Genomic DNA, 268,294 nt, shown 5'->3' with positions numbered 1-268,294 from the left:
AGCAACCCTTGGTAGAGCACCTCGTCGAGACAGTGTTGGTTCTGCCACTGATTTGTTCGTCTGCTTGCATCTTCTGAACGCGACGATGAACAGAAGGATGTCCCCGATGGTATATATGGCTGCGGGACCAGGCTTTGCAGCTTCAGCGTCAATTAAGTTCGTCGTGAGGACGTTCTCATGCCCTGAGAAATTCCAGGAGGAAGTGAGCAGAATGCGAAAGACTACCGAACGCAAGCTCTAGACGGAGCTCAGGGAGAAGGAATTGTCAGCCTTGATCAAATTGCGTGCTGAGCGAGCCAAATTGAAGACGGAGAAGCTACATGGATACCAACGGAGTAGCGCAGCCACACCACAGGGCGTAAGTTATGACGTGGCCGGACGCATGCACAGCGTCCATGCTTGCTTGCGAGGCAAGAGGCTACCAGCGAAACGTGCTCAGGGCTACGTGCAGCCGTTCGAGGAACAGCAGGACGAAGCCACTGTACTGCTTAAATTGCTATCATGTGGCCGCGGCGTTGAGCGCCCTGCGGTAGTTCCTACACATGAGCAGCGTCAGTGGTGTTCACTACGCATCGTAAATTTCAAGAGCGCGCTGGAAAGCGCCCAGAATATAAAACAAAGCGGGTGAAACGACCGAGAACGAGCCGGCCAAGGTCTATTTTGAGACGCTCATCACCTCCTGTATCGAGAACCAAAATTTCACCTTACAATTAAAAGAGAGAAAAACGCGGTCCGCTAACGGTCGTCCAAGATGCACTCCGAGCTGAGAGGCTTCCAAAAGCTGTATGACGTCATTAACCCAAGCTTTTACGTCATTAGCCCCGTTTTATGGGGGTTCAACGCCCCAAAGCGACTCAGGCTATGAGAGACACCAGAGCGCTCCGGATAATTTCGACTACCTGCGGTTCTTCAACGCGCACTGACATCGCACATTACACGGGCGTTTAGAATTTCGCCTTCATAGAAATGAGATCGCCGCAGCCGGGACCGAATCTGCGTATTTCGGGTCAGCTGCCGAACACCATGACCACTGAGCCACCGCAGCGGCTCAGGAACTCTGCTGACTGCACGCTCATCTTCACCGAGGCAAACTCGGCCGAAATTCAGAACATCTCGGGCCTCTTGGTAATGGGCCGCCACAACAACGATGTGTTCTCCCTCAAGGTCGGGATCCTAAACGTTAGGTGATTCCACGCACAATCAGATCCAGGAGAGCGAAGAGATCAACGACGTCAAAATCACTAGCTCCCCTACAATAGAAGGACCGAGTCTGTGGACGACCTGAAGACACTGCGAAACATCGCGATGTCTATACAGGCCAAGAGCAGGTTGACTCGCACATTAAATATTTGCCGGCCAGCTTTATAACTGATCTTCGCTGTACAAGTTGCCCTTTTTCGAGGTGTTTATCACGCCCATTGTCAAGACAATTCACTAAAGCACAGAATGACCATTCCATCTTTTTGAATTCGAAGTGTGGAAGAGCGGCCGCCGACGACTGGCAGTGCTGGATGGTAAAGTTCAGCCAGCGTCCTGGCACCAGCACCACCACGAGGACGCAAGAATACTTCATGGACATGCTGCGGCATGAGGGCAACGAGGCTGACCATACCATCATCTTCAAGTGACTTGGTTGAGCTGAGTAAGAACTGGCTTCAGACAGGGCATGCATGAACGGAAGCGACGTTCAGGCCTGCCCGAGCTCTACCTGTACGGCAAGGACACAAGGAATGTGACCCACCAGGACTTTGTCAGCAAGGATCTTATCCGATTCGGCGAAACGGACAATGAGCGTTCCATCTTCGTCTCAATCAGCGCAACGCGATCTGCCACTGTCCCAACTCGACAAATGCTCTAAGAACGAGAATTCCCAGCTGGCCGAACATGTCTCTGGACACACTGCCGACCATCACGGCGAGGTCTCGCTGATGTCAACCTTAACCAGCCGGCCCAAAAGTTTTTTCGGTGGCAACATCGATCTTTTTGAGCCAAATGGCCGGTTCGGCACTTGACCAATAGGTCGTCGACAGCTCTGCCAGCCCTCGATACATCATCGGCCTGCCGTTGGCGTTCGTGCGACTCCTTGTGCTTGCCGTCAGCTGCAGCAACTCTGCGACGACAACCAATAAATCACCAGAATACTACGCTCCGTATCTCCTGATGGTGCTTGTGCATGACCTGTGAATGGTTTAATAATGCAAACGCTTATAATTATGCACCTATATGAACCACTTACAGAGTCTCGTTTTGGAAATTTAAAGCCCGTGTTTTTAACGCTGAAATCTCCGGCGAAAGTTACAAAGGACGAGAGCAATTCCAGCGAGACGGTTTTGAGCGTAACCAGCTGCAGCAACGAATCTCTACAACGCAGAATTTTCTGCAGAAGCGCGACCGTATTGTAGTGCGCCATGGTTCGAGTCATCGCCAGCTGCCAGCTTTCGGACTCCCTGCAGCTGCAACGTTGTTCGTGATAGCAGATGGCGTAATTTGTAAGCAGGCATGCCATACGAACCTGCGAGGTTTCAAGCGCGATGCTTGGGGCGCCTGGATATGAGAGCCATGCGATTCATTATTTGACCGTTTCAGATGTTTTGAATGCACTTTTGGACAGGACGAACGAAGAAAGAAGAAAGCGCCTTGTCCGTGTTCGGTCTTCGTTCGTCCTGTCCACTCTTGCGCCTTGTATCGGCGATTGATGTGTCCACTGACCCAGGGAGAAAGTCATGCGCCTTTACTTTCCTCAAAGTCAAAGGAGTCTAAACCTTCCGCTGGTTTTGAGAATAGGAAAGGTGCATAACTGCCTTAATTTGTAGGTCGACGCCACCGCCTACTCACAGCGCGATTGAGTTAGTTTGAGGGAATAGACGCTGGTTAATGACATCCTAGTCGAAATAAAAAATAAATGGGCTTGGGCAGGGCATGTAATACGAAAGCAAGGTAATTGTTGGTCGTTAAGGCTAACGGAGTGGATTCCAAGAGAAGGCAAGCCTAGCATGGGTCAGCACAAAGTTGAGTGGGCGGATGACATTAAGAAGTTTGCGGGGATAGGGTGGCCGCGGCTGGCAGAGGACAGGGTTAATTGGAGAGGTATGGGAGAGGCCTTTGGCCTGCAGTGGGCGTAGTCGGGCTGATGATGATGATGATAGCGATCCCTTAAGCGCAATCGTGGCGTTACAACCAAAAAATGAAATAGTACCCTTTAATAGGCGACATCCTGCCCAACGTGATAAAATCCGAGACACGAGGTAACGTAATAAAGTGCTACTGGGTCCAGAGAGCTGATCCATGTGGCGCATGAGCTCTTAACGGAGTAATAAAACAAGTAAACGTGCCACGCAGAGATTGAATGAAGTTTATACACAGTAAACCGATGGCTAAATGGCAGGCTTCGCAGGACAATGAAGTAAACAATAAAATAGATCCGTTTAAACCAATACTAGAAGAATGAAAGTCAAGACACCAGGAAGGCACCACTGAAGTGATTTTATGTCGCCTTGGCATCGGACACAAAACTACAGACACTAAGGGGGAAAAAAAATGACAAAATTTTGCAACGAACACATATCACTTTCCACCCCAGCTTGCTCCTAGGAGATAATCATCCACTTGCATAAATTTTCTGTTTCTTGAAGGCATCGCCTTTCAGGGAACGGAGTCCGCGAGCCATGGCCACACACTTTTAACCCTTGCGTTTGACGCATGATGGCCTTAGCTGCTTGTGTGCCATAAAACAGAGCACTACATAGGTTGTAGGACATTGTTTCAGACGAGGACGAAAGGCGTACAAATGTCGTTCGCTTCTGGCCCGTTACTATATCGTAACGGAGCCGGTTTTATTCCTCGCCGGTTGCACCTTTTGCCTTGCGTAGCTGTTACGCTAAACCGGTTTGCGTGCCAGACAGCGTAGTTTCCGTTATAGATTACGGTCGCCGCGACCAACGACTGCTACTTAGGAAAACGCAGCGATGAGAGAGAATCCTCGAAAGAATCTCGTCTGATTCGATTTCTTGGTTCGCGGGCGGCGAGTGGGCTCGCGACCTGCTTGCCAGGTTAGTATGAGCTAGTTTTAGTGTCGTACTTTGAACAAGTTTCAGTCTCGTCGAAAAGAACGCGCAGGAATGGTTGTCCTTGAGAGTGTACTGGTGCGACGTACGTCTAGGATGTAGAACTGAAGATTGGTGTGCTCGACTATAGGGCTTCTAAATGAACAGAAGCCTTCGGCAACATGGAATATTTCAGGATTGACAACGATGCGAAATGCCGCCACCATCGCGCCACCTGGATCTGGAAGTGCCGCTTGAGCTGCCCTTATGTCTGTATCTTTTTGAGCCTCCACGCATGAGCGTATACCCGTAAGAATGTTCGTGCCGTGAAAATATACTTCGTTTAGGAGTCGCATCGGCTACCGTGGTGAACATTTCTTTCTTTCTTTCTTTCTTTCTTTCTTTCTTTCTTTCTTTCTTTCTTTCTTTCTTTCTTTCTTTCTTTCTTTCTTTCTTTCTTTCTTTCTTTCTTTCTTTCTTTCTTTCTTTCTTTCTTTCTTTCTTTCTTTCTTTCTTTCTTTCTTTCTTTCCTTCTTTCTTTCTTTCTTTCTTTCTTTCTTTTGTTTTGATTTTCATTTTTCTCTCTAAATTTTAGTCAGTGCCTTCCACAGTGTCATTTCAGTGCGCCCGCCTGTTAATCGCGTCTGCGTTCATCATTCTTCCAGAGCGTTTTCAATGTTACTAAACACCAGCCACAACCAACTATCGTTGTAAACCGATCCTCAGCGTCAGTATGCATACGCGCCATTTGACGACACGCAGACGACGACAACAACAGCGGCAACAACAACTTCGGCTTGTGAGCGCGGCAAGAAATTGACCCCCGTCGACGGCCGATGGAGGAGCTCCCGCGTTGACCCCCGAACAGAGCTGATTTTAGTGGCCGCGTGTTTACGCACCACGCTGCCGCAGCCTTGGCTCGGAGTTTCTGCGCCGCGCCACAGAAGCCTTTGTGCTCACCGTCGCCGCTCCCTCGAAGCTCTTCCGGCTGTCCTTCCCACGCATTGTTCTTGCTGCTCAGCGAAAACAGTAGCCTTTGCTTCCATTACTGGGAATTCCAACATAGCACCTAAAAATGAATAGCGCCGAAAAACCGGGTTTGAAAAGATGACCATTAAAATCACGAAAAAAAAAAAAGAATGAGTAGCAGACAGACACGTATAAAGGGAAAACAACAAAAACTCCCGCCTTCCTGCGACCAGCAGTAAAACTTTCGTGTGCCTAATTATACGAGTCCCCGAGCAATGGTGCCGAAGAACAAAACTGGCGCGTCTAACTGTCCGTCTGCGACCAGCGCGTGACGTAAAAGGCGGGCCGCATTAAATTCTCTCCTTATATCGCGCGCGTATCCAGCGACTCGCGGAAGTCGGGAAGCAGTCCAACGTCATGCGGGGCTAGCTCGTTCCCCTCTTTAGCGGCGTCTACGCGGTTATCGATTCATGCGTCACGGCCAGGCTCTCCTTCCTCGAAAAGAAGGCTGGCGCGCACCCCCGTTATTCGCCGCCTTCTATACTCGCGCGCGCGCACCGCGACAGTACGCGCTTTGCAGCACAGCGCGAAACTCGCTCTATGTCACACGCTGGCAGTGCCTCGCGAGTCGACGTAATATGTGACCACTGAGTGGCCGGGAATTGCACGCACCTGCTGTCGCTGCGCGGAAAGTTGGCGCGAGCTCGGGTAAACTACACAACAGCTCGCGTAAACGGATCTCCATCCATTGCTGTTCGAAGCACGACACGTAGGCAGTACCGGTTAGCGCGCCCGTCTGCAACAGAGCAGTGGTCCGCGTTTTTAGAGCCGCGTTTTCCGCCTGCTCTACGGTCATGAGCGAATTTAGCGACCCCCCCCCCCCCCCCCCCATTCTCTCTTTTCCGCAAATAAAGTTACGCAAAATGTTTTGTTCTCATGAAATCCTCCCCACCCTCACCTGTCCTCCCACAAATCCGCCCCCGTGTTCAGTTCGTAGCTAGTCGTGATCTGCCTAAACCACAGGTACGTACACAGCAGTCTTCTGTTCAAGAAAGCTACGCGCAAACGAGAAGCAGAGTTACGTAAGGCAGCATATGCTACAGAAAAAAAAAAGAAGCGGTAAAAGTTCAGGCATCTTGAGAGCACCGTCTGCGATTGATTTTTCTGGGTATGACGCACAAGGCTGCCAACCGTACGGACAGCCAGTCGATGTACATAAATACATTCAGGTCCGTTTGCAAAGCGTTATCGAGCTGTCGAATCAGGCCGCTTTTCGTTCCAGTTTTCATTTCGGCTTGAGGGAAACGGTACAGATCCGGTCCACTTACAGAGCGAAAGAATTTCGGTTACAAAACAGGTTCGTCTACGTATTCTTAAAGCTCTGCTGACAGCGAGCAAGAAACTGCGTAGTTTCCTACGCACAAGAAGTGGAGCTGGAAAGTTGGAGATTATTCGGTAAAGAAACAGACAACCCATTTTTAACTGTTCGCGTCAGCTCTCAAGAATCAATGGCACAATACATGAATAGGTTCCTTAGACACAGCAAATTAAATAGCTTCATTTGGAAGCAGAAAATGATAACAAGCATTGCATGCGTCTACAAATTCTTTTAAGCAAATATAATTTCTTTTTTTCACCATGGTCGCCTTGATTCATAAATAAACTCGGTAGTTTGAGCGACGAGGGACACAAGGATCTCAGGAAAATCTAATTCGAAGTGAGATATTGCAGAGTCACAACACACTGAACTTTCAACAGGTGCATTTACCTTGAACAGTCAGACATTGTTAAGAGGAGCCAGCCGCAGCGGACTTCCAAGGGCGACAATTTCAAACGGATAGATTTCGGAACAGTTAGCGGTAAGTGCCGCTTTATTTTCGCCCAACTTGCGTCATTGCTTTACAGATTTGTTCGAACGAGTCGGAAGCGAGGACAGGAGAGTGGGCGGTGGCAACCTCCAAGTGCGCCAGATTCTGGAGTGAAGGACTTCTATTGCCGACTAGCGCCGGTTCGCGGCAGCCTCGTGGTGTATAGCGCGTGGCAAAAAGAAAACAGTGCCCTTTCCGCCACTTTTGCTCTTTATACTTTCCAAACTGCATCCCAGCCCTTAGTCCACCACGCATATGGCAACGGTTTTTAGGCTTATGTCCACGGCAATCGTCCGCGAATAATCTTTATCAGCTCGCCGACTTCGACACTCTTCAACGCAGCCCCACGACTGAAGATCTGAAAGCATCGAAATTCTGCCGGCCCTCAATGATCCCTCTACTAAGTGTACAGCCATTTGACATCCAGAAGACAAGGTGTTTATTCCCTTTCTCCCTCTCTTCAGGCCTCCCTGAAATCTCAACATTGATCTCCCCCCGGTTTCCTTTTCTGCCCTCAATTTGAGGTTTCTTTTCTCATTTCAGCGCAGCCTTAGGCTTAGAAACTAGTTGCTGAAATGGCACCTTGCAAACTGTCGCTGGGAGCCCTAAGAGCCGGCCTGCAGGAGTAATTATGGCCTTTTTTCCTCCACAGGGCAATCAAAACTAGAAAGCGAGTACTTCATATAAGTTAAAAGTATGCACGCATCGATGGGTTCTGAGGTTCACACCCCGGTTTCAGATATGGGAGCGTAGATTTGAAATCACGGACAAGTTGCTACAGCTCTTGCTCAGTCAGCCTCTTTTGTGTGCCTCGGTTTGCGTCAATGCATATGCAGGCAGAAAGTGGGCAAGGCGAAAGACAGATAAGATAGCCTCTTCCTGTCGTGGGACAGTGCGTTAACAATCGATTCGAACTCCACTTGGGGCAAAGCAGATCACTCCTTCGAGAGACGGGCGTTGAAGAACGGACAAGGAGGAACACGTGTGCTCCGGGTGGAAATTGGCGTGGGCTGCGCGCCGCTGCGACGGAAAGACCCGTCCCTCCGCATTTTAGTCGAGTCGGTGACGCTCGAGGTCGCATGAGTCGTGCACTGCCATACTTGGCAGTCGTGGTCGGCGGCGCCAGCTCATCGCTCCGAAGCGCGCCGTGGGGGACATTCCGTCGTTGCCTGCGCGCGCAAGCTTCGCCGACGAGCGGAACCAGTTTGATTTCCGATGTGCACAATGGTCGCGGCGAAGAGGCCCTCGGCTACGGCGGCGGGACGGGTAACGGAGCAGGTGGCGCCCGGGTCAGGCTTCTCCTCTGCGGCCTCCTCGCTTCCTGGCGAACCCGAGCGCGCCAAACGAGTTCCGCGGATGCCACGGCGCCGGCGTGCGAAGCCGACGCGGGCGCAAAAGAGAGCCGCTGGCCGCCGCGCACAACTTTCGGTTAATAGAAACATGAATAATGCAAAGACGCGTTTATTACCAGCCGCGGAGTATGCACCACCATGCAGAGAGTCGCACCAGCCGCACATTACTTATAAACGGGTCACAGGCGCGTCGCCCCGCAGCGTCCGATACCGACGATACCCGCTAGGCGCAAACGGGTTCTTTCGAAAGAAAGTTCCCTCGAGGTGTGCCGCCCGCGCGGATATCCACAGGTGCGCGCGCGCGCGAATAGCGGTTCGATATTGCGCGGGACGGGGACCCTTCGCAAGCAGCGGCGTAGCCAGATTTGTTATATAAAGTTTTTTTTTTTGCTGTTGTCGTTGTTGAGGGAGCGAGGGTTGACGTGTGTCCGGTCCCTGGACAAGGATGTTGCGTGAGGAGGAAACTGTGCCGTTTCCATGGCAACCACATTTCGGAAGGAGGATAGAGGGTGAAGCTCGGTTAGCCACCCTCCGGCTACGTCCCCCTTCTGGTCGCATGAGGAGGCGATCGTCGACCGGGTGGTAGCGTGACATCCGCTGACACACGGGGCAGTCACGCGTTCAGAAAAAGCGGCTGGCGTTATTAGGGCAGCAGAGTAGATTGATGAAAACAGGATACTAACCCAGTTGCGGCTACCGGACGCGTATGCACGCAAGTCTAATTAACAGTTTCCTGCCATCCACCCCCTTCTGCAGTTGTCACACTAGCATCACTTCAGGGACCGCCGCACATGGTTAGACCGTTTACAGAGCATCATAGGTTTTTCTTTATAATTTGTGGGAGTCCTTTTTGGTAAACGTCGTATATGCTTGCAACATGTAACTTAACAAAAAGAACGAAAGGAAACCCAGAGCAGTAGGAAGAACCCGTGTGTGCACTGGCGTTTACGACAGTGTTTAGTCTCACGGACGTTCGTTAACTGTGCACGGGAAGAGAGCAAGCAAAACGCGTACGGCCAACCCCAGCGCGCAGTTTGTCCTCGCCAGGCAGGCGTAACTATAAATACACACGGGCTACGCCAATAGCGATGACCAGTAGAATACAAGGCAGGGAAGGTCAGCGAATTTGGGAGCGGCCTAGCTCGCAGCGACGTAGTTATACAGATGCGATGTTCGAGATTTGCCAGACGTGGCTGGACCGGACCGGTACCAAACGTCTTCGTAATCGCCTCGACAACGATGCGCTCATGCAGTAACGGACAGGTGCCGTGAGGCCAGGGTGATCAGATCAATTTCTTCAACACACAGTTCGTTGTAAGTCTGGGTCTAAATAGTGTGTGTTCTTGTGTGCACTGCCCCGTGGGGATCGTAATCAAAACGAACGCACGGCCTTGACGTCATTGTCGACCTCGGTAAGGCTGTGACAACGTGCAACGATTAAGTAGTCGTGCACCAGCTGGTGAGAGGCAGTTCAGTAGAAACAAAATATCATTCTAAGCACCATTCTAAACTGAGATGGCTGCCCCTACTGGATTGTGGAAACCGGTGAGGTCCGCCGGAACAGAACCTGTCACTTCAGCTGAAACATGCTCCCATTTGAGAGGTGCGAAGAAGTTCCCTGCCAAGGCCGCGATCATCGATGTAGCAACCGATGATAGCTGTGGGTAATTTCTGTCTGTCGATGCGGAAGTTCCCGTTTCATTCCCCCTCGTGGACAGCAGCATCCATTGTGCTACGCGCTGAAAAGAAGCGTACTTCAGAGGCACGAAACACGTTTCACTGACGTAACAACCCAGTAAGCTGCTGCTGGGGCGACTAACTCGCCAGTACAGACCTCTGAAGCAATGAAGATTAAAAACGACAAAAGCTGCGATGCTGGGTGCGGCACCCGGCACAAATACTTGGAATATCGGATTTAACCCTCTAATGCCCACAGAATGAAAATGTCGGATAAACGTTCTGAAGGTCCAGCTTTTCTTCGTTGCTGGCCCCCACGTTGGATAAATGTAAGAAACTTGTAGATTTGCGGAAAAAAATATTACTTTGCTCAATTAAAATGAGAAATATAGGCCAGTTTATTAGAGCCTTAGAACGATAAATCTCTGCACTCATACTCAGGCACTTACAGTAAATCAATATCAAGCGAAAGAGAGGTGGGGATATTTAAAAGAAAGGGGGGCAGACAGGCCAGCCTAAATGTTCCTGGCCTTCTGCTCTTTGCTGTGAAAGGAGGAGAAAGAAGGACAGAAAAAACGTGCAAACACTTTGACAGTGTGCACGTACATACGTGCACGTACATACGTGCAATACGTACATACGTCCAAATTTTTAGGGCTGTTTTGTCGAGTAGGTTTGCTCCTCCGGGCAGTGACCTTACAGCAGGCTCTTTCTGTGTCTCCGGCGGCTGACGCTCTGCTCTGCGGAGCAACGCGGCTTTTGTGGTGTTGTGAGCATCCGATATTTTGTGAGCGTAAACGAAAACTGCTGACATTCGTACAATCTCTATCGTACACGATGAGCCAGGAATTACCGGGTTCAATGATGAGCTCGTATTGTGGAGCACGCGACAAGTTTTTTACGCCCTCATAATGTCGCCCCGTATATCCTTCTCAGACATGAGAAAAGGTCGCATTTCTCAGCGTTCATCAAAATATATTTCTCAAGATGCGGTGTTCCCTATTTGCAGCCGTTAGTCCAATAGTTCTTCCTCTTTGATCTTTCTCCGTGTTCGGTGGTAAGGATCCTTAAGCCTTGAGAAACATGTAACAATTAACGTCTTATGATGCATATTTAGTTGAATACATAAGCGCCAGGATATACATTACAATAAAAATTCCAAATAATGCCTTGGAAGAGAGCGATAAACGTGGGAGTTATTTGGCCGATGGGAGTCAGGGAACTGCTTTAGACAAAGAAGCCAGCTTCGAAGACTGCCCAGCGCCCCAGTTGCTACGCGATTCCTGAAAAGGTGAATATGTGGGAGCGCAGTGAGTGCTCTCCGATTACAACGGAACTTCGGCTGCAGAACTTGCGCATTGTTTAAAAGCACCGTAAAAGACAGACGTGCACTATAAAATAGGGGTTAGATGTTTCGGTTTAAACCGAAAACAACCGAAAAAAGAACGCTGAATTCAATACTCACCATTCGGCTTTAGCCGAAAAACGTCATTATCCTTGTCATTCATGCCGCAGCTGCTGAAGTTTGCCGTGTTGATCGCAACGCCGCGACGCACACCGTAGCGAGAGGCACATTTTGACGCACCCGTAGTATGAGGCACCCAAACCCGGAGTGCTCTTTCACGCCACCTGGCCTGAGCTTTTAGGCAAGAGCTTCGGCGTTCTGTCGAGGCCACACGTGGCTTACGTCAACTAACTCGGATACGCCGAGAGCATCGGCAAGGAACGTTACCGGCCAAACGCTCGCATCTAATCATTCAGAAGGGGGTCTCTAGCTTATTGCGACCCGAGCGGCTGATGTCAACTTTTAGGTGTGCAGGGGAACAATTCCAACGCCACCTGAGGACTGTAGGTCAGAGCACTGCACGGGCCTCATTCTGAGGCCCACACCCAGCCCGTAACACTAAATTATCGCTTTCTAAACCCGGGCTCCGCTCGCAAAGCTCGGCGGGAGCACCGGCCCACCCGTTCACGGCAAGAGGTAAATTGCTCACTTCATGCAAGTAGACACATGGCACACAAATAAAAACGGTCCGGTAAAGGCTCTCAAATCGGAACAACGCTTGGAGAAATTGGTTTGGTGAAGAGAAAAACGAGAATATGAGGTGGGTTCGCCCTTTCGTTTTCTTGAACAATGATCGCAGCTGTCCATATACCTCTGAAGAACCCACCCCGACGAGAACGTTCTGATGCAGGAAAATTGGTCGGCGATAACTACCCCCTATCTTGAGGTTGGTGACCGCGGTATTCGACCAGTGAGTAACACTCCTGCGATGGCTTTTCCCTCTCCATCAGATATTGTTGCTGGGCTGGGTTGTTGCTTGTTCCTTGCCCAGGAGACAAAAAGGAAGGCGTACACATATCAGGACACATTATTTTTCAGTAGTTGACCTTTAGGTTTTGTTATCATCGTTGCATTCTTCAATCTTTCAGGCTTGGGCGTGCACGTTATCTGCTCATTGATGGGACGTATTCAGATCTCATTCATCACATTCATCTTATTTAGTGCAAAGGACAGAACAACGATTTCATTCATCTACAGCTTGCAAGTTTAGCGCCCTTCCTGTCCTCGCCTTTTCTGTGCGCTGTCTCAACGCTACGTTCTTCGTTCAAGCATTACTCAAAACACGATAAAAAAAAAACTTAAAAGCACTGATAATAATTAAAGTACTTTTTGACGGGCTAGTTGGTGCATGCTACAGAAAGAAGAAAGGCCAACACGAAGAAACGCAAGAGCAAGCACCTCTGATTATCACCGCCCCGCCACTGTACGCCTATGTCAGTCTGTATTTCCTTTAATAAAAGATCAGCCGTGTGTTTTTCTTTATTATAAAAGATCAGTTGTCATAAGCACTTGGCCGCGTCCCTCTTGCGTTAGGTCGCGCTGGCATTTGGTTCCTGTACAAATTATAACAACACCAAAAATATTCTCTAGCGCTGTAATGTCGCGGAAAAGATCTCACCCAGTAACCTGTTGAAAATATCCGTAACCTAAGCCCAACGTCTGGCCGCACCATGTCCTGTGGCTGAACGAGGAACAACATAACGAATATGTTTTCTAAGCTCCCGCGTGGCGGTATTTTCGTGTTTAAATGCGGAATTTTAACAACGTTTAAGTACATAAGTTTCAGTGAGCAAGGATTTAAAATTTTGGTTTTTTAGACTGCGGAAGATATTTGGAGCTGGTGATATTGGAGAATTGTAGGCAACATTTTTAAGAATATTTTTTATAATGCTGTCGCCCCGGCATCTCCAACGATCCCAACAAAAGCCAAAGACAGCAATGCCATATCTTAACACCCTGTAAGCCGAAGCATGCACAATCATTTTCTTCACAAACAGTGGCAAAAAACTTTTGATGGTAAACGACAACCATGCTACTAACCTTAGTGTTGAGCAAACATGTGATAAGTAGTGTTGCCAGGATACGTTGCTATCGTATGATACTCCATTCGACATATTCAATAAGCGAACATTTAATTACAAGAAACACAGCTTGACTTATGTAAGTAAAGAGGCATGTTAATTGCACCAGTATTTAACGGAAACCGAAAACAGACAAGTGGTGTTTTTTGGGCATTGAAAACAATTCTATTTGTCAGTGAACCAACGCATCACAGTCTACAAGTCGTGTTGCAATCATACCAGCGGCCGTTTTATAAGAAAGATGCTTTCCCAGTAACACAGTGTCGTCTGAACTTCATAACACCGAACATTTAGAAACTGACAAAGGGTCATTAACGAAAATATTGAACATGGCTGGCAATAAAACTGACCTCTGAGGCTCACCAGCATTTAGAGGCAACTTACAAGTGAAAGCGGCCTTGTCATCAGTAGCGACCACTTGAAATCGATTCAAATAGTTTTTGAGATTTTTGTAAAGAGGCCCACAAAATCAGCAAAAAATAGTTCGCTTGACAAAATTTGATAGTTCAGGGTACCCAGCGCTCTCGCTACATCTAAGAAGAGAGCATACGTGAAAAGATTTTGAACAAATGCTGAAAACAGATCATCCGAAAATTCCTCAAGGAGTGAAACCATACCAATGCTAGAAACTAAAGCCAAACTGAGATCTGTCAGGACAGAAAGTTTATTGAAAAAAGAAGACATGATGTGAAAAAGAGCTGAGAAATTACAAATAAGATAGAAATTGGCGGTAGTTGTGATTTTTTTCCTTCCCTGACTTATACAGTGGTAAAAGAAATGCAGTTTAACGGCATTCGGGAATTTCGCCACTCTCCAAAAAACCATTCAACATGAAAATAATAATATCTGCCAACGCATTAAAATTTCTCCCGAGGATGTGTAATGGCACGCCATAATATCCAGGCGGCCTGTTCAGACGAAACCTGAAAAGAATCCCATCCACTTCACACATAGACATTCTATGCAGAAACGCTGACGCAAGTATGGTTTGCATAAACAACCGAGTGCTTGCGGACAGTGAAAGAGCATTTTGGGACGCTGTTACAACGGTGCCACTGCTGGCGGAGGCTGACGAAAATAAACAAACGGAAGGTTTACTGGAATACAGCTCCCACACCGCAGATATTAGATGGCAATGTATTGCTTACACTGTTTGAAGACTGCTGGAATTTACTGAAAAAAAAAATGTGTGTGGCACCACGCAGAAGGCCGAGAATCCTATTTCTTGTCGACTTATGAGGAAGGGTATCGACAGTTATGACAAAAGCGGATTACACAAGAAACATGCATCAAGTGGTCTCACGGTAGAACACCACTGGCGGGACCCCTGGAAGGTGTGAGACAGACGCAAATCCGAGAAAGAAAATAGGTTTGGTTTGGTTTATGGGGTTTAACGTCCCAAAGCGACTGAGGCTATGAGAGACGCCGTAGTGGAGGGCTCCGGAAATTTCGACCACCTGGGGTTCTTTAACGTGCACTGACATCGCACAGTACACGGGCCTCTAGAATTTCTCCTCCAAAGAAATTCTAGCCGCCGCGGCCGGGATCGAACCCGCGTCTGTTGGGTCAGCAGCCGAGCACCATAACCGCTGAGCCACCGCGGCGGTGGCCCAGCTTAGACAAAGCATGAAAAAAAAAGGTAGTGTACAATGCAGGTAATCACTCCACCGATATTTTCATAGATACTGCATCGCAGAGGCACGACGGGGAGACGCCGAAAGCTAGGTGGCAGCAACGAAATTGTCTGGAAAAAGCCCCATCAAACAAAGCCGGACATCAGCGATTGGGCGCCCTTTTAGCCAGTTCCAACAAAGAGAAAGAAGAAGGGAGCTCGTCCCACTCTTCACTACCCTCGAAACCTCGAGTGATACTCCTATGAGCCGTTCCCTTCAATTTTTTATTCCTCCACATGTTTCAGAAGTTCGCTTTCACTGGGTCCCTGGGCACTGTGGCATTGTTTCTAATGAGAGGGCTGATTTTTTAGCAAAGTCTGCCCTTGATGGTCCTATTGTCCCTTTCGTCCCAAATACTATTTACTTGACTCTAGCACGCTTTCAGCGATTCCAGCGTTTCCACACCTTGAGCCATGAGCCTCTCCTCGCTGCAGCGGATTTTCAACACCTGGCATTTCCTTGGAGTGTGCGGATGTGCAGTTCGAGGCAATGTGAGGTGTCCATGACCCTTTTGCGCTGCAGGATACCGCGGCTAAATCTTTATTTATGCCGATCGGGGCTTTCGATATCCAACCTTTGTGAGTCTTGTGGCGAAATTGAGTCTATAGAACATTTTTTCCTCTCCTGCCGGCGGCTCGCTGCTCTCCGTAGAATTTGCTTGGAGATCCCCCTCGCTCGGCTTGGGCTTCCTCTATCTATTCCGATTCTCTTATCCTTCGGGGCAAGCGCCAAGGGATATGCCCTGAAACCAGTGTTCGATTCTATTCACAATTATATAATTTCATCTGGTAGATTCCTCTGCTAGAATGTGAATTCACAACTTTTCTTTCTCCGTATTTTTTGTATTGTACAAATTCTAGCTCTGTGTCCCAAATTTTAGATTTAATTATACTCCATTCCCTGTACATGAGTGCGTTTGTATCCGCTATGCACCCTGGCCAATCCCCCGCCGTGGGTATGTGCCATTCAGCCCGAGGACATCATCATCATCATCATCATCATCATCACTACCCTCGCGGCATACGTGTCCTCGAACCGCCTTCGGCGCAACCCACTCGGCGAAAGTGCCGGCCCCGTTGCCGATCTTCTGAGTTCTAAGCCTTGCTATACCACCGTGCTCCAACAAACGATGTCCCATCTCCCCATCTCCCCATCTAGCTCAACGCGACGACGTTTCAGTACCGTTCTGAATACCGAAACTGGAGGCGCAGGAAGGATTCATGAAGGACAACGCCACAGCTTGGAACGGCTGCGGATCCCTTCCGGTTCGATCCTGGCACTTCTCAAGAGCTCAAGATTCAACCCACAGGCAGAAGGTGCAACCCAGTGTCCTGGTCCAATGGGGCAGCACCGGCCCAACGTCGAGCTGGAAAATCCACGGTCACCCTGCAAAGCCTCGCTCGCACTGTATGCGCAGCTGCTGGCCAGGAAGTGCCTAGTCGCCTCCGATGAGCCGTGCGCTTCCGATACTGTGGTAGCCAGTGTGCGAGTTGTCGTCGGTGCAGCAGTCAACGTCCTGCTATTCGTCACGGCCATGGAGCGCCATCCCAGTTTTACGCACCTGTGTCCCGTCATCAATCATATCTCTAAGTATAAAAACTCTGTGCCTGACAGTACAGAACACTCTGGTGACAGTGAGGAGGTGGTCAAGACTACAACAGCACAGGTCGGGCACCAAGCCATCGTTGCCTGCGACCTGGGAATTTCAGTATGCGTGGCGCACGGACCCCACCACCGTTATGGTGAAGGTGACCTCTTCGTACTCTTGATTCTTCACTGTGCTCTCACTCGGCTTTTGCATTTTGCAACGGACCTTTTTCTTGAGGCCCCATATGAGTTTTCAACGCCTGGCTTCGCCAAAGTTGAAGATACGGGGGAGCTTGCCGTCTCTCTGGAAGCTATCGTCGAGGACGTTGTTGTGGTCTTCTGTCTCACAAAAACCCTCGGCCTTGACGCGTGTGCTTCGCTTACAACACGTGCCCGCCGTGTCACCGAAGGCGCACAAGAACTCATGGACATGCTTCAACATCTGCTTAGTGATAATGTCCGAGTCGTCTGCCTCACGATGCACCCTACTGATGATAGATCTGCAGGGCTTGCACCATATGGCCTCCGCGATGTTGAAAGGCAAAAGAAAGAACTTGTTGACCTGCCGCTGCCCAAGGCTGCTACTCGACTCCTTCGTGCTACCTCCGACCTCGCTGCCAACGCACACGCTATGCTTTCGCCATCTGGCCTCCGTGGTGCCATAGGAGACGAGGAAGAACTTGTGCACCGTCCAGAGAAGGTGCGCGCCACGGCAGCCTTCAGTGATGGCCAGCGGGATGTTGGAGGCACGGCGAGGCAGCTGCATCAGGACGTTGAGTTGCAGCCGGTGTCCCGTCTTCCTCGCAGAGACTAGTCAACGAAGACTGACAGGAAGATGAACGTGCGGAGTGGTCGCAGGCTGTGTTATATGCAACACCTTGCATCCATCAACCCTCACCAATGAACTTCGACTTTGTCTAATATTCCGTTTACCTACTTTTCTCGCTCATTGATCTTTCCTCCGGCTAGTCACGGTGCTTTTCCCAATATGTGCTTAAAGCTTTAGCGCCAGGCCACGTCGCAGTCTTGCTCAATTTTTTTTTTGCTCAGATCAATTTATTTGTGCCTATAAGTGTCCGAGTGCGCTGTCAAATAAATAATTGTCAAGCAGCGCTACAGAACGGTAATTAGTCACTTCCCAGCGCTGTCCGACGATAGAAACCTCGCATAATATGCAGTAATATTATTACTTCCAGAAAGGTCTTATTGCTGACACATGCATGGGAATCGCGGCTGCAGGTTCGCAGTTGGTGGCGTGTTCTCTTAGAAATCTATCCAATAGGAGAATACCCCAAGGCGGAGTATATTTGGAATCCCGATCCCCTTAAGCATTGGACCAACACAGTTTCCCCTTAGAGTTGTTGATCCATTCGCTCTCGCTCTACCATAAGCTAGCCGTCCTGGTTAGCTCTGATGGTAGAGCGGCTGTAAAAGTAAAGGCGCCAAAAACCACACACACAGAAGACAAGTGAACGGGACAATGAATTACCAACTAGCCCAGCAAGAAGTTCTCGTAGAGCGGCTGGCCCGGTGAGGCGGTGGTCCTGGGTTCGAACCCCGGACCAAGACAATTTTTTCTTCATCTACGAAGTTTCAGTAGAATCTATGGCTGCGCTTGGCTAGATGCTACTAATTACGGCCTTATTGTGGGAAATTAGTTGCGTAATCGTTTAGACAAAGGATAACTTGACAGAAAGCAGTATAAAATACTGCTTGGTAATGTTCCTTGACAGCGTTAGCCAGCGCCACCCACCAACCATAACGGTGGACGTGGAACGTCCTGTTGGACCGTCGGGTGGCGAATTCTAATGTAAAATGTGTACATGCACGCGAGTGGAGAAAACTTGCATTGCGGCGCTTTCACGCAGCCTAACCACACACACACAGCAACGGCACATCCGGATGATAGTGCTATACTCTTATGAGCAGCCTTAGAGCGTTCCTGCCCATGCTGTACAGTTTTTTCCAAGGACTTGTGCGCCGTTTTACATTTGAGGCACCTGTACTTTTACTTTCTGGTCGCAGCTGTCGCCCTGAGGAATGCCCATTTGACACGTAGAAAGCGTTTATTTCAGGTCGCGATTAAGGAGAGGCTTAGGCGCTCTTGACAAAATACCCTTAAGGCTACAAAAACTATTAGGCCCGTGGCCGACGTGTGCACAGCACTTGTGGCGTTGACATCATTCCTTGAGGATAGCGGCATCCTTGGGAATTACTTGTTTAATAGAATTGAATTAGTCAATATTAGAGCTCGTATCTCTCTGTGAGTGAGTGCTTCAAAATATTTTTTATTTGCTTTTGCTGTGTTTGCTGCAAACAAACTTTTTTTTTTGTGAGTTAATGAGTGCTTCAATAGCGTTGTTAGTTACTTTTTCTGTGTATACTGCAAATAAACTTATTTTTTGTTCTTCTGCAATTGTTTATTCATATCTGTTACGTTTGGTTTGGTTTGGTTTATGGGGTTTAACGTCCAAAAGCGACTAAGGCTATGAGAGACGCCGTAGTGGAGGGCTCCGGAAATTTCGACCACCTGGGGTTCTTTAACGTGCACTGACATCGCACAGTACACGGGCCTCAAGAATTTCTCCTCCAAAGAAATTCTAGCCGCCGCGGCCGGGATCGAACCCGCGTCTTTTGGGTCAGCAGCCGAGCACCATAGCCACTGAGCCACCGCGGCGGCATATCTGTTACGTATGTTGTATAGTGTACTGTTGTGTTAAGATTCACAACATTTATGTTCGCTCATTAATATTACTTCTCCTGACGCCTGTACTTTGTTTTATAGGTTGGGTACTATTTGTGTTTGTGTTATGTTGAACTGTATATTGTCAGACCAATTGGTTTCTATGAATTGGTTAAAAGGAGTAGCCGGAGCCGTGTGCGGCACCGACCACACCGTTATTCTTCATGCAAATAAAAAAAAAGAGCGTCTATTTCAAAGGTGTACATAATGAGGCTATTACGGTAGAATAATAATGATTTCACTCCGCAGCATTTCAGTAAAGTAGATTTGCTTTGACGTTGCAATATCAGGAGAGAACTACTAACTTCTTTTCTAACTGAGTTCTCATGAAGAACGCGCATGGAGGTTTTGCAGCCTTTCTGATTAAGCAACACCGAAAGCTGAGCGAGTTGATTCAAGTTCCTCACGCAAAACAGCGCGATGGGAAGACGAAGGACGGACAGGACGACGCAGCGCTAGTCCGCGTAGTCCTGTGTGTACTTCGTCTTCTCTTCGCGTTATTTTTCATCGTGAACCTTTTTGATGCCTGGATAAAGGTGTCAACTTTCCCACCTGAGAAGACGGTATGAGCGCAAGTCACAACGTAGAAAGAAAGAAAGGCAGAAACTATAGACAAAGCACGAAATAGGTACCGCTCAGCACAGCTTATTCACCCGACGGCGATACCTATGTCGATACTGTGCATCGGAAAGCGATGGTTCGAATACAGGAAGAGAAATTTTGCGCCTCGGGGCAGAAACAAAGTGCTCTGAAGGAACGGCGACTCGAATAGAGCGCATCATACCAGTTTGCGTGCCCTTTTAGGCAATTCTAAAAAAAAAAGAGGAAGATGATGAGAGCTCGTTCGTCAGGCTCCTCGCGGCATACGTACTCTCGCGCTGGGTTCGGTACGTGCCACGCCAGCGAACGTGCCGGTGCCGCTGCTGAATCTTCCGAGCGCCTAGCCGCCGGCATAGCCTTGCTTCTTCAGCGTGTTGCACCAGACCAGGTCCTACCCCACTGTCTACCTCAACGCGAGGCCGTTTCTACCCGCAGGAGGCGCCGGCGGACGTTCAAAGCAACCATTGGCTCAGCTACGGGGTCCACCCTGCTGGATCCCGGAGTCGGTCGCGTGCAAGGCCAAGGTTCGTGGTAGCGCGTCGGTGGTCTACTGGATACTCCTACTGCACATCAATGGCGCCGCACCGACCAGTGTTCGAGCTACAACAGCCGTCCTCACCCTGCGGCCCCACCCTGGCGCTACATGCACGGTTCCTGAAGGGGGAGTTCCTCATCGCCTACGACGAGGCCTGCGCTGATCACACGCTGGCAAAAGATCTACCTCTACTTGGCGGCGAGATGGAGAACGTCCCTTCATTCCTCCAGACCGTGAGCCTCTTCTGCCAGTCTGAGCCCAAAAGATGCCTTCTTTCCCTGTTCTATCAAGAAGGGAAGCCAGCGCTCAGCGATAGAAAAGAGTGCGCTGGCCAAGATGAACCGCAGATGAAAGCAGACGACAGGCACAACGTCATCGTGGCCTGCATCCGGCATTCACTACTACTGGCGCAGCACGACCAGCGCGATCCTAACGTCGCAGATGATCGCCTGGTGCTGCCGATTCTTCGCTGCGCTGCCACTGATCCCTTCAGTCTTGCGACCAGTTCTGTTTTTGAAGCTCTACGGAAGCAGGCAGTTACAACACCTGGCCTCATCGCAGCCAAACACACTAAAGAACTCGAAGCCCAGCTGGGACAGCTCGTAAAGAAAGCTGCTGCGGTCTTCCGGGTCACTGAAGGCTTTGGTGTAGCTTCAACTTGTGCACCTACGCCACCTGCTCTTAACATCATCGGAGGCGCAAAACAACGTACGCACGTGCTCCAACGTCTGGCTCACTATGCTGTTGAAGTGCTCCGCCTCGCGATGGACCGTACTGATGGAGCACCTGCAGCGATTCCTCCACCCGGCCTCCAAGCTGCCAAAGAAGGCGAGGAAGAAACTATTAACCTGCCACTCGCCAAAGCTGCTACTCGACTGCTTCGTCCTGCCTCCAACCTCGCTGCCAACGCACCCGCTGTGCTTTCGCCAACTGGCCTCCGTGGTGCCATACAAGACGACGAAGAACTTGTGCACCGCCCGGAGAAGCGCGCCACGGCCGCCGTTGGTGATGGCCAGCGGGTAGTCGGAGGCACGGCGAGGCGGCTGCTTCATTCAGGTCGTCCAGCTGCATCCCGCGCGGCATCTTCGTCGTTGCGTCCGGTCGACCTAGACTGACGGGAAGATGAACGTGTGGAGTGGCCCTGTTTTGGACACTTTGCTGAAGAAACTGCGGCCAGTCATGATGGCGTGATCTCCACAACCATGCCAAAGAACTTCGCCTGCGGTGAATTCCAAGCGGCCGGTCGGAGTAATGATGGACATTGAGCAAGCGGCCTATCCTGGCGCAAGCGCTATCCAAAAGAATGAAGAAAATGTCGTTGGTCACGTCAATTTTGATATTTTATCGAGGACTTTGTCGACGGCAAACTATGATCGTGTTTAGATTTTATGTCATCGCATTCAGCTCGCCTTGTGCTTCCAGCCATGCTGCAGCCGCAAACGTGCGCTTGAAGCAAAGGAATAAATTTGTCGTCACATGCCGCCTCCAGCTTTTCCTTACGCGAGGTGGCCATTGCGGTGCCGGCAGGTATTATGATGCACCGTAAGACAGGCATACAGTGTGTGGAAACGCTACGCAGTCGCGGTTGTTTGCTATGCTCACGTCTAAGTAATCATTAAAATCTGACCGGTTGTGGAGACCACTGACATCTCCAGTAACCTTATTACGGGCACGTATACTGACGGGGATAGCGGCTGTAACGTCGCATATGTCGTTGCCTTATTCTATGTTGGCTGACAGCTGCTAATTAATTTCCTGATATGTTGCAAAGGGTACGAAACCATCCGAAGCGGGACAAATGTGATACAATATTTTCGCTTACCAAGTTTTCCTTTAATTGCGTCATTTTTCTCTTTGAAGGACAGTCTATATTTGCCCACGTTTCCATGCAGGAGCGAAAGATGTTCAGCATTTCTTGCCGGCGTGCTGAGATCGAGTTACCATTCCGAATCTCGTAATTTTGCGAACATAAGGTGGCTGACTCCGTACCAATTCTCTCCTTTTTATATTCAACTTTCAGTAGGTTGAATCCGTAAATTATCTTCTCGTCACATTAAAAAAAAACTGGGTTTCGAGAATGCCCGGCTTCTTTGAACGCGCTGCTTTCTCTCAGCGTAACAGGCTCCTAGGATTTTTTTTCTTGGCTTACAAAGCTCTCGCACCACAGGTGTGGCATTCTGCAGGGCTAATGGGAGGCCTAGTTAGCCTCCGAGGTGCAATTGCCATTTTGCAGGAGTGATGAAACAAGTGTTGAGTATCCAGGCTTTGTACGTCCACACCGACAGCTGCTTGCAAGGCGCAGTCCGGAGATAGGGGCGCTGTGAGATGCAAATAACTAACGTCGCAATGCGACTGAAAAACGAAGAGAATGACGTGTCAGCCGGCAACTAACTCTTAGAATGCTGCACGGGCACGCACACGTATTACCACTACCCAACTAAGGGTCGAGTGGGTAAAAGTAGTGTAGCAGACACGGCGCATCGCTGTTTTCATTGTCAGCTCTTCCCACAATAACTGCGATGCGGTTAGCGGTTCCTTTAACAGGGTGGGAGGGAGGGGCAAAGACGACCGCTGCCTGCCGCCCGAGAGAGAAATTTTCTTCATAAAAACCACATTAGCCCAGTTTTTTTTCTCTTCGACAAAAAAAGGTTCAAGAAATGCATGACTTAGATAATACACGGTTGCCCTCGTCACGACCGCCCCATATAAAAGTTTTCCAGGAGACCGCTTGCAGCTGTCGCCCTTTATGCAAAGTTATTGTCGGCGGAATACAATGATATTTGCAGTTTAGAGGCATGCGGACTTGAGTCTGTGAACTTGATTCTGCAATTGGTAAGAAGAATGTGTTTTCTAGAGTATCCTTATACAAGACATTGATGCTATCTTTACGTAACAGCCGCCGCGGTGGCTCAGTGGCTATGGTGCTCGGCTGCTGATCCAAAAGACGCGGGTTCGATCCCGGCCGCGGCGGCTAGAATTTCTTTGGATGAGAAATTCTTGAGGCCCGTGTACTGTGCGATGTCAGTGCACGTTAAAGAACCCCAGGTGGTCGAAATTTCCGGAGCCCTCCACTACGGCGTCTCTCATAGCCTTAGTCGCTTTGGGACGTTAAACCCCATAAACCAAACCAAACCAAACCAAACCTTTACGTAACTAAAGACTACTGATAATTCAATGTCTAGCGCTGTGTCTGCAGTGAGAACCTCTGTCGTTATTCTTTGTGTTTTCGGGCTATGTGGGAGATACCAGCTCTGCAGCTCACGTGTGAACATTTGTTGCCTTATTTCTGACAAGGCTGACTCCCCACGAAATGCTTAGCACAGCATTTTTTTTAATAAGGAAGCGCAATATGATTTTGACAGAGATTCAAAAAAAGTTTACGGTTTATGGTTTATGGAGGTGTAACGTCCCAAAGCGACTCAGGCTATGAAGGCAGGCCGTAGTGAGGGTCTCCGTAAATTTCGACCAACTAGGGTTCTTTAACCTGCGCTGACATCGCACAGTATACGGGCCTGTAGCATGTCGCCTCTATCGAAATTCGACTGCTGCGGCCGGGATCGAACCCGCGTCTTTTGGGTCAGCAGCCGTGCACCATAACCACTGAGCCACCGCGGCGCTCGAAAGATGAAGTGAAAGAAGGGGTCTCATTGTGAAAACATTGTGCGTCATTCAGTCATGTATCCCAAGGTAATCAATTCTATATTTACTACAAGTAATTCTCCTACTTTCAGTTGCAGATCAGATGGAATGAGTGCGTAACTTAAGTCACAAAAAAAGGCCATGCAGAAGCTGGGTTATTTGAGAAGATCTCTGTGATAGCCAACGCAAAAAGTGAAACTTACACTACATAAAACTTTCGCAAGGCCAACCATTGGGTACGGCCAGCGGGACGTCGGAGGCATGGCGAGGCGGCTACATCAGGCCGTCGAGTTGCAGCCAGCGCGGCATCTTCGTCGTTGCGTCCAGTCGACCTAAACTGACGCAGCGAACTAAACTCGGGGCAGAAACAAAGTGCTTTGAAGGAATGGCTACTCGAATAGAGCGCATCATACCCATTTGCATGCCCTTTTAGGCAATTCTAAAAAAAAGAGGAAGATGATGGGAGCTCGTTCGTCAGGCTCCTCGCGGCATACGTACTCTCGCGCTGGGTTCGGTACGTGCCACGCCAGCGAACGTGCCGGTGCCGCTCCTGAATCTTCCGAGCGCCTAGCCGGCATAGCCTTGCTTCTTCAGCGTGTTGCACCAGACCAGGTCCTACCCCACTGTCTACCTCAACGCGAGGCCGTTTCTACCCGCAGGAGGCGCCGGCGGACGTTCAAAGCAACCATTGGGTCAGCTACGGGGTCCACCCTGCTGGATCCCGGAGTCGGTCGCGTGCAAGGCCAAGGTTCGTGGTAGCGCGTCGGTGGTCGACTGATGCTGCTGCTGCTGCTGTGAATCCCGCATCAATGGCGCCGCACCGACCAGTGTTCGAGCTACAACAGCCGTCCTCACCCTGCGGCCCCACCCTCGCGCTACATGCACGGTTCCTGAAGGGGGAGTTCCTCATCGCCTACGACGAGGCCTGCGCTGATCACGCGCTGGCAAAAGATCTACCTCTACTCGGCGGCGAGATGGAGAACGCCGCTTCATTCCACCAGACCGTGAGCCTCTTCTGTCATTTTGAGCCCAAAAGATGCCTGCTTTCACTGTTCTGTCAAGAAGGGAAGCCAGCGCTCAGCGATAGAAAAGAGTGCGCTGGCCAAGATGAACCGCAGATGAAAGCAGACGACAGGCACAACGTCATCGTGGCCTGCATCCGGCATTCACTACTACTGGCGCAGCATGACCAGCGCGATCCTCACGTCGCAGATGATCGCCTGGTGCTGCCGATTTTTCACTGCATTGCCACTCATCTCTTCAGTCTTGCGAACCATTCTGTTTTTGAAGCTCTACGGAAGCAGGCAGTTACAACACCTGGCCTCATCGCAGCCGAACACACTAAAGAACTCGAAGCCCAGCTGGGACAGCTCGTAAAGAAAGCTGCTGCGGTCTTCCGTGTCACTGAAGGCTTTGGTGTAGCTTCAACTTGTGCACCTACGCCACCTGCCCTTAACATCATTGTAGGCGCAAAACAACGTATGAACGTGCTCCAACGTCTGGCTCACTATGCTATTGAAGTCCTCCGCCTCGCGATCGACCGTACTGATGGAGCACCTGCAGCGATTCCTCCCCTCGGTCTCCAATCTGCCAAAGAAGGCGAGGAAGTAACTGTTAACCTGCCACTCGCCGAGGCTGCTACCCGACTCCTTCGTCCTGCCTCCAACCTCGCTGCCAACGCACCCGCTGTGCTTTCGCCATCTGGCCTCCGTGGCGCCATAGAAGACGAGGAAGAACTTGTGCACCGTCCGGTGAAGAAGCGCGCCACGGCCGCCGTTGGTGATGGCCAGCGGGGAGTCGGAGGCATGGCTCAACGGCTGCTTCATTTAGGTCGTCCAGCTGCATCCCGCGCGGCATCGTTTCGTCCAATCGACCTAGCCTGACGAGAAGATGAACGTGTGGAGTGGCCGTATTTTGGACGCTTCGGTGAAGAAACTGCGGCCAGTCATGATGGCGTGTTCTCCACTACCGTGGCAAAGAACTTTGTCTGCGGTGAATTACAAGCCTGCCGGTTGGAGAAATGATGGACAATGCGCAAGTGGCCTACCCTGGCGCAAGCGCTCTCGAAAAGGATGAAGAAAATGTCGTTGGGCACGTCAGTTTCGATGTTTTATCGAGGACTTTGTCGGCGGCAAACTATTATGGTGTTTAGATTTTATGTCATCGCATTCAGCTCGCCTTGTGCTTCCAGCCATGCTGCAGCCGCAAACGTGCGCTTGAAGGCAAGGAATAAATTTGTCGTCACATGCCGCCTCCAGCTTTTTCTTACGCGAGGTGAAGCCTGCGGTGCCGGCAGGTATTATGATGCACCGTAAGACAGGCATACAGTGTGTGGAAACGCTACGCGGTCGCGGTTGTTTGCTATACTCACGTCTATGTAATCATTAAAATCTGGCCGGTTGTGAAGACCACTGCCATTTCCAGTAATCTTATTAATGGCACGGGTACTGATGGGAATAACGGCCGTAACTTCGCATATGTCGTTGCCATATTTTGTTTTGGCTGACGACTGCTAATTATTTCCTGATATGTTGAAAAGGGTACGAAACCATTCGAAGCGGGGAAAATGTGCTAAAATATTTTGAACTTTTCCTTTAAACTGCGTAATTCTTCTCTTTGAAAGGCTCATCTATTTGCCCACGCTTCGATGCAGGAGCGAAAGATGTTCAGCATTTCTTGCCCGCGTGCTAAGATCGAGTTAACATTCCGAATCCCGTAATTTTACGAACGCTGGGTGGCTGACTCCGTACGAATTCTCTCCTTTTTATGTTCAATTTTCAGTAGGTTGAATCCGTAAATTATCTTCTCGTCACATTAAAAAAAAAACTGGGTTTCGAGAATGCCCGGCTTCTTTGAACGCGCTGCTTTCTCTCAGCGTAACAGGCTCCTAGGATTTTTTTTCTTGGCTTACAAAGCACTCGCACCACAGGTGTGGCATTCTGCAGGGCTAATGGGAGGCCTAGTTAGCCTCCGAGGTGCAATTGCCATTTTGCAGGAGTGATGAAACAAGTGTTGAGTATCCAGGCTTTGTACGTCCACACCGACAGCTGCTTGCATGACAGTCTGGAGACTGGGGCGTTGTATAACGAACGTCGCAATGCGACTGAAAAACGGAGAGAATGACATGCCAGCCGGCAACTAACTCTTAGAATGCTGCACGGGCCCGCACGCGTATTACCACTACCCAACTAAGTTGCGAGTGGGTAAAAGTGCCGTACTAGACACGGCGCATCGCTGTTTGTATTGTCAGCTCTTCCCACAATAACTGCTATGCGGTGAGCGGTTGCTTTAAATAGGTGGGTTGGGGCAAAGACGACCGCCGCCTGCCGCCCGAGCGAGAAATTTTCTTCAGAAGAACCTTAATTTCCCCGTTTTTTTTTTTCTTTTTTACAAAAAAGGTTCAAGAAATGCATGATTCAGAAGATACACGGCTGCCCTCGATACGACCGCCCTATCCAAAAGTTTTCCAGGAGACCGCTCGCAGTCGTCGCCCTTTGTGTAAAATTACGGTCAGCAGAATACAATGATATTTGCAATTCGGAGGGCATAGTATGTTTGTGAACTTAGTTCTGCAATTAATAAGAAGAATGCATTTTCTAGAGTATCCTTATACAAGCAGTTGATACTCTCTTTACGTAACTAAAGATGGGTGATATCATTCAAATTTAGCGCTGTGTCCGCAGTGAGAACCTTTGCCGTTATTCTTTGTATTTTCGCGCTATGTCGAAGATAGCAGCTCTGCAGCTCATGTGATAACATTTGTTGCCTGATCTCTGACACGGCTGACTCCAGACTCAGTGCTTACCTCAACATTTTTTTTTTTTTAAATAAGAAAGTGGAATTTGGTTTTGACAGAAATTCGAAAAAAAAAAAATATGGCTTATGGTGGTTTAACGTCCCAAAGCGACTCAGGCTATGAGGGGCGCCGTAGAGAAGGGCTTCGGAAATTTACATCGCCCGGGGTTCTTTAACGCGCACTGACATCGCACAGTTCACGGGCCTCTAGAATTTCACCTTCATCGAAATCCTGCCGCCGCGGCCGGGATCGAACCCGCGTCTTTCGGGTCAGCAGCTGAGCACCGCGACCACTGAGCCACCGCGGCGGCTCGCAGAAAGAAGTGAAAAAAAAAAAAAAAAAAGAAGGGGCCTCGGTGTGGAAACATCGTGCCTCATTCAGTCATCCATAACAAATATTCTATATTTACTGCAAGTAATTCTCGTACTTTCAGTTGCAGATGGAATGAGCGCATAACTTACGTCACAAAAAAGGCCATGCAGAAGTTGGGTTATTTGAGAATATCTCAGTGATAGGAAACGCAAGAAATAAAACTTACATCATATAAAACTTTCACAAGGCCCACCCTTGGATACGGCTCTATTATACTGTCACGCGGTGCTCACAACGCCGTGGACAATCGAGCAGAGTGGCTTTGAAACATTTTATTGGACGGACCCGCCGCGGTGGCTCAGTGGTTACGGCGCTCGGCTGCTGACCCGAAAGACGCGGGTTCGATCCCGGCCGCGGCGGCCGAATTTCGATGAAGACGAAATTCTAAAGGCCCGTGTACTGTGCGATGTCAGTGCACGTTAAAGAACCCCAGGTGGTCGAAATTTCCGGAGCCCTTCAATACGGCGTCCCTCGCAGCCTGAGTCGCTTTGGGACGTTAAACCCCAATAAACCAATCTTTATTGGACGGACTTGCGCCCACGAAGAACTGAACAGCTCGGCGGCGGCGGTAGCAATTAAGCGTGCTCGGCGGTCGTCGAACACAGTGCCTGCCGCTCTGGGCCGCGCTCAATTTAAAGCTGACGAGGACCCTTCGAAACAAAGGCGCCAGAAGCACCTACAACAGTCTCGAACAATGTAGAAGCCGTTGCGCGTGGCTGCGATCATTCGAGATAAACATGGTCACAGACAAAGTGATAAAGCCGCGTGCCGGCGGTTTTGAGCGTGAACAAACAGTACAAAGCTTCACGGCACCCAGAAGGCGTCAAAGCGTGATTTCGGAATTGGTTTCTGAAACTGCACCTTTACGCCAAGCGCAGCCAGTTCACCGTATCTCACGCTATCATTTCATGCTGCTCTGAATGAGGTAACTGCAGCCGGTTCCTAAGAAACGCAGCGTTGCACTCATCAAGCGGCTGAGAAAAGTCAGCAGCGAACATTTATCCATGCGGAGTCAGTTTAGTGAAAATCGCAAAGCGACTTGCCTGTAGCGGTAGCGCTGCACACGGGTGTTTGCACCTTTCAGGGAGGCCGGCAGCGCATATGTGCACTGGCCTCCCATCAGGTCACCCTCCCTGAAGAGGCCTTCTATCTTGAGTGCTGCTCACGCCGTGGTTGTCGGTGTGGTTCTTCAGTCCGGTTAGGATGAAGTGATTGACCGCTACAATAATCCGCTCTCCTTTCACCACGAAGCCTTCGACAAAAGCACCGTGATTCCATACCACAACGTAGAAAGCGAAGCATGTCAAACGAAAGTGCCGCCGTGGATCCGAATAAAGACGCCGTCCTTGTTTGTGCTGTGCAGTGTTGCCAGACGCCTTTTTTCCGGCGTTGCGAAGTCCGGAAAAGGTTACGTTGGTTGCGTGCCAACTCCGCACAACAGAAACAAAGATGGCATTTTTATCCGAATCTGCGGCGGCAGTTTCGCTTGGTGGCTTGCTTCGCTTTCTACGTTGCGGTGTGGAATCGCAGTGCTGTGTCGAAGGCGAGCGGCCAATCACTTGTGCCAAGGAGCGGAGAACGACAGTGATGACCACGCCGAAATCGTCGCCGTGCGCAGCTCTGTGCGTAGAGACGTCGGGATCGCTGTACCGCAGCGGTGGCCTAGTCGCTTGAGCATCCGCCCCACATGCGGGAGGTGCGAGGTTCGATCCCCTGAGCCGCCGGGTACCTACCAGTGATGCAATGCTTTCCCCTGGCCTGGTGCTGGGCTTCTTTAGGGTGCAATGCTTGGGAAATGGGTCTCTGACCCCACCTTGACTAGAAGAAATAACCTTGTGCCATGGCGCTGTCTGGCCCCAGATGCAATTGAGCCATAAAAAAAATTCATTATCATCATCACCACGTCAGGATCGCAGCGGGAGGCGCACCAGATCGCTCTCAAGATAAGATGCATAATTCAGGGAGCCCGACGTGTTGAGAGGCCAGTGCTCTACCGGCTTATCTGAAAGGTTAAAATTCCTGTGTGCGATACTCATTCGCGGCTACGGGCAAGTCGGTCTGCAGTTTTCACCTTCCTAAATGCGCGTAGATAAACGTTCACTTTCGACTTTTCTCAACCGCTTGTTTGGTGAGACATTGAATTCTGTGCAGTCAGCTACAGTTCCACAATTACAGCAGCGTGAAATGATGTGAGAAACGGCTAACTTGCTGTGCTCGCTGTTAATATGCAGTAAGCCACGCATAGACACCGAGCCGCGTTGGCATAAAACCACACGGCATTCCGTGGGGCAAACGGCCCTCGTACAGCCTTTTCTTTTCTTTTTTCTTTTTGGGAAACTAGTGACATGCATAATAAAGCGAAATAAGGTAGACGCCTGTTTATCAAGGGCAACTTCCGCAGAAGTCGTTTTGCGCTCGTACTGATTTCTGAATATATCCGCGCATTCCCTGCGGACATTGTTCTTCACTTCTGACGACTAGACATGGATATGAGAGGCAGAATTTTATCTTCCTCGATTATCAGCTCAAACAATTGGACCGTGAAACAAAGAACGTGGAACGAGACAGCGTGTCCCTTAGCTGTCAGATAAGACGGCTATATAGGTATGTTGAAGCTGCCGTTGACACTCTCGGAGGACAGCATTCGTGGCGCCTTTGAATGCAATCCAAGTTTCGATGGCAAGTGCGGCCGCTCGTCGCAGCGGAAGCTACGTAAGTTAGCTCGTTGTTCATGCTCCGCGACAAGTTGAGCGAAAGGCTGCTGCTGCTTCGCTGGTTTCAGTGATTTCTGTACACACACCCTTGTTTTTTGGAAGGCACGCCCTTAAATCGTAGCGATTTTTTTTTTTAAATGAAGATGCGCAAAACAGACTACTCAGGAGGAAGACGGACGAAACAAGCGCAACTTGCAACTGCGTCCGTCTTTCTCCTGTGTTATCTATGTTGCGCATCTTCCGTTTTCAAAACCATGGACCAACTAGCTCCCCGGAGTGCGTCACTCAATTTTTTTTTTTTTTACACACGGCGGGGAATTTTTTTTTAACAACGCCAGAAGAGGGGCATGTACGCGAAGAGATACATCGTCCATATCTAGCTTGTGGTTGAAGAAAGCACGACTTCTACGCGAAAGAAGGTACAGCGAGTACGACTATACAGGGTGTGGGCTTTACTCGTAAGCATGCAGAAACGCGACTCACGCCTCTGTTACACCCACTGCAGAGGTCACTTACTCCAGCTTGCCCTACTGCATGCTGCAGAGTCGTCGTAGGAAATCAAAAGGATTATTATCCAGTCTCGTCTCTCTTCCCTTTCTTAAGTAAGAGTCCTAAACGCCCGAGTCATCTCAAAAAGACCACAAGCAGCGCTCGACCAGACAGGACAAGACGAAGTTGGCTGTGATCTCGAAAATACTGATGCGCTATGGAAAGCATTTACCAAGGTGGTACTCACATGAGCAATGTAGCTCGTTGACTACTGTTAAAGCCAAGTTCAGAAAAAAAAAACGATGGCTGTTATTACACTTGTGGATCGTTTCCTGGGGCTACTGGCGTCTCCAAACAGTGCTATCCAGGCAACTACAACGACGGCGATGGATGTTTGTCCTGCGATCGAGGCAACCGCGGAAGCAATGGCGAACCTTTCTGTGGAAGCAGTACTAAAATAAGTACGAACGTCAGCAGAACAGCTGCTCGAAAATGGCCCTTTCACTGAGGTATTAACTGACAAGAGCAAGAGCAGCCTGACGCGTCACTTAAGCAAGTACAAAGACCCAATTCTAGACAACCTTCGGCAGCGTGTTGTCGATCTTTCTACGTGTGCCTGTCGCAAAAGCTAGAGAAAGTAAACTGCAGGACAGCCCTTCCAGCCGTCAGTTTGGCGTACGACGAAGAACGCGGGAGTAATTCAGATGTAGAGTTGAACATCCTGAGACGAGACGAGTAAATGAGGATTCGACCTCCACAACATTTCTATCTTCGCGCTTCTCGTTGTTCCCCACTTCGTCGCTATGTGTCCTAAGTTCCAAGATGTTAGCGGTCATTTTTTGTTGCTACCGATCACCAGAGCCTTTCACAAGTGCTCCTTTTCGGCCTTCAATCGGGATTTGTCATCAGAAAGACGCTGCCTTCTCCCTAGCCACGTGAATGCGCCGCTGAGCACCACCATTGAACGCCCAGCACTTACAGATTATCAAGAGGCCACTGACAATGATCGACGTGTTTTTATCTGGTTTATAGCGAAAGTGGGAAAATGTTATAGCAAGACACCCAGGTGGATGTAACTGTTTGGAATGGAGTTCAGAAAGAGCACATATATTAGTGGCGGTTTGGTTTTTATATTAGTAGGAAGCACATAGATGCTCACGACTTCGTTTATTTTTCTCATACTACTTTATTTATTGAGTTATTGGTCGGGACGTGCAAAATGCCTGTGCTTGTATATATTCAACCAATTGTGTGTAGCCACCGCAAATTCCTACCTAGATCTGTCATTGTCATGCAAATCGTCGTGGCTTAAAAGCTCCGATATGCACATTCCGCCCGTGCTTACAGTGTTGAGCATGGGTTCGACTTGCTGATGTGTGTGTTTAATTACTGAGTTGATCTGTTATGCCTACAGTGCACCGGTGCGCGTGTTTCACAGCGTTTTCCATGTCTGCGTTACGCGAGTGGTGTTGAAGAGCTAGTTTTTTTTTATATATAAGGTTTGCTGCTAGTAGTCTGAACTGCCGCGTAGTTTTTGACACAGTTCTTTCTTCTTGTTCTTTGTTGTTGTTGTTCTTATTCTTTAGTTCTGCATGTTCATAGATACAACTTTAGTCCTTGTGTAAGATGAAGAGATTGTTCGCAATTTGTGTTATGAGCGTTGAAGTCATAAACGTTGATAGACCTACGCGACACATCAACGACACAAAGAAAAAAATACCCAAATTATAGATCTTTCGGCGATCTTAAGTACTAATTACGCTTAATTACACATTTTTCAATCTATTTTTACACAAATCCTGCGTTTTTCCGCCCATTCTGTGATAATTTTCACTATGCTGTGACGACATTCGGTGGATGTGACATCACACCGTTCCCGTGACTATATCGACGTCCGTGCTATTTCGACGCAATTTTGACATTTTTGGCTATAATCAATTAACTAATCACTCCTCAGTGATCAAACTTGGCTTCTAGGTTCATTTTTGTCCTCTATCTGAACCAGCCATTCCTTTTTCTCCTACCCTTTTTAGTTCTCGAGTTAAGACTTCCGGTTGGCGATGTAACGGACGGACGGTCACCGCGAGTATGAGCCATTAAAGGCTTTCGCCTTAATAAAAATGACTGCCGCTTCTCCTCTACCCTCCGCACCCCCGCTCCCTTATTTAAGTTCCAGAAGAAACCCTTAGCTGCTGTTCTTGTATGGGACGAATAGCGATGTTTGGTCATACAGTTGTCCGACATGACACTCCTGCGCTACCGGCGTTTTCTCCCCCGACATGTTCGCTGTACGTCTTTCTGCTCTTGATTTCGTAATAAGTCTCAAACGCTTATTTCAGCACTGTTCAGGCGCTTACGACGGTGGTATCCGAACGCACCACTGCCTGCAGCATTTATACTACTATTCCCTTTCACAGATGTGGTTCACCTCGAAGCCTCAGGGCTCTCGTGTCTAAAGTGTGTGTTGGCTGACGACCGTCGAACGTTTATACCGGCACGGTCGGACACCTATAACCCTTGCTGTTTATTTCGCCATTACATTTCGGGACGCTCACTGATCTTATTTCCGAGAACCCCGCATTTCGCTGGCAACGTGCTCAGCTCTCTGCACGGTACAGGGCTACCTTGTGCCACTGTAGAGAACTTTCTCCTCCCGCATGGTCTCGGCGTGACATTCTATGAGAGACAGCCACCCGCAAGTGTGTACTGAGATTTTCCCTTTGCCTCCTGGGCTTAGTGCTGCGCGCCCTTTTTGTCACCACTACAAGTGTACTATACGATTTGTACTCTGCGTACCAACACCGCACTTCGCGCTGCATGCCTTGATCCCTTTAGTGTGTTCCAAGCACCATATTTCTCTGTTTTCGTCGCGCATTGGGTGTCGTCACGTATAGGTTCGTATTTGCTTCTCATTTCTAGTACGTTAGCAAGTTCTAACGTCACTGCCCTGCGATGGCAGCACCTGCCATCGCAGGGCAGTGGCGCATCGCTTAACCGCTGCACCCCTGCGCCAGGAGTGGCATGAGGACTCACAGGGGCCTATGAATGTAAAGTCGAGAATTGCGAATTCCGCATATATGAGCATTAACCCATTCACTCAATCCGAACACCGGAACAATAAGTGCCTTCGCTTCACGAGCTTCAGCTATGCAGACCTCCGCACATTGTTGAAGTGAAAATTATTTTTTTTTCACACCTAGGTTACTTCGTTACTCGTTACTGGACTTTAATCGCAGGTTCCATGAACTCGCTGTACAGATTGCACAGATGTTCCGGACAAGGATAAGCTACTCTTATGGCTCCCGCTTTCTGTCGAGTTTACGCCTGTGTACAAATACCTTTTCGCCTTCTATGAGTTCGCGAGTTATACTAGCCTAAAACTGCAGAAGAAGGAACATGAATGGGGACCCGCGGTGGCGAAGCATCTTCCGCATGGCGCTGTGCAGGAGAACTGCGGCTATCGGGGATTCGGTGCGTCACCTCCAAACCACGTTGGCGTTTTCGCGTATTTTTTTATTTTATCTCTTAGGAGCCAACTTTTTAACTCAATGTACAGTACGCTCCAATTTGAAAGGAAACACGGGACGTGTAGACCCCAGGTTTGGCGCATGCGCAAAGCAGGAAACAGGCGGCACCTCGGCTCAGAATGGCACGTGTTTCGCTTCATACTGTACCGTACCATACTTGCACAATTACGAAGTATACATGTTTTCCTTGGGGCTAATGACCGTCTGAGATAATGGAGTAAGATGCTGAACGTTTATGGCGATTTTTTTTTTGCATGCACCAATGCGCCAAAGCCAACTCTGTACTGAGACACTGTCTGAATAAACGTCTTTTACGACTATTGCTGATAATACCACATTAGCCTTTTTTAGGAAAGCTGGTTTTAAAATGGGAGCTGTGCCTTGAAGAAATTTAGCGTCAGTAATTGATATATGGATTCAGTAGCGACTGAATAACGATGAAAATAAAATATCGTACATAGCATCGCTTTGTTCATTGCCGCCGCGTTATGTCCTGCTTGTCAGGCAAATCTTCGACGCAGGAGCTCTTTCCATGTTATACCAAAGTTGCCGTTAGACGAGTAATCTTTCATCGAAAGCGGGAGAGTTTGAAAACCTTAGTTACCCTTGACTAGTTTTCGTTTCAAACTTTGTGTCTAGTTGTAAAGATATCTGTGTGGGTTGTTTTTCATTTCCACACGTGCCGCTTGCGTGACTAGCTAACCTTAGCAAAGCAGCTGCTAGTAACTGTCCGCAGCGAGGCTGCTTTTAGTGCCTGAAATGACAGGCGGGCGAATTTTATATTTGCGCGTAAGGAGAAGAGACATTCTCCAAACGCCTTTCTTTATTCATTTTTTTCTACAACTAAATTTTAGCAGAAGATACAGCGAAAACATACGAGATCATCCTTGGTGTTTTCCACGCGGACGTCCTGAACGATATACAGAGACGATAACAAGTCGTTTCGCATTTGTCGGAGGCAAGTTCCCATCGAACGAACGGGGTCCCTCAACGCTGAGAGGAAGGGGGCTGAACGACGATTACGAGGAAAGAAAGCGGCATCGTGCGCGTATTGTATTCGCGTCAGAGCAGCGTTTCCTCTGACCTTGCTTTTCTCGGCGTTGTGCGAGTGATCATCCAGCGAGGAGGCATGAGTTCGTGCAGCGCTCGGTCCATCCGAAAGCGCGGAGGCATCCCCAAGGTGAGAGGACACCCGTGTCCGATACACAGCGCGCTCTCTGTACGTACATACAGGTGTGCTCTGACCCTGCAGATCTCCCAGTCGCTAGCCCGACACGAACGCAAAGCGAAGTTCCGTGCCCAAACATGCAGCGCAGACTGCATACTCATGCGGTACTCTACTCACCTGACAAAACCTGAGCGAATCCCTGCCTCCCAAAAGCACGCGCTCTGCGGGGCAAGCGTTTTGAGCAAGCGCTCACCCGATGCGCCGCTCCGCAGCGGTTTCGCGACTGCACGCTGCGGCGTGTGTACAGGACGCGCGTGTATAGGGTTACTCGAAAGGAAACCGCTCGCTGCGCACGGGCTCCAATTTGGCTGCCGTCCCTTTCGTCGCCGAGTTCGTTTCGGATACGCGACATTCGCTCGGCGTGTTCGCCCTTTTTCTTTGTCGCGGGCAAGACCTCAGAGGGCACGTCGCGGTAAACAAGCATTCGATCGCGACAGCGCGCACGGACATCGATGACGACGCCAGCGCGAGCATCGCAGGTTTCCGTCGCGCGCTGGCAGAGGCAGCGGTGCGATCACGGCGTGTTTTGTCGTGTTCTTTTTCTCCCACAGGGAGGAAGAACCGTATAGCGACCGGGCGGCTGACTCGCGAGCGAGCGATCGTGCCTCTGCAGGAAGCGCAAAGTGGCAGCGGCGGAGACGGCGATAAAATCACGCGTCGCGAGACACGCCGGGCGATGGCGGCGGGGCGACGAAGGCTTTTGTGCGGAGGGTGGGTCCGACTTAACAGAACGTGACTGGCGTAGTGAAGTGAGACCTATCGGGGCAGACGATCCACTTGACGAATGTAGGCCGCGCCGACAAGTTCGTGGAAAGCGGCAGCGAGACGCCGTTGAGCGCCTCGGGCCTCGGATCCGTTTCTATGGTTTCTTTCTTGCGCTGCGCCCCGGATATGGTTTCTTCCCTTTTTCTTTAAATTTTCTCCACCGAATTGCGCGACGAAAAGCTCGAGTCTGAGTTGCGGATACAGCTGACGGTGCTTTTGCGCGAATGCGTGGATGTCACGCAGTCTATGACGTGATCGCAGGGCGCACAAAGGCTAAGCATAGTCTGAAACTTCATCGGCTTTTTACTATAGCCAACGCTGCATCTGTTCACATATTTACTGTACGGCTCGCTGACTATACGAGTGCGGCTTCAAGTACGACTCAGTCGTTTTAGAGTGTTGGGACAAAGAAAACGCCGAGAATGAGCTCCATCAAGGTGCTGTCTTCTCGGCCTTGCGAGTTTGCACGATTGCGCGTCCTCCTCACGTGCGATTCGTAACCGAATATCGATCGCTGGAAGAGGCTGACATCTTGGAGTAGATTCATAGGTACTCGCCTATGAATCATATACCAAAATAGCGAAACGGCAGAGAGTCACAGAAACGACAAGCGTCAATATGCGTGCCGTTTCTTGCATCTGTGGTGCGGCATTTTTGTTTAAAAATGCATGAGGGACCGCGGGGAGCGAAGCATGCATAGTATTGATGTCTGCACGACGAGAGTGTGGGTGTCACAGGCACAACCCTCTTTGCGTCAGTCGTATTTGCGTCACTGGGCATTACACAGCCGCCTATGCATACCGCATGCAGTCTCAAAGGCATTCGGCTGCTGACCCGAAAGACAAAGGTTCGATCCCCGCCGCGGCGGCCGAATTTCGATGGAGGCGAAATTCTAGCGGCCCGTGTACTGTGCGATGACAGTGCACGTCAAAGAACCCCAGGTGGTCGAAATTTCCGGAGCCCTTCAGTACAGCTTCCCTCATTTCCTGGGTCGCTTTTGGATGTTAAACACTCGTAAACCAAACCAACCAACTAACCGCATGCAGTATTGCTTTGTCGCGAAGTAGTATCCATAGGCTTTTGTACTTCTTTATTTTCAATTTTTTCCACACGCGCACAACATCGGTGCTTCATTCCAAAATAGAGTGAACTTACGCCGTTGCAGCAAATGGACGGGGCTCTCTTGAAAGTTAACGCAGGACTTCCAACTTCATAATTCCGTATTTGCGTTGCAGAATGATCTAACTGCACGTCATATCGAGCGAAAGACTCCTGCTATGCGCGTCACTGATGGGGAGGAAGGGGCGACTCAAAAGGGTCGTCTTTTGGGTTCCTCTCCTCCCCTCCCTGCGGTAAAAATGAGCACCATCATCGCCATCGCTGTCAACCTCATTATGCGTCCACTGCAAGACAAAGGCCCCTAGCCGGCCAGCCATGTCTTGGGCCACCTTATACCAGAACGTTTCCAAATTTGCGGCGATTTGCGCACATTTCGCAATACGAAATTAACCGAGTGAAATAGATCATTTTCAATAAGTTAACAATGAACCACAGGAAACCTCTGTTAGGAGCTTTTGTGGGCTAGTTGGTGCATTACTATAGAATTGGTTTTAAGCGCAGATGGGCAGCCTATGTGGCCTCCAAGTCCAGAGAACTTGGTTAGCGCTCTGTCCTATCAACTTCCATTGAAACCTCTGTTAGCCTGGTGCAGTGAAAAATGCACAAGCCATTACTCCTACAAAAGGCTTCCATTTCGATATATGGCCCAGTCTCCGCGGCCAACATGGCCCGAGTCGCGATGGCTCACCGTACAATGGCATTGTCTGTGGCCAGGGTGTAAACGCCGCATGATCCCGATTTGGTGAAGTACACGACGTTAACGCTGTAAATTTAGCAAACCTGCGGGCTCAGCTGTCACTGTAAAATTGGGGAGGCAGCACGCGTGCTGCTGTGCGCCTATGAGCCTGAATTATACTGTTTGTATGCCCGGTAAAAGCACAAATGAAAGTAAACTTAAATTTCCCAAATAGACTACGTTGTATACAACTGATCAAAATTTTGTTTAGCAGCTGTTGAGTAGGCTAAACATGAAGTGGGTTCATGTTGGTTTCCAGTTGATTAAACACGAGCTCAACAAGGCGTCATTTAAAGCTCAAAAGCCATTTTTGTAAGGAAAGATCACGTAAGGTCGTCGAGGCCCCGTTTATACCGATGTTGTTTATATTACCATTACATTAATATGTTTTATGCTATAATGAGATAATGAAAAGAAATATTTTAAAATGTTAAAAACCCCTGATAAAATCAGGATATGCCCAATAAAGAATTTATAAAAGGGGAGAGGGCAGCAGCGCCGTCCTCCTTTCTCCGAGCGAGAAATTTTCTATGGGAAAACTAAGCGAAACCCTATTTTTCCGGCGCTGAAAGACCCATAAATACATTTCCCAATTAAGATCCCCCACCCCCCTCCCACTTCAACCGCCCCTCCAGAGGAGAACCAATACATCCCTGCAGCATGATATGTCACATGTTGTGTTCAGTTTTTTTTTTTTTTTATCGAAGTGACTTGCAGTTGAAATGAGACACCGTCTCATCCATATTTTTGGAGCTAAAAGTGCCATCTGAATATGTTCCATCAAAAAAACGGCGCACCGAAAAACACGGAAAACACAGGGAGAACGGACAGGACAGGAGCGCACTAGCAACTGATGCATCGTCGAAGAAAAACCTCTCACTCGGTGAGCATGCGCCAGGAAGTTCAGCACGTGTCAGCCAGATAAAAAAAAAAAAAAAACATGACGCAGCTGTAAGATAGACATACCGACTAAACCCAGAGGAAAAAAACATAAATAAGGCAAAAATTCAGACAAAAAGATTCAGACAAAAAAACCTAAACCCATGGGATGACCGAAGCACATAATTATCACATGCGAAAGGCGAAAACTGCATTATGATGCTAACACTTCTGCTATCAGATACCGAGGAACTTGCGCTCTTTTTCTAGCAAAAACACCGAAGTGGAACTGACACAAGTCGTTACCTGCGGCGATTATGTTCGAGGCCTCCAATGCCTATCCACTCCTTTTCTTCCGCGCCCGATGATGCTTGTCGCACCCAAATTGGGCAGACAGCCGCCTTCGCAGTCCTTACATTTTTTGCAGTGCAGGGGAAGGTTCGAACCGTGACCCGTCCTTAGCGACGCAGCGTGGTCAAGCAACCTTTCGTTCACACATTTCCCCGTCTGGCCCACATAAATCCGGCCGCAGCTAAGGGGAATGCGATACACGACACCTGTGTTTTCCGTGTTTTTCTGTGCGCCGTTTTTTTTTATGGATCGTTACCAACTAGCCCAACTTTCTGCTTTACTGAATATGTTGTCACGCTGTTTCGAGCTTGCGCAACACATTTTCCGGTTAAAGTGAACTGCATGCATATACCGTGTGTTTCACCTAAGATGTTCTGCAATTTTTAAAAATAACACTTTGGAGTTACAAGAGCGCTTTTTCGGCACAGCATAGTCAGCGGTGTAGCGCATCAGAATAAAGCTCAGAGGTGTTAACTAGTAGACTGGTAACTAATATTGAATAGTTAACCTTTTGACTAGTACCGTTAGTTTTCTGATTTATAGTGAGACGTGTAGCCCATTGTAATTAATATCCCTATCACATTTTACATTTACTAAAACGCAGTTCACCTCGGCGCTGTGGCCCAACAAATTTTGCTTACATCGCGCCAAAATATAGCTTGCGGGCAAATTATCCCCTCCAGTGCACGTAATTCGTCGAAATAGCCAAAACTTGTTGGACCGCAGCGCCGAGGGTAACGGCGTTTTAGAAATTCTGAAAACTGATAAATATATTGCTTACGCTGGGCTACACGCCTCTGAATAAATAAAGGGACTAACAATAATAGTTAAAATGTTTACTCGATATTATTTATCCAGATTACTGGTTAGCACGTCTTTGCTGCATTCTGATGCGCTACACCGCTGACAACGCTATGACGAAAAAAACGCTCTTCTAACTCAAAAAGCCTGTTTTTAAAGTTGCAGAGCATCTTGGTGAAGCATCCGATATGCTGCCCATTTAAAAACAGTTTTGTTGCGAAAGTAACACTACACGAGTCGCCGAGCCATTTTGCGGAGCTGACGAAAGGCCACACCGCGCATGCGCGAGGAGCAGTGACGTCACACGGCGCACAGGTGGCGCGCCGCCGACGTCGCTGCGCGGGCGACACAGAGGTGCCGCCGCAGCGCTCGCGAGTTGCGCATGCGCAGTAGCAGAGCATAGCTAGCGTGGCGGGGCCGCCGCCGCTGCCGCGCGCTCTCCATTGCCTCTCTCTCTCTCTCCTCGTTGCTTTCGCCATCCTCCAGGTTTAACCAGAGCTAAACCACTGCCAATTTTTATCTCCCCAAATGAGGCTTATATGAGCCGACCTTGTGCAATAAACAGTTTTATGAATATTACCTACTGCTTATTGTCAGTGCGTGTATATATGCGACAGTCTCCTTTTGGAGATGTTGACTGGTCGTTGACGTAGTACTTAGCGGCTGTACGCCGCCGCGGTGGCTCAGTGGCTATGGTGCTCGGCTGCTGTCCCAAAAGACGCGGGTTCGATCCCGGCTGCGGCGGCTGGAATTTCTTTGGAGGAGAAATTCTAGAGGCCCGTGTACTGTGCGATGTCAGTGCACGTTAAAGAACCCCAGGTGGTCGAAATTTCCGGAGCCCTCCACTACGGCGTCTCTCCTAGCCTCAGTCGCTTCGGGACGTTAAACCCCATAAACCAAACCAAACTTAGCGGCTGTACACGCAGAAGTTCTGGGGCAGAAGCGGTTGATAGCTTTGAAACCACTATACTGAGGTTGCTCAGAAAACTTCCCCGCAAAACAAAGCAAAACAAAACAAAACACCTAACAGCTATACAGACAGCTGCGGGCGCTTAGATGCCGTTTCCACGTCCTCAGTGAAAAAACGATTTCCCCCCGAACCCTGGTTTGTATAGAAAACGGCAGCCAAAGCGCCATGCAGTACCCGTTCAGTACAAGGGCAGCGCTGGCGTCAGGGTGTGGTCTTCGCCGCCTGTTAAAGGTCGCCACATCAGGGCTGCCGTGGCGCCTTGAGGGCTGCTCTTCCCTACGCGGCGGGCGAGTAGGTGACCCGGCCCAAGGTCTGTTACTCGGCCGACGCGATCGGCGCAACGAGAGCGGCGGCGCGCTCTGCTTGCGTCAGCCTCCGCGCCTCGATCGCCCTGCCACGCTCGGTTTGGCCCCGTGTCTCACTACCCGCTGCCTGGTCGAGCGTTATGACACGCTGCCCAGCCGTGTTCCCGTTGCGCGGAGGCGAACGCGCTCCACTGCAGTCCCTCTCAAATATGTTTTCGGGGCGGTGTGTACGCGCTCGATGGCCGCGCATTTGCCCCGCTGGAAACCCGCGGGACAAATATATGCTGAGACGAGAATAACGTATGGAAGCCCTGTTGTGTAAATATGGCAGTATATGAGAACACGGCGTTCACAAATAGCCCACCCAAGGTATACACTGCTCTTAACAGAGCGGAGATTGAGCACCTAGCCTTGGCAGTGGGACTATAATCAACCCATATGCGCGCACAAGCGGACGGGGCGTGTGAAGGGCGTGTTTATACTGCAGGCGGCGCCTAGGGCAGTTTGCAGCGTGCGTGAAAACCGCAGGGCCGGCCCTTTGCGTAGCCGAGCCAACTCTATGAGCCAAGCGTGCGCATGCTGCCCGTCAACCGAGACGCGACCGCAGCATGTACCCGGCTCTCGTTTCTCGAGCCTTCCTGTCTGCAGCTGACATGCGAAGAGCAGGCGGATGCAGCGCGCTCCCGGATGATCGGATTACGGTGACAGCAGCGCGGTTAGGTTGCCTCCGGCACGGCGTTAGGGAAGTTCAGATGTCCGACATCAGCGGCAAAGGCGGCCTTTGAGTGCCGCAAAATATGCTTCAAAAATTGAAAGCAGAGAACGGTGCATCAAATATAATAGCAGCCGAAATCAAATGCATTCCGAATGCACGACATTTATCCCCTTGCAATAAACTCAGTTTTTTTGGCACCGGCAGAAACGCAAAGGCTGTCATTTATGCAGCACCGAAACGTTACAGTTTTAACGCGACAGGTTTATAGAGCAGACGTTCGGAGGAAAAGCCGTGCTCGTTGTCGCACTAATTCGGGATTGGTCCATAGGGTTGAGACGTCACACGTTGAGCTTTGGGGGGGGGGGGGGGGGGGGGGGGGGTAAACTACTGACAAAGATTAAATACACTCCCATGAAAAAAGGCTACCACCTAAATGCTGCATGCTATATCTCTGCAGAGCCCGCGTGACGCTAGAAGGTGGATCACGTGTGTCGTTCCCTTGTCTTGCAGCGCTTCTCAGCGATTAGTTTTCGCGTTGATGGCTTTGCGGTCCTGTTAACCACCATTTGAGGTGATAAATCGACTTCATTTGCAACCAAACACCTCACCGGTGGAGCGGGCTGTCCAGCTGGTGAGCTTTATCGGCCGCTACAATGGTGCAGCGACCACAATTCCAAAGTCATCATTCAGCGTATTAGTTGCTGTTATTAAGGACAACATTGGAGCTGCTACTCCATTAGCCGCTGAAGCGCTCACTGAACACCGATGATGGGATAATTTCTACGCAGGAGGTGCAGAGCTGTGTAGAATGCTATCACATCATCATCAGAGGCAGCAGCCTAACTATATGCCTGCTGCAGGACAAAGGCCTTTCCCATATCCCTCCAAGTAACCCTGTACTGCCTGCTTGGGCGCCACCTCGCACCCGCAAACTTCCTATTTTCATCCGCCCATCTGACTCACTGACGCCTCCCGCTACGCTTGCCCCCTCTTGGAATCCACTCCGTTATATGATAGCGAAGATCACGCACCAACAAGCCAAAGCGTCTACCACTCCGTTACCATGGCATCACAGGATATCATTAACTGAGTTTGTTCCCTGACGCCCTGCTCTCTTCGGTCTCTTATGTTACTCCTATCATGTTCCTTTCCACAGCTAGCTGCGCTGTCCTCAGTTTAAATTCAACCTTTTCCGTTAGCCTCCATGTTTCTGCCCCATAGGTTAGTGCCGGTACCATGCACTGCTATATATGTACAGGGTCCGTCAAAAGTTCCAAGGCCACAGGGTTTGCTTTTGAGCAGCATAGTCGGGCTGTTGAGATACCCTCGAAGCTCAAAATATCTGTAGCGGATAGAAGAAGGATCGTTCTACCATCTGAGAACCTCGATAGCTCTATCGGAATCTTAAGTGCCAGGATATACCGATGAAAAGCGGACCATGTGGCCTGGGAACTTTTGACGGACCCTGTACTTTCCTCTTGAGGGATATAGGTAAACTGCTATTCATCACCTGAGTGCGCCTGCCAAATTCACTCTACCCTATTAATATTCTCTTAGTTATTTCACCCTCGTGGTCCGGATCTGCTACCACTTCCTGCCCTACGCAGACTACATACGAAAATAACGCAACAGCACACAGGAACAAGCAAGAACACACACTAGCGCTCGTGTGTATTCTTAATTGCTCCTGTGTGATGTTGCGCGATTTTTGTATCTCATTGGCTACCAACAAGCCCAAACTGTCACCTTTAAAGCATACCTATTCCCTTACCACTTCTGCCTATTGTAAACTGTTGCCTTTCGAGACTGTTGATTATTAGTTTAATTTCTTCACATAAATGTTTGTCGCAAACTGTTGTTGCCTTCCGAGACTATTGATTACTAGTTTAGATTTCTGCATATAAATGTTTGCCTAGGTCCTCGGTCATGCGTTTACTGAGTTACTTAGCAAGGCAGTGTCATCAGAAAGTCGGTGATTACTAAGGTTTTGTTCATTAACTTTTATCTCCAGCTCCTCCCATTTCAGTTCTCTAAATACCTGTAAACGCATGATGAATATATATATATATATATATATATATATATATATATATATATATATATATATATATATATATATAAAAGACCTGATTAAAGATTCCCCACTAAAAGTAAGGCTATTCGCAGACGACTGCATCATTTATAGTGAAATTAAATCTGCAAGTGACCAAATCCAGCTAAACAATTTTTTATTTCAAATACAGAACTGGTGTAAAGAATGGCAAATGACCTTAAACCCGCAAAAGACAGTCTGCATGACGATTACTCACAAGGCTGAGCTGCTTCATTATGCATATGCTTTGCAAGGTAGTCCCCTTTCGCGGGTAAATGAGTACAAATACCTCGGCGTGACCATAACTTCAAACTTCAGCTGGACAAAACATATCGATAACGTTGTCGGGAAGGGGAACAAAAGGCTAGGCTACCTCAGACGCGTCCTAAAAGAGGCTTCCACAGACACAAAACAGACAGCGTACAAGATGCTTGTACGACCCTTACTTGAGTATGCGTGTGAAATATGGGATCCATACCATCAAAGTATTGGAGAGATCGTGCCTTCTTGCTTGACACTCTTGCTCAGTGGTATGTTATCACTTTCTAAGTGAAGGACTATGATCGGTGTGCAACCGCCATATAAAGACGAGCCCGGAAATACCGAAATCGGATATTTCAAACTACTGGGTATTTCGAACACCCAGATTATCCGCTTGAAAATCCTGTGTAAAATGGAAAATTTCCGTTGTATATCGAACTCCACTTGCGCCGGTCATTCGATATACCAGGTGTTTCAAGGAAGACCGCCACTAATTTTTAAAACTAGAGTAAATCTCTGCTCCAGCACGGCGGGGCAGAGATTGTCACGTGGTCTGCGTGCCACGGAGAGCCGCGATTTTATGAACGCCGCTTCAAGCTCCCCGCAGGCACGCGGTTTTTGCATAGCGCGAGAAATGACGCAAATTTGTTGAGCCACAACGCAAGGGCAACTGCGTTTTCGAAATTCTAATAACTGATATGGCCATTACTAACGACCGGCTACAAATCTCTAATTGCAATAAAGCGCCTATCGGTAAGAGTTAAGAAGTTACCTAAGAGAATTAATTTTAGTTAAGACTTTGCTAGCATGACTCTCCTGTTTTTTTGTTGTTGTTTTTTACGTCCGCCAAGTCTGGTATCATTATGCTGCAAAAAGGTGCTCTTCACCTCAAAAACTGCTTTTAAAAATTAGCCGCGGGCTTTTCTGTAAAACCTGGTATACAACGACGCGTTGCGCCCCTGCAAGTTTCTCCTAACGGCGCTGTTCGATCCCTTTCCGTGCGCGGAGACGGCTCAGCTGCGTGACCTTGGGCACCTGTTGGCGCAACCGCGAAACGAGGTGAACGTGGGGTGTGCTTGAAGGTGACCTTCGGTCTCTTGTACTCATTTTCCACGCCACATCGTTGTCATGCGGCGAAGCCAACCTCTAGCGGAGGCCATCGCCTGGTGTGCTCCGCGCACTTCTCTAGGGCGTTGCGAACGCCTACCCTACCTTAATTTTAATGAGATTATTCTATGTACTGTGAACTGGGGGCAGGATTAGACATCTTATGATAGCCAGTGGCTAGCTCCAAATCGCCATCCGCTGCGGCTTCGATGCGAAGCAGGTTAGGCGTGATAATGCCGGGGGGCGGCCCGTCGCCGCAAGAAGCGCGTCGCTATAGCGTGGGGGCAGTGTATTCTTACTTCTAGGTAACAGGTAACCTTAAATACTGCCATTTGTTATACATCGAATTACCGATGTATCGAACTATTTAGTGATCCCCTTTGAGTTCGACACATCTGGGTTCGATTCTATTTTCAGTTCACATATTCTACACCTTGGCTACGATATGTCTGCAAGACCACTATACGGTTTCGACTGCGTCAAATGCTTTCTCGAAATCTAAGAGTTTGTTTATATTATTCTCAATTCTCTGTCCCCTGGTTGACTGGGTGAATAGGGTCTACTGTCGAATAGCCCTTCCGAAAGCCAGCCTGGTCCTTTGGGTGAGTGAAGTCTAAGGTTGACCTAATTCACTTAAAGATTCCCTTAGCAAAATACCTTGTAAACACGTATCGATGCAGTACAAATCAAATGCAAGCCAGTCAGTTTCGACTGTACTGCCGGCGGATGCGGCGCAGTTTGACTGGTCCCTTAATTAAGCTACTTTATAGTAGGCAAGGATAGGGCGGTATGACGTTAATGGGCTATCGCTAAACGCTTGAACTCGGTATAGGTGAGTTAAAGCCTACACTTTCGGCGTCGGCTGCTTCGTACCGAATAGTTTAACGCCTGCTCCATAAACGAAATAAACTAAACACACGGCACTATGCACTCGCTTCTTTGACAACTGTTAGATTAACTCACCATGCTCCTCGCAACTTTTTATCGTCAGGATATAAATTGGAGCTTACATCGGGTTCCTTCGCGTACGTCTGCATGGTACTGATGCACTAATATATACCACTGTGGGAAGAACATATTAATAACCTGCTGATGTTGCCGCCAAAATACATGCGCTTTCGACACGCTTGCAGGCAAAGCAACCTCTCCAGTGCACGCAACTCGTAGAAATAGGCGAAATTTGTCGGGTCACAGCGCCGATGGTAACCGCGTTTTCGAAATCCTAAAAACTGATATGGATGTTACCCAAGGTGGGTTACACGCCCCTCATTAATTCAGGAGCCTAACAGTAATAGGTAAAAGTTAACTATTCAATATTAGCTAACCAGCCTGCTAGTGAGCACGTTTCAGCTGTATTCTGAAGTACAAAACCGCTGACAATGCTATGCCAAAAAAAAAAAAGCGCTCTTTTTTTTCTCAAAAAGCCCATTTTGAAAACTTGCGTAAAGTCTAATACCCTTCAAACGCGCAGAAATTTTGTCGAGCATCCACTGCTACCGCGGTAAAGAGAAGACACATGATACTATACCTTCGGCGCAAGATGGACGCTAGTGCCGTTCGATCCAGTATAATCCAGTGGTTCTTGTTCATTTTCGCTGCGCCCGGACGGGAGCGGTCAGTGGGGATATCTCCGCGGTTTGGGTCTGGCACGCGTGCAGGCCCGAAATTCCCTGTGCTGCTGCAGCGACGACGAGAATTGCGTTTTCGAAATTCTAGAAACTCTTTTACCAGGTGTTCAGCGAGAGAATAAGTAAATTTTCAAAAGTAGTCTTTTTAAGGTAAAAATATGGCTTTTTGCGGCATAGTATTACCAGTGTTGATGGGCACCAGAAAACCGGTGAATCGTTTCAGTAGTGAGCTGGTTAACTCTTTTCTGATAATTAACTTCTTAATTATCTCATTTAGGCAACCGATTGCAATTAGAAATTTGTAGCCAGTCGTTGGTAATTAATAGCCATATCAGTTTCTAGAATTTAGAAAACGCAATTATCCTCGGCGCTATGGCCCAACAAATTTTGGCGACATAGCGCCAAGACACATGCTCTTCCGAAAAGCATGCTGGCAAAGCAACCTCTCCAGTGAACGTAACTAATCGAAAAGCCAAAGGTTCGGTGTGAAGAGAGAAAGGTAAGATGGTCGGTAAGAGAGGTAAGAGAGCGGCCGGGATTCTGTTCTTCGACGACCGCCGAGCACGCTTGTTGCTATCGCCGCCGCCGCCGAGTTCAGTTCTTTGTGGGCGCAGGTCAACCCAATAAAGGTTGGTTGGTTGGTTGGTTTATGGGGTTTAACGTCCCAAAGCGACTAAGGCAACCCAATAAAGAGCGTTCCAGTGCCACGACAGCCGCCTCGTCTATTGTCTACGGCGTTGTCCCCACTACGTGACAGTATTACGCTCTTGTCCTGTAAATTTCTAAGCAACGCACATACTTCTTTACCAACGTAACGACACCAACCAGCCCCGTACGACCTTTGTTAGCTCTTGCCATGCCTGGCCCGTCGACGGCCACGGTAGCCGATGATGGAGCGTCACAGTAGCCGCCTCCTACCGCTGAGCGCAAACGTCCAATAGACAACGAGACGTGCTCCCGGAGAACAGCGCCAGCCGCTGCAATGCTACGCCATTAGCCTAAGCGTTTTTGTTTTTGTTGTTGCTGCGAAGCAGACGCTCTTCTAACTAAAAAAGCCTCTTTATAAAACTCCTACCAGAGCATCCTGCATATTCGAGGTGTTTCAGCGAAACTCGGCAGTAATTTTTTTAAAAATTGGCTCTTAATTCACCGCAGCGGCGCCTTATAGTGGTTTGGGCCTTGCACCCAGGAGGTGCGGGGTTCGATCCCCATTGCCGCCGGGTACACATCTGGGGGGTACAGGCTTTCCCCTGGTGTGGTGCTCGGCTTATTTAGAGTAAAATGCTTGGGAAGTGGGTCTCTGACTCCACCTTTTCAAGATAACACCTTGTGCCATGGCTCTCTTTGGCCACAGATGCCCTTGCGCCATAAGAATGTATCACAATCATCATCATCGTTATCATAATCGAAATGGGCTCTTTGGGTATAAAGATGGCTTTTGCGGCATGGTAATACTACGTGGTAGGTGGTGGTGAAAACTTTTTAATAAGCAAAAGGAGAGTTTGCAGACCAAAAATGGCCCTTTACATAGGTGGAGTCCTTAGTCCGGGACCCCGCTGGACAAAGCCGCTACTCGCGCCCGTTGGACTAGCCCTTTGAGACTCCAGCCCCGAGCAGTTGAGCAGGGCTGCCTCCCATGCCTCTCGTGAAGGGGAAGGATTGGGGGGAAGGGAAGGATTCTTTTGACAGGCCCAAACCATGTGGAAGGTATCGGATACTTCCCCACAGTGAGGGCAGCGCCCATCAATTTTGGGGTCGAAATGTTTCTCTATTGCAGGACACAACAGAGTGTTGGTCTGTAAGCGCCTCAGAGTTCGCTCATCAGCTTTACTTAGGCCCTTAGCCGGGACCGGGAAAAGCCGATGGCGTTCGCAATAGTAGTCCCGAATTTCTCTGAACCGCAGAAGCGGTTGCACAATCTCCGAGCCGGAAGAGCTTGGATGAGGTGCCCGGTAGGTAAGCGCTCGGGCAGCCGCGTCCGCAGCCTCATTACTCTAACGCCCTGATGGCCCGGAGTCCAAACTATGCGTTTGGGCGAAGGTTCCGATTCCCTCACTGCGCGTTTTAATATACTGTAGGCTAAAGGTGAAATCTCGCCAGCCAGGTAGTGTTCACAGGCTCGACGCGAATCTGTCACGATTACCTTCGAATTCAAGTCCGAGGCGGCAAGCGCAATGGCTACTTCCTCGGCCTGTGCTGAATTTCGAGCTCGAAAGGAGAGCCCGTTAACGCATTTATCCTGGTGAACTACTGCGGCCGTGTAGAATCCATTGGGCGACGGCCCTGCCACGTCAACATAGTATACACACTGTTTGGATCCGTGTTGGTGTTCGAGGGCCCGAGCGCGCGCCTCTCGTCTGCCTTCGTGTGTATGTGTGTCCATGTTGCGCGGGAGTGGAGGGACCCAGAGCTTGTGACGCCATAGCTCCGGAATCCGACACGTCTCCTCTGGAGTGCACTCGTGTTGGATGTGCAAGCGGTCTAGCAGGCGGCGCCCGGATGCCGTCTGCGAGAGTCGCGTATATTGGTTCACGAGGTGGGCCTCCCGTAACTCCTGGTAGGAGTCGATCACCCCCAACGCCGACAACTTAGCATTGGAGGTGGTCACTGGGAGGCCCAGTGCTCGCTTTGTAGCCTTCCTAACGATGGTGTCGATTCTTATTTCTTGTTGTTTCGTAGTGTGAAGGTAGGGAACGGAGTAGAGGATCCTGCTGGTCACGAAGGCATGGGCGAGCCGAAGCGCGTCCCTGCCTCGCAACCCGCCGCGCTTGTTAGAAACGCGATGGATCATGCGTCCGACCTGTTCGCCTACGCGCTTGAGTTTGGCAATAGTGGATTCCGGTCTGAGCCTGTTATGGATGAACAGACCTAATATGCGGAGCTCCCCGACCTCTTTGATAGGACCTCCAGTCAGAGAGATTTGCAAACTCGTGTTGTCTTTAGGATTGGATCTGATGTGCAGAAGTTCCGATTTTGCGGGAGCACATTGGAGACCACAGCCGATAGCGTAGCTATCGGTTATGGTGGCGGCCCGCTGAAGGCGGTCCTCCATTTCCCCAAGGCTCCCTTCGGTAGTCCAAATTGTTATGTCATCCGCGTAGAGTGCGTGATGAATGCCTTCCACCCGGTCCAATTGGTGCGGAAGCTGCATCATGGCAATGTTGAAAAGAAGGGGCGACAAGACCGCCCCTTGGGGTGTACCCCGTGTACCCATCGTGTATGGTCCGTATTCGTCGTCGTCAATCTTGAGGAAGGCCTGACGCTTTGAGAGAGTCTCTTACATATGTGAATGCCTTGCGCCCACAATCGGTGGTACTCAAGTTAGCCAAGATGCTGCCATGACGAACGTTGTCAAAGGCCCCCTTAAAGGTGCACTGAAGAGGAATCTGAACTTGTCTTTTTGCCGCGGGAACTCGATCTACACGTTCCTAGCATTCTTAGAAACTGCGACTTATTTCCCAAATTAAGTCGAATTAACGGCCGGCTCCCGCCCTTTTTTTTTTGAATTCTGCCTCGTACGGTGGGCGGAGTCGACCAACGCGTGGAGTGCCTTTCACCCAGTCCCGTGGCGGCTTGCCGCTCTGCCATCGGCGGAGTAATACGTAGTAGTCCGTAGTAGCAAACCTCGCCGCATTTTAGCTAAAGCCGCCTTAAGGTCGTGTAACTCAAAAGGGGCATCAATGTCGAGATTCGGCTTTCCCGCGTACTCGTACTCGGGCCCAACTGGGTCCTCTATGCGGCAGAGATATCTGTCGCACATGGTGTCCGCGAGTTGAGCCGTCGTACTTTGGTACCCGTGCAAAGCCCGCCGGAGCTGTCTTTGCGTCTCCCCTCTCGTTTGAGCGGGGTCGATGAGACTGCGAAAGAAGCGCCATGTTCCTCTCGAGCTCATCTGACGCGCTGCCGAATTACACTTCTCTATCCAGTTTGAATCGGTGAGCTGGGCAGCATACGCCGCAGCCTGCTCCGTGAGGTCGACAATGCGAGCCTTAAGTTTGCGATTCAGCTTTTGCTTCTTCCACCGTTTGGTAAGCGGGCGTCACAGAACGGGAGGCGGGGTATCATGTCAGCTAGTAAGCTTGTTAACTAGATTTTAATGGCAAACTTTGTAACTAATGTAGTTAGGCGCTTGGTTGCGATAAGAGATTTGTAGTTCGCCGCTAGTAATCGCCGTATCGGTTAACGAGCGACGCTGTGGCGCAACGATTTCTGGCCATCGCAGGCGTCATTCGAAAGTCGTGCGGTCGTGCCACGACCGGGCACACGCAGGAACAGCACCGAAAGAGCAGACGCCACTCGGCGGCTCACGTTTCACGCGACCATTTCTGCCTCACTCGACCTGGGAGACTGCACAAAGGTCATTCCACGTCAACTGACCCAGACTTCGAGCTCGACCATCATCGATTTCGTCGAAGTGTTACTGTGGCGAACAAAGCTCTTTTTGGCGGGGGAAAAAAAATCGTGCCTTGACCGACATCTTTAGTTTGCAAATTAAACTTGGTCTAAAAAAATTCTGAAAAAATAAAATTTTCAATCATGACTGTGCAATTATTTCAACGCGAATAAAAGGCGTTGTGCTTTTAATATAACGTCGTTTTTGAATGTCTTTCATTTTTTTCTCTTTTATGAATCTCCGAAAAAATTACAAATTCAGAATACTTTGATTTTTTATTTTTTTATTCTCAGGGAAGGATATATTTCATCACGTTCTGCAGAACTAAAGGAAGCAGATGAAACTGCTTCGGACCGCAAGGAATGTAAACTGCATGTGAAATATCGATATCAGTTAATAGCTTTTCGAAAACGAAAATGCCATTCTCATCGCCGCTGCAGCGCAAGCAGTTTTGACCGAAACCACGCGACAAGAAGTGCTCTAGCCACGCCTACAAACGACGTCACGCAGCGGTGCGGGCACTGTGTCACGTGCGCCGTGCGTCGCGCGCTTGTAGGCGTAGCGCTCTTTCTGGTCGCGCTGTTTCGGTTTAATTTTCGAAAATCTAGAAACTGATATGCTTGGATATTACCTACAGCAGTCTACAAGCCTCTCTGTAAAAAAATCTCTGCCTCTCCCGTAACCGAGAGTAGTGTAAGCATGAAATGTTTACGGGCCTAATGTCATCTCGGTGGACACCCGAACCGCACCGTACAGGAAGGGAGGAACGCCACCACCCGTTCAGCGCGATGCCTTGTCATTTGAACGCAAGGTTTTTTGAGGAAAGGAAATGGCGCAGTAATTCTCTGCCATCTCGGTGGACACCCGAACCGCACCGTAAAGGAAGGGAGGAACGCCACCACCCGTTCGGCACGATGCCTTGCCCTTTGAACGCAGCGCTTCTCCCCCGGATCACGTACGACAACGAAGTGCAACATGCAATTTATGTGGTTTTTGCACGCGTTATTAGAAGTCGGAAATTATAATTCCGTGCGTTATCAAACCCACAGCTCCACTGATATCTTGATAAACATTGAGAAGGCACTGGCAGCAGTTATTTTTTGTCTCGTTTGAAGACCAACCAGCGCTTGCATGCCGGTCGCGTAGGAGGGCTTACGGAGTCTCGTTAAATCTCGCTAAGTCTCGTACGGTGCCCGGATGTTCTCGTTTCAGAGCCCGGATGACTGGAATTCAGTGCCCGGATGAGTGGATTTCAGTGCCCGGATGACTGGATTTCAGTGCCCGGATGACTGGAATTCAGTGCCCGGATGACTGGATTTCAGTGCCCGGATGACTGGATTTCAGTGCCCGGATGATGGCTCTCGGTCTCGGCGTGACGTCACCACACTGCCGACAACGGGGGCTAAAAGCATTTCATGCTTAAAAATATTCTAAAAAAAAGGTTTTTGCGGCATGATCAGCCGTCAGTTGCATAGTGAGGTGGTCATAAGTAAAACTATGAAAGGTAGTACGTTGCACAGTTCCGTTCAATGGCATTTGTTTAACCGCAACACTTTTCGTTCAAAGGACAAAATAATTTTTAAGTTGAGCATCCGCACCCTGCTCCGGCGAAACACCGCATTCGCTCTTCACTGCAGCGCACGCAGCCGCCGGCGCTAATGAGACACAGAACCAGCGCTCCACTGCCCAAATGCTTGGTTTTGTTTGGTTTATTGGGGTTGAACGCCCCAAAGCAACTCAGGCTATGAGGGACGCCGTAGTGCAGGGCTCCGGAAATTTCAACCACCTGAGGTTCTTTAACGTGCACTGACATCGCACAGTACACGGGCCTCTAGAATTTCGCCTCCATCGAAATTCATCCGCCGCGGCCGGGATCGAACCCGCGTATTTCGGGTCAGCAGCCAAGCACCATAACCACTGAGCCACCGCGGCGGGGCCCCAAATGTGATGGTGCGCTGGGCTCGGACGATCTGCTGGAAGGCACGCTTGCGAAAAGTAAAAAAAGAAAGAAGCCGTTGCGTAGCAGTATACAAAACAACCCGATGGCAACTGCCTGGAGGTGCTGACCCAAGATCGCTGCAGCCTCGCACCCCAATGGGCACTGAAGCCCCCTTGGATGTCCTGGGGACTTGTGGGATATTGTGCGGACGTTCACTGAACGTCCAGTGGAGTTTCACTGCCCATTGGGACGTCATCCCTCACTTACCGCAAGCGCTATCAAGATCAGGTGCCGCTTTCAATCCGAGCGCCACACCCGTGGCCAGTGTCCCTCCGCGTAAACAGTATATATAGCTCGTAATGGCAACATCTGAACCTGCCCTTCCTGTAGAAAAAGAAGCACACTTTGCGCTCAGATAGCAAGCAAAGTGAAAACCGCCCGACAGATCATGGCGTACGCTGTAAGCGAAACGGAGTCGGCTTTTTCGCTACCCTGGCAGTGCCCACAGAGGAAACACGTCAAGGCGGGCCAGCTCGTCGTCATGTCTCCGTCTCCGTACAAAAGTCCAAATGTAGACCTCCCTCCTCCTCAGAGCGGAGAAAAACATCAAGTTTGTCATAGTCCTCTGGGTACCGCAAGAAATTGTTCACAAAAAATGATATACCTTTCAAAGGAACACGGCCGTTCCATCACATCAAACTTTCATCATTCTCAATTGTGAGCGCTATACGTATCGTAGTCGGCGACCCAGGAGATCGAGGGTCGAAACGTGAATGAGCACGCCAAACGGCCTTTCAGCGCCCAAACATCCGGAGCATGGGGCACCATGGAGCTGCTTATGCGTCTTTTTAGCTAGAGCGACTGCGTGCACTGCAGTAAAGACCGAGCACAGAGTAACTCCGGTGTATAGGGAGCGGGTACTCCACGCACAAAATTGTCTTTTCACTTAAAACAAAAATTGTTCCGATTAAACTTCCTAAAATAAATTTAATTGAATGGTGCTGTGCAACGTACTACTTTCAATATTTTCATTTGGAACACCTCACTACACAACTGAGGGCTGAATATACCGCAAAAAGCCTTTTTGTACAAGTTTTTTTTTTTCTAGGTTCGTGTAGAATCATTGTGGTCCGAAGTCATTTTATCGGCTTCTTCTAGATCTGCAGAATGTGAGAAAGTAGCCCGAATGATTTCGTAAAAATTAGCATGGTTTTGTTCTTCATTGGGAAAAAATTATAAATTTATTCACGTGGTTACTATAAAAGCACAATGCCTTTATTCAGGTGAAAAAAAAACTAACAGTCACGGGTTAAAAATTTAATCGTTTACAATTTTGCTTAGCTAGACTATGCTTTGCTATCATTTGCGAACTGAAGATGGCGGTCATTTCACGAAAAAAAATCGCCAAAAACAGCTGGGAGACCGTTTACCACAGTGAGGCCATGAGCCAGGATTTTTTTTCCTAGAAATTGAAAATGGTCGAGCGAGGCGTGGAATGATTCAGCAGTGAGCAGTGGCCCGGACGAGACAGAAAGACAGAAGCGCAGAGCGCGAAGCTCCGGAACATCTAGCCCGTCATAATAACTTGACTCTTTCCGTACCAAATAAAAATGGGCATTTCACAGTACTACATTAGGTAGTACTGTGAAATTTTATTTGTCTAATACAAACTTTGGCGAAAATTATGACTATATCGGCTCATAACGCAAAAAGAAATCAATATTGCAGAAATTCTGAACAGAATTCTGAAATGTCCCACGTCCTTTAGCGCTGTCCCTTTTTCGAAAATTATGCCATAATACGAGCGCAAAATAGAAACAGCTGACTGGAATGGAACAGCCCGTGCCGCCAGGCTGCAGGTCGGATTCCAGGCAAAAAAAAAAAACAGAAAAAAAACTTTGGAACCAATTGGATTTCCAACTGGGTCTGACTGGAATGATGTGTAGTCCAAATGGACTACTCAGTTGGACCAATTGAGTTTCCAACTGGTTAGCTCAAGTGGGAGCCCAATTGGTCTGTTGAAACTGCACCCAATGTATCCATGTGGATATTTGCATATTTGACAAACAAAGCAGAACTAATAAGTTCTTGCAATAAGAGCTATCAGCAGCTTAACCGACTAAATTCCGTAGTAAAAAAATTGATTGGCACCAGGAAGAGTGGATCCCTGTAGTGCTACAAATCAGTTTTCCTTTTGCACATTATAATAATACGTTGTTGTAAAAATATTTCTCACATTGTGTATTTTGCGCAACTTAATTGTGAGGTATATTTTGTGAATATTTTCTGGATGCTGTAACCTAATGGGTACAATTGGATGGACCAGTTGGGTCCAGTAGGGTCCAATTGGTCGGGTGGCTAAAAACAACTGGAACTAATTTGCAAATTCAATTGGAACCAATTAGAATGTCCAATCGGTTCCAAATAATTTTTTTTTACTGGGATTACGTCTGCTAGAATACAGCAATGCAGCTAGAAAGGGAGAGAAACCGACGATAGGACGAGTAAGAGCGGCATGTCGCTCAAAGTTGTGCCAGCTCCCCGGAAGCTGGCTGCGGGGAAGGTTCGGCAGAAAGCGTGATCTTTGCCGAGTCACGGCTGCAAGTAAAATGGCAGCCTTTTTCACCATCAAGTGGCCATGGCCAAGTATCACACTCGTCCTACAAGGAGAGCCGCACATGCACTCGTCCACAGATGCCGACGCCATACGCTGGTTTCGATTTCGCTTACCCGTGAGACATCTCGGTGGCTTTACTCCTTTTACTAATATAATAAACTTACTATACGCCTAAAAACGACCAAATGTTTTTAAAAATAAATGACGAATTGTTTCAGTAATTTCAGATTTAACAGTACTTCATGCATTTTAGTCTCACCGAAACCGAAACTAGCTGTAACACAGATCAGAGGTTAGCTTGGAGGTTGTAGTTAACTGTCACTATGTTATCACGCTTATTGCGGAATTCATATAAACTGTGCGAATGGTTACTGCGAAGAAAGTAACGCTAGAAACTGGCCGCAAATCGTACTCGGATTTCGACTTTCAGTTTCGAGTCTCACAACTGGCAGAATTACAGAACACTTGTAAGTGCGCTGAAGCACAAGCAACAACAGATAACAATTCTGCATTTGTTTATGTACCACAGACTCTTTCAGCTGTTGTCTCCTCCACTGTAAGAGGCTCAAAGAATAATACAGCGAGCGCAGTTTTATGACCGGCCACACGCGAACAGGAACCTTGAATGCACTATTTGAACCGATCGCAACCCCGTGGACGCCTAATCACGATTGCAACTTTGTCTCTTGCAGCGGTTCTCGCAGGTCCCATAAACGCCTAATTCCTGACATGAATGCCTCGCTCTTTTTAAAGACGTCCGTGAATCGTTTTGTTCGGATGTTTTGTGCAGCGAGAAATATTTTTGCTTTACTGGGAAGTCGATCCAACAAAACCAAAGCTCTCTTCGGCCATAGATCTGCAACAATTTCTTACAATATGCACTGCGTCGCTGAATCGAGTGAGCTATGGCAAAATTAACGATCTCAAACAGGGCCGGGTAAGTGCGATAAGAAGAGAACATTTGCTCACATACAAAAGCGTAGTCTATGGTGTTAAATTTCTACATGCCAGGCATTGTTTTCCATCGAAAGGACCGCCAGGACCGCTGCTTCTCTTCATTTATTATTACTATTTTTTTAAGATTAGAGAAATCCGGTGACATGCGTTTACTTCCCGGCGGCCAGAAGCAGCGCCCTCGTGCACAAGAGAGCATGCTCAACGCCCTCTATCACAGCGGGCCTGTATAGGCCTAATCTCTGCGCTGCTTTCATTATGGAAAGATAGAGGTGGCCGTAAAATAGAAAGATTAACATGCTCTTCTTGTCATTATAAGTTGAAGGACGACGATGATTATGTCGTTACTCATATCAAGCTGTCCTCCGTGTGCAAGGGTGAGGAATGTCGGATTGAGTGCTAGGAAGGGTTTTGGGCTGCGTCTCGCCCGGCATGCATCAATGGAGCACGATCTTTTTAATTATGTGCTTATTCCTTCGAGTCTGCTGAGCCTTGCGCCCTTACGGACCGCTAGACATGTAGGATTTGTTGCATCATCTCATGTGTTTGCCTCTAACAGCGACTAGATTTTAGTTTTAGTACAGGAACAGGTGTCATTTCACGGTGGGGTTTTGTTGATGCCGGCTGGGTACAATCAATGAATGACTTGCCTGCAACGTCTGAATCGCTGTAAGTGTTGCTTAAATGTAGTATAATGTGTCGTTTAGAGGCGTATTGGTTAATACCGAGTTACTGGTCGCCGCGCTTATAATGAGTTTCACGCGCTACATGCTTGTTTTGCTAAGCCGGAGCTGTGCAAATATCGTGTCTAGTTCCGGGGCGAATCCAGCATTTGGGCTGCTTTGCATCTTGTGATACGTGCTTACCTCTACATGACGTGGGTGTTACTTCCCACGTACTGGTTACCTGGGCTGCAGTGATTGGTCCCTGGCTAGTATCGTTACCTTGTAGACAAGCGGTTATGTTGTTAACTTGTCGCAGCTTTACTGTTAGTGAACCCCGGGGCAGAACCTTTGCCGTAGAATGCAGGAGTATTTAGAGTGCTTGGTGCCTTGCAGGGGTGTCATGTTGCCAGGGTGTATTGAAGAGCGTGATGAAAAATGGGCGGGAGCCTCTCGTGCTGTTCTGCGCCGAGCCCCAGGCCCCACCGTAAGAAGGACAGTGCTGACCCCCCGCACTCAGAGGAGAGTGCCTCCAATCTGCAGCACATCAGTGAAAGGGAACCTGAAGGTCAGCAGCAAACATCAACCTTTTGCTTTCCTCTGCACTACCATAGCAACGTTTCCAAGCTTTGTTCTCTTAGGGGCAGATGTTGGCGATTTGCTACAATTCATTGGTGCTGTAGACATTGTGTGACTTCAGACAGGACTAGACTTCGTTTGCATGAAACAAGTGTACTACTGCAGAAAGGATGATGAACAGGTGGGAGAGTTAGCAATACTCTATGCTGCATTTGTCTGACAAGGATTCGTGAGGAAGTGTCAGTTTGATGTACCCAGTGTTGAAATACTTGCCTGTAATTCCTGGCATGTTTCTTCCTCTTGACAAGCACCCTTTGTTAGTTGATTCTCTCTACATCTTTGTTTCATTTTGTTAGTGGCACTTTCTACGCTCCTTGTTGATGCCATGGAGTGCAGCTGGTGCATTAAATTCCAATGGTTAGTGTTTGAAAAAGCTTTGATGGTTAGTGTTTAAAAAAGCTCTGAATGTTGTGTGAGCAACACTGTTGGAACATTGCAGAGTTTTCAGCACTAGCAAAGGTTTGTGGAGTCATTTGCAAGTAGTAGCGAAAGCCGGCTTTATTATAGAGAGATGCCATTTGTAAAGGCTTGCTGGAAGCTGTAATGGACGGATCAAAGGATGGGTTTACTTTTGCTCAGAAGTTGAATGTTGAGTGAAATGTGACACCATTTACAGTTTGTATTGCTAGTAGAGTAGAACATAGCTTTAAGCCATGCAACAAGGCTCTCAGTTAAACACCTTGTCTGATAACTGCTGCTTTTCTGTACTTTGCATGCTTCTTAAGTTTTGTTGTTTGGGGACAGAGCTATTTTGGTTTTTGGGAAGCAGCTGTAAGCAAATGCTCTTGTGCAGGAATCATCCTACTTGCATTCGTGTAAACCTCTGTGTGTGAGCTGTGGTGCATTTACCTTTCAGATTTTGACCAGGACCCATCGACCCACCCAACAGCTGGCCCACTTTTTATGCAGAGGTCAAGAAGTGATGTCAGAAGTATGAATGCTGTTACTGCATGACAGCTCTTTTCACTGCATTTACATTGCTGTTTTACTCAATTGGGTGCTCATTTTTTTTCTCTGCTTCCTTGTCCTCTTATTTTTATCTCTCCTAGATTGCAAGGAGAAGAGAAGAAGTCAAATTAATGTACGTATCCTGTTAGAATGTTATGCTTTTATTACATTTTGCTGCCTGTTGGATGGAGCATTTTTGTGAGGCACATGAGACTGACTGATGTGCGTGTGATTGAATGTTTAGAGAAACCGCTTGCTCTTTGCTGGAAACTTCAGCAAAGAGGATGCTTGTACTAGTTGCACACCAGCAGTTTTTACAAAATTATCTTGCAGTTCTAGCATACTGTTCCAGAGCTGCAAGGCATTCTGCTTGATTGTAGCCAACACACTGCTAAAATGGGGGTGCATGAAGGCACCATTTTTTATTGATGGCGCATTAGTGCCCACAGTGCTTTTTACTTGGAAATAATCGGTTATCAGGGAACTCTAATAGTGGAGAATGTTCATCAGTAGACAAGAGATGATTTCTGTGTTTCCCAGAAAGTTTTACTACAGCGCATATCTTTTGCCTAATTGTTAACAAAATAGGGTGACTCAAACATTTTGTAGCATGGCAGGATTTCAAGCCTTTGTGTTGGTGGGCATATACCATAGGCGATCGCCCTAGTGCACTAAGCTATGTGTGACTTGCCTTGGCTTTTGGCAGACATACTAGCTACTGAGGCTTGGCTGTTTGTGTGCTTAGTTATGTATATATTTTTTGAGCTTGGTATTGTTTTTGCTTATCTTGATGTAGCAAATGGCTTCTGATTTTCCTCTGCTTATTAGTTACACATTTTTGGTTATATTTAGTGGATTAAGAGGTGGCCAGTACTGTTTTGTTGATATAAAAAGCACCATAAGTATGTCTAGTTGTGTCATGAGCATTTGATGCTACCTACCCTCGTAAGAAGGTGATTAATTTTTAATGTTGCTAGTTGCTATTACATATCGTCTGATTAAGTGGATTTTTAAGTGAACGCTTTCGAAAAGCAAAGCATCTAAGTATGGAATCTCTCATTTTTGCTAAAGGAAAGCTTGGTGAAGTTTCCGCAGATAATTTAAGATGTCGATGTCATGCTGTGTGAGCTACGACTGTTTTTCAGCACGCTTTCATGTGAAAGTGGTAGGAGAAACAGGTCACGGGTACTGGTTATTTGGCAAGTTCTGTGCGTCGAAGGGGCACAGAAAAATGGGGCTTGCTTGCGTTAGCTGAAGCTATTGAAAAGAATAGCGCACATTATGCATATATTATTGTTGCAGGGAAGCAAAGGCAAATTACCAGTGCCAATTGAGATCAGAGGTGCCTATTTCTTTTTCTGGAAAAAATAAGTATAAGGAAGGGGTAGGATATCGTGCAGTTATTACGCAGCCTGTATTGCAATGCGAAGACACGAAATGACTAGCTTGTTCTGTCGTCATGGTTTAGCTCGTGAGCTGTTAAGAGCAGGCATGCTGCATGGCTTGGGCAGATTGGGATTAACACCCTGACTGGTTATGCTGCAGCTATGACTCTTTGTGCTATGGCTCTGTTAGAATGGTACAATGTGTTTTTTATTGAGCTCACCATTGTTGATATCTCAAATTTAGTATTTTGCTTGTGTTTGGAAAGGATTGATTTGAATACATGCAGCAGTTTTGAGCATCAGTCAGCAAGAAGTGCATTGTTGATTATGGAGTTTTTTTTTTTCCTGCTAGTCTCTTGGCCTCATCCAACTACTTTCTGCTTTGTAGCTGTAACTCGCATAACATGACTCTGCCGTATGCAGGAACTGTGCAGCTATTGTCTCACGCTTCCGGTCTTTGGCACATCCACAGCATGTAAAATAGTCTTGGTTAGAAGCTGGAAAGTTGGGTTTTGGATAATTTGCTCTGCAACTGTTGGTTATTGCAATCATCAGGAGTGCTTCTTTCAAACTTGCATGCTTCTTCTTGCCAGCCGCTGGCCTACAAGAATAAACATGCAATGGTGTATATAGCAAGCTGGACTTCACTCTTCATTGTAAGATGAATGTTTTTTGAGAAACAAGCACTGTACTTCATTCCATTGTCACTCTGTAGTCGAAATTTCCGGAGCCCTCCACTACGGCGTCTCTCATAGCCTTAGCCGCTTTGGGACGTTAAACCCCATAAACCAAACCAAACCAGTTTTATGATGGATCTAGTAGCATAAAGGTTGTTACAGAGTTGCCACTCTGCCTCTGTGATGATGAGTGTCAAGAGAAGTTGTTATGCTCACCATGGTGAGAATGTGCGACATAGTAAATGCATAAATGCACAACATGGTTTTTTCTTCTGACTGAAAGGCTGTGAATGAAAATGGGTGCACTCATCACTGAACTTTATAAAATGCTGCTAACTTTACGGTGACCTTGCTAGGTGCGTTGCACTGTGACTGCATTGACTCTGCAAATTTCATCACAGCTGCAGGAGAAGGCCCCACTGAAGAAATCGAACTCGTGCTCGACGATCTACTTGGATGATAGCACTGTGAGCCAGCCCAACCTGCGCTGCACCATCAAGTGTGTCACATTGGCCATCTACTACCACATCCGGGACCGAGGGGGCCAGCAGCGCACCATTGACATCTTTGATGAGCGGCTGCACCCGCTGAGCAAAGAACCACCCGAGATGCGTGACCCTGACCACCGGACCATTTACCGCTTTGTGCGCACGCTCTTCAATGCAGCCCAGCTGAGCGCCGAGTGTGCCATAATCACACTTGTGTACCTCGAGCGGCTGCTCACCTACGCTGAGATGGACATTTCGCCCTGCAGCTGGCGGCGGGTGGTCCTTGGTGCAGTCCTGCTCGCCTCCAAGGTGACCTACCCTTGCCCTGCTTTGCAGTGCATGCTGGGTTGCTTTTCCGGTGCCAAGTCTTCCTCAGAAGAGCGCTATGTCTTTCATCCCCCCCCCCCCCCCCTGCCCCTTCCAAAAAAAACCTTTGTGTTTGACATAAAAGAATGGTTGCAAGGTTGTACCCATTGTTCCTAGAGCCCAGGCTTACTAACAGAGTCCTGAAGGAGCTCTAGTGTGCGTACAACACAAATGGTGTCTACTAAAAAGAGCGCCAAATATGCTGCAGAGGTTGTCTCTCTAGCCATGTAGCCTCCATGAGCAGGAATTGGGTAGGAATTGTAGCTTATAATTATGGCCCTTCATTTCTGCAGTTTATATTATTTGGAATTTAGTAGGTAAAAATATGGTGGAATTTTCAGAGTAAGAAATTCGATAAAAGTCAGGTTTTTCGTGAAAGTTCTACAATTCGGACGTTTCCAGGCTATTTTTCAAATGAAGAGAACCATGAGCATGCGTTTGTTTTGACACAGACATGAGACATGCTTCGAATGAACAAAGGAGCTGTGAAAGCTAGGCTACTACAAGAGAATTTCTCCAATTCAAACGTGGGTCCTTCTTTCTAACTGGTCTTCCCTGCTTTGATTTTCCTGAGCATTCATATAATTTCACGCCACTCCTGCATGGACATAATGGACAATCGCATAACTGTGGACACTTTTCTGAAGTTCATTTGATGGGAGCTAGTTTCCATGGAGTACCCCAGCTGAGCTGTTCGCAGTATCAGTACATTTTTGAAAGGCAGCGTTCAGGTAGGACGCAATTGCTGTGAAGACGTATTGACTGTAAACCATATCTTGATCTTGTGCAGAAAGCACGTACACTGGAGGGAAAGTATCTTTTTATGAAAATCCTCTATTTTATCTATTCTTGCTCCTTGGTGAGGAGGCACTTACAAGGCTCCTATGTTGTTTTTGGGTTTTTGAGACTCGGAACATTTTAAACAGTCCATAATGGCGCTGCAAAATAGATTTTTAAGCAGAGACAAGAAGTGCTTAGCACATGATAGCGTTAGTTACACATAAATAAACCCAACAACAACGATTTTCGAGTAAAAATTAGGTTGAACTTGATTTTACAGAACTTGGTTTTGTTTAGTAGGGTTTAACATCCCAAAGCGACTCAGGCTATGAGAGACGCTGTAGTGAAGGGCTCCGAAAATTTCGACCCCCGGGGTTCTATAACGTGCACTGACATCGCACAGAACACGGGCCTCTAGAATTTCGCCGCCATCGAAATTCGACTGCCGCGGCCGAGATCGAACCTGCGTCTTTCGGGTCAGCAGCCGAGCACCATAACCATTGAGCCACCACGGCAGATTTTTACAGAACTTGATTAGGATGCATAAATTGCGAAGACTTGGGTTTCACCCAAAATCAAAGGTCCTTACTCATAATGGGTCAGTGGTATAGGGAGCACTGCATAAAATGTAAAAACAAAGTACAAACGGCTCCAAATCTTGCTTTTATCTTTTTTTTCTTTTATTATTGTGCTGTGGAATAATGTTTTAACAGTTCATCACAAATGTTTTTAGAAGATCTTATTTGGGAAGCTGTGGTGTAACTTGGGAGTAGAAATGGTTGATAGATGTTGGTGTGCAAACTTGGCACAAAACTAGATTTACAATACTTTGGTTTTGGTTTTATGGGGTTTTAGGCCCCAAATTAACTCAGGCTATGAGAGACGCCGTAGAGGAGGGCTTTGGAAATTTACATCGCCCGGGGTTCTTTAACGCGCACTGACATCGTACAGTACACGGGCCTCTAGAATTTCACCTCCATCGAAATTCGACTGCTGGGGCTGAACCCGCGTCTTTCGGGTCAGCAGCCGAGCACCTTAACCACTGAGCCACTGCGGTGGCTCAGATTTACAATAGTGGTGCCTGGTTTAAAATGATGCAGGATGCTATGCAGCTCCTCACCACCACCGCCACCTGCCATGGTTGGTGTCTTAGTAGCTGTGGCATCTGGCTGCTGAACCGGAGTTTGTGCTGGCCAGGAAATTAAAAAAACACCTTTGTGCTGAGGTTTTGCTTTGGTGTGTCAGAGTGTAGTGTTGCTTTCTGATTCCTGCAAACATGCATTTTTATTATCAACCTATAATCCCCAACCCTGCCACAGCCCTCTCAAAGAGGCTAGCAGTATCTGAAAATAAATAATAAATAAGTTGTCAGAATCAATTTAGTACGCTTATTCATAGCCACAGGGCTGCTGTAAAACCCATGAGTTTCTAATCATAAATTCCTCCCCCCACCCTTGCAAAATGCCCTAGTTTAATCAACACTGCTTGGAAAAAACAGTGACAGTCAAACTTGGAAGTGGGAGTGTAAATATTCAGACATATTGTGCGTCAACTTAAATAATGCTAGATTTTATTGGGGCTACAAAGCAGGACTATACTGCATCTTAAAATAACTTTGAAATATGTATTGCAGTTAAAGGTGCACTGAAGAGGAATCCGAACTCGTCTTTTTGCCGTGGGAACTCAATCTACACGTTCCGAGCATTCTTAGAAACTTCGACTTATTGCCCTGTGTGGCTGGTTTCCCTAATTAAATTGAATTAGCGTCCGGTTCCCGCCTTTATTTTTTTAATTCTCCCCGTACGGTGGGCGGAGTCGACCAATGCGTGGAGTGCCTTTCAGCCAGCTCCGTGGAGGCATTGCACGTTGCACCAGAATCCAAAAACTTAATCGCCGACGACAGTTCAGAGGACTGCATGCTAGTCAGCCGGAATACATGCGATTGCACCGTTTAATCGCCATGGGAAACTACGAAACAGTGCTCTTGAACATGCATGTGCAGCCTTTGGCTAACTAGGGCAGCTGGAGCATCAGCTTATACCCATGTCACACGGGCACTTTCAAAGGCTATCGAGTCGAGGGTCATCGAGATTCTGAGTAGCTATTGAAACTTGGAGTTGTGCCGCTGCTAAGCGCAAACTTTATCGCCGTCAAGAGTTTCCGTCTTCTTACACCAAGGTGTTGTGGCACTACTGTCACCTCCAGTAATTTTGCAGGCATGCTAGCAATGGCTGGCAATCAGCTTACAGGTTTAACCTGAGAAGGTTAAAAATGAAATGTTTATTTGTTACAGTAATATCAATCACTCTGAAATGAACTTTGTTATCTTGGACAAGCTGTAGTAGCAGTCATGCACTTTTGAAGAAGCTGATGTAGGCTGTTTTTGTATCAGGGCAGCAATGGTATTATGTGCGCTGAAACATTTTGTAGCCCAGCCTGTCTTTTTTTCTGCAAATTAAGTCGTATAGTTTAAAATGTCACGTTTTTCAGAGATGATGCTGCACTTACTTTATCCCCCAGTGCATTGCTGTGTGCGCTTCAAGTTCAAGAGTGCACGCAGTCTCTGCTCGAAAGCCCTCGATATCTTGATAGAGCTCCACGGTGCTTTGTTGTGTTGACTTGATAGACTATTTACTCAATGGCCATCGGAGCCGGCCTGTAGCAGCGTTCGATTGGCCTTCGAAATGACCATGTGACAGGGGTACTTTATTCGGAGTGAGCTTTTTTTTTTTCTTGCCAGCGAGGAGTGCGAGTTTGGGGATCGCCTTACATTCAAAGTCTACTTATATGTCGCAAAATACAGTGCCTAGCAGGCACAAGAAAGAAATGATGATGTTATGAATGAGGCCCAATTAGTGTTTCGCCCGTTACACTGCATTTGAAGCAAGTGGATGGCCTTTCTCTGGTGCACAGTGTTGCTTGTTTGTTCCTTTATTTTGCCACTGCATTGACAAATGGCAGTTATCCACTGCGATGGTTCAGTAGCTTTGGTGTTCCAGTGCTGAGTCTGCTGTGTGATGCGAGTGCACATTAAAGAACCCCAGATAGTTGAAATTAATCCAGAGCCTTTCACTATGGCATCCCTCATAGCCCATGCGTCACTTCGGAACATTAAACCCCACATATTATACTGTACTGTACTCTACTATACCAGACAATTAGCAATTACTAGTGTTCACATTAGTTAAAATTATTCACACAAAACCCGAAAGATGCAGGCTCACTCGAGGGCCTGGCGGTCGAATTTCGATGGAGGTGAAGTGATAGAGGCTTGTGTACTGTGTGATGTCAGTGCACGTTAAAGAACCCCAGGCGGTCAAAATTTCTGCAGCCCTTCACTATGGCATCCCTCATAGCCCGAGCCGCTTTGGGACTTAATTAAACCCCATAAACCAAATAGAAATGTGACAAATTTTTTCCAACCTTCAGCAAATCCTGTTGGATGAAGCGAGTTGCATGCCTCCATTTCTGAATTTGTGTACCTGTACAAGCCCATTAGGTTCAGGCCAGCTGGTTTACTGAGTTAATGTCCAACATAATCGGGCCGTAGTTGAGTGTTGTGACATGCGTGCAATAAAAATATTGTCAGTGGTTTAGCTGTGGTTAAACCGGGTAAATTGCGTAAGCAATGGTGTGCGCGTTCTTGTGGCGATTCTTCGGCGCGTTGCCTTCGCCTGGTAGCATTGCGGCGTTCCTGAGCAGTCAGGTGTTCAGATTCATCGGTGACCGATGACGTGGAACCACTCTGCGAGGTAGAACGTTGTCGCCAAGCTGCGTCCTTAGCATGACGCTTTGCAAGATGTTCTTCACGCTGTTCTGGCGTCTCTTGTGCACGTTGTTGCTTTCTCGCTTCTTCCTGTCGTTGTCACTTCTCCTTAGAGGACTGCATATTAAAGCATTCACGCCAATATGCCTAACAGCGCGGGAGCATGGGTGCCGCCATATTTGGTCACGTGACCATTCCGTCAAGCTGCCAGGGAGTCCACAGAACGCCATCGCCCGTTCGGCTGTACGGCTTGCTCGTCGGTAGATTGGTTCTTGAAGAAAGGAAATGTATCTGTCTTGCATATCTCGGTGGACACCTGTACCTCACTGTAACGGGAAGGGAGGAAGATGGGAGTCAACGAAGACACTGTATTCACTAGACGCACCTTTGTTCATTCCAAACTATTGAGCTGGCATGGCGGAGTGGTTAGCGTTCTCGTCTCACTCCGGAGACCCTGGTTCGATTCCCCAACTCAACCAATTTCCAACTCGGTGTTATTTTTTATTTATGTGGTCTGACTAGAAATGAGACTAATTGCTTAACTGATATTATTCGAACGCCATCGATGCACTGCGCACCAATGCTGCTAACGCCGGCTTCGAAGCCCAGAAGTGGCGGACCTCCTAGTGGCGCCATCTGTCGTAGACAGAGCAAACTGCTTGGCGCCGCTGCCGCGCCAACGGCGCTGCCATCTGGCGGAGCGCGGCTGAAGCAACGCTGTTCAAGGTCAACCGTGGCCACCTCCGAGGCCCACGCGACGGCTCGAAACCTGGCGAGTATTGCTTACGCAATAAAAAGGAAGCACGAGTTGAAAACCTGCCATATGTACTTGCCTAAAGGCAAGTTTGTCCAAGGGCCGCACTTGCAGTTAGCAGAGTACCAACGATTAATAGGAAAATTCATGTTACTTAGGATCCCGCAATTATCTTTCGTGTAGCATGATGTGCGTGCAATACGTCTTTGGTGTAAGCCGCTATGTCCCGCTTCAGTGGATGTGGTCGGGGATTCTTTCTCTGCTGTCCATTAACATGTGGGCATAACCTTCGCACCGGAAGAAGAACACAAGGGCACAACACTAGCAAAAAAATCTGTCGCTGGCAACATGCAGTCGTAATTCCAAACGCTGCGTAAAAATGCGAACTGCTTTTGCTGCGGCCTGCCAGCAATGTTAGAAAAGCCGCTTGCCATAATGCGGAAGATGCATGTAATAGTTATTCAAGCTTGATAGTGTCACGTTGTAGTGACTTCAGTCCAGCGGTCAGGAAGTCAGCAACAAGACTTGTAAACGAAGCTCTTTATTTGGGCTGACTTGCGCCCTCAAAAGAACTAAACAGCACGGCAGCGGCGCAAGAAACAAATGTGCTCGTCAGTCATCTAACTACGAATGCCCGCCGCTCGCGGAATCGCTCAATTTAATAAAGCCGGCAAGGAAACTTCGAGGTCAAAGTCATCCACAGTAATCTGGAAAAACGTAGATGCAGCTCTTCATGGTTGTGATCAATCGAGATTAGTCCGGTCGCTTCTCGCGTCACGAACAAAAATGATAACATCCCTTTCTTGTGGCCTTGAGCGCGAACCAACGGACACTACAATGATACGTGGCATTACCCCCCTCCCAAAGAAGCGTCGTCTCGATGCTTCAAAAATGAAGATAAACATGGAGAATGCAAACTTCGAGTCCTTTAATGTTCATAATATGGTTTAAGGTGTACGACATGTACGATTTCTGGCCATGTGTGTCGTCGCTGAGATGCTGTAGTGCCGTCGGGGATGACTTCATAGTCGAGGTCACCGATGCGATGGAGAACCCTGTACGGACCAAAGTAGCGTCGCAGTAACTTTTCACTCAATCCATGGCGGCGAATTGCCGCCCATATCCAAACACAATCACACCCGGCTTGTAATGCGTGTCTCGTCGGTGCAGATTGTAGCGTCGGGCGTCGGTGTGCTGCTGGTCTTTAATGCGAAGCCGCGCAAGTCTTCGAGCTTCCTGGGCGCGATGAAGGTAGGCGGCGATGTCGAGGTTGTCTTCGTCTGAAACGTGCGGGAGCATTGCGTTGAGTGTTGTCGTGGGCTTCCTGCCGTATGCAAGCTGGAATGGGGTAAACCTGGTTGTCTCCTGGACGGCAGTGTTATAGGCGAAGATCACGTAGGGCAGAATGGCGTCCCATGTCTTGTGTTCGGTGTTGATGTACATGGAGAGCATGTCTGCGATGGTTTTGTTCAGATGCTCTGTGAGTCCGTTGGTTTGCGGATGATAGGCAGTTGTCCTCCGATGGCTTGTCTGACTGTAGTTTAAAATGGCTTTTGTCAGCTCCGCTGTAAACGCCGTTCCTCTATCTGTGATGAGCACTTCGGGGGCGCCGTGTCGCAGGAGTATTCATTCGACAAAAAATTTTGCGACTTCTGTTGCGGTACCATTAAGCGATGCTTTTGCTTCGGTGTAGCGGGTCATGTAGTCGGTGGCCACGATGATCCACTTGTCCCTGATGATGGAAGTCTGAAAGGAGCCGAGGAGGTCCATCCCTATTTGCTGAAAGGGCTTAGTTGGAGGTAGTATGCGGTTCAGGAGTCCGGTTGGTCTAATCGGAGGCGTTTTGTTGGTTTTATTGAGTACATAGGGTGACCAGATCATTGGGAGTCGCGGATTGAGTGGATTTGGCGCGTAGCCAATGAAACGACACACACTGTCAAGCTGCCAAAAAAAAAAAAGGTGAAACGGCGACGGCGCACCAACGAATACATGGCACCATCTCGTGACTGGCCATTACACTACTAACACTCCCCCTTAATGGACTGTCATTGCGCCCACACTTTTGATGCCCAAACATTCACAGTGCTTGAGGGTCATTCTTCCATTTAAGTAAGGCCTTAGTGAAGAGGTCAGCACTGTTCGACGACTCGATGTACTGGAGTTGTAACTTTCCCTCTTCGACCTTTTCTCTCAGGAAATAATACTTGAGGTCAATGTGTTTGCTCCTATCTGAAGTAACTTGGCTTTTCGCAAGCGCAATTGCACCCTGGTTGTCAGCCATTAAAATCTGTGGTTCGTGCATGAATTCGTGCGCATTAAGTTCCTTCATGAAATTTTGGAACCACATTGCTTCCTTTGTAGCGTGACACATTGCTACATATTCCGCTTCGACTGTTGAGAATGCAGTGCTTTGCTGCTTCTTGCCACTCCAGGAAATCACAGCACCAGCTAGCGTGAACACGTACCCGCTGAATGACTTCCTGTCAACCTTGTCACTAGCCCAGTCTGCGTCACAAAAGGCTTGTATGCACTTCCCAGTTCTCTGGTAGACTGGTGCATTATTCTTTGTGTGTTTCACATAGCGAAGAATATGCTTTATCCCATTCCAATGTTCTTCTGTGGGATGTTCCTTGAACTGGCTCATGTAAGTAGTCGCAAAAGCCAAGTCCGGCCTTGTGCCTCCGACGAGGTAAAGCAATGCACCAACTGCTTGTCTGTACTTGCGAGGTAGGTCCTCACATAATGGATTATTGTTGTCTCCTCTTTGGTACTTGCTTCCAGGAAAGGGGACGATGCTGCCTTTGCGTCTGACATGCCAAACGTCTCCAGTATGTCATTAGCGTAGGCCGTCTGGTCCAGTGTTAGTTTTACATCTCTTTCTTTCTTCAGTCGTATGGAAAGAATGTGGCTAGCCTCACCCAAGTCTTTTGCATCGAATACTTGACCCAAGCGGCTCTTGAAGTCTGCAATCTCTTTCTCATCTTCTGCGATCAGCAAGTCATCAACGTAGACTCCTACAATGAGGTTATTCTTCTTGTTGACATAAACACAGGGTTCTGCTTTTGACCTTGTCATCCCTTCTGACTTGAACATTTTGTCCAAAGCAAGGTTCCACTCCCTGCCAGACTGTCGTAGCCCGTAAAGGCTCTTCTTCAGAAGGCAGACTTCATCCTTCTTACAGTCATTCAAAGGCTGCGGTTGTTCCATGTAGATGGTCTCCTTCAGAATACCATTTAAGTATGCTGCTGTGATGTCTATCTGGTGGATCTTCCAATTTCTCTCAACTGCTATGGCCAGCAGTGTCCTGATGGACTTCAGCTTCACTACAGGAGAGTAGGTTTCCTTGTAATCGGTACCTTTCACTTGTGAGTATCCGCATGCAACCAACCGTGCTTTGTATCGCTCTAGGTCACCATTTTCGTTAAACTTCGTTGTACTTCTTGTGGAACACCTACTTGCATTTTACGACTTGTCTGTGTTTCGGTCATGGCACTAGCTCCCATGTATTGGAAGCTTCGAGGCTGTCCAGTTCACTCTGTATAGCTGCTTTCCATTCCTCCTTGTCTGGTGCAGATAAGGCTTCATGTAGAGTTTCTGGATCTCTTTGGCTGTTTTGCTTGGCTATGCAGCAGCCGTGACATTCATTTTGACGTGGTTTCTTGTTTGCTAGTCTTTCCGACCGTCTTAGTGCCTGTGTACCACAATCTGCCATGCTGGATAGTCGCTACGTAGCACCTTTGTCCTGTGTAGTTGCCTCGTCTTCATCAGCTGATGAGCCAACATCTTCAGGGTAGTTGTAATCAGTATCATTGCGATCTGAACTACCAACATCACGTGGCTCGCTCAACTTGTAACATGACAGTGCAATCAGTGTCGCTATGTGCTTCAGTCTTGCTACTTGCAACTTGGTTAAGTTTGCATGGGAAGGACTCCTCTTCAAAGGTAATGTCCCGACTTGCAAAGAAGCGATCTTCCTTCTGGTTCCACAGCTTGTACCCCTTCACTCCTTCTGGGTAGCCGACCAGAAGGTCCAACTTGCTCCCCTTGCACCGTCTGTTTCGCACACTCCATGCTCTGCACTCAAACACTCTTAGGTGGTCCAGTTTCACTTCTCCCCCTGTCCACAGAGCTTCTGGTGACTCTCCTCCGATCGCCTTTGATGGGCACTTGTTTCTGATGTGACTTGCAGTGACAACGACATCAGCCCAGAGCCTTTTGGTGACACCTGATTCGATGAGAAGGCACCTCGTCATGTCAAGCAACGTTTGGTTCATTCTCTCTGCGACTCCATTGTGCTCAGGTGTGCCAGGAATGGTCAGCTGGTGCCTTATGCCATGCTTGGCCAGATACTCGTTGAACTCTTTGCTTGTGTACTCTCCTCCATTGTCACTGTGCAAGGTCTTCACCTTCATGTTGTGCAGATTTTCTGCCTTGCGTCTGTACTGGTCAAACTTCTCAAGCACTTCGCTCTTGGCCTTCATGGGGTACACAACAGTATATCTGGAGTAGTCGTCTGTGAAGGTAACAAAGTAATTGGAGCCCCCTTTGGTCGTTGGGGTGATCTTTCCAACCACATCTGAATGCACCAGCTCCAGTGGAACCTTAGCCCGTGTTGCCTTGCCCTTTGGGAAACTGCTTTGCCTTAGCTTCCCCAGACAACATGTGTCACATTTGTCCTTCACAGGGTCTTCACTAGCTCCGCAGAGGCGTCGAACAGTGTCCTGGTGAAGGTGGCCTAGTCGTGTGTGCCACGAAGCTGTGTCTTTGGGCTTTGCCATCTTCGTCGACATAATTTCTTCTTTGACAGAGTACAGTCGTCCTTCTCGAGTTGCAGTGTGAATCAGCTCACCGGTGTTCTTTGTAACTTCGGCTTTGCCCCCGGCGAACTTCACGTACAAACCTTGCTCTTCAGTTCTTACGACTGGTAGTAGGTTGCCGTTCAACTCTGGCACATAAAGGACATCTTCTAGCGTGATGAATGACCCACCACACTCTTCAGATAGTTGAATCTGAACTCTTCCTTTCCCCATGACACTCATGGATTCTTTGTTTGCAGTTTCTTCTCCTGACTCTCATGGCTTGAAGTCAGTGACCTTTGCCTTGTGCAATGTCATGTGATCTGTAGCACCGCTATCAAGATGCCACACATGAGGCGCTGTTATCACATTTTTGGCACATAAAGCCATCTGTGTTGCAATCTTTGCCTGTGATGAGTTTCTCTTCTTCTGGTCATCCCCTTCATCTTGAAACTGGTCACAATCTTTGGCTATATGACCAATTTTGCCACAAGCAAAAAAAACATCGCACCTTCTTCTTTTGCATACTTGAGGTACATTGACGAACCTTCTCGTCCTTCTTGACAGTGAGTTGATGATGCACCTTCTCATTGTGTTGCTTGCTCTCAGTCCTTAATCGAGCTTTAGTGACCAGGGCCCTCGTCTGACTCTCTTCGTCGCTTAACCGATCTTCCATCATGACGCAGCTTTCTCTTTTCTTCGACCAGCAGCCTTGTCTGCTTTGGTCGAGAGGGTTTGTTCGTCTTGCTCCAAATTCAGAATGAGAGGTTCATATGTGTCAGGAAGCCCCATTAGCATCACTAATGCAACCTCTCTGTCTGTAAATGCATAGCCTGCACTTGACAACTTCCTATGCAGCACCATCAATCTTCCTAGATAATCTTGCATTGACTCGTCTCTCATTTTTACATTGAAAAAATCGCGCATCAACTGGAGTATATGCAAGAGTCCAAACTTTGAGTGCATTTCCTGCAGCATATTCCAGGCTTCTTTTGCAGTTTTGCAAGTCCCAATGTCATCCAGGTAGTTGTCCTCGACGATAAGGAACAGAAAGGTCAGGGCCTTGTTGTCAGTCTGCTTTTCTCACTCGTTCATTTCTCTATTCGAGAATCCGGGGTCGATCGCTTCCCAGCATCCCTTCTGTACGAGAGCAGCTCTTGCCCTTATGGACCATGTGTGATAGTTATCTGATGACAACTTCGGCAGTCTAAGCTCGTCTAATGCCGACATGTTCGCTGATCCTCGAATGCAAGAAGGACAACGCACTTCTTTTTCGTAGCTGTTTCTCAGTTAGCGTACGCGAAAACAGTTTGTCAGTCACTTCTTCCTGACAATTTTGCCGTACTCAGGCCGGACGAGTCGAAGAGTCTTGCGTACACATCCAACATGGAGCCTGCAGCAACGCCAATGTCGCGTGACGGTCAGTCTTTCTTACAAAAAAAACGCACTTCTCACTTTTCTTCACGGGCACACACCACTTGTCAGTCACTTCTTCCCGACAGTTTCACAATGCTCACGCCTGTCTAAACTTCCGAAGACATCGGCACGACGTAGTGAAGATGGTGTAGCTTGACGTTTTCTGCTTCAACCTGGTGGCACCTTTTCATCACTCAGTCAAGGCAATCCATTTCATTTCTTCCAAAAATGCGGTCGATGTGTCGTCCTGGGCCCATAACCTGTTGGGTTTGTTGAGTACGCAGGGTGACCAGATCTCTGGGAGTCGTGGATTGAGTGGATTTGGCACGAAGCCAACGAAACGGCACACAGTGTCAAGCTGCCATTTTTTATTAACAGAGCAAAAAAAAAAGGTGAAACTGCGACGGCGCACCAACGGATACATGGCGCCACCTCATGACTGGCCATTACACTACTAACACGTTTTGCGTCGCCGACACGTTTTCACGTAATGGGAAATGTCGGCAGCTAGCCGTGGCCAATAGTACTTCTCCTGGATGCGGTGCAATGTGCGAGCAATCCCGAGATGCCCTGCAGTTGGCTCATCATGACATGCCTGTATAATTTCTTGCCTGAGATTTTTGGGCACGACAAGAAGATGCGCTGTCCTGTTGGGCGCAAAGTTCTTCTTCAGGAGGACATTATTGTGAAAGACGAAGGACGACAGTTGGCGCTTGAACCCTCGTGGAGGCGATGTGGTCTTGCCTTTCAGATAATCAACTAGGCTTTGCAACTCAGGATCCGAGCGCTGCTGCTGCGCGAAACTGCTGGCGCTTACCAGTCCTAAGAAAGCGTCGCCGTCCTCCTCTTCCGGTGCTGCGTCGACGGGGGCTCGCGACAAGCAGTCTGCGTCGGAATGCTTGTGGCCAGATTTGTAGACTACAGTTATGTCATTCTTGAAGGCGCAGGCTCCAATGAGCAAGGTGGCTGGAGGGATCTTTCAAATTGGCTAGCCAGCACAGAGCATGGTGCTCGCTCACAACCTTGAATAGTCATCCGTACAGGTGGGGGCGAAATTTCGACACGGCCCAAATAATGGCGAGACATTCTTTCTCAGTGGTCGAATAGTTGGTCTCGGGTTTCGACAGTGAATGGCTAGCGTATGCAATAACTTTCTCCTGTCTACTATTTTTCTAAACGAGGACCGCTCCTAAGCCCACACTGCTTGCATCAGTATGAATTTCGGTTTCGGTGCTTTCATCAAAGTGCCCGAGCACAGGAAGGGACTGCAAGCGGCGCTTCAGCTCTTTGAAAGCTTCCACTTGCGGCGTTTCCCATTTAAAAGGCACGTCAGCCTTGGTAAGTTGGGTCAAAGGTTCAGCGATGCGCGATCCAAGGAATCTGCACATAGCTTTCTTGTCATTTGGCTGTGGAAACTGCGATCGCAGCCGTCTTCTGAGGGTCTGGATGAACTCCATCCTTGCTTACGAGGTGACCAAGGAACAGCAGCTCCTCGTAGGCGAAGTGGCACTTCTCTGGTTTCAGTGCTAGGCCTGAAGACTTGATTGTTTCCAGCACTATCCGAAGCCTTCTGAGATGGTCTTTAAAGCTTGAGGAGAAGACAGCAACGTCATCTAAGTAGACTAGACAAATTTGCCACTTCAAGCCTGCGAGCACCGCATCCATTACTCGCTGGAACGTCGCTGGGGCAGAGCAGAGGCCGAGTGGCATCACCTTGAACTCCGAAGAGTCCATCTGGTGTGATGAATGCAGTCTTCTCGTGATCTCTTTCATCGACTTCAATTTGCCAGTAGCCGCTCTTCAGGTCCATCGATGAGAAGTACTTAGTGTTGCACAGCCGATCCAATGTGTTGTCAATGCGAGGAGGGGGTAGACACCCTTCTTCATAGTGCTGTTCAGGCGGCGGTAATCGACGCAAAAGCATTTTCACTAGGACGACTGGTGCTGCCCAGCTCCTTGATGGCTGGATGACGTCGTCATGAAGCATTTCCTCAACTTGCTTGCGGATAGCTTGGCATTCTAGAGGTGATACGCGGTAGGGGCTCTGCCGCAGTGGTAGGGCGTGTTCGTCTGTGACAGTGCGGTGCTTGGCAAGCCGGGTTCATCGCACATTCGATGCTAATGAGAAGCAATCGGTGTACCTTTGAAGAAGACTGCGTATTTGGTCTTGTCTGCTCCATGGTAATGCTGGGTTGATATCAGACGTGGGTTGTTGGCCTCAGTCAGATGGTTCTACGGGTTGGTCGGGGAGGGCAAATGTATCTCTGATGTCTGCCAGCTCATCGAGAAAAGCAACCGTCGTACCTTTTTTTTAGATGCTGGTATTCTTTGGAAGCGCTGTGTGTGTCTTGTCTACTTTCTTGTCCGTGTGTAGCTTGCGCTGTTCTGCCTTGTGATGAACCAACTAGGCCGCGATGTGTTCTTCGGTGAAGTTGGTTAGCAGCACCTGGGGTTGGCCATTTCAGATCTGGGCGACTCCCCTTGCGACGCCTAGTCCTCGATCCAGGAGTAACTGGGTGTTCCTCTCGACGATGCCATAGGCATTTTCGATGACTCCAGTACCTATGCAGGCGACGATACTCGATCGGGGCGGCATGCTCATTGCTTCGTCGAGGAAGTTTAAGGCAATGTGATGAGTCGCGCTCATCGCAGCAGGTATGGCTTTGTCCGTGGAAAGCTTGATCGACTTAGATCGAAGGTCGATGATCGCCCGATGTTCATTCAGGAAGTCCATTCCCAAAATCACTTCTCGAGAGCATTGCTGTAGGACCAGGAAGGTTGTAGCATAGGTTCTCCCATTTACAGTAACTCTCGCGGTGCAGCGCCCTGACGGCGTTATAAGGTTACCACCTGCAGTGCAGATCAGCGGGCCATCCCAAGTTGTTGTTACTTTGGTCAAATGTTTAGGGGAATCCCCCAAGGTGGAGTAGATTTGTAATAAGGGAGTAATTACTCATTGGCATCCACCCAAGCGCAGCCATACGGCTACAAAGGAAAGCTATACAGCTTTCTCAGAAACTTCGTAGTTAAAGAAAAATTCGTCCTGGTCCGGGGTCCGAACCCGGAACCACCGCCACACCGGAGCAGTCGCTCTACCAATTGAGCTAACCGGGACGGCAAGCTTATGGTAGGGCGAGAGCGAATTGATCAGTAACTCGAAGTGGGAAGAGTGTTGGTCAAATGTTTAGGGGAATCCCCCAAGGTGGAGTAGATTTGTAATAAGGGAGTAATTACTCATTGGCATCCACCCAAGCGCAGCCATACGGCTACAAAGGAAAGCTATACAGCTTTCTCAGAAACTTCGTAGTTAAAGAAAAATTCGTCCTGGTCCGGGGTTCGAACCCGGAACCACCGCCACACCGGAGCAGTCGCTCTACCAATTGAGCTAACCGGGACGGCAAGCTTATGGTAGGGCGAGAGCGAATTGATCAGTAACTTGAAGTGGGAAGAGTGTTGGTCAAATGTTTAGGGGAATCCCCCAAGGTGGAGTAGATTTGTAATAAGGGAGTAATTACTCATTGGCATCCACCCAAGCGCAGCCATACGGCTACAAAGGAAAGCTATACAGCTTTCTCAGAAACTTCGTAGTTAAAGAAAAATTCATCCTGGTCCGGGGTTCGAACCCGGAACCACCGCCACACCGGAGCAGTCGCTCTACCAATTGAGCTAACCGGGACGGCAAGCTTATGGTAGGGCGAGAGCGAATTGATCAGTAACTCGAAGTGGGAAGAGTGTTGGTCATATGTTTAGGGGAATCCCCCAAGGTGGAGTAGATTTGTAATAAGGGAGTAATTACTCATTGGCATCCACCCAAGCGCAGCCATACGGCTACAAAGGAAAGCTATACAGCTTTCTCAGAAACTTCGTAGTTAAAGAAAAATTCGTCCTGGTCCGGGGTTCGAACCCGGAACCACCGCCACACCGGAGCAGTCGCTCTACCAATTGAGCTAACCGGGACGGCAAGCTTATGGTAGGGCGAGAGCGAATTGATCAGTAACTCGAAGTGGGAAGAGTGTTGGTCAAATGTTTAGGGGAATCCCCCAAGGTGGAGTAGATTTGTAATAAGGGAGTAATTACTCATTGGCATCCACCCAAGCGCAGCCATACGGCTACAAAGGAAAGCTATACAGCTTTCTCAGAAACTTCGTAGTTAAAGAAAAATTCGTCCTGGTCCGGGGTTCGAACCCGGAACCACCGCCACACCGTTACTTTCCTGAGTTCGACAGCGAATGGCGCGCTCATGACGGAGTTGCCAGCTCCCGTGTCGACCAAGGCAGTAACCGCATGACCGTTGACCGTAACTTCAAGGTCACTTGTTCGCGTTCTCGTATTGCACGTTGTCTTCGGTGTCCAATCTCGGCTTCGTCAAGTAGTGAGGTTGTGGTGGGCGTACTCTGACGTTACTTCTCTGGGCAGCGGTAAAAGCTTCAAGTCTGGCCGCGACGTTGTCGTCGTAGTTGAGGCATGGTCTTGCGTTTTCGTCGATGGAGGATCTTTGTTCTTGCACTTCGAAGCAACCTCATCTCCAGAGGCTGCTTTATTCAGTTTAACCTTCGGGGGCTGGGGGAGCGTCCACGCACGGCGTAACCTCGGCGTAACTCACCGCATTTCCTTGGCCATGTGCGACGCTCGTAGGACGGGCGGGTTGGGGCGAGAGGGCGGCGGTCCAGCGCAGCTGGCTGAGGGCGATAAGGGCTTGGGTCCCGTCGTCGAGGTGCAGGACAGCGCACTGCTGCGGCGTAATTCATGGCTGGGGGCTGCAGAGGCTGTGTGGTTGTCGGCGTCAAACCCAAGGCCTGTTGAACCTCGTCCCGGATGACGTCAGTGAGCGATGTAAGCTGCGGCTGCGTTTCTGTTGGCAGCAATCGTTGGAGGTCTTCTCGTACAACTCGACGTATCAATCACCTCCCGCAGGTTATCGTTGTTAGTGGTGTCAAGGCAGCTTGCTGAGAAAACGCGCTGCTGGCGGGCTCTGGCATCAAGAGTTTTTTCTATGGTGGATGCCTCTTCTACGAATTTAGCGATGGTTTTCGGTGGGTTCCGTACGAGGCCGGCAAAGAGTTGCTCTTTAACTCCTCGCATAAGCAGCTTTACCTTTTCTTCTTCCTTCATGCTCGTGTCGCACACCGGAAGAGACGCTTCATCTCCTCAGTGTACACTGCAGCGGTCTCGTTTGGGTGTTGTATGCGAGACTGTAGCAGCTGCTGGACTTTCTCTCGCCTTTCTCACGTTTGTGAAAGTCTTGAGAAGCTGCTCCTTGACGGTTTCCGAGTTCATAAGGCTAGCTTCCTCATTCTCAAACCAGATTCTGGCTGGTCCCTCCAAGGCGAAGAAGACGTACCTAAATTTCATGGCATCGTCCCAGTTGTTAAAAACAGCTACACGGTCAAACTGTTCCTGCCATTCTTCGGGGTCGGCCCCAGCCGAAGCATCGAAGGTTGGTGGCACCCGGGGCTGCTGCAGAATGACTGGAGTCGACGTCTGGGGCAAGCTCATGGTGGACACTGCTGTTTGCTTTCGCTTCCGGGTAGGCTCTGGCAGAGTCCCGAACTTAGGCGCGTCCCCTAGCAGACGTCGGCTTGCGCGGTGGACTGGAGTCGGGTCCTCTGATGAATGACTCAGAGGGCTGGCGTCACGATTTGCTGGGGGTGTCCGATACATGGAAGGCTATCCAGCACCTTCACCAGATGGTCACGTCGTAGTGACGGCAGTCCAGCGGTCAGGAAGTCGGCAACAAGACTTGCAAATGAAGCTCTTTATTTGGGCTGACTTGCGCCCGCAAAAGAACTAAACAGCACGGCGGCGACGTAAGCAACAAATGTGCTTGTCAGTCGTCGAACTACGAATGCTCACCACTCGCGGCATCACTCAATTTAAAGCCGGCAAGGAAACTTCGAGATAACAGGTCAAGATCATCCACAGTAATCTTGGAAAATGTAGATGCAGCTCTTCATGGCTGTGATCAATCGAGATTAGTCCGGTCGCTTCTCGCGTCACAAACAAAAATGATAACACCCCTTTCTTGTGGCCTTGAGCGCGAACCAACGGACACTACAATGATACGTGGCAATAGTCTCGTTTTCTCATGCAGCTATGGTGGAGATTGCTGGCACTACGGAATAGTGGCAACACTACTAGTTTTGGGCACATAAGGATTATGTTCACTACGTGCTGTATGACCACACTTCGGTGGCTGGGCATGCTGTGAATTTACCAGAGGATTTATGCTGGTCTAAAATACAGTTTGTGTGACTTTAAAGCTAAAAAGACATGTTTTCAGTGCTCCTAACCTGCTCCAAAATGCACTTTTTCTTGATCCCGGGATTGATCTGGGAGACAGTTTTGTCAGTTCCACCTCTGGATATGGACATGTAGACTACTTTTCATTCGTAAGGGAACCAACCATAATATAACTAGCAGTTGTTCTCACATTTACTTGTGCTCCATGAAAGAGCATGTTGAGCCAGTTCCCTTGGAAACTCTTGATGTGCGTGATCTAGGAGATAGAGTAACATATCTTAAAGGGGCTCTGAAAGGCACTGTCACTAATTTTCCGGTATGCCTAGGATGTTGAAGGACGCCACTTCACAAGTATCCTCCAGCAACAATTTTTGAAAATGTGTTTCGTAGAAACTGAGTTAGCTGTAGTCAAAATTTGAATTTCCGCATCTTTGCACCTTTCCCTCTCCTCTCGTCACTTTGCACACTGAACTGTCGGTGCTGCTCCGCTGGCCCCACCTACTCGGCCCCTCCGCGGGTGCTGATTGCAAGGGAATTCCCTGCGGGGGCGGAGTTTCATGACATGCCGGAGTGGTCGCATGACATCTGAAAGAGTTGGCACGGTGAACCAATGATAGCCCCCAGCTGCTGACGTCATGTTGTGACGTCACTTGCCAGGTTTTGCATGAAAGCCCGGCACCGCTGGTCGCTGCGAGGCGCGGCAGCAGCAATTTTTAAAAATGTATTGTAAATTATCAGCTCGCTTTTGAGGCCTTGTTTGTCGCATGAACGGTCAGTGGCTGTACTTTACATAATGCCAGCATTTTACAGCCAACCTGAATCACCCTTTTCAGGGACCCATTAAAGACTGTGTATGCTATTTTTTCATTGCGCCTATTGGTCAGCATGTGTACTGCCACGGCTGCTTGATGCAAAGCGTGAAGCGAGGTGCGGCCATCCATGTCGCACCGCCAACAATGGGCGAGCGCGTCTCGACAGAGTTTACAGTCGTGACCGCTGTTTTAGGTGAGGGTGCCACTGTTCAGGAACAAGTCGCCCGGCTTCCCGGGAGTGGACTTCTGAAGTGCGCCTTGCTTCGTCGTGTTCGAGCATGTTTGCCTCATGTTGCTTGTGTTTGCAGTGCCTTCTTGGGACTTTTTTGTGTGCGCGTGAGTGACCACATTTGCCTCGCTTCTGCAATGCTGGATTTGGAATTTTTTTCTGTGCGCGTGAGTAAGAGCGTTTGACTCATGTCTGCCGCACACGCTTTGGACTTTTTGTGCACGTGTGTGTGGCAGTCAGTGCCATGTATAGGGCGCGATGCCGCAACTGCTATGTGCCACTCTGCGCCACGAACGCAAGAAAGGACCCCGCCGTGAAGTATCGCGAGTTCCTCTGCGAGCTACAACGTCGAGAAGTGTAGCTAAAAAGTATATCTCGCTAAGGACTGTCAGGGAAAGGAAGCAAGTGGGAGCCAAGCGGCAGGTCTTTGGTATGTTCCTTGCATTTTACAGAGAATGATTGCAAAAAGAACACTCAGGTCAGACTTTTGCTTGCAACTGCACTCCCGACTGTGTTCGACAAATATCCTCAGTACATGCAAAAGGAGAATGTATACCCAAGAAAACGCCAGCGAAGGAACTATACTGATAGCACAGTGGTTGGAGTAGGCCATGAAAGTGGCAACTCAGGAGAAAGCTCCAATGTGAGTGAAAGTCTCGTGCACTCCCCGTGCGACGAGGTAGAAGCGCTCGATCCAGTGGCTGGCTTAGAACCATGCGGTTGTCCGGTTGATCAGGCCTGCCAAGCTACATTGGACTTTGTGCACGTCTTGCAAGAGGCGAAGAAAGTGGAGAACCGACTGAAAAGAAAGGCTGCTCGTCAAGGCAACCAGCTGCAAAAATTGCAAACTGACCTTGACGACACAAAAGAGCTCCTCCAAGTCTACACAGACAACAAAGAAATTCAGGCCTTTCTACAGGTGTTGAAAGAGGTGGAAAAGGGAGACAAAGCTGCAGTTCTTATTTGCAACCAAGTGGCTAGTTTCAATAAGAAAAAGCCTGCCTACAATGAAGGAATACTGCGGGAATGTGTTTTGTGGAAAGCCTGCTCAAACAAAGGGTATGAACACGTTCGAAGCAGAGGCCTTTTGAAGCTCCCATGTCGTGCTACGCTCCAAAATTACATAGGACATTCAACCGGCAAAGTTGGACTGACTTCACTGATAAGAGAGCGGCTGCATGTGGAGCAGGAAGCTTACTGTTCTCTCATTGTCGATGAGATGTCGATAGCTACGACCGGGAGGTGGACAAGATATTTGGTCTTGTTGACATGGGCCCCGAGGATCAACCAAGTACAGCCCCTTGTGCTTCGTTTTACGAGGACTATCGACAGCCTGTGTCATACTGGTTGGCTATTTCTTAACGCGGTGCCTCAGGAACGACAAGCTGTCTACAATGACAATGGAAGTCATGAAGGCAGGCGAAGATGTGGGTTTTCGTGTACTAAGAGTCGCCACCGACAACCACCAAGCAAATGTGGCTCTTTTCAAAGGCCTTTCAGAAGATGGCACGCTTGCGCATGCCGTGCTTCACCCTCTGCAGACAGGCCACCCACTGTTCTTGTCCTTTGACCCTAATCTTCGCACTAACTTTCTTGAACGAGAAATGACAGATGGCGATTCACTCATCCAAGCTGGTTTCTGCTTAAAGAAGCTCTTTGAAATTCGGTCACAGCTGCTGGTCAAGCGAGTCAGGTTCCTTACCCGTGCACACGTTGAACCCAACAACTTGGAAAAAATTAGTGTGCAGGGCCACTCAAATATTTTCTGCGCCAACAATAGCAACACTCCAGTTTCTTCAGGAGAACACAAACTGTCATCCTGATGCAGGCCAGTTCAAGGACAGCTCGGCCACAATCAGTTTTATGAGGATGGTTGTGAAGTGGTCTGCCCTCCATGATATCGGTGCAGTGAAGGTACGAGGGGTAAAGCATGAGGAACCGTTCTTGGCCCGTCACAGATGATGAATGACTCTCCTGGCTGGAACTAGATTTCATCTGTTACCTTGAGGATCTCCGGATAAATGGTGGTCACTTGAAGCGAATGACCAGAGACCTACGAAGCGACACTTCTTACAACAAGGTCAACAGTGGCACAGATTGGATATCTCCTTGATGACATAAAGTAGGTTACTTTTCTTTGGCTCTGCTTTTCGTTATTTACATCAATGTGTTATAGAAGTAAATTTATTAATTGCAGATTCCGCTATGTCTTGACACACGGCCTAAACAGCGACCCTGTGGAATCTCCGTTTAGCTGCCTTCGGCAGTTCAATAGCGGCAACGACAGGGTGGATGCCAGGACTGCAGTTTTTACAGCGGAGAAACTGCTAAAGGTACTGTTAAAAATTAAAAATGTTATTTAAAAAATATCTAAAATATATTTGACTCTTTTTTTTTTTTTTTTCAGGTTGGTATCTTTCGAGCCGCAAGAAGTGGCAATGTACCCACTTCTTTTGAAATGAAGGCACCTCTGAGGCTGGCAATTCCGGATGCCGAAACATCTGCCCTGAATTTGCTACCAGGGAATTGTCCAGTGAGTTCTGTTTCTTAATGCTGTGTTCCGAGGCAGACATTGAGGTAGCACCAGTTGCTTTTCTGGCTGGCTACGTTGCGAGAGCATGTAAGGAAAAGGTATGAACAGTTTTCTCTACGTGGACACAAACCGTGTAATTTGTCTAGTTTTAGTGGTCTTGGTAGAAAACCTGTGCATTATGCTTCGTGCAGCATAATTTTTTATATATACTGTTATGATAGTTTGAGCCGGAGCATTTTTTGTCACTGCCAAGTTGTTGCTTTATGGGATTTTGGCACTGGTTTTCAGGTGACATGCCAGTCATGCAAGACCCTGTTGCAGACACCAGAGCCGACCGGACCAGCTTACGGGCTAATCTAAAACATGGACAGTGGAGGCTTGATGTACCCTAAAATGGAAGCGATCAAGATCTGCCAACTCACGTGCATCTTTGTTAACCGAGTAATTATGTTACTGTGTAGAGGAACAACAGTTTTAGAACATAACAGCAAAACAATACTTCATATCAAAAGTGCATACAAATAGAGGAATAACAATAATGCCATGGAAAGTATCTACAATATTACATCACTTTGTGTTAGTATAGTCAGCAGATATTCTTTAAAAAAAATTTCTTTTGAATACTAAAGATGTTCCTCAAGACTTTATTTCTTTAAATAATTGGTTCCAGAATATTATATAAATGAATTTAGCTGTAAATTTGCCGTAATTTGTTTTGATCTTAAGTAGCAGGATGTTTGCATTAGCAGCGAACTTAATATGATTGATTACCTAAATGAATTTAGCTGTAAATTTGCTGTAAACATCGATTAAGCGATGTTTGTTCCGTCCTCGTGTTTTTTCCGCGCTGTTTTACCATGGATAGTAATAACCAACTTGCCCACCTTTCTGTACGCCTAAAGCAGTTCCTGTGAAGTCTGCAGTAGGGTGAATGGTGTGTTATTGCATGAAGAAAGTCAAAAGCTGAAGTTGACTATGAATGATGAATGCGTTGTAAAGACTTATAACTGTATGTTGTGGAAATTAAAACTGAGTTTTTATTAATAACCTTATTCCGAACGCAACTTTTTTTAATACGTTTTGTGTGCAGGTCAAATTTAAGACGAATACCACTCCTGGTACAGTGGTGCATCGGTTAAGCGATGCGCCACTACCCTGCTATGGCAGGTGCTGTCATCAGTGGGACCCAGGTTGCCCTTCCCAAGCAACCTCTAGCGATTAATTGAACTGCCGCGGTGGGCAGGTTGCTAGGTGCGTGTGTGTGTGCGTGCATGCATCTGTCCATGCATGTACACACCTGATCAGGTTGCTCGCAACCCAGATGGCAGGTGAGCAGTCTGCCACAAAGCTAGCTTCAGACAAACACACAACAGCTAAATGTGGGGAATGTCCACTATAGACCAGAGCACGAAATGAATTTGAGCACCGCAATTTTGAAAGCGCTGTGGCGCCATCTGTTGAAAGCGGAATTTCGGGCTGCCATGCGAGGCAACGCGACACAGGGTGCGCACGGGAGCAGCAGCTAAACGGCACTACGTACATGCTGCACAACGCCGTATTTGAAGACATAATTCACAGTGATGGAGTTTATTATCCTGCGACTTTCAGTGAGGCCATTGTGTCCACTGGCGGTCGGTTTTGTAGGCCCCTTGTCCACTATCGGGGCAAATGCCTCTGGGGACTCAACTCGTGTAGGTAGAAGTCCACGAAACGATGAGGCATCCCTCATAGTGCGAGTTGTTTTGGGACATTAAGCCCCATAAAACCAAACCAACGATGAGGCAGGGTTTAATAATGCAGTGAGCATTGCTACGAACTGTTCATCTGCATGCCTGCCCTTTGTATGATAATGCAGGAATACGTGTACAAATACCAGGTCAGATATGGTTTTGTCAATCCACTATCTGAACCCTAGCTCCGAGGCTGGCACTTATTGCGAGCTACCAATTATGAACGTGCACAACTGCGATATTATAAAATTCGGGGAATCCTGACGAAGTGTTACTTAAGCACATGAGCACTCGAGCTACAAATGCGAGCTGATTTGAACGGCCAAAATGGGCTCAAGGAGGATCACCCCATTCGACCAAATTCATAGGATTCTATTGGTCATACTTCAAGCCACTGCGCTATTTCAGTGCGGTAAATCAATGCTGTAGCTTCGGGCTGCATGGGGACCATTACGGTGCACGCAACCTCCGTAGGGAGGAGAGCAGCAGAGCGACTCCTAGCAAGAAAACAGGCTTTCAGCTCTACAAAGGAGACTTGTATTTACAGCGTCCCTAATGCTGTGAGCATACCAGCACGTTCCCATGACACGATCATTGAATGCTCAATGTATTGCGATGGCCACGCAGTTAGGTAGACAGTTTCAAACACAGTACTTACTTGTGCTTTCGTATTTGCCTTGTATTTTGTTCTATCCACAGCAGCAATCCATATTTGATGCAGGTCGGCATTTTTAATGCCCGATGGGATACGAAGCACTCTCTCTCTCTCCTCTTTCCTGTGGCTGTTAATGCATGCATAGACAACGCAGTGGTGTCCAGATGACTTCTTGTACTTCCAAGAAAGTGACACAGACACATTTAAGGACGCTGAGAGGTTGCAAAGCTCGCTTGTTGTGCATGGTACAAAGGAAAAACACACTAGGACAACGTGATTGTGCTCTTGCACTACCGTATTGTAGTGCTGACAGACATGTTTTGAATGAAGGAGGCAGGTGTGCTTGTTAAGTGTCTTATAGAGTGAGTGGCCAACACCGCTGTCGACTTGACAGTGCATCAGCACGTGTCAGCAACATGGAAAGCGCGTGCTGTGATCTGCGATAAGTGATAGGCAGGCCACACAGACAAGACAGCAAAGAAAAAGGACAGCAGTGAAGTTGTGCTGTTGCTGGCAGCCTCAGTTATTATTTTCATCATTTTGCAGCCAATCCACCTGAGTACCTACTTCTCAGTTCAGCACGGTTGGCATGCACGTTTAATTAGTTCAGAAAATGGTTGAGAGTGCTGCATTATAGCAGTGCGTGAGTGCAGTCGTTTTTTGTTTTTTTTCAATGTTTCGCAGGCTTTCTTTAAATGGTGGGCAAAAAACCATGCAGGAGGTACATAGCTACGAAAAAAAAAAAAATGGATTTTAATGAAATGCACTTGGCCCTAAAGTGATTGTTAAAAATTTTCCATAATTCATCTTAGCTAATGACCTAATTAAGTGGAATATAAAATATTCTGAGGAGTGCCACATGACAGCAAACATGGTAGTTTCACCCAACCGTGGTTCAGTTTTTTAATCCTGGACTGTTATGGGCAACACCTTGTGTGTGTGCGCATGGTGGGATGAGAGTTGAAAAATAAGGACAAAAGAGAGAGAGTAATCGTTGCATGCAGGTGTGAGTGCATATGTGGGCGTGTAGAAAAATGATCTCTCCACTTGGCCTTCTGCAACCCTTGTCTACCTATTCTTTCCTTTGCAACCATCAATTTATTATTCTGTTCATTCACGACCTGTGCAGGTCAGTTTTCACCTCTTGGTCTCTCGAGGGTAACGCGTTCTCTGGTCAGTGCTGCTTTTTTGTTCCTCAGTTTGCTGTGGTATATATTTCATTCCAGAACAGTTCTGGACAAATAAAATGGGTGAATATTGTACAAAAGTAGCACAGTGCTCTTTCAATTTACTACTATGAAAAGAGAACATGGAGGCACTTACTTTTGCATTGGAAGGGTTAATGGTAAGTAAATGCTGCCTACAAATGGACAAGGTAGAGTGGGGATGCTTTTGTGACAATTGAATACTTGCTGGTCTTGCAGGCATCAGATTTAGTGAGCTGCTATGAAATTTGTAGCACTATAATTTATAACATAGAACACTCTGGGGCAGAGGAATGTCTATTTAGGAGCAGTCTGGAGTACTAAAATTTTGAATCTGGAGCACGTTGGAGCAACAAAACATTGGTTTAGAGCACTCTGAAGCATGCAGCTTTGTTTCCGAATCTCTTAAATTGGCAAACAGCACTATAAAAGTTTGAGTGTGATGTAAAGATGTGCTACACCATTAATATGGCACAGAGTAGGTAGCATATGAGAGGTCTTCACGCCGTGTGAGGAGACACCCTTGTGAAATATGACTGACTGTAATATTTAGTTGAACAGCCAATACACTGCACGTACCTACTCTCGAGCACAATAGTTCAAATGCCTGAAGTGTGGCTGTTCACTCCTCTTTATTAAATCTCCTTCACATTAAAACCTCTCGTTTCTCATATGTTGGCCAGTCCAGTCATGCTTTCTTGCACACTTGTAATTGCCTCACTCAGAAGCAAATAATCACTGTCACCTCGTTATCCTTGTGAGCCAGGCAAGTTCTGATCAGCCCCTGTGTTGGCTGAAGCATTGTTGTCATTTCCACCTGTAGCGCACACAAAGGCTGCACTAACCTTGAACAATGTAGAGGGCACCACTTTTTGAACAAATGGCAAAGCTCTGTGATCACCATGTTGCACAACTGAAAGTATGGCAAAATACAAATGCAGCAATACCATGCAGCCGTGCCCATTTATGACGAACACTGGCCTAATATCAATGAGACTGACACAGCAGTTAAAATCTGGTAGACTGAATGTCCCCAGATGCGGTGCTCGGTTGCAACGAGAACTCATGCGCCAGAAGCCCACGTCTAGGAACACGCCACATCTCCATTGAGTGTGTACATGAGCGTCAAGAAATACACGGGAATGATGGGCATTACATGTATGCGACAGAAACCAGGAAAAAAAATCCTCCACGCAAGCTCAGCATTGCAGTCTTGCAGGAACCTGGAGCTCACTGTGAGGCTGCCCGAGTTAGGTGTGAGTCACAGGACGGATGCAGAGTGGAACGACACTAAAATGTTGTCAACACTTCTTGTTCCTCCCTATCCTCCCCATCATCCACCTGAAAAAGCTTGCCGCCTAACCTGTGCAACTGAATGGCTCTTAGCTTAAAGTGGATGGGCAAATAATGCCTCACAGCCATATTCGCTGTCGGCGATGTTGCCACGAGATTTTCACAAATGGACTTTTCAAAAGTAACTGCCATTTACCCTGTACAAAAATGTAACTGCACACCATGGAACACTGCCTAGGCCTTGCTGCCATACTGTGCATACCATCAGCGTGGGCTCTCTCCCCAAGCTGTCGCTTGTCAGCGGTCAGTGTTCCTGTGTACATACTTTGCTCATGACACTGTGTCAGCCGGCTTGCTGCTCAGCAGCCATGCTTAACCGCTTTGGCTGCTAAGTGCACCTCGAGACAGAGATAAACAGTTGATGTGTTCTACGCTGTGACCGGCTCTTCTTTTTGCGTGGAAATGCCTTGGTAGTTTGGTTTGGTAGTGCGAAAGCATCGACCCCTCGCAATGCGGTGGAATCAAGCGAAAGTGCCATCATCAGCCTGTTTCAGACTCTCAATTGAGAGCGTACAAATCGCTATAATCACACATTTGCATAAAGAGCCTGTCAGCAATCCAAAAACAACGAAGTGTTCCCAGTTGGAGAGGTCAGCGCAGAACTTTTTTTTTTTTTTTGTCTTTAAGCTCTTTGAGCTGGTCGAACTTATTTCTAGGCGTCGATATAACACTTACCGTAAGTGCTGGTTCCTTTTTAGCTTTCTGGATGCTAAAACACAGTTCACAGAAACTTCGATTTCTCCAGCGAGCTGTGGTAGACATGGCTGCACAGCTGGTTCGCTGTCTGTACTGCGTTGGCCTTGGCATACCTTTTCCGGGCCTCAGCTCACCACTTTTTGCTGTGTTGTTTTTCACTGTGCGCTGGCAGCGTACGCAATCGCCATGTTTTACGAACGGGTAGGTAACAGGGCAGTCGGTAGTCGTCTCCTCGAAGTACTTGGGTGGTCTCCATTTCTATGCAAACAGTCAGATTAGATTACACAGTGAGGCTTTTATTGTTTCGCCATTATCACTGTGATGACAGTCTTAACTGCAGATTTACCAGTTATGAAGTTTTGTCTGGGATTGAACACTGATGCGGTTCTTGCAGTCATGGCATGTTTCATGCACGCCGCATGCAAGTTGCGTGCTCAGCGCACCATCATTTGCTCACACTGGCCCTTTGAAACCTTCCACGCAGAGAATGTCATTTTCATCTAAAGTTTCCTTCCGTGATTACCGCTGAATTCGATACTGAAATGATGTGACATGCAGAAGCTTGTTTTTGTTTGTTTGTTTGTTTATGGGGGTTTCAAGCGACTCAGGCTATGAGGGACGCCGTAGTGAAGGGCTCCAGAAATTTCGGCCGCCTGGGGTTATTCAACGTGCACTGACATCGCACAGTACACGGGCCTGTAGAATTTTGTCTCCATCGAAATTCAACTGCTGCAGCCGGGATCGAACCCACGTCTTTCGGGTCAGCAGCCGAGCGCCATAAACACTGAGCCACCGCGGCGGCTCGCAGGAGCTTGTGGTTCATAAGCTCATGTCCCAGGGTTCCTTTTACTGACATCGGTGCAAGCTATGCATGTCGGGAGCAGATACAGTAGCACTAGTCAGCAAAGACAATATTCTGATGTGCCATATACACGGAAGTTGCCATATCTGCGCGTGTGAATTATTGACCAAATTCTATCTACGTCACAATGAAATGCAACCTTCGATCGTTTGACTCACTCTAGGCTTATTTGGCCGACAAGTCGGAATCACACTAATGTAAAGTAGCATCTGAAGGCATGCAAGCCTGAGGATGTCCATTGGCATCCATCTTGACACGTGTGCTGCTCCTGTTTTGTAAGCAAGAGAGAAACGGGCAGCAGCTCGAAAACACCTGCCTAAACTTTGCCGGACTAAAGATGGCTGTGCATATGGCATGAAAAGTATATCATAAAAGTCCGCGTTGCAACATTTGTTTTTGTCGATTTACTCATTCACTGCAAAATTCAGGGCACAAGGAAAGAATGCCACGTGACAGTCATCTTTGTTATAAGTGGGCTTCAACGGACCTTAACGTTTTGAAACGGTGGCAACAACTATAGTCTGATACAACTTAAGAAGGCAACGGCTTTTCCCCGTCAAAGGATCCCCTTCCAGCCAATGGCATCAGCCAATTCTCATGACCATGCTAGTGTCACAAAGCAGGGAGTGGTAGATAAAAGGTGATAGTCCCCTCCCTCCATAGTTGAGGATAGACCCCTCTCTCCATTGTGGCACCGCTCCCTGCATTTGTCACCCTAGCAGGGTCTGAGAAGTGGCCGACGCCATTGGATGGAAGGGGTTCCTTTGACGGGGAAAAGCTGCTGCCTTCTTAAGTTGTATCCGACTATAAGTTGTTTGCCTGTATTTCCGGCACACGACGCAGAGAGTTTGAAGCTATGCGGTGCAATTTTCCCAATTTTTATCGGGATGGCGCAGCTTATCTGGTTTGGCGCATTTGGCGCTACGGTGGTGTTACTGTATGAAGCATGTCATCAAAACTACCTGTTGACCTACATTGGTTTGCCGTAAAAACTATTTTCAGGGTAAATACCCATAAACCAAATCATTTGTACCAAAACACACTAAAGGGGCCACCCTGCACTAGCCATTAACTCTCCCTACTGCGCCCATTGAGCATTGTTAGCTCGCTAACGATCATTTCATCTCCCGATTTCAGAACCTTCTGCGTTGCTAATGACCACACTGCAGATATAGCTTGTAGGCAAGCAAAAGTTTTGTTTCCTATGCAGTTTTCTTTTGTCCCGCGAGGGGGCACTTTCTAACGCGCTGCGAAGAAATGACTCGGAACTGCGCTCATTGCTCGCCATGTTGCCCGCAAATGACGCCTTCTCCGCTCGACTTCGGAGCCTTCCAAGTTGCTTACAGGCACGGAGAACTGAAGTTTTGTTTCCGATATAGTTGTTTTTGCCCTGCAAAACGACATTTTCTGAACGCACACCGAAGATGCGGTACCATCAAAGTCGCTTGGCAGCCTCCACATGTGCACCACGCGCTCTAAAACATAGCAAATCTCGGGACTCCATTTCGTCTGTGAGTGATTTAATGGACGACCTGTGCAGCAAGCCTGAAGATGTTGCAGGGCGCTGAAGATGATTAGGTTTTTACATCGGTGATGATGGAAACCAGTCTGAAACACAGGCGGCTGTGCTCCAAAGCACAACTATAGGGTTTCCAGTTATTGTTCTGTAGCAAGAATACTATTCAAGATAGAAATTATTTTTTTTTTTGCCGACAGTGGCCAATAGAGTAACAAACATCTTGCATATTTCAGAAAATTTTTACATTTTTTTTCTTTTTAAATACAACCGTGTCATTGCAAGTTTTGTTCAATTTTTTCCTAAAATCTAGTTTTTAGCCAATAAAATGTTTTGTTGCAACACACAATTTGTTGTTTAAACTTATATGAATAGAAAGCACCTTTATTCAGCTCTGTTTTTGGGCATTGCAATAAATATTGAATACAATAATTTTTACAGAAAAAAAATGCACTGAAACCTACAGAAAATGGTCATTTTCCCCATGGGAAGGAAAGAGTTATAGTGCACTGCACGGGCTCGGGCCGGCCCGAAAGCCCGGGCCCGGCCCGGCCCGCGGGCCGGGCTTAAAGCTGCGGACCCGAGTCGGGCTTGGGTCCGTACAGAAACGGCTGGTGTCCGACTGTTCATTCACTATTGGAAAGTGAAGTACACAACTGCGGTATTGGAGCAGCGACACGGATGAGCTATGGGTTATAGTACGTGCTGAGAAAAAAACTAAGCTTTATTCATTCACTTATTTCCTTATTTCCACGCCACGGTGGCTTAGTGGTCAAGGCGCTTAATTACTAAGCCGGGGAACCAGGGTTTGCTCCTAGCCTCGGCGGCCACATTTCTATTTAGGTGGCAAGCATGACAGCCATGTGCTTCACAGTATCATTGCTCGTTGAAGAAACCCAGGTGGTCGAAATGATCCGGAGCCCTCTGCTTCGGTGTCTCTCACAGCCTGACTCCCTTTGGGCCCTTAAGCCCCCAAAACATAGCTTTTATTATGCAGCTATATTTTTCTCAAACATGTGAGAAAATTCACTAACTAAAGCGCGTTTGGTTTTCTTTTTCATCAGCACCGGAACGTCTCGTAAATGAAATAGCCACAAAAGCACGCGAGAGTTTGTAAATCTCATCTCATAACCACATCTATCCTTCCTCGCTTCTTTAGCATGGTTGCCATGACAAGTGTTATGCCCTGTAAGTTATCACATGGTTCGCGCGTTATCTTCTGTTCCACCAGTAAGAGTAAAATTCAACCGGTCTTAATTGGCCGTTGATCGATCGCCATCCCAAAACATACCTATACACTATTAGAAATACATTCGGGAAGAACATATTAGTTTAGGATGCCTATAGTCTTCAAAACACACACCGTGAAATACTCAAGCCTTTTAGCTTTTCGTTTCTAAGGCAACCAGTTCGGCTATGAGTTCAACCTGTGAGATCGCGTTCACCAAAAAAATGTCATTCCACTGCTTGCTAGGCAGCTTTAATGTTTATACTTCGCGGGCGGCAAAATAGAACTGATTAAAATCATGGGGGGAATGCAAGGTAGCCTATTACGCGCATATGCAGCCCTCTTTATTTGGCTCTTGGAACTTGCGAGTTTATCTTTGCGCACCTATACGAGATCACTGTCCAAAAGACGGGCCTGGCGAGCTCTACTCATAACCGCTTCCTTCTGGGTTAAAACCAACCAACTTTCTTCAAGCCAAACTGGGGGTTCAGAACCTTTGTCGGCCAGTTTCTTATCGGTCTGCTTGCTCAGAATGAGCAGTATACCTCAAGCGTTACTGTGAAACGGGCCGGGCCCGGGCTGGGCTCCACTCTGGGATTCACGGGCTGGGCCGGGCTCGCTAGAGCGATAATTTAGCGGGCCTGGGCCTCAGATTGAGGCCCGTGCAGTGCTCTAAAGAGTTAAGCCTAGGTCAGCAACTGCATTGTGATTATACCTAATGCTCCAGATATCAGCGTTTTTTTTCCCCAAGAATTTTTTGAGTCTAGGTGCAATCCCATGCAAAGAGCCCTAAGAAGCCTATATGGCTAGCATGACTGCTGGTTTGTGAATTAGGTGGTGGAATTCTCAACTGCAAGATTCTTGGTTTTGGGAATGCACCTCCTAATTCTGAACAAGTCTATTGTACAAACACAACAGATCATTGTAGAGTAGTTAGGAGTGGCTGAATACATTTGTCAGAACCCAGTTTCACTTAAAAGTGTTTGCCAGCATCCTGTTAGGGGCCCTAACCATCATTTCAGCTTGGCAAGTCAACAGATCTGGCAGGGTGCCACCATGGACATTTTATAAAGTTGCCTTCAAGGGAGAGACAAAAACGAGGATTACCATGGGCAACACTGACCACTTAGTCTAAATAAGAGGGGAATCACTGCCAGGTGCATTAGTCAAGGAAAGAGAGAGAGAAAAGTCTTTATTGAAAATAGCTTAAACGCTTGCTGGAACATTACTCGAAAAAAAAAAAAAAAGAAAATGGCGAGATTGCATGTCCAGTCTCTTGGCTTAACACTGCACTTTCATTTGGCCATTTCCATTGCATGTTACTACAGACCTCTCCTGGCCTATGTCACGGATGACATTTCCAAGGAGGGTTGATGGACATGGCTTGGAGTGGTTGGCAAAACGTTGCGCTGCTGGCGGCGTGGTGCAGTGGATTTCATTTCGTATAGTGACAATTTACTGTTATCTCAATGCCACTGAATTTTTGCATGGTGGAATGTGCTAATCGATCGAAGAAGACCAGCTGCATTTATTTTTTCTGCTTTCCGAATAGCAAAAAATGGGTTCTGGAACCATGCAAAGTGACCGACGTCAAGCGCTGTCAGGATCTACTGCGTACACTTAGTTGTAAGCAGAGCTATTTTTGGGTCAATAGGCAAGCACATAGTTATCCTCCCGAACAAATCCTACTGAAATCACGGCCGATCGAGTGCTCAAAGGCCCAGATGGCATATGCGACTGCTGGAAGTAGGGGCATGTCGCATTCCGGAATCTTAACATACCGTGCTTGTTCAAGCACTGTCATGTCAGAGTCGAAAAGCGGTTTTGCTTGTGCCATTCAAGAGTGCTTTTAAATATTAGTGAGCTTTGCATGAATATTATGCATTGTACCAAACTCGCTTAATTATTCTGCTCGCTTATTATCCTGCCATAGCATGGCTCTACCAATGTGCATCGCATTGATAGTTCTGTACTGCACTTACCCTGAATGCTATATGTTCTAGCAATGATATCGTGTGTTTGTCAGAACGTAATCTAAATGAGACAAACTAGAAATGTCCGTACTTGAGAGAAGAATCAGCTAGCCAAGCACAGCGCTTGTGCGTACGCTGCTGTCTTGCTCATCCATGTGCACTTCGTAGAGCTCTGCAGTCTCTTCTTCTGTGAAGGGCCTTTAGGATGCAGCAACTGGTGCCGAGCTCCGAAATAACCCCTTTGCCAACATGTCCTTCCATTGCCAGGTCCTATACATTTCAAGTGGTTGATACGATTTCAGTGCCTCCGCATTACAAGGGTCAAGCTTGTTCTAACTAGGTACACGACAATATCTCCGAAGTGCATGTTTGCCGCACACTTGAAATCAGTGTTCCAGCTGCCAGTCACTTATAGGTCTGGGTACTGCACTGTCATGTACCAGGGCCTGTCTAAATATAGTTGATTCAAAATTTCCGGCAGAAAATACACCTTGGCAACACTCCACACACACCAGGCAGACCGTGGACCGGAAAGGCCGCTTTTGCCAACCAAGCCTGTTTCCTTTTGGCGCACCCCCTTGATGTCACATTGTTTGCAAACAGGGAGAGGTCCATTCTTTTGGGGTGACATTGCCTGTAAAAGTGTGTTTCTGGGCTTCTCTAAACGTTTCTAATAAGGGTGACCTCACCAGCCGCAGATGTCTCCAGCTACGACAGTGGAGCTATCGAAGACGTGTGAGCGCATTTCAAAATCTGTGTCAAAACAAGTTGTGGCTTTGCCAAAGCTGCATTTTGCCTGCACTAAATGGCCTTCTCACCAAAGCAGCAGCTTTTATCTTGACAAAAAAAAGCATAACCATGACCATCTTCTCTTTCGCCTCTGGTGTTGTGCTTGCATAATTTGTACAGATAATTGCTACTTCTATCACTGCACCTTTATCTCAAGCTCCTCGGTGTTAGATGCTCATTTCTTTGTTCCACTCAGTACTATATAGGTTATGCGGGCATCTGATAGATATTGTGCATGAAGCATGCTCGTCATTGTCAGTGTCTTTTGCTATGGGCACTGTTGAGCCACCCTTTGTCTCTGCCACTCTGGGGCAGAGCAATTTTATTGTTGCAGATTTGTATTGACCTTCTCAACGGAGTGCTTGCAAGGTAAAAGTGCTTGTGATATTGTGCTCTGTGCAGGTGTGGGATGACCAGGCTGTTTGGAATGTTGACTACTGCCAGATCCTCAAGGAGATCACGGTGGAGGATATGAACGAGCTTGAGCGCCAGTTTTTAGAGCTGCTTCAATTCAACATCAACGTGCCAGCTAGTGTTTATGCCAAGTACTATTTTGACCTCAGAACCCTTGCTGATCACAATGAACTGGCCTTCCCGTCGGAGCCATTGAGTAAAGAAAGGGCTCAAAAGCTTGAGGTAAGACTGCCAAGCATGCATTCCGTCTTCTCATGCCATGGGGTTTGTCACATTCCCAAGAAAAGCCATTTAGCATATTGTTTAGTATCTTAAGGGGACAGGGTAAGCAAAAAATCTGAAAAAAAAAAAATCAATAGGTTTTTTTTTTTTCTAAATATGAAAGTACATTCTTTTCTGCATCATTTGATGTATCACACTTTAGGCTGTGCACTTTATATCAACCTGAAAAAGCTGTCTGACAGCAAAACAGTCAGCGACACACCCCCTTTACGAGCAGTGTGTTTTCTGTGCTTTTATGAAAACTGAAAAGACACGAACTGTTCCTAATTTTCGCTGAAAGAGAAAGCTCTCTGGCAACCATCCAGAACCCAAACGAGTCCTTCAACAGTGTTGTATGGGAGCGTGCTCCAAAAAATGTCATTGTGGGCCTACAGACATTGAAGATTGTTACATTAGATGCTGTTCTGACCTTCAACGATGGTGCCATCGCAAGAACTAAGGTTATTGAGGAATGCGGACTAAGTCCAGGCAGCAACACTGTCCGCTGTATGAAGCAAGTCGATCGGCGGCGAGTTTACTTCGCTGATAGAGCTACGCAGCAACACTGTCTGCTGCCTGAAGCAAGTCGATCGGCGTAGAGTTTACTTCGCTGATCGAGCTACGCAGCAAATGACAAAACAGGCACGAGAAGCAAAACGGCAGGAAAGTACATTCTTTTCTGCATCATTTGATGTATCACACTTTAAGCTGGACACTTTATATCAACCTAAAAAAGCTGTCTGACAGCAAAACAGTCAGCGACACACCCCCTTTACGAGCAGTGTGTTTTCTGTGCTTTTATGAAAACTGAAAAAACACGAAATGTTCCTAATTTTCGCTGAGAGAGAAAGCTCTCTGGCAAACATCCAGAACCCAAACGAGTCCTTCAACAGTGTTGTATGGGAGCGTGCTCCAAAAAATGTCGTTGTGGGCCTACAGACATTGAAGATTGTTACATTAGATGCTGTTCTGACCTTCAACGATGGTGCCATCGCAAGAACTAAGGTTATTGAGGAATGCGGACTAAGTCCAGGCAGCAACACTGTCCGCTGTATGAAGCAAGTCGATCGGCGGCGAGTTTACTTCGCTGATAGAGCTACGCAGCAACACTGTCTGCTGGCTGAAGCAAGTCGATCGGCGGCGAGTTTACTTCGCTGATCGAGCTACGCAGCAACACTGTCTGCTGGCTGAAGCAGGTCGATCGGCGGCGAGTTTACTTCGCTGATCGAGCTACGCAGCAACACTGTCTGCTGGCTGAAGCAGGTCGATCGGCGTAGAGTTTACTTCGCTGATCGAGCTACGCAGCAAATGACAAAACAGGCACGAGAAGCAAAACGGCAGGAAAAGAAGCACCAAACTGACCTAGATGATGGCTATGCAGCTGGTGCCTACTGAATAAATTCATCAAAATGAGTTGGCGAAGTCGAAATCTCGGGATTGAAGGTTTTGTTTACTTTAAATTCAGTTTTCTCAAAACAAGATTTTTTGTTACGTCGGTACCATTATTTTCGAAATGACAGTAGATATCAAGCTGATTTTTTTCTGTGCATACAGTATATATATGTGGCAATTTACTGTACCAAAATTATCAGCGTACAAATAACATTGTTTGTTTTAAAATAAAAAATGTACAAAATTTGGTCAGAATTTGAGTGTAGAAAATAAAAAAATCACTAATAGTTTTATTTCTTGTATACTAAAAGAATTTTAGTACAGCGTCTAGAAGATGAAATTCTGAACAAAAAGAAGTAAATATCTTGCTGCTATCTTTATCAGTTGCTGAGAAAAGTGCACCACAATATGCCCCAAAATACATGTCCCCTTAATAGGCATACCTCCTGGAAGTTAGTTCAGCCTTTTAACTGCAGGGTTAAGACATTCTGCTGGAAGTGTTATATCTGGACGGTCAACAAATATACTTGTGTAACAGTTGCACTTTTTTCCACGGTTTTGACTGGGTGTGGCCCTCGCATGGAACCGGCATTTTTCCGCAAAATTTTTCTATCTACAGCGGATCCTCGGTAGTGCATCTTTTTTTATGCTGCAACACATTTTTATGATGAATTAGCGCAGTCTCAGTGAATCTTTCAAATGCGCATTGCCAGTATGGATAAGACGCTCACCTGAACACCGGCCCAAATTAATCACATAAAGTAAAACAGGTTGCTAGATCAGTTTATACAGGTTAAGATCAAGGTCCGCTGAAATCTGGTGTTTGACTGACAGTTGGAGCAGCGTGCCACGCTCCTCACTGTCGAAGGCCTCTAGGAAACCAGTGATACGTTCATTTTATTGTGTGATGATAAACTGGTAACAAGGTTAAACCTTTTATAGTAAACCCTGACTGGATGTGAAGCACGCTGGGCCAAGCAGTGCTGGGCAAATGGCGCACTATTATGGCCACTATCGCCTGTCCCACGAAAGCATTTCTGGCACGCATCACAGGACACTTGTGGTGGCTCAGGCATGGTGAGCGAGTGAAGCCACCAGTTGCGTATGGGTGTACCGCTTCCCAAAGCAAATGGCATGCCAGTTTGAAGGAAAGCCACAGGAATGCGACTGCGCTCGCCTGCTTCTTTTGTGCATGAAGTATCTGGTGCAGAAAGCAAATGCATTGAGTACATTAGATGATTTTGTCATTTTTCATCCAAGAGAGCTGCTGCATTATGTAATGATATAATTTTAGCCTGCCTTTTTCAAATCGTGGAGCTTTGAACAAGGGGCAGGTGCTTTGAATGCAGTGGGGCTGCTTATTTGCTGGTAGTATATACACACCAAACAGCCATGAAGGCATTGCTCAGTTTGCTTTACGTACACCTGGCCACTCAGTGTACCACTGCAACCACTGCGGCTCCTGTCCATTTTGTGGCTCTGTTTTAGTCCTGTGAAGCAGCACACGTGCGAAAGGCAAAATGGTGTCGCCCCCTTGGTCTGATAACTGCTTCAGGGTGTTTCGTTGCCCTTTGTGACAAGGAGATAAGTTGATTTCATTTTCTGTTTCACACAATAAAAATTAATGGGTGCTTAGCTGTTGAACTGAACACTTGATATTACCAAGCTGTAATCAAGGTTTGGTTTGGTTTGGTTTATGGGGTTCAACGTTCAAAAGCGACTCGGGCTATGAGAGATGCACGTAGTGAAGGCCTCCAGAAATTTCTACCACTTGGGGTTATTTAATATGCACTGACATTGCACATTATAATGTGCGATGTCTCTAGAGACATGGGTCTCTAGAATTTCGCCTCCATAAAAATTCGAGCACCATGACCACTGTGCCACTGCAGCGGCTGTAATCAAGGAAATGCCAGCTATACCAAGATCTGCAGCTGGGCTGTGTGCTTTCACATAGACCTGCATGCCGACAGGGGGGATAGAAAGTAAGAAAATCAGTGTCGAGACCTAACTGCACTTCTGTATATAGCAGCTCTGCTCTGTTCCTGTGCATCTTAGCAGTGATGTGCGAGTATGTCATGGCTTTCGGTTTCCATATGATTGAGAACGAGTGATACATATTAACTAGCAATGCAGCATCCAAACTAAATTTATGTGCTGTCTATTACGCATGTGCTCTGCAAGGTGTTAGCTGTAGCAAAGAGGGGGCTGGTGCAACTAATGCGGAAATTTCGTGCTATGCTGAAGCAGCCTTTTTGTTGTAGTGGAAAATTGCTTGAAGCAATTTCATCAGCTCTATGAAACTTTTTGAAACAGACATTCAAGTGTATAAAACTAGACATATAACATCAGTGAATATGTCTCTATTGTTTTTATTACAGGCTATGTCGAGGGTGTGCGAGGACAAGCTGGGTGAACTCCATAGGAATGGCTTTAAAAAGTGGTCCAGCCTCGACAATGTGAACAACGTTTCTGTTCGCAGGAGCACAGCGATTCTGTCCTGATGATACCATCGTCCATATTTGCTCCCTTTTGTCAAGTCCTTGCCAAACACAACGTAATGTTGAGTATTTTTTTATACACATTTTCTTTCTTGTGATGGTGCTGAAACCGAAGATAATTGCGTCTGAAACACGCAAAAAGAGGAATTATACCTAGTTACGGCTGTGTTTGATAACTGTTTAAAAGTGTAGGATATTGAACCATATTGGCGGCTAGTTTTACACAGTCTGGAAAGATGTTTTTGTTTGTTGTTTTGCTGTTATATGACATGACTGTCGTTGCTGTGCTTTTGTGTTTCATTCCGCACTTTACTGGGACAGAAGGCACAATCCATAGATTTTAATCAGGCTGTGGAATGAATGTACACAAGAGACTTGCTTATCATGTTACGCCAATAAAATTTCATTTACAGAGCAGTTTATGCAAGTTCTTTTTCTGGATTGTAATACTTGTACAAATTTATGGTAATAAACATGCAAATTCTTGCTTCAAAGTATGTTTCTGTTGGTAGCAGTGCATGGTTGAGCTCTGGCTACCGAACATTCTTCCAGGCCTCCTGTTGTGTACTTCACAGTGGAACTTGGAGCCTGTTTCTTTTTTTACATGGTCTCAAATCTGGTTCTACTTTCGCAACAGGTTCTTCAGTTTTCATGGAATTCATTCACAACAAATTGAGCAAGCAAGGGCATCACATGCAGAAACACCTAGCTCTGCACCACACTGTTGTAGCCAATGGCTGGGTCAAAACAGCACATTTGAAATGCTTTCCTAACCTAATTTCAAGGGCAGCTCTGTTTTGTGCTGATTATGCTGTTGCATTCCTTTGATCCCTTTCTTTTGTGGAGCCTTCCACTATGGAGCTAACTGTGTTGTTCTTTTTTACTTGAGTAAGAAAAATGAACTTCAACCAAATGCGGCATGGTTGCATAAATATGACAGAAAAAGTGAAGAAGAAGGATTTACAGTAAAACAGAGTAATATACCTGTATATGAGCTTTTAAACATCCCTGCAGCTGCAGTCACGACATGGTTGTACCATCTCAAAAGTTTCCAGAGAATGATGCGCTGGCACTTTATCTGCACTCAGTCTGTTGGTCACCAGTTTGAATGCCTTATAGTTATGCTGGAAACATTGTTTTTTTTTTTGCCCACTTTTTTTTTTGCCCACAAGGTTAAGTTTAATGTCGTGGGATATCGTCAGTTAAGGCTAGCGAGATTAAGTCCTGGATTGACACAGAGCAGAAAGCAGTGCACGCATGTAATGCTTAAGTTTGTGCAATGACACTCAAACCATATACAAAACACATGTTATGACCTTTGCAGAGATTTTTACGACGGTGTTCAGAAAATTTTCGCTTAATGTCTCAAATGTGCACATCCCCTTTTTGAAACCTTCATTTAAAGGAAAAAAAATGTGCAAATTACATGCGTAAATACGGTATTTACTGAAACAGAAAGAAAGCCATATTGCGTAGCGTGACGTGATGCTACTGATCTGCTGCAAGCAGTGATCGTCCATGGTAGATTTGAATCGGTAAAGCAAGACTACTTCACTCTGGAAATGTGCTGATGTGGCTGTGGAGAAATAATGTAAAAATAATGAAGTGCAGCGCCTAAGAACCAGAGTCCCCCATTCCTGTTCTCCTCATCAGGCACTTCTGAGTGGGCGTGAACAAATGGTGTACACGTGCTTTGAGGATAAGCCTAGAGTGTGTATCATGGTTGACGGCAGTGTTCCTAGCAGCCCTGTTGTAAAAATTCAATTTCTTTCATCTGCTGTTCTCGTGCGCTGTATAAATCCTTTCAACAAGCGGATGGTCAGCTGAATTGTTGTGACATCTATTTGTTTTCTGTGAATACTATCGTGCAACCATCACAAAAACCCATCCTATCAGTGCCTTTTTTACATGCACGACAGCTACAGCATCGACAAGTAGGTATGCCATAATACTGTGCTATGCACCCCCTTGAATTTTTAAACCCACTTTTTTATTTCTTCACAGCAATGCACTGACAGTGGTGCTGTCCGAGGGGCTGCACCTTCTGCAACTTCCAGTGGAGGTTCCAATCCAGTGCAACGCCTACTTGCACAATTTCATATTTGTGTTGGGTGGACATCCTCAGAGTGCAGTAATTTCTGAAAAACTTTGGGGACATTTTAATCTGAAAGTCCAGAAAAAATAGTCAAAACCATTTCGTGCTTATATGGCTCTAACATTGTTGCTTACGATGGCTAACAGGGCTTGTGTAGGAATTGTCAAAACCTCTTCTCCATCTCCTCCCCCCAAATGATGGCATGACCCGTTTTTGATATACTACTTGTGATGACACAAGGCTCCAGGATGCACTAGTGACAATCAAAGCTGATAGCTCTGCTATTAGGTGCTGTCTCAAGACCAAACTCATTGAAGTGAAGGTCGAAGTAAAGTTTTAATCTGTGGTCAAATGAAATGGCTGACAGACATAGCACATAAGCACCTAGGTCATTTTCCGTGATTCCCAGAGGCTTTTGTCACGGAAGGCACATTGGCATTAAAGGTGCACTGAAGAGGAATCTGAACTTGTCTTTTTGCCGCGGGAACTCGATCTACACGTTCCTAGCATTCTTAGAAACTGCAACTTATTGCCCTGTATGGCCGATTTCCCAAATTAAATCGAATTAACGACCGGCTCCCGCCCTTTTTTTTTTAATTCTGCCTCGTACGGTGGGCGGAGTCGACTAACGCGTGGAGTGCCTTTCACCCAGTCCCGTGGCGGCTTGCCGCTCTGCCATCGGCGGAGTAATACGTAGTAGTCCGTAGTAGCAAATAGTCCGCGCGTATTTTTATTTCTGCGGGCTTATTTTGCGGCTATATTATCTGCGAATGAAACTATTTATTCATGGAAACCTAAAAAACAAAATAAAGCGAAAGCAAAGCCTCCACGGAGCTGGCTGAAAGGAACTTCACGCGATGGTAGACTCCGCCCATCGTACGAGGCAGAATTAAAAAAAAAGGGCGGGAGCCGGACGTTAATTCGATTTAATTAGGGAAATCGGCCATACAGGGCAATAAGTTGCAGTTTCTAAGAATGCTAGGAACGTGTAGATCGAGTTCCTGCGGCAAAAAGACAAGTTCAGAATCCTCTTCAGTGCACCTTTAATCCTGCAATGGCCGACATATAACCTGTGCTGCAGAGTGTAATGATGTGAATAACTTTCATTTCTGCTAACAGGACCACATGAGTCGCCAACATAATTGCACAAATCAGATGGTTGTAATGATGTACTTGGCAGGTAATGGAGCAGTTTTGAATTTCAGTCATGATTTACTGCATACACCTGTGCATCTGTCCGCAGTTTTATCTTTTTTTAGACACGCAGAAAGAATTAAGATTTTCAAAATTCAATTATGCTTTAATGAGCTACTTCTCAATAAATGTTTTTTACATTTCTGCAATATAAGAAGCATCAGTGATGAAATCCTGGAAGTCCTTAACTTTTTAACTGCCATCTTCAGTGCCTGGCCATGACAGGGTTAAATGACAGCTACCGCTGCAGCTTCTGAGATATTCTGTGGCCGTCTTTGTGCACCTGCACTTAGGTTTTGTATTTCAAATGCTTTCGAAATTTTTCCCTTTTCAACTGCCAACTGCTTTTTAAAAAATGAAAAATAAAAATAGTGTTCTAAAAAAAAAGAAAGAAAAATCTTGCGATTGTTATCACATCACTCGCACGCATTCATAAATGCAGTGAATTCTGTCACAAGTATTCTTCTACATTGTTTCGAGCCTGTAGGCTTTCCACATGCAGAATAGAAAAAATTTGTAGTTCTTATACAGAACTAATATTTTGTTTGCTTAAAAGATTGAAAGCATTGCTAATGAAAAAAAAAAACATCAGAAACCATCGCAACATAAATTTGGTGCTGAAAGCCACGTCCCCTTTAGGAACGGTATGGCTGCACAGTGGAACCAACTAGCCATTTATGTGAAGGGTCTATTGGAGGCAGCCAACAGCAGCTTCTGGACCAAGATGATCACCCCTTACTCCATTCTCACCAACCCAGCTACTTAATTCCACCACTTGGGCATGAGTTGTTGATAAATATTCTCTCTCTCAGCAGGAGGCTTTTCAAAGATACTTTAAATGCACAGTGGGTGAAGCTATATTTAACAAGGCACCCTTATGTTGTCACAAAATAACTTGCAGTGCAATATATTTGACTACAGAGTAATTAACAGTTACTCTGTAGATTGCTGTAACAGTAATTTATTGGACTAGATGCAGAAAAAAAAAATTACAGTTACATTATACAAGTGTATGAAAATAAAATTCTCTCTAACAAGTCACAGATGTCAAGTCCAACAAAGAGATCACAGTGGACATCTTTCTTAGATGTCAAGTCCAACAAAGAGATCAAAGTAAACATCTTTTAGATGTCAAGTCCAACATGAATATAAAAATAAATGTTAAACATCTTTCAAGTTTAAGCAGTTGTCAACTGACAAACTTCTGTTCAAAAATAAAAACATCAAGTTCATCACAGAGCAAAATAAATCTTTCAAGCTCAAGGAGCCATCAACTCAGCACAAACAGAAAAAAAAAACTTTCAAGCTCAAGGAGCCATCAACTCAGCACAAACAGAAAAAAAAAAAAGTGGGCTTCAAGCTCACGCAATGAGCAAACACGTAAAGCACCAGTCCTGGGGCAGTGGACTCCAGTGTACTGCTCCCCAGCCTGAAAAGAAGAAATAGGTTGCACATGTAACTATTACGCTTTTCTCCACCACGCTATAAGAGCAAATTGCAACATAGCAACAATCGAATGTTTACAAAATTAGAGGCCAAGTTAATGCACAATGGGATGAGATATCTGGCTTGGCTCATGCTTTCACTTTTAAGTACAGTCAACAAGAATGAAAATGTCAGCCAATATGTTAGTCAGCAATGCTTATTACAAGCAGCAGGTCCTTATGCAGCCCATTTAACAACTTGTCGAAGCTTACTGAAAAGTACGCTACTTTACCTCTTTACCTCTGCAAGCCAACCTCAAATTACACGAATAGTAAGTAGGCAGGTGACATGCGTCACATCTGTTTCTTGTTAATGCAGTAACAAAAAAACAATGGATTCTGCATGTGCTAAACAAAATATAGTGCACAGGAATTTTACAAGAAGTTAATGTGGACACTCTGACCACGGTGGCCTTGTGGTAAAGCACCTGCCTCGCGTTCAGGAGATGCTGGGTTCCTAGTCCTGTCGGTAACCTGCCGATTTTATAATGGTTGCAAGATTTGCCCCAGCCTGGTGCTTGCTTTTTTGGGGAGAAATGCTAGGGAAAGGGGTATTGGACCAAACCGTTGCGCTGACAGGTCAATGACTGGTTCCGCGGTCAAACAACTAAAATCCACTGCATGCAGTAAACCCTGCTTGCGGTCCCTTTTTCAAAGCGCCCGCTCAAGCCCACAGTGACGGGATTTGAAAGCGCAGGCTCCTTTTCCCAGCCATGAACCCTGGGAAGCTGAGCACCAGGCCCGGCTAGTACCCGTTTGAGAAAACCAAAGGAGAGGAGAGGGGGGGGGGGCTGTGCTCCACCGTTCACTCGTGCCGTTGGTAACTTGTGGGTTGTGTGCCACACTCGCTACTCGCGTTGGGTACAGCAGAAATGGCAACTGCGGCGCCAGCAATGTGCGAGTAGCGCTTAGTGCTCGAGGGTATGATGGCGGCTTTGCTCAGAATTGTGCATTACTGTACACAATGCACTCAGGTCAGGGAATTTTATGAATTTGTATCATTCCGAAATTCGTATCAACCGTGATCACACTAGCGTATCGTACGTGTCAATAAGATTTCACTGTATTATATCCAAAACCAAATCAGACTAGGCTGGAGTTGACAATCATTTGCCTTCTGCAGACTCAAAATTTACTTCAGAATTTGCATATATATTCGTGAAGAAAGAGAGAAAGGCACTTTCAAATCATCGTGAGATGCTGCACAGCAAAAATCCTTCTCTCTGCTCTTTGCAGATTTTAATGCTGTATTTCCAATAAGAATGGTGCTCTAGAAATGGATGTCTGCTGTCCCACAAAAGCCAGCACAGGCTTACAAGCGAGCACAGGTGCATGTGGTTAGTAGAGGCCATACAGAAGCTTGTTTTGATTTCAAACAAAGGACAGGTGACATTAATATACATATGTTACACACAGGATATCCAAATACAAGGTAAGGTGGCTCAGCAAATTTTGATTATAGTCGGACACAACGTAAGTATGCAGCAAAGCTCCGCCCACAATTCAGGACTGCTGCACAGAATTCCTCCACGACAAAAAAGTAGTCCGTTATTAGAACTTTTCTAGTTGCCTAACAAGAAGCTAAGCACCAGAAGAATTATAAGCTCAAGAATTTTGATGTCCCTGTTTTGTTTAAGAAAGTCTGACATTAAAACGCTGATTCCGTTTACTGTTGTTATTGGTCATCGAATTAACCCAGGAAGCCGTGGACTATGGCCCATTGTTACTAACTGCTATTTTTTTAGGTTATCCTACTACAGTAGCACCAAATTGCTGGCATAAACTGGCCAACGCATGGGTAAAAGCTCATACAACGCCCTTTATTACGAGTACCAAGTAGTGCGCATGATGTGGGTTCATGTCTGGCATCATTCGCTGCGCTGGTGGCATGCTGCCATTAAGCACAGTTTTCTGACTACGTATCTAGCTGAAGACAGGACAGAAATTACAGGCAGATGAGCTGCAGACCTAGTAGTAGTCTTGTATCTGGATACCTCCAACAAATTTCTATCACTACTATATGCAATATTATTTCTAGAGTCCATAGCTTTTTGCAAGTGCCTGGGTTTAGCTTTGTTAGCCTTTACTTAGTAGAGCGGGCAAAGTATGTTTTGCAGTGCACAAGCTCTTGACATGAATGTTTAAAAAAAAAAAAAATGCAGAGGGGCAGGGGGGGTAACCTGCTTATACATTTTATGACTTCTGCCGTAGTCTGTTAAAACTGTAATCAGCCTTTCCTGCTCCATATACCAATAAAATTACTTACATGGCACTGGTGCTGCTCAACCCCTTTAGGGAATAAGCTGATGACAGGCAGAGCACCTTCTGTGATTGTGAAAAGCAAATATGCAACAAGAGAATAAGCTTTTTCTTTTTAATACAAAGCACGAATATACAACTGCTCTCTGGACATCAAGCTTCAAGCATGACCTTTTGTGCCAGAGTTGCAATTAACGAATGTCAAGCTGGTCTTTAATATCAACAAGATGAGACATTATGGTTACCACAAGTGATTTCGTTTGGCTGCATAGCTCTGCACTCTGCCATTTGAAGCACTGTGCAGAGTGAGAAACGCTCCACAAATACACTCACACATACCTCCTGGTACATGCTGATTGGCTTGATGCAGAAGCAGATTCAACTCACTTAGTGATTTATAAAAATTGAATAAAACATTAGCCATTAACCACCAACTGCAACAAGCAACCACTGTCCCAACATATGAAGCTAGCAAGACAGTATGCATCTACTCCAAGGCCAATGGTGAACTCTCGCAACAATGCATAACTACTCTACAACGAAAAAAAAAACACATTTGACAGAGATATCTCTCTGGTTGGTGATGAACTTGACAGAGTTCCAACCAAGTCCAAAGATTCTCGTCGAAAAAGGAAGAAAAAAATCTCATCATGTCAGACCTTCAACAAAATGAATACGTGTCACTGGAAGTAAAAAAAAAAAAAAGTCGCGACACACACACAATTCTGTGGGAGCCCAAGCCAGTGCCAAAAATGTGTATGCACTCCATTAGTGAAGGGCAGCTTCTCCCTGCACTGAATGCTCAGCATCATGTATAGAAGGAATTAAAAATCTCACTGAAAGGTTTAAACAGCACAAAGCAGACGTCCCAACAGATGAACAGAGAGCAGTGTGAAGCATTGCGATGCATACAACCGAAGAACTCACTACAATGGACAACTGTATTCAAGGCCAAATGAAATCTCTGCTGCTCATGTCCTGGCACATTCAACAGACACAGAGCAACATCAATTGCTCTCTCAGAATACTCCCTCTAGCCTATGCACGTGGCTTAGAGGAACACCGAGGACAACTTCACCAACTTCATCGTTCTCGGCAAAAATTGATTCTTTGGATTTTTCTGAGTATGCTGATGTTTCCTCTCAGTGTAGCACATTCTTTTGTCAGTTACTTTTTTGGTAGATTATGTAGCTGTTTTAAACAACGAGAAACATCACACTGACAAATATTTTCTTACAAGCTTTAAGATTTCCAAGCTGGGTCTCAAACTACATCTGAAGTGCTAGGTTCAGAGCCCGAGGCCTAATCCTCACCTTGTGGATCAAGTCACACTCACTGCTTTTAGTATCATCTTAAAAGATTAAGCTATTTGCAGTCTGCATACCCCTCAATGTCAAAATGCAGCGCATGAATTACAGAGCCACCAAAACTTGTCTTTCCATAGCACCATAACTATGTTGAAAAAAAAAAAAAAAACAAGCGGCAAAAAAATACTTTCTTTTCCTGTAATATATTTTTTAAAATAGAGAGCAACTAGCGTCATGTGGCATGAAAACTACAATAAAAAAATTAGTAGCCAAGCATGTGACATGCTCTGTTCATGTGCACTTAGCACCCTTACTGAATAGTGTATCACATGATATGGTGCATTTTCCATGTCCTAACTATTTGTGAATGGTAAAAAAGGATTTCTTATTTAACATTACAGTGTGTACTGTCTGGAAGCCATTCTAGTAGTAACTCAAAATTCGGGAGGTTTTCTTTAGTTATTTTCTTTTAAATGCATGAGGAGGTGCTGTTCGTTTCTTGTGGAAATTTGATAGCTGGATAAAACATTTTCGGCATTCTAACTGGAAGTAGCGCTTTAAAAAAGTTAGGTCATAAAATAGCACTTTGTCATTCTGTTACAGCACATCTGCACATGATAATCCTTCAGACTACATTGTGAGAGGGGTATTTACTTGCGTATCACATACGATACAACATAGTTATTGGTAGTTTTGTCACTATATGGCGTTTCACAACTTCAGCTGTAGAAGATAAATTGCTTTCAATCGAGTGACTTTACATGCTTTTTTGCACTGAGAAGATTATGTGCCCTTCTTAGTTACTTCTCCTAATTAAAGCAGTGATTGGACACCACCACATTTTATGGCTTGGAGAGTGAGGTCCTGCATCCATTCAGCAGGTGGTGCTAGGAGCGGCGCAAGTCTACGTAGGCGAGGTCGACGAATAAGACCATTTTCTACTGGTGGAGCCATAAAAAAGTCCGGGAGAAAAAAAAAAGCAGAAGACAGAAACGATGCACAAAGGAAGAAAGAAAGCAACAATGAAGTCTGCTGTCCTTGAAGTGCAAAGTACTAAAGGTCAGAAAGCAGTCCATAAAATGTGAACAAGTATTCAAAGGGATGCAAAAAAAAAAAAAACTGCATTTGTCTAAAACAGCGACGGAGAGTGCATGGTCGTTGCAAGGCAAGGACAAAGACAATCGAAAGCAAAGACAATAACAAATTTTTGTGAGAAAAAACACCAAGTGCATACCAAAAAACCATCTGAGTGAGCCTATTCCCAGATAATGCAGGACAGGAATATGCAATGACAGAAAGCAAGCTGTATGATTCAACTCTGAAATACGAGTGCTCATCAAGGTGACCAACCATGCGGCCTCCATGCCACTGCTGGCTTCTGAAGGCCGCTTATACCCCGAGACCATTTGCCTTTTCACCCTCTAAAATGAATGCCCTGTACACCACCCTTCAAGATTACGTTTCACTTTGACAAGCAATGGTACCCTGCTTCAAGGCATCCCACCAGCTTCCAAGCGTTGCATTGAAAGCACATTGCAACAAATGCCAGAGGTGTAGAGTTGCCACAAGCATTTCAGTTGTACATTTCAGGTGGCTAGTCTGGCTGGATATCTAAAAAAAAAAGTTACAAACATTCAAGAAAAGAACAAGCATACATACCGTGCGTTGAAGTCAAGCTGTGGTCCCAAGTTGTAATATACTGCGCCTGCTGGTTCTGCACGAGGCACATCTTCATACTGTTGCGCATAAGCGGCACCTTGCACCAGGAATGGCGGAGGAGGGTATTGCAAATACACGTTGTATGGAAAATAGTTGATGTACCCAGGAGCATAAGCTTCCGCGGGGTAGGCTTGTGGCACAGGCGGAGGAGGAGGTGCCACAGGCGGAGGAGGAGGTGCCACAGGCGGAGGAGGAGGATTCCAATGTGAAATGAAGGGCTCTTCTGTGTCGTAGCTCTGCGTGAGATCAGTATTCCGAAAGTATATAAAATTTAATAATCAATATTAAACACAGACACAGATTTGTTGCAGACTGCTGCACTGCAAGCATTTGAACTAATTAAAAGTTAGTGGTTTATGGGGTTTAACGTCCTGAAGCAACACACGCCATGAGGGACGGCGTAGGGAAGGGCTCCAGAAATTTCGACCCCCTGGGGGTCTTTAACGTGCACTGACATCGCACAGTACACGGGTCTCTAGCATTTCGCCTCCATCGAAATTCGACCGGGATCGAACCCGCATCTTTCGGGTCAGCAGCCCAGCGCCATTAACCACTGAGCCACCGCGGCGGTTAATAACATTTCAGGCAAATATCTGTGCAGCTAAGAACAAGGGTCAGCGAAAAAGTTTGAGACGTCTGTTTTTCCAGGAGTAAGGAAAACAAGTGAAGGTCACGGTGCCAATCAGTATTGTAAAACAAATTACAGCAATTTTTACCCCACTTCTGGAAGGAATCCTGCAGCACCACAACTCAGCCTCAGTTCCTCGTGATGACGGCCAGGACAACATTTTACAATAAAGGAACAACATTTCAAAGCCATCAATATGCAGTGGCATCAGTAAGTAGTGTACGGGTCTAGGTCACAATGTGGAATGTTATGGGAATACCTAAAAAGGTTGAAATAACTGGAATAAGCATATTTATATCGTCACTCACCAGTAATTCAAAACTTTTTAGTGACCCTTGTATGATATAGCACAACCCTGAGATGAAGTGACCTGGTAAAACATGGCATTAAGTTTACTATATCACAAGCTCTAAAAAGAAAGTAGTACTTGCGAAAAAACTATAGCAAAAGCATTATCTGCATAATTTGCAGCTTTGCATCATTTGAAAGGACAAAACATGTCGCCAAAATTAGGTGTCTGTATACCCTTTTAATATCCTTCTGTTGCAAAAGAAGTTTGTGCGATGCTTGGAAAGCCACATTCAAAAATGGCATAAAGGCAAGGATAAAGTGAACTTCTTACAAACTTTTTACAAAAGAATGTCGCACCTGCACAATCTGTGTTGAAAGGCTTACTACCATCATCAGCATTATTCTTGCACTAGGAAATAGTGTTGCAGAAATGCGCTGCACAGACACTTGGTATACAGAAAACATAACCTGTTACCCAAGTCTTATGTTGATATCTGGCATTTCTAACAACGTTGGGAAGAGTGCTAATGGAATGAAAAGTTGGGGCTTTAACGTCCCAAAGCAACAAGCAAAGGTACAACATGAACAACAAAGGTGACGGAGCACACCCTTGGCTAAGCCCCCGCTGTATCTCTATAGGCTCCAATACATTTTGTTTCCCATTTTATAAGCACTTTGTTACTTTTCTAGATATCTTTTAAAAGCTTAGTTACTCCATCTTCCATATCCAATGTGCCCAGCATGTCCCACAAATCCCCTTGAATAACACTGTCGTAGGCTCCCATGATATCCAGAAATGCTAACCATAGGGGACTGGGCTCCTTTTCAGCAATCTCGATACACTGCGCCAACGAGAACAGATTGCTTCTGACCTCCTTTGTTTCCGGAACCCATTTTGCAACTCCCCTAGCAACCCTTCGTTCTCCACCCATGCCTGCAGTCTCTCCTTCATAATCTGCACCACCGCCCTGCAGTGTAAACCACTGATATCACTGTTTAGGATAGCAGTTGTTTATACTAGCTTTGTCCCCATTTTCCTTATATATCATGCTCATCCTGCTTAGTCTCCACCCATCAGGGGCTTTCCAATCTATTATCATTTTGCTCACTACCTCTCTTGATGTTTGCTTAGTCCCAATTCCTTTATTAACATAACGAAGACCATCCAGTCCTGTCGACGTGCTACAAGGAAATTTCTTCTCTACCCTTTCCCACACTCATTGGAGTAACCAGCCTATCCTCCTTCAATAAATTATGGGCAACATTTTTTTTTCTTTAATTTTTTTCTGTCATCAATGTTCCTATACGTTCATTTGCCTCAACCCCTTCTAGCCGAATACCTTGACCTGTAAGTATAAACCTCTGCTCTGGTCTAGTCTTATTACTCATGCAGTTCAGATGTTTCCAAAATTTCTTAGCTGTTTTTCTATCTTTTTTATTCAGTTTTGACAACCATTCAGCCCCCTTTCTTCTAATTTTCTCATTAATCAAATAGGATGCTTCCCTTCGACAGTTTATGAAGGTAGCCCATATTCTGTCTACTTTAGCTTCTAATTCCCCCTTCGCTTGGAATATCTGTGTTCCCTTGAGGCTTCCTGATCTTTCTCTATGGGCTTCTTATCTCCTCATTCCACCAGCTCTTGGGTTTGCGTCGTCTTTTTCCCTTTTGGCCTGACTCGCCCCTTAGCAAGCTCTCGCTCAAGCAATCAAGTTAAATTTGTGTAAGTCCATTCTGTTTTAGGCTGCTGCTTCCAATTGCTCTTCCAAGTAAAAGATTGTTGTTCATCTTGCCTAGTTCCTACACTGGTTTCTCTTCTGAAATGCAGCTTGATATGTCTGTGGTCACTACCTAGACTTTTTAAATTCTGCCACTGCCGTGTGGCCACTTTGGGCAGTGTACCAAGGTCAGAGTTACGGAGAAGTTTCATGACCGTAAACCACTACTGAAGTGTTCTGCTATAACCGTTTATTAGGAATGTCTTCACTATAAACAAAAAATGTACAGTTGTTAATGCAAGGCAAAATAGGATCTCAGTTTCACTTTACTGTACCTGTGTTTTTACTATATGCGAATTTACTATAGCACCGAGCGTTCTACACTAAATTTAGCTTCAGCACTCGGTCATGCTTTTTGTGACAATTTTGTATGCAGTTCATTGTAAGCTTCTTCACTTGCGTTTATAAGCTTGTTAGGACATTATATTACATATGCAATAAGAGACAGCTGCAGGTAATCTTGACAGATAGATCAATACAATGGGACTGTTGATCATCTTCCTGTTGCTGTTGCCTTCAGTTATGCCAGTGCTTTGGGTGAAGGCAACCCCACTTGGTGCTGCCCCTCCTTTTAGTTTTCAACATGCCTTATCTGTTCAGAAGAAAGTTAACAAACAATACAGAAAGACCACGCACATTCCCATCATCAGATGGACCAAGGTCGTCCTTGGAGGGCTCAGCAGAAGCTCCCGGCTCAGCACAAGCTCCCAGCTCAGCACAAGCTCCCAGCTCAGCAGAAGCTCCCAGCTCAGCAGAAGCTCCCAGCTCAGCAGAAGCTCCCGGCTCAGCAGAAGCTCCCGGCTCAGCACAAGCTCCCAGCTCAGCAGAAGCTCCCAGCTCAGCAGAAGCTCCCAGCTCAGCAGAAGCTCCCGGCTCAGCAGAAGCTCCCAGCTCAGCACAAGCTCCCAGCTCAGCAGAAGCTCCCAGCTCAGCAGAAGCTCCCAGCTCAGCAGAAGCTCCCGGCTCAGCAGAAGCTTCCGGCTCAGCAGAAGCTTCCGGCTCAGCAGAAGCTTCCGGCACACCCTTGCCCTCGAATGCATCTGAAGGTGGCATCGATTCCACTTCAGTGAGCTCTGTCGCAGATGACTCACTAGACGGCCCACTCTCTGGATGATCCTGCATATTGATCCATACACATTTGGAACTGGAGTAAAGGCCCCACACTTTTTAATATCACAATTTCTTTGCAATGTGAGCAAAAGAAGTGACAAGAGAATCTTATAAAGTGCATTCAGTCTTCATAATAAAAAGACACCCCCGCCAGTACAAAAAAAACTTGGAGGCCTTCTTAACCACATTTCATGTATGCAATAGTTAACCAAAAACAGTGCACAAGGTCTGAGTAAAACCATAACTTTGCAGTGAAAAAAAAAAAACAATGCAGTGTTAAAAATGAAAGTAGAACTGATTGAATTTTGATTCTAATATGCCTTTGTTGAAAAATAACTAGTGAACGAAGTCCCACATAAAAAACTGGTGGCTTGGACATTACGTGCTTGCTTGGTATACTGCCAGTTCCATGCAGGCAATACATTTAAGCAAACATTCAACTTTGCAGGATGGTAAAATTTCAGCACTTGATGTCTGATCCAGCCCATTGCTGATACCTGTTTCACAATATAAATGTAAATAAAACAAACTATTCTTCAAAAAGAGCCTTTTTTCTGCCTCATCGTAATTGAACAAAGTCCTGTAATTTATAGTGTACTAACAGAGCTTTGCACATTATTACTAATCAACCAGCATAGGTGCATCTAAACACTTCCTCAGGTTTTGTTAGTATAAAACTGTGGGCAGAACAAACTTTACTGGCTATGTAAGAAGCATACTCAGAACTACACTTCTTCTCACAAGTTGTCTACAGCACTGCGAAAGGTAGAGCTCTCCTGTCCAGTCAGGGTCAAGGAAAACAAGTAGACCCTGAAATACCTGCGCAGAGTAGTGATTTTTTAAACAATTGCAGTAATTGAAAAGGTAGTTCAGGATGGTGTTTTGCAGCAAGGGTTTCATTTACTGCTTAAATTAGTGGAGAATGTCTGCACAAACACAGCACAGCAGAGGCCTGCTGCACAGTGGTGAATCGCCATTCGTAAACATAGTGTCCCCCGAATTGGCAGAGTCTCTTGAGCACAGAAGCTGGGCACTGGAGCACTCTCCTTCCCAGTGACCACTCATGGGGGGAGGGGCACGGAGAGACACGTTTAATAGTGCACGCCGTTCTGATTGGCCGAGGTCGGCGCAGCCTTAACTGTGCTGCAAGCAACTTGTGAAAGGGAGTACAAGTGCTTCTGCCAGTGCGCCGAATTCAGTGTACCACACAGACTAACTGCACTGCGGGACATCTGTGAGACAAAAAAAAAAAAATGTCTGCAATGCACTCTATAACCTTGGCAAGTAGAGCCAAGCAGGCGCACATAAATAGCACCCTCATTTTGAACAGATTAAACTGGCTATGGATCACATAAGTGCCATTTTCGAAAAAAAAAAAAAAAAGGTTGGGCGTGTTTATATTTTATATTCTATAGGAAGACTTGGGCTATGACATTGCAAGGCCACTTTGCTGCTTTCGTTTTTATTAATGAAAAAGAACATTACATAATATTTTTCCACTTCTATCTATAATTTTTGCATGTTTTGTTTAAGAGTGAAGATAGAGTGAAACATCAACTCAGGGATCCTCAAGCTATGGTTAAGAAACTGAAATTTCACTAGTGATCTTGAGAACCAAGACTTCTTGTAGTGTTGGTCTTCTGAATGAAAGGAAAGTCACCTGATGCATTTGACAATGCCGGTGCTGGTGACCCCATTGACCCGCGTGTGGAAGCTTACAAAGTAAACAACCAATGTTCTTTAAGCTCCTGCGTATGAAGGTGAAAGTCTACCATTCCTGTTGGCAACTGCTGAAACTGGAAAGAGCCGTGAAGGGATGTTGTTCCTACCATAACAGTGAGTGTGCCTCCTTGTCCGTTCTGTCACTGAATGTGCAGAACCGTAACATATGTGTCATCTGTCTGCCAAACGAGCGTAGGAAGAAAGAAAACTGACTGAGCCGACAGGAGTGACACTATCTTCCTCATTCCTTTTTTTTATTTTTTATTTTCAGAGCGCTATCAGCTGAGAGAGCACCACCAGCCCATAGCCTGAATCTCAGCAGCCTCAAAATTAGCGCCATAGTTCTGAGTATCAAGTATTGTAAGAATACATGTGATGGGGATAGTTTGAAATGAGAAGGCAGGTTATTCCAAATTTGTAAAGATACAAAAAGAGCTCTGTGCTTCCCATAGCTCGTTCGAACGGTTGGTAGTAAATTATCCCACGCAAATCTTTGTTTGATTAGGTAGTATTGATAAGGGCCTCCCAGTTGATTACATTTGAGGGTATGGTATTTTACACAGCTTTATTGAGTAGGACTGCTAATGTAACAACTTCGTGCTTACCTTTCTTGAAAAACGAGAAAATTTTATTTTGCCTAAACTGTCCATGGATGTGCAATACATATAGAAAAAGTAAATGTACTTCATGGGGCAGCCATGAGACAACATGCATCCATTGTGATGCTTTACTAGAGCAAGTAAACATTCTCAGAAATCAATTCATGCAAACTTACTGAGCACCCTGGTACGATTTTCATTAATTTTTCAAATTGTTCTAAGCTGCTAGTCTCCATATTAGAAAAAAAAAAGATACTTTACCATTGAACTTTTCCCATTAAAGGCTTATAAATTATGGAAACAACTAAAGATTGGCCTTGCTGACATTTTGCCCAAGCAAAATTTTCCCGAATGGGTATAGTAGCCAAAAAATTCTAGCTAGCCACTGCCTCTTATTTGGCAGTAAGGCAGAATCTTTACTACAAAACCTTAAAGGGCAACTGACCACCCTCGGGTCGCAAACACTCTCTACCTCTCTTTGAGGGAGCCTCCTCTCCTTCCGTTCCCTCCTCGAAATTTTTCTCTCCCGCTCCTCGTCGAGTAGGCTCGGCAAGGAAAAATCACCCCTTCGTTCTCCGATGTAAGCCGGAGGCGTGGTGTCTGTGGAGTCAACCAACTCACTCAGTTTTATTATTTTTTACTTTTTATGGCTAGGGTTCAAGGCTGTCGCCGCACGCTCCCTCCGCAGTTTTTTTTTTTTGTTCCTTCATGCGGGTTTCATTTCATTTATTTCATTTATTTTACCCTCAAGGCCCGAGGGCATTGAAGAGGGGATTGGTTGTATACAGGGGTTTAGTACAAGGCGTTTGATTTCTAATTATACAGGGATAGCTAAGGCTGAACAAAAACGCTGATGGTCGATGATGGAGGCTGTACTTCCGGGAAGGTGGTTCCAGTCCTTTGCTGTTCGTGGAAGGAAAGACTCAGCTGCGGATTTTGTTTTAAAGAAAGGAATGCCGATTTTATGCGCATGATCAACTCGTGATGAAACATAAGACGGAGGAAGTATAAGATCGCGGTGCAGTCTGGGGTTATGATACATTATTTTATGAATTAAGCAAAGGCAAGCGTGCTTTCGACGGCTAGCAAGAGATGGTAACTGTAATGTATTCTTCAGAGGTTACGCTAGCGGTACGGTTATAGTTACTGAAGGATGAAACGTGCCGAGTTATTCTGAATTATTTCGAGGGAACTGATCAGGTTTTCCGTGAAGGGATCCCAAATGGACGCAGCATATTCCAACTTACTACGAACGACAGACTTATAGAGAAGTTTCAAGGAAGTGGGGGCAGAGAAAAAGTTACGGCGAAGGTAGCCAAGGGCACGGTTGGCGTTGTTAATCATTGAATTGATGTGAAAAGACCAAGTTAGATCACTTGTTATGTGAACGCCTAAATAACGGTATGAAGACACTTGTTCTAGTTCGATGTTATCTAGATGATAAGAGGTGGGGTGTGTAGAAATGCGTGACACACGTAGTACTTTACATTTGGTTTTGTTTAGTTCCATTGACCAGATTTTACACCACTCAAGAATTCCATTGTCTTTTTGCAAAAGAAGAGTGTCGTTAGAGTAGTTAATAAATGAATGTAGGAGGTAACAGAAATAGGAAGGTCATTAATATATATCAGGAACAAAAGGGGCCCAAGGACGGACCCCTGTGGGACCCCAGGATGTACGGAAGTGAATGGAGAACAAATGTTATTAGCCATTACAAACTGTGTTCTATTACAAAGGAAATATTCTAACCATGCTAAAACATTTGTAGGCATGCGCCAGAACAGAAGGCGCTGCGGAAAGCGCTGTGCAGACGACATGACGTCAAGGCTACGCCTAACCTTCTCCCGTCAGTCAGAACGATGCACCAATGGAGTGCCTTTAGCGAAAGTAACCCCCCATGACGTCAACGGGGTTCAGAGTAGTGGGGCGGGGCCGTTTTTGAAGGAAGGAAAGAACGAACGGGCTTTGATTTGAATTTTCGCAGCTTTTCGGGGCGCGCATGGCTCTAGTATTTTGCAGAGGTTATCTTCGATGCCTCATCTATGCAGTGGGCTTGTTTTTCAAAAATGTCCGGACCCTGGTCAGTGGCCCTTTAAGTGCATGTAGAAGACTAAAGTACTTGCGATGTAGATAGCAAAAGAAAACGCTAGAACATTTCCTTTTGGGACCAGGATGAGCACTGATGGAGAAGCATAAAAAAAGGGAAAGGAAACTGCAGAGCAGCAGAAAAAGCAAAATCCTCTGAAAAAGCCACTGAAATGAGATTTCAAGAAGAGCCACAACGCTAGTATTCTTGCCATTATGTTAGGAGACTTGGTTTTAGCATGGAAACCATGCGGGCCCATTAAATGTGGCAAAAACTATACTGCAAATTGCATTTTCAAGACCACTGACTATGTGCCAGCCGATGCAGTTGAAATAGCGCCTATCTACAGATCTCGTACAATCAGCAGAGTGATCCAAAAGTGATGAGTAGCCGCATTTCTAGATGCAGAAGCAGCACTAGCTGAGAAATAAAATTAAGGTCAGGGTTCACACTAGTCAGACTCTTGTAACGTTGAAATTTCAAAGACAAGGTTTGCACTTTGCCAAGTATGATAGGTGCTACCTAATTCTAAGCGCCACAGCCGGCAGGTATCAACAGAGCACACTTTATCCTTTTCAATGAATTAAAACCCTTAAATTCTCATCTTAGGTTATACAATTACAAGGCTTTCAGTGTGCCTGCCAAAGACACTGCACTTGGTTACTTGGAGTTGTGCTGCAACAATTAGTATGTGTTTTTTGAGTTCCAAACATTGAGCAAACTTCAATAATGCACGCATACACACTGTAGTACATTAGTATTTATTTGCTTATTGACACAGCGTTAAATTGCATTGTGAAATACATAGCAAAAATCTTGTGTCTTTCAGAAAAAGTTTTGTTAATAGTAACTGCTGCTACATACATTCATTATGTACATGTGATTTTTAAAAATACCAAGTGAAGTAAAAAACTACTCGCCACACGAACAAGTGAGGTAAAAAACTACTCGCCGGTCAGCTTCACATGCAAAAATATAAAATGTTTACACGCGAGCGAGGAAGAAGAAAGGAAGGCGGCAAAATCAATCACACAAGAATAAATTACACACATACAAAAAACTTCCATCCACCAGGTATAGGTAAAACCAAAAACTGCCACACAAGCTATTAAAGCAGACATAGGCACCACTACATCTGTCATAACAAGATTAGGATAGCAACACCAAGCTGCAAGTTCTGTCACTGCAGTGCAAGTAGATAAAGCATTAACCTTCCAGCATTACTGTCAATGTAACTGTTATGTACTACCGCCACTGTTTTACATTAACAAAAAAAAAAATTAATATGGAAGCTATCTATTGCCATTTCAACTGCAACATCCCGCTGTGGCTTCAACACATGGCTATACACTCCCAAGGCACACGACAATTTTACAATGCAAACACATCAGACGAACATACGAACAGGAAGACACTAAATGGCCTCGCTCAGAAAGTTGACAAGTTTGAGGTTCTCGGTTTGCAGCAGATTAAAATGACAAAATTTGGCAAGTCAAGTCTAAAACTTGTTCAAGCTAAACATGCTTGTTACAAACATCAGACTAGTAACTGCACATGCAGCCAATGAGACCTCTCAGAAATAATGTAACTCGTAACCAATCTACCATAATGCTCAAATATGAGATTACCTTAAAAACTTCCCTATCTATTGCCACAGCAAACACTTCCCTGCAAACCAGCAACTTGGCTTGTTATACAACCCGGTGGACCCATTCAGAATCCTCCTGGGTGCACAAAGCACATCGGTTCACATATTCAGAAAACTATTGGTTTCTGCCTTGACGAAGCCACAAGAGACAACACTCAAATTGTTCAAACAGTAAGAACATACATCAACTAACAAACTAAAGTGCATTAGGCATTAAAGCACACTCCTTTAGTGTGCCAATGCTCTGAGCCACAGCAGAAGCAGTATTATCTATGACAAGTGCACTGCTCAAAATACACATGTTCAATTACACCTGTGCTTAAACCACACGAACAATCCACACTGTTAGTTACAGCCTAGAATGGTACAAGTAAATCGTTTAGTGTAAAGTTCATTTTGCAAGAAATGCTCTTTGGGATATGTTGTATAAGTATCATCACAAAGACCTTCTAAGAAGGTGGCACGATAGGTAAATAAACTGCAAGCAAACAAGTACAAGAACGAAACAATATGAAATAGTTACTACAGCACAGCTACATATAGCAAAACAATGTAAACATAGTTCCCTTAAAACCACCCATAGAAGCATATGTTATTTAATACCTTGCTTCAATTCAGGTTTCTCCACTAATAGATGAACGACATGCTTTTTCTTCCAAAGCGGAAGATGGTCAGCCATTCACTAGAAGCAGCAGTTTAAAAAAAAAGAAAACTCTAGCCTTGCACTACCGAAAACTGGGCGAGTTGGTGAACGTTCAACATTATGTGCAGTGCGAAAAACGTGTTTCTTCGAGTGTTTCTTCCCCTGTCTTCGTTTTTCGCGCTGTACATAATGTTGCACTACGCCAAGCAAATTGTAACATTATTATTTTTTTTTTTTCAGTAAAATAGGCTCTTGCCTTTTCATCGTTTATCATAAGCAACTAAGGAGAGAGACATTAAAACCTCAACATGAACATAACCACTTAACAGTCAGATGCTATACTATGCAGACTTCTTTTCACTCATTTCAAATGCACTTCCTCCCGTAAATGTATTTGTGGATACAATTAAACTTACAATGCCCCTTCTACCTCGTTACAATGAGGTTTAACGGTGCCTAAAAAGCAAAAAAGGTGAAACCTGCCTAACAACACATGCATGTGTAGCACACTTGCGACCTTGTTGGGCTATGCAGCACAATAAATTTTTAGTTCTGCACAGCTTTATGTTCAACATCAACAAACTTTAACAACTACATTGCCTGGCGCCGAGCGATTCTTTGCAGGCTCGTGTAAAAAGAAAAAGGAATTTCCACATGCTCGACAAAAAGATTACAGCACGCAATGCAGCTAAAAGCAAACCAAGATGGTGAAGTAACAGGATAACATAACAGGAGTTACTCTACCTAAAATTAGAAAGAGTAAAAAACAAAAAAAGCCTGCTACTAATTCTCAGTTGCTCCAACGAAGGCAAAAAACATGCTTACATTCAAACTATGCAATGGTTCCCTGCCAAAACTTCAATCTTGCACCCAGGGTGACACTCCTCTTTGCTACACTGGCACTCCAATGCAGGCACTTCTGCTAAAAGCAGCTAGAAGAAATACCTGACAAAGACTATTTTGTTGCAATGTGAAATGAAGCACAAAAAAAGGTTCTACTCGTTAATGCACCTAATACAACAGGAATTTCCACCTTTCATAATCCCTCATAATTCTTCCAACACTGGCAACCACCTGCTGTACGTCCCTTTAACTTCGAGAAACATTCACACTGCTCCCCCCAGGCAAAGGATTTTAGCTTGACTTGTCCTGAACTAACTAAATGCAACGTATGGCAACAGATACAAGACAACAGCCATTCAGAAATAATCACAAGTTGCTATGCAGACACGCAATGAGAATATTCTGCCTGTTATGCCAGACATGTTTAAAGCACTAGTGCAGCATCAAATGAAGCAACAGAACTACAATAGCTACTCGGTACAACCATATGAAGCTGCACACACGAAAGCAAACATGGCAGTGTTTTTGAAATGGAGGGAACATGAAAACAAACTTAGCGACATGGCACAACGCCACCCATAAAGTACTTAATTCAATAACGCCTCATATTCACACAAAACAATCCAAAATGTAAACAAAGAACACAAAGATTTCATCCTGTCACCGCAGATGATCGGGGCACCTCCTATATTTGTAAAATTTTGTGCCCAAATAACAAATTTGAGTTCAATTCTCTTAAAGAAGAATAAGGAAATTTTTCTTGCCACGGACATGGCACACACAGAGAAAGTAATTGTAGCGGATTTTATGGGTCACAGTAAACTCAGCTGCTTAAGAGGTGTTAAAACAGTAACTATCAGATGATGTGCATGCACCGTGCTCTGCTGTACCTGGCAAGATGATTAAAACAAACAAATGTCACAGACTCATCTGCAACATGCCCTTCCCCTTCACTTCGTCTCAACGGATTCTAAGCATAGAACCATTTATATGAAGCAAATTTAATGCTCACGCCAGCACAAGGTGGGCCCTCTATATTTACCAAGCAATGAAGACAAATGCCACCAGCTAATTTTCCTTCACAGGCACAATTACTACCAATTACCTAGTGTTCAATGAAAGCCATTTTTCAGGCTTGGTACCCACATTCATACTATTCCAACAATATGGGATGGTACTGGGATACTGGCTCCATGCACTTAGTTTTCCAGAAATTTTTATTCAGATTGACTGCCCATCATGTGCCCCACATTCACTGCAGCAAAAACTGTTGAACTATCAAACACGTGTGCATTCCACAGCCGCACATGTAAAAATCCCTGGTAAAACTAAATTTACACCGACAACGGCCTCATTGTACTCACTGCTGACCAAGCTGCGACAACATTAATGAGATGACCAACTTAACCCTACAATGCTTAGGCAATGGAAACATGGGATAAAAGTCCTAAATCGTTAAGTGCTTCATTGTTGCTGACCTACACAATACAGGTATGTGAAAAACTGATTATTTTATTGAGGAAAAATATAAATGCATTATAAAATGAGCAAATTAGCCTTTTGTTAATTTCTGCCCGCCTAAAAAGGACAAAACTAAGCACAAATACTCAAGCACATACTATTCCATCACCTGTTGATCTAAGATAAAACCACTAAAATGTTTGTGCAATATTGTGAAGATTTCATTTTGTTTAACAAGTGGAATTTAAAAATAGCTATTCAAACAGTTCGTACAGTATACGAGAGTACATCACAGCGTTGAGAGTACATCACAGCGTTAAGGATAAATCACACCCCCCAATAACTGAGCCATAAGTTGGCGTGTAAACAATTAAGCAAGACCAGAGTTCTTTGGCTAATATAATTACGAAACAACTGTGAAGACCTACTTCACAGAGCAGTGTGCCACAGTATCCAATGCTGGTTATGAGAGGCAAGCAATGCAATATACGATGGGGCAAACTAATTGCTCCAGTGTCAGCAAAACCAGCCACTGTGCTGTATATAGATACATACACATGTGGCCCCCTCTGCATTACGGTTTATTACTTATTGACATTAAAATGCGCAACACTCGCAAGGTGCAACTGTGGCACATGTGTGCAATGAGCAGATACACATGACTCGGCTATTACACTTCCAGTGGCCGATAACAGCTGCCAATTTTACAGTGATTTACAATTTTACACGGGGAGCACATGCTACAGGCGCTGCCCGCAAGCACACTGCCCGAAAATATCCACAAGTCTGAGCCTACACATTTCATAGACAAAAACTGACAAGTTTTTACGCCATGCTGTGTAATAATCGCCTCAACGCTATGGTGACACTTGATTCATGGTACACCTCGGGGGACAAGCGCCCTCACTTCGCCGAAGCCAAGAGAAAGCGTTTGCGTACAGTTTACAAGTAGAAGGAAAGCTGTGCTAGCAGTGTCACAGTGGGTGGACACCTACATAATCCATGAAGGACAGGGCTAAGGAAATGGCAAAGATTTAAAAATAACTGACACATTAGCTCTTGTCTGCACTTCATGATTTACGCACCAAGCATAAACTTAGTGAACTTTTTTTTTCAGTTTTGCCGTCAAAAACAACTATTTTTGGAAGGTGTTTCTCACGAACTCGCTTGCTTTCAGAGAGGTATTTTGCAACGACCATTTATTCCAGCAAAAATAGTTAACCCATTCGTTTCCAAAATGGGGATTCACCGCCCTCACTTTAGAATACACACATCAACAAATGAAGCCACATGCCTGACTGCTCATTTTTGGATAGTTATCACGACCAATGACACTAGTTGCTCGCTAGTTTCAAAGATATATTACGTGAAAGGAATTCTTTGCCCTCCGCTTTTTTTGCACATGACTTTGGTGTCGGTGAAATTCATAGCTTTTTGGCAGTGCGGGAGACGCAGACTGCAAATACCATGAACTTTTAGATGACAGTGAAAGCAATGTATGACTTTTATCTGCAAGGTGAGGATTATTACTCGAACTCTCAACCTGGCACTTCAGACGCAGCTGGAGCCTTGGCTTGGAAATCCAAAATCTTGTTTGTTTGTTTTTTATGGGGGTTTAATGTCCCAAAGCGACTCAGGCTATGAGGGACGCCGTAGTGCAGGTCTCCGGATAATTTCGACCACCTGGGGTTCTTTAACGTGCGCAGACATCGCATAGTACACGGGCCTTCCATTGAAATATTCAACACTGATATATTTGCCTGTTTACATAAGCTACATATTCTATCAAAAGCAGCTGATAAAGAGTGTGCTATGCCGAGATAAAATTTTGCCTGTTCGAAAAGATCATACACGTTGCAGTGTTGCCGCTATACAAGAGCTCAAAAAAAAAAAAAAATGTATCTCCATCTCAAATACATCTACAGGGTTGTCAATGGCACCATTTCCATCGCCAAATACCTCCGAATGATGGCATAGCACAGAGCATTACGCATTACGCAAATGTTTCATGCACAAAGCCCAGGAAAAAAACAGCGAAAGCTGTAGGCAGTGCAACAAGTGCCATTTTCTATACACACCTGACTGCTTCAGGGGATTTCACCGACAGCAAAAATTGTATTTGCTCTAGATTTGAAACTGCCTTGACAGCCGAATAAAATAATTTCTTGTACGCAACCTTTTCAGCTTTAATTATTTCTAACTTTTTCCAGCAATCCAGGTTGTGCTCTGCCGTCGGGGATGGACCGCAGAAGCGAATGGGTTAAGACTACTTTCTCCACGAGATGCAAAACTGCACCGAGTTGGCCTTCAAGTGCTGTACAGAAGAATAACACATTTGAATGCTATTTCAAACGTCAATCGAATGCTGCCATTATGATGAGCTTACAACTGCCCAGAGATTGCGAGCACTTCTGCTGCACAAAGAGGCTACTTTCCAGGTATAGCCGTAACCTACAAAGTCATTTTGCAAAACACCCCTGCTAAATGTGGAGCACTTTCTCCTGTGCAGAGAAATCGTGAGCAAGCAACAAGAAAGTAGATAGTCCAATCTGCACTTGCATGCACAACTAGTGCAGTGACCTAACAAGTCAAAATCTTTGCCGAGGAAGTGTAGCAATTCACAACTTTGTCAGAGTTGACACCCCACAAACTTTTGGCTCCACTACAGCACTTGCACTGATAACTATTAGCAGGAACCAACGCTTGCACAACTTCATAAAAAGCCCCGTAAAGTACCAGTGAGAAACAGCTTGAAGTCTGAGCTAGGCCAGCCTACCATATTCAACCACTGCAACATTGTGGCAAACCACCAATCCTATAGATGCAAAAATGACTTCAGGGGCAAGCTAGCTGGGCTTACTTGCCTAGCAGTTTAGCACAGCTATGTTGACAAGTCGCTGCATCTTGTCTTGATTTCCACTAAGAAATACTGCATTGTAGTAATAATTTTATAGGGTTCGGTTTGGTTGGAATTTCAATGGAGGAGAAATTCTAGAGGCCCGTGTACTGTGCGATGTCAGCAAACGTTAAAGAACCCCAGGTGGTCGAAATTTCTGGAGCCCTTCACTACGGCGTCTCTCATAGCCTCAGTTGCTTTGGGACGTTAAACCTTATAAGATCTCCGCACACATTCTGCAGTTCTCGTATCAGCAAAAGACATCCAAGATGAAAGGAACCATCAAGATAAGACATGCATGCAGTGTCATCGCATGACAAGAGAGGACCCTTTGTTTTCAGGAAGAACTTTGTAACCTCTAACCCCGAGCTGTACTAGTCATGGAAAACTGTACCAATATAACCGATGATGAATCACACTCAGCCGGCCTGATGTTGCACCGCTCCCTCTACCAGATGAGTTACGGTTGGCAGTTGCATTGGTAGCAGTTTTCAACACTAGAGGCCAGTAGTTGTCCATGAAACGCATGTTGAGCCTTTAGCACGTTTAAAGCCTGACAACAATATTTCTCGACAAAAATGCCAAAAAGTTTGGAGATTTTGGCAAGGTCTTCGGGAATTAATTTGGTGGTTAGGAGTTAAAAGTTCACCGTTCCAACTACCAAAAGTCCACTGTTCCAGCTATCCTAGGCCATCACGGAAAGAACTTGCCAACGTAACTATCAACGCAACTCTTAGCCTTCGTGACCATAACGCATCATTTCAGGGTGAGGTGAAAATGCACCTGCTCAAAGTGGGCCACATAGTACAGACACTAGCCTGATGTTGCATTGGCAAGAGTGGACATTAAGCTTTCCTTAGCTCAATGCAGTACGGGGAATTGTCCAAGGTAGAGTATTTCAACAAAAGAGAAATTACTATCAGCGAACACCCAAATGACGCCATACAGCTTCAAAGTTGTATGGCTTTAATTAAGGAAGACTACAGAGCTTTCTCAAGAGTTTTGCAGTTAAAAAAACATTCATCCTGCCACCAGGCCTTCCTTACAGAAGGTCATGCATTATTACCTGACCACAAAAATTAAGTATTTTAGTACCCTGCAAGGGACAAGTGCTCTTTACTGCAATTTTTTTGTCATTAGCAACTGTAAACTGAAAAAAATTGGAATGGCTGCTACAATAAAATGGCGTTAGAATATATGCATACTACATGAGGCCAGTCTGCAGAGCATGGTAGGTCTCTGGAAATTAGGCTTAGCGAGCCTTACTAAAAAAAAAGAAGAAAAAAAAAGAAAGACAGATACGGGACACACTTCAATATCAAAGAGAAAAGTTATTGCAGTAGGATTGGTATAAAACGAATTTTTTTGTCCACATCACATGTCACGGTTTAATTATGCACTAAATCATTTAAGCAAAGGAATGGAGAAGTCTGCCATTAGCAAATGTTAGTATTACTGAGACGTAAATGTTTACTGTACAATAAAATTGCTTTCAATATCCCCACATATTATTTTGTAATGTGCTTTGCTTACTTCAGACTGATGTCTAAAGTAAGCGAAGCATAAATATGAGCAATAAACATTTCAATCTCAGTAAGGCTTCAGTGACCTTCGAGTCTTTCTAATGAGCTTTGTCACTGATGTTAAATGCCTCCCAATGTAATGCTATACAAGGTGCCATCAGTAAAATAAATATTAAGTACTATTAACTCCATTAATTTTTACTGCCTGTGTTATGAATAACAGAAAACCTGAAACACGAATACCCCATTCATATAATCATGGTCAGATCATGATAATGGCTTCAATAACCTTGCCACAAGAAGATCCAGAGAATAAGCACACCAACGGAAGCACACAGACTAAGACCAAGTTAGAGAGATGCATGCATTTCAGACTGCCAATACGCGAGAAGAAACACTGTGAAACATTATCATGTACATTTACCCGGCTGCACTGGCAAGCTGAACTCGTAACACGGCTCCACAAACACATAAAATGATGAAAACAGAGGGTAGAAACAATAAGAGGATGTGGACGAATAGCTCACATACATGCCCCACACACCTACCTCAACGACAAATAATGCACAACGCAAACTTTCAAACTTTTAATTTCGCACCGTGCTTACTCCCTAAAGGGCCCAGAACCAACCCTTCGCGTATGGAGGGCCAGCACATTCAGCAGCTGCACGAATTGCCAAAAACATCCCGGTTAAGCTCCCACACAAATAATGTTCAAATTAAGTTTTCATGAATTATTTTGCAGTGCTTCCTCTTTCCCCCCTCCCCCCAACGTTGTCACAGATCAGCAACGTCAGAGCTAGCGCTTGTCTGCATGTTCACAGGCACAGTAGTAGACTTGCCGGGGGTAACAACGGCCTTCATAGGTGGTGCACAGCTACCGCAGATGAAAACCAAGGGAAAAAAGAAACAGAACTCACACTCTGGGAAACTGCAAAGCTAGATATCATATATTTAATTTCCCTATTATGTAACGCGATTTAAAAATTCACTTTAGAACGATGTCGCTCGTACAATGCCCGTCCGATTCCAAGGCACTTCTCACAAATAAAGAGGTGTTTCAGGGCCCCTTTAAATTTATCTTGGTCATTACCGGTGCATTTACGAAGCTAGTAAACAAGAAAGTAGGGCCATAGCATTTCAATGACATGGAAAATAAGCTTTCCACTGTCTGTTCCAGTTATGGATAGGGATAAAATACAGCATATGCTCTAGGCCCAGGGGTGACATACGAGACTGTTTGAAGATTTTTTTACTCCATTGCGATAGCTGCTCTACCTCTTTTAGCCAACATATGCCCACTTACTCTGTACTGTACCTATTGCCTGAAACATTTGGGTACAAACATGCCTGCCCAAGCACTCATTTATTCCTCGTTATCCTGCTTTTGTGAACAAGTGAATAAGTGAACCATGACAAACCACCACCTTCTACATCAAATGAGAAAGGTGAGGGCTAATCAAGGCAGCATCGAAATGCTGCGGCAGATCTTTGAGAGATCAAATTTGGAGCACGTATGACAAGATTTAGACCGCTGATATGAAACATATACAGCCATCATCTGTTGCACTGTAGACACGCATTTAAACACTGCACCGACTAGAACTGAGGACTGCGCTTCATAAGTTCCCACATCGTTGTAGCAATGAAAATGAGCAGCTGTAGTCTGGTTTAAGTGATGTAGTGAATTAAACTATGTATCAGCATTTATATTGTCGTTTTTTTCGTCAGTCACGTGACCTAAACATCAACTACACGTCACAGACATCATTCAGCTGATGAAACTGAAACCGAAACAGCACGAAAGAAGAAGTCCAATTATAAATTATCGGTTGTAGGCGAAAACCACGCAGTGATAAATTTGGTGTGTATAGTCCTTTGTGACACATCTGTCTTTCCAATGCAGGTTCCAATCAGCCACTCATGCCTACAGATGCTAGTGGTTTAGCAGTTCTCCTGGGTTCCTTCACCCATAGAATGCAACAACCACAAGGGGTCCATGTATTATAAGGACACTCCATTTATGAATTTGTCCTCCCAAATTTAGTCAGGTAAAAATTGGACATCAATCTTTTAGCCAAAAAGAAGACAATTTTGCAGCGAAGAGATTTAGAAGCAGCTGTTCTGTGACACAATATAAAATGCTTTTAACAAGATATAAAAGCCAGCGTGCACTAACAAAGTATTCAGCAGCACATGTGTTTCCATAAGTCTTTTTTTGTTCCTAATAATCCCCCCCCCCCCCCCCCTTTTTCGGTCTATGTTCATAGGATTTCCATGCCCATCCTATACTCCATTCCATAACTAACTTGCAGCACTACCGAAAGCAGAGACCTTCTCAGCCAAACAGGAGAGTGCGTTATATGTGTTCCTCCACGCCTAGCTATCTGCATGTCGTCTGCTTGCGGAGTACACAGATATGGTTAGAAAGAGCATAGTATAAATTGACGCCATCTACGTACCATCTCCCTATGCACGCTTACGTACACTAAACGCAAGCATTTTGCATGACGTTATGCCATTTGTCACATTTGTATTTTCAGTTCAGCACACGCGAACGAAGACGGGACGACACTGTCAGCCTAGTGGTGCCATCTGGTGGTTAGAACACAAAGCATTTTTGTCAAATCTCTGCTTTCCTTTAGGACTAAAAGCCGCAGAATCGTCACTCTAAATAAATGATAAAGCAAATTTATCGTTCATACACTTCATTACAGGCGAGAAGAGACGAAGCGAAAGCCTGGTGCTCCATTTATGGTCAGTGAACATACTGAAACTGGCAGCAACAACACCGAATCCAGTCTGAGGCAGGAGGTTCTGTTTCGAAGGGCGCCGCCAGTTTGGAAACGATGTTTCAAAGGATGTAAAAGGCTCGCACACAAAACTCTGAGCATAGGTAACGCGAGCATAAGTTAAGTCTCGATGTGAAATGCACAATTTAAAGCAGACTATCGCATATGCCCGTATGCATATTTTATACTGGAACTACATTCCGCAGCATCAGAACGTTGCCTATACACTCATCGCAGCTTTTGTAATGTTGCGAGGAACTACTGGGATGGAGTACAGACTTGCTGGGACATACATGAACACTATAACATACTTTCAGTGTCAGAGAAGCCATTTCTAATGCCGATGGCTGAACAGCAGAATGTGCAGTGCCTAATACATTGATGTCAATCTGCGTTCGGGTGGCTGCCCTTCAATAGGCAGTGTATGACTCTGTCCGAAAGCAAAGCCTTGCATGGCATAACAAGGGCTAAAATAAGGTCACAGCGCAATTCCACGGGGTTTTTAAACATTTTGAGCTGACGATCACATTATATTCTTTCCAGGCCTCTCCTTTCTTAAACATAGAAAAAGCAGCAAGCTAAAAACAAAAATCAGCTCCACAGCTGGAGATGGTACTTTGTGTGACATAGCAATGATATAAAAAAACAAAACTCTCTCATGAGAGTTGAATGGGTGAAACAGTGATTGCAGATGACTCCATTCATGAAATGTCTAGAACGACTGAACACAAGTCCGGAAATTTTTGCTCAGCAAGTGTGGAGCAGCTAGCTATCAATGCATGGGTAATGTTAATGACGTCACAAATGCAGTGTTGCCAGCAGAAATTGCCCAAACCATGGTCACTAACACAGCAGACATTAAAACTCATTTGCAGAAATGAAACACCACATAGCAAGGAAATAAGGGCAGAGAGCAGAACTCATAGTATAGAATTCATAAATGTATGAGAACTTCGAAAAACCTTTTCAGTTGCTACTCTTTTTACGGAGAGGACAAGGATGGTTAATTTCCCAAAAATTTAACTACAAACATTTCACATTTCGGTTCAGGCAGTTGCTTGTTTCCATGCAGTGCCTCAGCTCGCATGTTCGCACAGGTTTTCAGGCAGACATCACAGTCTCTAAATCTGCTTACAACTTGCTCACTTCACCCCAAAACAAAGAGCCCCATACAATTTAAAAGAAGCTGGTAAATAAACCCGGTCTGTTGAATCAATGGCAGCTGTGCCTAAATTTTTTCGGTGTGGCAAGGTTCTTGCTGCATCGCAAAACAAGATATAAAAGACGGGGGCATTTATATGGTCCTGCAACAGCATGCAAAATGGTGGCTGCCCACTTTAGATAAACCAAGCTTCCCCTCTACATCTTTCAAATGCTGGAGAAAGGTGCTAGCACACACTACATTCATCACCATCAGCCACCAAGTATAAAGCAGGTAAAAGTCATCACATTGAGACTCCCATCTGACAACAATTGCAGGCACCCTACTCCTGTAAATTTCTTAACCTCACCACTACGCCTGTCCCTCAATTGCCCCCAACTGAATTTCTCTTCCAATACTACCCAACGCCCATGTCAGAGTGAAACCTTAAAGCATTCGAGCCTACGGTCTTAAAATTCTCAAACTGAAGGAATTTCATCGCCTTTACACCGTGCACTCAGCTGCTGTTAAGAGGTTCAGCCATCTCACACCAAGCATTTGTGGCATCACATGGCCAGCAGTGGTTCTGCACAAATGCAAACAAACAGCTTGCAAGTGCGATCTACAAGTCTTCATTTTTTTGTAGTCGCTTAATTCCTTTTAAAATCCCCACAAATACTGAATTAGCATCTATTAGCATTTGCTGCAGTGCTTCAGTGGCCATGGCATTCAGAAGCCGAACACGAGGATGCAGGACCTAACATGGCCGCAGCGAATGCAGTTCAATAGAGGTCAAATGCAAAAAATTCCAGTGTGCTGCATGATGTTGAATAGCTGGAAGTGTGCCCCCATCACTGTCGTGAAAATACCGAAGGGAGGTAAAAGAGAAATGGGAAAGGAATGATCGAAATAAAGACGCGCGGGTCCGCAATCGCATCTGCCAAAGTGATGACGGCTGCTGAATATACCACCCCTCCCCTCGGATATACCACAGCCTGAAGCTTTTTTGGGGTGCTTCAAATTATTCAACTTAAGATTTTTTTTTTTTTCAAAGCCATGAAAGATATATATGTCGATGCTTTCCTCATGGCACGATTCAGGCATCCAACAAAGAGTGCAACAATTACAGTAAAACCTCATTGATATGCATTTTAAAAGTGCAGGGAAAAAAGTGTCGCGCAGAAAGCGTATGATCCAAACTCCCTACTTTTGAAAAATGCAACTGCGGAATGAAGTACAGAGGCATTTATTGATAATTTCAGTTCATACAAATGTCAACTAGCATTCCTTGGCATTAAGGCTGCATTCCTTGGCATTAAGGCTGAACAGCTCCTTTCCTAATGCTCACAGATTTCTTCCCTCACTTTTGGATGCTTCGTCCCTTTGCACCAATGCATTGTGGGGAAGCCAATGCGGCAGCTGACTGTTACAGCATTGTTGCTCTAAATGCTGTGTTCCCCAGACCTGGCTTGCTTGTATGCGCCTCGCTATAGCTCTCCGATGGTGTTTTCCCTAACCCTTAGTACTGCGAAGCCAACACCCCATTCTTCTTCATGTTGCTTCCCACAGGAACAACTTGCTGATATGTTACAGCCAGATGCAACTCAAAAATGAAGCAGCAAATGCCCCTCGAAGGAAGCCCTCCAACCAATGGCATCGACAGATTCTTATGACATCCTGGTTAATTACCTCGGAGCTGCTAGCTTGACATCCCAAAGTAAGGCAGACGAAAGGAGATTAACCATGCCTTCGTCAGATTAACTGTGCAGTCATGCAAATTTACTGACAACATTGGCTGGTGAGCCTCCTTTAAGGGGAATCTGCCACTTTGTTTTTGAGTTGTATCCGACTACAGTGCGCAATTTTTTTATGCTTCACCCCTTTGCGCGCACATACTGCTAAGAAGCCGCCATGGTGGGCGAGCGCCATTGCAATTCAGCTTTTCATGCTGCGTGCCCCCCAGGTTCAGCCCACTCGCGCACAAGTGCGGATGGTCTCTACACGTGCCATACAGCCAGAATGTGTCGCAATAGCCGAGAAACCGTGTTACCAGGGAACATATTAACCAGAAGACAAATAGTTCAACTCTATGGGGCTGTCATTTCATTATTGCAAGTGCCTTTCCTTACGTGTCGTCATTCAGCGCTAGTCCTCTGCTAGAACGGCTACCCGGGGAAGTTGGTAAGGATTCATTGCACAATTCATTTCTACGAGACATCTTTACTGCCTGTGATTTTCAACGTATGAACTGGTAAGTCGCATCAATGAGGTTTTACTGTACTGCACCTTTCCTCACAAAACATGCGCAGCTATATTTCAGCACCAATCCGATTCTGCGTTCACAGAAGTCAATTTTTTTTTTTGTGACTGGCAGCACAGATTGTGCGAACTAGAGTTTTTTGTAGGTGGGATATTTTTTAATTCAAGAGAATTAAATTATGCAATTTTTACCCATTATGCTACTGTTCTGTTATTTAACATCACACAGTTTCAATTGCACTGTGTTCAAAAGAACATGCTGCCCTCCTCTTGAAAACCTACTATTTCAATACAGTTCCATAAACTCAAGTGACCACCGACTCTCCCTGTGTCACAACGCTCAAATGGCAGTAGACTCAAATTATCAGCTCAAACACTTAGTGTCATCTACTCTCCATAAAAAAGACCGGGCCCATGAGTAAATATTCAGTATCAAAAATTCATACGCAGAGAGTGGCTAGTAGGCAAGTAAAGCAGAAAATCTCAATTTTGAATTTTTTAGCTGTCTGTACAAAAATACAAATACAAGTGCTTCACATGCCACCTTATGGTACAGCATAAATTTATTTTACAAAACCTTTTACAAATATATGAGGTGCCAAACAGTCAATGCGCTCTTGGGTACATTTTGAGCAAGTCTTCACTCACTCAACAGGGCAATCATATAGCAAGATGAATATTTCATAAACATCAAAAACTTTCTTTCCGCACATTACAGCACAGTAAAACCTTGTTAATTCAGGTTTCAAGGGACTGGAAAAAACGTCTAAAGTAACTATCCAAAGGTCAAATTATAGGATGGCCCCACAAACAAAACAGCCAAAAGCCATTTACATCAGAGTAAGTTTATATAGTGAAAAACTCTGCAATGAAGTGCGTAGCAAAGACTATATTTCGCAGTTCCATCAAAAGCTTTACTTTGTTCACACTGTTGGGAATGTCGCAACACAACTTCTCCAAAATGCTGAGGACCTCCACGGCTCCATTCCCAACGCAGTAATAGTCAAGCCTCCTCATCGGCTACATAGTATGAACGCATGTGACAAGCGCACATTCTGCCGCACTGGAATAACTAAAGAATGACAGAGGCAGAAGCCAGGGAAGCACGCAGTGGCATCTGATAGCGAGATGCTTTTTAAAAAGAAAAAATCCCTGCCTCTCCCGTAACCGAGAGTAGAGTAAGCATGAAATGTTTACGGGCCTAATGTCATCTCGGTGGACACCCGAACCGCACCGTACAGGAAGGGAGGAACGCCACCACCCGCTCAGCACGATGCCTTGCCATTTGAACGCAAGGTTTTCTGAGGAAAGGAAATGGCGCAGTAATTCTCTGCCATCTCGGTGGACACCCGAACCGCACCGTAATGGAAGGGAGGAACGCCACCACCCGTTCGGCGCGATGCCTTGCCCTTTGAACGCAGCGCTTCTCCCCCGGGCCCCTGTGCGCCTGCGCGGCTTTGCTTCGATGCGCGAAGCCCCTAAGAGATCACGTATGACAACGAAGTGTATCGTGGCATTTATGTGCTTTTTGCAAGCATTTCATGCTTAAAATTAAACATGGTTAGAGAGCGAAAACTGTGGCATATCTGGCAACTATACGTGGCTTGGCGTCTGCATCGTTTAGTGCGTTCCGGGCACTGGATAGGCAGCGCCCCCACCCTGCCACCCTGCAAGGTGACAGTTAATGGTTGACTGCGATGAGCGTTTGCTCACCGAATGAATGCTGCGGGCTACTGCTGCAGTGCCGCGTGTTGTCTGCCACAATGTCAGCGCTAACGCATGCAGCCCACATCTGGCACCACCCCATGTACCTCAAAGCGCGATTGTTCACTGTCCCAGGGAGCCAGTTATGCGCACTTCCTTTCCTTAAAATCATTGGAGTCTAAAACGTTAACGCCAATAGATGCCGACGGCCTATGGCTTCAGTGCAGCGTTTCTGCCACAATGCTGTCAATGCCAACGCATGCAGTGCACATCTGTCACTACCACCACATAGCTTAAAGCATGAGTGAGGTGTCCACTGTCCCAGGGGGCCAGTTATGGGCCTTTCCTTAGCTTTCGAAGCTCCCGCTCTTCATCGTCTTCGTAGCTTAAAGCGAGACTAAGGTGTCCACTGTCCCAGGGGGCCAGATATGAGCCTTTCCTTAGCTTTCGAAGCCGCCGCTTTTCATCTGTTTTATAGCTTAAAGCACAACTAGGGTGTCCACTGTCCCAGGGGGCCAGTTATGAGCCTTTCCTTCGCTTTCGAAGATCCCGCCTCTTCATAGTCTTCGTAGCTTAAAGCGAGACTAAAGTGTCCACTGTCCCAGGGGGCTAGATATGAGCCTTTCCTTTGCTTTCGAAGCTGCCGCTTTTCATCTGTTTCATAGCTTAAAGCGCAACTAAGGTGTCCACTGTCGCAGGGGGCCAGTTATGAGCCTTCCCTTTGCTTTCAAAGATCCCTCTCTTCGTTGGTTTCGTAGCTTAAAGTGTGACTAAGGCGTCCACTGTCCCAGGGGGCCAGTTATGAGCCTTTCCTTTGCTTTGCTTTCGAAGATCCCGCTCTTCATCTGCTTCATTGCTTAAAGCGTAACTAAGGTGTCCACTGTCCCAGGGGGCAAGTTATCAGTCTTTCCTTAGCTTTCGAAGCTGCCGCTCTTCATCGGTTTCATAGCTTAAAGCGCGATTAAGGTGTCCACTGTCCCAGGGGGCCAGTTATGAACCTTTCCTTTGCTTTCGAAGACCCCACTCTTCATAGTCTTCATAGCTTAAAGCGTGACTAAGGTGTCCACTGTCCCAGTGGGCCAGTTATGAACCTTTCCTTTGCTTTATCTGAAGGTCAAATGAAGGTGAAATCTCCAGACACGGTGACCTTGGCTTTACCTAGCGTAGTGAAGCTTTCGCTTCAAAAAAGAATTATAGCCACTTGCCCTCAGGGTGCAACAAGTGATCTGCACTAGCTGGTCCGAGAAATCATTAACACAATGACGACGTCATGCAAGACTGCCACTGAACAAACACAAATAGCCACAGGAGTGTGTAAGTGACTGGGCAGAATCGCAGTAGAGAGGAATTATACTCCACATCACAGTCCAGGTGAGGGCCTCTGGTTTGAGCCGAGTTGTCCAAGTAGACCTTCATTGGTGAGTGGAGACTAGGGTAGAGTGGACATGTCCCCGAGCCGTGTGTATGTACAAAGTTGTCTTTCTGCTCTAGAATGGACCATACGGATGGGGCAACATTAACGACGATGTGAAACCGGGCGAATAATTACGCAAATACAGCTAGCGCTGTTGTAGAGCAGCAATGCACCAACAAGCGTTCAAAACGGCACAAAGTTGAGCTAGGCCGGATGGCCGATGCATGGCCGATAGCCTCTGACATCACAGGCTGGCAGTGAAGCTCAAAAACTGAACTGTGCAGCTGGACCGTTTCTTGGCTTAGTCACAGATGTCCTTTAATTTCTGTTACACCTGCCATTGTGTACAGCATGCAATTCGGACTTGAGTAGGAATATCTGGACAATCATTTGCCGTGCCAGTCATACCTCAGCACGGCCCGCATTCAGGAGCCCATCTGAATAAATTGGTGCAAGTCCAGCAGCATGCATAATAGCGAGTGTTCAACGCCATAGACTAACACAGGCATTGGCCAGGACCATGACAGCTATTTGAATTATTTGCATTTTCAAATTAATGAAGGTCAAATTAACAAGGTTTTACTGAGCTAGCTGATCTTATAAAAGGTTAAAGAAATGAAGAGGCACCAAGCATATAAAAGAAAGAAAAAGAAAGCAAAAGGAAGATAGCATAATAACTTAAGCTTTCACAAAGTGCACGAGCAGTTTAAGTATACCACAATGACGTCTTCGTTATACTTGCATTGCATTCAGTGTGACACCTCGAACTCAACCAAGAGTGCAAGCAGGTGCCACCTTCCCAGGACTCATTTGCAGAGCAAAAACTAAATAATGCCTTCACAGATTATGTCAGCATTCTAGATGGTGAAAAATCATTACCATACTCATGAAGCTGCCATTACAAACAAGCGACAAATACACTTTTTTTTTTTAACGAGAAACAGACAACCTTGACCCCTTTGCCTTGTATGAGTATACCTCATATTGCAAATAGATCTCTTTTCCTTAATGCCATCATTAACACACCTCTTTTGCTTGAAAGGACCTCAAATAACTGAGGTAGGGACGTGGTACAGTGTCCAAAGACACAGAAGCAGAGCACTTCTCATGAAGTGGTGTGCAAAGAATACACTGCAGTAGTAGTGTGGCACTTTAGGGCAATAATGACATGGGCTTTGCTACAACCCTTCAACAGCCTGCTGTGCTGCCAGGCCTTCCTGCAAAGCTGGTTCCGTGATGACGACTCCACTGTCATCAGGGTCCTCATCTGACTTGCTCTGGTGGGATGCAGAACCATCTGCTTCAGAAGTACTCTCCTATAATCAAGAAGGAGGATGCAAAGAAAGTCACAAAATTGGACAAAGGCATGGCCAAATACACGAGTTTTAGACACACACTCGTACACCACAAAATGCACAAGGTGCTACATGCAAACTACATGCAATTATGCACAGTCCAAGGTTTTCTAACTAAAAAAAAGCTGAACATTTTTCTTAGTTATTTCTTCGCATAAAACTTACTCTAAAGTGAATCAAAAGGCATTCATATCCCTCAAGAAGCGCAAAATTATGAGTGTACCCACAGTGCCAGTGTGGCATTACAATGGGGGCACAAATACTAACTGCAATAAAAGATTTATCAGAGAAAACCATTAGGATATTCTAGAGCACTCCTACCTACTGCACAATTATTTCAGCCTGCAAGCACTGCCATCCTCAATATGCATTCTAACTTGCACAACAGAACAATGTGTTCACATTCCCAAAACAAACAGGGCTTGAAAACAGGAGCCTGGCTAGGAGAGTGCATGCGTGTAAACTCATTGGTTGCATTGATGTATATCATCAGCAGTGCAGATGGTATCGCAGGCAACACACTGCAGTGTTCCTTTTATCTCATATATGAGCTCTATGTGCATCTGACATAGAAGACGATTTAAGGTGGCCATCATGCCCTCTAAGTCCGACCCCTTTTGCCTGCCATTCACTTCCTCACAACACCTACCAACAATCGCGTGGAAAATGGTGAACAAGCTGAAAACCTGCGAGAAGAGCTCAACAGAAGTGCCCTTAACCGATGAAAAATTTGACAACGCAGCTCTTGCACCAGAAGACGCAGTTTATCTCTAAAAACTCTCGGACTTCCCTCCTTTAGAAAAATTGGTTTAAAAGATGAAAGAGCCCCATTGTAAAGCTGGCGGTTCATTGCAATAGTACAATGAGTAAGACTGAAGTTCAAAAAATTATCTACCAGCTGCAGTAGCTTCGATCACATCGGCTGCAGACAGATAACAAGCACATACTAACAGATTATGGTCTGCCAATATATTCACGCATTTTTGAAGAAAATATATCCAAAAAAAGCAGGGGGAAAAATAAGGTTGTTTCAGTACAATCATGAGGTTTGGTCGAAATTCAGAAGCCTCCCAGAAAATTTTGGAGTGTTGACAGATATGTGAAAGCTTGCGTAGCAACGGCTCTCAAGCCAAGGCATTCATTCTTTCGCTGCCTTTACTAAATCCAAATTTACTGGTACACCTCTTATTGTTACACCCAAGATTTACCACGCGTTAAGTAATTATGAACCCTACTTAAGCAGCCTGTCTAAAACAGACTGATTCTACAATGCCAAGGTTTGCCCAGACCTGATAACTTGCAGCGGAGGTTTTCAAACTGTGCCCCATGGAACCCTTTGGTTCCGTAGAACGCCTTTAGGGTTGTTCCTCAAGCAATGAAATCCATGCATGCTTCAACCGTCACCTTTCCATCACCCAATTTATTTTGGGACTGATCATAGTGTAATTGGTTGTAGCAGACTGTTGCACTTTTTAGCCAGTCATTATCAACCGAATTTGAGCCTTCCTGAAGGCTTGCACACCTGCTTGCTCTTTTTCTGCACCCATGCTAGGCAGGAAAAGACAGAAGCCAAGACACATGTGGGTTCCTCAGCACGGTGAAAGCTAGCAAGATTTACTTTTAAAGTCACTGCAGGTACCATTCACTGCACTGCACACACTATCGTGCTCTTTCACACATTCGTTTCAGCAGTTTCCTGTTTGGTCCACGTTTTGATTACCACAAGATAGTGGAATGGTGTAAACACCTCAATGACATATCACCAAAAAACTTTTTACTCTACAACCTAGTGCAACAAATTTACAGTTAACTTTTTTTTACAGTTCTTGCCTTGCTTTTCAGGAGCTGAGAAAACAACTATTGTATATGTTTTAGTGCGATTCATCATGTTTTCTTTTTGTTCTTTGGACGCAGACTTGTTTATTTCCACAGTGCAAAAAATAAAATTTTAGTTTAAAGTCAGCGCTCATCTGTGTGTCTGTGTTCCTTTCAACCCTGTCTCAGTTTACACGGTTTATATCAATGCCATACCAGCTCGCCCAAGGTTCTCTTCTAGCACTTACTAACGTGGGCAGAAGACTTCGACACTGGTGCAGCACACATAATACAGTAAAACCCTGGTAATTTGAACTCTTAATTCAAAATCCTAAACAATTGGCAGAATTTCTATGGCCCCTTAATTCGTAATGTAAATTTGACCAATTAATTTGAACTGGCAGCTTGCACCGGCATTAACGCGCACACCTAGGGTGCTAAAGCAGGAATAGCCAAGTTCACAAAATCCATAGCACCTGAGTTCCACTGGTAACGCAGCGGCGCGCCACTTATGATAGGTGCGTAAGCGTGCATTAAGCAGCGGGAGTCTTAATAAGACACTTTGACGCATCATGCACTATAACACAGAAAGCAGCGACACTCAGACTTAGCATGCAGCACGGCGACACCATGCAGGCCAAAGCACCCTCTGCAGTTCACAGAAAGGGGACCACCATTTGGTGGCGTTGACATGCTCGATAGCGCTGGCGCCAACAAATAGCACAGTTTTTGTTTCGCGAGCACAGCGCCAAAATTTGTCCATGCAAACAATGCCGCGCCACACACAGATTAGCCGGATGGACTGCACATGCTCTTTTCTCGTTGGTCCTTTTCAACTCACAGCAGCAGCTCTTCTGCACATGCACCTCAGAGCTGAGCTGTGTCACTAACCCTGACAAATCCGACCATGGCTCCCACTCATGCATGTGCACCAAGAACGCCATCGCAGTATGAACGCGCGGAGTATAAACGCGCCAGCAAACAGCAAAGCTTTGATAATGACAGAGTTGCATCAAGAGAGATGCACGATTATATTTTGTGGACGTTGAGACTGTGAAAGGAGTCAAAACGAGCTACCGCTATGAGAGAAAATTTAAACATTTACCGCAACTTTGTTGAGTGCAATGGTGCTGACCGTAAAGCGCTGCAATTGGTTGAACAACATTTTGCACATGCCTTTTTGCGTTTTACTTTGATTTCGGATAATTCGAAACCCCGCCTAATTCGAATATTTTAAGCTGCCCAACGGGCTTCAAATTAACAAGCTTCTACTGTACATGTGCGCTCCAGTGCCTTGAATGGTAGTTGCTCTCAAAATGTCCAGCAACATGTCAGGCATGACTGTACTGCTGTTTGTGATTTACGGCAAATAAAAGTGCACTGATGCACGGTACCAAACGTGTAGACACTGCAAAGAACCCAACACATCTGACCAGCAGTACTGCCAGTGTTGCTGGGCTCTCACTGCTTCACAATATGGGTTTCACTTTTAGGTTTTAATGTCCCAAAGAGACTCAAGCTATGAGGGACGCTGTAGTTCATTAAGTGCTTCGGAAAATTACAGCCGCTTGGGGTTTTTTAAAGTGCGCTGACATCGCACAGTAGATGGGCCTCTAGCATTTCACTTCCATCAAAATGCGACCACCGTGGCCGGGAATGAACCCACATCTTTCGGCACACAGCAGCATGTTAAATAAGGGTAAAAGCTGTGACATCACTGCTGATGAGATTAAAAGGCAATGTACAGAAATATAAATGAAAAAATATGAATCACAATCTGTTTTGCCATTTAACTGGTCATCTGCTTCATCTATGCACTTCAAACATTTAAACAGATAAAGAAATTTCACTGAAATCCTTCCGCAATAATAAATTTGACGTTCCTTTCTAGCCCTTTCTGATGCTCTAGCAAATGGCTACTATTTACACCAGAGCAGCTTTTTCACTCAGGTCTAGCCCAATATCCCTGAACCACAGCGCTTGGCTGTCTTCTTTCTGCTTAAATGAAGCACAACTTTTGAGCTGTTACAAGCAATGCACTTTTCCAGTCAGGCTCAAAGCAAAGCAAAGGAGGAACATAAAGCAAACAATAAAAAAGCAGACTGCTTACCTGAAGATCTCAAAGTGCTTGCAAGCCACAGCCAAGAAAAACCCGCCAACCAGCATGAGCTTCATGCTTTCAAGTCAGGCTTGGGAACATCATTGTGCATCAGAAAATGAAGCAAACAGAAGCAGCCCGACACCATGGCAGGACACATGCATGCCAGCATAAGTGGCCCAAGTGCTGAAACAAACCATCCTACACAACTACGAGTGTGCAAATTGGCCAAAACACCCAAGAAAGCAGCCATGCACACCAACTACCACCAGCAAAGCAGACCGCCACAGTAAAGCGTGCAATGATATTAGGTGCGATAAGTGCTGCAACAACAGCAGAAAGAAACTGTGGCAGTATGGTTACAGCTAGGTGCTGCACCAACCTGCACTGTGCCATGGGACTCTGGAGGAGGCACAATGGGAATGGCTGCTTTAGGCCTCCGAGGAGGTGTGGGTCGCTGCTTGTGCTGCTGGCTTTGTGTGTTATAGTAGATTATGTCTCCATGGTAGTAGGGGGGCTTTTGAGCTTGCGTCTGCTGCATAACCACAAACAAACCAGACCAGGAATGAACAGCATCCTTAAAATCCGCTTCCATCTCAAGCTCTGTCTCCCAGAAAAATGCACGCCCCAGCTGGACAAAATGAAAGCACAAATCTTCCCATGCAAGCCCCAGCAAAAGAGTGCAAGCCTGCCTATAGCCTGTACAAGAAGATGGACACTGATGAAAACAGACATGTCATTAAATAGCTTTCCTTTTCACAACTTCAATGGCAATGGCAATGGCAATGCTCCACCCGACTCCTAGACATGTATTTTTCTTTTTCCTTGCTAATGTTTACCTTTTCTTTTATTTTGCTTGTTCCTTACTGTTCACCTGTGTTTGATTTGTATTCACTTTTTTTTTAATTCCAGAGTGCACTGCTCAAATTTGTATCATGTTTGTCATTTTTGTTCGCCCACCTGCTATGGTCCCTGCTGGGACTGGCAGTATTGTAAATAAAATAAATAAACTTCTGTGACTTTCACCATCTAATATACAGGGTGTCCCAGCTAAATGTAACCAAGCTTGTAAAAGAGAGGATGTTCCCTAGCCCAGTGAGACCAAATGAGGGTTGTTGCCAGTCGCGTTTCCTAGTCTGCGGTATTTTTTTATTCTGCAAATGTAATTAATTAGCAGAGACCAATTAGCAAACTTTTTAATTATTGCCTTTAGGAAGAAAGTGTCAATGGAGGAGTGGTAGATCCTATAGAAAAATAACCGGTTGCCGTGTTTGCAAGCAAGTACCACTGATACAGGTTCTTTTATTTGCCTTAAAAGAAAGCCCGCGAAATACAAAAAGAACCACGTGATAGGCAAGCAGTTTCGGCACTCCCAAACGACCGGTCAAGCAACGACATCTGCTTATGTTTGCGACGCTGTCCCGAACAGGGTTCGACGCTTTGAGGTGGTGGCGAGATACCGTATAAACGCGTGTATGGGCCGCACCCCGTTTTCCCGAAGGAGATGTTTAAAAAAAAATAAATCCGTGTAAAGGCCGCACCCGAACTTTCCATGACCCAGGCGGGAATAGCCTTCTAAATGCACGCGCCGTGGCCTCCGCGATCGGCTCAGGCTGCGAACAACGGTGCGCTCGATCGCGGAGCGCTTGATTGCGGAGGCCAAGCACGCGCACAAGAGCTTCCAAAAACCGTCCATGGATGGCGCCCGAGGTTGCAGCCATCATCATCATCGTCAATTTTTTTTCTCCCCCGCGACTTCCCGCTATCTAATCGGCATCAGTATCGCCAGCTCTAGCCTTTTATGGCGGATTAGCGCGTTCGCCGTAGTTGCTGTGGCTTTCGTGTGCTGCCGCCGAGTAATGCAGTTTCAGCACGATGGGCAAGCACCTTATCAGCTACACGGCTGGGAGTTAGCTCTCGAACGCGGCAAGCGTGCGGCGGACAGGGAACTTGACATGGCCGAGAAGTGCGTCCGATGACCGTGCAATCAAAAGGGTGCATTGAGAAACACAAGCTGCAAAAAACGCGCTTTCCGAGGCGAGCCGTGTGAGTTTCCCGAACTGCTCTGCTAGTGATGGAAATGCGGAACAACGGCTACACATTGACAGCGGACATGCTGCGCGGCTTCTTTTGGCATGAGCGTGCACCAGAGAACAACACCAGCTCAGAGTTGAAATACTCCGCGAGTGTCGACTGAACGTAGAATAAATGCCGTTCATTCCCTGATTGCTGTGTTTCTGCTTAAAAAAATTTTTTTTTCTAAATCGCGTGTATGGGCTGCACCCCGAAAATTGGCTCCCGAATGTGGAAAAAAAAGTCCGGCCCTTACACGCGTTTATACGGTATACGCCAGGAACTGCTTATGCGTCATGGAAAGTAAGCGGGCGCTGCTTTTCAAGGAAGTGAAGTGCGGCTCGCATAGAGCACTTTTTCACGCGAAACCTCGCCTCGAGTGATAGGCATGTGGCCGTGCCGCCGAACTTGCACCGTCACGCGCTGAAGAAGCGGTCGCCCTAGCGCCCATGCGAGAGTTGCTGGCTTATATCTCGCAACCATCGCAAAACGCCGAACCCCGTTCGGGACAGCGTTGCAAAGACAAGCGAATGTCGCTGCTTGATCGGTCGTCTGGGAGCGCTGAAACTGCTTCCCTATCACGTGGTTCTTTTTGTATTTCGCGGGCTTTCTTTTAAGGCAAATAAAAGAAGCTGTATCAGTGGTACTTGGTTGCAAACACGGCAACCGGTTATTTTTTTATGGGATCTACAATTCCTGCATTGACACTTTCTTCCTAAAGGCAATAATTAAAAAGTTAGCTAATCAGTGTCTGCTAATTAATTATGTTTGCACAATAAAAAAAATACCGCAGACTAGGACACGTGACTGGCAACAACCCTCAGTTGGTCTCACGGGGCTAGGACACTTCGTCTTTTTTAAAAGCTTGGTTACATTTAGCTGGGACACCCTGTATACAAAGCAACTTGTACACATTAGACTGGTAAGCTTCCCAGTAATTTCCTTGATTGGCGATTTGGAACCTTTACTGGGCACAGAAAAGAGCGCACATCCTTTGCCTGAAATGCTTTCACAACACAAACAACTCAGCTGGCACCTTCTGTCACAGTGCCAGCAAAGATGACCCAGGAAGCCAGGAGTTAAAAATATTCGTAGTTCCAGCAGAAGCTACAACTTTCTTCAACCACATGTGAAGCAATGGTATCACATGCAAAAACCTTACAATGCCACCACTTCTGCAAATAAAGGTGCCGCCAGGAAGAGTAGAATGCAGGCTTTTGCTGTGGCCCACAAAAGAATCGTGATGACCATGAATATTCTATGACAGTGAGTAAAAATCATTTAATTCCTGGCACAAACACTTAGACCCAGTTGTAAAACTATTCACATTAATATAATGCACGCGCACACACACACACACGGACTCGTACACACGCACGCACACATACTATGACCTCAGCCTGTTAAAGGCAACCACAGCCAAGCGGATGGCACGGAAAAATACAAAAGCAACAGGTACATCAATGTTATCGAAGGCAACACTTCAGAAGTGCATGCAACATCATTGCGCACAGCAAAGCCTCCAATGCATAACACACATTCAGCCTCCCATGCAATAGCGACTGCAGTCACCATTCTGCCACCACTGCTTTGCGTTTCATAATGCGCAGTTCTATGCCAGTTTTCCCTCCTTTCCTTTCTCTCTTCCACTCATTTTTTCAGTGCCCCCTCTTTCAACAACGCACACCAGCTTCTTTCTACATTCACAGCCACCCTACTTTTAGCCTGTGCATGCCGCAGGGCCCCAAGGTGATCGAAAAGTTGGTTTCTCCTAGTGGCAAAAAAAAAAAAAAAATCCCTACCTTACGTACAAATATAACGCAAGTTGCATTCTGAAACATATGAACTGGGAAAAAAAAATGCCATGTATTCGCGCAACTACGACACGAAGGCCTCCCGTTCACCAGAAATTCGGAGCTTCAACCAATGCACCTTCCTGTACATGCACACAAGTATGTACTTATTTGCCATGCACATTCAACCTAGCCTATAGCTGGCAAAAACTTTAAATGTCATGCCACACATTTATATTGGTAACATGGCTACAGATTCAATCAGTGGACTATTATTCCTTTAAGTAGAGAAGGGGATAGCCAGTACCACAGCTTAAATGGCACAGTGCCAAAAGTGACATTCAGAGGTCATGGGCTCAGTTAGACCCTTATGTATACCTTTCAAGCCAATAAAACTACTATGGAAATATACTTTCCAAAGTGTCAATGACTGCTGGCTTCCTTCAGTCACTTTGAAGGCCTTTTGTAGCAGCGCCCACTCTGGACGACTGGAGAGCCCGAAAAAGACTAAGTGACATGAGCCGCATGCCAGAATGCTCGGGCACAGAGATGGCACTATGCCTCAAGCTACACCGCTTCCTGATATCTAGGCCTCCACCGCCACATTTGCTTCCCTGTCCTCCTGAGTGGCCCGCTTTGGCTGTCCATCTATCATTATCACGGACCGTGGCCACCAGTTCGAGTCGACCCTCTTCGCCGAACTCCACTGCCTTCTCGGCTTGACACACCTGCGCACCACCGCTTACCACCCCCAGACCAATGGCCTGGTCGAACAATGTCACCACCACCTATGGGAGGCCCTCAACGCCCGTGCATCACCAACACAGTGGGTTCAGCGCTTGCCTATCACCTTATTGGGCATATGCTGTGCCTTCAAACAAGACCTCTGCTGTTCCATGGCTGAGCTTGTTTATGGCACTTCCTTATGCCTCCCGACTGACTTCTTCAGACCCTTCACCCTCCCCTCCCCACAGACTACATACAGCTCCTTCGTGAAGTATTCCGCAACCATCGACCTCAACTGCCACGCCCTAGGCCCACTCATCAACCATACATCTCCTCGAAGCTCAGGACGGCTACACGTTTTTGTGCAACATAACTATCGCCGCCCTCTTCGGCCGCACTACCGCGGGCAGTCTAGTGTTCTGGATCGCCGTCCCAGCTCATACATCACAGACATGAACGGTGCGCCCTTGGAGCGGCTGAAACCTGCCTACCTCCTCAACAATAACACCTCTGCTTCCACAACTTGTCTCTCCGCCACTCCCTTGGCACCACACAGCGTTCACTGACACCCCGGTATACGCCTTACTCTGCTCCTCGCTTGGGGGGAGCCCTATAGCAGCACTCTCTCTGGACAACTGGAGCGGCCAAAAAATATGAAACTACACGAGCAGCATGCTAGAACGCTTGGGCGGCAAGATGGCACTCGGACGTTGACGAGGCATTAAATGGAAACCTGCTCTCAAGTCTGCAACCGTTTGGTGCATGTCCTTCTTCCCGATGGTGCTCCACACCCTCATGATGCCTCCTTAACTTTTTGGATGGATGACGAGAACCAATTCAGCAAGTGTGAGTTTATTAAGGCTTCACTGAGAATATAACTGAGCATCTGCCAGGATCTTGAAGGGCATGTTTAAAAAAGCCCAGTGCTACAATGCAGTAGCCAAGTCACAAATGAACTAGCAAGCCAAACTAGTGCATCACTTCTTGAGACTTGTTCTGTCCACACCTAAGCAATCAGTTTGTCGGAGACAAAAAGGGAGACAAGATGCGGCGAAATTCGACACACGATTTTCTCTGCCAGGAACCCTTGTGCATGTGTGTGCGCGTGAGCCGACCAAGCCACAGGCGCCCAAAAGGGCATCCCGCGGCCGTCCCCCCGCGACCATCCCCGAACCAGACGGCGGGCTGTGAGGTCGGCCAGCGTGGTTGCCGGTCGCCGTTTTCCGGGAACTCTGAGTGTCCAAGGTCGGAGAGGCGGGAGCGGCGGCAGAAGAGGGAGAAAGGAGGACTCGGCCTGGCATCGCGAGACAGTGGTTTGGCGAGGCGCTCAACGGAAAGGCCGTGCTTTCAATCTCTCTGTAAAGTTTTCTTGTTTTACCATTCGGCCAGTTAAACCAGTTGTTTTACCGGAGTTCCTTCTTTGTGAACGAAACTAACGAACGCGTACGTAGAGCACGTACTCTCTCACGTACAAAAAAGTTTGGTGCCGAAACCCAGAACTTCTGCTATGGATTTTGTGAGATCATCGCTACGTTGCTGCAACGCTCACGCTCAACGCATCCACTTCACGTACGTCTCGGCAACTATGACTACCGATGTCAGCAATCCGGTAAACTAATCGACTAAACGAACCTTAGAAGAGAATGGAGTGCCTTTTAAAGAAACGAAGAGCATTACACTCGCAAATTACAAAGCTCATCAACAAAACGGAGAAGAGCCAAGCGTCCCTCACAAGTACAGAATCTGTACAGTTTCACGCTCGACTCAGCAAGCTGCAGCAACAGCTAGAGCATGTAAACAAAGAAGTTGAACCACTGAACCACAAAGAAGTTGAACCACAATTCTTTTACTATAACATCAAAAAAATGCATTCATCTATGGAAGCTGAAATGGAACCGCAGTTTCACTTTACTACATCCGAGTTGACTATAGCACGGTTCTACTGTAGTAATACAATTACTTCTATGATGTTATAAAAAAGAAAAACTAACCACTCAGAAAAGTAGCCACAATATATGCGGAGCGTCAAGTGCCAAGATACTTGCTTTCAACTTTAATCGCTGGTTGCTTTCAGAATCTAAACTCAAATATTTGTAAACCACGTAATCAGCATGCCTTCAGGAAATACAAAAGGATGAAAACTTCAGAAATGCGTCAACACTAACCTGCCATTCCAACAAGCAATCACTACCACACAATTTCAGCGAGCATTATTCAGCAAAATGAATGAGTGAATGGCAAAAAGCCTCTCCAGTAAAAGAAAACTACTGGTGACTTACCGTTGGAGGTGCAGCAGCCGGGACTGGTGCAGCATACTGGGCCGGAAATGTGTATGGTGGCGGATACTGTGGTGGGAAGCTCAGGATGCCACCTGGTGGGGGCAAGAATGGGCTTGACATCTGTGCAGGAGAAGCCACAACTGGAGGTGGCGGCTGGCTAGGCGGCGGCATCACGGCTGGTGACTGGGCCGGTGGAAGCACTGCAGTAATCAAGAGCCATCTCAGTAAATCTCAGTAGGTGCATGTAGATGTGGAATGTTGTTCTTCATTACATAATCAAAACCTGCTCAAATGTCGGTTATATGCTGGTTTATGGGGGTTTCACGTCCCACACCAACTCAGTGCCATAGGGGAGGGCCCCAGAAGGTTCGACCACCTGGGGTTCTTTAACGTACACAGACATCGCACAGTAGACAGGCCTCTGGAATGTAGTCTCCATCGAAATTCGACCACCGCGGCCGGACTGAACCTGCACCTTTCAGGTTAGCAGCTGAGTGTCATAACCGCTGAGCCATCGCGACGGCGCCGCTCCACTTTATTTTCATCTTCTGCCGCATTGCGTAGCAGGCGCCAAGGCACCAGCTGGGAGCACCGAACTGAGTGTCATCGCGTTGTGGTGTCGGTGGGCGCTACAGTGTCTTCACATGTGAGTGGTCTCAGGTCGGGTCGGTCACGGCGTCTGTTACAGTTCGTCATGTTCGGTGGTTGGGGCGGGGGGAGCAACAGGAAGGTTGGTTCGGGTGTGGCAGGCTGGGGCACAGCCGGAGGACGTGGACCAGGAACCCACAGCCATAGGAAGGATGCAGACACAAGACTCCGAAGAATGATGAGTAGGAGGATGAGAGTTGGGTGGTACCCCGCAAGCTCCACCAAAAGTTACATGGCGGCCAGCTGAAGAATGAGGCACGATCAACGATGAACAAGAGAATATTTAATGGCCACTGGTCTAGCGCGAGCACTCCGTCCCACGCCACTGCCAGCTTCGTCTTCTTCGTTGCAATACCGTATTTACTCACATAATGATCTTACCCCCAAATTTTGCTCGCAAAATTCAATATTTTTTATTCCCCACGTAATGATCGCACCCTGAACTTTCCGCTCCAATTTGTCGTGTGCCAAGTCTAACCGACGATGATCGTACTTGCCCTCTGTCTGACAGATGGCAAGTGCCGCATCAGTGCCGCAAACCCGAGAGATTTTTTCCCTAGATCGAGAATTTAGATGTTTAGAGGAAAATGAATTTTTTGTATAATCTAGGAAAATTTCATTTGCTTGGAGAGTTCTTTTTTTTTCTCTCTCAAATTGGGAAGACAGTACAGGCTTTTCGTTGTTTTTTTCTACAACTGACGGGGGCCCACACAACACCACCGCGTGCTCAAGTAAAGCCTGTTTCACATGCAAGTGAAAACTCTTTGTTGCTGCGGCGCAAAAGCTGCTTAGAGCCATCGCGGCGGCTCCAGCAGTCAGAGCGGCAATGTTCCAACAAGTTACAAATTTTTCGCCGCGCTGCGCTGCTCAATTTTCAGTCACTTGCATACATGTGAACCAGACTTTACACGGACGTAGTCTGACGTATATGGTCCCTGACATGGCCAGTGGCACCCGCTGCTGTGATCTTGCGCGCCACTGCGCATTCTCTCAACACACGCGCACCTTCCTCATGGTGTATTTGGAGCTCGCTGCACGATGTGAAATTCCTATTTAGTAAGCATATCTGCACGTTTATTTTGATAACTAGGAAAGAACAAGGGCGCCATTTTTTTTATAAAGGAGCACCGTGTTGGAAATCTTAGCTAGTCTAAGTAGAGGAACAATTCCCAGTTCACCCACCGCGGTGGCTCAGTGGTTATGGCACTCGGCTGCTGACCCGAAAGACGAGGCTTCGATCCCGGCCTCGGCAGTCGATTTTCGCTGGAGGCCCGTGTACTATGCGATGTGAGTGCACGTTAAAGAACCCCAGGTGGTCGAAATTTCCTGAGCCCTTCACTATTTCATCCCTCATAGCCTGGGTCGCTTTGGGACATTAGACCTTCCAAAATCATAAACCGCAATTTCCAGTTTCACCTCGACGAACAAAGTGAGTTGAGGTCACATGAGGCAGCTGTAAAAAGCTGTAATAATCACTGCTTCATTGTCTTAATTGACTCAAACTGTTACGTCAGCCACCCTCTAGAGCAGTCACAGCAAAGGAGCAAGCAGCTTTTATATCAGTTTCCAAACACTCAACGACCTCCAGGCAGTTTGTACGTGGAATCCTTCAGCTGAAGTCGAAACCACACAACATGAGGGGAAAAAATTCAGTTAATTCCATATGCAGATGCATGTTTACTAATATCTTGCAACAGTGAAAAAAAAAAACATACACAATATAGAGCCTTTAATTTGTAAATTCCAGAGCGCTACAGTTTATCTTGTAGCTTCATTTAGAAGTTCATTTTAGATCATTTCAAATTTACAGCTAATTAATTTGCTTATCAACGTCTGGTAATAGGGTAGCTGCATGATAAAACTTGCTACTGAACTATGCATACACATTTTTTTCACAATTGAACACTATTTTTCGTATCTAGGGAAATCTAGGGAATTTTTGGTTGCAAATAGGGGGAGAAGCGGCTCTGGAGGTTGGAAGCACTGATAACCATCTTGCTCTGTCACCATTACAACGGCAGCCGCCTGTTGGATGACCTGCAGTCACACGGGCAGTCTAAATGCGGTTATGTTTACCGCGGATACCAAAATTGCGGTTATCTTGAATCACGGTGGTTGCGGGACAACGAACGAAGTGACGCGGTGATTCGGAGCGAAGCGACATATGCTAATATCTTGCAGCGCAGTTGGCGCAGTGTCGAGAGTGCCGTCCGACGGCGTTGTGCGGTTGCAGGTCTGCCTCCACAGCCGAATACATCGCCGCGCCGCCCGCAAGCCGCCTGCGACAAGGAAACATCTCTACGGCGGATCCCTGGCGCCAGCGTCAGAAAACCATGCTAAACTTCCTTGTTCTCGTAAATAATAAGCCTTGGGTTACAGTAATGTAAAAAACCTTCAGGATCGCTGACCTGTACCGAGTTGCTGGAAGGAACAACTGCGATACAAGCTAGTTTTATGTACTACGCAGTCGCGTAGCAGCTGCCGCCATTGCAGCGCGACTGTCCCGATCTGCTTGCACGCCAGCTCCGCTGCTACGGCATCGATGAAATCGTTCGTATATATTTCTTTTAGTGCGAAACAATTAGGCTGTCAGTAAGGAAACACCAAAAGTAGACCATTTAGTATAGCGTTGGCCAATTCAAAAGCGCCGTCCGCTGTGGCGTCGTTACGAAAAAGTTAGGCCTAGCGAAAACCAGGGCTGCCGTCGTCGCGGCAGCAGCATTGCGGTAAGCGCGCGGAATCCGGTGGTGCGAGCGTTGCGAACGTGTCACCTAATTTAACGCTGCGGCAGGGACCGGACATTTTTCGGCATAACGGCAGTAAATAACGTACCTTGATCACAGCGGGACATCGCTGATGTAGTACAGTCAGCCAAAAATATGGGGACCGCAGCTGCGCAGGTGGCGCTGCAGGCGCCAAGTGAAAAATTTGGCTGCGGCATAGCCAATGCCACCTAGAACTGCTTAGCTAAGGTTAAGCCTGGATATCTCGAAGCGGAAAGCTGCGGTGATGCTTTATGATTTAGCCTATGGATATGCTTATGGTTATGCTTTATGATTTAGCCCATGGTTATGCTTAATGATTTAGCCTATGGTTATATGCTTACGGTTTAACTTATATTTATGCTTATGGTTTAACTTATGGTTATGCTTATGATTTAGCCTATGGTTATGCTCACGGTTTAACTTATGGTTATGCTTTGTTGAGCTTATGGTTATGTTATGTCTGCCCGGTGTAGTAAAATCGCGCCGCGTCATTCGTCCAGTCTCGGCTAGAACGAGAGAAAGCGCTTCCCGAAGCCTGGCAGAAGCTATTACTTTCCAGCCGGCCGCCGCGATAGACGCGCGCTTGCGGCGAACGTCAAACGACGCATAGCGCGCGGCAGCGTACGCCTGTTTTATGGGCAAGCGCGCCCCTCCTTTCAAATGCGCACTGCGCACGGCTGCGGCGAAAGGTCAAACGATGGCGAGGAGATGAAGCGGCGGCGCACATGCGCAGTAGCCTTCGCCGTGCGTAACGTCACTCGTGCTCCGACATACGTCGGCTCACGCGAAGCGCGGTGTTGACTAGCGTAATGAAGTTTTTGGCTTCAAAAGCGCCCTCTCCGACCGACTACCTACTGCTGACCGGGCAGACCGGTCACCCCTCCCACTGAGTAGCTGCGCGAGCAGCGCGCTTTCTCTTGAAAAAAAGCCAGTTCTGTACATGCTATGCACGTGTCGGCCTGCCTGCAAACCTCTTTGCGCAGTCGCGTGCTTTCGAAGCGAAAACTGCTTTTGAAGCGAAAAGCTTCACTACGCGGGTCAGAGCCGAGCTTCGCGTGAGCCGCTCGCGAGTCGCCACCGGGCAGACCGGTCACCCCTCCCACTGAGTAGCTGCGCGAGCAGCGCGCTTTCTCTTGAAAAAAAAGCCAGTTCTGTACATGCTATGCACGTGTCGGCCTGCCTGCAAACCTCTTTGCGCAGTCGCGTGCTTTCGAAGCGAAAACTGCTTTTGAAGCGAAAAGAGCCGAGCTTCCCGTGAGCCGCTCGCGAGTCGCCACTGCCGCAGCCGACTCCGTCGCCCGACCTCTCGGCGCTTCGCCTCCTCGCCCGCCTTTTGACCTTTCGTTGCAGCCGCGTGTTGCCCGCGTCGCAGCCGGCAACCCTCCTCTCCGCATTCCTGCGGGCAGTTCTAACCGCGCCGATTTCCGTCTCCTGCTCCGCCTCCGTACAGGCAGTGTGTGGACGGCCGAACGCCTCCACCGCAATCGTAGTGCTCCCAGTGCATTGTGCGCGAACTGCGACAGCCATGACGTCAAACCAAGCATAACTGAACCTTTTCGCTTGTATACCCAGGCTTAACCAGAGCTAAGCCGCTGCCTAATTTTTTCCCTCGAGCTTGAACGCTGACGAGCTTCAGATGATTACAGAAAATGGAAGAAGCGCTAGAAAGAAATGCGAACAGCACGGCGCCCACGTGCTGCGCAGTTGGAATTTATCTTCAATGCGCTTGTACCTAGGTGGCAACAAAAAGACGCTAGAGTGGTATATTATTGTATTTGCGAGCCAAGTATAAGCGTGACGAAAATCAATTCCAACTGCGGAACGCGTAGGTACCACGCTGTTCGCATTTCTTTCTGTCGCGACAGTACACTCCGAGATGCAGGTTCAAAGAAATAGTGGACAGTGATTTTTTTTTTCGCAGCGTAAACTTGAAAAATAACTGCTAGTGGATCAGGTCCACTCCGCGGAGCAGATTATTGACGAAAAAGCCGTTACTGTAACGGCGAAATGTGTCGCAAGTAAATGACAAGATCATTTAAGACGTGGAATTCGAGGTAAATACGCCCCCCCCCCCCCCTTTTTTCGCACGGTCAACTTCGCAAAATACATAGTTTCGTTGGGCGGCTGAGCAGTTCGGCGCACACAACTTTGTTGGCCAAATAATTAGGATTTCGTTACATGTTTCGCTGAATAACAAAGGTAATTGTAATCTTTATTTGAACATAAAATAAAGTAGCCTTAAGGCGACACGCGAGGCTGGAGAACGAAAACACGCACGAAATGCGCCTACCAGCTGCTCGCCATATGGCTAAGAGAAAATACCGACTGTTGCGTAAATCAGAGAAAATCGAAAAAAATTATCTCGGCGTAACCGCGCGTTTGTTCGGGTTCAAACTTCGCACAGAGATTGCATTTGGTGGTCAGTTTTGTTTTATACTACATTTAGGTGGGGTACTTGCCTGATTCGGTCAGAATTATTTGGAAATCCCCATTGTCTGCGGCGACGGAAAACCAAAACTGAAAGACTTCGCAGCAGTGGTACCCGTGGCGCCATCTCGTACCCACCGGAGAAACGAGCCTCCTACCGAGGAGGGCGGCGGAGGAGGACTTTGACTCGCGTAGCCAAAGCACGGCCATGGCCTTCTCTTGATCGCTGTACGACCGCATTTTCGGTGATGTCTAGCGCTGCTTCGCAACAGACAACACCAAGCAAAGATGATTTGCTCACCAAATTAGCACAGCTGGGTTTCTCCGGTGGGTACGAGATGGCGCCACGGGTGCCACTGCTGCGAAGTCTCGGTTTTGCTTCCCCGTCGCCGCAGACAATGGAGATTTCCAAATAATTCTGACCGAATCAGGCAAGTACCCCACCTAAATATGGTATAAAACAAAACTGACCGCCAAATGCAACCTCTCTGCGAAATTTGAGCCCAAACAAACGTTCGGTTAGGCCGAGAGAATTTTTTTGCGATTTTCTCTGATTTACGCAACACGCGATATGTTCTAGTTTGGTCAATCACTAGCACTGAAAGAAGCGGCTGGTACATTTCTTTTAATGCCGATTACAGCGCAGGCGCATCCCCAAAACAATGTATTTGCAGAGCCATCGCTCATATGCAAGCAACACTTTGAATACTTTTATTTTTAGGATTTTTTTACGGGTAGTAAGGTAACTTCGAAAATTGAGCCCGGCGTCACACGTCGGAACGCGGCGATTACGGACCTTGCAACAGACGCGTCTGCATAACGCCGCTAGCAGTTCATGTCAGTCTCCGAAATAATTTTTTGCTTTACCTCATACCTGACATTCATATAAAGAAATATAAAGTACAAATTAAAATGCTAGACAACAATAATAAATATACTTTAATGGCAGGTTTTATGAAATAGGTAAATTAGGAAAACATTGTCGAATTTTGTCATTTTTTGCAACGCTCTTGTTGCGCCCCCTGTTTATGAGTGTGTGACACATTAGCTGCGCGACCTTGCAGGCCTTGTTTCGGTTTGCGGCCAGTGGCGGAGAATCAAGAAGCGATTCCTTATCGCCAGCTGTCTGCAACGGCGCGTCTGGGAAAGCGTGTAATTAAGCTCGCCGGTCTCGAGACGGCCCCTTTGAGAAGTTTTTGTCGTCCTTGCTCGTCGCTTCTCTGTCACAGTTTGGTAATATTTGCACCCCGCTACACTGCTGCAGCAGTTTTATTGGTTCTATAGTTTCCTGCTGTGTACTATCGTGCGCAAAAGTGGAGAGACCGCGGCTTCGGCGGCAGGAGCGGCTGCGGGGCCGCACCGCGGCGCTGCTATCTCGCGTTGCGCGCTCGCTGAGAGATTGCCTCGCGTGACGCAAAACTTCCCTCGCTCTCGGGCTGGTGCTTATCATGACTGACAAACTTCTAGTGCGTCGTTCGGCTCTTCTGCTGCTGACGGTCGCGTCGAAGGGGAGCGCGCATCGCAAGGAATTCAGTGGAATTCAAGGAATTCAGTGGCGCTTTAGCGAAGCAAGCGGGCGGTGACGTTGCGTCCACTCACTACACTCCGCAGCGGCAAAGGCCATTCAAATTGTAGTTGCAGCGACGTTTCGTATTCCCCCCCCCCCCCCCCCAGAGAAAGAAGAGTGGTATATTTTAAAGCAATAGCGTTAATAACCGCACGTCGAAAATAATGGTCATCGGCATGGGTCGTGTCGAGCGTTTCAAGCCTCGTCAGCATTCTGCATCTTTCGTATCCAAAACTCCGTGCTTTATTGAGACGCTTTGGACAGTCCTATTGCACATTCAGGCACAGGCCGTCCTGTCGCGCTGACAAAAGGCCTGATCACAGCGCGTGGGATCTCTCCACTTTTCCGTACTTCCGATCTGGAGGAACTCACCCACCGAATGACACAGCGCAAAATGCAACACTGCCTCACAGTAGCCATTCATGACTGAAGACCGTAATAGAAATCATCTTTTGAAATGCGCTTTCCGGTTCATGGAGAAAAAGCTTGTTCCACAACGCCGATTTGACTACGCTAGCACCTCGATTAGAAGGGGAGAATATCATGCAGTCGTGTTCGCACATCAACATAAAAACACACAACTCTTCTTTCTGTGGGGAGAAAATACGAAACGTGTAGTGAGTGGACGCGACGTCACCGCCCGCTTGCTTCACTAAAGCGCCTCTGCGCTATTCCTGAATTCCTTGCGATGCGCGCTTCTTTCGACGCGATCGTCAGCAGCAGAAGAGCCGAACGACGCACTAGAAGTTTGTCAGTCGTGATAAGCACCAGCCCGAGAGCGAGGGAAAAGTTTTGCGTCACGCGAGGCAATCTCGCAGCGAGCGCGCAGCGCGGGATAGCAGCGCCGCGGTGCGGCCCCGCATCCGCTCCTGCCGTCGAAGCCGTGGTCTCTCCACTTTTGCGCACGACAGTACGGCCAGCGCGAAACCTTTTCCCGTCGTTGTGTCAAGCTTCGCGCTCTTCGTTTGAAGCGCTTAGCTCTTTATTTCAAGATGAACTTGCGGAATGTGAAGAAACTTCGCACCGTGGCACATTGAGACAGCGTGGACTGTACCGTCAGTGTCTTACTACACCGCTTCCCGCTGGATTTTTCACAGGTGAGCTCTAGCCATTGTCTGCTCTAGATATGCTTGTCTGGCTTTTTGTGCCTGTTTCGTAGCTGTAACCTTTTCATGCGTACTTTGCTTCATGTTATCGAGGATATTTATGTAAACCACAGGGCACACACTTGCAGTCCTAAGGTGTGCGAAAGAGGCCCATCATTTGTCTTACTAGTTCCGTGCAGCCGACCGTCACCAACGTGAACTTGATACCGGGCTTTCAGGAGCAACCACGTGCCTTCTACTGACCGCAACGCCAATTTAAAACCAACTGTGCTGCCTAACAGCTCTGAGCATGACATTAATGGATTTTCCAACACCGTGAAGCCAATTTGAGGATCCCCTCGCCACTGACGGTATCGAAACTCAACCAAGAATGTACAGATCAGCAAGGTTCCGGGCTAGTTGGTAATGCATTTAAAGTAAGAAACAGCGCGACGAAACACGGACACACGTAGAAATGACACACACACGAGCGCTCGTGTGTGTGTCATTTCTACGTGTGTCCGTGTTTCGTCGCGCTGTTTCTTCCTTTAAATACAAGTATGTACGCCGCCTTGACGGTGCCGTAACTGAATTCGATCAGCAGTAGTTATTGCCGTTCTACATATACGAGGGGGTACCCAAAAGAAACCGGACTAAATTTTTTGGTCGGCAAAGCTTCTGTGGTACCGCGTTTTGCCACTAGGAGCGCATAGAACGAACATTCCACAGTCAGTAAGCCGAGTGCCGTCGTTGAAGGAGGTCAGACTAGTTTGGGCAGATGATGACTGTTTTGTGTGAATGTCGTTTTTTCAATGGCTGATTTTCGTGAACAGCGTGCGCCGGTGAAATTCTGATTTTTTTCTCGGAAAAAGTTGAATGAAAACTCTTGAAATATTAAGAAAGACGTACAAGGACGATGCTACGGGGACAACTCAAGTGTTCCTGAATCGAATCCTGAATCAAAGCAACAATCATGCCAATGGAAAACTTCAAATTCACCTCGCCTCAAGAAAACTCGTCAGGTGAAACCAAACCTTAAAACAATGCTGATTTGTTTTTTCGACGTGAGAGGAGTCGTCCATTGAGAATTTGTTCCGCAGGGTCAGACAGCCAGGCTTTCTACTTGGATGTTTTGAAAAGATTGGGCAACAGTGTGCGGTGGAAGCGGCCAGATTTGTGGCGGTCAGGTGACTGGTTTTTCCATCATGGCAATGCCCCTGCTCACACAGCCCAGTCTCTACGACAATTTTGGACCAAAAATGGCATGACCCCTATTCCTCAACCCTCATACTCTCCCGACCTTGCCCCGTGCTACTTTCTTTGTTTCCTAGAATGAAAAAATAGGTGAATGGAGAGCGTTTCGCTGATGTTGCTGAGGTGAAGAAAAAAACGACGGAGGCACTGTCAAGCATCACAAAAGGTGAATTTAAACAATGTTATGAAAATGGAATGAAAGATTCGACAAGCGTATCATTGCAAGTGGGGAATACTTTGAAGGAGTTTGAAGGTCTGTGCTTAAAATGTGAACAAATAAGTTGAAACAAAAATAAGTCCGGTTTCTTTTGGGTACCCCCTCGTACATGACTGTCAATGTAGTCTTAATTTAAGCTCATTTCGCTGCTTCGCTCTCGTCACTCTGAGCATAGAAAAGCAGCTAGCCGCGTGGTATCCGGGCGAGCGGAACCGCACTCCGAGGCTTGGAGGCTTGGCGGGAGCATTTGCTGCCATAGTTAAGATACAATGTACATACTGCACTTAGGTGAAAGGAATCATGGCATATTGACGTTTGGAGTATATGGTATTCATTTGGGTGCAGTTGTATAACCTGCATGCTGCATCAAGTCCAGGTGCAAAACATGGGTGCAGTTCTGCTGCAACCTCAGCCTGGAGAAGACGCCATGCCAGCTGCGAAACTTGAGGGTTTTTTTCAAGCACTTCTAACTGTCTGCGTATCTGCGGCCAGGATGGCTGCGTCACGATGCTGTGCCTACTCGATGAAGAGATGGCTGTGTTCAATGTCCTTGCACTTCACTGTAAGCTGCACTTCATGTATGCTTTAGTTTGATTAGAATTGCTTCAAATTACTCCGGTTAGCGACAAGAAGCAGGTCTTAAGGTTGTCCGCACGCTCTATGTAAGGTGTAATGCTCTTGCATTGAGCAGGTTTGTTGATGCTAAAACAGGTAGCTCCTATGTTCTTTCAGTTGAAGAAGTGAAATGTGAAGAGTAGTAGTGCTCTGTGCCCCATGTGTATCTTGGTGCACCCATTTGATGTCATTTTTACCTCAATTGAAGTTGTCATAGCATGTTTTCTGTATATTTAAATCTTCCAATTGGCAACATTTATAGCACTTCAGGGCTTTTTCCTGTCTGCACTGTGAACATTGACATGATTAGCCAGCTTAAACAGTGCTACTGTTTGTGCTGGCTATGACATGAGTTTTTGTTGGTGTGCTTTATCACTGTGTTTGGTTGATATAATGAACCATCAATATGAAAACGATACTCGCTGTACACTCTGTTGTGAACTGTCATTTGCTATACTCGGAGACCAAGTACTTATAAGGGTACTTGCACCAGTATTTGCGCTGCGAATTGGGCATGCTTAGCCTGTCTGGAAAGGTTGCTGCCTTTCTATGCTGTCTTCTTTCATTGGGTTTCCCACTGCTCATAAAAAGGACATGACTAGCAGGAACTCAACCACATTTGACTGGCAAAGGTTAGCGCACGTTGAGAGGCAACCTCCAAGGGACGCGGGCTAAAAAATGTGGATTCTACAAAAACTTATTTATAATTCGCACCACAAGCACACATAGGCATGACGTCATTCAACGTCACGCACTCGTAAGCGTGCCCCCCAAAATCCAGGGGCACTGGGGTGCCCATGATCCGCCATTTTTTGGACCAATGGGCGCCTATGAAGCCACGTGTACTAGTCGAGGCGTTGCTGACTCAATGCGCTCCGCCGGCGACGTGCCCGGACAGTAGGTTTGCAAATGACCGCCAGGGGAGAGGCGGCGCTGGTGCAGTGGGGGGCGCACGGCCCCGGAGTGGCTGCAGGGTCGAGTGGTGGTGTGCACGTCTCCCAAGTGCACTAGGTGAGAGGGCATAGAGAGCAAGGGGAAAAGGCTCTCCCTTGCCCTCAGACGGGAGAGGGAGGCTGAGTGGCACTGGCTGGTGGATGGCAAGTGCGGAGTTCGCGTTGCTGCTTCATTTGCGGCGCCTGTGCGAGGGCGCTTGCATCGATGCAAAGCGCCAAGACCTACTGAACTACAGATCTGCACATTTAGCGGGGTCCTATGGAGCAGCATGCGCCAACTTTCTTTTGCTTTTTGGCCACTGAGGGCGCTCGGTTGCCCTGCTCATCTGCTATATCATCATCGTTTGCTATTTTATGCATATTTTTTAGCTGGCTCACATTGTGTTTCTCTGCTGTCTGATTATCGGCAATGAAAACAACCATAATGCAATTGTTTCCGCTCTTCAACAGCAAAGAAAAAAAGAGTCTTCTGCACCCTTTCATTTCATAGGCTCCGTCACACTTAGCATAAATAAACTGACTATGATCACGTAGATGGACGATAAAAATGTCTTCGAAATAAAATAATGAAGGTGGCCATTTTTCCCAACAGGTATATATTAGTGCTACACCGCCGGTGGCGTTTCCATCCTAGCGACAAATGGCATGAACTAGGACGTGCGCAATGGAGCAGTGCTGTCTATACTCAGTAGGTCCTGCAAAGTGCAGACTCGCCTTCGACGCGCGCTGCCAAGCGGGCGCACGCGGTGCGTGCGGCAAATTTGTCCCGAGCGCTCGAAGATAAGCCGTGGCCTCTGCTTCGCACTAGCGCCGACTATGCCTGAAGAAACTACAGAGGTCAATAAGATTCCACATGTGCTTCACTAGTGAAAAAACCGAACAAGATATCAAGCCCGGTTAGCACCTGGCAGCCATCCACGCGCTGCACTCGATTACTTTCAGGCTAGTTTTCTCTGATTTGCGTCTGTTGCCAGTCGTTTCGTGAACTTTTCATATCTTAGCATCCTGCAGCAATCCTTTCCAACTTGGGAATGAACAGTGGCTGCATTCAGTAACCATAGGGTGGGAAACTGTCACTTTTGCCGCGAAGATGAATGAAAACCATTATTAAGGTAGCAGACCTGCATTCAAAATGTAGCACAAGACTCTTATATGGGTTTGTTAATCAGCATACTAACACAAATAACCTCTGCTACTTCAGGCAATGTCCAGCATTTAACGTTGTGTGTTTCAAAGAAACGAATATAAGTTTTTGACACATAAATCTTGGCGAATATAGCTTTTGAAATGTGGTAATGTTGCGAGACATCTTGGATTATATTAGATCTAGTCAAGCTGAAATGTTCGGAAATGCTGTTGTGCTTTTTCACGCATTCTCATGAATATTTTTGATATTCATGCATTCTTGAAACTGTTTTCAGTTGTTTGCTCCCGCCAGACATGGGAAAGATCTCACTTTACCAATTTCTGGTTTCATTTTTGTCTCGATTGTTAATTCATGTGCCAGTGTCGGCACCCGCTAAATTCTCCAGTGAGGCTATTAAAAATGGGCAATTTAAAGAATGTCAGTTGCTCTTCCAAGCTGTGCATGCAGTTATGATGGGCTCGTAAACAAATTTAGAAGGTGAACTGAAACTTCCTGTACAGCCGTTTTCTTAACATTATGTTCATCATTTTATCGCATCACCTCGTTACTCTTAACTACGCTTCAATTTCCTCATTCTAGCTACTACCTAGAGCAGATATTTTAAAGCTCATCACTGAGATAATTCCTACATGAATTTCTAGAGTATTACGACAATATGTTGTTGTGCTGGCCTCTCTGGAAACCAGCGCCGTGCACCCACCGTCGCGCTAAGCAAGCCCGGACTCTCATCAGGCATGTAGCAGCTTGCTCCTCCTTGCTGTCGACTCCTACGATGCTTTGCCGGCCGCCCTTGTACATATTGTACATAAACGTCCTTTGACTCACCGTCGCCACGACCGTTTCTTGGCCCAGCTCTGCGCAACAGAGGCAGCAGGCCGAGATGCTCCAGTCCTAACAAAGTATATGTCGCTGTGCTCGTGAACTACATCTATTTCAGTTTATGTGCACTGAGAACAAAACCACAGTTATGCTCATCGCAATCCTTGTTTAACTGCAGTGCTTTATTTAGAACTTACTGTTTTCTTTATTTTTATTTTGATCCGAAAAGATGAATTGTCACGAATATCTGAATAAATGAAGGTTTACACCCTTGAAAATTGACGCAAATTTAAGGGTGTGATCATTACGTGGGGTAAATTTTGTACATAAAATTTTTGAGCACCAAAAATGCAAACAAGTTGCAAGTGGGGAGGCAAAGCAATACCTTTTTGTAACAGTTCTATAAAAAGCACGCAGGGAGCAGTAAAAAGCTAGCACGATGATAACAAAAATGTGTGATAAAGCACAGTAGCATTTTAGAATATTTCAGCTTGACTAAATTTAACATAATCCAAGATGTCTCACAACACTAGAACATCTCAAAAGAGTTAGTATTCGTAAAGGTTTATGTGTGAAAACTCAAACATTAGTTTAAAAAAAACTCACAACGTTAAATGTTGGACTTTGCCTGCAGCACAGATGATTCGTGTTAGTCTGCCGATTAACAAACACGTATCAAAGAATCATGTGCCCCATTTTCAAAGCAGGTCTGCTTCCTTTTCAATGTTTTTAATTCAAGTCTTCTTGTGGCAAAAATAGTGCGAAGTTTCCCCACTCTATGGTAATGGGGGGGAAGTTTACTCGGTATGTGAAAATAAGGAGTTTCACACTTACTCGTTTGATCCAGCTGCCGGCAATGACTGATTTCACTCCTTGCAATGCATCAGGGTATACACTTGAATAACCTGGAAAGGACTGCTGCGTGAAGCTAAGGGATGAAATGAAAACCTCACGAAAGAACTGGGAACGGACACAGTCACAGAAAAAGAGCCTGAAAGAAATCGAGTGCAACGCATTGCACGTCATCAGGCGCTAAGGGGGCTTGAGACCTTTTCTTGTTCAGTTTATTCACTGGTGAAGCACGCATGGGATCTTCTTGAGCTCACAGTTTCTTGATGAAAATTCCATGCTTATGAGAAGCAGAGGCTGGTAATCTTTGAGCTGCCGTGACAGATTCGCGGTCGCACCGCACACACCGAAGGTGAATCTGCGGTTTGCATCGATGCAAGCGCCCTTGCATGGGCGCCGTCAATGAAGCAGCAACGCGAACGCCGCACTTATCTCCCAGCCAGTGCGACTCAGCCTCCCTCTTCCGTTTGACAGCAAGGGAGAGCCTTTGCCCTCGCTCTCTATACCCTCGCACCTAGCGTACTTGGGAGATGTGCACATCACTACTCGGCCCTGCGGCCGTGCGCGGTGGGCTGTATGTTTTTGACAAAGACTGTATGCTGTTGCTGCGCCTTCGGACGAGATCGAAGGTTGCATAAAAGCGCCGCCCCGCGGCACTATGCACACTGCCTATTTTGATGCGTTGCTCTTGGAACATGATTCAGTGCGAAGAAAGTACGTTCTTGAAGCAGGCCAGCTCGTGCGCTTTTCGCATTCTAGCTTATCGGCGTAACCTAACGACGTAAATAGAGGTCGCCAAGCTCTGTTCGCGATAACCGTGTTTAGCGGCGTAACCGCGGGTAGCACGCCCGTGTGACAAGGGTAGTCTGACTTGCAACTTGTTTGCATTTTTGGTGCTCAAAAATTTTATGTACAAAATTTACCCCACGTAATGATCACACCCTTAAATTTGCGTCAATTTTATGAAAAAAAAAATTGTGATCATTATGCGAGTAAATAAGGTACTTCGGAAGAGTTAGATATAGCCAATAATTTTTAATATCAGTGTTCGTCACATCAAGGTTTGATGGCATTTCCAACTTTAAAGAGACCGCGAAATAGTTCCCTATATTAATACATTCGACATGCAGAACATGGCAATAGAAAAGCTCATCTGTAACCTAGCAGCGTGAACACTGTGCACCCGCGCAAGCGGCATGATTCCTGCAGCGATGTGCCGCCCGCCGGTGCACCGGCAGCTCGCTGTTCATGTGTGTTGCTAGGCCTAGCTCGCTTCACATCGAAGTCGCAGTGGAGGTTGCTTTGAAAACAGCCACTGCCTATGCTAACAATCTAATCCTGTTGCCAGCGCACTCCATGAACGAAATAATCTTGCGAAAATATTAAGGGCAGTAGATTTGTCTCCAGTGCCTTGAACTAGGCCAACTTTCTTCTTTAATCCTGTTTTGACGGTTCAATAAAAGCTGATTCGATATATCCAAAATCCACTGTATCTGTAGTACAGTGCACATGAAAAATTGTCATAAGTGACCAATGGCTGGAGTGAATAAATCGCAATACAAGGCTTTACTACAGGAGCGCCTCGTGCTGCCCTGTGAATGGATCAAGATGTTTCGTTCGACTGTATCGGTCACTAGCAATTTGTGGTCAAGAAGCGGTGCTGCTACAAGGTTGCGCCGGGACACTCAGGATCAACTGAGAGAAAGAGTACATATTTGTGCTAGAGCAAATAAAAAAAAAAAACATGCTTCAATGCTTTTCATGTGCATTAATTGTTGCCGCAAGGTTGAATTATGCTCAGGTTAATGAAGGCTTCATTTTTGTCATGCAGCAATACAGTTAAACCATGAATTAACAAAATCTTCAATGTAACGAAGTGTTCCAGTTTTCACAATTTCGTGTCCATAGTGCTTCAATATAATCAAGTAGATTTTGCCACACTCTCAATGTAACAAAATTTCATTGCTGGCTGGAAACGAACCAGAGAAAAAACTATCGTGGGTGCGAAGGGTAGAGCAGAGTGTGTGACAAAGCGCACATCGGAACGTGTATGCGTTATGAGCACCGCCTGGCTTTCACATACAGAGCAGCAAGAGCGCATAGGCAGACGCAAATATGACAACGATCATAGCAGCCAGCGCGCCACTGACCGCACCATCTGGGGTAGTACAGGCGAAGCTGGCACGAGCGGCTGGCCTGGCAGCATGCCAGGCCAGCCCACGGCTTTTGCTATCTCGCCCAAAATCAGCGCTGAATGCAATGCACTTTCTTGTTGGTAAAAGGACTGGAAAGGTCAGTGCCATTGGCACACCCATCAGCTGTGACGCCCATCGAGCGCTTCACTCTTGACAACCTCTCTTCTCACTCTGGCAATGTGCGTACATGCACACACACACACGCACGCACACACACCCTCGTGCTTACGGCGAAAAACACGAGGAGCGAAATGGGCCTGTTTTCATTTCACTGGTTGACTGGATGGCACTCTTCGCGCTGTCGCTGACATGAAGTAAGGAGAGTAAGGGAAAGGGGGGGGGGAGGGGGAGGGTGAGGCAGAAGACAGCATGGTCCGCCTCGAGGTCGCAGCTGTGGAACGCGCTGTCATATCGCCAGTGTGCTCAGGGCGCTTGCAAGCGGATAATGACAGCAAAACCAAAACTGTGCCATCCACCCATGAGGTGGATGGCACAATAGACAGACGTGCCGAGACGGCTTACCAGCTTGCAACATAAGCGAGATGTGCAATGGCGTTGCTGCTGCCCCCACCCCCCTCCCTCTTTTATTGAATGTCATGCAAACTAAGATAAATAATAAAACAAGTGAGCAAAATCCGCTGAAATGGTGGCTCAGATTCTGGCAGAAAACCAGGCTACAAGCACTACAGGGTCAGAACAGGTTTCTGCAGGTGGAACACCAGACCCTTGCCAATAAATGGCTTGCATGAGATGACACGGGTGCAATGATGGCAGGTCAGAGCAGGTGACGATAATCAGGTTACAGAAACATGCAGGTTCCTGTGCCTCTAACCAGTGAACATCTCATGCAACCTCACGGCCGAGCCAGCAGTGCAGACGCATCAAATGTGAGCATTTCAGCAGTGGCAAACTTCACTTACTCCCGATGCCGAATGACCAAGTGTGAACGCATCATAAGAGTGAAAAAAATCGCAACATAAAAGATTACACAATACACGATGTGTATTGAGCTGCACTCGATAGATGAGTGAAGAATCTCATGACAGTTACAACTTCATGCAACGTAGCATACATCTAGAATCATCTAAAAAAATCCAAAGCACTCACTGTAATCGTCAGGATATGGTGCATAGGGTCCTTGAAAATGTGCTGTAGACAAAATGGCCGGCTGAGGCTGAGTAGGCGCTGGTGGCGGTGCCTGTGCATTAGGTAGCTGGGGGGCAACGGCAGCCTCAGTATATGGAGCAGCCTGGTGAGAAAAGGCCTTTTTAAGTTAAATCAGTTAAAACAGGAAAGGCAAAAAAGACACCTACAGCAGGGGTTCTCAGCAACAGCTTTCAAGAGATGCCGAGGAACCCTGTATTTCTTGGAAACCGTCCCCCAAGAAATGACTGGCCGGCTATATAGTGAATTAGTCTGCTGTGAGCAATTGCAGCATGATTAATCCCACAGTAGTGTGGGTAAAAGTGTGTGTGTGTGTGTGTGTAAGGGGGGGGGGGGGGGTGTTGGTGTTGAGGCATGCATGGATTTAGGTGCTTGGGGATCCCATTGAGCACATCAAGAAGCCCAAGGGCTCCCAGAACCCAACTTGCATAACATCAAGTATTCCATGCATGCTTCATGGTTATCGTTCTTCACTTCCTTACAGCACATAATGAGTCATCAATGCGCAAAGTGCCTCGATTATGATTAGGGGTTGGACATTCCAGTTTAAAACGAAATACAACGGCAAAAGTATGTCAAATTCATTTTTTGAAATTTGGTTTTAACGGAAAAAGGTCAGCATTTCTGGCATGGATGTCAAAACTAATTGGCTATTCAGCACCAATTACAGTGGGTCACAGCAGAAAATTAAGTGCTGGAATTGGGAATCTGAAGAGACAAATGTGCCTCTGGAATTCAGTACCACAGTTGCGAGTTTTGAGGCACTGAACCGCAAACTCAGACGCCATTGCAAATACCCGAGGCTTCACCACCTATCCAAGTGCTATCGCCTAGTGCGGCATCTGCTCACACTTACCAGCAGCTTAGGGCCGCCGATTCGTTAAGTACATTTTCCCCACAATGAGTAAAGACACTGAGAACTCCTCGAACCATAAGAGGGAAAAACACTACAAACAGCACAAAAGTGTCATGTTCTGGCTTCCACGACTGTTAAGCAGCAGTTGCATCTCTGCCACACCATGTGAACCATATGGTATGAAGTAGTCTCATTTAGCATAGAGTGCACCCAGCATATGGCAACCAAGTTTTTAGAACTGAAAATCCACTAAGGTTTTGTCTCACTGCTTGATCATTTGACTTCAGCATTTTTATTTTTTTGTCATGACAGCGTAACTTCCTTCTGCAAAGATAGCTCTTAATATGAATGTTTATACAGTAAAAACCACTATGTGAGCCGTTAGTTTTTAAGAAAAAAAGGCCAAGATAAACTTCGTGTCACTTCTGACCGCACCAGGATACTATTTATTTCACGAATAAAAACCAAAAATTTGTACGTGGAAAGTAATATTTGCAAAAAAACAAAAAACTAAAGCGGCATTTTGAAATAAACGCCGAAAAAAGTCAGCTGAATTCTAAAAAAAATAACAAAAGTCCAACCTCTAGTTATGATTTATAAGGTCTTAGTGTTGTTTGCATGGTTTGCATTATGGTTAGACTGTTGAACACCATAAGTTCACCTTGATGCAGTTAAAAATTTTAAAACATTTAAAATTGAACTATTCCAGGGACTGACCTGAGGCAAAAGGACCACATCTCACAGCAGTTCAGTTAGAAAAAAAAAAAGATTTCCAAAATTAATTTTCACATTAGTGAATGCGACCATACTTATGTACCCCTATGCTGGATACAGTGATAAGTGAGCACGATGGCGGCTGAACAACGGCAAAGTTGAGTATGTCCGTACTACCGTATTTACACAATTTTAAGTGAGCCTATTTTTTTACTTCTTAAAGTCAAAAATAGGGGGGGGGGGGGGGGGGACTTACAATCGAAACCTAAGCATGGCAACATAGGCGCGACCAATAAGATATGAGGAATGCTACAGTGTGGTTGCAATTTTATGTTTGCAGTATGGTTGTATTGCATTCGGCTATCCTGTGTGCTTGTTCAGAAAGATTTTTCTTTTACTTTTAACTGCGCACTCTGCACTCATGGGAATGTCTGGTTTATTGGGGTGTAACGTCCCAAAGCAACTCAGGCTACGAGGGACGCCGTAGTGGAGGGCACCGGAAATTTCGACCACCTGGGGTTTTTTTTAACGTGCACTGCCATCGCTCAGTACATGGGCCTTTAGAATTTTGCCCCCATCTAAATTTGACAGCCGCGGCCGCGATCGAGCCCGCGTCTTTCGGGTCAGCAGCAGAGCGCCATAACCACTGAGCCACCGCGGTGGCCCAGCTCATGGGAGTGTCAATAGAATGGCCGCTGTTCTAATGGCAGCTGCACCGCCACTCGAAATGGCAGCGCTTCCGGGGAGTGTCAGTAGCTGATGGAAGAGCCAATGCCGCTTAGAGCTACGCATAGTTTCTCTTTGGCTCTGTTCAACACATCTTACTGCCAGCCAGGTTTTACCAGTTTTTAATGTAGTGCTTTGTCAACTGTCATTTGTGCTCCGGGGCCTGTAAGTGTCCGGCGCTCGCTTCCAGCTACATTCAAGATGGCTGTTATTCTTTACGCCGAAGAAACGAAAAACTGCACACCGGGCCACAAGTTCAAAGTTTCGGAACTGGGGATGCAGGGGTGGTGGCTGCACAGAGGCAAAATTTTCAGCTGTTCCATGCGGTGCCATGGGGCAGTTATTTGCGAGGTGCAGGATTTCACGGAACAACGATGTGCTTTGGCTGTTCGCGAAGTGCTGCGGTTGTTAGCAAAGGAGGGGGTAGGGGATTCTCTGGACGACAACGTAAACGACGTGCTGTGGGACCGCAGCAATGACGACGGCAGCAGTAGTGAGGACATTGCAAGTGTACAAGTAGTCCAGTGACCAATGCATTTTCGTTTTAGAATATGCTCACTGGCTGCAACCCCCCCCCCCCCCCTTTTCCCCTTTTTTCTGACATGCGAAATGGGGGGGGGGTGTCGACTTATGTTCAATACTAACATTACCACCAAACGGCTAAAACTGACAACTGAACGGTTGACTGCAAGCACTATGTCGGGTTTGATATTTTTCTTTCAAGCTGCCCAATAACATGCAACAGATTGCATGTCAACACCATCCCATCAAAAGTTTTGTCCAGTTCCAAATTTACAAACAGTGGTTACATACTCTCACATAAATGTCCAGCTGAGCTTTCATACGCTCAGCAGATTTCGCATCAGGTTCATCGTGAAGGAAGTCAACTGCGCTTGACTCGAATAAGCACATGCCTGCTGGCATCTTGACATTCAGGCATGAAAAGTAAAGGATTTTTGAAACAGCAAGAGCTCCGAGGACTTGGAAAGGCCCACAAACCTCTACTTCAGGATCACTGATCTACACAATGCCATTCTGACTCACAAATCATTGGCATATGCAAACAAGGAAATGATTCAGCTAAACCCAAGGGAAAAGCAAACAGAAAAGAACAGGTACCAGCAATCATAACATGTCCATAGTGTTTTGGCTGCCTGCTGAAATGTGTTCCTTTCTGCGAACTTACGTTGCAACAAAGTAAGCAGCAACAAAAAAAAAAAATCCTGCCCATTTTCTACCAAGGCCATACCTCTGCAAGTGGCCGCTGGCGCAGTGAAGAGTAGCGCCTTGGTTTTCCTGCCACTTCAGCGCCTCCAATAGGACCTCCTCTTGGGGCTAATGCAGCTGTTGAGTTCCTTGTCAAGTCTGCTGTACCACCTTAAACATGGCATTAAAATCTGATAAGAACACAACTTTGCAAGTTGTGCAAAGCAGTGCTGCACTGATAAGGTTTATACGAGTAAAAAAACATGATGTAGGTAACACACACCATCCATAGCTCTGCAGATTTTTTTAGGTTACCATACTGTTATGAACTTATACTGTAGGTTTTCCTCTTGTTCTTAATTACTTCCACCAGGTATGGCAACCATGCAAAATTTCATTTCAGCACACATCGATTTTACATTTACATGGCCTCCATTCAGAAATTCTTATGGGCAACTCTGCATTTGACATTACAAACATTCCCTGCACGTTAATGCCCACTCCCTGCTTCACGAACAATATTTTGAGGCTTATATAAGGTCGTCTCAGACTATTCATGAAGGGACTCGCCATTTTCAGTCTCTACTTCGGCTATTTAATGTGCATACGGGTGTTTTTCTAATAATGTCATCACTGTCACGCGGAGCATTGTCCCTGGCCATGGACAGAGTTTCGGTTTTCTGTTTTAGAACTGTTCCTCTAAGTATTTCGAAAACCTTTTTGTTGCGGCAGAGGAAGGGGACTCAAAAAATGTGATGAGACTATCAATTCAAAATGTTTGAAAAACCTCCGATGTTGCCCTTTAATATCCCTCAAACTACCAATAAAGTTGAGCACAGAGAAAAAAAAAAACCTGCGATACTTTCTGCTTTTGAAGGTAAAAAATGATTCTTGTTATCAAAATTGTTTGCAGTGACACTTAAAAGTCACGTTCGAAGTGTTTAGTAGCTTTTATCTCAAGTGAGAAACTTGTCTGACCCTTTTTGCTATGGGTCACCCTTCAAATACATGCATTGAGCAAAAAATGTCATCAGTCTTAGATTCAAGAACGTGTTAAAGTTGACTGCGACTTCTAGATAATTGCACACAACAAAGAAAAACAGCCATTCTCCTCACCATCCGGGAGCTCAACAGCTTTCTCGAGCATCTCAGCATTTCTCCTGCATCGTTCTTGTTCCGTAAGAACATGTCGTGCAGCCCGAGATCTGGCAACAGAAGGTGGCGTGTGGGGGGATTCAGCTGTTTTCAATGGTGACTGCGGCGACTGTGGCGCAGGCTTATTTGCACGATGACCTGAAGGCATGTTTTCCTTGACTTCATCTTCATGCTGTTTTGGTGAAGTATCAGCTAGCCTCCTGGGTGGTTGAGAAGGACGCTTGCCCCAACCCCGGCGGGCCATTCCCGAGCTCTTGGCTACGTGCTCCCATTCCCCTTGCTGAGGACTGTTGTCTTGAGTTCCCTGGTCAGGGTTCTTGAAATCCGCAGGTTTGGGTGGCACACTGACCTCTGCTTGGTCTTGATGTAAAGTGGCAGAACTTTCAGACTCAGAATGCTTGGCATTTAGGTCTGGGAAGTCATCGTCGCGAAACGACGGATTGCCAGTCTGGCTGCCACCTCTTGGTCTGCGGCCACCACGCATGCCACCACCGCGTCCTGAGCCTGAACGGGGGCTGGTGTAAGCTTCTTCATCCTCCCAGTTTCGCTGATACTTGTTCGGGCCACGTCCATAACGTCGCCGCCTCCGAGCTCGAGGAGGCATAGTTTCCGTTCGAATATCATAGCCATAGATACTCACTAGTTCCTCGCTCGTTTTAGGAGCCTGCTCTTCCTCACGGTACATGTCGTGGCCCCAAACACCTTCATCATGCCACAGCTTCTTCTGCCGCCGTGAGCCTCTGCCAGGGAAAAGAAAGGCACTTAATAGTCTACACATTGCTTCTTCAACAGGCGCTTCGAAACTAAATAATGAAGTAAAGACAACCAGCAGGTCTGTGAGATCAGTACAACAGAGCATTGCCTACAGTTCCTACAGAAAAACTACCACGTTCCGAGTTGGTTCACCACACACATAAGCTGCACTCCCCTTCAATTCAGACGCTGTAGTTGTCCCACTGTCCCGTTTTCAGTGCGACCACATGCTCTTTATAGGTCATCTTGATGGCAACAGAGAGCATCTCATTATCTCGAATGGCAACGATGGAAAACAAATAGCCAATCCAAGCCAGTCCGACTGTGTCCGCCGATTCCGTTTAAATCCAAGATGGCGCCTTTCACGGTGGCGGGCATGGAGGAAAAAAATTGACAGTGGCTTAGCTTGGCTATGCCAGGATATACGTCGCGAACGCAGGACTCCTTCTGCTTAGCAGACTTGTCGCCGTTCATACTGCCGCCTCAACTGTGGTTGCGGCGCACGCGAGCTCTCCTTTTCAATCCTCCGACATGTTATCAGGCATGCGACACAGTTGACGAACGACGACAAGGCAAGCGGTGCGACGTCATACCAAACAGCGGCGGCTACTCCGCGGCATGCCAAATGGCACGGCGAGTGCGCAGTGTCCGCCAGCTGCGGTAGTTGCTAGGCTACGGCACAAGGTTGGTCTCTGTGCCTCTTCTGAGCACCGCCACAGCGAAATCGCTAGTTTGCGGCCAATGTAGCTTTCGCTACAAAAAACTGAGGAGGCAGCATCCAGCGACAGCCTTGAAGCCTAGTCTTTAGAAGTAAAAATATAGTAAAAAGGAGAGGGTCGGTCCCCCGTGATCACGCCACGTGATAGCATGCGGTGATGTCTAGCCCCACAGCGCACGCGCGGCAAACTGACTGTAGGTCAACCTCCTTGCTATAGGCACGCGCGCCACGGGCCGCACAAGCGCGTTAACTAAAACCAAAACATAATCTGACTGTGAGAGCGGAAAATGGGGAAGAGAGCAGCTTCACGAGTGCTTGGCTTGCGAAGGCTGGCCACTTGGTGTTGCACTCCCTCTTCAGTTTTGGCTACTTTTGGGACCTCTTGGTGACAAAAATTTAAACTTGACTACTTTAGGATGGAATAATAGACCCTCTTTTTCGCCAATGGTCTGAGTGCATCTTTGCATGAGTCAGAATGCCACACGTGAACACCATTATTCTGCAGTGCCTGCCCTTATGTTGAAAATTTACCTGCAAACATGTCCTAGACTTAAAATACTTCTCACTCCTGTGTTCACTAAATGCTCGCCGGACTTGTTCTCCCAGGCGAGGCTGCGAAACTCACTCTCTGCTATGCAATGCTGATGTGTGGGTTTCCTTAGAACCAGCAAAAAGAAATGTCCCATCTCCATTCACTCAATGCGCCTCAGCTAAATGGGACGTGACTTGCTACTTAGCTGCTGTACCTTGTTTCTTCAGTTGACTACAGGTTCAAAGCGGCGCGTTTATCAGCCGCACATGCCAGCCCGACAGCCACTTGTATGATGCAGAGAATTTCAGTCGTTAAAATTTTTCAGGGCATATGGTTTCATTTTAGACGATTGATGGGGACCAGGGAAAACCAAAAGTTTTGAAACGTGATGGCGAAGACTGCCCGTCTCGTACAGCGAGAGCTTCAGGGGAGCCATATAAGTCCCCCAGTATATGGCTGAAAAGCAACCCATATGACCTGAAAAAATTTGAACAAGGCTGTGCTTTCTATGACTTTCATACATATGAACTGCACATGCCGATCAGTCTGTTTCTGCGATATAAAGCTGAAAGAAAGATCACAGGAGAAAAAAGAGAAAAATAAGCGCATAAAATCAAGCCCTAGTTTACAGAGCAGCGCTAAAATTTTGTGCAAAAAAAAACCAATGCCATACATGCCATATATATATATATGGGGAAATTAAAATTGTTAACGGCTGTGGCTTAGGACCACAAACTTTCTTCCCTGGAGAGAAGAAAAACTGTTCTGGTTACTTTTTCCACACTTTTTCCCTTCAGAAATTCCTCACATGTTTCCATGCTTCTGTCCCATGATGTTCATGCATTTCCTTTCATTTGATTAGCGATCCTTTTATGCTTCAAAGTTATTCGCATGCACTGTTACCCTGCATCCTACAAGAATTAAAAATTTCTTGCGACTTTTGTGCTTCTGGTGATGCTTTTCTGCAACCTTGGCGCTATTTTTGGCTACTTCGACACTTTACCAGCACGCTGGCTACTTTTGTGATTTTTGTGGCTCTTTTTCGAGTTTAGGATCTGGCAACCCTGCTCTCCATGGTGGCGGGGAACGGGTTATTGCGACAGCAATGCCCGCTCGCATTTGTATTAGGCCAAAATAACTAACTTTCGGTTGAAAAAACGACCTCCACAATATTGTTGGAGTCTATTTTAGTCCGAAAATTCAAACTTTTAAACTCCACAAAGTCCAAAATATTGGAAGTGAAAATCTACATGTCCCTATGAGGTGCGCAACGGTTCCTCAGCGAAGTCCGAAATATCCCACAAGTCTGAATTATTGGAGTCTGAAAAATCTGTCGGTTACTGTATTTTAAGCCTGTCATCATGTGCAGCCTACTCTCAGTTTCGTACTTTCCTTGCTCTACAGAGATTAGAAAGGGGTACAGTGTCCTAAAAGAAAATATAATAAAACCTTATAACTCGAAGTCATTGGAGCCATGAGAAATATTTGAATTAAGCACGGCAACAAAATGGGACAGAGGCAAAAAATACCTTTAATCTAATCCCTAATCAAGGCCCATCAGGCAAAGAAGCGGCGCAGGTTGGTTGGTATTCACACCGTCAACCCACTGCGGGCACACAGCAACAGTCGCATCGTAGAACATGCACTGATGCTGCTTTGATGCCAGCACCCCTGCCAGACACTGCCTTGACCATAGCCAGGCTGGAGCGAAGCAATGAGCGAGTGCACCGCTCCTCCAGTCTGGCCGTGGCTTGGCGAAGCACCAAGAGCATATGACATTAAAAAATTTCTGCCTCTCCCGTAACCGAGAGTAGAGTAAGCATGAAATGTTTACGGGCATAACACATTGGTTGTACTAGATGGTACAAGTCAAAATCTTGAAATGGGTCTAGTGTTCAACACACCACACCACATCTTCTTGTTGCGCCGAAGCGATCGCCTGCAATAGTGAGGGGTTAGGTAGGCAGCCTCGTCGCTTTCGGGAGCGGCCGCATAATCATGGCGTTGTCGGCAGAGGCGAGAAGTCTTCTGCTGTGGCGTATCACTCGCAAAGCGATCGCTTTCTGCAAGACACTTCCTACCTCTCCTTTCATCATGCTCCACTGCTCAGCTTAAGCAGCTGTGACGGTGGCGGCATTGAAATGCAGAAACGTACACGTACACGGACACGACGAGACGCAGGCCTGACAAGAATGTATATGCAGCGCGTTCGAATGCTCCGTGAGCGTGTATACATCTGCCTACCAAAGGGGGAAAGGCCCAGCGGCCGGTCTTTTACATGCTTGAGTGTGGGACCGCAGCGCCATCCTTGGGGGACGGCTCGGAAGCAGTTTTTCCGCCCAAAGCCCTTCTCGCCCTGGAATTCCTCTCTTGCTCTAAGTGGCCCTCTCTTTTAGAGAGTCTCGTTAAATCTCGTACGGTGCCCGGATGATCTCGTTTCAGTGCCCGGATGTTGGCTCTCGGGCTCGGCGTGAAGTCACCACACTGCCGACAACGGGAGCCAAGAGCACTTCATGCTTAAAATGGCATCCCCTACAGGATTCCAGTGAAGCATATCTTTTCTTACGCAAGGACATGCACTTCACCACTCTGCAAGCCATATCGTGGGCCGGTTCTAGTGCTGTACTTGGGCTGGGGCGCTTCATCTACTCAGCATTGATATCACTCTGCGGCACCATCTTATGGCTCTGATGGACCATCGCTACACCGGGTAAAATTTACATGAGAAATCACGGGACTGCACAACTTCTTCAAATAATACTGGATTTCGAATTACCTGAGTTCTAATTACCAAGGTTTTATTGTAAATCTGATGTGGCTGCACAAGCAGCAAGCAAGAAGCCACCATGCGCAATTAGGCCAGCTATGGCTGCCGCTGCACCACCTAACGCTGCCTTGGAGCAGATGGTACAGTCCTCATAAAACTACCACAATGAGGGATTGCTGCTTTGTGACATACAAGAGCACATGCACATCATACTTTTTGCTTGTGTGGAAATACGCAAAATTAACACTCGAAAAACACTGAACCACCTGAACAAAGTTAAGGATGACATACGTATTTCCCTCGCTTCAATTCAGCCTAGAAAAAAATCCTAATGTGCTACCTGCCAATAACACAACATACAAGATGAGATGCCTTAACAGCTGTGCCAAAGCTAGATAGAATACACTACTCACTTGTCATCGTCATTTTTTTCTTCTGGGATTTCAGACTCATCCCCATCACCAACTAGCCGGTCGTCATGCTGATAAAATGCACCCTTTTTGGGGATGTACTGAGGGTTACGCTTGTCTTCATCAAAGTCTAACACTTTATCTTGGAGATCAGAAGGATCAACGCTTTCCTGAAAAGAATAGTACACAATGCACATCAATAATAAAAAAAAAAATTTTTTAAAGAATCAGCTAATCTGCTGCAGTGAAAAATGGCAAATGGTATCAAAGGGCAACTGCCCAACATTTTCAGAATTCAGAGATATTCAAGGATTCAAATGTATATAGGCTGTAGGTAAATCATGCGAAGTTTTTTTCGGCTAGCATTTGAAGATTGTGACATAGTCGACAATTAAATTTCAGTCTTCTCCCAACAGCATCGAAAAGGCATGAGGAAGCTCAGAGTGACATCACAGACTGTACAACTTTAAGTTCCTGCTGCCATCGACCAAACCCTGCTGTGCGTCACTGGGTGGTGCCAAACAACACTCGATGGGCTTTGCCTTTGGTGGTATTGGTTTTACATCTTCAAACAAAGCGTTTATGTGCTGCAAATATGCGGGTACCACACGACATCATGCACCCCCACTTAGCGCTGTGTGCTGCAGAGGGGCTTGAAGGCCATCCCGATTTTTAATTGCCGATTAGGTCACTATTTCAAATGCTACCCCGAAAGGACTTCGCATGCTTTACCCGCAAGTTTCACAAATTCAACCCCTTTATGCTTGTCACATTCTATAACTTTGCTGTTCTGCAGAGCTTGGTACTTAGTACGTCAATGAGCCTAACCTAAGCCCTTGTGAAACCTCTGCACCCCACATCACAATAACAATGCCTGTAATTGAAACCTCTCTGGCTACACTGGGCTTCACAAGCAATTCTTAATTTGTTCAATGTCTTCCAGTTGACACTGTCATTAACAAAGTTTCACAGACCCTAAACATTGCACTGGGCATCTGCTCACACTCTCGGGACATGGGGCACACCTGCTTTCATGAGCATTATGTGACAAATGCCCCTCATCAAGTGCATTTACAAGGATTGCACTTCAGTGCCTTGAGTACTTGGCACTTCAGACTACATGGTGCTCAAGGGGGATGCAGAATGTCACTCATAACAAAATGACCACAGGCAATGTACAAGATTTTTGAAAAAGATAAGAAAGCAAAAATTTGGTATTTTTGTTTTTTTTTGCATTTTATCACAACAAAGAAATTTGATTTATATTTTTAAGGTACTGAAACACAATGCCGACCATGATGAGTTCCTATACTACGTTACATACATCGGGTGCAACACTACAAAAGGTATGGAAGTAGCCCGCACAAAAAAAATAAAGAGGGGCGTTACTCCGCACTTAATTTCTGGCCGAGTGCTCTAAAGGCATGAGAAAGCGACAATGCATTGTTGGCAATAAGAGCATTTAATCAAGCTTACGACAAATGTGTCATGTCATAAGCCCGCAGGCAAAGCATTTATTGGTTTTCACTCATCACAAGGAACACACTACATTTTTACTGCGGATGTAGGCAGCGCAAACAAGAGTTCTTACAGCATTGCACCTGATGTAAGAAACGGAGTACAGCCCATCCAGAATTAAAACAGCAGCATGGCAGCATGCAAAGGAGCTGCATCCGATCTCATTTCTTTGTTGAGTTTTTTTGCTTGTGGCTATAACAAATAAATATATGTAGAAAAAGTGTTGCAACAAGTAAAATAAACTTGTGCATGCTTTCCTTTTCACACATTACATTCTGTGCCTCTGAAATTGCTGCTGGCAAGGCTACACACTCAGCCAGTGGAGTCTGTTCAGTGAAGCCTGTTCATAGTGGTTTTAGTGCACATAACTCGTGCACTTGACAATGGCATAATTCACTCAAAATTACAGACGAAAAGCAAGCATGCGCAGAAGCTTCACTGCATGCCTGAACAGAGCTGGTCACATTTGGTACAAACACTCCCTGCGCCTCGTGCTGAGTCAATCTTACCTCCCACTCTACCTAGAGCTCTTTTTACATGTCTCGCACCAACTAGCCAACAACTCTAGCTGTCGCTGCACCTTGTCTCGACAAGGTTAAGCAGCAAAGAAAGGTTACTAATTTAGCTGCATTTGCTACTACAAACTGAGCATAGAGCACCAAAGCCACGTCAAAAACAACCATTTTCAGCAGTATGCATTCCTAAGAAAGTTAGTTCATTTCTATTGCATGCAGATAGATGGACAGCGCAATACAGATATTCACAAGAAAAAAAACTAAACGGGTGCAAGCCGTTTAGTGTGATCCATCTACAATCATTTCTATGGATATTTTCAGTACGAGATTTGTGCCTGGCATACTTCCCACTGGAGCCAATTTCTTATTAAAGTCCCTTAGAGTACCAACACAGGCAGAATGAAAGTTTAAGTTCCTTTCAAACAGGCAAGCAGCTGTCTTCACTTTAGCATATTCTAAAGTGAAAGCTATTATGTTGGATACATTGCTATGGATCATATTATGATTGAGTTTTCATACAACCTGAAGAAACACTCTCAGGTCAAAGTGGCACTACCTTCATGTTAAGCACAAAGCACTAACTTTTTTTTTTTCAAGCTTGAAAGGACTATTGTTTCACTGTAGCACGTATTAATTTTTCTCTCTATGTTTTAAACTCAGCTCCAGCTGCACCCAAATTAGGCAAAATATGAAAAAAAAATTGATGCACCTGATGTTACAAAGCTATTACAGTCCCTCCTTTGATGCACAATGACATACCCAAAGGCAGCCAACTAAGAGGTCTCGTAATCTGCTTCCCATCTGCACCCAAAGGTATTGATGGACGCCAAACACCATTACAAGGCACACCTGCCTCTGTGCCCATTACTGCTTCTGCATATATGCAAGGCTGATGACAAGTGCGCATTCCCGCACACAGCTCTGGCCCAGAATGTGCAAGACAGCAAAGCATGCTGCCTTAATGCTCACCTGTCCATCTCCCTGCTGCCGTTCCCCTTCGAGACAATACTCTTCTTCATCCAAAGCATCCTCCAGATCATCTTCAAGACCTCGTATGCCATCATTTACTCCATCTTCGTCGAGGGCATCTTTACTCACATCAGGGTGTAACTCAAGTTCTTCATCTGGCTCCTCTTGATCAGAACTGCGGTTGCTGGGACTTTCCACAGGGTCAGCGGCAGCTTCATGGCCACCCTCATGACCAGCCCCAGCAGCATCTGGGCTAACAACAGAAGCCTCCCCTGGAGCCTCGTTTTCCTCCTAGGGTGAAATGGAAAGCGCGAGTCAAATAAATTTAGGAAATCTGATCTGATTAGAATCGCAAAAACAGGCGTTAAGAAAATGCACCTGAAATGTAGGTGAATATCAAATACTCTCTTCGGTAACATTTTCTACCTAAAGTTCAGCTACATTCCCAGTTTTCTTTACTGAATGGAGGAAATGTGGATAATTTTTATTTCTTATAAATCAGCTAAATATCAAGGAAAATTGCGGTTTTAGATATGTTGGTTCTTCTTGTCGCCTCGTGAAAAAAACTAAGCTAAATATCAAAAATTCGTCCATGTTTCCTCCCTTTTTCTTTCTCGACTGTTAAGCCTCAATTCAATTGTTATCCATATTGAAACTAGCTGCGCAAGTATTTTCTGAAAGGATTACAAATTTGTGCCAAATTTAACTAGCACAACGTGGCTCCATGTGGTGCCAGACTACTTTTACAACACTATACACCACCACGGTGCTGTGCACTACCATACCTGCCAAACTGAAGTCTCAAATTCGCTGAACAAAACCCACTTTCGGTTTTGCAGTATGCAGCAGTATGTACCTCATGCAGCAGTATGTACCACATAAATGGCCCTCTTAATAGTTGTCTTTGCAGAAGAAAGTCGCACAGTCATAACAAAATGTAAAAATGCCGAAGTTTGATGTATATGCATTGTTAAATGAAGTTAAACGATTGGGCCACGAGACAAAAATGTAAGCGGAAGTTTAGTCCTAAAAAAGTCATTTTCACATTCTGGTCGCATTCTGCGCTAAACATGACGACCGCACACAATTGAGGACCGCACATGGTTTTGCGTTGTGGCTATTTTTGGGATATATGCTCCTTGAAAATCTGAATGGTAAAAGAAACAAGCTTCCAGAACAGCACTAAGTTTAGTTTAGTTATATGTTGACGCAGCTTTTTTTGTTTTGCTTGCTCTCTTTGCTTCCATACATGACAACTTGAAAAACTGCAGGCATTCTGACTTAAGGGAAGATATTTTCCAATCAAAAACCCTCGCTCACAGACTCCGTTTTCACTTCCTGCTCTGCCCACAAAAGATGCTAGTGCAAGAAGAGATTGGTCGGTCACCCACCACTGTATTCTTTTCCGGGAGAGGGAGGAAGGCACATTAATTTGCGCGAACCTGAACTTGGGGCAGTTGCCACCAGCTTTCGAGACTGCACTTACAAGGCAGTTGTCGAAAGGGGTCAATGGTGCCTTCCCTTCACCAGTACCTGCCTCGACTTGCTCCTCCTGTTCACGCCCCTACTCTGAACAGAAAAGGGGAGAGGGCGACACGGGAAGCGCCAATTCTCCTACATTCCCGGCCACCTGACGAGGATGCACCCCAGCCAATGCTGCACCAGTACGTGCCAGTGTCAAAATGCCACAGTAGAGAGCATTTTCAGGCAGGTCACCATAACAAAAACAGATGACAGCAACAAACTAAGCGTGCATACTATAAAAATGATACTCCACGTGCGATGTGGTTTAAAGCAGTACGGGTGCTGCAGAAATTGAGCCAAGCACATACTTCTTAGAAAAATTTAACAGTGCAGCCAAGTACAAGTAATGATGTTTTGAAGGTTGGTTTGGTTTATGGGGTTAACGTCCCGAAGCAGCTCGGGCTATGAGGGACACCGCAGCGGAAGGCTTCGGATAATTTCAACCACCTGGGGTACTTTAAAGTGCACTGACATCGCACAGTACATGGGACTTTAGCATTCAGCCCTCACCGAAATGAGACCGCCGCGGCCGGCATCGAGCCCGCGTCTTTCGGGCCAGCAGCCAAGCACTATAACCACTGAGCCAGGCATCAACTGGCGCCTATGTGATTTGTTTCACTTTCCGCTGTGTCATCTGATTTTTGATTTATTGTGCTTAGTTTCAATTGCAAAAAAAAAAAAAAAGTTCATATCACTTTCCAATAACTGATGTGTCGACAATTTTGTAACCACAACGTTGCCTACTTTTTGGCTACTAACTGTACTGGCATGGTTGCATGGTCGGCTATTTTTGGGCTACAGTTTTTCTATATTTTGGCTATGCCACTCCCTACCACCTGGCAACACTGTTCTCCTCCAGATCAGCAATAAAGATAGTCAAACTAGACACTTTAAAAGCGAAACAGGAAAACAAAAATAGCAAGGGGGAATTTATAGGCTAAGTGGCACAAGCTGCCACCCAATACAAAGGGTAAAACCATTATTATCCATCCATCCAGTGACTACCTGTCTGGAATACATTGAGGCTCACATGACCCACCAAATAACAGTGGTGGCCTCTCAACAACATCTATAGGTACAACAACCAATGCCAAATGCGACAAAGGGAGAAGTGCAGAAGGCTCTTAAATGTTTGTCAGGTGGCTCTGCAACAGGGCTCGACAGCATGCAGGCCCTGATACTCAAGAGAGCAAGGAAGCTAACACGTGGACTACTACAGGAGGCCTTGAATGATCTGATGATCATGGGCAATGTTACTCTAGGGTGGCAGTGCTCACAAATCAGACTAGTCTTGAAGACAGGCAATAACAAGGCTCTGTTGGACGATTATACACCAACTGCCATAACATCAACTCTGCACAGTCTGTTCTGCTGCATTTTGCAGGCTCACATACAGAGGTGGGCTGAGGAAGCGAACATCCTCAGGGGGACCACAAAATGGGTTCAGGCCCAGTCACAGGCTGGAAGGCCTCCTCTATGTGGTAACATCATCCACTGAAATAGCCGCAAAAGAGAAAAGTGAACTGGTGCTGGGTTTCCTGGACATAGCCCAAGTGCAGGACTCTGTGGGGCATGCCAGGCTGTGCAGTGTTCTTGAGGCACTTGATGTCTCGGGGGCAACACTAAACCTGCTGAATATGCCAACACCCAAGCAAAGATCCAGTGGGGGACCATGACCTCCAGACCAGTTGTAGTCTCCAGGGGCCTGCGCCAAGGCTGCCCGATGTCGCCACTCCTATTCATGCTCTTACTCTTGTGGCTGGAATGGCAGCAAGTAGGAAGTGGCACTATGTTTGACCTCATCTACATGAAGGGGAGCACCTGCCGCATACAATGATTGCCGGCTCTGTTGTATGCGGATGACATTGTGCTACTCGCGGACAATGCAGTGGACCAAACGCTACTCGATGTTTGCTCAGTGGAAGATGCCCTTGGGCTCCGGTTAAATGCCTTGATGTCTGCGGCAGTCTGATTTTGCTTCAAATGCAGAACAGAGAAGAGAAGCCTCCCCTGTAGATACAGGACGACAACGTTCTATGGAGGTCACCCTACAGACACCTGGATCAATTGACCGAAATTACGGACAAGTTTTCAAGAAGAGGCTGCAGACAAAGGCAAACAGATGCTGGGCGTTCCTCTGCTCGTGGGTGTTGTGGTCATTTAACCGCTTTGAAGTGGCCTGAACCTTGTGGAAGGCGGTGGCAGTATTGGGTTTGACTTTCAGAAACGTCATCATCTGTTTGTCGGTGGTGACAAGCATGGCCCTGGAGACACGTCAAAGGGAGGCAGGATAATCAGCCCTAGGCACCCACAGCAGTGTCCCGAATGAGGTGGTACAGGGTGAGTTGAGCTGGTCCCCCCCTTTGAAGCACGGGAGGCTGTGACCAAGCTGTCCGATGAACACCACCTCAGCCAAATGCAGGAGGGACGTTAGGCATGTGAAGTCTTCAAGTATGTCCATTTGAGATGTTTTAGTACCAAACAGACACTAAAAACAAAGCGTCCACTAGAGAAATAAGACGTTCAAGCTACCCCACTCACAACGCCGTCTCCACCCAACAAGTGGCAGAACATAAGCAAACAAGTACAGCGTATGGAGCAGCGGCCTGCGAGAAGTCAGCCCTGGTAGTTTACCAATAAGGGAAAACCAAGTTACAAAAGGCGCCCCATATGACAACTCTAGGGGCGGCGGACTGCTGGGCAAGGCTAGGGGCAGTGCTTCGCACCAGTCTTCTGGGCCAACTACAAGGAGGGTATAAGCATGACGTGCGAACTTTGTGGAGGGGCCCATGAAACCAGCAAGCACACTGTGCTGGAATGAGCAGGCCTGCAACCCTCGGTTTAGGGCACACAGGAAAGTCCCACACCTGATGCAACCAACGGATCCATCAGCCTCGGACATGGCCTCTGAGCACTATCAATGGCGCTCGTTTTTCACAGTTTTCACCGACCCGACGAGCCACTACAATAAAAGCTGTTTGAAAGAACCAAGAGGCATCTTGAATACTGCTGGTGCACATGAAACAGATACCCTCCTTAAGGACTCTGGGGACCCAAAACGCGCTTTAGCCACTGAAGTGTAGTAGTAGTTTTTGTTCCGTTGATCTCCCGATCCAAAGGAACAGCTAGCAGAATCATCATTATCATCAGGCAGATCTTAATCAATACAGGTGCTGTCAACTATGCGGGCGAGGCGTGAGTGCACCCTCTCTGGAGAAAGCAGCTCCCAGTTTCCTGAGCCCTCACGCTCCATATAGACCGCTCCATGGTGTAAACAGTGTGATGTTAAAGGGGCACAACCTGGCGGGCACAATCACCCAGTTTCGCTTCTGAACAGGTTTCGCATGCTCATCCCGTCAGAGCCACATCGGTATGCGTTGCACCTCTTGCACCACGCTGCCCTGACCACACCCTGATCAGCGAATCAGGCAACATATGAATAACATCCGGTTAATGAATTCGGAAGGCAACATCCTCACCAAGCACTGCGAACACGTCGATCACAATATCACATTTGGAGAGGTGAGCGTCGTCTTAGCCGTGAAGCCTAATTAATCAGTTCAAGAGGTGCCACGTTGAGTCATGGCACATCCGGCTCACAAGACGACAGTGAATAGGACTCCAGGAATGCTATCCTTCGCGTATGTTATTAGACCTTGCCACGTGTTAACAGGAAAGCGAAGGCTGCTCCCTGCTGATGCTTGCTCGCATTTCAGTCGTCCCTGAAGAAGGGACAGAGTTCGTCCCGAAATGTTGGGTCGAAAATATATTAGTGGTTGGTGTCAGTATCCACAGAATGTTCTGGACTCTAGTTTTTGTATGCGGAAGAACAAATACTTTCGTGCTGCAATGGCATTTACACTCCTGGAGGGGAAATAAATAAATGTTAACTCCTTTTTGTGGTATTTAAGTGATGACACCTATCGGCACAAAAGGTTCAAATCTGAGCTGCCCTCGAGCTCGCGAGACCTCTTAAAGCTTTCCATAGCACTCTGCTTACAAGGAGCAGATATTTTCAAGAGAGAATTGACAATGTTTAATTTTAGCCAAAAATGAAATGATCCAAGCTCGTGCTTAAATAATGAAGTGAGCAGTACCGAACTATATATACGCATGGGATCAAAGGATGTTGAAGCAATGAAAAAAGTTAACAAGCACTGTAAGCCGAGCTCATATATATACAAAATGACAGAGATAAGTCCACCTAAGCAAAGCACTAGCTGATTTTGATGGATATATACACCTACATTCTTGGTCTGCTTAAATTTCTAGCTGATATGTAGTGACAAGAATACCGACTGTTGCAGAAATAAATGCACGCAGTAGAATGCTTCTCTCAGCAAAGCGGATGGATTGTTCAAGCTCAAATTCAGCACAGAAATGGCAATTGGTCGGCAGAATTGTTTCATGCTACTTTTGTTTGGGTTACTTGCCTGAATCAATCAAAAAAGTCGCATATTCGCATTGTCTATGGTGACAGTAATCAAGCCGTTCTGTTAGCGATTGCACCAGTGGCGCCATCTCGTTTGTCGACAGTGGAGATTCGGCAAAGGAGGGGGGTGTTTTGCGGGATTTATGAAGACTCTCCTTACCAAAGACTTTAAAATTCAGTGCAGTTTTGGACAAACTACATTTATTGTGATTATCGATGAAGCAGTTCAAGAGTCTTCAAACCTTTTGCAAAAGAACCCAACCACCCTCCCTTGCCGAATCTCCACGGCAGACAAACGAGATGGCGCCACTTGTACAAACGCTGACAGAGCGGCTTAATTTCCGTCGCCGCCGCAGACGATGTGAATATCAGACTTCTATTGAATCAGGCAAGTACCCCAAACAAACGTGGCATAAAACAATTGTGCTGACCAAATACCATTTCTGTGCAAAATTTGAGCTCAAACAATAGGCCCGTTTAGATGGGAGAAGCCTTCATCGGGGCACGTTTATTTGCGCAAAACGTTGTAGAGGTGATCTCCTACTACACATCAGCTGTTTAGCAGAGTTAGTGCCGTTCTCTCTCTCACACACACACACAAAAGATGGCAAGGAGTTCACATGGCGCAGACATACAAGAAGATAAAAGAATATAAGCCCCTCAACACTCACCACATGGTTTTGACCTTGAAGGCTGGACACACTTCCTGCTCCAGCTTTCTTAGTGAAATCCAGCACTGGTTTTTCATCTTTTGGTGCAGCAACAGCTGAATTGCAGACTTTTGGGACTGAAGGCTCTGAAAGGGACACTTCCTTTCCGGAATCGCTGGGAGATCCTGGTGTCGAAGAGCATAAGGCTGGCTCTTTCACTGCTTTGTCTTTCACATCATCAGTAACACTGGGCTCATTACTCATTTCCTTGCTCAAATTATTAGCTTCCTGAGGTTCAGAAGCACTTTCACCACTCATTTCTTTGCACAAACCAACATTTACGGTCGGCGCAAAAGCATCAGTGTTGCTTAAAGGCAATGAGTCAAGTTTCTGCATTGCAGCTTGAACTTCAGACAGATTTGAACTTTGTTCAACAGAGTTTTTAGACGTTTCTTTCTGAGAGTGCACAACTTTCTTTTCCTCCGAATCTTTACGGGGCTCACTGTTCACTGCTTCAGAGCAAATCTTGGCAGAAGCTTTCATGGAGACATTCGGGTCAGTCAGAGTAGGAGTGACCTCCGCAGTTTTTGGACTCTCAAGGTTAGCCTCAGTTGTGCATGCTGGGAAATCAGCAGGCACATCACCAGGACTAGCACAAGTTGCACGGTCGGCATTTTCAGATGAGCCCTTTCTCTCGTCTTGCATGTCTGTGGATATGTCAGGCGGTTTCATATCACCACTTTCCTGAAATCAAAGAGAAATCACTTTCAACAGCTGTTCAACATCAGAAACACTGCTATTTTCAGTTGCTAAGCTTAAGCTAAAAACCACAAGAAAACTCATAAAGGCCTCTGGTCATTCTGCTAGTCACCATACAGAAAAGAGTGCTCTCGAGAGCAAAACAGCAATTGTTCCAGTGGATACTGCTAAAATGTACTTATCTAAAAGCACAAGTAACCAAAATAGGCACACTTCCAACATACACCAAGACAACATCACATCAGACTCAAGGAGGTTTCCAAAAATATATAAAAGTACTTGCCATGTTTAACGCCAATAAAGTTAGTCTGAAATATTGCTTGTCTTCCAATGAAATGCCAAATTTGCATTTGCTTAAAGTGACACAGAGGATCAACTGAAGTTTGCCTACACCTATTGATTACGTGATTCCAATAACGCATGGGCTTTGAAAACTAAAACAAGTGAAAACGGAGCTTTTATTATCTACAAAAATGACAAATAATGAAACACAGGCATTGGCACCACAGGTAGTTTTCACAAGGAAACTGCAACGATGCCAAGCACTTTTTTTTTTGTTAGACTGGGAGCAGATCACACCACCATCCGCTTCAAACTTGCAATCATGGCCTCTTTAATAATCTCAACATCACTTGTTTGAATCAAGTGGCAGGAAAAAGTATTCAATCTTAAGCTCCAAATTCCTCGGCAATAAATATAATTTGCTATCAAGCAAATGTCAGCAAAACCAACTAATATTACAATTTACGCAACAAAAATTCGGCGAAGCTGTCCTCAGCATCCCTTTAAAGAAGTCTGACACCTTTAGACACCCCCCCCCCCCCCCTAACACAGCAAGCAGTTTCAGATTCAGTATCCGTGGGCTGTGACACCAAAAGTCAGCACAAAAGTCACATACACTCGCAAAACAGCGGCACTTTCATAGCTCCATTGGCTGGTACAAACACATGCAACTTACAGCGGTTCTGTGACTTGCAGCAGATAACGAAGCATTGAATGTGTCACTTTTCTGTTAGTAAAAATGACTTGCAGCAGACCTGTGCACTGAGCTTTTTTGTCACAAACCAACAGAACCTGTAAACTTGGTGTCTATACTTCTTTAAATATCACTTCGCTCCAGCAGAGAAAAAAATAGAAGCAGCCTGCAGTCAAATTACTTCAATATAATCTGTTATGGTCTCGTGTGTGATGAGATCACTCTAATGTAGCATTTTTGAATGTGTGTCCTTGCTGTTAGTGATGCCTTGCTTGCATAATTTTTTTTCCTGTTGTTTTGTGTTATTGTAGAAATGTGTGCACCCACCTGCCATGGTCCTGTTCTTCAAGACTGCAGTATTTATAAAATAATATATCAAATAAATTTCTTGCACAACTTGGAAACCTGAATTGTGATTAAACTTAGAGCACTACTAGTTTACTACACCCCTTCAATCCGCATGTACTAATCAAGGACAGAAGTGTCCAGGACTACCGAAAAGCAATCCAGGCACTACCAACAACCACCTCACTTCCACCCATCAGAGTATGTGAGTCCAACTTTCACCTCCTCAAGCTCAGTCTCAAGCCCCTGGCTGTAACTGAACTATCGATTTCAGTTGCTGCTGATGCCCCAGAGATTTTCGCCTTTGATGATACATACAAAAAGGTAAAGAGTGATACCCCAGTTCCACAATGAAGGTTACAGCAGCACTTTGCAAAACATTTTCACAATCCATAAATAAAAAGGGCTAATACATGCACATGGTCTGGATAGTGTCTATCAGGCCAAATGAATAAAAAAGGGAAAATTAAAGGCACTCTGAAAGACGCTCTCAAAAAAAGGTGCGGCACTCCTGGGATGTTAAAGGATGCTGCTTCACAAATACCCTCCAGCAAGAATTTTGTAGAAGCTGAGTTATCTGTAGTCAAAATTGGAATCTCAGCATCTTAGCGACTTTCTCTCTCCACTCTTCACTTTCTACACGCTCAAAGGTCGGCACTCCTCCGCCGGCCCAACCACTGACGTGTACGGGAATTTCCCAAGGGGTGGAGCTTCGTGACCCACCGGAGAAACGCTTCTGACCGGTCACGGCCATGGTAGCTGCCCGATGCTTGAAAGCACCTAACCAATAACATCTCTGAACAGAATTTCACAGGAGTGTGCAACGGCGGTGGATGCAAGCATGAGAAGTTGCCGGAAAGGACTTGCCAACTTTCGCAAGCGAATGTGGGTTCTTTGCTGAATGTAGAAGTGTTATTTGGATCAGGTGTTCATGACAAGGTAATGTAGTGATTGAGCGAGTTTAGGTGCTCTTTTCAGAAGGCCTTTTAGAGCCTTTGAACTCAACACAATTATGCACTATTATTACTCTTAAAACATCAATGACATGTGGCTGACAATGCATTATACATGACCTTTCACGTCAAAATATGAATCAATCAGCTGCTCATTTCAGAGAATACATAAACATGACAGCATGCAGGTTGATTGACATTAACTTTTCACGTTTAACTCAAATCAAGCAATACATATAGTTCACGCTTTTAAATGATTAAACCAGAGAAGTGTTACCAAAAGTCAAACCAAAATTTGCCTTCTACACGGCCATAAATTTCTAGACATCCGGACAGATTTTGTATGCGGGGTCTTGGTTACACAATGATGTGAAGACAGATGGCCCTTACGCACAAGCAAGCACTTGTTGGTTAATTCCAGTTAATATTTGCTGGAGAGAGTAAAAAGCAAAAAGCAAACTGCTACCTGGCAGTATGTCTTTAGCAACACAAACAGGTAGCAAGCTATGCAGTATCTGTTTATTGGTTACCTATAGGCTACACATTCAATCTAACAAAAACTGCTGCCCTTCATGCAACCACAAGCTAAAGGGACAACATAACTGCCACTGAACAACTTTCTCTTAAGAAGGAATAGAAAAACCAGAAAAACAGGACGTGTTCACACGGCGAAGAAATACACATGGACAGTGCTTGAAACGTAGCTTGGTGGGCCAGTCGGTGCAGTTGTTCCTTTGTAACATGCACCAACTGGCCCAACAAGCTACGCTTCTTCAATTTCTCTTAAGAATTCTATGTGATACAGCAACTATAGCCTTCATTTGGCTCAAAAAACAGCTACACTCAACATAATCTGACAATGAACTCAGTTTACTTTTAGAAGCTAAGGAGTGCCTTTTGTAGACAAAAACACAAAAGTAGTCAGAACCCCTGCTTACATCTTCAATATACATTCAAATTACTCATGTGAAGCAATAATTTCGCCCATTTCTGCCACATTTGCTCAACCACCAGCCAAAACTATTAATTAGCTAAGGCAACAAGACCATGTCTAGCCTGAAAGACAGCTTCCTTTATGATATAAATGCAGTTAATCCAACCCTTGTGTTCCCTTAAATCTTGCCGCAGGCATGGTCCGTGACGTCACTGTAGAAATTATGATGAGCTTGTTTTGGTCGTTTATTACTTTAGCAGAAGGTCTCTGACATCATGCTGGCTTAAACACTTGGCCAGCCGGTTAAGCAGACGTGACAATGGCGTTTAGCACTGCATCTCACAAGCAGTTTGCGCGCACACCGATGGTGTCACCTGGGGCTTGTTTCCGAGCTTCATTTTTTTTTTTTAATGCTCCGGGACACAGTCGAGTGCTGTAGTGGTACCTTACACAGCATATACTATAACATACAGGCGTATCCGAACCCAAAATGACAGCTTTCCAGGCACCGCACGGCTTCGGGCTGCCAACAAACCGCTCATTTGCGACTAAAAATAACATGCACCATCCACACATAGCTTCAAAGCTGGCGCAGCGTAAGCGATAATTATGAGGTGGCGCAACACCAGGAATGACAGCAGATGTGAACGCGGTCCGCCAGCATCTCCGCGTTGCAACAAGATCTTACTATCCTACGGCAGGCCTCGTGCTCAGCGCAACGTTCGACAAAAAAACAAAGACAGAGGTCGTTATCTGCCACGATCATTATCCTAAATAACCACATCTATGTTCGATAACAGAAAACAGCTGACAACAAGCCGTGGAAGCCACAAGCAGACGGATAAGCTAACGTTCGAAAACGCGAATACCACAATAGCCTTTGGCGTAGTACACAATTTACGGCGGTTCTTTTTTTTTACGGTGCAGGAAGCATTACTGCAGCATAGATTACGAAATGTCATCTAACATCCCAGCATTCCAGAACACAAGAACGAACCAGATTTGGAAACCCAATTCGACACGTAAGCCTTGCGGTAGCTCGGCCTGCCGTACAAGTAACACTTTCAAGACATACGATGCTTCGTTTACCTCATGAAGAGCACCTTCCTCTGCTTTACCGGTACTGGAGCCTTCCGACATAGTTCAATAATTTTTAACTGGTTCAGGACCGTACCATTCGATCTTCCCAGGCCAGGCAAGTCTCGAACACCTCCGCGTGAACACCGCCGCGTGCCGTCGCCGTCTCGTCTGTTCGCCAACAGCCCCAGCAATGAGCCGACAGCCGCGAGACCGCACATTCGGCGGTTTGGCATATGAAGTATGAAGCTTTCTTCATACTTGCCACGTACATAAAAAATTAACAAAAATTGCTTTCGATTTTTTATTAATAATATGAATATTTTATTGTGAGCAATGCTACTTGCAAGTCACACTTTTGATTTTTGCCAAGATGCAGGTGGCACGCGCCGCGCGCGCGAAGTTCTGGCGGGAGCAGGAGGGTAGAGTCGGCTTGCGTTGCGTTGCTGCCTTTGTGGCCGGCAGCGAAGAAAGCATTTGCTGCTGCCTTGAACTTCAAATTTCAAGGTATCAAGCTAGTGATCCAAGCAAGTTTTTGTGCCTGCCCTCTTGTGTATAATCAACGAGCCAGTCTTTCACCATCATGGCACCCGCGAACGCCGACTACAGTCCGGAACTACTGGATGATTTCTTGCCGTTGTACTATGGAAAATTGTTCCCAATGGACGCATTTTACAAATGGATCACATACGCTGGTAAGATATTGTGTAACTGGGGAAATTTCATGTCATGGCTTTTCTATTGACCAATATTGCATGTTTCGTTTTCTTCACAGACAACAGTAAGGGTCCTCGCCGCGAGGTGTCTTTCACGTTGCGGGATGATGTTTACATAAGGTTCCAGTCATTTTCGGACAAACAAGAGCTAGAAAAGGCTCTGAAGGACAAACGCCCGCACAAGATTGATATTGGTGCTGTGTACAACTACAACGTGAGCTTTTGTTCGCAGTTTTGTTCGCAAGCCGGATTAGAACGTCGGACAGAAGTAACGTTCTGGGCGATTGTTCTGTGCAGCCGAAAAACCATCACGAGCCCTCGTTTGGACCTGTGGAAAGGGAACTAGTGCTTGACATCGACATGACTGATTACGACGATGTGCGCACGTGCTGCCAAGGAGCTGACATCTGCAAAAGTTGCTGGGCCTTCATGACTCTGGCGATGCAGATCTTGGACAGGGTGTTAAGAGGTATTTCATGATTCACGAGTTGTTAGTACCAGTGAGCGTTCTTATTTTTCGTGGCTTGTTACAGCTCACCATCAGTCTCACTCGCCAGTTTCAGTGCTGAAACCACTTGGGGCAAATAGCGGTGTTTTAGAAAACTTCCTGGGCCTGCATTGCTTACATGTGACAGTATAAGAACCAATACTTTTTCTTAAGAACGTGGAATATCTTTTCAGACCCATTTTATTTTATTTGGTAGCAGAATTGCGGAGTCTTTAATGTCTCCTGCTGCTCCAGAAGTCGCCAGCAAAGGATTTGAAAAAAATTGGTTCGGTAAACACAAGAAAAAGCATATCGTGCACTTTTCTTTCTGAACAGTGATCTTGTCTATGAATAGCCCCGAAGTTCCAAGAGCCAAATGAAAAGGGTTGCATCAGGCACAATAAACTCTGTATTACATTTGGATTTTTAATCAGCCATTTTTTACAGCCTGTGATATGGGAATATAAAAACATTCTCGAAGCCACAGCAATTGCAGTTTTTTTTTTTTTATGAGCACAATTTTCTGGATTTAATTCACAGCTGCAGTGGCCGTGTTTCTATGGATTGAAAGGAATAAAATCTTTATTACGAATGAGGGAAGGCTCTAGGGTGAAAAGCAAATGTGCCTGTTTATTGCGTAGATTGTGTGTGAAGATCCGAAGTGTCCTAAGCAAATATGTTCTTCCCCAATGGCGTTTCTCGTAGCTTAGAGATGTGTTTTTGGGAGGCAGAGGCAGACAATCAAATACTATTATGGAACATACTGCTACCAGTCAAGCAGTCGAATGAAGGACCTTCTCTAGCAGTTGTTATGAGGATTCAAATGTCTAGTCATGAGCGGTAACACAAAACCGAGCAGACACTGAGCGCCTTCTGGTAGATCCGATGGTGTGTGCTCACTGATAGCTGGAACAGCGCAAGCCAGCATTGCTGTGCATTTTATTAGGCAAATGCACTCATGCAGACAAGCCGTGTGTGAGGCATTACAATGCTCCACTAAGAACGCCAGTGCAGTGCAGCCCACTACTGGATTTTGCGCCTTTTCTTTCAAACTTCTATATCATTCAGCATGGCCAGGTGTGTTCGTCCGAAGTTACTTGGACATAGCACTGTGAGTGACGCTAATGAAACTCTGTCTGCAGATGAGCTATCTGTCATTCTGTATCAGCAAAAAAGTAGTACTAGTGTTTTATATTAAACTACTGGAATGATTTTAGCGCCCGAATTCCTTCATTTCAGAGACAATCTGGGCAACAGTAAAAAAAAAAATTTATTTTTCTTGCGTGAAGAAAATACAACTATAGCAAACACCAAAAATGAATAAATAAGCATGGCCCTGCTTCGTCCGTGCCGCTGCTACAACGCCACACATGTACTTCACCCAGCAATAATGAATCGTAAAGCCCTACACTGCTCTCAGTGTGCGGGCCCGGCCCAGGCCTGGTGAAAAAAGAGCGCATTTTCCTGCCCGTGCAGTGCTCCGTCTCCAACAACTTAGGCATGTAACGAAAAAGTGTGACCCGGCAGTGTGGTCTTGGGCAAAGGCATTAACTGCTGGCACTTAGGCAATCTAGCTATCTGTGGTGCTTTTGCTATAGGGACGAGTAGTAAGTGTTGAGAAAAACTGCATGGTGCATGTGCTCCTCAGTGGGCATATCATGGTATGTTGGCAGTGATGCACTTTTCTTAGTAGTGGATTGGCACTGAACACCTGGCCGTTAAAGGGTCACGTTTGCACCAAGTATATGAAAATATTTTGCATTGAAAAACATTTCAAACAACAAAATGCACGAAGAACATGAAAATGGGACTAGCAGTGCCATGCCTTATCTCAAGGTGCTCATATTGATGTGTCATTAATTGAAACAAAAACACTTTATGCAGCAGGGTCAGTGTTCTCTTCAAAGGGTTTTGAGAGGTGGACATCTAAGGACCGGGGGGGGGGGGGGGGGGGGGGGGGGTATACATTCTAGCGCAACGACGCATTGCAAGAGAGTTTATCTGTTTATTTCTGCATTCTGGACTTAATTACTTTAAACCTCTGATTCTTCAACTTGGCCCACTTTTACCCTACCAGATCATATGGGTAGCTTTTGACGTTGGGCACTTGACCCACAAATGAGGACTTTTCTATAAGGCGTCTTCTCAATTGTGTCTTGATAAGTTTCAGAGCTGAGAAGTCTCTCTTACATTCTACTGTGTGCATTGGGAGCACATTAAGTATGAGCCAGCTGTGCACGTCATAATTGGAAAGAGTGTTTTCATGCCGTTTGCCGCAAAAAGTCTGCTGCTCTCAGCTTTTGCAAGTGCTCAGATTCAAGCACAAAGTCGGCAAAAGCAATCCACTGTGCCAGCGTGTCCTGGGTAGAGAGGGCACAACTTTTCCAGTGCATTAGTGCCAGGCATGTAGGTACTGGAAACTGAAACTTCGTTAATTTGACCCCCTGTTAATGCACAAATGAGGATAATTTGGGCTGCTGACATGGTTTCGGCCAACACTCGTGTAAGTCTGTGGCGTCAGATGCTGCTGGGCTCACGCTGGTTAATTTTGACATACTTCCGACCGGAGGCCGTGTTGCTGTATTGACATAGCCAATGATCATGCTAATATTCCATGTCATGTCAAATGTTTACCCATTAGGGTCCAAGAGAAACCTAATGGATAGACGCTCTTCATTTTTAGCACGTAATATGCTCCCTTATAAAGAAAAACAGATTACTGAAATTTTGTCACAATTGCTTAATTTGTTCTGAAATTACACTGGTGTACTTTTTATAGTATGCTGGGTCCTCCCCATAGCACACGTAACTACTTCGCTCCACTCCTACTTGGTGGCGTAAATTTTGTTAATATGTCCGTGATTTTTACGCAGGGTGGTATAACAGTTCTTGCAGGCCGTCATGAATCTTTTCTGGCCATACTGGCACCGCGGTTATTCTAATTTGCGCGGGAAGCTTTCTCCTTTTCAAAGAAATATCAGACACGATTGAGCCAGAGTGTCTGCGAACTGCTGGTTGCTGCATGTCAAGGCGTAGGTAATGACGGGTAACATTCTTACCAAAGCAAAAATAGCCAGCAGGCTCGTCTCGAGCAGTATGGTAGATTGTTCAGGTGTTCACAATTGCAAAGTCGGGCTTTCGTGTCAACAGCCACCCCTCGCTTTTTGTCCTCAATGCCGATGTAGTAGCAGTTGACGGCTTGATCCGAAAGGTCAACACCTGCCATAACACTGTTATAAAAGGAAAGGAGTTTTTGCTTACAGAAGTCCTGTTTTTCGTGCGGTCTAGTCAACCACCGCGTTACAAAACATGTAGGCTCAATGCTGTTGTAGTTGCAGGCCATAGTGACTACACTGTGGTCCTTAGACTTCAATAAAAGCACGTAACCTATATTATTTAAGCAAGAACCAATTTTTCCTGGCTGCTTCTATCCCGTTGCTTTCTTTGGGCCTAGTGGACACTTCCTAAACCCGTTTTGGTGAGCTGTTGCTGTAGCCAGAAATTCCTCCTGGCGGAGCGTTACAAGGGTGTCTTGACTGGTAAAAAAATTGCCAAAAAAGATGAAATGGTAACTAAGCGTTGTAATCACCTCAGGCAACGACTGGTCAACACACGCTTCCAAAAGTTTCTTTTCCGAACTCAAGCACTTGACTTTCCACAGTAGGTATGAAATGCATAACAGTAACCGTCTGCTCTGCAGAACATCCAGTTCTTATAACCAAACTTTATTATAACCAATTAAAATCACATCATCGTCATATTCAGGATAGCTAGCGACAAGTACAGCAGTCTCCAAGGCCTCGCTGAGCAGACAAAGTGTTTTTGTCCAAAAAATTGCAAGGAACCATAAGATCTATGACCTGGAATAGATAGGCGCTGTTGTGCACACAGGAAGACCCAGCGTACAATACAAAGTACAGCAGCATATAATTTATTTTCGTCTTTCGTGCTGCTCTATACTTGAAACTAGCATAATATGTACATAAACGCGGCCGCAAGAAAATTGTAAGCCAGCGACTACCGGTGCAGTTCGTTGAAAACAAACATCCTGAAGTTTCACCATGGAAATATGACATACTGTGGAGAGGAAGTGCACCTTCTTAGTTAAAGGGCATCGGCCAATCTCCTACTGATAAAAGCATGACCTACTTGAAAAGAAGAATTCAATCTTTGGTGTTAAAATCATAAAAATTTAACTCTACTTTTAAAAGTAAGCTGGGCACTAACGGGTTAAGTCAGAGATGTATCCGCCCTCCTGTTACATCAGGCAGCGGCAGGCATGACGACGTTCGGAGAGCCCTGGCGGCGAAAAATTCTGCGGCTGCATAGTTAGTTTCCCTTTTCCGAGTTTCACTCTAGACTTCAATGATGGTGACCAGGCTGCGCATCGGCCAGCCAGCTCAGTAGAGTTTTGCACAGCTAGGGCGCTGATTGGTCCGTCACTGTGGTCTTAGCATTTTCTCACTAGAAAAAGTCTCGTCATTCCAGTGCAGACACATTTTCCTCTGTTCCGCCTGTGTAATTCTTCCATTCTTTTATCTAGATGAAACTGCACTAACTGTGCACTCGTCATGCGCTCTTCATAGTTAGTGCAGTGGTGCCTCTTCACACATGATGATGCTGCTTGTGAGGAGGCTCCACTGCTACTGCGTTGCGCCAAGATCTGTGCACTTGGTGCCTTGGTTAACATGGCCATGCAGAATGGGCAGAGGTGCAGCATTGGCACATGTAATAACGTCGCCCACCCAAACGCTCCTGCAGTGCCGCCACAGTGGCTCAGTGGTTATGGTGCTCGGCTGCTGACCCGAAAGACGCGGGTTCGATCCCAGCCGCGGCGATTGTATTTCAATGGAGGCGAAATTCTAGAGGCCCGTGTACTGTGCGATGTCAGTGCACATTAAAGAACCCCAGGTGGTCGAAATTTTTGGAACCCATCACTGTGGCGTCCCTCATAGCCTGAGTCGCTTTGGGATGTTGAACCCCATAAACCAAACCAAACAAACGCTCCTGCATTCAGTGATGAAGGTGCAGTGATTTCTATCAGCGGCATTAGCAAACTTTAAGCCCCAGTCTCCACTAAGGGGAAAATCGAGAGGTGAGTGGGTGGGCGGTGGCCTGGCTGGACTGGTAGGCGGCAAAACCACTGCCGCCCGCTGTGCTAAGAACCCTTAGCTGGGTATAAGAGCAATTATCTACAGGATTATTCTGTCACTGTCCTAACAGTGGTTGAATTTGGGCTAGTTGTGACATTTAGTGCTTAAAGTCCTTGCACAACTAATGAAATCAATCATTCTGTCCTCTTCAAAAAGGACAAATATCGGGATTACTACGAACATATTGCATAGCATCTGACAAACTTAATGCAGGTGTCAGTGCACCATTCATTGCTTTAAGACAGGCGAAGAGTGATGATCCTTGAAAAGAATGCTTTTGGCCTCAGCTGATACTGTCATATAGCCATGAAAAAGAACAAGGTAACTGGTGAAAGAGAAAGCTATTGTCACACTGGTGGCCTTAGTCTAGTGAAACTTGAAGGTTTTCATTTGTTCCTTCACCACACATGGGGTTGGAATGAACTGACAGTGTCTAGTTGCACTTCGGCATTTGATTCATTGTGTTCATGTCCAGCAAGTGTTCTGAAGTTGTGCAAGGGCTTTAAGCATCAACTGTCATACCCATTTTTGCGGAACTGATACCTTCTGAAAGTCAGTGGAACCTTCTTTAACTACCAAATTTATATGACTAAAATTGCGGCTCAAAAAGCTGAAGATAGCGTGAAATCTATTTCTTTTTTTATTTTAACATAAGTATATTTTGGCAGTTCTTTTGGTTGTACATAAATTAATGGACGCTAGTGGGGATTGAACCCACAACCTTTGTGCATCATGTTTTGATTTTAGTTCGAAAGCACTATTCTGATGGGTAAACCCCGAGCAAGATCTTGTGATGTTCGTGGGTTTGTGCCAAGAGAAATAAATGAATAAAAATCAATCAAATATTGCCGTTACTGGGAGTCGCATCTGCGGTGACGCAAACAGATGAGCTTTGCTGGCCAGTGCTCGTGGCACTAGGGTATCGCTGCAGCCAAGCACGCCTCGTGTTGAACTGCAACACGCTCAGACAGAGAATTCTGTCTTCATCGTCGTCATTATCGTTCATGCAATTCTGCTTTCACATGTTAATAGAATTTAGGCAAAAATTCTCTGTCATCTTTTAATGGTTTTGTTACGTGGCAGCCAGCAGAAGAATGAGATCAGATGACTGATGGCAATGAGATGATTTAATGGCCACTGGCCTAGCGCGAGCGCTCCGTCCCGTGCCACTGCCAGCTTCGTCTTCTTCGTTACAGTTTGTATGTGTTTGTGCATGCGCCAAAGCTACACGTGGGCTGTGAGGCATGCCACAGTGAAGGGTTCCGGATTAGTTTTTAAAACCTGGAATTTAACAACGTGCACCAAAACATCAGTGCATAAAAATGTAACTAAGATCAAACTCGTGAAATAGTGTTCATCATTATTAAGCCATAACCACTAGACCACTACGGAAGAATGTGTAGGGTTCTCTGAATAGATGGCTTGCAGGTGACTCCACGGACATCGTGATGGAGCACCACTATGTAGCAGGTGGCAGTAGTGGATTAGAAAAGCATGAATGAAGGCTTTGCTGTGCTGCTGGTCTTCGACATGGTGGCCTCTGTGGCATTAGTGCTAACCATCTGCTGAATAACAGCAGCTTCTTTAGTGTTCTGATGTAACAAGGCTTTCAACTTCCTTGGTTCTTCCTCACTGTATTCTGTAAATCAGCAAAAAAGCATTTATGTTTAATTGCTTGCACTACCTTTTTATGTCATTAATAAGCAAGGACATCAATAACAAGACATCTTTTTGACTTTCCTTCCTAGAAGAATAGGCAAAAGGCTGTCTATAGTGCTTTATGAGTTGACATATGCAGTGTTGTTTATACCTGCAGGGATAAACAAAGAGCACACAAATAAGACTAGGATGAGGAAACAACACAGACTGATGCTTGTTGTGAGTGAATGCCATATACTCTGGCTGAAGCCAACAGCCACAGAAACCAAGGGGCACGGGATTTTTTTTTTAATTAATTTTTTTTAATTATTTTTTTTATTTTGTGGTGTTGATCAATTTAGAAGATTACTGAATATGTTATCGCTTAAAGCTAATTGATTAGAAAAGCAGAAGAAAAAACAACCGCATGCCGCCGGTGGGATCCGAACCCACGAGCTCCGAATTACGCGTCCGGTGCTCTACCTCTGAGCTACGGCGACGGCTGTCAAACCTTCTGCTTTCAGGGGTATTTATGTTTACAAGTAACCTAACCTTGAGAGTGTTCATCAGCGCCACCCACGTAAATACCCCCGAAAGCAGAAGGTTTGACAGCCGTTGCCGTAGCTCAGAGGTAGAGCACCGGGCGCTTAATTCGGAGGTCGTGGGTTCGGATCCCACTGGCGGCAGGCGGTTGTTTTTTCTCCTGCTTTTCTAATCAATTAGCTTTAAGCGATAACATATTCAGTAATATTCTAAATTAATCAACACCACAAAATAAAAAAATTAATTTAAAAAAAATCCCCTGTGCCCTTTGGTTTCTGTGGCTGTTGACTTCTGTCATATTTATAACGGGCCCCTCATTCCCCTTCCCTTGTTTGCTTAATTGCTTAGCGAGGGCCTCGGTTCTGGCAGCCTTGACGCCATAGGAGAGCATAAGAGGGTTCTCACGCAGCTTCCACCCTCTCCGTTCAATGACGTTCTACGTCACACCTGCGGTAACTCAGGACGTTCTACGTCCGCCGCTTATGAACGTGGGTGGCGCTGATGAACACTCTCAAGGTTAGGTTACTTGTAAACATAAATACCCCCGAAAGCAGAAGGTTTGACAGCCGTCGCCGTAGCTCAGAGGTGTAGAGCGACGGACGCGTAATTCGGAGGTCGTGGGTTCGGATCCCACCGGCGGCATGCGGTTGTTTTTTCTCCTGCTTTTCTAATCAATTAGCTTTAAGCGATAGCATATTCAGTAATATTCTAAATTGATCAACACCACAAAATAAAAAATTAATTAAAATAAAAATCCCCTGTGCCCCTTGGTTTCTGTGGCTGTTGGCTTCTGTCATATTTATAACGAGCCCCTCATTCCCCTTCCCTTGTTTGCTTATATACTCTGGCTGCGTTACACGTGTGTGTGTCACCATGTGTAAACAGCAAGATAAAACTGGCATCACAGGCACAAAGTTTGCATAGTCAATTAGTACTCAGTGTCTTTTTTGATACATGGATATGAATGATATGCTGACAGATTTATCCAGTCAAGTGGTGTGTGGATTTTGCTGCTCTTGTGGCATCCGATATTTGACTGGGGTGCAGTTCTTTTTAGGAAGGGATGCCCCCGAGCCTCCGTGCAGTGAATAGTCATAGCAGCTGTACACTGCTGTGATGGGGCCAAACAGTAAAACTGCAGTATATTATTGGTGCTTTACTTTGGGTCTCCTTGTTTTTGACCTGCTTGCAAACTCCTGTAAAGCATGCTGTTGGATGAGTTGGTTCGGCATAATTCAATAGTCTAGTGCAACAGCAGCAGGACAAGAGGCAAGGGATGTTAATATGTGTTCACAAAGTGCCTGCGGGTGCCCCTTATCTTTCTTCAGCCTCTCACCATTGTGCTAAAGACTTTCGTAACTATGCTGTCAAACTTTTTCCGATATTGTTAGCAAGATGCGTGAACTGGCATAAGCAAGCATGCTATTGGTGATGTACATCTTGTTTCGGTTGTGGTCATTGCTGTTGCAGAGGATTTTGGTTTCAACCACTTGCTGTGGGTCTACTCGGGTCGTCGTGGTGTGCATTGTTGGGTGTGTGATCCAAGAGCGAGGCGACTTCGTGCAGGAGCACGTGCATCCATAGCTAGCTATATCGGCCTCTTGAAGGTTTGTATTGTCTGACATCACTTTCACCGAGTGGCCCACAAGCCTGCAAACTTTGCAGTTGAAATACTTCAGATGCAAAAACTGACTATACTTATAAGTTCACTTACATGAGTAATCATGAAGTTTATTTCCTCTGCATGACCATTATTAGAATGAAAAACTAGCTGTAATTTTACATAATTTTGTTGTGGGTTTATATTGGCAGAGAGCATGACAGTGTAGTTGCATTAATGTATTCTTTCATGAACTTTCTACCTTGCTAAAAAATGCTCATGGGCAATAAACGAGCTGCTTGCTGTAGAGCATGTAAAAGAAGCATCCTTTGGCGTGAGAAAAAGGTACTAAAAATTGTGCATATCAGCACAAATTCCATCCACCTAATGCAAAGATTGTTTGCATTATTCCTAGTGTTTGTGTTTCATTCTTCATGTCTAAAAAGTAGACCTAAAAGTGATATTAGTATATAGAGCACAGAAGCGGACCTGCACAAATACCATTATTTATTTTTATGGTTTAGAATTCAGTAATTAGAAATCAAATTTAATAATAATTAGATGTGTTGCTGCCACTAAGCAAATTTAAATGGTCATTTAGAAATTGGCATGCAATCTATAATTTGGCACTTTTATCCAAGCTACATTTGGTAAAACATTTAGAGTGGAGCATTAACCAAATTAAGTCTCAAAGTAAGTGGTATTTTTAATTGAAAGTTGTTGGGGAAAAACAATGATAAAAAGGTGATGGTGTGCATTTCAGAAGCATTAATTTTGTAGTAGTGAAGCTGCAGTTACTATTGTTGCAGCACTCATTTTGTGAAGCACCTCTTGTTTACAGTCCTTTTGCTAAGAGGCGAAAATAAGCAAAACATGGGGACATAGCACGTGACAAAAATGGTTTTGGTTTCTTTATCTGACAGTCTATGGAGCAATGACTTCTATTACAAAATAATTTATTTGTGAACAGTTTAACTTAGCTTACAGTAGTCTGTGTTGATAAAGTTTGTCAGTAAGTTTTTGTTTGTTGTAAATTTTATCTCTCTCCAAAGTGCACTTCAGCTTTTTTTTTCATTGTCTATTTGTTGGTGGTGTACTTGTCTTGTTGGTTTGCGTGATCTTGTTTGCAGCATTACCACGTCACGTTGCAACTTGTAACATCGCCTTCCCCCTGTCCTCCTCTGTTTTATCTCCTTGTTTATAGTCTCAAGGCCATAGTTCCAAGAAAGTGTCTTTGTTCAAAAGCTTGCATCCAAGTGTAAGGTAAGTTGTTGCAAAGGCAGCCTCTCCCTCTCTCTTTCTGACATTTGTCTCTTTTTCAGGGAAACTTTGAAGTTTGTCAAAGAGTACTTTCCAGTGCTTGCTCTCCAGAACCAAAAGGTGCTTGAGGGTGACAAGTTCTGGCAAGATCTGATTAGCACCTCTTCTGATACTTGTATCCTTTGCAAATCATTGAATGTTATTTGTTAGTGCATTTATTATGATGGAATATATATAACATTCTGTAATGCTTCAGCAGAAATGCAGTTCCGCTTTCTATTTGTATTAACTGCTTATGTAGCGTGACAGAATGTAATTGGCAGGCTGTATGTATTGCATGGGTGTTCAAGGTCAGTTTTCATATGCAGTATGTAAGCTTGTTCCCTTTTGCATATGCTTATTTCAGTCGTCTGCTATAGTGTGCTTGTGCACCAGTTATTCAGCCTTTTCACTGGCAAGTTGGCTTCATTGGTAGGGCTAGAACAATTGAAAACCAACTCGCCCAGCTTTCCGTCCTGCGGTAGTGCTGAATTGGTTTTGGGGTACATATGCCTATAGTGTATTAGAATAAAATAGAAGTTGGGCTTTAGCTTACTGCTGTCGTATTTCTGTAACTGTTAGGCTTTTTTTTCTTCCTTTGTTTTTGTGATGCATGTTTGGAGCATACATGTGGTGTGTGTGGTATATGGTACCCCTCGCAGTGACTCTACTTGTCAAAGACAGTTTTTTCAGGATCTGTAATAAGACACCACAATCAGTCGTGCTGCAAATACTGGCACTTGTGAAGAAAAATATGCAGAAATGAACAGATTTGTGGTGTAACGATTTCCTACAATTCACATAACCAAGCATTGTACTAATCTATTCAGGCTGATCATGGCCAGTTTAGAAACTGGTTTAAAACATCTAGCTTCTCTTATCATTTGTTAGCTACACTTACATGGCATTTCGTCATATGTGCACTCTGAAACAGAAGTCTTTGCCATTACTTCATACTGCTGGCTGCCCCATGGCACGGTGACATGTTGCTCACCAATCATGTAGTTCAAAGGCTTACATTATTTGTATCTAACTGCTGATGTCTTCATCATAATGATAAGTCACCTATGTTTGCAAATCCCAAGTACAATAACCTTTTGTAGGATAATTCAGCGCATGGTTAATGCAGCTGTGATGATGCATATGAAAAAAATACTTTTGTCGAATTGTACTGTGCAAGTGTTTTCAGCATGCTTCCAGCACAGAATTTCAGATCATTGATGTTAATCATGTAGGGGTGCATTCTGGGGAAATTGCACTTGACACAAACCAAAGCTTTCAAAGAGGACATTGAAAAAAATGTTTTGACTCAAGCATCTTCTGAGGAGCGCTGGGAAGCTTTCGTTGCTACTGTTGAAAAGGCGCAGCAAAAGGTATTGCCTTTTTCAGAGTTTTCTAGAATAATAATTGTGCAACAGAACTCTTGATTTGGGGCCTTTGTAGTGAATTCTCTCGCTCATTTGTTTCTCCTGCCTCTTGACTGCCTGTGTTCACTTTAGAGCACTAAGTACCAGTTCACCGTGGAAGAAGTGATGCTAGAGCTGTGCTACCCAAGGCTCGATGTGGCAGTGACGAAAGGTACCCAGCATCTTCTGAAGGCACCGTTCTCCGTGCATCCCAAGACTGGTCGAGTCTGTGTGCCCATAGATATTACAAACGTCGCTGCATTCGACCCTCTTGCAGTTCCCACTGTCAGGTAAGCACAAGGGTAGAACTTCTTATTGTTGGGAGTGTGTACACGCCCGGGTGGCAGAATGTGCTTTGGTGGAAAGTGCTACTAGACTGTTGTAAATTGCTGCATGGTATTGCTTTATTTATGTTTGACAACTGAAAGCGTACTCAGAAATGTGTCATGATGAGTGAGACCAGTCTATGGCCACCTTCACATTGCCTTCATAATAATGGGCAGTTACAACTTACTAGTCTTTAAATTATACTGTAAGAAATGTTACTTTGACACAGCTTAAGAATTTAAATTCTCAGGATGAGTCGCTTTATGGCGTTAAACCCCCCATAAGCCATAAACGCTCGCGTCTGTTCATTATGTTGGACTTGCGATAGAATATGGACGTGAACAATCTCACTGCTTTCGGAGCAAAAAAAAAAATGCATAGTGACATTCCAGAGCTACTCCCTTGCTTTAATGCTTGCATTAATGGCGGGGTCTACATTAATCTCAACCTTCTTGGGTTCTTTATGGTGCATTGATGTCTTAGCACACATACATTTTGGTGTTTTGCCTCTATCAAAGTGCTGGGAACTCGTGCTTTGCTGCTGATCTCCATAGCCATTCAGTCACTGTGGCCAATGATCAACTATGATTATCATAGGTTTTCGTGGGTACACTCCACTTCTGTTACTGTTCCTGTTTTGCGACCATTGGTCCAACACAAAAATTCAGGGGGGCGCTTTGTTGACCTAAAGCGCGGAGAGGCGAAAGCCTTAAGCGCGGTGTAGCTGCTAATGTCACTGATGTGTGGTTACGATGTTAAGCTTCGCCTCTGAGTGTGGAACGTGATAGCGTCTTGCAACGCTGCCAGGGAGTCCGCAGAACGCCATCGCCCGTTTGGCTCTACGTCTTGCTTGTCGGTAAATTAGTTTTTGAGGAAAGGAAATGTAAAGTATCGCATATGTCGCTGGACACCTGAACCTCACCTTAAGGGAAGGGAGGAAGATGGGAGTGAATGAAGACACCGTATTCACTAGACGCGCCTTTGTTCATTCCAAACCATCGTGCTGGCATGGCGGAGTGGTTACTGTGCTCGTCTCACACTCTGGAGACTGGGGTTCGATTCCCGAACTCGACCAAATTCCTTCTCAGTTTTATTTATTTATATGGTCTGGCTAGAAAGCTTAATTAGGCTAATTGGTTAATTAAGCAATGAACTAAACTCAGTCCCACTTAGTTGGAGCATCACTAAACGATCCCTTTAATTGCTTGCATGGTTACTAGCCAAAGAACAATTGGGCACGTTTGAAATTCGCGCACTGTGATGTCACGACGATTTCAACCAATTGAAAAGCGTGACATTTCTGTCGACAACTGCTGCTTACGACGATGAGGCATTAAAGGCTTCCGCCTTAAAAGTGCAAGTGAGCATTGACTTTACTGGCGAGTTGCACTCTTTTGGCGAGCAAACAGCACAAGCTGCTATGCGTGTGGTTGTCACTTGTTTTATTTTCTTATCTGGTACGATGCTCTAATCTGAGCTAAACCGAGCACTTGATTAATTTTCCTGTGACTTCCTGCATTACAGTGGAACCCCGTTGTTTATTTTTTATTTATTTGTTTAAATACCCTAAAGGCCCAAGTGGGCATTACATAGGGGGGGGAGGGCATGAAAACAACACAATACAGATTATTGGCACGCAGTAGTTAACAAATACAAAGAATAACTATATACAAATTGCAAGTACACATCACTGCAGTCGCTGAAAGATGCATAGGTTGAGCGTATAAGACAATGCTTCGACAATACTGAAAATATCACGGTGAATTTTGTAGGCCAAGGTGCGATGAAAGTTTTGTTTGGAAATGTGATAACTCAGTTTCAGAAACTATGTCAGCCGGTAACGAGTTCCACTCTGCCATGGATAATAGTAAGGGTGATGTTTGATATTTCAGTGTTCGTGCGAAGATGGGTTGCACTTTGTGGGAATGATCAGACCGGGATGAAACATGATGGGCAGGGGCAATGCGATCAGCTGTGAACGGGGAGCCATCGTAGTACAAGGAATGAAAAAACGATAAACGAGAGAACTTGCGTCGAGTGATAAGGTCGGGAATACTGATAGTTTGCTTCAATAATGACACACTTTCATACGGTGAGTATGAAGAAAGGATGAACCTGACAGCTTTATTTTGCACAGACTCAAGACGGTTAATTAATGAAACGCTACTTGGACTCCATATTAAAGATGCGTATTCTAAAGCTGACCTTATGAGTGTAGTATACGCGCGAAGCTTTGTCTCGGGGTTGGCAAGATATAGACGACGTTTGATGAGTCCCAGTTTCTTAAATGCTTTGTTTGTGATGTGATTTATGTGGGTGTTCCAGCTTAAATCAGCACTGAGATAAACACCTAGGTACTTAAAACAATCCGTTCTTTCAACTGTATTCTCATTAATTGTGTAGACATTAGAAGGTATATTAGTGCGCGTGGAAAAGGTCATCAACTTTGTTTTTTTGACATTAATTTCCATGTGCCATAGCTGGCACCATTCATTTAGGCGCACTAAGTCGGTCTGTAGAATAACTGCATCAAGGGGGGTGACTATCCTTCTATAGATCACGCAGTCGTCAGCGAACAGTCGCACGTTAGATGATATGTTAGATGCTATGTCATTAATGTAAATTAAAAATAGTAATGGCCCTAAAACGGATCCCTGTGGGACTCCCGATATGACTCGTGAACTGCTCGATGAATACTCTTTAATTTTGACGCTTTGGGAGCGATTACTTAGGAATTCTCCGATCCAACGGATGATATCGCGATGCAGTTGTAGGTTGTTAATTTTCTTCATTAGTCTTATGTGGGGAACGCGATCGAAAGCTTTTGAAGTGGGGGTGAGGGTCTTGAAAACTTTATTTCATCGTATCTTGCTGAAACTTGGCATGTGGGTATATCTTTGAATGCTAATTTGAAATATACATTCAGATTTTAAATATCTCATCTGGAACTGATGATATGGCAAAATAATATATCCCAAATAAGTTCTTCTTTACGGGCCATTGCACATCCTAAAGCTAAGGAAATGCTTAGAAAGTCATTATATAGATCACGAATGAATAACAAGTTGGGAAAAAAACAAGGTGGCAGTAATTAGCTTACATTTGACGTAATTGCTAGTCTATCAGTTTTAATGAAAAAAAAAGGAAAGCTGTAGAAGGTAGCTGAGGTTTTGCTGAAAACATTGATACCAAGTTCACTAAAATCCGTTCATAAAAACATTATCAAAACTTCCATAAGGCAAAGACGTTTGACAAAAAAAAAAAAAGAAAGCTGAGAAAATTGCATTTGAAGTTTGACCATATGTTAAAAGATGAATGGTGGTAGCCTCACTATGATATTTGTCAGTAGTCATGACATGTCCTTCCCATTTTCAAAACTATATTTGCATTCTGAATATGTGAAGTAAAACTGAAGATATCACTAACTACCTGAGACCAAGTTACTGCAAGTCATTAGGAATTGAGCAAAATTTGTGGGCTTCAAATCTGTTCGAGGCAGTGGCAGTACTTTATTAGTACAGTTTCACCTAGATATAAGAATATTGAAAGAAGTCCACGATTTTTCGTTACATCCAGGTTTCTTTTAGATGCAGCTTTAGCGTGAAGACTCGAGATGGCAGTACGCAACAGAAACCAAAGTAAGACATAAATTTAGGTGAAATCACCTTGGAAATGTTTTCAGTAGACGCCACTACTCACACGTCATAAATGCGGAGAGCGTTTCACGATAGCACGATTTCGGCAGCATGGCAGCAGCAGCCACTATCTCGCACAATACCGCTACGAGTGGAGTGGGGTTGTCTGATACAGCCGGCCTAGAGGAGAGCGCGCGCGGTCGCGCCGCTCATGGAGGCATCTGGTTCTTCCCACATGTTCCCTCTCTCGTTCTTCCCGCCACCATTTTCCCCAGGCAACGGACCCATCAACGGACTCTCACGTTGCATCCCTAGCGCTCACTGCGCATCCCCTCTCCCGACACACGAGAGCTGTTGGCACCGGAATGACACGAGCAACTGCGCAGCGGCTATGAACATGCACTGCTTGGCCCGTGTCTTTTTGGAGGAGGAAGTAGCTGAAGCGAGCTTTTGAGCGACGCCAAAATGACCGTGATCGGACGAGCAGAGCGAGCGGCGCGAACTTCGGCTTTGTCTCGCCATTTTTAATTGTTCTTTAGTCGCGTGGGTGCATGAATCTTCCCTCACAGGGGTGTCTGCGACATGCAGATGTTGGTGAGTTGCGACATCACGGGTTCCTGAGCATACACAGGGACATCCAGGCATGGAGATGATGGTGAGCAGTGTGCCACCACGGACCCGAGCACCCGCGCTTAGCCATGCGTGGCTCAGCCGTGTCGGGTGAAAATGGGGGACCTGGTGGTTGAGCTGATGTTGAGCATTCAGACCTTAAGTCCCCTCAGCAGAGGCAACACACCACTTTGGCCCAAGCTTCCTGTAGATGGCACCTCCAGCCAGACCCGACTGGGGGAAATCGGCAGTCGCCTCTTCCTGTCCTCCTCTGTTCTTAGTTCTTCGCTTTTTCTTGGCAGCTAGGGTTAACCTTATGTGGCTGACAAACCTGTGTCTCGCCATATTGGGCTATAGTAGTGGTGTACAGCTGGCATGGGCATGGTTTTTTTTTTTCATAGTTCCTATCCCGTCCCCATGTTGGGCTCCATGGTCGATGGCTGTCACCATTGCCGAAGATTAAATGCAGTTTATGGCTGCTTATTTTTTTTACACTGATCTCTCTTGCAAAAGAGGGTGCACCGAGACATCAACTTGTTCACAAAAAAAATGCAATCAGATGAGGACAAGACTACTCGACTCGTACCTTCCTTCATTGTTACCAGGACCTTGACAAATGCCATCGGAGAAAAATATAATATTAAAAAGCTAGCAAACGGCGACTTTCTTTTAGAAATATTGTGCAACCATCAACAAGAAAAATTGTTAGAAGTGAAATCCTTTGGAGAAATCCCAATCGCAATCAGTCCACACCGTTCGTTGAACTCTATTCGGGGAGTTATCTCTGATGATGACCTCAAATATGTAACCGATGAAGAACTTCTGGAAGGCTTAAAGAAATAAAATGTGACCAATGTATACAGGATAAAAATGAGACGAGACATTGAGAAAATGCCCATAAGGCACCTTGATCTTACTTTCGCATCGAGCATCCTCTCAGAAGACTCCGTAGAAATAGGCTAAGCAAAACTCCAACTCCGGCAATACTATATACCAAATCCGCGACACTGCTTAAAGTGGCAACTGTATGGCCACAGCTCTCAGAGCTGCCAGGGCCAACTAACATGCGCCAAATGTGCATCCCATGAACACGACTCAGAGAAATGGGAAATTGTACCACATATGTGTGTAAATTGTGACCGGCAGCCATCCTGCATACTCACGTTCATGCCCAGTTTGGAAACAAGAAAAGGAAATTGTTACAGTCAAAGTGAAAGAAAGCATAACCTTCAGGGAAGCACGGACACTAGTTACATCGATGCACAAAACTACCTTTTCCATTGTGGTGCAAGAGGGTACGTCATCACAATTACCTTCAGTGCTCGGCCAGGTCACAGACAGTGAGCCTGGAGCAGGGCCACCCGTGCCCCTGGTGGCAGCAAGCGCATTCTGCGCCACCACCCACAAAACAGGCCATGCAGACCTCCAGGTCAGTGGGCCCTATGGCCCATCCCCACGCAGAGAGGCCCAACACGAAAATAGCCGTGCGTCTTGCACGTTCGTCGCAGCGGCAACAGAACTGCACCAATGGCTGCAACAAGATTCACACCACTTGCAAGCGAGCTGTGTGCCGGCGTGAGGCAGCACACTGAAAGCCTTCTAACAGTGGAGCTGTCAGGTGTTGAGGGAGTGTAGAGACCGGCTTTGACCGGTATATTTTTGATGTACCAAAGACCATGCAGTGGAAATTCGTTTTTGTGAGAATTTAAGGCTGGTCTTGCGGCATGTGTAACCTTGTGTAACATGTTCTCCCATCCAGCCAACTCTGCAGTGAAATCGACAGTTATGATGCCGAGCATAAAGCAGTGGACACCACCGGCCCAGTTGTAGAGGAGTACAAAAAGACAACCCTTGCACCCAGCATTTCACTGTTCCAAAGTTTTGTGGACAAGGTTTGCCTTGCAGAATCAGATGCAGTCGCTAACGGAGGAGGTAAGTTTGTCTGCAAATTTTTTCTTACTGATATTGCATGCATTCTGGGCATGTGCAAATAGAGAATTTTCAGTATGAGGCGGATACAAAGTGAAGAATTGTTCGAATAATTTCGAAGCGAATAGATTGCGACTGCAAATGTAGTAGTGAGGATAGAGGCAGGTTATTGGAGCTCAGCAGCATACGCCAAAAGACAGTTTGCATAAGGTAGCCGGCCAATTTTTCGGACTCCAATAATTCGGATCTGCGCAATATTTCGGACCTGGCTGAGGAACAGTCACGCACCGGCACCTCATAGGAACGTGTGCGTTTTCATGGCGATATTTCGTACTGTGGAGTCCAAAAGTTACTTTTCAGGCTAAAATTGGAAATCATTTTTCAACCGAAACTTTGTTTTTTCGGCTTAATGTAGACGTGAGCGTGCATCGCTGTTGCAAATGATCGGTTCTCTGCCGCTGTGAAAGGCGCCATCTTGGATTTAAACGTCCATCGGATGGGCTGGCTTGGGTAGACTTGGCTATTTGTTCATGGTTGGCACTTGAGGTAATGGCACGCTCATCGTTGCCATCGAGATGGCCTAAAAAGCACGTGCCATCGCATTGAAAACGGGGCAGCTGTAGCTGTAGTCCGCCGCGGCTTGCACAGCGCAACCGGGGGGGGGGGGGGGGGGGGGGGGTGCATTTGAAGGGGCCTGCCTCCGCTTGCGTCTTCCCGTGGATTACCCCTCTGTCTTTGCGAGCGTCATTGGCCATGTAAACAGGTCATTCTTGCTTCGCGCGGCATGTGCATTCGTTCGTGGCATGACCTGCAGCCGTGTTGCACTTGTCTGGTATTGTGACGTAGAGTGACTCTGTCGTGACGCGAGGTGGTGCGGACATGACGGAAGCATGACTGCGGCTCAGATAAAGTCTGATATTATCGCTTGCCAGCGGAACGTGGGGAAGGGCGAAGTTCGCAATTTTCAAAGACTGTTTTTCGCTGATTTTTTTTTTTTTGTTTTGAAGTTGAGGAGTTTTTCGGGCTGTTTGATTATTCGGACCGTTTTCTGGGTCCCCACGAAGTAACTGACAAAAGAAACTAATAAAGTACTTTCAAACTTTCATTCAGCAATGTTCGATCAGCAGCAAACCAAAGCACACGAAACGTTAGTTTCAAGCCCATATCACAAGATTCTTCATATGCTGTTTATTTTAAATATCAAAGTTGCCAACAGATTTTTCGGGTGCTGAAATTGCGAACCCGATTCATATTCCAGAACGATAGGTTGCAGCGCAAAGAAACGTAGACAAGAGGAGAGTGACGCGGACAAGCGCTGGCCAACAACCAATGGCTTTACTCGTAGCATTGTGCAGTATACAGGCCAGCTAAAATTCATCAATTTTTTTAAAGTGTTCTTCCAAATTAAAATCAAGTGAATGTTGTTAGGAGTTATGTTCTGGCCAGCATTTTTTTTTTCTTTGTTCTGCCTACTTTAATTAGTTTACATTATTTAATGACCCTTTTATATATGGCCCTAAATGCTCGGATGTGAATTGGAAAGTTGTCAGGCGCCATGAAAATGGTCCAAAAATGGTAATCGGTATACAGTCGTCCTTCGTTAATGTGGACACCTTGGTTCCTGAGCAAAACTGTCCATAAAGTGAATCATACGAAGTAATGAATCATGAAGTAAAACAAAAAACAAGTGTCATTAAAGTCTGCTTCTGAGTATTGTGCTGTGAAAATTCTGAGTATTTTGCTGTGAAACTGCAAGGTGAAAATCAGACAAAATTTTGGCAACTTGATGAGCATTATTCTGGTCGCCATTATCTTCAAAGTGAAATGCAGGGCTGTTAGACACATCATGGGGCCTGCATGGTGGCATCTCTTCCACTGTGGCCGTTCATATTTCATGAACTGCTGGTACAAATCTGTATTAGACGTGTGGCAGGACGATGGTTGGGAAATAGCAGAGCCTGCTGGAAGAGCTTTCTTTACAGGCATTCATGCAATACTACAAATGAAAAGGTGCATCAACTGCACCTCGGCACTGTAAAGCATGGAACTGCTAGTCATCACTGAGGCATCTTAGCTTCTGCACTGTCTTTCTCTGATGTCGTGTACTCAGTATACAAGAAAGGAAATATCAAGGTGGAGCAGTTGAGGTTTTGTTTTTATCACTATTTATATTATCAACATAAAGTACTTGGGCCTCAATGAACTCTGTGCACTTGTGGAAATATGGGGCTGTCAGCCGTCCGCCCCCGCACTTCCACACCGCGGATGCAGCGTTCCCGCTCGCTAACCGCAGAGGGGTTCGTGCTCGAGGGGCAAAGGGGAGGGACGACAAAGCATGAACACTCATATGCTATTTATTACAGTTGTAATTAATGCACAGAGCGGGCCGGCTAGCTACACAACATCAGCGTGGCATTCCTCGGAAATAGAAGGCTACGTAAAAAGGGTTTCCAAATTACCGGCTGGGGCAGGGGTGCGACTTTGGCGGTATCGGCGGCGAACGTTTGTATGCGCCGACAATGGCAGCCGGGTTTTCCCGTGCGCGCTGCATTCTATGGGGACAAAGCCATCCCCGAGCATTTGCTGGGGGAAGTGAGGAGAGCGCGCGCGGAAGGTGACGGGAGCGTGCGGCTGCAACCGCTCGTGACACTGGCCGGATCCCGAAGAGCCTCTCTACGGCTTTGCAGAACTCTGCGTAACCTTGGAGGGGGCGCTCCCGTTGCTACTTCCGCTTCCCCCATGAGGGAGATTTCCTCCTCGCCCAGCCGGGGCGGTCCTGACTCACGATGATAATGGTCGGTCGCGTCGACCATGAAGTGGGGGAAACAGGTTTTCCACACACTTTCACCCTCTCCATTGTCCATGCAGTAAGTTTCTGTATTAACGAGGCTTAATTACTGCAGAAAAGTTTGGTCCTTGGAAAAGTTGTTCATAGGGTCGTATTAACTGGGCACAACTGTATCATGAAATTTGAGAAAGCAGAGGTTGTGAAAACATGCAATGTGAGTAGCAGCTACATGTCTATTGAAAAACTTATTACTACAGTGGGCTACAACTCTGGTGAGGCGTCAGCAGGTTCCCCCAAGAAGAGGCCCTCTAGCCAGTGGCGTCGCCCGATTTTTATGACGCCATGGTAAATCCCCTTTCATCTTCCAACCCCTGTGATGTCACCCTAGCAGGTTCAGTGGGGATTAACCACGAAGTCATTAGAATCTGCCAATGCTATTGGCTGGAGGACCTCCTTTGGTGGCATTTGCCGCTTCATTTTTGCGCTGTATCTGACCATAGAGGTGCTTGAATACCAAATTTTTGAGGGTGAAGCAAATATGAATACATAATGAAATGTGGTTGCTAATTGAATAGAATATTTCTAAATAATTTCGAATGCCAGTACAGGTAGTTCAGAGTAAAAAAGAAACATTTTATACTAAACGCAGCTGTGAAAAGAAATGGATATGGCAAACAAATTTTGTTTTCACCCATCATCAGCATATTCTGCTGTATCTTTAAGCCCTCATCATCAACATCAGCCTGACTAGCCCACTGCAGGGCAGAATCCTGTCCAATTCATGAAATTCACAATGCATTAAATAAGGATAGGAATCATGTAGTAGCACTAACAGTAAACTTTTTTTGTTTGCAATTCTTTGGATAACAGCGGTTGTCAGTGAAAAAAAAAAGTCTAATGTCACAGTTTGACTTAACGCTCACATGGCAAAGGAGTTTACTGAATGCCATCATGGAGCATTGTAAGGTGGCCAGGTACCGTCTTTGCAAAAAGGTAACCAGACTGATGGTTTCTTCTCAGTCGTATAGTGAAGCACTTATTGTACCCCTCAAGCACTAAACGTCTATAAGGTAAGGAGAACCCTTGTCCTCACCTTTCAGGGCATTTTGATCTTTAGGGAAGCCGTAAGGGCTCCATTATATCAGAGAAGCAAACCGCAGCTAGGTTACTTTTGGTAAAGAGTTACAGCCAGCCAAACCTTTAGCTATCATATGCGCCCACAAACTTTCTTGTTCTCCAACACCTTAAGACAGAGCGAATTTGCGAAAAGGTCAAGAATAAGCACAGGCTCACTGAGCCTGTGCTTTATCTTGACTTTTTCACAAGTTTGCTCTGTTATACCCCTGTCACACGGGCACTTTCGATCCTCATTGAGTCAATGCTCATCGAACTCAATGCAGATCGACGGTTGTCACACGGCCACTTTCAAGCGCAATCGAGCTCGATCCTGCTTGACTCGATGCCGGCCCCTCAAGAGTGCTTGAGGTTCCAAGCACAATCGAAAGCACTCTCGCTCTCACGAAGCTATAAATATAAACCCTGGTTAACAAAACAAAACTACAACTGTTGTTGTTGTAATTGATTAAAATGCAAGACAGAACATTTTCAGGCACTATGCCTGCTTATATGCAAACATATTTATATGTAATCTCGGCACCACACTCCAAGCTTCGCCGTCAGTGTGTAAACAACAAAGATGGCGTCCTCCAGCTCGTCGACGCGCACACTGTGGAGCGAGCGCGACACAGCCGCCCTCATCGACTGCCGGCTCGACGGCCTAGATAATTTGCGGCACCAGAAGAGAAACGCCGTAGTCTAAGCAGAAATCGCGGAGGCGTTGCGGACCCTCGGGTTCCATCGCACAACAGCAGAGGCACAGAGGTGCGTCGCACGCCTGGCTACGGATTTGGCTGCCGCTGCCCCCGACTGCACAGTGTTGCCGGACATCACCTTGTTATGGCTGTTGGAGAAACATTTGGCGCCACCTAACACACATGAGGGAAACTTCTCAAGGAGCATTGAAAATGCCCGTGTAGCACCGGATGTTTCGAGCGTGCTCGAAAATCTCGATGCAGATCGAGTTCAATGAGCATCGAAAGTGTCCGTGTGACAGGGGTATTATAAGGTGCAGGAGCATAGAAAATTCAGCAGTCGTATGTGACAGCTATAGATTTGGCTGGCTGTACCTTTACTGGAGCAGTGACGTCAGCGGTCAATTAATAGCGAGGCAAAGCACTGCTGGCAAAACGCAGCAAGACTGCTTGCAAAACGGATAAAACAGCAGCAACCTGAGCTGCAACACAAGGGGAGCCATCCCTTACATGCTCCACCGTGATGTCTGAAGACAAAGCACTGGTTGTGGAATGCTTTTCCGAACACAGTATTTACGACCACACATAGCCTGCATAGCCCTCCCGTATTGGTTTCGCTGGACTGCAAGCCCCATGATGGGCCCAAACTGCCCAAATACTGTTGCGAGCCGCAAAGGCCTGAAAACAGAACCACGCCATTAGGTGCCTCAGCGTGCGCGCTGTACTGTACACGGTGTAGTTGTGTGGGATGGCTTCGAGCCCGACGTTTCTGTCCTTTTTTTTCTTTTTCTTGTTCTTAGTGGCCTGAGATACAGTTTCTAGGTCTAACTGATGAAAATTTAGAACGATCAAAGCGGTGGCTGTATAACAACCGCAGCAGCACGCGCGGGGCACAACTTCGCTCATTCCGCTATCCTCCACAAGCCAGGCCGGTAACGAGAGGATTGCTGCCAGTCGGATTCACAGCCAGTTTTCGACTGCATCGTGGCTAGATGCACATATGTGCCATGTGGTGCTGCACTTCGTTTTCCGACCTGTTTGCTGGCAGTTGATTCTACAAGGAAAGAGCAAGCGAACTGATGTGACAAGTGAAAGATACTACCATTTAGAAATGTCACGATGTTTTGCTGTGAGTTTAGATAACAAGAATTCGTAATTTCTTAATGTTTAAGAGGTTCTAATCTAAGAGTTCAAATGCTGAAAGTGCAGGGAAAATCAAATCAGATAGCAAATGCTATTCGCAGACATCTCAATGTTCCGAATATTAACACATCCTTACTTTTTACTCATTAATATCAGAATTGCCTGCCGCTCTTCATGTGCGTTATATATGTTGCTGATATTAAAGGACATATGCATTAGCCAGTTTATATTTGGCAGTTAGCTCGGGCTTACTGTGATTGCAGCATCTCCACAAAGCTAATGTCAGTTTTTCATTTCCAGATGCAGCAATGGAGTTCTGAGGTCGTCAGCGGTGCCAAGCCCAAAATTGTATGCAAAATTAAGTGCTAGCACTGGCAAGCTAGTCTTTTTATCACCATTTACTTTATTCTCTGTAATAAAGCAGTCACAGAAAAGTTTTTTTTTTCGTATTTTGTTCTGGTCCAAATGAACTTCTTTTTAGGGTGAGTAGAACTTGACAGACATTTTTAAATGCAACTGAGTCAGTATTTAATATTAAGATACAGCTTTCATTACTGTTGGAAAGACTACAGCGTGACTGGAAACATTTCGTATCTTATGCCTGTATTTAACTGCATGCAACCACAGTTGGTGTAATCGTGCTATGAAAGTGGTAAGTTTCGGCAGTGTGGCTGTGATGTTATGCTGGCAGAAAGAGGGCTAAACTCTGATGGCAAGCTACTTGTTGCACAAACTTGTACCTTCCAGCACCAAAAAAAAAAAAGTGCTAGCAGCAGTAGCAGCATGCACTCTTGGTAGTCATCAGGACCAAACCGGTCACAGCTGTCAGTCAGGTTCTATTTGGAGGTGACTTGGAATTTTCTAGATAACATGCTTAGATCCATGAGCTGTACCAAATTTTTTAGAGCCGACTGCACGGTAGTACTGCATTCTTTTGCACATTACACAATTGCATCTAGCAATCATATGCATGCTTCTGGTGTGTGCCATGTTTTGAAACAAACCTAGGAGAGTTGGGTCACCATATTTCCAAAAAATCTGAATGGTGCCGAATCACGTATTGAATATTTTGTGCTTGTTGCTTTCTATTACCACAAGAGTAGAACTGAGGTTATGCTATACCAGGATGAATATTGTCTGACCTGCGGGAAAGAAAAATATGCAGGAAAACTGCTGCCAAACTACAGTGCAGTGAAACAAAAATCAACCACGTGAATTGTTAACAAGTACCAAATCCTAGTCATCCATACTTCCCATCTCTCTGGCACATTTGAATCCAAATTATAGAAAAACATCAACTGGCACATAGCCAGAAATTTTTTTCAGGCATGGCCCAAAACAGTGCTTTGCCCCAGAGGGGCTAAAGTCTTGCTCATCATTACAAGGAAGAAAACACTCAACCAAAATTTTGGTGTCTGTACTCTAAAGGAACACGCAAGTGTACTGAGATGGAAAACAAAAATGCTTTTTAACAGCGGTATCTCTACTGGTCCAATAGAATTGAAGTTGCCCGTTTCAGCCCATACATTTTCTCATGTCATATCGCTGACCTTAAAGGTTGGTTGGTTGGTTTATGGGGTTTAACGTCCCAAAGCGACTAAGGCTATGAGAGACGCTGACCTTAAAGGGGCCCTGAAATACTCTTTACTGATGTCTCAAAATATGTCCCAATACCACCCCTTGTGGAATCGCCTATGACAAAGGTTTTCAAATACTGTCAGTCCAGTTAGCAATCGAAGATTGCCCCTCACTGCTTGCAAAGATTTTTATCCTTTTGTCGGCCCATTGCACTCCCCTGAAAACAGTACCAAAAGCTTACCATAGCCCTCGGAGGTGCTGCTGAAATTGCCCTAGCAGCCGTTCATAGAGCCGTAACGTGCATACAGTGATGCGATTGCTGCGCAAATTGTGCCGAAATGCGCCAAAAGGCAAAGCCTGCCACATGCTGCTACATTACGATAAATTACGAGTAACCTGCGCCAAGCCTGTGCCAAAACCATATTTCCTAGCGAAAAAAAATTGGCTGGGGCTTAGCTCGGATATCAGAAGCGAAAAGCTTCGGCGATGCCATGGCTTAGCTTATGGTTTCCTAGGCGTAGTTGTGGTTTATCTTGCTGTTACACGATTCCATGGCTTATCCTCACGGTGAAACATTGAGTTTCTTGCCGTCGTCGTTTCGCCAGGCGCTCCTCTCTTTGTTCAAGGGTCTCCACTGCTCGTTTATCTCAACGCCTCTCATTCCGTCGTTCGTTTCTGCATTCGGAATCTTCACTAGTTGTCATGCTCGCCGCAGTCAAACGGCGCTCAGCATCTCTTTGTCGCCGTGTAGCAAGGCGAGCCTCCCGCTCTTCTGGCGTTTCAGCAGCTTGTTGAGCCCTACGTCTCGCATTTATTTGCTGCTTCTCGGCCAATTTCCACGCCACCACTTCAGCATCGTCTTCCATGGCCGCCTGCGCTCCTCTCAGATCGCTCCTACATATATACCGACAGAGTCACAGCAGCTCCGACCACAGCCACGCATGCGCAGAAGCGCGCGGCAGCAGCTAAAGGTCAACCGGCAGAGCCGTGGCAGCATGCGCCTCTCCTATGACGTCACGCGGTTGTTGCAGAGTCGCGGCGGCGGCGGCTCCAACTACCTGCGCCTCTCCTGTGACGTCACGCAGTTCGCGCATGCGCACCTATGGCTTTTTCTGACGACGAGGCCCACGCTAGCCTCGGTGTTGACTAGCCTAGTGAAGCTTTTCGCTTCAAAAAGTATCGGGTGCCATGTGTTATCCTCTCTCTGAGTTAGGAAGCACTAGCGGAAAACAGTTTTTCCGCGAATCCCGCAATCCGTCCTTGCAGTATATGTACGAGGATGGGCATCATGCTGGCCGGGCACGTTGTCACCCTGCGTAATGAAAACAGAGAAATGAAATAGGCCTGCAGCACGCAGGGATTTACTGTGGTCATTCCATGGCTTGTTCCGGGGTTTGGAGGGCACGGCGGAAATGTGCATGGCACATTCATAAGTGGCGCGGGTGTTGACTTCCACGTCCCTGCTCGGCCGAAGTGTGGAGACTGCACTCTACTGTGGAGTTTAGTGGGCGTCGATTTTGGGGTGCGCTTCGTTGCCCTATCAAAAAGAGGCAGATAGGCTGGGATAGTTTTTTTTTTTTTCACTCACGTCGAACTGTTTCCCCGCTGCGCGGTTCCCGTTCTCCAGCGCATATTCAGCGGCACGCAAGTTCGACTAGAAACGCAACAGACGCAGGACTAGCTTCTTCGCCTCACAGGCAACATCATGTTGAGTAAGAACACGCGACACGCGCGAGTTACGAATGTGACGCTGAAATCGGAACTTCAGAGAATGTGACCTGGTACGACAGGACTGGATGCGGCAGCAGGACTTCGTGCCGCCGTCGCATTCACTCTGGTTGTTGCAAGATTGTGAGACTCTAGCCGTAGAAGAAAATATTAAAAGTGTAGTTTTAGTATAGCATGATCCGCATTCCGCTACCGTGAACTGAATCCGCAGTGAGCTATCTGCTTATTGCACAGATGGCCCTGAGGAGTACACTCCTGCCACTGCGCAGGCATAGTTGTGTCTCCGCGGAAGCGGTTTACGGTAACGAATCGCGCTGCTGTAAAACTCTGGTAACTAAATTCTTTGTTTCCTTTATTCGTTGATTTTCTTTTAAGAACGTCAAGAGATGGCGTGCGGTTGCGCGTCATTTTTTGCTATACATCAGTCGCATATCGACAAAAAAATTTTTAAAAATGTCAGTTGATTTGGGTATTAGGCCAAATGCGGGTATGTGCGCTAGCATGACTACTAGGTGGTGCCGGGCTACCACCTAATTACTACCCCAACTTTCGTTTAGCTACTGTGCAAGCAATATCATTTGAATCACGTTCTCCTGCTACGCTGCATGCTCATTTCGCTTAGCTCAGTGCGCTCAGGGGCGGTGCCACCTAATTAGCGCCCCAGGTTCTCGCCTAGTTACCACCGGCTACACCTTGGCAAGTAAGCCACCCTTGTGGGCAGTGCCACATGGCAGGTGCTATGGCAAGTGTTTCCATCAGTGGAACGTGGGTTGTGACCCAGGTTGCTGTTCCCGAGCAGCCTCGATTAAATGGGCTGCCGCCTAACACGGTGGGCAGGTGAGCAGCCTGCCACAAAACCGGCTTCAGACAAACACAACGCCAAATGCTGGGAATGGCCACTAAAGTTCTAGCGCACTAAAAAAAAAACGGTACTTATACACCGGAAAATATAATACATAGCTTCACCAAAATGCACTTTTGGCTGCTCCGAAGTTACTTCGTCCAATTTCATCACTGTGCATACCTATAGTTTTCACTGCCTCTTTCGTGCCAGCCACTGATCTCCACTAGTGGAGCTGGATGCCGCATCGGGCGCCCGAAAGTGAAGCCACCGGAAGTAAGCGGCCTTGTCCCGGAAGTCAGCCTTCGGCAGTGCATGAAATCGGACCTCAGCACGGTTTTTCAGTTCCAGTTTTGTTTTCCCACTTAGCATTTCGTCTTTTCACCGGTCTCGTCTTTTTCCATGACAATGTCTACCTGTTGTGCCGTCAACTGAGCGAGGAGACCAGCGAAATCTTCGGGAAAGACGTTTCAAAAATAAGGGCCCATTCCATCTCAATGGGACGACACTAGCAGACGACAGGACGTCGCTATACACACAGCAAGTATGGAACTTCGTCTGCTCAGCTGTGTGTCGTCCCATCGCCAACACTGCTCTTTACTGTGATGCACGTTCCCGCGTTCAAGCCCAAGTTATGCCATCAATGGGAGATAAATTTAAGAAAGAATAGATGGAAACCTTCACCATGCATGCAGCTGACCTTGCAGCGACCATTTCACCGAATTATGTTTAGACAGAACCGGAGCGCGGGCTATAGGTTACTATCTGGTGTGGTGTGGATGGTGTTCGGTTGGTTCGCATTAGCGCCTCCAAAAGGTATGGTACTGCTTTTTCGACGCAGCGTGTCGTACTGTTTCGTATTGGTGCAAGTTAAGCTTGAATAGGCTTTTATTCATGGTTGTTGATGCAGTTGACTTCTAACAGCGCTTCTCTTGCGCACTGCAGCATTCGTCTTTCTTGTCAGTCGTTCCTCTCGCGCTGTGCCTTTTCTTTGCTGCACGAAATTTCGGTTTTAAGATGGCCTAGCCTCATCGTCATTCCACTACTTCTCCTTCACGATCGGAAGGCAAGAATCAGACAAGAACATAGTGTTTAATGCACGTACTCCTTTGCCGCGGCAGGGTGAGACATGCATGCCTGTTTTCTTCGGTTTCTCTGAAATTACAGGGTTCTGCACACAATGCTCACATTTCTCGCGTTCAGCTTGCTTGTTCCTTTCATACAACAGCAGAAATTACACGAGAACAACGCAAAAAACTGAGAACGAAAGGGCGAAAAACGCGACTTTTTGCATTGAAATACACAGCAGACACCCGACTTCCGGGACAAGCAGTCCAACTTCCGGTGGCTTCACTCGCGCTCGTCTCGGAAAGCGGGAATGCGGCATCCAGCCACCTAGTGGAGATCAGTGGTGCCAGCAGAGTGTCTCTGATATTAATCTGATGTTTTCATAACAGAGTTGAAATTCTAGCAACCCTTGTCGGCCTAGAACGTAGCCCGTCGCGGTACGTGTTAGTGGAGACAAGCATGGGACGTGCCGCATAGCTAGATGGTGGTGGTGGTGAAAACTTTTAATTACTGAAATAGAGTTTGGGAGCCACAGAGTGGCCCCGCTACATGGTCGGCGTCCCTAGTCCGGGACACCGCATGACAATGCCCCGTCTCTCGCCCGTTTCACCAGAGCCCTTTGGGACTCAAGCGAGGAGCAGTTGAGGAGGGCAGTCTCCCATGCCTCTCTGGAAGGGGTAGGGGAAGGGGGCAGGTGGGAATTTTGAGTACATGCCGACACCATGTGGAAGATATCACAGGTCTCCCCACAGTGCGGGCATCGCCCATCCGTGTTAGGGTCGTAATGCTTTAAGATTGCAGGACAGAGTAGAGTACCTGTCTGCAGGCGCCTTAAAGTTCGCTCCTCCGTCTTACTCAGCCCCTTTGCAGGGGCCGGGAAAAGGCAGTGGATGTCGCTATAATGCGTTATAATTTCCCTGAATCGCAGCAGTGGCTGGTTAGTCTCAGAGCCAGAAGAGCTGGGATGAGGAGCCCGGTGAGTAAGCACTTGGGCAGCCGCGTCAGCGGCCTCATTACCTCGTAAGCCCTGGTGGCCAGGAGCTCAAATGATTCTTTTGGGTGTTGGATCAGTGGCAGTCCGTCTTAGAATACAAGCAGCTAAGGGGGAGATCTCCCCTGCCAAGTAATGATCACATGCTTTTCTGGAGTCCGTAATGATGATTCTCGAATTGGCGTGGGCGGCAGCAAGCGCTATCGCTACTTCCTCGGCTCGCATTGAATTCGGGGCTCGAAAAGAGAGTCCATCAACGTGCATTTCCTGGTGAACGACAGCGGCCGTGAGCCTGATCACTTGACCCTTGAAGAACGACTTTTCTCTTGTAGCACATGGATAATGTAAACATCTGATCAATAACGCAACATGAGACTGATTCGTTCTGTGATGGCGTTGTTGTGATCGGGGGCCCAGCCAGCGGAGACAGGCGAGCCGAGCTGGCGCCATCGGGCTACGCTGATCAAAGGCGCTGTTTTTCGGAGAGAAACGCTGGCGTGGGGCAGCTACTGGCGACGGCGTTGGCGATGCTGAATGCGGCTGTGGTGCCGAACTGCACTCTCCTGTGGACTAGCAGAGGAGACAGCGAGCGGCGGCGGCGCCAACCCATCGCCCGCTTGCCCCTGTGCGACCCGACAAAGCGGGGGTGGACTCGGCTGATTTGTCCCTTCCACGCACCTGAAGAGGTCACCGGTGGGAGCCGTCAGCACTCGCGTCTCCCACGATCAGGATCGCCACACAGCAGCCAACGACCTTTTGGGCCTGGTCGGCCCGCGGCAAACCAAACAGTTCGCGACGGCCAGGCGCCAAGTTCCTCCTTGCCAGTGTGTGTGTCTCTGCGGTGTGCGCGGTCACGTGGGGAGGGCGGAGCCTATGTAAAGGCTCAAGGCCCATTAGTCCCTCGACCAGAGTTTGGATTCCCTAGCTGGGGGCCTGGGGAATGTGAACGGTAAATGTGTGTCCGCGTTTCGGATGCATGCCTTATATGGGCATATGGCAATCATTAGCCATTAGTAGTAGTTAAGAAGTGGCATGTGGGACTGTGCATTGCGCCTGTACCTTAACTAACACTAATTATTCAGTGTACTTCCTGAACCGGAAGAACAGCTGCTCTGCTATGTGATAGAAGTGGGTGGTGGTGGTGAAAACATTTATTAATCATAGAGAGAGGTGTTGGGGGTCGTGACCTGAAGGGTCACGCCCTTACAACCACTAGGTGGGATGCCTAGTCAGGCACACCATTGGCGTTTGCCGCAGCCCGGGCGCGCTGCGTTAAGGCCCTTTGGGCCTCGAGGGTGCAGCAACCGGACAGGGTCGCCTCCCAGTCCTCTCGGGTGGGGTTCGGGATAGGGGGTAGGGATGGGTTCTGCTGGCAAGCCCACACCATGTGGTAGGTGTCAGACACCTCCCCACAGTGTGAGCACCGCCCGTCGAATTTAGGATCGAAATGCTTTAGAATTGCCGGGCACAACATCGTGTTGGTGAGCAGGCGCAGGAGTACCCGCTCGTTGTCCTTCCCCAGCCCTTTGCATGGGGTGGGAAGAGTTTGGTGCGTGGATTTGTAATAATCGCATATTTCCTTAAAAGTGTAAATCGGATTGAAATGGAAGTCCTGGTCGGCGTCGGGTCCCGTGGGAAATGCCCGGAGAGAGAGCGCGCGGGCGGCGGCGTCGGCTGCCTCATTTCCGTGGACGCCTTGGTGACCTGGAGCCCAAACGATAGATCGGTGCGCGGGATCCGAGTCTCGGCTACAATTTTGGTAAATACGATAAGCTAGGGGAGTAACCCACCCTTGCGTGACGTTTCGACAAGCCCCTCGTGAGTCGGTGATTATGTATTTGGAGGAGGTGTCAGAGGCTGCCAAAGCGATGGCAACCTCTTCTGCGTGAATTGCTGACTGGGCCTTGAAAGTAAGGGCGTCTACTGTTTTACCCTCGTGGACGACCGCGGCCGTGTACCATCCCCTAGAGTCCGGGCCGGACGCGTCCACGTAGAAGACTCCTGGTTTGCTCCGAAAATGGCGGTCCAAGGCTTCCGCCCGCGCCAGGCGCCTGCCATTATGATCCTCTTTGGACATATTGGTGGGGAGAGGCCGCACGTGGAGGGCGCGTCTCCAGTGTACGGGAAGGCGGCATCTCTCCTCTGTGAATTGAGTGTGCTGGATGTGTAGTCGGGCTAAAAGGCGGCGACCCGACCCTGTCTTTGTGAGACGAGTGTATTGGTTGTTGAGGTGGGCCTCCCGAAGCTCCCTAAACGTGTTCACCATCCCCAGTGCCATAAGGCGGCTGGTAGAGGTAGAAACTGGGAGGTCCAGCGCTCGTTTCATGATTTTGCGGAGGATGACCTCGAGGGAATCCTCCTCCTGTTTCCGCAGGTGGAGGTAGGGAGTCGAATGCAAGATTCGACTGGTCACGAATGCGTTCGCTAGCCGCAAGGCGTCTTTGCATCGTAACCCACCGCGCTTGTTGGAAACCCGGCGGACCATGCGGCCCACCTGGTCCCCCACCTGCCGGAGCTTGGCGAGTGTTGTGTCGCAGCGTCGCTGGTTGTGTATGAAGAGTCCAAGGACTCTGATTTCCTTGGATTCGCGAATGGGACCGCTTTGCAACGAGAGATTGATTTGGGTCGAGCATGTGCGCGAGGGACGTAAATGCACGAATTCCGATTTCTGCGGGGAGCATTGCAGACCACAGTCTCGAGCATAGCGATCCACTATGCTGGCGGCCGTTTGCAGGCTAGTCTCCATATCCCCCAGGCGTCCTTGTGTAGCCCAGATGGTGATGTCGTCGGCGTATAGAAGTGCAGAACAATGGCTACGCGTTGACAACAGACATGCTGTGCGATTTCTTGTGGGACGAGCATGCGTCAGCTCAGAGTAGGAAGACTCCGTGAGTAAGCTACCTGAGGCAAGTCATGCCAGTTTCCTGAACCGGAAGAACAGCTGCTCTGCTATGTGATAGAAACGCGCCGCAAGATTTATGACAGGGACTTATAACTTCCGTTATAAAGAGCTCAGAAATTCGCGACAATATTGGGTGGAAAACTTTGGCTATAAAAAATTCGTCGCGCTCCGCCAGAGAAAAGGACCTTTAAAAAATCGAAAACCATGCACCGCGTCTACCGTGGAGGTGCCTAGGCGAGACCGTTCAATCGCAAGTATCTCGGGCTTGACTAGTAGGGCAGCTCTGCGCTATGTGACGTCACTCCTCCTGGAGAAGCAGCGGCGGCGGCACCTCTGAGCTACCCGCACAGCGGAGGAGCCGGCGGCGGCTCCTCGCGCAGCAATCTGTCATGTGTACAGAGCTTCTTCCTGACCTTTGGTCTCTCTCTGTTTGTATTGTAAATAATGTAAATAAAACCTGCAAGTTTGCTGCGACTCCTGAAGGCATCCCTCCGCAGTCTGCCCACTTCGTCCTCATGCGGTGAAGCCCATGGTCCCGACAACCCAGCACATCAGCGTGAAGGCGAGCCACGCGATTATTCGCACTTCTCAAAGGTCACTATATTATGCTGGAATATAAGCAGAAAGAAATAATTCTGAGGAACACTTAAGCTCCGCTTTAAGGGTATGACGCGATAGCGTTAAGTGGTTAATGCTATATGTGAAATTTGTAATTTTCAACTTTAGATTAGTGGATCCCTGGGAGTCCTCATACCGTTACTGGTGCATTGGTGCAGCAGTTGCGATGACAGGTGCTGCCACCGGTGGGTAGTTTGATAACAATCCGATTGGTAGCTTGTGATGACGCCACAAGGTCACATGACCTATAGGTGTACCACCTGTCAGCTAGGTTGCTTCTCTGGGGATTCTTCGTGGATTTTTCGCTCATGGTCGACATCGCCGGATTTTCTGCGACTCGGGCTGCTAACGCTAAGGCGTGAATTTGGGCCTGTTGGTTATCCATGCAAAAAGCTAGTGCAAGAAACGGGACCACAGAAAGAGAAGGACACACCACGAGCGCTACACACAGACGGAAACTGTAGAAGATACGGATGAATAGAGCCTGGTGTAGAAGAAATAAAGTTCGTTAAGGCGTTAATTTTGGGCCTGTTGATTATCCGTGAAAACAGCTAGCGCAAGAAACGGGACAGCAGACCCAAATTCACGCCTTAACGAACTTAATTTCTTCTACACTGGTCTCCATTCATCCGTACCTTCTACAGTTTCCGTCTGTGTGTGGCGCTCGTGGTTTGTCCTTCTCTTTCTGTCATCCCGTTTCTTGCGCTAGCTGTTTCCTTAACGCTAGCTGTTTCCTTAACGCTATTGCGTTAAAAAGGAAATGTCTGTTACTTCGCTGAAAAAAAAAAAACTTTAAAGCGTCCGTTGTCCCCGGCGTGCCAGCCCGGAACTAGGGACCTTACCGGAACATGCAGCAGACGACGCGGCGTGCGGGGAAATCGGTTTATGTCGTCAGTTATTGCGGCGGTTGTCAGACCAGCAAGCTGTTCACGAAGAAACTTATAAAAAAAAAATCACTTTTAAAGTATTGGCTACATTGATAAGCTTAAATTGAGGTTTTATAGCTTGACCCATGAGCAATCAGTTGGAATGAATGCAATGAACAGTTTATATTCCTAAATTATAAACTACCCATCTCTCTTTGTTCAGTTCCTCAGCGTTCGCCATAAAATATTTAACTTAGCGCATGACTTAGTGCTTCCCATGTTTCAGTAAATGCCCAGCCCATGTTCCCCTGTACAGCCTCATTTGTGGTACTATCAGTAATATTCTATAGTTGGGTACAACTTAAGTCTGCAGTGAAGCTCCGCCCACATTCAGCCTCCGCGCACAGACTTCCTCCACGACAAAAAAGTAGTACGCTACTTAAACGTTTCTTGTTACCTAATCAAGAAGCTTATCACAAGAAAAAGATTAGAGTTCTAGAACTTTGAGACGTGGATTGTTTGGTACAGTCAAACATTAAAAAGCTGATTTAGTTTACTGTCGCAACTGGCCAGCGGAATAATACAAGAAGCCGCGGACCGCGGCCCAGTGTTAGCAACTGCTGTTTTTTTAAGTTGTATCCGACTATAGAGCACTATATCAGTACTATACGACTATACTGCTTCGTCACCCCAGCGCCCTTAAAGGCCGATTCACGACGGACCGTTCGCCCGCGGCCCGCGCACTACGTGTGCATGCGTCAGCACTTTGAGAGGCGCGCTGGATGCATGGATGGATGGCGGCCGGCAGCGCGCCCCTCAAAGTGCTGAGGCATGCTCACGTAGTGCGCGGGCCGCGGGCGAACGGTCCGTCGTATGAATCGGCCTTAACAGGGCGGAAGGTCCCTAGGGACCTAGCGGAACTCGGCTAGCACTCGCGACTGAGTACTGAGTTCCGCCCACCATGATTCTGCCAAAACAGTGCTAGGTGGATAAGCCAGTAGGTTCGTTGCACCTCATCGTCGACGTGGGCTGAGCGGTGGCAAGAAAATGCTCCACCTCGAACCCGAAAGTTCGCCAGCAGCTGACCTAAAGGGCAAGAGCGGTTGCAAGATCCAACAGATTTCCGTAATAGCGGGACCAACCACCAATTTTAGGTCCAAATTAAATGTTTTCGTCATCACCGCGTCATGCGAGAAACGCGAAGCGCAAGCGGGGGCGAGACGGTTGACACCCGGCTGTTGCACATTTGTCGTATTTCATTGTATGATCGCCCGTCAGTTTTTTTTCCATATCTTTTTGCAACCAGGCTATGGAGAGAGAGCGCAACAATCTCCCTTTGACAGTTGTGGTGGGAAAGCTCATTACGATGGCGCCTTCGGAGCGCAGCACTTAGCGGCGTCTACGACAAGCCGAAAGAATTGACTTTTTTTTCCTTCGTTATGCCGCGCAGCAGTGGGATTATCCAGGCTACGCGCAGCAGCACCCATCTTCCACTGAAAGGCCTTGGAGAGGGCTGGTGCTCGTCACTTCCTCATTTATTTGCAGGAGTGTGGATGCGATGCCAGAGGACGCAAGCACTCTGGTTCTTGGCCTCCTGCTCTACCCCACCGACATGGCCATACCACCTCGAAGCCGTGTCACAGTAGACAGAGTGACATTCGCTATGTAAAAAAAAAAGGATAAAAAAGCGAGATGGGAAGGAAAACTCCTGATGTAGTATACGGATATCCATGGGCGTCCGGAGGGGGGGGGGCAAGGGGGGGCGGCTGCACCCCCCTGGAAAATCACTCACTCGAACCGTGAGTGATGGCCGCATGCCAGGGGCGGTGGTGCGCTCAGCCAAAAGGGTAAAAGCAGCCCTGCTTCCACGCGTTGGGTCACATCTGCGAAATGCCGCGTCCGGGGGCGCGTCGTTTCGCCGTTTTCAAACCACGCCATCGTTAGCTCTACAAAAGGGCGACCAGTTGCAGACATACAGCGGCACCGGCGAGCATGTGTTTCGAGCCGTCTTGAGATGGGTGTCTTTCTTTGATCTTTAGAGAGATAGCGACACGGAGGCGTTCGTACGCCGGCCACCGGTGAATTCTTCAGGAGGGAAGGACAAATCAGCCGTGTTCACCCCCGCTTTGTCGGGGTGCTCAGGGGCAAGCGGGCGATCAGACGACGCCGCCGCCGCCGCTCGCTGTCTCCTCCGATCCTCGGGAGAGCGCAGTGCGGTAGAAGCACCGCTTTCAGAATCTTCGGCAAAGGGGATTAGCTGCTTTTGTTCACGGCGACGCAGTCTCCAGAGGCGCCCCACACCAGCGTTCCTTACGTCTTCTCCGAAAACCAGCGCCTTTGGTCAACGCAGCCCGATGGCGCCTGCCTGGCTCGCCTGTCCCCTCTGGCTGGGCCTCAAATCACAACAGCGCCCATGTACTGTGCGATGTCAGTGCGTGGTAAACAGACCCAGGTGGTCGACATTATCCGGAACTCTGTACTACTCCGTCCCTCATAGCCTGAGTCGTTTTGGGGCTCTGAACCCCATAAAAACACAAAAACAAATTTTCCGACCGGAGTGACGAGTGTCCCTTACCCTCGGAAGTGGTGGTGGTGGTAGTGGTTTATTTAAAAAATAAAAAGTGAAGCAAAAGAGTGTTGCCGGCCGCGGCAATTGCTATCTAATATCTTAAAGGCCCCCTGCCCACCCGCGGCCAGCAGACACTCTCTACCTCACTTTGAGCGAGCCTCCTCTCCTTCCATTCCCTCCTCGAAATTTTTCTCTCCCGCTCCTCGTCGACTAGGCTCGGCAAGGCAAAATCACCCCTTCCTTCTCCGGTGTAAGCCGGAGGCGTGGTGTCTGTGGAGTGCGTCACAGGGCGACGTCATGGCCCCGCCTTCAATAGAATTCTTTTCTTGGTTTTTGCATTTTCTCCGCACACTGAACGATCGAGAGGCGCGATCGGCTCGACCACCTAGACTTGTTAGCGAGCGCATCCTTTCATACATCTGTTTGTCATTCCCAGTTAACGAGCCACCTTTTCATTTTCCTTTAGGCCTCCCCACCGTTTCACGAGCGGAGGGGCGGAAGTCGGTTGTGTTCGAAACACACGGCGAAGCGCGGACCCGGCAACCGCCCGTTTGCTTTTGTCCATGCGTGTTTGTGTTCTGTGTGTTTGTGTCTTTTCTCCGCTCCAAAGCCTATGTCATTCATTGGAGTCAAGGCGTACGCAAGATGCACGAAAGATAAGCGGTATGTGTGCGGAGCGGTAAAGTGGGCGAGCGAGGGAAAGGCTCGGCTGCACTACTAATTAAAACCTTGTTTTGGGGGGCTCGCGTAGAAGAAAAGAAACTGAGAAGGGAGCGCGCACGCAGAGCGTCTCGTGACGGGATCACGGCGGGGGGGGGGGGGGGGGGGGAGCCAACTCCCTCAGTTTTACTGTTTTTTTACTTTTTATGGCTAGGGTTCAAGGCTGTCGCCGCACGCTCCCTCCGCAGTTTTTTTTTTTTTGTTCCTTCATGCGGGTTTGTAGGCATGAGCCAGAACAGAAGGCGCTGCGGAAAGCGTTGTGCAGACGACGCGACGCCAAGGCTACGCCCAACCTTCTCCCGTCAGTCAGAACGATGCACCAATGGAGTGCCTTTAGCGAAAGTAGCCCCCCTTGACGTCAGCGGGGTGCAGAGTAGTGGGCCGGGCCCGTTTTTGAAGGAAGGAAAGAACGAACGGGCTTTGATTTGAATTTTCGCAGCTTTTCGGGGCGCGCGTGGCTCTAGTATTTTGCAGAGGTTATCTTCGATGCCTCATCTATGCAGTGGGCTTGTTTTTCAAAAATGTCCGGACCCTGGTCAGTGGCCCTTTAAGCACCCGAGCTGCAGCCGGCGGAAACGAAAGGGAAAGGAAGTGGATAGTGAGGAGAAGTATAGAGGGGAGCGACAGCGAGAAAGGACAGGGGAGAGCTTTGTACACTATTTACAAAATACAAAAGTAATCAAGTTCGCGCCGCTCGCGCGCTAATGTCCAAGCATTGTCCGAAAATAAGTGCGCGCGAGCGGCCACTGCGCACAATCACTTACGCGCGGCGTTCCTTTCACCCCCAAAGTGCGCATTCGGGGATATTGCGGCAAGTAAGCCCTTGCACGTGCGCGCGCCTCTGTGTTTGTGCTTCGGTGTTTTTAGTGGCCGGTTGTCAACGAAGCTGAGAACAACCAAGACAGCGGACGAGAAAACGACGAGCGGCAAGCAGTGTGTGTGCGGTTGCTCGACTGTGCGGATGCGCGAGCAAGATGGAGCGAGGTGTATGAAGCTGCGAGCGTGCATTTATCTTGTAAACAAGTTTTCGTTGTATATATAGTCATCTTTTGTTTTCAACGTACGCGTCCAACCGTTTTTCCAATCAATGTGTATGATGAGTGTGCACCGAGAACGTGTAATGAAGCACAGAAATGAATTTATCACCCGTGTAATCACGCAATTCGCCCAGAAAAATCCGAGGCGCCTACAGTTGCTGTTCAAGGATGACTGACTGAGTGACTGTAGTTGCGTGTTTGTGAACATATTGTGTTGTGTGCTGGTCATCAATCCGGGTGAGTCGAGAACCCGTATGCAGCAAGACTGAGCACTCTTCTCCACGAAGTGACAATATCTTTTTCCATTTTTATTAATTTTAATTGTTTCTTCGTTGATAAACTCCAATGTATCTCTCCTAACCACGCTTTAATTTGCTGTTTATAATTTTTCTTTCATGTGTGTATTTCAATTATTTTTATTTATATATAAATAAATAAATTTACTCCGCAAATAGTGCCTTTTTGCTACAACATACCCCCCCCCCCCTCCGGCGCAACAACCAATGGGCCCCCCCCCCCTGCAAAAAATTCTGCGGACGCCCTTGCGGATATCTTATATGTGTTGTCTAGGAACATGATTTTTGTGTGGGGCATTTGATTCAAGCTACTCGGCTCGTTTGGAGTTTTTTTTTTTCTTCTTTAGATGCCGTATACCGCCTCACGGCCTGTCCAGCCTCGTGCAGGCCATAACTAGGATCGGTGCCATAGAGGCGGCGCGCACGCACGCGACTGTGCAGAGGTCGAAAAGGAAGAAAACGCCAAAGCCGTTTCTGCCCTCGCGTGAAGCAAGGTTTAGTAACATGTCTCCTCCGGACGGCAACAGGGTAGACGCCAACGCCAGCGAGGAGGCGTCGACCAGCGAGGGCAAGCCTCCCAACATCGCCATGTCAGCTCCGCCGAAGAAGCCATTGATCTGTAGGATACTACACCGGTTCCACTGCATGCTCAAAACACAGATGTACGCTGACACCATCCTAGGCAGATCTTCGGCGGAGCTTCAGGAGACGACAAACATCAAAAGGTATGGACGCCTTGTACTTTCGTTGGCTGCACAGTTTCAAGAAGCCCGCGTAAATTTGTCACAACGGATGGTACTCGTCATTGGCCTTATTTTAATTAGCCCTAGTTTTGTTAACCCTAGTTCATTAGCCCTACTATCAGCGCAGCCTGCAGTTGCCGTTGCTGGTACTTTGCGCGATATTCGCTTAAAGATTACTTTCGATTTTATTTTTCGAGCGACTGCACAGGTTGGCGTGTGGGGTTTTAATGTCGCGTAGCGACACTTGGGGCTATGAGGGAGGCCGCAGTGGAGTGCTCCATATTACGACCACCTGGGCTTTTAATCAACATTCCCCCTATGCTTTTCCTCATCGAGTCGGTTTCCACCGGTCCAGGCGTCAGGCCTTTCTCCGCTTTTAGGGAGAGGGGCGCAGTCTGTCGATCGTGCTTACGGCATGGCCTGGCTTAACCGGGCATTTTTGTGCGCTTGGTCTCGAGACGGCTCGTAGCGCGGTATGCGTGGACTCTGATTATCAGCATGGGAACAGGAAACGGGCGAGCAACTCGAGAACGAAGCGGCAAATGCAATTGCGTGGACCGATTTTCATGATTTCTCTTTTAATCCGTGGTTGATCATAACACCTTAGGTTGATGTACTTAATCTGTGACCCTTGTGGTACAGGGGATTATCCGCGACGTTATGAAAATCAGCTGACATGATGTCATTGGCTGGAGGGTCTCCTTCGATCGAGGGATATTCTCCCGCTTTGTTTGAATTTTATCTGCGTGTGCGGTTAGGTATGAAGATCACTTAAAACCAGCAGCATAGAAGAAACAGACACAAGGAAGGAACACACAGACGAGGCTGCAGCCTCCTCGTCTGTGTTTCTTTCTGCCTGTTTCTTCTATGCTGTTGCGTCTGGGGACCAGGCGCAACCTGATATATATGTCCCATTTCCCCTCCATAAGATCCAAGTATGGAGAAAAGCTGCGCGCATGTCTAATCCGATTGTCACCCGCGCTCCTTCCCCTCTGCAGCTGGTGATAAGCGAATTAGATTTGCACACGGTCTTTCGCCATGCTGTGTTCACCAACACAGCATGCAGGCCATGCACGATCGAACCTCACGGAGCGGAAGTGGAACTTCACATAAGGCCTGGTCTTTGGGCCCATGGAGCAAGCAAGCTGTAGAGAAGAGCAAAGCTTGCCAGCTTGGCGCATTAATCAGCGAAAGCTGCAGAAAAACGGCAGGGGTGAGTTCGTAATCCATAACGAGCATATATCCAAAAGCGCAAGACAGCAGAACCTGTCCTGCGCTGTTGAATAATATCGTTAGCGAAAGCTGGTTGACCCACCACGGTGTCTGAGCGGTTAGATCGTTCGGCTACTGAGCTGGAGTACGCGCGCGGGTTCGAACCCGACCGCGGCGCCACGTTTCGATGGAGGAAACGCAGAAGGCGCGTGTGTGCTGTGCGATGTCAATGCACGGTAAAAATCCCCAGGTGGTCGAAATTATTCTGGAGCCTTGCATTACGGCACCCCTTTCTACTTTAATTCACTCTCGCCTTCCTCCCTTTTTACGGCGTGGTTGAGGAGTCCACCGAGAAGTGAAACAGTACGTGGCCATTTCCATACCTCAAAAGCCACTAAAATGCTGCTTTGCAAACGCATATTCTTCCGACAGCTGTGGCCACGCGCTAGACTAACTGCGCCGGCGTCTCGGCCGAAGCATTTCCATTTCCACCAGCTGCGACGGCATCGTCGGTCGTCGTCGCATTAACCACCGTCAACACCACCGCAAGCGGCGCGGTATTGCACGTTCAGCTCGGATATCACGGCGCTTTCGACTTTCCCGTCGGAATAGAGAACTCGCTTCCGCCGGCACGACGAATCTACGAGCATCCCACGGCGCACGCTTTTCGCGAACATCCCTCGTGGACTACTGCGAACCTCGTCAGCGCGCCATTGAACTGGGCGGCTGCGTCTTTTGAAGAAAGGAAAGCGCGCAGTAGCGGACTCCTTAGCCGCTGCCACAGCTGGCACGGCGAGGACGGGGAGCAAAGGAAAAACGCTGACAGCGCCGGGTACAGGGGTGCAGCCACGAAGGTGGGTGTGAAAGAAGCGAGATGACTAGGCGCGAAAGAACACGTTTAACGCAGTCTTCTGATTTACTGAGGCTCTGCTTTTGTCAGTGGTGCAAGTTAATACTGCAAGGAGGATGGTATACGGTCAGTTTGCTGCACTGGTCCGCGCATGCATGCGCGTAGCGGCCTATGGAGGAATCTTTTGTAGCGAAAGCTACATTGGCCACGAACTTGCGATTTCGCGGTGTCGGTGCTCCGAGGAGGCACAGAGGCCGACCTTGAGCCACAGCTGGCGGGCGGACGGCCGGACGGACGGATGAGCGCCCCCTTTGAAACGGGGTGGTGGCAATTGCCACCATGCTCATTTTTTCTTTCTTTATTATTTTTCTTGTTTACTGTGTTGGCAATTCTCATTAAGAATCACCATCATCTTTACCTACAGTTTCCTACAATTCTAACCTTATGCCACATCTCTGCTTTTCAGCCCCAATCCTCCAATCGCTTTTTGCTAACTTCCACTGCAGATTTATTCTTTAAACCCTAGGGCCTCAGGAAGAGTGACTGCTCCTGCATCGACATCCGGATGGATACCATCACATTTGATTATGAGGTGTTCAATTGTTTCCACAGATCTACCACACACGGCACATGTGTCATCTTCTTCGTTAAATTTCTTTTTGTAGCTGCGCGTTCTAAGACACCCTGACCTAGCTTCAAAAAGTAGGGCACTGCCTCTTGAGTTATCATAGAAAAATTCTTTCCCGATCTGCCTTTTCCAGTATCGATATAGTTCTACACTATGTTTCTTTTCCATTGAATTCATCCAATTTTTAACTTCTGCGTTTTTAACCTGTCGTTTAATGCTCTTTCTTTCTCCGTCCTCATGACCTGCATACTTACTGGTTAGTTTTCTAGTTCTTTTCCGCCACTGTGAGTCAACGCTCTTTCTGTATAAATATTTAAATACCTTAGCTGCCCACCTGTTATCGTCCCATTTCCTCAGGCGTTCTTCATATAGTATTTTACTCTTAGCTTCCCGTGCTTCGAACGATGCCCAGCCCATATCCCCTTGTACTGCCTCGTTGGTGTGGACGCCGCGCGCTCGCCGCGCCATCTGGCATGACGTCACACCGCGCGCCTCCACGGAAAGCGGCAAGTCCATGAAAAGACTACTCCACACCTTCCCTGGAACGGAAGACCAACTAACACAAGCACTGAGGGAAAAATGCTACGGCACAATCATGCACCCAAAGCAAGACCAAGTATACACCGGCGAAAACAACCCCGAGATGGATAGGCCAATCACCGAGGAGGAAGTAAGGGCAGCCATAGGGGAAGCAAAAAAGAATACGGCAGCTGGAAAGGACAAAATAAATAACGCTACCATTAGAAACATGGGAGACACGGCCATCGCCGAGCTTACGAAGTACCTAAACGCTATCTGGGAAAACGGAATCGTGCCGGCGGAATGGAAACATGCAGAGGTAATTATGATACCCAAGCCGGGTAAAAGACTCCAAATTGAAAACCTAAGACCAATCTCCCTAACCTCCTGTCTAGGGAAGATATACGAGAGGGTGATTAATGAAAGGATCACAAACTACATGGAGGACAACGGATATTACCCTGATGCCATGTTTGGCTTCAGAAGGGGACTGTCCACGCAAGATGTACTCCTACAATTAAAGGAGGATGTCCTCACTGAAATACCAAGAAGCGGCGAACACATAGTGCTAGCACTCGACATAAAGGGAGCCTTCGATAACGTGGGACATGCGGCCATCATGGAAGGTCTCAATAACATAAACTGTGGAAACAGAGCCTTCCGTTATGTCAAAGCCTTTCTCATGGAACGAACAGCTACGATAGGCATCGGAGATACAAGATCGGAGAGCTTCACGGTGCCAAACAAGGGTACCCCGCAAGGCTCAGTAATATCACCGCTACTATTCAACATAGCGATGATAGGACTCACGAAAGTACTGGACGAAATAGAAAACATCAGCTACGCAATGTATGCAGATGACATAACAATATGGACAACCACAGGCTCCCTAGCAGCTAAACAAGAGCGGCTACAAAAAGCGATCGACCATACTGAACAATACGCCAGGGCCAGAGGATTATCGTGCTCAGCAGAAAAATCAGAATACGTAAGAATCAAAAAAGGTACACGAAAATACGACTCCCAAATCACCCTGAAACTCGGAAACGAGACAATACCTGAGAAAACGGAAGTCAGGGTACTTGGAATGTGGCTGCAAAACACAGGTCGATGTAGCAAAACCATTGCCTCTATTAAGAATACAACAGAGCAAGTCGCCAGAATCGTGCGAAGAATCAGCAGTAGAAAGAAGGGGATGAGAGAACAGGACACCCTAAGACTCATTGACAGCCTCGTCACGAGCAGGGTTACGTACAGCCTCCCCTACCACGAACTAAACAAGCAAGAGACTCTACAAATCGACACCATACTACGCAAAGCGTACAAAACGGCGCTCAAACTTCCAATGTCCACACCAACCGAAAAACTAATGGCCCTGGGAGTATCAAACACCTTCGACGAACTACGAGAAGCGCAACGTAGTGCGCAATTAGACAGACTCACTCAAACCAGAACGGGAAGACACCTACTGGAGAAATTACGGCTACCTCTAGGTACACACAGAGACAAGGAACAGATTAATAATGAAGACAGAAACAACATCCGGGTAAGACCAATACCACGACACATGGATCCGAATTTACATCATGAAAGACGACAAGCCAGAGTCCGAGCACTCACCAGGGAACTCAGCGACAATCCCAACGTAGTCTACACGGACGCAGCAAAGTACCGATACCAACGCAAAACAATCGCCGTTGTAACAGACGAAGGAGGGCAAGAAATAACCAGCTCAACGATAAACAACCCAAACATAGAAGCAGCTGAAGAAGCCGCCATTGCTCTGGCAATATCGCACGGCAACGCAACAGGACATAACCTCACTATAGTGACGGACTCCAAACAAGCATGTAGAAACTACGCAAGAGGCAGGATCGACAGCATCGCCAATCATATTCTACACACGACGAGAAGACACAAAAACACTAAACATAGTATAGTGTGGGTTCCGGGACATGAGGGGATGAGGGGCAACGTGGCAGCAGACGAGTTAGCTCGAGGATACGTGAACCGAGCAGACTCAGCACTTTGCGCCACAGGCACCTTTGACCCAGTTACCCCCACGTACTCAGATATACTCGATCATTACAGGGGTCAGCGGAAACGCTACCCAGCCCCACACAAAAGGCTCACCAAAGAGGAGGCGGTAGACTGGCGCAGACTACAAACCGGTACCTACCCACACCTTCACAAACTACACAAGATTTTCCCTACACAATATGCAGACGAATGTCCGTGGTGTCAGGGTAAACCTACACTAGAACATATCACATGGACCTGCCCTAAGGCAGACTTAGAACCAAGAATAAACCCGAGTGTGATGCAGTGGGAGCACTTGCTGGCCAGCGAGGACGAGGAAGCGCAACGATTCCTTGTGCGCCGAGCCACGATGGCAGCAGTCAAGTGCGGCATCCTGGACCAAGGATCGACCACGGCGCCCAGTGACCCGTAGAGGTCAAGAACACTTTAAATTTATCAGCAATAAAGTTTTTTCCATCCATCCATCCATCCGCGGAGCCGCCACCGGCTCGAGGCAGGATCGACAGCATCGCCATCATATTCTAAACATGACGAGAAGACACATAAACACTACAGTATAGTGTGGGTTTCGGGACATGAGGGGCAACGTGGCAGCAGACGAGTTAGCTCGACGGTAGTCTACCGAGGAGACTCAACACTTTACACCACTGGCACCTTTGACCCTGTTACCCCCACGTACTCAAACATACTTGATCATTACAGGTGTCAGCGGAAACGCTAACTAGCCCCACACAAAAGGCTTACCAAAGAGGAGGCGGTAGACTGGCGCAGACTACGTACAAACCGGTACCTACCCGTACCTGCACAAACTATATATGTACACAAGATTTTCCCTACGCAATATGTAGACGAATGTCCGCGGTGTTAGGGTAAAGCATGTCACATGGATCTGCGCTAAGGCTGACTTAGAGCCTAGAATATAGACCGCCCGAGTGTGATGCAGTGGCCGGGATTACTTGCTGGCCAGCGCGAGGACGGGGAAGCGAAACGATTTCGCATACCCCGGGCCACGATGGCAGCAGTCAAGTGCGGCATCCTGGACCAAGGATCGACCACGGCGCCCAGTGATCCGTAAGGGTCAAGAACACTTTAAATTTATCAGCAATAAAGTTTTTTCCATCCACCCATCGGCGTTGCGCTCGCCTCCGCTCGCTTCGCCTGCTATGTCGGAGGACTGAAAAGGAGGGCTCGCGTGCGCCGCAACCACAGTTGTGGCGGTAGTATGGACGGCGGCTTAGCTTTCGCTACGTATATTGACTTGAATCGCTATGGGATGTTCTTGGGGGGGATACTGGTCCCACGTATGTTGGCCATTTGGTGGCATCACTCTTGGGGACCAGGGGAAGGGGGATGTAGGGAGGGGAGAAGGGAGGGGGGATGGTCGTCGCCGCGATGGGAGCGGTCCGTGTCCCTGCCGCTCACCCCCGGCTCCCCCCCCCCCCTCCCTCCACTTGGCAGCTCGTCTCGACGCGCTCGCGCATGCGCAGCAGACGACGTTGCGCCCAGCGTTACCATTGACTGTGCCGTAGACCGGCTAGGGACCCTAGCCCGGCCTTGCGAAAGCGCGTGACTTCCGGCATACTTTTTGGCGTGCTGCTCGGATTGCGAAGGCCTCTCTGAGTTCTCCTTCCTCCATAGCCTCTCCCGAGCTTTCCTTCCACCGTGATATCACCGCATCTATCACGTGGTGTGATCACGCAGGGGACACTTTCTCCCCATGCTCTCTCCGTTTTACAATTCAAGAAAGACGGGGCTTTTCTCTGTCAAAGGACCTCGTAAGCCAATGGCGTCGGCTGATTCTGCTAACGCCATTAGCTGGAAGGGGAACCTTTGATGGGGAAAACCGCTTAGTTCTTGTATTGTTTCAAGGTTATTGCCAGATGCTCCCTCCGATGTTTTCTTTCCTCCATGCATAGGCCAATGGTCTGTCGTGCTAATTGACTACAGTGATGCTTAAGACATTACTCTACATGGATCATGAGGTAGTATTCACCTACAACGCCCTAATAATTTATAATCGAATTTTTCTCTCCAGCTGTTTCGGTTTCAACAGCTCTGTGACGTCAAAGTTGCATTTAGGCTAGTGAGGCATGCAAAAATTGCAATATAATCGCCGTTTCTTCATTCGGTTTCATTCCACCTATTGAGGAAAGCTGGATTTAGCGTTGTAGTGAATTAAAACGACGAAGCAGCGACTATATTAAAACTTGCTGTCACAGCCACTGCTCAGCTGTTGAAACCGAAGCTGAACGAGAAAAAAATTTATTATAAATTATTCAGCAGTCTTAGGCAAACAACACGTGGTGATTCATATATACCAATGCCTTACACATCATTACAAAGCAGAAAACATCACCCAAATTTAAATGTCTATACTCCTTTAAACGAAGGGCTGAGTAGTACCCATCCCATGCTAAGACATCAATGAACCACAGTAAGAAACTAATTTTTTTTGTACTAAAGCGAATGGCGCAGCAGAAAAGAGCGAGAAGAATTAGCTGACACCGAGATGCTGTTGGTAATTCGCCGTAAACCGGGACAATGGATCAATGAAATGCAGTTCGCTGTCCCATCGCAGCAAATGCTTGGGTGCCAGCAGAGTGGATGAGGATCAAGACTGGCTTTGCCACAAGAGCGAGCAAACGGGCTTTGATTTGATTTTTGCCACCTCTCCGATTGTGCATGGCTATAACCTTTTGTAGAGACTATCATAATGGGCCGATCTAAGCACTGGGCTTGTTTGAAATGTCCAAACCTGGTCAGGGGCCCTTAAAAAAGCCCCAATTGGTCAGAATTAACAGAACCCCTCACTACAGCGTCCCTCATAGTAAAATGCTGCTTTTTGCACGTAAACAATTATGAATACTTGTCCCTGAAAGCACAATTTTCCTTTCCAAGTGTATAGACTTCAGTGTGTTACTCGCGGTTTTCTAACTATGACATAATTAATTGGTTTCAGGGAATTTCTGCTCTACATCCTTTTCATCCTGTTGATCCTCTCATTCCTGATTGGCGTGTTTGGACGGCATGTCAGCAACTTGATCTGCGTCCCGTACCCGGTAGTGGTCTCCATGATATCCGTTGACAGCAACATTCGCCAGCGTTACGTGAAGTGGATAACATACTGGATGGTCTTTGGCTTCGTCAATGTTGTTGACATGATGTGCCCTCTCATAAGTACCGTAAGTAACCATTCACCACAGCATTCCAAAGCTTTTCAGAGATGGATTTATGACAAGATTCTGTGAACCACCCGAGCAAGGTCGTGGGTGTAACCCCGGTCACTGCAGCTGCATTTAACTTAAGTTAGATGGAGATGAAGTGCAAAAACACGTGTGCTGTGCTATTTCAGTTTCAGTCAGTGATCAAGGGTTTACTAGGAAGTTCTTGTAACTCCAGTGAATATGCGACCACACTTAGAGCATAGCTGCAAACGACCTAGTTGGTTTTTCAAGTTTGACAATTCCTTAGCACAATACTCTGGTTACTGACAGCAGATGGTTTTTTTCATCCCTCATTGCTGTCCTAACCAAAGTAGCGCTCCAAGAAGTCAAGCTAGAGAATGCTTCTTAAGACATACAACTGGGTAGCAGGTTCACAAGTTTCTAAGGAACTTTCAAAAATGATGTCTGCTTACTTTATGTTCATTGCAACCTACGTTGCAACCTACATTGCAAGGAACATAGGTTGCAAAAAAAAAAAAGCATTTACTTTACACTTTTCATTTATGCTGCACTGACTTGCAGATTTTGTTCCAAGACAGATGTGAATCAGAGCTGCAGGCCAGGAGAACAGATAATGTGCACTCATTTTAGCAAGGTGACCACATTTCAACTCTAAAAACAACTTTACATGATTACGTGGTGATTGATGGTATAGCCGACACACGCCCTTTATTTACTTATTAACCAAACTTCTGCCACAGGCCAGACCTGAAAGCCATGAATAAGTACAATGCTGATGTTTTTGGATGTAGTAGAAGCATCCTTCATCCCATCAGTGTCCCTACATGCATCTGCCACATATACAGCTGGCAGAAAAAAGCTTACGGGATGCATACGCTCTGGAAAAAGTTGACTGCAGCACTGCCTTGCAACCCAGTCGCATGGTAATGATACCAGCAGGTGGAAAACGCATGTCCCCTCATATTTGCAGGCATTTCAGGCAACTGGCTTGTGTGACGGTGCTGAAATATTTTATTTTCCTGCACCCCATAAACTTTTTCTTCCAATTGTACTTATAGAGCAGTGCACACAATCTTCACTTCAAAACCTTACAGTGAAGACATCTTGGTTGTATGAGGAGCAGGCATTATGGTTTTGTGCTGGCCCAGTGCTTAGCACATTTTCGAAGTTAGCAGCACACCAAAAATTAACTTTGCACAGAAAGAATTAAAGCTGTTATGCAATTGTGAGGTGTATACCATGCTGGTGCCATACCAAATCTTATATTTGAAAAAATAAGTTCAAAGTGAAGGATATATAAAGTAAATGACTTAAAAGTGCCTTGTGTTGGACTTTTATGCATGACAACAGCAAATACCTTGACCCTCCTCCTTTTCTATGACCAAAAGCTTGCTGCAATGCTGCTTCCTTCTCATGAAATGGCAGATAGAGCCTACTGAAGAAAAGAAACTACGGAACTGCCCGTGGAAAAATGAATTAAAAGAAGCTAGCCCAAACGCTGTGTGCACTTGATTCAATACAGTATAAAAGAAAAAAAAAAAACAGCCAGATCTTACCATATAAGCAATTTTATAATTTCTGACAGTATGCTAAAATCCAACTCTTCCATATGGCAACATCTTGTATCATGCCAAGCAATGAGACACAAGAGTTCATTTTCCAGAACTAAATTCTGAACAAATTTGCGCCAGTGACAAATGAAATACGTAAAGTCACGTTGCCAAAATTTATGAAATATTTAATCAATGGCTCTTCAATGAAGGTGGACCAAGGTGCCAACATAGATGGAAAATGACTATTTGTCATGCTGACATATCATGATGAAAAGCCCGTTTTGCATAACATGGCTACTGTTACAATATCAACTGCAGCAGATGCTGTGCTACACTTATTCGGCATATTGCATTTCTTTCGTGACTTCTGGTGCTTGTCCACAATTTGCTCCACTTAGTCCTCTCAAGACAGAGAGCAGCATGAAGCAAGAGCTTACGTGCACTAGCCTGCTTTGCATAAATAAAAGCTCCACTTCATTTGATAATCGCGTCATAGTGTTACAGCAAGTTCAATACTAAAAGCAGCAGCACTCCGCAGCTCCTAATACTGAAAGCATTCTTCTTTCGCAGATCATGCCCCAGTACTATCTATGGCGTACACTTTTCCTGGCTTGGTGCTTTTCTCCGTACAAGTGGAATGGCTGTAAGCTGATTCGGGAGAGCCTCTACACAAGCAGGAACATGCGGATCCTGAGAGTTATTGCTTATGTTTTTTACGAAGCAGCAAGGATGCTGACAGTCCAGTAACAACATGCTGAAAGCTTGCAGCCAGGTCTGAAGTCTTGTGGACTACAAAGGGGACATCAAAAGTTTTGGTTTGCCGGTAACCAAAAATAAAAGCTTCACACTCAAGTGCATTTTCTGTATAATTTGCATGGATATCTCGGTACACCAAAGACAGTAAAATTGTTTCATAGGTGTGTCCGGAAACATGTCGACACCTTGCTGCTTAAAAACCTTCATTTCACTGTGCTTAGTGCAGTAAAAACATGCAACAGCTAAACAAATAAGAGATACACTGATACACTAATAGAGGAATAACTTAAAAACAATGATACAAACGACCACTAAAACAGGGTGAACACGTAAGACAGACAGGACTAATGCACTAAGTAACAGGACTGCTAAACTATAAAACATATAGGTGTATGTATTTAATCATTCTGAGCATATCAGATGGACCAATAATACATTTCTGCAGTAAAGCACTGAGTGACCTTTTTCACTTGGCTCACTCTATACAATATTCATACGTTGATATTCTGAGTATTTTACAATTCAGGCTTTTTACAGAATAGTATGCAGCAAATGTTGCTCAGCAGCTTTAAATTCCCAGGTGTGAATTGAATTCCTGTTGATTATTTCCACACGGTACCTGGCACCCATTTATTTCTTAAAAGGCAAGGGCAAATATGTTAAAATGTATGTTACAGGCTTGCCACAGCTTCATAAAAACAAGATATAAAAACATAAAACACGAGTCATTTCAGAGCTCCACTAAAACAAGAGCTGAATGAATGACTAAAGATAATGCGTACTTGAAACCTTCCATAAAAAAAGGAAGTATGTGCTCAGTAACGTTGTGCTGATTTCCTCACGCTTTTGTGTCCCAGTGCTTACAATGGCTGTGAAAATAAAAACAGATAAGCGAGTTCATATTCAAACCATGAAAACACTGCTCTCTTGTCGGTGACTTTTCTTTTCTAGGGCCAACAGAAAGAGACAAGCCAAAATATGCACATGCTCTATACAGGACATTCTAGAAGTGGGAATGCGGTATGGCATAGAGCAGACACTGTCACGATGCACTACTTTAAAGCAGTCTAATGGTATTTTTTTAGCAACTTGACAAAGGACAGCAAAATGTACATGCTTAGAAAGTGCTAATGTTGAAAAAAAAAATGCCTCACTTGGGTGATGCCAGTGTAAAAAGTACCCACCAAATCCACAGTAGTGCACACCTTTCCTAACGACCTCTACATCTCAACAACAATGTGACATTTCCGCATTGTCCACTGCTGCAATAGACAGCAACATAGCTCAGAGCTGGAAAGTATAGAGTGCAGGCAAACAAATGCCTGCACGACATACCTGACTTCTGTCCCAAAAATTCGGTACAACTCATGCAGAATGCAGAAAACATGGCGTTCTTGACAGCAGTTTGCAAGAGCGACACTTCACACAAGATGTTGTGATTGGAAAACAAAAATGGTCTCACAATAACGTGAGTGAGTAAGTGTCACTTTCCAGGTGCGGAATCTGCTGCATTTCAAAGAGATCCCGCAGCTGCTGTGTCTGCGGTCGAGGTGGCTGCAGGTGCTGTGGGTGCATCTGTGATGGCTGCAGCTGCAGCTGCTGCAAGTGCAGCTGCTGCAGCTGTGCCTGCTGTTGCAACTCTGGCCGCTCCACTGTAAGCTGCTGCGGCCGTGGTGGCTGCATCAGTGGCCGCTGTGAGGTGTCCACCTGAGCCGGAGGAGGCACCAGAGGAGGATGAGTGGCTACAGGGGCAGGGGGCACAGCCGCTGCAGCAGCCTTTGCAGTATGGTGGCGAGGCCTCCTGGCCTGTGGCACAAGGGTGGAACGGTCAAGTTTGGCAGGCATGGGGATTATGACAGGTGGCTTCTGTACCGTTACTGCACGTGCCGGGGGATGCTGTGCTGCAGTAGGGGCATCGGTCAAACGCCTGCGTTTCCCAGGACCTGACATAACAGCTTTGTGTGCACTCTTAAGGTGCACCTTTAGGTACGACCTAGACACAAATCCTTTGTTGCATAGTGGACAGAAGAGCTTGAAGTCCTTCGTATGACTTGTGACGACATGACGTTTGAGGCTGTTCCACACACGGAAAGTTTTCCCACAATAGCTACAGCGCATGGGCCGCTCACGAGTGTGCATGCGAATGTGCATTGACAAGGTCAGCCTGCTGTTAAACTTCTTATCACAATATGGGCAAGTAGTAGTGGGGCCATTTCCATGTACACACACACGGTGGGCCACGAGGCTGGAGCCATACTTGTAAAAGACGTTGCAAAGCTCACAGTAATATTCCCAACTGCGGTTGCCACTGTAAGGGCGTGGCCGGGGTGTCCTTTGCTTGTCGTGAGACAGGCGGTGAAGATTAAGAGACCGTGTCAGGGCAAAACGCTTGTGACAAGTGGGGCACTCATATGGCAGATCTTTGGAATGTGCCTGCATGTGCTGCTCATAATGGCCTTGGGTCTCGTACATGTTGCCACATTCTGTGCATGTGAAGCCAAGACCACGGTCATGATGCTCCTTGTGAATCTGCACCAGGTAAAAACAGAGATAATACAAATAAGAAAACAAGATGCAACTGGACAACATGGCAAAGTTTTAAACATCAATGCCTCCCCTACTTCAATGCCAGACATAATGCTTAATTCGCAATGGGGCCTATTAGGGCATTTGTTTTGTATTACTCATCACAGTGTGGCACCATTTATGTGGAGGGGTGGCTTATAGTGTGAGCTGCTAGCATAGCTGGCAAATGTTCCTAAGTGCTGCCTTGAGAAAAAAAAATGCAGAACAAAAATATGTGAGCCCATTTCCTGTGGTATCTGACTAGTTATGACGTTCTCTCCTTCTCACTGCACAGGCAAAGTAGACCAAAAGGACAGCAAAATGAGAGAGAGAGAGAGGAAAACACGGTAATAGGACAGGGCTTGATTGGCCAGAGTCAGCTGATGTGCCTGGAACTGAAATCAAAGAGGCACTGCATATATTAAAGAAAAGGGGGGGGGGAAGGGAGTACAACTTACAAATTCAAATGCAACACAGGTGCTGAATTCAAGGTCGCAGATAAGCATAAGAGAGGTGCTGTGCAAAGGTCTCTATTCTGTGTGCTAATAATGACAACATTGCTTATGATTTGCTTTTTTTGCCTTGGTCTTAGTCCACCTCGTGAGTGAAAAAAGTAGCTCTTTTAATCATCCTCTGGTTGAGATGTGCATATCTGGGATGTGAGGGGATAAACAGAGTTAATTTTTTCATGGAGGTTTCAATGCAAAAATTCTTTAACCAGTGTTCGAAAACATAGCTCCCAAAGCATCGCAGTGCACGAGAGTTGCCAATGACAGAAAACTGTCGCCGGTCACCGCCGTTCCTCCTACCAGTGCAAGTGTCATCTATCAAGGAATGCGTTTTCGACGGTAGCATTTCGAAAAAAACTGCTGTTTTGTCGGCAACGTCTCTGCTATTTTTTATTGTGTTTTTGGGCCCTACATACTCTTCACGTGAGGGTTTCATGGGTGCCTGGAGACGCTTTTCTGTCTCCACGCTTGAAGCTTACATTTTTCGACTGTGGGGTCTAGAGTACAGCGCTTCTCGTTCATTCTAACCGAGTTACATTGCCGCGGTTGTTCACTGTATCTGAGATGCAGTCCCATTGCCCTAATGCATAATTTGACGGTAGCATCACCCTCGTTTATAATAAGCGAGCATTTGTAATAACTGCAGCCGTTATAAGTGGGCTCAACTGTATCGCACTATTTTACAACTTCTTGCCTATTCACTATAACGAGGTTTCACTGCATTACCTTTTTTATTTTCATGTGAGTACATCATTTATGGTATGGCAGACATACTTTTTGCGTTTCTCTAATTTTTTCCAGCTTCTTCGAAAACCTTCTAAACTCCAACTGATAATTTCTAAAGTACATTCAGCACGCTATATTTTGTGACACATTACATTTTACTTTAAAAATTTTTGCTCGCAGTGAAAAATTTATATCAAGGACAGTCGGCAACCGACCTTTTTTATGTAGTGTCAGAACTGAACCTACAGCTGAAAAAGTTTTTTATAATTTAAAACTTTTAGTGGCTAGTTTATAAACACACTTGAAACATTTTGTACGTTCCAGAATGTTCTTAATATTTTTCCTGCAAAAGATATTGTCTTGTCAATACAATTTTTTCTAAATTTTCAACTTGCTTGTGTGTTTGCTAATTTTTCCGCAGTATTGACACAAAGCATATTTGTTTGAAATAAATGTCTTCAGAAAGCACATTGCACTGCTATCACTATCCAGCCTATTGCATTTTTTTACACCTCACATATTTTGCAGGAAAAAACAATGTCTGAAACCCGTCAAAAACAGTCATATTGCCCTTGTTAACAAAAGGGTTAAGCATACTTTAGACGTACAAATCTGCTTGAGATGCAAAATGGGGAGAAAAAAAGGAGGGGATCTAGCTGGAAAGTTAGGCTGGAGAGGCCTGGAGAGGTCATCAAGCCTACTCCAATGAAAACACCATGTCCCAGGGATGCCTAAAAACCTCCCAATGTCTAGTCCCACAGTACACTTTCTAGGAACATGCTACATATACTGTATGTTACAGTTTGGGACACCCTGCATAGAAGGTTCATGGTATATTTTTGTGGGTTTTGTTCAGGCATTTTACATGTGAAGGTGCAGCAGGACTTTCTGTTGTAGCCCCTTTCATGTCAACAAAGAGAAAATTCTCTCACTGCACAACAAACACAGTTGTAACTGCTGCAGTTGGGCATAAAGCCCACACACACACACACACACGCACGCACGCTCGCTCGCTCGCTCACTCACTCACCAGGCGTTCCAGCTAAATGTAACCAAACTTTAAAAAAAGACGAAGTGCCCTAGCCAGTGAAACCAACTGAGGGTTGTTCAGAGTCGTGTGGCCTAGTCTTCAGTATTTTTTGTTCTTCAAAGTTAATTAATTAGTTAAGCTTAATTAGCTAGTTTTGTAATTATCGACTTGAGTAACAAAATGTGAATGGAAAAGTTGTAGATTGTCTTGAAAGAGCACTAGTAGTGCTGTTTCCATCAAGGTAGGATTTGTGTAGCTTTATTTATTGGCCTTAAAAGAAAGGTATCACGTGACCAGCTGCTGGCTCACATCTCTGCCCCAATGTGCACGCAAAGGCTGATCGGGGAGAGCACTTCAGAGAAAAACGGATTTTCTTCTCTAAGATGAGTCTTAGGACACAGAAGTGGCACCGTTGTCATGTGGAAGCTTTCTTTTATTGTGCAGGTTATGGTTTAAGGCCAGCAAAAAAACCACTTTATGTAAACGGTACCTTGGTGCACACAATTCAGTAAGCTGTTTTCAAATGCGATCTACAACTTTTCCATTGACACTTTCTTCCTCGTCAATAATTAAAAAGTTTGCTCATAAGGCTTAACTAATTAAACAACCCTCAGTTGGCTTCACGCAGCTGGGACACCTGGTATATATATATACAGGGTGTTTCACCTAAGACTTTCTGCAATTTTTAAAAATAAGCTATTTGAATTAGATGCGCGCTTTTTCTGGCATAGCATTGTCAGTGGTGTAGTACATCATAATGCAGCTAAGACGTGCTAACTAGCAGGCTTGTTAACCAATATTTAATAGTTAACTTTTAAACTATTACCGTTGGGCTCCTTAATTATTGAGAGGCATGTAGCCCACCGTAAGTGATGTCCATATCCGTTTTTGGAATTTCGAGAACGCGATTATCCTCGGCGCTGTGGCCCAACAAATTTTGGCTATTTCGACGAGTTACGTGCACTGGAGAGGTTGCTTTGCCTGCAAGCTTCTCAAACCGCATGTATTTTGGCGCAATGTAGGCGAAATTTGTTGGGCCACAGCGCCGAGGATAATCGCGTTCTCGAAATTCTAAAAACAGATATGGACATTACTTACGGTGGGCTACATGCCTCTCAATAATTAAGGAGCCCGACGGTTATAGTTTAAAAGTTAACTATTAAATATTGGTTAACAAGCCTGCTAGTTAGCACGTCTTAGCAGCATTATGATGTACTACACCACTGACAATGCTATGCCAGAAAAAGCGCGCATCTAATTCAAATAGCTTATTTTTAAAAATTGCAGAAAGTCTTAGGTGAAACACCCTGTATATATACCAGGCATTTCAGGGAAAACTAAGCAATTTTCAAAAAATAGGTTTTTTGGGGTAAAAATATGGCTTTTGCGACATAACAATACTAGTGCTGGTGGACACCATAAAACTGGTGAATCGTTTTAAGTCTTAAGCTGGCTAACTAATTTTCAATAATTAACTTTTTAACTATTAAAAGTTAAGCACCTAGTTGCAATTAGAGATTTGTAGCCGGTCATTATTAATAGCCATATCAGTTTTTAGAACTTCAATGGCTCAACAAAATTTGGCTACATCGTGCCAAAATACATGCGCTTTCGAAAAGCATGCAGGCAAAGCAACTGTTCCAGTGCACATAATTAGTCAAGAAACCCAAATTTTCTTGAGCCACAGCGCCAAGGGTAATCGCGTTTTCTAAATTCTAAACTGATGTGGCTATTACTAATGACTGGCTACAAATCTCTAATTGCAACTAGGCACCGAACTCTAGTAGTTAAAAAGTTAGTGATAAAAAATTAGTTACATCGCAAAAGCCATATTTTTACTCCAAAAAACTTATTTCTGCAAGTTACTTAGTTTTCCCTGAAACACCTGGTGTGCGCGCGCACACAAGTAATCTTTACTGTTTTTATTTTAAAAATTGTGAGAGGTCAGTGCGGTCTGTTGAGCTGGATTTTACACAAACTTATTTTTGATTTTGGGGGCAAAATTATATTGCAAAACTGATGACTGTCAACACTGAAGGTAAGACTTGTTTTTAAACTTTCTTAATAGACAATGTGGTCCAAAATAGCGAATCTCAAAATTACACATTTGTAAGCTGAGTCGGTTTTCCCACATTGCATATTTATAAAATGGTGTCTCTCGCTCTTCTTATACATCAAATACAGGCGCAGTTGGAGCATCTGACGATGTAAAAGAAGTTGGCTAGATTTTGGCGACAATACCACACTCTCAGGGCTGGGTTACATGCAACATAGCTACCCCAGAAATTGGACAACTGCCACCGGAGCTTAGTTGGTAAAGCACCGGACGCGAAATTCGGAGGTCATGTGTCCAGACCTTACTGGCGGTATGTGGTTGTTTTTTCTTCTGCTTTCTAATTAATTTTTGCAGCTATAAAAATAATTACTTTTATTTTCCCATGGAATAAAAAAAGACATTACAATTAAAAAACAACAAAAACATTCCCCTGCACTCCTTTGGTTCGATGACTGTTGGCTTCTTTCAACATGCACACATCGGCGTGTGCACAGGGAGGGTGCCCCCACCCGTCTAATCATTTAAGGAGGCGCTAAGTCTGCCCCATACCTTTTTTTTTCTGCTGGACCTGTCCAGTCATTGTTTATACTGCAGTTATATAGTTTATAGTTTACGGCTACGCAGGTTTTTTGACAATACTGGTGGCCGAAGACCCATGAAGTTGCATTCCAGAAACTGTTTAATTGCCAGATCACTTTGAGGCAATATTTTTAGGTTCTTTCTTTCAGTTAACAAAAGACAGATGCGTCATATTTTCTGCGGTTTAGAGAGAATGGAAATTCCTTCACAAGCACGTTGTTACACTGATGCCTCAGCGGTGCAGTGGCTGCTCAATAATATTTTGAATATTTTGCAATTCCATTACATTGAAATAAGTGTTTTATAACCATTCCTCATCTTTGTGCTCAGTTTTGGCCGTAGGGGCCTAGCTGGGAGAGGACTGTTTGGTGGGGGGGCGCTGAGGTTAAACTTGGGTCCCCCTAATGGAGAATACTACGAATGCCAACGCACGCATGAACGCGTGCGCGCGTGCACACACACACACACAGGCACACACATGCACGCACATGCACGCACGCATGCATACACACATACACACACGCACACACACACTTGTAGAAAGTGTGTGTTTAGAGAACATATATACCAAGTATGATGCTCTTGTACGCTGTATCTGGTTTTTAGTGGTCACACAGCTTTGTGAACATCATGTATGTTGGCTTGTTTGATCATATCTCAAACTGGTTCTTTGGATTTCAGTCACTGATTTACTTATTATTTGCAACACTGCTAGCCTTATTAATTTAATACAGAAAGAATAGTGCTTTAGACGTGAACTAAGAAGGAGATGAACCACCAATTAGACCACCTTTCAGCCTTGACTGCTAGCCTTAGAAGAACACTGACAACAAATTGAATTTGCCTGCATCAATAAGGGTGGAATTCTAGTGACAAAGAAACCACTCTCACAGAAAACGTAACTTTCATAAGCTAGAAAAGACGAAGCAACGAAATACAAGCGCCGCCATCACCGGCTGATTTCACAAGCAAACTGGATACGTTGACACTGAATTTTTGACACGGATCCCAGAGGCTATGCTACACTGCTATTCACTTCAAAATGGCAGCAACCAGCCCTTCTCTGTGTGGACATTACAAGTTTGAACTGAGTGGTGGGAAGATTTTTAAATTCTATTTTCTTAGCCATAAATGGGTTTTTTTGCAAATGGACTAACTCTAACATAACTGGAAAGAGCCAGAGAATCAAATTTTTACTGAGAACGATAACTGGATGAAGTTGCCCTCAGTGTCCCTCTAACATAGCTGCTGTTTGGGCAGGCATATTTTTGCTTCAACTATACGTTGCGAAGTTTACAACAAACTTTTGGAAATCTATCACAACAAGCCAAAAGCTATGATGCCCAGCGCAAATTTCATAGAAGTCCTCCATATGGAAGGGACATGCATAGGTAATTTGCCTACTGGCTAAATGGTCATGCATGGGACATCTGCAGGATCATTTCTGTACTTCCCTGGGGTACCTGATTACTCGTCTCAGGAATCTGTGCAGTAGCTGACAACTTTTTTACACAGGGTACGTCAGAAGATTTTTTTGTAACCAGACTCATAACATGGTAACAGTGTATGCAGGTATTGCAAAGCTGTTCCCCAACAACTTTACTGTACGTAGCAAGACGAAAGTGGAAAAACCTGGAAGTGAAGGTGTCATTTGTTTTTTGAAAATTTCAATTACAGTTCACTGCACTGAACTCACCTTGTAGGTTTCCTCAGCTGTAAAGGTGCGCTTGCAGCTCTCACAGCGAAAGAACTGGGCCTGGTGCACACAACGCACGTGCTTGGTCAATTCAAATCGGAATGTGAAGCCTTTGTTGCATTCACTGCATGTGTGTGGATACTTTCCAGTGTGGGTAACTTCATGCTGCCGGAAGCTCTTGCTGCTGTATGTCACATAAGAGCACTGGCTGCAGTGCAACTTTTTCACCAGAGTCATAGTCGCATAGTCATCTTCAGTGAGCATGCTGGCATGCATGAGCACCATGTGTTGTTGAAATCGCTTCTTTTCCAGGAACTTTTTCGGGCAGTGGCTACAAAGAAAACAAGGGAAAGCAAGTTTGTGCAATAAGATATGAGCCAAATGCCACTTCACAGATTGCATTAGTTTAATTTTACCTTGCAGGAACTAGAGAAAATAAATAACATAAATTTACATCTTATTTACAAGCAAACACAACCAGTTTTACAAGGCATTAGATGGGGCTACAAATCCAACTCCTGAGCATTTCATTCATTCAGCATGGCTGAATAATCAGACCACTTGTGATACTTTCACGTCTTGTCTAACATCGAAAGTTGTTTCTTTAGCTGAGAAGTAAGACATGATGTTGGGCTAGTCGGTTCATGGTTAGAGCGAAACAAAACTGCGCGAAGACGACGGGACAAAAGAAAGGCACGAATACACACACACAAAGCGCAGACTTCCAACTGACTTTATTTTGTAAAAGCAGGGTGCTTATAAAGGCAATCACAGCAAGCTAGGAGACAAGCAGAAGCAACGTGCGAACGGCAATGACAGTGTCAACAAGACCACGTGTGATTACGACCCATGAAAAGTTCGGATGTGTCCATATAAGAAATTGATCTCTTGACTTGAAAGAGATAAAGAAGGGGCGCTAACACACTTATCACCCCTTTTAGAAATGAAATAGGCCTCGATAACTTCTCTTTCGGTTTTTGTTTTGGCCTTAGAAAGGAACTTTGTTTTTTCCAGGTAAGGAGAACAGTTTTTGGTGTCGCAGCTCTTGCAGTGCAAGGGTAGATTGCTGCCAGTGCCGCTGCTAAGGGATCGCCTGTGTTCTAAAGCGCACTCATTAAAACAACGGCCAGTCTGGCCTATGTAGGAACGACAAGTTCACAAAATGTGTTTCCGAAGTTGTTTACGAAATACCTCTGTCATGCGGTCGTTCCTACATAGGCCAGACTGGCCGTTGTTTTAATGAGCGCACTTTAGAACACAGGCGATCACTTAGCAACGGCACTGGCAGCAATCTGCCCTTGCCCTGTAAGAGCTGCGACACCAAAAACTGTTCTCCTCACCTGGAAAAAACAAAGTTCCTTTCTAAGGCCAAAACGAAAACCAAAAGAGAAGTTATCGAGGCCTATTTCATTTCTAAAAGGGGTGATAAGTGTGTTAGCGCCCCTTCTTTATCTCTTTCAAGTCAAGAGATCAATTTCTTAGATGGACACATCCGAACTTTTCATGGGTCGTAATCACACGTGGTCTTGTTGACACTGTCATTGCCGTTCGCACGTTGTTTCTGCTTGTCTCCTAGCTTGCTGTGATTGCCTTTATAAGCACCCTGCTTTTACAAAATAAAGTCAGTTGGAAGTCTGCGCTTTGTGTGTGTGTATTCGTGCCTTTCTTTTGTCCCGTCGTCTTCGCACAGTTTTGTTTCGCTCTTAGCTGAGAAACTTGCAGTTGAACCAACAAATTTGTATTGCAAGCCAAAGTGGTCGAACTCATGACATCAAGCGTGATGTCACAAAATTATGTGCTATGACAGGATGAGCTGCATGTGACGTGACACTGCCATGGTTCTTTTTTTGGTGCTATTTGAATGCAGTTTGTGCCTTGTATGTTATTACTACTCATACACAATTCTAAAAACCTGCTTCAAGCTCAATGTATCTAAATTTTTCATGCTCTGAATGTCATTTCTCAGAAACCATTTACATGATGCTGCCAGTGAATGGACCTGTCTCAAGATCATCACCACTTGCAGAAAGGTGTATGATCAATCACCAGATAATTCATGTGTCTGCTGATTTCTCTCTAATTAATCATCTTGTCTTTGTTAAAATATCCACATCTGACATGGAAAAAAGGTAATCTATCAATGTAGACTTCATTTTATGGTTCAGTCAATTATGATGTGTTAGCTGAGTTCACAATGATATAGCAACAAGCATATTACAACACTATCATGGTCACTAAACAGCAGTATTCGTTTTCCCGAAGCCTGCAAGATTTAATTTACATGTAAAAAAAGCTTGAATTCTATGGAACTCGCTGGCCTACACAGATTAGTAAAAGCACTTGTTGAAGCCTAGGACTTAAAAAAGAAGACACACCAATTTTTTTTTTAGTGTATTTTTGCTTTCAAATGATGCGCAAGACATTAGTAAACATAGATCACTGTGTGAAATTCTCCTATGCTGATTTATTTTATAATCGTATTTCTTCTCCCTTTACAGTTTTGGTTCCAGTTTCAGTAGCCGAACAATGATTGCCGCATCACAAGTAGGTACAAGATCACAAGGGGCACATAAAAACTGCAACATAATAGTCCTTTGGTCACTCGCTGCCGTTAAGGCTTCTGGAGTAGTTTAGCGAGAGAGTCGGTGTGAATTAGAACGACAAAGCAGCGATCACACCGCAGCTTTTGCATGCCACAAGTGATCACATACCTTCTTGTGATGTCACAACCTCCGTTTGGTTACAGAAAGCAAAACTGAAACTACAGTTGAGTGCTGGCGAATTCCATATGGCATCATTACAAAGAAAAAACACACCACAAAAAATATGGTGTCTCCATCTCTTTAATAGAAACGTACTTCAAAACACAGCAAAAGTCCACAATTAATCACAACGTAACTTAAGGCCAATCAATCTTGTAGGTCACTTTAGTACCTGCTGTACCTGGGGAGTTCCTTCCAAAATCAATGCATGTCTTCACAGACGACACAGCCTACACTCTTGTACAATGTGAACTAGGTTGTAAGTGGGATTACAGTTAGCCATTTAAGCAGTCATGGGCACCCTAGTAACTTGCCTCTAATTCTAATGTGAGGCTTGTCATGACATGACATATGACACCATTCAACAGTACAGAACCCAGAGAAAAGAAAGATACAGAAAGCAGGATGGTGTCCACCTTTTCTTGTCTTTGCTATCTGCGCAGCCGAATCACATCTTGCCTATAATTTGCAGTGCAATGCCATTGGAACTTTTAAAGGTAAGCTGTTGCTTACACACATAACTTTTCTTAAATCTTAAAAGGGAAGGTACGGCATTCTTGCTTAGCCACAAAGCACACCAGAAAAAATCATTGTACTCCTCTAGCACAAATGATTAGGATACACTGAATCTTATCTGTACCTAGGGTATTAAAGCAAGCAAAGGTGCACCAACTTCCTTTTACATTCACTACTGTACACAAGTACTGGAACCTAGAGGCAACGAACCTGCAGCCATATTGGAAGTCTCTTGTATGCACACGCTTGACATGCTTTAGCTTGTAGTTATTCGTAGTGAATTCCTTCGGGCAATGGGGGCACTTGTACATCCGCGTTGTGTTATGGATCTTTCGATGCTTGCGTAGATTGCTGGCTGTTGTGTACTTTTCTTGGCAAATGTCACACTTGAATGATCGGACCTGTATGAAAGGTAAAACAGAGGATTTTAATGTAAAATACAATAATCCAGCTGAAGATTCAGCACTCAAGTGCTTTGTTGTTGTCATGCTTATACAAAGCTGCACCAAAACAGTAATGAAAATGGTTCCTTTTTCTCTCCTTCCTTGCTTCCTGACATCCAACAACCATGTGCCTAAAGAGAGATGGTCAGTTGTTTGCAGGATGGGACTCCTTTTAAGTGTAAAATGCAGAGGCTGTTGTCATGATGATAACATTCTGTTCTGCTCATAAAAAAAAAAAAAGCAACTGCTTTCAGCGAAATGTTACAAAATCAGATAATCCTACAGCACTACACTTTTTACATTACCAGTGATGAGCTTATCATTGACAATGATACTGAATGTTATTCAAATATGCAATTCACAGTGTCGAAGAAGGCAAAAGGCAGCAATGTCTGACTAGACTAGCCTTTGAATTGCCTGTTAAACTTCCATTCTTGACAAAAGCATAGCAAGCAGTTGTGAATAAAAAAAATATATATATTCACTGAGAGTCATAATGTCCAGAAGGAAGGCCATCAGCAATCAGTTTTAAATAGGGACTTTGAGCATCACTATCTTGAGATTTTCATAAACCTTCAACTCTACTGCCCAATGCATGGGCATTATGGCTCATCTACACAGGCCACATTCCTGCACTGTAAACACTGCATATGGTTACAGTAATGCTAAAACACTATGTGTTATTCGCAATATGTGCAGTACTACCAGTTTAAATATCTGCTGGTCACGGTTTTGGTAACACGTTACAACTGGGGTAGAAAAACAATGCTGCCTTTCCTCCGCACGTGCTGCACTGTGCTGTCACCAACCGAATGTTTTGCCGGCCATGCAGTCACACATGCACAGGGCATCAGAGGTATGGCTATAAACCCTATTTCTTCATCATGCAATGACATCAAGACTGGTAGTGCATACTTTAAAATCAAAGGGTTTCATGCATTCCTTTCCGTTGATGTTTGCTTGTATAACTCCTTGCACAAGAGAGCCGCGGCAGTGGCTCAGTGGTTACAATGCTCGCCTGCTGACCCAAAAGATGCCAATTCGATCCAAGCAATGGCGGTCACATTTCGATAGAAGCAAAATGTTAGTGCACGTTAAAGAACCCCAGGTGGCCGATATTATCCAGAGCCACCCACTATGGCATCTCTCATAGCCTGAGTCGATCACTTTGGGACGTTGAACCCCATGAACCAAACCAAACTATACTATAGTTGAGCAAGTCTTGGGCAAGCTTTCTGTACTCTTAAATAAAATTTAGTGCCTCTACTCCTTCCCAGCATGAATGCACAAAATATTGTAAAAAATTTTGTATTCACAACTTTGCATTCTTAACCCTTTCACTGCCGGGTTTTTTTACTCACCCCTGCCGAGTTTTTTTTTTTTTTTGCATGTTAGGTTCCTGGAAATTTTATGCTAGTAGATGCTCTGCAGGACATGTTGACATTTTTATTTAGGATAACCTTATAGATATTAGCTGAACAGAATCAAATCTTCCAGCAGAAATTTTGCCTGTCAGATTTCCCTTCTTGCGCGGTTTTTTCGGTGGCAGCGGCTCTTCATTGCTGTCATCACTCGACAAGGCACTTGCGTGGGCTGCTTCCTCATTGTCACTATCACTGGAGTCCGAATTCATAAGTAGTTCTTGAACTTCTCGTCGGTCAAAGCGCGGATGCATGTGGCACGCTGCCTTGCCATGGCTGCTGTGCCGAAACCAAAACGAAGCGGCACGGATGTAGAAACATGAGCTCCGTCTGTCGTTTAAAATTTACCCTACAAGTTCTACGAATTTATGGGGCCTCTGCACAGATGGCATGACAAGCTTGCATCGTTTTTTTTTTACACGAGTATTATCGAGAGCAGCAGCGAGTTAAAAAGCTAAAACGAGTTTACTCTGGAGAAGCAGGGGGTGTCCATGTGTGGTCGCCCGAGTTATCTCGGGAGTGTCAGTGAAAGGGTTAAAAAAGGCACATTTCCATCTTTCAGATGATGTCTCTTTCAGATTATGTACCTCATTTTCAACAACAAAATTACAGATTTATGCTGGTACAAGTTGTTCATATTAAATGCAGTACTAATATCACTAGTCATTTTGCTAGCCATAAAGTTATCTGTCATCAGTTTGAGCCTGCCAGTTCAATATCACAGAGTTAAAGAATTTGACACACTTCTGCCCTTGTTTATCAGTGACATTCACAAATACATAAAAGAAAGGGCTTTATCATCTCAACAGCTTTCTTGGTCCAGGCTATATTAAAAATGCAAGCCAGAATGCTCAGAACACAGCCAGATATGTGTCTTTATAGCTCACACAAGCTAGGCTTCAACTACTATGTGTTAGTGCAGCAAAAGTCAGGCACAGCTGGCGGGATTTTTGATCTGCCTTCAGGTCAGTTTGTTTCGGCTGACTGAGTGGCATTAAACTAACAAGATATTCTGTATGATAAAAACTAGGTATGGCAGTTACATATATCTTTGACAGCTGCACTTAACGTAGTGTATAATAATTCTATTTTTCATATAAAACCTAAATTAACTAACTTAACATTAGTATCAAGTTTTAAAGTTTTTACACAATTTGTGACTCATCAAACATGTACTTCTCCAAAAAGTGGACTTTTACATCAAAACTGCAATAAGTGTAAATAAATTAGATTAGGCTACACATGAAAAAAAATAAAGGTCCCAATAGCACAGGATAAGCAGCAGAGTGCAACCAATCGCTGGTTTCTTTTTGTGTTCACTTTGCCATTTTCGCACCAGCTGAATCAAAGTCTTCACACTGACTCATGCAATACATAGCTTGCACCAACATCACAGCAGCCGCCAAGATGGCAAACCAGAAGTACTGCGAGAAGGTATGCATTTCTGTGATCCAATTATCGAAACCTGTTCTGGCCTGCACAGCTGAAACTGTGTGCCACCATCATGGTGCCCATGACGCCAGGTGCAAGCTATCTATTAGCCATTCTCCTACTTTATATGCTGTCTTGCTTGTGCACCTGAAAATCTTTAGTACTGTGCATCAGCTAATAACAAAACAACATATTTACACCTGCTAGCAAGTAACTTAAAAGCCAGAAATAGACTAAAAAGTTTACACTTTAAAGAAGAATGGGATATAACTAAATGGTTCAAAATTTGACAAAAACTTCCATGACAGTTTTACCTCCAGCCTCAACTACAGCGGATTGATTTCAGTATACTTTTAAAATACAAATGAATCCTGGCCATGGCTTCCGCATTTTGATGGGGGCGAAACACAAAGCGCCCATGCGCTGTATGATGTCGATGCACGTTCATGAACCCCAGGTGGTCTAAATTTATCCGGAGCCCTTCACTATGACATCCCTCATAGCCCACGTGAACTTTGGGACATTAAAATCCAAACAACATTAATAACAGTTCTTGTTGCCAAAGCCAATAAACTTTCTGGTTACACACATTCTGCACAGTATAATGCAGCCCTGGAATAATTAAATGCCGGAAACATACACATTAGTTGTTTCACTACATCTTCCAAGTTAATCTGGTAAACCAGAGTTGCTGCTGACAATCACGATGCAGAACTGCAGGTACAAAAAATGCGAAACTGATGATCACACATGAGCAAACAAAGCATGATCAAACATAAGACAAAGCATGACCAAACAAGTCTTCAGGCACAAGATATACCAAGAGTGCCTTGTGCACACAGCCCAACATTGAAAAGTCCTCTCTGTACTGCTGAGAAATAATGGAACTTTTCTTTTGGTCCTCATTACATGCATTCCAGTGAGAAAGCTTTTTTGTTTTTCCCACTGAAAGGCTGGTAATAATGGACACTATTCATTGCAGATGACATCACCACAAGTCTACACAAAATGAGTCTGCTTACACATGTGCACGTTAAAACAAAACGACTTTTGCACGGTGAACATCAAAATGATAGCACTTTTAAGAAAACAGTACCAACCTTGTTGTGCGACTGCACATGGACACGGAGGGTTGACAGGGACTTCAGCTCTTTGTCACAGATGTTACAGAGGTAAGTCTGCTCACTTGAGTTTTCCCCAGTTTTAATCTGCATGTGTTTGCGCAAATGTGTCTGAAGCATGTCACGGTCTGTAAACACTTTGCGGCATGTTTCACAGGGAAAGACTTGCTGATCTGGATGGACTTCCATGTAGTGTGTTGCTAGTGCTTCTTCACTGTCACACCCAAGATCACATTTTGCACACTTATGTTCCTTCTGGCTGGCACTGTTCTCAGATTCGCCCTGTTTACCCGATGTTCCATCTTCTGTTGCGTTGCCACTGCTTTGTTGTTTATGCAGCATCTCGTTTTTATGAAACTGTGTGTAATGTTTCCGCAGCCCTCGGTAACTCAAGTAGAGCTGGGAGCAGCATTCACATCGATAATCCTTGTGAGTCTCTTCATGTTTAGCCAGATCCTCAGGTGTTGCAAATCCTTTTCTGCACTTCTCACAGCAATTGGGCATGCCTTTGCAGTGAGCAGCCTGATGCCGCTCCAGTGTAAACGCTGTTGCAAATAGCTTGTCACACACATCGCATCTGTGCGGATGTTCACTTTTTGGCTTGTGAGTCCAAGAATGCTTCTTGTACTTTAACCGCGAGCTGAACGTTTGGCCACATTCCTCACACGTGTATGTTTCATCTGATTTTGCTTTGTTGCTTGCTTTTAAGGCTTGCCTCTCCCTAGACTGCTGTTTTAGTGCCTTTATGTTGAGTGGTGCAACCTTAGGAGTTGGAGTTTCTGTTGCAGAAACCTTCGCAATGGCAAGTGATTTTTTTAATGGGGCTGTTGTTTTCCGGGAAGGCATGGTTGACTTTTTTGCCGGGGTTGATAATTTTTTGGCGGGTAACGATTTTCGCGAAGAAGTTGCTTTTCTCCCAGCAGTAGTTGCTCTTCTAATTGGCGCCGAGGCTCTCCTGGTCCGTTTTACTTTGGGAGCCTTTTCATACGATTCATCTGAACCGCTCCAATCAGAGTCCGCGCTGTCACGATTAAAATCATCGTCTGAACTACTACTGCTTACGTAACGAACGGTGGCTGCATTGCGTGTCCGACTCGACCTTCGTGTGGTGTCGGGTAACGGCGCAACAGGCAATGCCTTCAACCGTATTTTCATCGGATTCTTTTGCTTCCGCCGGTCGCTGGAAATCTCATTCGCCGGTGTAGCATTTGACTGCAGCTCTGCTGGTTCAGTCGGCTCCTCCACATCAGGCTCTTGAGGTGGGTTTTCATCATTTACTTCCTTTGATTCCTCCTCCTCCTCCTCCTCCGCCGCCGCAGTAGGATCATCATTCAAGTCATCCGGCAACGCCGCCGATTTCAATGTGCATAATGGTTCGCCGTCGATAGATGGTGACCGTACAAATACTTTGTCATTGACAGCTGTCGAGGCGTCACTTTCGCTGTTTGCCGCACCTTCATTTACAGCTCTATACTTCGAGCAAGTTTTCGCGAAATCTCCAAAAATAATGCGAACATATCCAGCCGCTGGAACACCAACGGGGAAAATAAGCTTTGTACAAAAAGGCTCAACATCGATGTTTATGAATACGCGGGTTTCCATGACCGCTCTTGCTAGTACAAAGAGATGCTGTAAGCCAGACGATGGCGCTGGGAAATCGCGCGCTTTGCGCTAGCTTCTCACATCGTACCAAGCCACTGCGGTTTACAAACGCCACGAAAATGGTCACTTCTGTACCGATTGTGCAGGCGCCTCAGCCCGTACTGTCGCATGCATTAAGAAACACGGCCGTCCAAAGAGCCATCAGTGATTGTTTTTCATCACCATTGTTTTCCCAGCGAAGAACTGCAGAGAAGTCAATCGGCGTCGTCAAATTCTAGCAAGCTCGCAGAAACGACAGCATAGTTCCGGTAATCGCTGGGAAAAACGCGTGGCCACAAATCAAAGTACGGCATTCCAAACGAAGACGAAAGGAAGCACTGTTTGCGCCTACGTTCACAGCGCGATGAACATATTCACAAGCTTCGCCAAGCTGCCAAGCTTCCCGCAGCGGTCGTGGTGCCGCTGGCGGCAAGCGCATCCTGGCAACGCTGTGTTGAACTTGTAGTGAATCTGGATATCTGTTCTTTGTTCCTCCATCAGATGGCGACACCACCTCAGTGAGCAAATGAAACTGCACAACCGGATCTTACGGACATGCTACGAGGTGTGAGCGTGAGCTACGACGATGCGATGCCGGAGTGCCCCAGTCACTTCAGCCGTGGTGTAGGGGAAAGCGATCAGTCAAAATTTGTGGGCGTGATTGGCGCAAAATGTTGGAAGGACTGATCGGCTTAAACTCCGTCGAAAGGCAGATAAAGAAGCTGGGACAAGTTTTTCTCCGTCTGGCATATGAAGTTTACTTACTAACTGACGTGCGGTTATGTGTACCTCTCTTTTGACAAGAGATGCCTTTAGTGTACAGGCGCAGTACAGGCGCAGCTGAAATAATGGAGTGCACGCTTCGGCGTTTTAACTTTCCTCGTGCGTTCCGTTGGGGAATTGAGGGTTCACCGGCGGCATTCGCTAGCACGTCTGCTGCGCACGCGCAGTGGCTATGTACAGTCTTTGTCAAAAGTAACCAGGCTGCATGGTTTGATTCTCACTCGTATAACAGGGCCCTCACGGCTTCCCTAGAGCTTGAGGGCTGGCATAATAGCTTTAATATACGACGGAGAAGAAAAACGTGCAGACTGGTTACTTTTGACAAAGACTGTACGTACGTGTGTGCACCACAGTGGCAGCTTCGTTGGTGTGAGTGAGTGAAGAAACTTTATTTCCGCCAGAAGAAGACCCGTGCCCCACCGGGTCCGCACGCAGGCGTCCGGGGAGGGGCAGCGTCGCAGCTGGAAGACTAGCAACGATATAGTCGCGCAGCTTCTGCTGCCAGGCGGGTAGCGTATCGTTGTATGCTAAGGTCGGCACTTCTAGTATGGTCTCCCATTCCTCCGCATTATTAATTCTGCCATATCCTGGGGCACTGGGGCATCTCCATAGTATGTGTTCGAGTGTAGCGGTATGCCCGCAGAATCCTCCCTCGTGTCACCTCCTGTCCAGCTCCTCCAGAGCGGGGATGCGAAGTTTCTAGCTTAGAGTCTTCTCCAGTCATAGGCCTCAGCCGAGCTAAGCGATCTATCCGGAGGAGGATAGATCCTTTTTTTTCTTTTTCTGAATGTATGTGATGCTATGCTACGCAACCCCATTCCTGAAAATAAACAAAACCGAAGAAAAGGCATTAGACACAATCATCAGAAAATGTGCCAAACGAGCGCTAGGGCTGCCCATTTCCACGTCCAATGATATACTGGAGAAAATGGGCCTGCATAACAATTGGAGAGAACTGACTGAAGCGGTTAGAACATCGCAAATCGAAAGGCTAACATCCACACCCGCAGAAAGGAAATACCTAGAGCTAGCGAAATGGGTAACCGTAGATAGCACAGTGAACACCAGAACAGATCTGGGAAGAGAAATAAGAGAGCATCTTATTATCGCTCCCATACCTAGAAACATGCATCCCATCCACGACAAAGGCAGAAGGAAAAGCAGGGTCGCACAGCTGGCTGCTAAGCTAGGCAAGATGCCACTGGGAACCGTGGCCTACACTGATGCCGCGGTAGGCACGCTAGGAGACACCGTCTCCGTAGCCGTCGGGGACACAGGCAGAACGTTAGGCGTTGTAAGACACCTTGACTTAAAACCCCTTGTGGCGGAGGAGGTTGCAATAGCGATCGCTCTAACTCAGCCAGGTACCAAATACGTAGTAAGCGACTGCAAAGCCGCAATTAGAAATTACAGCAAGGGACGCATCCACGAAATGGCGGCTAAATATCTAAAAGACTTCATCCCAGCCCACAATATTCTAATCATCTGGACCCCAGCCCACTCGGGTCTGGCTGGAAACGAGGCCGCCCACAGGCTCGCCCGCTCCTCTTTACCCCGGGGAGCCGTGGACACTTCATACGAATTCAGCACTAAAGAGGAAACCAGTACCTTTAATAGCTTCGTTGGTGCGGAGATGACAACACCTGCCACTACATGCCACTGCGCGTGCCCAGCTGACTTCCACCATGTCAGTGAACAGAGGCCCGACGCTGCAATAATTTATTTTGTTGGGGACCTAATTCGAACTTAAGCACCCGATTTTTTTTCGGCGCAGAGGAAAGCTTATTTTCTAGATGCACAATTCCATAACTATTTTATTTGAAATGCTGTCGAAAATTTTTACCAAGAATTATAAGATCAGTGGATGCACTCGTTTTTACGTATCCCGATGCCGAAACCATGAAGAGAGAGCTTTGGCAGAAGCAACGTTCTTCAATATAATTAAAAATGTTGGGCAGACGGCTTGCAAAAAGTAACCATCCGGGCTAGCCGGTATACATCAAACATAATGGGACCAGCGGAGAAACACGGGAGCGCCAGGAGAAGTATACACAGGACAGCGCTGTATTAACAATGGATCTAAGTTTTACTGTAAGGCGGCCAACCCAGGAAACCAAACGCATGCAATCAGGCACGCAAACAACCACTAGGAGAGTCAGCTAAAACGCGCAAGTTTGAGGCACCCAACCCACGAAGAAGACGTTCTTTTCCGTTTCTACACGTGCACACTGTTTTTTAAGCGACAGAGACGGTGCACTGCTGGTGGTGCGTAAGCATTATTTTTTTACATTTTTTATTTGCATTTTTATTCCAAATTTTTACTTCGCGCGACATTTTCTGGAAGAGAAAGAGTATGATTTCCAGTGCATTGCAAGTTTGTCTAAGTTTCAGTTTACATCGTTTTGTTGGTTTTATTCTACATGTGTGCGATGCACGTGTCACTTCCTTGAAGTCTAACGTTAAATGATTCCGGTATCTCTCTTTCCTCTCTGCTTATTCCTTTTCCCGTTACCGAAATCGTGTCGAAAGCCGGTACGCAATATTTACGGTCTACAATGACGCAGAAGCTTATTTTGATCCGACACATTTTTCAAAGACTTGCGTTCCCATGCCCGCCACCGGACATTCACGCAAAGAGAGGGTTAATTGTTCACGACACGTGTTACACACCCAACGAACTTGTTGGCATGTTTGATAGTGCAGTCGGTGGTAGCTTGCTTTCTTTCTGTGCTCTTCGCAGTTCTAGAACACAGACTACACAGATTACTGGGCCCCGCTGCTGTCCTGTCTACTTCCTGTGCTGCCATTATGTGCGATGAACGGAGAGCCTCCGTTAAGAAGCACTTTCCGCTTCTTTCTTGAGTTGTATGCGACTTCAGTCACATTTTCAAACGAGGTTTTCCAAATGGTGTGTTCAAAGAGCTCTCTGGATTTTGTCGTACAGCGTGCAGCTTCAGCGCAGTGCAAGCTGGAGCAGGTGGCGTAAGCCGATTAGACACGCGCGGAGCCTTTAGCCGTGCTCTGGACGCCAAAATTGCGGCAACTCTTTTCGTGTAGAGAATAAAGGGGGGCAATTTATGGGTCGGAGTATTGTATATTTTGAGATTCATATTTTATTTTCCAGTATTAACTGGATGCATTCCTGCGCTAAAAGACACCTATGCGGCTTGACAAATGCCCAGGAACCAGTGGCAGCAGACGGGAATGTTTGTATGCATGCAATCTGTAAAAATATTACAACTCAAACTGCGTGGTGAAAACAATACACAAAGCACGACTGTGTATAACTATATCATAAAAAAAGAGAAAGAGTGCAGATAATACGGATAACAGTAAAGACAAAAAACTGACAAAAAAAAACATTTAGCATGATGCCTTTAAACCGTGGGAACAATATCTGAGGCACTTGGCATTGCCGCAATGCAGCACCCAAAAGTACAGAGTAGCTAAGCAGTGCATAGAATCTGCAAAGTAAACGCAGAAAAAGTATTGCATAGCGAGGGTGTCACACAATGCAAATTAAAAGGACAAAGCAAACAAGTGAAAAAGTAACGAACAATGTAATCTATAATGTGGCAGTTTGAAATGAATTTGAAAACTGCCGGAGAGTAATTGTGATTTTACCGAATAAATTCGTGGTTTTTAATTATAGCCGACGACAGTGTTGTTTTTTGTTTTGTTTTTATGTTTATTCAAAGTGGTTGGGGTGAGGTGAAGACTGCAATAACTTGTAGTTTGTGCGAAAGCGTGGTATTGCCCATAGATCTGGGTGTTTCGTGTGCGCACATTATTACTGCGTTGTTGCAGAGTTGCAAGAGATGTTAAAAGTCTAGTAATTCAGGGGATGAGAAATACATTGTGCGCAATAAATGAAATTTTAAAGATTGCTAGCTCGAATGAAATTATAAGACAAATGCTTCCTTCGTTCTCGACATACTTCCATTATTGGCGATATACCGGACCTTTCTTCTGTGAGACGAGAATACTGTTTATGCTACTCTTGGTGGTAGCAGCCCAGAGTAAGTTACACTATGTTAGCTGACAAACAAAAAGAACGAAATATATTTGCATCTTTACTTTCAATGTTAAGAAGGCCCGACATCGTGAGAAAACGCCGGTTACTGATTAATGTTTTACAGAGAAAATGAACATGGGTATCCCTGTTTAAGTGAGAACTAGGCTCCAAGTATTGTGTGTTCATTTACGATTTCTATCTGATCATGTCCAAAGCTCAGGGCACCAGTAATTTGCACTGATTTATTTTTGGCTCTAAATATGGTAGCTTTCCTTTGGCAGGATTTATTTTCATGCGGTTCATTTCTGACCATGAAGATAACATTTGCAGTACTTCATTACTTTTTATTTATACGTGATCTACATTTGGACCGGATACTCTCATCTTGCGTGTAATCAAACTGAATTGAACAATCAAATTTCACGATGTTATCAATATATATAATAAATAAAAGGGGGTCTAATATGCTGCCCTTAGGTACTCCGCATATTACTAATGTTAAATCTGATGTTTGGTTATCTACACACGCTCTGTTTTCTATTTGCAAAGTAGTAGTTAAGCAACGATAACGGCATTCCACGAGCACCATAGGACTGAAGCTTACCTATGAGCATGTTATGACCAAGACAATCAAATGCTTTGCTAAAATGTACGAAAATTTCCAATGTACAGATTGTTTTCAATGTTTCGTAAGATTTTCTCTCTCAGCATTATAATTATAGCCGACGACTTTCGAACGACCTATTTTTTCGGAAACCATATTGGTGGTCTGTTAATACATTTGACTTGCCAAAAAAGTCCGTTGTGCTACATGAAATAACTTTTTCTAGCCTATAGAAAACATCGAAAGCCGCTGCGGTGGCTCAGCGGTTACGGTGCTCGGCTGCTGACCCGAACGACGCGGGTTCGATCCCGGCCGCGGCGGTTGAATTTCGATGGAGGCGAAATTCTAGAGGCCCGTGTACTGTGCGATGTCAGTGCACGTTAAAGAACCCCAGGTGGTCGAAATTTCCGGAGCCCTCCACGACGGCGTCTCTCATAGCCTTAGTCGCTTTGGGACGTTAAACCGCATAAAACAAACAAACAAACAAAACATCGAAAGTACCGATTTAGGCCCGTAGTTTATCAGCGGGTTTCTGTCACCGATTGTGTAGATTACAGATATTCTTGCATTTTTCATTAACGCGAGAAAAACTCCTGTCTGCAAACGTAAGTTAAATATGTGGATTAGTACAGATGAGATCACAGGCAAAACATGTCTCCTGTCTTGTTCCGTCGTTCTGCGCTGTTCCATCACAAATTCTTGTTCAGCATGCGCTTGCGCTAGAAGGCTCAGGTGTATGAAGTTTTTGC

The 268,294-nt window shown here is 46.2% G+C and overlaps 5 protein-coding genes, 1 long non-coding RNA gene and 1 pseudogene across 10 annotated transcripts; 4 read left to right on the top strand and 3 right to left on the bottom strand.

Moving 5' to 3' along the window:
* Positions 1 to 58,034: 58,034 nt before the first annotated feature.
* CycY (cyclin Y) lies at positions 58,035 to 101,430 on the top strand. 2 transcript variants are annotated; one of them, XM_089579133.1, is made up of 7 exons: positions 58,035 to 58,247; positions 58,929 to 59,100; positions 60,028 to 60,102; positions 60,221 to 60,252; positions 62,583 to 62,978; positions 96,771 to 97,004; positions 100,817 to 101,430. In XM_089579133.1, the coding sequence occupies exons 2-7, from the start codon at positions 58,971 to 58,973 to the stop codon at positions 100,937 to 100,939; spliced, it is 990 nt and encodes a 329-aa protein (XP_089435259.1). In that variant the 5' UTR covers positions 58,035 to 58,247; positions 58,929 to 58,970; the 3' UTR covers positions 100,940 to 101,430. The 2 variants fall into 2 exon arrangements, with proteins under 2 accessions (XP_089435259.1, XP_089435260.1); XM_089579134.1 differs by lacking the exon at positions 58,035 to 58,247 and adding an exon at positions 58,263 to 58,388.
* LOC149350168 (uncharacterized) lies at positions 62,985 to 84,643 on the top strand (annotated as a pseudogene). Its single transcript, XR_016290256.1, has 3 exons — positions 62,985 to 83,950; positions 84,026 to 84,161; positions 84,236 to 84,643. The product of XR_016290256.1 is annotated as an uncharacterized LOC149350168 (transcript).
* Positions 101,431 to 105,170: 3,740 nt separating the features above from the next.
* Positions 105,171 to 192,049, bottom strand: LOC149350165 (uncharacterized). 3 transcript variants are annotated; one of them, XM_089579131.1, is made up of 13 exons: positions 191,876 to 192,049; positions 186,841 to 187,563; positions 180,214 to 180,504; positions 177,215 to 177,381; positions 171,993 to 172,771; positions 170,920 to 171,047; positions 167,318 to 167,459; positions 149,670 to 149,869; positions 143,181 to 143,333; positions 114,326 to 114,805; positions 110,935 to 111,230; positions 107,976 to 108,034; positions 105,171 to 105,654 (listed from the first exon to the last, which is right to left on the bottom strand). In XM_089579131.1, the coding sequence occupies exons 1-12, from the start codon at positions 191,924 to 191,926 to the stop codon at positions 108,001 to 108,003; spliced, it is 3,444 nt and encodes a 1,147-aa protein (XP_089435257.1). In that variant the 5' UTR covers positions 191,927 to 192,049; the 3' UTR covers positions 105,171 to 105,654; positions 107,976 to 108,000. The 3 variants fall into 3 exon arrangements, with proteins under 3 accessions (XP_089435257.1, XP_089435256.1, XP_089435258.1); XM_089579130.1 differs by having other exon boundaries at positions 114,326 to 114,729; XM_089579132.1 differs by lacking the exon at positions 143,181 to 143,333.
* LOC149350166 (uncharacterized) lies at positions 138,636 to 143,170 on the bottom strand. Its single transcript, XR_016290838.1, has 2 exons — positions 142,811 to 143,170; positions 138,636 to 138,846 (listed from the first exon to the last, which is right to left on the bottom strand). It is a non-coding gene; the product is annotated as an uncharacterized LOC149350166 (long non-coding RNA).
* Positions 192,050 to 192,231: 182 nt separating the features above from the next.
* Positions 192,232 to 217,384, top strand: Prim1 (DNA primase small subunit). The gene is made up of 10 exons (XM_089579129.1): positions 192,232 to 192,558; positions 192,639 to 192,793; positions 192,877 to 193,048; positions 201,871 to 202,007; positions 203,205 to 203,263; positions 203,323 to 203,435; positions 204,575 to 204,672; positions 204,799 to 204,995; positions 211,036 to 211,208; positions 217,248 to 217,384. The coding sequence occupies exons 1-10, from the start codon at positions 192,447 to 192,449 to the stop codon at positions 217,265 to 217,267; spliced, it is 1,236 nt and encodes a 411-aa protein (XP_089435255.1). The 5' UTR covers positions 192,232 to 192,446; the 3' UTR covers positions 217,268 to 217,384.
* Positions 217,385 to 232,543: 15,159 nt separating this feature from the next.
* Positions 232,544 to 243,770, top strand: LOC149350163 (receptor expression-enhancing protein 5-like). Its single transcript, XM_089579128.1, has 3 exons — positions 232,544 to 232,886; positions 241,113 to 241,335; positions 243,462 to 243,770. Exons 1-3 carry the CDS (start codon positions 232,666 to 232,668, stop codon positions 243,636 to 243,638), a joined length of 621 nt encoding a protein of 206 aa, XP_089435254.1. The 5' UTR covers positions 232,544 to 232,665; the 3' UTR covers positions 243,639 to 243,770.
* LOC149350162 (uncharacterized) lies at positions 243,747 to 262,574 on the bottom strand. Its single transcript, XM_089579127.1, has 4 exons — positions 260,482 to 262,574; positions 256,297 to 256,487; positions 252,809 to 253,139; positions 243,747 to 246,176 (listed from the first exon to the last, which is right to left on the bottom strand). The coding sequence occupies exons 1-4, from the start codon at positions 262,102 to 262,104 to the stop codon at positions 245,106 to 245,108; spliced, it is 3,216 nt and encodes a 1,071-aa protein (XP_089435253.1). The 5' UTR covers positions 262,105 to 262,574; the 3' UTR covers positions 243,747 to 245,105.
* Positions 262,575 to 268,294: the final 5,720 nt, after the last annotated feature.

The sequence above is a fragment of the Amblyomma mixtum genome, chromosome 3, assembly GCF_055824585.1.
Source record: "Amblyomma mixtum isolate Tamu chromosome 3, ASM5582458v1, whole genome shotgun sequence".
NCBI classification, from domain to species: Eukaryota; Metazoa; Arthropoda; class Arachnida; order Ixodida; family Ixodidae; genus Amblyomma; species Amblyomma mixtum.
Note: the sequence above shows the minus strand (reverse complement) of the source record. Positions and strands in the feature narration are given on the sequence as shown.

Bases quoted from the DNA above. Each gene is read 5' to 3' on its own strand.
- LOC149350165 (XM_089579130.1), bottom strand. From the start codon at position 191,926: ATGTCGGAAGGCTCCAGTACCGGTAAAGCAGAGGAAGGTGCTCTTCAT. The intron at 187,564-191,875 runs GTAAACGAAGCA...CTTTGATTTCAG, and splicing joins AGGAAGGTGCTCTTCATGAG to GAAAGTGGTGATATGAAACC. The intron at 167,460-170,919 runs GTATGGCCTTGG...TTTTCTCACCAG, and splicing joins GCCAGCGGCCACTTGCAGAG to GCTGCTCCATATACTGAGGC.
- CycY (XM_089579133.1), top strand. From the start codon at position 58,971: ATGGGCGGGAGCCTCTCGTGCTGTTCTGCGCCGAGCCCCAGGCCCCAC. The intron at 59,101-60,027 runs GTCAGCAGCAAA...TTTACCTTTCAG, and splicing joins CAGTGAAAGGGAACCTGAAG to ATTTTGACCAGGACCCATCG. The intron at 62,979-96,770 runs GTGACCTACCCT...TGCTCTGTGCAG, and splicing joins CAGTCCTGCTCGCCTCCAAG to GTGTGGGATGACCAGGCTGT.
- LOC149350163 (XM_089579128.1), top strand. From the start codon at position 232,666: ATGTCTCCTCCGGACGGCAACAGGGTAGACGCCAACGCCAGCGAGGAG. The intron at 232,887-241,112 runs GTATGGACGCCT...AATTGGTTTCAG, and splicing joins GAGACGACAAACATCAAAAG to GGAATTTCTGCTCTACATCC. The intron at 241,336-243,461 runs GTAAGTAACCAT...CTTCTTTCGCAG, and splicing joins TGTGCCCTCTCATAAGTACC to ATCATGCCCCAGTACTATCT.
- LOC149350162 (XM_089579127.1), bottom strand. From the start codon at position 262,104: ATGGAAACCCGCGTATTCATAAACATCGATGTTGAGCCTTTTTGTACA. The intron at 256,488-260,481 runs GTTGGTACTGTT...CCTTTCATACAG, and splicing joins ATGTGCAGTCGCACAACAAG to GTCCGATCATTCAAGTGTGA. The intron at 253,140-256,296 runs GTTCGTTGCCTC...TTTTCTTTGTAG, and splicing joins GACTTCCAATATGGCTGCAG to CCACTGCCCGAAAAAGTTCC.
- Prim1 (XM_089579129.1), top strand. From the start codon at position 192,447: ATGGCACCCGCGAACGCCGACTACAGTCCGGAACTACTGGATGATTTC. The intron at 192,794-192,876 runs GTGAGCTTTTGT...TGTTCTGTGCAG, and splicing joins GTGCTGTGTACAACTACAAC to CCGAAAAACCATCACGAGCC. The intron at 203,264-203,322 runs GTAAGTTGTTGC...TCTCTTTTTCAG, and splicing joins AGCTTGCATCCAAGTGTAAG to GGAAACTTTGAAGTTTGTCA.